Source organism: Muntiacus reevesi, chromosome 15 (genome assembly GCF_963930625.1).
Source record: "Muntiacus reevesi chromosome 15, mMunRee1.1, whole genome shotgun sequence".
Classification (NCBI taxonomy): Eukaryota; Metazoa; Chordata; class Mammalia; order Artiodactyla; family Cervidae; genus Muntiacus; species Muntiacus reevesi.
The window spans coordinates 29,016,107-29,304,464 of NC_089263.1; the positions used below are offsets into that span (position 1 = coordinate 29,016,107).

General features: G+C 41.9%; 6 protein-coding genes across 15 annotated transcripts; 4 read left to right on the forward strand and 2 right to left on the reverse strand.

Annotated features, from left to right (window-relative positions):
* Nucleotides 1–13,624: 13,624 nt before the first annotated feature.
* On the forward strand, nt 13,625–62,697 carry IREB2 (iron responsive element binding protein 2). The gene is made up of 22 exons (XM_065905966.1): nt 13,625–13,750; nt 15,217–15,306; nt 30,827–30,992; nt 32,748–32,885; nt 33,768–33,986; nt 36,251–36,320; nt 36,803–36,986; nt 37,948–38,087; nt 40,265–40,436; nt 42,484–42,584; nt 44,263–44,379; nt 45,431–45,590; nt 46,663–46,798; nt 49,610–49,694; nt 50,040–50,196; nt 50,507–50,631; nt 52,308–52,412; nt 52,513–52,655; nt 55,471–55,618; nt 55,703–55,825; nt 58,689–58,874; nt 59,598–62,697. The coding sequence occupies exons 1-22, from the start codon at nt 13,732–13,734 to the stop codon at nt 59,706–59,708; spliced, it is 2,895 nt and encodes a 964-aa protein (XP_065762038.1). The 5' UTR covers nt 13,625–13,731; the 3' UTR covers nt 59,709–62,697.
* Nucleotides 62,698–66,789: 4,092 nt separating this feature from the next.
* On the forward strand, nt 66,790–93,959 carry HYKK (hydroxylysine kinase). Of its 8 annotated transcripts, XM_065906650.1 has the most exons (8): nt 66,790–67,020; nt 67,177–67,225; nt 69,746–69,965; nt 71,119–71,332; nt 72,125–72,475; nt 73,491–73,630; nt 84,958–85,141; nt 92,037–93,959. In XM_065906650.1, the coding sequence occupies exons 5-8, from the start codon at nt 72,130–72,132 to the stop codon at nt 92,498–92,500; spliced, it is 1,134 nt and encodes a 377-aa protein (XP_065762722.1). In that variant the 5' UTR covers nt 66,790–67,020; nt 67,177–67,225; nt 69,746–69,965; nt 71,119–71,332; nt 72,125–72,129; the 3' UTR covers nt 92,501–93,959. The 8 variants fall into 8 exon arrangements, with proteins under 8 accessions (XP_065762722.1, XP_065762721.1, XP_065762726.1 ...); XM_065906649.1 differs by lacking the exon at nt 67,177–67,225; XM_065906654.1 differs by lacking the exons at nt 67,177–67,225; nt 71,119–71,332.
* Nucleotides 93,960–98,363: 4,404 nt separating this feature from the next.
* PSMA4 (proteasome 20S subunit alpha 4) lies at nt 98,364–105,795 on the forward strand. Its single transcript, XM_065906981.1, has 9 exons — nt 98,364–98,475; nt 100,420–100,446; nt 100,674–100,716; nt 100,962–101,124; nt 102,391–102,468; nt 102,849–102,937; nt 103,402–103,532; nt 104,013–104,136; nt 105,392–105,795. The coding sequence occupies exons 2-9, from the start codon at nt 100,444–100,446 to the stop codon at nt 105,544–105,546; spliced, it is 786 nt and encodes a 261-aa protein (XP_065763053.1). The 5' UTR covers nt 98,364–98,475; nt 100,420–100,443; the 3' UTR covers nt 105,547–105,795.
* An 18,040-nt stretch (nt 105,796–123,835) lies between these two features.
* CHRNA5 (cholinergic receptor nicotinic alpha 5 subunit) lies at nt 123,836–150,613 on the forward strand. 3 transcript variants are annotated; one of them, XM_065906690.1, is made up of 7 exons: nt 123,836–124,099; nt 136,110–136,145; nt 136,598–136,749; nt 141,048–141,092; nt 142,727–142,836; nt 144,719–145,550; nt 148,665–150,613. In XM_065906690.1, exons 1-7 carry the CDS (start codon nt 123,973–123,975, stop codon nt 148,824–148,826), a joined length of 1,464 nt encoding a protein of 487 aa, XP_065762762.1. In that variant the 5' UTR covers nt 123,836–123,972; the 3' UTR covers nt 148,827–150,613. The 3 variants fall into 3 exon arrangements, with proteins under 3 accessions (XP_065762762.1, XP_065762763.1, XP_065762765.1); XM_065906691.1 differs by lacking the exon at nt 136,110–136,145; XM_065906693.1 differs by lacking the exon at nt 136,110–136,145 and having other exon boundaries at nt 123,840–123,962.
* On the reverse strand, nt 148,638–168,248 carry CHRNA3 (cholinergic receptor nicotinic alpha 3 subunit). Its single transcript, XM_065906689.1, has 7 exons — nt 168,111–168,248; nt 166,406–166,545; nt 166,248–166,292; nt 165,056–165,165; nt 158,045–159,056; nt 152,723–152,847; nt 148,638–148,771 (listed from the first exon to the last, which is right to left on the reverse strand). Exons 1-7 carry the CDS (start codon nt 168,196–168,198, stop codon nt 148,768–148,770), a joined length of 1,524 nt encoding a protein of 507 aa, XP_065762761.1. The 5' UTR covers nt 168,199–168,248; the 3' UTR covers nt 148,638–148,767.
* Nucleotides 168,249–171,600: 3,352 nt separating this feature from the next.
* On the reverse strand, nt 171,601–188,459 carry CHRNB4 (cholinergic receptor nicotinic beta 4 subunit). Its single transcript, XM_065906438.1, has 6 exons — nt 188,304–188,459; nt 183,746–183,894; nt 178,021–178,065; nt 177,808–177,917; nt 176,067–177,057; nt 171,601–172,513 (listed from the first exon to the last, which is right to left on the reverse strand). Exons 1-6 carry the CDS (start codon nt 188,356–188,358, stop codon nt 172,373–172,375), a joined length of 1,491 nt encoding a protein of 496 aa, XP_065762510.1. The 5' UTR covers nt 188,359–188,459; the 3' UTR covers nt 171,601–172,372.
* Between the last annotated feature and the right edge of the window lie 99,899 nt (nt 188,460–288,358).

A 288,358-nucleotide genomic window follows, 5' to 3' on the forward strand; every position in this document is an offset into this window, starting at 1 on the left:
CAACCCCGTGGACTGTAGCCAGCCAGGCTCCTCCGTCCATGGGGATTCTCCAGGCAAGAATATTGGAGTGGGTTACCATGCCTGACATCATCTTAACTAATTTCATCTTCAATGACCCTATTTCCAAATCAGGTCACACTCTGAGGTACAAGGGGGTTAAGACTTTAACATATGAATTTGGGGGGCGGGGCACAATTCAACTCGTAACACTACTTCTGAAAGTCCTATGTCATTTTACTGATGGCAATTCTGCGTTTTCCCTTGGAAAAGGAAATACGGATCTGAGGAATAAGAGTCTTTTCTATTTTTTTATGTTTTATCTCAGTTCCAAGGATAGGGTTCTGCCCTTGCAAGCCTGCATTGGCATTCTTAACCACCTGCTGGCAAGAGACACAGAGAAGGCAACGGCACCCCACTCCAGTACTCTTGCCTGGAAAATCCCATGGACGGAGGAGCCTGGTGGGCTGCAGTCCATGGGGTCATGAAGAGTCGGACACGACTGAGCGACTTCACTTTCACTTTTCACTTTCATGCATGGAGAAGGACATGACAACCCACTCCAGTGTTCTTGCCTGGAGAATCCCAGGGACGGCAGAGCCTGGTGGGCTGCCGTCTATGGGGTCGCACAGAGTCAGACACGACTGAAGCGACTTAGCAGCAGCAGCAGGTGAGAGATAAGAATATGGGTGAGTTTTCTAAAAACTTTTACTGTGTGGTCTACTCTTGTCAGCTGAAGGAAGGAAACTCTTAACTGTGTTCCATTTGACTAGATGGGTAGAACACGTGGTTACCTGCTTTGGGCGTACAATGGCTCCCTTTGATTTCTCATGCCAAGGGCGGGCAGCCAACTGCTCTTACTTTACCTGTCAGCAGGCTCAGCTGTGGCTTCCAAGGTGACCTGCCAAATGGCAAGTGTTCATTTTCATCATGATGCTGGTTTTCTAAGACATGGTCTTTATTTCAGAACCATTGATAATCAAATAGGTGTTCCTGTTTAGAAGTAAAGTGTGGATTAGAAGGACACGCAGGACTTAGCTATTGGGAGGCCTTACTGAGAAGATTTAGAAAGATGTGGGAGCCTGAATCCCCCCGCCCCACCCAGTAACTGAGAACATGTTTAACCACAAAGCTGTGGAAGAGTAAAAACACAATCGCTAGAGTCCCACAGACTTAGGCTTGAAACCCTACCCTGATTTTACGGTTGCCTCAGTTACAAAAAAGAGAACTAAATAAAATCAGGTGCCTCCTGATATGATGCACTGAAGAGGACACAGCATTGCTTATACAGTGCCCCTGCCAAAAGCACGGTGGGTGTTCAGTTGCTAACCTGTGTCTGACTCTTTGCGACCCCACGGACTGCAGTATGCCAGGATCCTCTGTCTCTCACTGTCTCCTAGGGTTTGCTCGAATTCATGTCCAGCCAAAAGCGCATACTCTAAATTTAATCATAAAGAAACAACCAGGCAAGCCCAAATTAAAGGGCATGCTGCATAACAACAGGACAGTATTCTTCAAAAATGTTAATGTCATACAAGAAAACTGTATTCTTCACAGAACTAGAACAAATAATTTCACAATTTGTATGGAAATACAAAAACCCTCGAATAGCCAAAGCAATCTTGAGAAAGAAGAATGGAACTGGAGGAATCAACCTGCCTGACTTCAGACTCTACTACAAAGCCACAGTCATCAAGACAGTATGGTACTGGCACAAAGACAGAAATATAGATCAATGGAACAGAATTGAAAACCCAGAGATAAATCCATGTACCTATGGATACCTTATCTTTGACAAAGGAGGCAAGGATATACAATGGAAAAAAGACAACCTCTTTAACAAGTTGTGCTGGGAAAACTGGTCAGCCACTTGTAAAAGAATGAAACTAGAACATCTTCTAACACCATACACAAAAATAAACTCAAAATGGATTAAAGATCTAAATTTAAGACCAGAAACTATAAAACTCCTAGAGGAGAACATAGGCAAAACACTCTCCGACATAAATCACAGCAAGATCCTCTATGACCCACCTCCCAGAATATTGGAAATAAAAGCAAAAATAAACAAATGGGACCTAATTAAACTTAAAAGCTTTTGCACAACAAAGGAAACTATAAGCAAGGTGAAAAGACAGCCCTCAGAATGGGAGAAAATAATAGCAAATGAAGCAACAAAGGATTAATCTCAAAAATATACAAGCAACTCCTGCAGCTCAATTCCAGAAAAATAAATGACCCAATTAAAAAAAAAAATGGGTCAAAGAACTAAACAGACATTTCTCCAAAGAAGACATACAGATGGCTAACAAACACTTGAAAAGATGCTCAACATCACTCATCATCAGAGAAATGCAAATCAAAACCACAACGAGGTACCATTACACGGCAGTCAGGATGGCTGCTATCCAAAAGTCTACAAGCAATAAATGCTGGAGAGGGTGTGGAGAAAAGGGAACCCTCTTACACCGTTGGTGGGAATGCAAACTAGTACAGCCACTATGGAGAACAGTGTGGCGATTCTGTAAAAAACTGGAAATAAAACTGCCATATGACCCAGCAATACCACTCCTGGGCATACACACTGAGGAAACTAGATCTGAAAGAGACACATGCACACCAATGTTCATCGCAACACTGTTTATACTTGCCAGGACTTGGAAGCAACCTAGATGCCCATCAGCAGATGAATGGATAAGGAAGCTGTGGTACATATACACAATGGAATATTACTCAGTCATTATAAAGAATTCATTTGAATCAGTTCTAATGAGATGGATGAAACTGGAGCCCATTATACAGAGTGAAGTAAGCCGGAAAGATAAAGACCAATACAGTATACTAACACATATATATGGAATTTTAAAAGATGGTAACGATAACCTTATATGCAAAACAGAAAAAGAGACACAGATGTACAGAACAGACTTTGGGACTCTGTGGGAGAAGGCAAGGTTGGGATGATCTGAGAGAACAACTTTGAAACAAGTATGCTATCAAGGGTGAAATAGACCACCAGCCCAGGTTGGATGCATGAGATAAGTGCTCAGGGCTGGTGCACTGGGAAGACCCAGAGGGATGGGATGGGGAGGGAGGCGGGAGGCGGATCGGGATGGGGAACACATGTAAATCCATGGCTGATTCATGTCAATGTATGACAAAAACCACTACAATATTGTAAAGTAATTAGCCTCCAACTAATAAAAATAAATGAAAAAAGAAAAAAAAAAAGAAAACGAAAGGCAGAGGAAGTGTTTCAGATTACAGGAGACTAAAGAGATGTGACATCTAATGCAGCACTCAATCCTGAATTAGATTCTGGATTGTGGGAAAAGTTTCTTGAAAAAGCAATACTGGGATAATAGGTAAAATTTGAATATGGGTTATAAATTAGATGATAGCACTGTAGCAATTTTAAGTTTTCTGAATTTGATCACTGTATTCTGGTTGTATAAGAGATTTTCCTTGTTCTTGGGAGATACATATTGTATTTACAGTTGAAGGGTTTTAATCTCTGTAATTTACTCTTAAATTGTTCAGGAAGAAAACTAGAATTAAAAATAATGAGGATTGGTAATTATACTTAACAGTACTATATTGATATTTGAAAGTCACTAAGAGAATAAATCTTAACAACTCTCACCAGAGGGAAAAAAAGTAACTATGTGAGGCGATGGATGTGTTAAACAACTTTATCATAGTAATAATTTTACAATGTAGATATCATTCTTTATAATTTTATTTTATTTTGGTTGTGCTGGGTCTTCACTGAGGTGCACAGTCTTCTTATTGAGGTGGCTCCTCTTGTTGTGAAGCATAGGCTGTAGGTGCATGGGCTTCAGTATTTGTGGTCCATGGGCTTAGTTGCTCCGAGGCATGTGGAATCTTCCCAGACCAGGGATCAAACCTGTGTCCCCTGCATTGACAGACAGATTCTTATCCACTGTACCACCAGGGAAGTCCCATATAGATAGATAGATATAATTAAATCATCACACTGTACACTTTAAACTTAGTGTTGTATGTCAATTGTATCTCAATGAAATAACCTCCCCCAAAATAATGAGGATCTTATTATGTCATATGTAAATAGAGAGGGAAAACAAATGTAGCAAAGTGTTAACATTAAATAAATCAAGGTGAAATATGTGTAAGAAAATATAATTTTCTTACAACTTTTCTGTATCCTTGAATTTTTCCCAAATAAAAAGTTTAATTAAAAAAGAAGAGGTGAACCAGCCTGGACATTGCCCAAAACAGTGATCTAAAAAGGTGCTAAAATATCACTGGGGTGTTTAAAATCTAATTAGAAATGTAACTTGAAACAAGGTATTGTGAAAACTTCTCTTTGAAGACTACAAGTGTGGTTGGGAAAAAACTCTTGGACAACTCACTTGTGGACAAGAGGTGAAGTTTTTAAGGACAAAGTGAAGGATCCATAGATAGTTACTGTCATTTTTGGATTCTTAGGGAAAGTCCTGCTTCTCTGCACTTCCCTGGTCTCTTTTCTAAATAGAAACTAATTACATTTTTTTAAATGTTTAAAAGAGAACCAAATTACTAGTCTCTCTTTTTAATCTGGTTCTGCTAGTCGTACAACTTTGAATGTTACTTCATACTTTGCAAAAAACATTGATCTAGTACCTACTTGGTGCCAGGTACTGTTTAGATGCTGGAGACTTGGCAAGCACTAACACAGACATGGCACCTGCCTGCATGAAGTTTACAGAGCAGTGATATGTGGCAGACACTAGGGGTTGCCAACATTACAGAAATTTCCTCTTTCTCCTTGCTAATAAGGCTCCAATTTTGTGCAAAAGGCAATTTATGTGGGGAGGGGAAGCCATATGTGCTAAAGGCTGAGAGAAAATATTTGCAAACCACATATCTGACAAAGGACTAGTATCTAGAATGTATAAGGAACTCTCAAAAGTATTAATAAAAAATAATGACTCCAATTAGAAAACTGGCAAAAGACACGAACACACACTTCACCAAAAAGGATGTAGAGATGGCAATGAGCACATGAAAATGTGTTCAATCTCATTAGTCACTAGGGAACTGGAAATTATAACCACAATGAGATATCACTTCATCCTCATCAGAATAGCTAAAGTAAAAAAATAGTGGCATCACCAAATGTTGGTAAGGATGTGAAAAAACTGGATCAGCGGACCACTCAGATGCTGCTGGAGAGAATGTAAAATGGTATAGTCACTTTAGAACAGTTTGGTAGCTTCTTTAAGCACTAAATATGCAACTACCATACAAGTCAACAACTGCACTCTTGGGCATTTATTACAGAAATGTGAACATTTATGTTTACACAAAAACCTGTACGTGAATTTTCATAGCAGCTTTATTCACAATAGCCCCAAGCTCAAGTAAGTCAACCCAAATGCTTTTCAGTGATGGTTGAACAAGCTATGGCACAACCATGTCATGGAATACACTCAGCAGTAAAAAAAGGAACCACCTAGTGATAAAACAACCTGGATGGATCCCCAGGGAATGAGGCTGTGTGGAAAAAAAAAAAAAAAGTCAATCTCCAAAGGTTATAAGCAGTGTGATTCCACCTGTATCACTTCAGTTCAGTTGCTCAGTCATATCTGACTTTTTGACCCCATGGACTGCAGCATGCCAGGCTTCCCTGTCCATCACCACTCCCAGAGCTTGCTCAAACTCACGTCCATTGAGTCGGTGATGCCATCCAACCATTTCACCCTCTGTCATCTCCTTCTCTTCCTGCCTTCAATCTTTCCCAACATCAGGGTCTTTTCCAATGAGTCAGTTCTTTGCATCAGGTGGCCAAAGTATTGGAGTTTCAGCTTTAGCATTAGTTTTTCCAATGAATATCAGGACTTATTTCCTTTAGGATTGAGTGGTTGGATCACCTTGCAGTCCAAGGGATTCTCAAGTGTCTTATCCAACGCCACAGTTCAAAAGCATCAATTCTTTGGTGATCAGCTTTCTTCATGGTGCAACTCTCACATCCATACATGACTACTGGAAAAACCATAGCTTTGACTAGATGGACCTTTGTTGGCGAAGTAATGTCTCTGCTTTTTAATATGCTGTCTAGGTTGCTCATAGCTTTTCTTCCAAGGAGTGCCTTTTAATTTCAGGACTGTAGTCACCATCTGCAGTGATTTTTGGAGCCCAAGAAAATAAAGTCTGTCACTGTTTCCATTGTTTCCCCATCTATTTGCCATGAAGTGATGGGACCAGATGCCATGATCTTAGTTTTTTGAATGGTGAGTTTTAAGTCAACTTTTTCACTCTCCTCTTTCATCAAGAGGCTCTTTAATTCCTCTTCCCTTTCTGCCATAAATGTGGTGTCAACTGCATATCTGAAGTTATTGATATTTCTCCCGGCAATCTTGATTCCAGCTTGTGCTTCATCCAGCCCGGCATTTTGCATGATATACTCTACATATAAGTTAAATAAACAGGGTGACAATATACAGCCTTGATGTACTCCTTTCACAATTTAGAACCAGTCAATTGTTCCATGTCCGGTTCTAACTCTTGCTTCTTGACCTGCATACAGATTTCTCAGGAGGTAAATAAGGTGGTTTGGCACTCCCATATCTTGAAGAATTTTCCACAGTTTGTTGTGATCCACACAGACAAAGGCTTTGGCATAATCAATAAAGAAAAAGTATATGTTTTTCTGGAATTCTCTTGCTTTTTTGATGATCCAGCAGATGTTGGCAATTTGATCTCTGGTTCCTCTGCCTTTTCTAAATCCAGCTTGAACATCTGAAGTTCTTGATTTACGTACTGCTGAAGCCTGGCTTGGAGAATATTGAGCATTACTTTGCTAGCGTGTGAGATGAGTGCAATTTGGTGGTAGTTTGAACATTCTTTGGCATTGCCTTTCTTTGGGATTGGAGTGAAAACTGACCTTTTCCAATCCTATGACCACTGCTGAGATTTCCAAATTTGCTGCATATTGAATGCAACACTTTCACAGCATCATCTTTTAGGATCTGATATAGCTCAGCTGGAATTCCATCACCTCCACTAGTTTTGTTCATAGTGATGCTTCCTAAGGCCCATTTGACATCTCACTCCAGGATCAGGGTTAGGGGATGACAAAGTACAGCCTAGAAGAAATGTGGATATGGTCATAAAACCACAACAGGAGGGATCCTTGGAAATATTCTGTATCTTCACTGTGGTGGTGGTCACACAAATCTACACATGTGATATAATCACATGAAATTAAGTATATATATGCTCCCAACAAAAGAGCTCTTGTAAAACTGCTGAAATCTGTGCAAGCACTGGGGAAGACTGGGTAAAGAGTTGTATGAAATCTCCATTACTTCTTATTTGTTGTTCTGTCACTACATTGTGTCCGACTCTTTGCAACCCCATGGACTGTAGCACACCAGGCTTCTCTGTCCTCCAGTATTTCCTGGAGTTTGCTCAAGTTTATGTCCACTGAATCAGCGATGCTACCTATTTCATCTTCTATCTCCGTCTTCTCCTTTTGCCTTCAAACTTTCCCAGCATCAAGGGTTTTTCCAATGAGTTGGCTCTTCCCATCAGGTGGTCAAAGTATCAGAGCTTCAGCATCAGTCCTTTCAATGAACATTCAGGACTGATTTCCTTTAGGATTGACTGGTTGGATCTCCTTGCAGTCCAAGGGACTCTCAAGAGTCTTCTCCACCAATACAGTTTGAAGGCATCAATTTTTCAGTGCTCAGACTTTTTCATGGTCCAACTCTCACATCCATACATGACTACTGGAAAAACTGTAGATTTGATCATGCAGGCCTTTGTCAGCAAAGTAATGACTTTGCTTTTTAATATGCTCTCTAGGACTGTAATAGTTTTCCTTCCAAGAAGCAATCATCTTCTAATCTCATGGCTGCAATCACCATTGGCAGTGATTTTGAAGCCCAAGAAAATCTGTCACTGCTTCGACTTTTTCCCCTTCTATCTGCCATGAAGGGATGGGACTGGGTGCCAGGATCTTTTTTTGAATGTTGAGTTTTAAGCCAGCTTTTTCACTCTCCTCTTTCACTTTCATCAAGAGGCTCTTTAGTTCCTTTACTTCTTATAATTGCATGTAAACCTACAATTACCACAAAATAAAAAGTTTTTTAAATGGGTGAATTAAATCTCAATAAAGCTTGCTTTAAAAATGCACAACAGAAAATGGAAAGGTGTTTTGATTGTCACCATAGGAGGGAAGAACTTTTAGCAACTAATGGATGTGGGATTTGCATATTGCATAGGAAAGAAATTCACAATGAAGAATCAGACAGCCTCCCCCCAAAAAATGCTGCCAGATATTCAGGGAGATAACACACAGCTGTCCGATTCTTTGTGACCCCATGTACCACAGCACACCAGGCCTCCCTGTCCATCACCAACTCCCAGAGCTTGCTCAAACTCATGTCCATTGAACTGGTGATGTCATTTAACCATCTCATCCTCTGTCATCCCCTTCTCCTCCTGCCTTCAATATTTCCCAGCATTAGGGTCTTTTCCAATGAGTCAGTTCTTTGCATCAGGTGGTCAAAGTATTGGAGTTGCAACTTCAGCATCAGTCCTTCTAATGAATATTCAGCACTCATTTCCTTTAGGATTGACTGGTTGGATCTCCTTCCAGTCCAAAAGACTCTCAAGAGTTTTCTCCAACACCACAGTTCAAAAGCATCAATTCTTTGGTGCTCAGCTTTCTTTATAACACACACACAAAAACAAAAACAAAAACAGTAATAACATGTAAATAACACACACAAACATAAAAACAGTAACATATATGTTTATACTTATCTGAACCTAGCACTTCATTCCATTTACAAATAAATGTAAAACTAATTTCGGTATGGTTTTAATATACTCTGAATTTTCCAGGAGTGCAAATATAAGAGAGGAGAGATTATTGTTTAGTTTGGAACTTTGCCAAGAATTGTTCATCATTCCAGAAAATCAGCAGTGACAATGCTTCCAATAATATTTGAGTCACCAATACATTCCACTAGCCTCCACTTAAGATAGTCATTTGCAATATATATGCACATATATAACTATATAAATGCATTAATATACATATGCATTCATGATATATATTTTTGCATGATATATTTTGAAATGTCAAAATAAAATTAAAAAACATTGACTACATTTGGTTAAATATTATGTTCTGTGAAATCATTATAAGTAGGTGCAAGCATCTGGCTACACCTTTTTGTATAGTTTAGATATGCCTCTGTGCCTGCATACTGTAATACATATTCAGTTCAGTTCAGTTCAGTCGCTCAGTCGTGTCTGACTCTTTGCAACTGCAGGAACCACAGCTTGCCAGGCCTCCCTGTCCATCACCAACTCCCAGAGTCCACCCAAACCCATGTCCATTGTGTCAGTGATGCCATCCAACCATCTCATCCTGTCATCCCCTTCTCCTCCTGCCCTCAATCTTTCCCAGCATCAGGGTCTTTTCAAATGAGTCAGCTCTCCGCATCAGGCAGCCAAAGTATTGGAGTTTCAGCTTCAGCATCAGTCCTTCCAATGAACACCCAGGACTGATCTCCTTTAGGATGGACTGGTTGGATCTCCTTGCAGTCCAAGGGACTCTCAAGAGTCTTCTGCAGCATCACAGTTCAAAAGCATCAATTTTTCGGCACTCAGCTTTCTTCACAGTCCAACTCTCACATCCATACGTGACCACTGGAAAAACCATAGCCTTGACTAGACAGACCTTTGTTGGCAAAGTAATGTCTCTGCTTTTTAATATGCTGTCTAGGTTGGTCATAACTTTCCTTCCAAGGAGCAAGCGTCTTTTAATTTCATGGCCGCAATCACCATCCGCAGTGATTTTGGAGCCCAGAAAAATAAAGTCAGCCACTGTTTCCTCTGTTTCTCCATCTATTTGCCATGAAATGAAGGGACCAGATGCCATGATCTTAGTTTTCTGAATGTTGAGCTTTAAGTCAACTTTTTCATTCTCCTCTTTCACTTTCATCAAGAAGCTATTTAATTCCTCCTCACTTTCTGCCATGAGGGTGGTGTCATCTGCATATCTGAGGTTACTGATATTTCTCCCAGCAATCTTGACTCCAACTTGTGCTTCCTCCAGCCCAGCATTTCTCATGATGTACTCTGCATATAAGTTAAATAAGCAGGGTGACAATATACAGCCTTGACGCACTCCTTTTCCTGTTTGGAACCAGTCTGTTCCATGTCCAGGTCTAACTGTTGCTTCCTGACCTGTATACAGGTTTCTCAAGAGGCAGGTCAGGTGGTCTGCTATTCCCATCTCTTTCAGAATTTTCCACAGTTTATTGTGATCCACAGAGTCAAAGGCTTTGGCATAGTCAATAAAGCAGAAATAGATGTTTTTCTAGAACTCTCTTGCTTTTTTGATGATCCAGCAGATGTTGGCAATTTGATCTCTGGTTCCTCTGCCTTTTCTAAAACCAGCTTGAACATCTGGAAGTTCACAGTTCACATACTGCTGAAGCCTGGCTTGGAGAATTTTGAGCACTACTTTACTAGCATGTGAGATGAGTGCAATTGTGTGGTAGTTTGAACATTCTTTGGCATTGCCTTTCTTTGGGATTGGAATGAAAACTGACCTTTTCCAGTCCTGTGGCCACTGCTGAGTTTTCCAAATTTGCTGACATACTGAGTGCAGCACTTTCATAGCATCATCTTTTAGGGTTTGAAATAGCTCAGCTGGAATTCCATCACCTCCACTAGCTTTGTTCATAGTGATGCTTCCTAAGGCCCACCTGACTTCACATTCCAGGATGTCTGGCTCTAGGTGAGTGTGAATGAACACACCACCGTGATGATCTGGGTCGTGAAGATCTTTTTTGTACAGTTCTTCTGTGTATTCTTGCCACCTCTTCTTAGTATCTTCTGCTTCTGTTAGGTCCATACCATTTCTGTACTTTATTGACCCCATCTTTGCATGAAATATTCCCTTGGTATCTCTAATTTTCTTGAAGAGATCTCTAGTCTTTCCCATTCTATTGTTTTCCTCTATATCTTTGCATTGATTGCTAAGGAAGGCTTTCTTATCTCTCCTTGCTATTCTTTGGAACTCTGCATTCAAATGGGTATATCTTTCCTTTTCTCCTTTGCTTTTCGCTTCTCTTCTTTTTACAGCTATTTGTAAGGCCTCCTCAGACAGCCATTTTGCTTTTTTGCATTTCTTTTTCTTGGGGATGGTCTTGATCCCTGTCTCCTGTACAATGTCACAAACCTCTGTCCATAGTTCATCAGGCACTCTGTCTATCAGATCTAGTCCCTGAAATCTATTTCTCTCTTCCACTGTATAGGCATAAGGGATTTGATTTAGGTCATACCTGAACAATCTAGTGGTTTCCCCCACTTTCTTCAATTTAAGTCTGAATTTGGCAATAAAGAACCTAGGACTTGAGTGCTACCATAATCATCATCTTCATGATGATGAAACCAAAAAGTTAGAAATGTTCAGTATTTAGTTACCAAGTGACTAAGTCAGGACTTGATCTTGTATCTCATACCTGTCATTAATACCCTTTTTGGAAAACTTCCTTTAGGCAGAATCACTTCTCCATGACTCTGTAGTATCTCACTTGCTGTTCCCTAGTACTCATGTTGTAGGCTCTTTTTGAGAGGATAACTGTCATAGTCACCTATACAGGAAATGTTCAAATATAAACTTGGGTGGTGGCAGGAGAAATGGTTAGAAAGGTACATAAATGTGTGCTAAGTCACTTCAGTCGTGCCCAGCTCTTTGTAACTCAATGGACTGGAGCCCACCACACTCCTCTGTCTATGGAATTCTCCAAGCAAGAATACTGCATTGGGTTGCCATTTCCTCCTCTAGGGAAGCCCATAATAACATGTTAATCTAAAATGGCTTGGTGCAGAAAACCCAGAATCAGCTTTTAAGCTGTGCGTTTGTGCCGCTGCTGCTGCTGCTGCTAAGTCACTTCAGTCGTGTCCGACTCTGTGCAACCCCATAGACGGCAGCCCACCAGGCTCCTCCGTCCTTGGGATTTTCCGGGCAAGAGTACTGGAGTGGGATGCCATTGCCTCCTCCAATGCGTTTGAGCTAAGCAGCTTCAATCTGACTCTTTGCGACCCTATGGACTGTAACCCTCCAGGCTCCTCTGTCCCTGGGGTTCTCCAGGCAAGAAAACTGGAGTGGGTTGCCATGCCCTCTTCCAGGGAATCTTCCAAACCTAGGAATGGAACCCACATCTCATATATCTCCTGCACTGGCAGGTAGTTTCTTTACCGCTAGTGCCACCTGGGAAGCCCCCACAAAAATAGAGGAAGCATAAAGGGGTCTACTTCCACAGGGCTTGTTGCATCAGTGATTAAAGATAGAGGGCACAGTATCAAGAATGATGTGTATCTGGCATAGGTAACTGAGCGGTTGATGTGCCATTCACTGATACAGGCAATACAAAAGGAGTAGTGGCATTTAGGGAGGAAATGATGACTTCCATTTTGGGGATTTTGAGTCTGAGTGCCTGTGGCAGGTGGAGATATTTAGTAGGTACTAAAACATACACCTCTGGGCTCAGATGCTGTGTTTGAGTTGCAGGTAGACAGGGAAGCAACAGTATACAATCACTGAAGTCAAAGGAGAAGGTGGGATGTGCTAGGGAAGACGGTGAGAAGAGGTATCAATCCAAGGCCAGAGCTCTGGCGTATATTTAATACCCCCGACATTTAATGGCTGGGCAGAGAAGAAGGGGCCTGCATAGGAGGCTGAGCTAGAGCACTCTTAAATGATAGGAAGAAAAAAAATAACACTAAGAATAGGCCTCTGAGATCATAAAAGCTGATGGAAGAGTATTTCTCAAGGGGAGAGGTCAAGTAAAGATTGAGAAACGTGAGATCAGCAAATGGAGTTGTGGCTGACTTTGGCCAGAGGTATTTCTACGGGGTGAAAGGCAGATTGGAGAAGGATAAGGAGTGGGAGGGGAAGGGCAAGCACAAACAGCTCTTTCTGTAAAGTTGGCTGCCAACGGGAGATAAGACCAGATAAGACAAAAACTAGGGACGTAAGGAGCTGAGGCAGAAGAAAGTTGGAGACTTAAGCATGTAAGAGCCGCTAGGAAGAAGTCAGTAGAATGGGAGAGATTGAAGCTACAAGAGTGTAAGGAAAACTCACTCAACAATTAGTTGAGCGCTTCCTACGTGCCTATCAGTCCTACCACCCTCTCCAGAGAACTACAAGCTACACATGTGACAAGTTTAACCTAAAGCTTTATCTTCAGGAGAAAGCGGTTCTCCGTTGTTTTTCGTAGGAGTTCAAATTCCGACCTTCCTGCTCCACACATACACCCCACCGGATACCCTGTAGAAGCCCATACACCGCTGAACCTCACAACCTCAATTGGACACTTGAGGCTACAACTATGTAACGGATCTTTAAGAGGGCAAAGCCAGTGACGCCTACGCCACAACCTCCCCTGCCTTTCGCCCAGACTCTCGAGAACAGAAGCGACTGCGCAAAGAATAGCCTTACCCCTTGCTCCGCCCCCCTCTCTTTCTTTGTTTCCACGTCCGAGGATATCGCGAGAGTTGGGAGGCAAATCCCGCGAGCTGAGACCTGGGGCCGGCTCTGCGGCTCTCGCGGTGTTTGCGCGAGACTACTCTTTTCCTTCCTCCCTTGCCGGTCCGCCTGCCTTCCTCCCCCTCTTCCCCGCCCGGCCTCCCCCTTCTTCCCCCGCGGGCCCCCTCCCCGCAGGGATAATATGGTCTCCGGCGATGGACGCCCCAAGTGCAGGTTAGTTTCAGTCCGCCAACTGCATCTGGCAATGGAGACGCGCGCTACCCGGGCCCCGAGTTCTTTGCTTCTGTAGCCTGGAGTCGCTTGGCCGGCGCGGGGGCCCTCCGGGCTCAGGTCCTGCTCCCCAGGGGCCTGCCTGTTGGGCCGCACTCTCTGCGCCTAGGCCGCGAGAGCCCGGCCTCGCAGCCCTCGCCCCTCAGCGTGACCCCGCCGGGGACGTCTGCTCCGCCGCTGGCTTTGACCCTTGGCGGCCTCAGCTTGTTGGCGCCGCTGTTGGCTGCCAGGGCTTCCCGATATTCCTTAGTGGCACTAGGGTCGAGGAAAGGCCCACCATCTTCTTCTCCCCCCCCCCCCACCGCCCCCATTTGTAAGAGATGAGGATGGGGCCAGTGTCTCATCGCTGGGGTCTCACGCAGCTAGTTGTTTATTCCGCTGTCCAGACTCGAGCCCCTCCTTCTCTCTTCGCCTCTAGTAGCATAGTGGGGGGTGGTCAAGGCCGAACACTGGTCAGCGGGTTCTCTGACCATTTATTGCAGAGCTGGGTCTCCTCCTCCACCATCCACCTTCCTCGCTTCCCCCTCAGCAGAAAAAGAAAAACGTTATGTACTCTTAGAAAGTGGGCTGTGCTTATCGCATCTCATTTCAGACCAAGGTCCTAACAGTGTCGGGGGTCCTGCCCACCCACCGCAGTGAGTCTGCACAAAAGTCTCAAGGTTCTGTAACCTCAAGGTTACTTCCACTTCCCCCAAGAACCTTAGAAACAGGGACACATTCAAATGAGACCCCTGGCTCTTCGTAGTTAAGCTTCAATTCGTGCAAAACCAGAAAGACGGGTCTTTTAGGGAAAATCTGCTATTTTACCCAGATATTTTGTTGTTCACTTTTACCTTTAGGCTTAAGGCCTATTAAGATCTTATCTGATAAGTTGTTTGGTTTGGTTTTGATTTTGTTCATGTTATTGAATGCTGTGTAAATGTCTATCTTTTGATTATTTTTAAAAAATCAGTTCTAACATAATTATGCTGTTCTCAATTTGCCCTGTTTGTATTTATGCAGTTTTCAGGACTTGTCTTCACACATGTGTCTATACATCATTTAAATCATTCTTATTGTCCCTTTCCAGGTATTCTTTATTACCGCATTTCAGTTCATCATTTTACCAGTTTTTATTTGAGAGTCATGGTTTAGAGTTGTACTGTCCAGTACAGTGGACACTAGGCATGTGTGACTATTTAAATTACTTAAATAAAATTTGAAAGGATTTCTCAGTCCCGGTAACCACATTTTAAGTGGTCAGTGGTCCCATGTGTCTAATGACTGTCTTATTGAACAGCTCAAATACAGAACATTTGTGCCATTGGAGAAAATTCTGTTGGACAAATCTGGTTTCTAGGTGTTTTCACTTTGAATAAGGCACTTTGTAACAGTGCATAATGAAAGTTTTTTCTTTTTTTTCTTTCCAGGATATGCCTTTGAGTACCTTATTGAAACATTAAATGACAGTTCACATAAGAAGTTCTTCAATATTCCTAGACTTGGAGGCACCAAGTATGGTAATGATGCTTACATTTTCTTGGGTTTATTTAGCTTCTAATAATAAAAATGCATTTGTTTAGCTGAGTTGAAGAAATTTTAAGTTTATTCTCACCATGTCATAGTAGGCACACCTACACGTATCTCTAACATTGGGAAGACTTTCGTGAGAGGAGGATGTAAGCCCATACCGTAGCTTCTTATTTTCATATCTTAAGTTAGTTTTGTAATGGTTGGTTTATTTTTTTCCCTAAAGAAACTACTAATACATTTTTAAAAACAATAAAAACTTGACTGATGATATTCTAGAGCTATTAAATGTATATTTTAATTTTTCAAGTGAACAGTTCCAACAGTTCTTTATCTACTGTCCTTTGATTAGGAATCATCAATAGGGCCCACTGATTTGAGTTGTTGACCAGGGCATGGTTTGCCTAGGCTTGTGCACCAGCTCTCTTGGCAGCCCTTTGCAGGCTCCTGATCCAAATCAAACCTTTCACTGAAGCCTCAGAAGAGTGAAATTGGCGGAACCCCATAGTATTGGATGAAGCCTTGACTTTATTGACAACTGAGTGGCTTTCTCAACCAGGCCACTAAAAGGAAGACCTGTTTGAAAGAGTAATTTAGATGATTCTTTTCTGACTTTTCAGTGAAAAGAGAAATGCCAAATCTGTTGTAGTTTTGGAAGGAGATTTTCTTTAACCTTGGGATTTTTTGTTTTTTTCCTCTTGTGTTGGTTAGGAAGATTGCTTTTGATTTTTCTGTAGGTTTTAATGGGGTAAATGTTCTAGACTAGCAGTATTTTCTTGTGTAGTGTGAGAAGATTTAGATATCTTAGAGTGCATTTTGGAGAAAATGCCTGTCTTAGAATTAGGTAGCCATTTAAAAATAAACATTTCACCAAAATCTTTTACTTTGCATATTTAGTTGCTGTGATTTGTTTTGAGAGGTTGATCTTTTCTTAGTGCCATGTGTTGTTCATTCACATTTATTTTATCTCTTCACTAACGAGGAACTTGTATTAATTTTGAAAAGGGAACAGCTAAGTTGATTATATACAAGAAAGATCTTTTTATTCCCACTATACTTATCTCAAATATCTGGGCTTCCTTTGTGGTTCAGCTGGTAAAGAATCCACCTGCAATGTGGGAGACCTGGGTTTGATCCCTGGGTTGGGAAGATCCCCTGGAGAAGGAAAAGGCTACCCACTCCAGTATTCTGGTCTGGAGAATTCCATGGACTATAGTCCATGGGGTCAAAAAGAGTCAGACATGACTGAGTGACTTTGACTTATCTCAAATATTTAGTGATTCTGGCCTGGAAATTTCTTAACCCGTACTTTATAGATTAGTAAAGTAAAAGAACACATGTGGGGATATTTTTTAGTTTTGAGTATAAGTTCTTTCTTTGGATAATTGTGGAAATGTGCCTACTTGAAAATAGCCTGTATTTCCCAAATGCAGGAAATCAAAAGAACTATGAAATGCGTTGAGAGAGTGATTAATAGTGTAAGAGCTATATTATCTCTGGAAAATAAGCTGTTGTGGGCATCTGTACATAATTGAATTTCAGAGTACCAGGGTTTTTATAGCCATGATAAATATAATAATAGAATGCCTGTATATATAAATGCCTTTAAAACAGAAATTTGGGTTTTATTTCTCTAGGGTTAAGTTTTGTTTTTTTTAATAGAATGGTTACTGTGAGAGGTTTATTGAATAGTTACCTAAATAATTTCTTAATGACTATTAAATAGGGAATAAAATTTGGAAGAATTGATTTTGAAAGAAAGGAGAAACTTGAGTAGAAAAACAGAAAAATCCATGTTGGATTTATCTGGAGGGACCAAACTGAATGGCCTCCCAGACCTGTGCTTAAGAGACATTACTTTGGTGATCACCAGGAGAAGGCAATGGCAACTCACTCCAGTACTCTTGCCTGGACAATCCCATGGATGGAGGAGCCTGATAGGTTGCGGTCCATGGGATCGCTAAGAGTCGGACACGACTGAGCAACTTCACTTTCACTTCGGTAATCACCATGGTTCCCGACCACTGTCTTCTCTGCTTCCCACGTTCGGATACCTACCAGGCTGAGAATCATGGTTGTAATGGGTAACTTAATGAAGGGAAAGCGTTCTGGCTCGCTTATGTGTTGGGGAGAAAAGGTAGTCTAAAACACTCTTCTAAGCTCCCTGCTAACTGTATCAGGAATGCCTGCAGCTGCAAGGACCAAAATCCTCCTGTACAGTGACTCTAACAAATAGGAGTTTATTTTTCTCATCTAACAAGAAGTCTGGGTGTGGACATACTGGGACTGTATAGCACCAACATCAGCAGGGACGTAGGCTTTTCCCTTTTTTTCTGTTTTGTATTCATTTTGGGGGTTGCAAATAGCTGTTGTATCTCCAGCCATTATGTACATATTATAAGCAGCTGGAAGGGCAAAACAGGAAGAAAAACCCTCCCCAGGAGCTTATCTCCTTGGCCAAAATTTTCTCACCATTCTCAACTTTAAAGCCTGAAAGATTTCATTTTCTGACTTTTGCAGTGGAGAAAGACAAGGGAAAAGTGGTTGGGAGTGGGTGGTGAGTGAACTAGCCTAGGCTATCTGACTCACTAACAATGCTTTCTTTTATTGAGTCTGTTCTTAGATAGAATACAACACAAATTATTTGATTTTTGCTTTTTTATTGCCATTTTATCTTTTTGCTTCTCTAGTTTATACTCAAGGGATCCTTATGGAAGGGCTTCCCTGGGTGGCTCAGTGGTAAAGAATCTGCCTGCCAGTGCAAGAGATTCAGGTTGGATCCCTGGGTTGCGAAGATCCCCATTAGAAGGAAATGGCAACACACTCCAGTATGCTTGTGTGGAAATTCCCATTGTCAGAGGAGCCTGGCAGGCTAGTCCTGCCAGGACTAGCAAACGGGGTTGCAAACGAGTCGGACACAACTTGGAGACTAAACAACAATCCTTACAGTAGTAGACATGTCATGCATATTGATCACATTTTAAACTTATATAATCTGACTAGCGGCAAAATGCTGTTTTAGCCATCTGGAGCTATTTACCTGGCACTCGAGTGCACTGACTACAACCTTAGAAACTTTGCGCTCAAAATCTCTTAAGTAGATCTCTGAATTTGAAAGTGTACCTGGTTGCCGGGAAGAGAGAAATCACTGTTGCTTGGGATGGCAGAGGGATTACAGAGGCCAGTTAACACTTGGGGGGTTTAGAATGACTGGCAAGCATAATGGAAGACATAAAATGAAAATGAGTAAGGAGGAGGGCAGTGAAGACACTGGCCTGGCTCTAGTGAAACATATTTTAGTGAGTGGCTGTTATGGGCAAGAGGGATTTCAGGCTAGTATAAAGCCTCAGGCTGCCTTCTTTTTCTCATATTATCTCATTCATCTTTCTTTTTTTCTTACTAATTGCTTGCTTTTTAACCATAGTACTGCTCAATCCTGTAGTGGAGCTAGGACTTGGTTTTCCAAATCCTACCTTACACTCTCCAAAAGAAAATCTGTATTTAATTTTTTAGGAGAGCTTTTATTGATTATAAGAAGTTAGGTTGGGATTGAAAATCACAGACAGAAACATTATAAGCAGTTTAGAGACAGTTTCATTTTTATGTGCATATACAAATATATGTAAATGTGCTCCTTTAACAAAAATACAGTGTATGTTGTTTTGTAACCTTTTTTAATTTAGTATATCATGAACATCTTTCTCTGTCATTGAATACAAGTATCCATTGCTGTCTGAATCTGTGTGGTTTCTGAACCAGGGATTGTGAGTTTTGAGTAGAAAGGGATATATACACTTTTCTACAGCTTCTCACGGCTGCACAGTATTGCCTATATGAAAGCCTCATGGTTTAGTTAGCAGATCTTTGAATATTGAAGTTGTTACCATCTTTTCCTTATTTATAAATAAAGCTGTGTGTGAGGTAGTTAAGTTTTGATGCCAGCTCATTATATAGAATTATTGGATTGAAATTATTGTTTCCTCCATCTCCATCAAGTACTTTTCTTTTTCATTTTTACTGTATATGTACTGTCTCTTCCAGTCTTTGCCCTTCAGTCAGTATAAGGAACAAAAACTCACTTAACTCAGCATTCAAGAAAGAAGATGCTATTGCAATTTCCAGACACCCAATGGCAAAGGAAGAAAGCTCAGTCAGGCCCCCTGGGAACTAGAATTTCTAAGCCAGAGGCTGTTCTTTCTGTCATGTGGAGATTGCCTGTTCTCTTTATCCTTGTTCCTTTTTGAATGTCTGCTCTCCAGTCTTCTCTCTATAGCCCACTTTACTTACTGAGGTTGTGTAACAGTATTGCCACTGCCAGCCCTCTCTGTTATGCTGGGCTTACCAGCCCGCTACGACTATATCTCTAGATGACTTTTTCACCTATTGTTTTAGCCTACAGTTAACCTGTAGTTTGACTGGGCAAATCAGACGTCTGTTGCTCGTCTATTATCTTACTGACAGGAGCACAAGTCCTTGTTTTCTAATCTTGTCTCTTCCTTGGACTCTGGAAAGGGCAGTAAGTTAGGTAAGCAATGAAATAGTTTGCTTATAATGTTTATACACAAGGCATAACTTTCTAAGGATTACCTTTACCTAATGTGATTCTATTCCATCTATAACCATGCATTCACCAACCTTCTACCACCAACAGTGGTCTGTTGGGTTTTTTTTTTTTTAATTGGTCTGTTGGTTTTAACTGTGCTTTTGTAGATAGTTTCTGTTCTAGATTGAGTCTTTTGGTAGCAGAGAACAGACACCCACTAGCTCAAGTGAAGAAAGAATTATTCTGATATTACAGAGCTCCCAGGCAATGACGGTTGGCTGTATCTCAAGAAAATGGGCAGTGGGCTCGGAATTAAGAGAGCTCTTTAGTTTTCCTCTCAGTGCTTCAAATTCCTGACCCCTCTCCACTCTTCTGCTCCTTCCACTTCACTGCAGACAAGCCGCCTCTGCTTACCACGTTCATACACGGCCACAAATGGCAGCCTGTCTCTAGCCTAGTGCTTAATAGCCTTCTGGTTCAGTCTGTGTCCTGACTGCAGATTCCTGAGAGAGGAATCTCATTGTCCTAGTGTATTTTTTCCACGAGGCCATTGGTCATTGACCTGCCAAGGGGTTGGCTCCTGCTTCAGTGCTGTAGCCAGGGAGGTAATGGGACACTGAGCACTCTCCATTCCATGGCTGGCAGTTTGGACAGGCACCATGAAGTCCACTGGTTACGTTAGCAGATAGTGCAAGATCACATGCTTACCAGGAGCAGATGAGAAGAGTGAGTTTGCTTGTACCTTTGTCAATAATAGATACTGTTTGTCTGGTTTTCTCTACCTTTGTCAGTGAGTGCCAAGAAAAATCTTAAAGAAGCAGGAAACTCTTTTCTCTTTCTGTCTTAGGTGCTCCATAGAAAAATTAAAACAACAGCAAAGGTCAGAGTTGTTTATTGGAAATCAATCCCATCCAGCCTGGTACTGGTTAGGGAGAGAGAAACAATACCTTGACTAATGAGACATGGGGGTGAGTTAATCCTGTTGCAAAATCACTGTTGTTGAACCACTTCTTAGATCTGGGGTTACAGGGCCTTCTAAAACAGTTTCTGAATCTTTTCTCCAGGCTCCTAGCCTTGAACAGGGATTTTAGGTTAACCCTAAAGCTACTCTAGCAGGTTCTTACTAGTCTCTTTGCTCTCTTAGTCTGGACTCCAAAGATACCCTCCGTGAGGCTTTAGGCAGGCCTTGAGTATTTGAGTAATTTCCCCTTGCTTCAGTCTTCAGTGTATTACTCTTTCATATTTAGTTTACCTAAAGCCTATTGTTACTACTGGTATCTTGTATGGGTAATTTCTCCATCTACTGTTTAAACCTGTAATGATCACTTTTGAGAAATACCAAAGCCTTTTACATTATCTGTCTTCACTACATTGCCTTGTGGTTGGCAGGGAAGATAGTTTTATGCAGATAAAGAAAATTAGACTAAAAATCTGAATAATTTGCCTAAGATCTCATATCTTCTAAGTGAGAAAATTTAGTCTTAGACTTATATCTTCTGATTTCAGACCAGGATCCCCATCCCGCCCAATACCATTCTGTTTCCCAACTTAATGGCATTAATAAAGTGCTAGTTAGTGTTTATTATTTACTATATTCACTCTGAGGTAAGTTCTGTTATTATCACTTGGCCAAGGTACCACTCCTAAGTATTACATAATAAATGGTGGAGGAGAAATTTGAACAGAGACCTGTGATTCCAAAGCCTATGTGTGTAAAACTGCTGTGCTGGGGGTTGTATGCTCATATGCTCGTGCTTACAGGACTGTAGAGGCACCGTATACAAGCGAAGTGGCTCTGGCTGTAATTGTGTTAAATTGGACAGCAGATGCCCTGTATAAAGGAGTAAATGCTACTCAGTTCCAGCAAAAATGTGAGATTGGAGTTATAAAATTTTCCCTTTATCTTAAGGAGCCAGAAATTTGAGTTTTCCTGTTAAAAAAAATCTCTAATATTTCAATGTTGGCAGTTGAACTTTAAAGTGTTAAAACTCTGTAAAACAAAACATATCTGTAGGCCAACAGTTTTTGAGCCTGGCACTGAGAGATGTGTTATATTGCCTAATCTTGATAGCAGCCACTTAACCTTGAGTGGTAAGATCTGCAGTCCTGGAAACGCTTTTCATCAGCTGCCTCCCATGTGAAACAGCAGGCCTCAGCACCTTTTTTTTTTTTAAGGGCTGAACCACCTCTTAGATCTTCTACTGAGTAATTGATCAAAAGGATATCTATTGTTATCAGTTCGTTTCAGAAGTATGATAACACATTGTACTTTTTCAGTTTAAGTCACAAGCTTGTTCTGGTTCCCCAGGTGACTTTTAGATTACCTGTCCTTAAAGGATAAGCTTTCCAGATTGGTAGGATTCTAGAAATTCCTAGTTAGAAGAGGTGGCATTAATCCAGCCCAGTTTTCTGCTTGGTGCATGTATCTTTCAACAACCCTGTTTAATTCATTCAGTTAACATGGAGTACTGACATGTTCCTGGCAAGTGAAAGATAGCTAAGATGGTATCTTTGTGCTTAAGGAAGCACACAGTTTAGTAATGGAAAGGGAAATTTAATATAAATAATTAACTGTGATACAAGAGTAACAGTAAGATGTAAGGAAATGCTGTATTATATGTTACTATAAGGCTGACAGAGAATACCCAAGGAACAATAGATTGGAAGGGAGTCAGAGATCACTGGAGAAGTTGTGGTTTAACTCATTAGATAGCAGAGATGTTTGCTGGTTTGGTCAGGCTGGAGCTGGTCTGGAGTTGCTGCACAAGCAGTAGGCCATCCTCGAATTCAGGCAGGGGACTGGGCAAGCCGCATCTGGCGGTGTGGATGTATATGGAGACAACAGATGCTGGAGGGGGCAAGAGTCCTTCAGAGTCACGGGACACATGGGGGCTTGCAGAAGCAGCAGCTGCTCATTGTGTGACCCTCCAGGCAGCTTGCAAGGAAAGTGCAGGCAGTGGCAGGGCAAAGGCTCTTCTGTGTGGAGTTTCTTGATCCAGGTACTGGCCGCAGGCAAGAGTCTTTGAGCATGCACAGCTGCCTGGGGGCTCTTGGCGCCCGTGTTAAAGGGGGGCTGTGGTGATACTAATAAAGTGCATGTCTGCATTTTTTATATATTGTATAATAAAGTGTGTCCGCATTTGAGAGATCTGTATAATTCAGTGAAACTTTCTCAAAGATCTTCAGTGCACACAATGAGTAGACATTGATGGGACTAGATAAGAAACAGACAGGCTTACTTCATTCATTTTTGAAAAAATATCTGCCAGATATCCATGTTTGAATAACCAGAGTTTGTCAGTTGTTGTTTCAAGTAAACATATTGTTCTTTAGGAAAACTGGCTAGTTTAGCTTGTAATTCAGTCACACAAGTGTTTATCCCTCAAGCAACTATGGTACTTTGGTTTTGAGCAGAAATGCTTTTATGCACTTCATTGTTGTCACAGAATATTGAGACTTGACCTCAGCAATTGAGATTTAATACAATTAATACTTTTTCTGCTTCATCAACGACATTCTTAAGTGAACCTGGTATTTTGCATGAAAGTGAACAATACAATGAGTACAAGTACAGTTTGGTGCCATTGCTCTGAGTCCTGCTAAGGCCTCAGCAGTTTTATCCACCATTGTTTTTGAACTTTCGGCACATATGTCAGAATGGTGGAAAAAGCAAATAATTTAAGGATGATGCCTGGATGCTTTGGCATAAGCGTATGGGTGGATGGTGGTGCTGTTTACTGTACTGTGGAACACAGGAGATGATAGTGATATGGGACAGGGCAAGAGGGAAGATCACTGAGTTCAGTTTAGGTACTAGTGAGCTTGGGAACATATCAGTATTCAAGTGAAGTTGTTTGTGAGGCATGGTTCTGGAGCTCAGGAGACAGACCTGGACTGCAGAAGAATATTTTGGTATTACTGTGTGGTAAGAGTGTGTTGAAGCCACAGGATCAGTTGACACTCCTAAGAGGAGACAGTGTGGAGTGAGAAAAGAAGTGAACCTAGATGTGAAAGCTGAAGAGCTCCTACATTTGAAGGTCAGGGAAAGGAAAGATTGAAGGCCAAAGGAGAAGGGGACGTCAGGGGGTAAGACGGTTAGGTAGTATCACTGACTCAGTGGACATGAATCTGAGCAAACTCCAAGAGAGAGTGGACAGAGGAGTCCTGGCGTGGGGTCCATGGGGTCGCAAAGAGTTGGACGTGACTTGGTGACTTAACAACAACAACAAAGGAGTAGAAGTCGGCCAGGAAACCAAAAGAGGGCTGCCAGAAGATGTTAAGAACTGTAAGGGAGTGAAAATTTTGACACTGACAGTTTCATAAATGCTGGCAGAAGACACAAAGCTGTTGGCTCAGAGACAACGGATCGTTATCACCCACAGCAGAGCCGGGTGCTTGGTACCAGCGTTTGCTGAAGAGGGTCAGGTGAAACCTGCACACGAGGTCGTGTTAAAGAAGAGGAAGTCTGACTTAGCGAGCCCACATCTGTTACAACGGACAGTAGCATGCCTGCCCTTTGCTCCAATAAGAGACACTGTCTTTATCTCCCAAGGCTAGTCATTATATTACATCTTTTTAAAGACAGTCTGGAACAAAGCCAATCATTGCTTCTGCTTGCAAGTGGTGCAGAAATGTGAGATAGGAGACATGGAGAATGGTATTGTGAAAGCCAGTAGAAAAAGAATGTTTCAAGGAGGAGGAGATTGTTAGCTCTGTTGAATATTGTAGAAGATGATATTGGAATTCTAGTTAGAACTCTTTCATTGATATTTTAAGAAATCAGATTGTTCTGGGCTGAAGTTTAGAAGTGTAAGATGAAATGCATAGAAAACTGGACATTGGGAATATGAGGGACTCAAAAAACTTGGTTGAGAGTTTGAAGAAAGCAGTTCTTGGAAACTGTATGTGTGTACTTGCGTACACAAGTTTGTGTGAAACTGGAACTAGGAACTTTAAATGCTGATGGGAAAAATCCAGTTGAAGGATAGAAAAGGAGAGGAAAGGTGAGAAAATTGTTGACTCATCTCAAATGAGTCCTAATGTGTAACTGGGAATTGCATACAGAGCTCCAATAGAAAGTTGGCATTTAGTAGGAGGAGGTCCACAGCTGCCTACTTAATTGGGAAAGGGATAAATCCAGAGTTATCTAGGCTTATGTGTAAAGTAGGAAGAAGCCGAGGTAGCTACTCTCTGCTGTTAGGGCTCTGGAGTATCCACCTATAGATATACTTTAAGGATTAAATGAAGTAATGTAGATAAAGTACCTTGATACATACTCCATAGTAGATCTTAAATGAATAACTATAGATGTTACTGTCTAAAAAGTTGAAGAAGAAAATTGTATTGGTTTTCTGTTACTGCATAATATATTTTAAACCAAAAGGCTTTGTGTTTAAAACATTAAGTAAACATCTCACAGTTTCTGTGGGTCAGGAATTCAAAAATGGCTTAGTTGAATAGTTCTGGCTCAGGATCTCTCATGAGGTTACAGCTAGGTGTTAGTTGGGGCAGCAGTTATCTAACGGCCTGATGGGCTAGAGGATCCGCTTTTAATGTGGCCCATTCACATGACTGGCAGTTCGGGCTTGCTGTTGGCACGGAGGCCTCAGTTTTATTCCACATGAGCCTCTCCTCAGTGCTGCTTGATTGTCCTAACAGGCTGCCAGTTTGTCCCAGAGTGAGCCATCTGAGAGAAGAAGGCTGATGCTGAAATACTTGTAACCTAGCATTAGAAGTCATGCACTGTCATGAACCTAGCGGTTATCATATATACTAAGGGAGGTGAGTCAGACAGAGAAAGACAAATACAGTATGTTATCGCTTATATGTGAAATCTAAAAGAATGATACAAATGAACTTATTTACAAAACAAAAGGAGACTCACAGACATAGGAAACAAAGTTAAGGTTACCAGTGGGGAAGGGGACGGGGGAGGGATAAATTATGAGTTTAGTATTAGCAGATATGTGCTGCTATTTATAAAATAGATAAACAACAGGGACCTACTGTATAGCATAGGTAACTAGATTCAGTGTTTTACAATAAACCATAATTATGTGTGTATGAATCTCAGTCATTTTGCTGTACGCCAGAAACTAATTCAACATTGTAAATCAACTGTACTTCAATGCAAGAAAGAAAGAAAAACCCTCTGTCATCTCTGCCTTACCCTTGGTAACACAAACAGCTGATTTTCAGTGTAGGTTGTGTGAGCATGAATGCTGAGAGGTGACGATTGCTGGTATCATCTTGGAGGCTGGCGACTGCAGAGAGAAATAAGAAATGTTTTGTTTGTGGGAGAAGGTGTGTGTTTGCACCTTTCCTTGCTGTGGGCCTCTAGTAGTTACCATGAAATTAGACAGATCTTCAAGTTAGTACTCCTTAATGACAAAATGTCCACTTTTAGCACACTCTTTATTTTAATTGCTTTTTTAATTTAATACTAGTTTTCAAATGGTAGAGTTAAAAAAACAATAAGACCACTAAAATTATAACCAAATTTTTATTCTGCAGAGAATACTATTTTTAATTCTTTTGGTCATTTCCTTTAATAACTTCCTCCATATTATTAATACCCTTGCTTATACAGCTGTTTCTTGATCTCTCAGTTTTAGACTTTACTAACTTTTTACTGTGGAAAATGAGAATTTGGCACTTTTCTTCTGCATATATACCGTGTACCTCTTCCTAATATAGTTATAATTTTGGTTAAAACAATATTCAGTACTTATAACTAGAAGTATTCTCAACCAGTTCATGTAGTAAATGATGATTGCATCTTGTTTCTCCTACAACTTTGTATATTTTTTTTTCTGGAATTAATGATTGTCCTTTTTTGTTTGCTTAATTTTCTGTATCCTTATCAATAATTCATCTCCATGCTCTCCAGAAGAACTAAACTCCTGGTATAACCAAGTAATCTATCAGTTAATTTTTTCCCCCATCTTTTGGCAGCATACCATCTGTACTTAGTTTTCTGCCGCATTTGAGGCTGACCACTCTGTAGTTTACTTACAGCGTTGCCCTAGAAGAGCCTCTGCTCTTTCCTATGTTAGACTGTTTCCTAGAATTCATGATTTTTTATTTTCCACTTCCTTATTTTATATACCATATCCTGATAGCTTCCTACAAAAGGGTGCCTGAGAAGTTCGTTTTTGAGAACTTGACTAATTTTTGTTTTTTAATTTCTCACTGCTTGGCTTTTTTTCTTTTTTAAAACTTTTTATTTTGTATTGGAATATGTGTAGCTGATTAACAATGCTGTGATAGCTTCAGGTGGACAGCAAAGGGACACATAGACATGTGTCCATTCTCCCCCAAATTTCCCTCCTGTCCAGGCTGCCATATAACAGTGAGCAGGGTTTCCTGTGCTTTAGAGACCTTGCCTAATTAATTGATGGTGTACCTATTTGCAGATTTCTAGGCTGAAAATTATTTTCACTTGGGATTTTGAAGGCATTGTTACATTGCCTTCTAGTTTTTCACATTCCTCTTTTACTGCAGGCTATCCTGATTCCTAGTCTTTGTTTCTGATTGCCTTTTCCTTTTGTGGGCATTTAGTTTCAGCTTTCTCTGTTCTGCTCAGTCCATTACCAGTCAGTTAAGGACTATCTTCCAAAATTTTGTTAGCTTTGCTTCTGTTTCTTTGTTCTTGTGGGTTTATAACTTTCTTTACTGTTAACTCTAGTGGATTTCAGGAGAGAGTGGAGATAATTACTGGTGTTTATTTTACCATATTTTGTTAGTAATCTGACAAATGCTTTTTATGAAGATACTTGAAACGAAAAAGATGCCTGAGGAGATTATTTTTCCAGAATAATTAACCAAAGTTAATTTTGTGTGTGTCCAAATGTTCTGTTGTAAAAATGTCCCCTCTGTAATTCCTCTTGGTTTGGGGGGGCTTCATTATTTTTGATTGAGGTAAGAATGGAAATGAATATTTGTTAAGTACTTACTATTTGTCATATGTTTGTTTGAGGGTTTTAAATGTACTAGATAGATGGTGAAGTAAGGTATTCTTCACATCTGCTGTGTAGTTGGCATTCCCATTTTAAATGAGAAAATTCATCAATTTGAGTCACTTTCCAAAAGTCATACCTATTGCAGATAGCAAATAGTGGCTTTGAATTTAGAATTTCTGATTATGTAGTCCTGTATGCTCTTTACATACAACTTTATTATGCTTTAATGTATGTATGTTAAAATTTTCAAGCATAAAAGTAGGGAGAAAATAGTATAATAACCCAGCATGTGTTTGTCAGTCATTTATCAACATTTGTCAATCTTTTGTTTCAAATATTCCACCATTTTTTAAAATCTGTAAACATACTCCAGTATATATCTCTGATGTAAGAAAGGACTTGTAACTAACAAAATTAACAATAATTCTTTACTATGCTCTAAAACCCAGTCCATAATCACATTTCTCTGGTTTAATGTGAATTCCCTAGTGTAAATATATTCTTATATAACTGTATAAATATATTCCTATATATTTATATAAGAAGTATATAAATGTTGGTTTATTCACACAGTATCCAAATAGGATCCACACATAGCACTTGGTCTTTGTGTTTCTTAAATCTCTTTTAATCAAAGTATTCATTCTCTCTCCCTTTTCCATGCCATTTTTTTGTTGGAAAAATGTTCTGTAGAGTGTACTACATTGTAGATTTGATTGCTTCTTCATGGTTTCATTTAATTGTCATATTATCTCCCATGTTTCTTGGTAACTGGATGTTTGATTAGATTCAGGTTTATTTATGTTTGTATTATTTTTGCAAAGAACATTTCATAGTTGGGCTTAAATTTCTTGTTAAATCAAGAGGCATTTAACATCTGTAATGTCCTACTTTTGGTGATGCTGAGTTGGGTATAATTGTTCTCAGTTTGATCCATCCATTATAAGTTCCCCATTCATATATTACCTCATGATTTTATCATCCACTTACAATCCTTGTATAGATCTACTGTTTCGTTAGATGCTTCACATTGGTGATTTTTCTAATTGTATCACTGCCCTTCTACTTTTATTAGCTGTAATTCTTCTTTTACAAGAAACTTTGTCTTCTTAACTATTTTGTTACTTGAAATCAGGAAAGATGGGATTAATGATTTATTTTCCCCTCTTTGTCAGTTTTCAGAGTATGCTCTGTAGCAAAAGAGTCATTATGAACTAAGGGCTATTTATATATTTGATATATTTTGATGTGTTACAGTCATTGCTCATTTTATTGCTCATATTGACTCATTAGTGTACCTGTTAGTTTTTGATAACTTCTTTGGTTTCTGACACCAAATGTTCCAGGCTCATTTTGTGCATGTCCTTTCCCAAATATGGAACCAATCATTTCTGCAAGGAACTCTTTTTTTTTTTTTTAATGGGAAATAGTATTTAGAAACAGCAGGTTGAGTTGCTAGCTTTTCATTACTATTGGATTGTCATCATTTTAGGCATTTTCATTGATCAGAGGTAAGCAGTACATGTTCTTTTTAAAGAAATAATCATGAATTTGTACTGATGATACAAATTTAAATGTAAGGTTTTTTCTTTTTTTTTTTAACTTAGCTACTCTGATTTTACACTTGTGTCATTACTCTTAAATCTTGGTTTCCAACCATAGTAACACTGGTAAAAAGAAAGTAACTTTTTACTTTCTTCTCATATATATGAGAATTTCAAAATTGCACATATCAATATTAATGACTGAATATAATTTGTTTTCTTTGTGGATCTTTTTGCCCTTAGTATATGTCCCACTAGGTAGATGGAACCAAAATATTGTGTGGAATATATACTGGGTTTTTTAGTTTATCTTTTCATTGTTCTTTCTGGAGAGGGGTATACTTTATTATATTTTAATATATAATATTTTAAATGATATATAATGCATTTAAAATTATATAATTTTTAATTTTGTATTTAATATTATATTCTTAAACTTGCTTTTTTATTCTTACTGTAAAGGTAAGGTATATATTATAAACATGGTTCTGCATTAATTTTCTCTTAATGATATAGTCTGGAGATCACTTCTTAGCATTTAGAGATTATCATTCCTTTAAACAGCTGCATAGTAATCTATTGTGTGGGTTACCATGACTTAGCATAATTCCTTAATTTCATACTGATTCAGTCTTTCCTTTCAGTCCTAAGGAAATACTTTCATGTGGCAAAATCTGGTGTGAGAATTTAATATGATAAAATATTTTTTAAATATTGAAATTTATTTCTCTATAGTATCCTTAAACTAGTAATCAAGAGTTAAATGACAATTTTCATAAAGTGAATTTTGCTCACCTAAGCACCCTGATTTATTTTTAAACCTTAACTATTTTTGATGAAGATTCTCTTAAATTTATTACAAACTATTTAGCCATTCTTTAACATAATTGGAATGTTTTCATTATTGTATTTATTGTAATTATCTGTGCTTTTCAGTTTTTCTGTGTCTTTCCAGAATTAAGTATTTGTCAATCTTATATGCCCAAGTTAGTGCAGCTCTTGTGTAAAGTTTTTCTTTAATGAACTAATTTTTCAGTTATTTTATTAAAGTATAGGTGAAGGCTTTATCTCTGCTTTTTCAGGGCCTCAGCTTACATACAGGAAAGTCAGATTTATAGAAAGCCTCACATTAACAAGAATGGTGTTTCACTTCCTGTTTACTGGACTAAAAAATTTTTTTGTATTGAAGTATAGTTGATTTCCAGTATTTTGTTGGTTTCAGGTATACACAGAGTGATTCAGTTATATGTATGTTTCAGATTATATTCCATTGTAGTTTATTATATGATACTGGATATAATTCCCTGTGCTCTATAGCAAATCCTTATTTCTTATTGACTAAAATTTTTTAAATTGAGAAACAATATATCTGTGTCTTTATCTGACATTTTGCTATTATAATTTTTAAAATATGTAGTTAAGATTATTCCTTTATTAATAGTAATATTTTCTCTTGAATCAGATGTTCTGCCTTACTCAATACGGGTCCTGTTGGAAGCTGCTGTGCGAAATTGTGATGGCTTTTTAATGAAAAAGGAAGATGTTATGAACATTTTAGACTGGAAAACCAAACAAAGCAATGTTGAAGTGCCCTTTTTCCCTGCCCGTGTTCTTCTTCAAGATTTTACGTGAGTAGTAGGATTATTTTTCATGATGAATTTTCAGAGTGTTTTCTTTCTAGAATCATACTCCCAGATGTCTCTTAATTGGGAAGATTAGTTTATAAATTTTAAAATTTCCCTTTTCTAAACTAAAGCAATTTGTCTTACTTGTGAAGTAAGTCAGACAGAGCAGGAGAAGTATCATGACATCCCTTATAAGTGGACTCTAAAAAGAAAGGATACAAATGAACTTAGAAGCAGACCCAACAGATTTAGAGAACAAACTTAAAGTTGCTAAGGGGAAGAGATAGTGAGTTTGGGATGGACATGTGCACACTGCCATATTTGAGATGCATAATCAATAAGGACCTACTGTATCGCACATGGAACTCTGCCCAGTGTTATGTGTAACCTGGATGAGGGAAATTTGGGGGAGAATGGATATATATATACACACACACACTTATATATATATATCCCTTCACTGTTCACTCCATTGCTAATCGGCTCTATTCCAATGCTAAATAAAAAGTTTTTTTAAAAAATTAGACGCTTGTTTTCCTGTAGCCTTTTATTTTAAAAACTACTTCTACCTAACTGCCTACTTGTCATCCCAATAGGCTGCTCAGACTTAATATATCCTAAATGTCATTGCCCAGCCCTCTCATTTACTCCTTTTCAAGTTTTTTTCTGTCATAGTGAATGATGCTGTTTAGAGCAAAAATCTAGAAGTTAACCTTGCTTTCTCTTTTTCCTTCATACATAATCTAGTCTTTCAGCAGGTTCTGTGAGCTCTGCCTTTGAAGTACATATCCTGAATCCAAATGCTTTTTACCATCTCCACCTCCGTTGTTCTGATTCTAACCCCATTCTCACTTACCTGGACTATGACTATAATAGTCTCTGAACAGGTATCCCCGTTTCTGCACTTGGAATGGATAGTTTTATCTTTTTGCAGTAGATGAAGTGACTTGGCTAAAAAATGTTGATAAAGGTCATATCATTCCTCCATTCTCCATCTGGCTTCCATCACACTTAGAATAAAGTCTGAGGTCTTTACCATAGCTTGAAAGACTTTGCCTAATTTAGGTGTCCAAGGATTATTTATTGGAAGACTTAACCATTAGCTGAGTTTTGAAGGAGGTGTAGGAGTTAGCTAGACAAATAAGAACATTTTCTTTACCCACTGGCCGAATCTGGTTAGTATGCTAATTCTCTGTGTATGCTGCTACTGTAGTATTTATGATACTCCTCTGTAATTGCTACTGTATCTTTCCTACAAATTCCTTGAGAACAGTTACTCTCCCTTATTTATTTAGCTTTGTACCATTGGTGTCTAGCACCTCAAAGTCATTTGGTAAATGCTTGTTATATAGTTGGCTGGAGATATGTATGCAGATACAGATCTATCTGTAGATTCCTATGTTTAGTGAATAACTTTGGAGACAAGGCACTGGGAGTGAAGGGGCTGGAGCTGGGGAAAAGGGGTCGGATATCTTAAAATTCAAGACAAGAAAAAGGACTCCACCAGCAGTTTCCTTGAAGTTCCCTTATGCCTCTAAGAATCATCTGTTGTATTATCTTTGGCACATTACCTTTTAGCACTCAAGTTCTCAGATAGTATTTAATATTCTCATTAAACTAGGCTACATATAACTTTGGATACATTATCAAACATGAATGCAAGCTAAAAGGATACTTTTTAAAAATGAATAAATGCATATTGGTTACTTGAGCATATATAAAAGAAGACTTAGAAGTTAATTGTTCTTTATTTTTTAGTGGAATACCGGCAATGGTGGATTTTGCTGCTATGAGGGAGGCAGTGAAAATTCTTGGAGGTGACCCTAAGAAAGTCCATCCTGCCTGTCCAACAGATCTCACGGTTGACCATTCCTTGCAAATTGACTTCAACAAATGGTACTTTAATACGGATATTTATAAAAACAGACATGCAAATTGACTGCCAGCCAGTCCACTAGGAGTATATGGTATACAGGAAAGGGAATAAAGATAATTTGTGCCAGAGTAAAGTTTGCAACATTTAGTACTGACTAACATACAAAAAGAAAAACTGGTGAAAATTGATGTATCGGTAAATTTATGTTTAACTAAGTCTGAGTTTAAAGTGATTTTCCTCTTTGTATATTTTGCTGCCATTTTTATAGAAATGTATAAGCCTGGAACCTGCTTTTCAGAGTGAGTATCTGAATAAAACCTTCATTTCCTTTTTGATTTTTAATTTCCCTTCCAGAGAGACTCTAAAGATATGAGCCATGGATGTCTTTAATTATATTAAATTGGTGATTGGAAATACTTAGCTTACTACAGTTGTATTTTCCTTCCACTGAAATAAATTTTTTTATATTAAAATGATCCTTTTGATCAAAGTCAAACTAGAGAAGACATGATTATGTTTTCATGCACCAGTTTATTTAGTTTCCCTGAAGTAATGGAATAAGACAATTTATTAAAACTTCTGCCAGGTTAAACTCTGGCTCTGAGCTTCTTTTAAGTTGTTAGATGGGGGAAAAGATCAGTTTCTCTACTTGCCAAAAGTTATTGTAGGAAAATGATTTTAATGGGCACTTAGAATTATTTTTTTAATCGTCATAAATTAACTCCCTTCCTTCTTCTTGTAATCTGAGATTTGCTTTTGAAACCTGATTTAAATGGTACTTTAACCTTTGAATAACATTCATTTGTTACTTCCAGATAGCATTGCTGGTGTGTGCTTTTTGAAGCGCTGAATTTCTTTCACTTTTAAATGGTTTTATTTTGTCTCTTTTTTTGGAATGATAGTGCAATACAGAATGCTCCAAATCCTGGAGGTGGTGACCTACAGAAAGCAGGAAAGCTCTCTCCGCTTAGAGTGCAGCCTAAGAAGCTTCCCTGCAGAGGCCAGGCTACCTGCCGAGGGTCGTGTGATTCTGGAGAACTAGGCCGAAACTCAGGAAAATTTTCTTCGCAGATTGAAAACACACCCATCCTATGTCCTTTTCATTTGCAACCAGTGCCTGAGTATGAGATGTTTTTTAAAATATTTGTTAGTGCCAAGTTATTTTTCAGTTTTCCTTCTCCTCCTAATTCCAGTTACATTGCCTTCATATTTATTGTGCTTCCTGTTGTACTGAAAGAAGCAAAGATAATTAAAATTGTAGTCTCCAAATACCGTAATCTTTCTGTTTCTTCAGAAGAAAACTTTAAGAATTTTCTAAAAATATATTTAATTTTATAACTAATGTAGGCAGAGAAATATCTTAAGCTGAGTTTTTTATTTTAGTGAATTTATACAATTCATTCCCATGCTCATTATTCATTCACATTTCTTTTGTAGAAATCCCTACTTATATTTTTAGCTTTATTTTCCTTCTAGGAGATTTCTTATTCTCTGTTTTAAGAATATTATCATTATCACATGTCACAGACTTAATGAGCTGTTTTAGATAAGCAGTTTCCTAAATCGTACCATGGAAAGTAGTAAACCAGCCAGCCTGGAAAAGAATCCTATCCTTAAGAGTTTGTTAAATTTCTTACTGTGTAATTTTTTCAAAGTAATAAAAGCTCTGTGATGTGTTTTCATATACTATAAAGTTTCCAAAGTCTTAAAGAGAGTTATGTTTGTCCCATTGTTATTATACTGTCAGATCTTTTAAAGGTTAGTTAAAAATAACTTAGACTTTTTCAAGTTTAAAAAATTTAGCAAATTTAATGTATAGGTTAAGGATATTATGAACACATATTTCATCATAAGTGCCAAATAGTAACATTTAAGTCACTTGTCCCTAAATTAGCTCTTTCAAGTTCTAGGTGGGTCCCTGTTTTGTGCTCAGTATTGTTATAAAACCTTGGGTTCTAAGTGACCTCAGGTGCTCTTCCTAAGAATTGAGTATAATCTGTGGGTCCTTTGCTATGTCAGTTCTATGTAAGTACTCTATTCCTCTTACCTAATTGTCCTGGTTTTTAGGGACTGTTGAACTTTTGAGATTGATGTCTCTTGTTTAGAAATTAATTTTCTGAAAAGGAAAATGTATAATTCAAAAAATCATTGATTTTTCTTGGTTATCTTTTGATAAATGGTATGAAGCCCTAAGGTGGTATGTTTTTATTTCTAAAAATCCAATCTGGTATAACATTTCTGTTTAATTTTGACTCTAAATTGCAAAATATTAAGACTGGATATTGTCTCTGGCTGTATGAAAATAGTAACTCTTTTCACGTGCTTTAATGCATCAGTGAAGTATTAATTATAGACAAAAAATGGCGGGGTAGAGAGTTCAGAGCATACATCTGGCACTTGAAATCACTGCTTAATTTGGAGTCAGGTTATGAGCTAATAAATGTTTGTATGGTACTTTGTAGCTTTCATGTACTATGGAAAGGTAAAATAATTGGAGTGGCTCTAGAAAGCTTTGTTCCCTGAGGTCCTAAGAAAAATCTCATTAAGATGTGCTGTGGCTTCAGATGATCACTCAGCAATAAATTATTAATCTTTGTTTTTAAAAAAGTTGACAATTAAACAACTATAATTATCTGGACCCTGGAGGACATGTATAATTTAGGTTATATTGATATTCTAGTCAACACTTAAATCACCAGCTGGCAGATGAAATAAACAACTTAAAGCTGTTAGAAATCATTTTTTTTTTTAATATCCATTAGATAAAAATAGCTTCCTAAAAATGGCAGTATGTTTACTGCTTGGCAGTGAATTGTTTTTATCTCTTAGTTTAGATAATTTATGTAAAATATAATCCATGTAAACTAAACTGCAACTTAAAGTCGAACCTTTCATTTGGGATGGGATGAATACAAGATTTTTTCCCAAAACTCTTTTTAAGCTTATAAAATGATATTGTTTGTCACTGCCGCATAGTGATAATCGACAATCATCTCCTAGTTAAAGTGGCATAAGCGTCAAGTGGGTGGAAACATATGTGCTTATTGTATATTCATTAAAGTAACTACTCTTGCACTAGAAAATCCAACAAAGCTTACCATGCTACTTTTAATATTTTAGTCAAACAGCGATGCATATGAAGTACAGTTTGGGACACTGGTGTGGACGTGGCTTAAATATTAAGTCCTTGCAATAGCTTTCTGATCTTATTTAAAGCAGAACTTCATTGTTGAAAATAATGATTCTGAAAAGTCTAGTAAATCACTATTCCTAGAATTTTAAAAATGTGTTTGTATGTAAGTACATAAAAATGAAGACTTAGACACAAAGACAGCTCTTTTCTATAATACATACCGTTAATGCCAGTTTTTTTTTTTCTGTTTAGACCTGAAACAGTATTAAAAAATCAAGAAGTAGAATTTGGCAGAAATCGAGAGAGGCTTCAATTTTTCAAGGTATAAATGATTTGGGGGAAATTTTTTAATAGAAGTTTATAAAATATTGAAAGGTACAATATCTTTAGACCAGAAATTTTTAAATATTATCAGTAGAACCCTTTTTTACTTTTTTCCTTCAAATAAAATCTTAATCAGAAACCCTAGTATATAATAAAATATTAAAACAGTGGCTCTAGTTCAGGTGAGCCTGCAGTCTTCTACTTGAGCCTTCCCCTTTTTCTCTCCCTGAGAATCCTTGGAACATAGTTGAAAGCTACTGTTTATCTGGACTGTTAGAACATTATTCTTTGACTTTGTTTGAATAATCTGCAAAATGAATACTTGTAGGTTTAGTATCTGCATATTTGCTTTTATGTATTGTAAACTTTGACCATAATGAAATTGGTAAAATATTTTCCATGTCAATATTTATATGTTAATTGTGAACTGAATTCAGATATATGCTAACAGTTGATTTCTTAAATTTGAATAAAATATAGTGGAGTTCAAGAGTTTTTAAGAATGTGGCTGTAATCCCTCCTGGAACCGGAATGGCTCATCAAGTAAACTTAGAGTATTTGTCGAGAGTGGTTTTTGAAGAGAAGGACCTCCTCTTCCCAGACAGTGTTGTTGGCACCGATTCTCATATAACCATGGTGAATGGTTTGGGGATTCTGGGGTGGGGTAAGTAAATGACTAAATACATTTAATTCTTTTGAGAGAGGATGTCAGGAACATTATAAAAGAACGTAAATAGCAGGGTCTTTATAGCCTATTTGAGGCTGTTTTTTCACCTATAACAGTTAACAACAAAAATTAAATCCAAGTGTTTGTGGACAGTGTGGCATAAGAGAGAATTTATGAAAAGAAATGTGCACTGTGACCAGCACAGCACTTCCATTTGTGGAGTGATTAGTGATGATGGTTGGTAAGATCCCCTGGAGAAAGGAATGGCAGCCCACTCCAGGATCCTTGCCTAGAGAATTCCATGCCAGAGGAGCCTCGTGGGCTACAGTCCAAGGGGCTGCAAAGAGCTGGACAGGACTGAGCGACAGACACTTCCACTTTTCCAATGATGATGATGTCTGTGAAGGCAGTGTGGTTACTCCTTTGTTGAAAGTCCTTCAAGTGGCTTTTCCTGGCCTTATTTATAAATCCAAATTTCTTCACGTCTTTTATAGGGTCCTTGGCAACATGGCGCCCCTAGCCATTTACCCAAACACATCTTAAAGGCTTGTTGATTTCCCTGAGTAGGCTGTGCTTTCACACCTCATGGCTTTGTGCTCTTTCAGAGCACACTCACTCTTTTACAGGTTTTTAAATTGTTGGCTTTTAGTGCCTTGAGGTTGATGGGGGCTGGGTTCTATTCATATCTGTATCTTGAGCATAGTACAGTACCTAGCATTGTAGATACTAAGTGTTTTCTGAATTTAAAATAATGGTAAAAGTAAAATTTTTTCAATCTTGTGAGTGAAGTCATTCTTTTGAGAGGACTTGAGTTTCATATCTACAATGCTAGCATTATAGCAATTCTGTGTAAGGTACTGTGTTAAGACAAACTTGTGAGACACTAGAGATTTAGATATTGAAAAGATAACTTATCTTTAAATGTGCCATACTCATATACCTGTGTTTATTACATTAGGGGTTGGAGGCATTGAAACAGAAGCAGTTATGCTTGGCCTGCCAGTTTCTCTTACTTTACCAGAGGTGGTTGGATGTGAATTAACTGGTTCATCGAATCCTTTTGTTACATCGATAGATGTTGTTCTTGGCATTACAAAGGTAAGCTAAAATTTTACTAGCTGTATAACTCAGTGGACCTGATTTTGTTTTGTAAGTAGAAGAGCTCCATGAGAGCAGGTATTTCAGTTTATCACCTCATTCTCAGCACTCTGGTGTTGTTATTAGCTTTGTCATCGTAGTTGTCATCTTAGTAATACTTTATACTGGTAAGTACAAAGCAGTTTGTTGTGTCATTGTCCACTTGAAGTGTTAACTCATTTATTCTTCGTTACAAGCCTATGAGATTGGTACTGTTACTATCCTCATTTTAATTGTGAGACACAGTAAGTTTTCGTGACTTAACCAGAGGGTCATAGGGTTGAATATTAAGTATAGAGCAAGAATTCTAATCCAGGCAGTCAGGTTCTTCAGTCCATACTCAACCATTATGCCTTATAGCCTCAGTAAATACTTGTCGCCTACCTGAATTTTAAAAAATCACACTTGGGAAATGTCTAATTGCATCTCCTTTAATATTTAGTTGAATCATTTGTCTTCTAGAAACTATTACTGTATTATCTAGTACTAAAAACTATGGGTAAAAGTGTAATAGTGTCAAATTTTTCTATTGACTGTTTTAACATTTTTATAAAGTCACTTTTCCATACACCTGAAACTAACACATTATAAATCGACTGTTTCAATATAAAAAGAAATTAAAATATTATATAGAAACTTTTTCTCTGAACTTTTAAAATGTTGGCTGCATGTGTTTAATACATGTAATCCAGGGTTTCCTAAAGACAATAATTTGTAACTCTCCACCCCAATTTCATTTTCACTAACTTTATTGTTATTATTAAGTCCCATTTCATTAAATGAGGGAAACTGGCAAATGTTCCAAATAGAATTCATATTTGGATCCCAGAGTCTCAGCATTTTTGGTTAGATTTCTGGGCTGAAGGCTTTTAGAATACTCCGCAGGGAAAGGAAACGGTATTGCCTCCTTCTCACCATTTAATATTGATCCTTCTTCCCTAATTAGAAAAAAAATTGACATCTTGCAGAAATGATTGATTCTCAGTGTATGGTAACAAAAGATCGAGAAGTTAAATTGAGAATTGAAGGATTATTCCTAAAGGAAAGGAATAGCCCATTATGTTTTTAGAAAAATCAATTCTTTTCGTTTGCATATCCTGAAAACTAATGCTGCTTTTTAGATTCCTCTGGCTATATTTTTTCTTAACAGTGTTATACATCTACTTTAGACATTTTTGCTTATTGATAATGAAAGTTAAGTCTATATGTGTGCATACCTTTTTGAGTGTTATGTCCCTTTTTTGAGATCCTGTTCTAGTCATATCTTTATAGAATTGATCATTGTTTTTCAAAATGTATATTGTGGTACCTCATTAACTTGGTGAAAGCAGCATTTGACTTGGTATTTCTAATCTGTGTTGCTCTTATCTTCAAAAATAAAACAGTGAAAATAAAAATCTTTCTTTTAGGGTTGAGTTTTTGCATTCATAAAAAAGTTAGGATTAAATGATCCTTAGCACTTCTAAAATGTTAGAACTTGATGTTATTCATAGATTGAATGTTGTTTCATCCTTAGTCATTGTCCTGGGCACACTCCCTATACCATTATGCAACCATTTTACAATTCAGAAAAGGTGGGTAGCTGTTTTGGTTGCTTAGTAATAAGAAAAATAATTTTAGAAGGAATTAAGTTTGAAGCCACATGTTAAATTCTATCAAAATGAAATTTACCTATAATTAATGATGCTGTATATATTTGGACCAGTATTTGGAATTTGAAGAATCTTTATAGCAGTATCTAATTTTTAAAATTTAAATACACAGTTTCATCAGTATATTAATATTTCACTAAATCTGAGATGCCTTCATTGGCTAGAAGAACTGTTGTTTTATGTGCTGCTAAGAAAAAAAAGAAGACTGCCAGTTAGCAGATACATAGTAGAGTCTATGGTATACCCTGATTTCAGAGACATTTTGAATTCTTAAGCGCCTTTTTTTAGTCCTACTAGTAACTTTGGACCATTCTTCTATTGACTGTTTGCCTTTAGCTGGAAAACCAGAGTGAGTTGATGTTTCATAAAAATAACGGAGGACCTCTTTCCTTAACTGTCACTAGTAATGGGTTAAAAATTAGATTTTATGGTTTTCAGAGAATCCATGCTAATTTTGTATGTGTTTCTATCTATCTCTTTGTATAGCATCTCAGGCAAGTAGGAGTGGCTGGAAAGTTTGTTGAGTTTTTTGGAAGTGGAGTTTCACAATTATCTATAGTAGATCGAACTACAATAGCAAACATGTGTCCAGAATATGGTGCTATCCTCAGCTTTTTCCCTGTTGACAATGTGACATTAAAACATTTAGAACATACAGGTAAGATGTAAGATCACTAGGAAATATTTTACAATAAATTACTACCTTGTACATGTTACTTAATGTTCATGATATAATCTTATTTTGAAATAGCAAGTTTGAAATAAACTGCACCAGATGTGCTTAAAGAGTGTTGTGTCCTCAAACTCTAAGTCCACTGTGAGTAGAGTCATTACAACAATTTAGAGAAATTACTCAGAATGCTGCTCTTTGCTTCACTTTTTCCACATAATAATGGATACCTCCACCCTGTTAGTGATCAGACGTTGCAGTTTAATGGAAGTCATGCTTTCCCATGTTCACCGTGCTGTCTTCTACATCCAGGAAGAGAGGAGTCACAAGACAAGATTATTTGAGAACCGGTGCTCTCTCTAAAGAATAAGCAGCACTTAATTTTGTGAAAAACAGCATAGGGTTACAGTTTCCAAATTCTTACTATAGCCTAATTGACTGGGAACTTTGACCACTCTTCTGTTGACCATTTAATATAGAAAATACGTACAAAACAAGAATGTGTTGGTTTTATAAGACTCCTGTTCTTTAAAAGTTAGTCTATTTATTTTTCAAGAGGTCATTACTAAACTGTTGATACTAATCTCTACTCGTAAGTATATTGGGGAGATATGTTCTAGTATTCAGTTTGGGGGTGGATTGAATCAAATGGCAAAATGGATGGCTGGTCATTTGAAACCTTGGAGGGAATGGTCCTCATAGAATGCAGCGTTTTCTCTAAACCGTTCTTTGGGTTGTAGAATGGTTCAAGAGAGAAATGCCTCATTCTTCACATTAATATGAGTTAATGTAGTAGTGACTATCCCTGAGTAATAAATTGTCCTAAAACTAGTGGCTTAAAACAGCAATAATCATTTATGCTGCATAGTTTCAGTGGGTTAGTAATTCAGACAAGGCACGGCCAGAATGGCTTGTGTCTGCTTCATGATGTCTGGAGCCTCAGCTGTAAGACTTAAAAAACCAGGGCCAGAAATCCTGAAAGCTTGTTCACTTGCATGTCTGGCAGTGAATGCTAGCTGTCAGCTGGGAACTTGGCTGGGACTGTCAGCCAGAACACCCCATGTGGTTTCTGCATGTAATCTGGGCTTTCTCACATGGTGGCTTTTCAAGGGTTAGTAACCTGAGAGAGGAGGGTTGGGAGGGAGGAAGAGGGTGCATTAGCCAGCTAGAAATCACATTGCCTGCATTTGGGGAATGAACATATTTTCTGCCTCTGTCACATTGTAAGAGAACATATATCTTGGGATATAAATTGTTGTGGCAATAATTGGAAAATATAATCTGCCACAGTTACTTTTCATCAGGCTTATGGATAACGACCAAAATATTTAATTAGAAACTTTTATTCTTAACATCTAATTTATTTTAATTTTTGGAAGATCTTGTTAAATCTCTCTGCTCTCTAAAACTATTCTTTCATTTACTATTTTCTTTCATTTTGACTGGTACACTAATGTTGTTTGTTGTTTAGGGAAAGTAATGAATTTCATCTTTCACGATGGATAGTAATTTATTATGTTCAATTTCATTACTGGATTTTCTCTTGCAAACAGTATTTTTGTGAGTTTATATAACTGGCTCAGTATTTTTTATCTTCTGTGATGAATAGCTCTTTTTTAAAAATATTTATTTTTTTGGCTTTGGGGGAACTTAGTTAGAGCATGCAGGATCTTGAGTTGCAGTGTGCAGGATCTAGTTCCCTGACCAGGGATCAAACCTGGGCCCCGTGCATTGGGAGCACAGAGTTTTAGCTACTGGACCACCAAAGTGATTGAGTAACTTTTAAAAGGGGCTTCTGATATGTATTTTATAAAGTAGAGTTTTCATGAAGAGTAAAATTTTTGCTATTGTTATTATAAATTTGTAATATTATCAATATTGTAATTATAATATTATCAATTTGTAAAGAAATCTTTTCTGAGTGCTTAATTATAAGTAACGTTTGTTTCTTAGTCATCATTGAAATTCAGCATCCTTATCCCCAAAGATTCAGAAATTCCTGACAGGATTTCTATTGTTTTAATCATCTTTTTAGGTTTTGACAAAGCCAAACTCGAGTCAATGGAAGCATACCTTAAAGCTGTGAAATTGTTTCGAAATGAGCAAGATAATTCAGGAGAACCTGAATATTCCCAGGTATCTACAAAATAACCCACCTAATAGTAGTTAAGACTGTAAATTCTAGAGCCTGTCCTCCTGGGTTTGAATCCCAGCTTTAAGACTTTACCAGCTATGCGACCCTGGGTAGTTTTTGTAGCTTGTTTGCCTCAGTTTCCTCATCTCTGAAATATGAAGATAGTATCTATCTCATAGGATTTTTAAGAGGTTAAATGCAAATTCATTATAACAGTTTTAAGAACATAGTAAGTACTCAATAAATGATAACTATTATTAACTGTCTAAGAAGATAGTTACATGGCCTTTAATGTTAAAGATATCTTTATAGTCTAAGCAAATGTTTCTCTGTTGGAAATTTCTATTGAGGTAGGTAGAATTTACTTGCAGGAAAGTTTTAATAAAATTCACTTTCTAAAAGTATGTCAGGGATCTAAATCAGCTTGGTGTTATAATTGGTATGGTTAACTATTAAGCTCTTTTTTGTTGGGAAATCCATTGTCTCATTTAGCTTTTTTTTTCTTAATAAATAAATTTATAATAAATAATAAATAATAAATAATAAATAAATTTTTCTATCCAGCATTCAATATACCTATAAATATATATAGGTATATTGAATGCTGGATAGACCCCATCGGAATTGAATTTGTGGGACAGTTGGGTAAATCTTTGAACTTCTTTGATTATTTTCTGGTCCCTTTCTGCCCTGTTTATTGACTCTAGTGCTTTGTCCACATTTTTTTTAAAGAGACATAATTAAAGGAAAATTTTTGGTGGTATAGTGAAATGGGATAAATTTGCCTATTAAAAAACTTGAGCATATGATAAGAAATAGAATTAAAATTCATCAGGATGTTCATTTCAAGAGAAATTCACATACTAAAAACACAGATTAGGATCACCTGGGTCCGTGAAACAAAGGTGTAAAAAAAGCAGATGTTTCAGTTGTGATGAACCAGAATAAACAGGGCTATTAAATAATGATGAAAGCCATAGTGAAGAGAAACTTAATTCGAATTTATTATACCAAATGAAATGTAAGTTGGAAAATGGTAGAAATACTGGAAGATATTTAACAGAAACCTAGCTTGGAGGTGGGATTTTTATAAAATATGACTCTTTTTTTTTTTTTTTCTTTTTTTTTTTAAACCAAGGAATAAAAACATGGTCTGCAGGCGCCTGGCTAGCTAGACACACTAGAACCAGGATTAGCAAATCCCTTTTTCTACTATCCCCCCAGTACCCTCTGTAGACCAGACTTAACATCATGCAAGCTGAGAACAGAAAAATGTTTTTCAAGGCTACCCATGTTATCACAGAGTAGGCAAAGGATGAATTTGGGGATCAGAAACAATAAAGTGACAGCTGGTGCAAGCATCTATTTTATCATAAGGCATCTGTGAAGACAGTGTTATCTTTGTGGGGGGAAAAACATTTGAGAAACAAAAGTTTTTATGTAGACCATACAGTTGGTGTTGCAGTAGTTTGCATACTGGTCTACTAGTCTTTTAGCAAATGTTTATATATTTCATAAATTAGGTTTTAATGTATTTATTTCTTGGGAGTGTATGTCATCATTAAAACATTACATTAAAACAAATATGAATATACTTGTTCTGCTTCAGAAAGCAGTACTCAAGTTGGAATCTGTACTAATGAATTCTAATTCCTTTTCTCCTTCTCTCTCATTTCCTAGGTGATCCAGATTAATCTGAATTCAATAGTTCCATCTGTCAGTGGTCCAAAGAGACCTCAGGATAGAGTTGCTTTGACAGATATGAAAAGTGATTTCCAAGCTTGCTTAAATGAAAAGGTAGATTACCTTATTTGTCAGTACACTTTGTGCTAAGTATTCAGGAATTAGCAGGATGATCTATGAACTCAATCTACTGCTATATTTTTATATATTATGGCACACACTAGCAGCTCACTCTTCCTCTGTCCAAAATGTAAGTCAGACATCTCATGAGGTTGTTCCCAGATTTCACTTTAGGACCAGAGGTTGATTGGGTATATTTAAATAAAAATTTCAATTAATTAAAAACTGAGTTTCTTAGTCACTATAGCCTTATGTTAAGTTGAATAGCTTCATGTAGCTATGGCTCTTGTATTGGACATTCAAATAACAATTGAATATTTATATCATCACAGAAAGTTCCATCGGGCAGCAGTGCTCTAGACTTTTTGTGATTTCCCAGACTAGGAAAAAACTACTATTTTGTTGTAATGACTGTCTTAAGTCTGATAAAATAACTGAATACCAGGTGACCTCTGACTTTTGGGGTTTGTACTTTCTGTCTTAAGAATCACGGCTTTAATCTTGTCACTTTCTCTATTCTGAGAACTAATAGTTGGCTTTATTTTCAGAGCCTCTTGTAATTTCTTGATTTTCTTCCCTTTTTTTGTGGAAAATACTCAACTTTACAGGAATAAAATAGTGTAATGAATTTCCATGTACCTCCCTTAAACAATTACCATCTTGCCTCATCTGTTCTACACACCTGTAGACATAAGGATCTTTTAAAGCAAATCTTCAAGGACATTGTCAACAAAGAAAAAATGTTTACCATCTTTTGAGAATTCCTGTTAATTAGGAATGAATAAAGAACAGCAAAGCCAAATAAAATCTGGGTCCTGAGTAGTTGGCTGGACTCACTCAGTAGATAAAAGCTTAGGAATACCAGACTCCTGTCACGATTATTCAAATTAATGTTTCAACTGGATTATAACTACTGAAAGTCATGGACCTTCAGCATCACTCCCAAATAGTCAAAACTTATCAGATGTCAAGAATCTTCTACCCCTCTTTTTTTCCTATACATATCAAGAATATTTAGTTTATATTTATGTGCAAATTTGTGTAGGTTGGATTTAAAGGCTTCCAAATTGCAGCTGAAAAGCAAAATGATATCGTCTCTATTCATTATGAAGGAAGTGAATATAAGCTGTCTCATGGATCTGTGGTCATTGCTGCCGTTATCAGTTGTACCAATAATTGCAATCCATCTGTCATGCTTGCTGCAGGTAGGTTGTGGTTTATATCCATACAGTTTTCTGTTACGTTCACATTCTGTTTTGTAGATTATGCATAAGTATAGGTGTCTTCATTTTGTTTTCTTGAAGATGCTTTTCTTTTTTTTATGATTTTTATCTATTTTTTTTGGCTGTGCTGGGTCTTCACTGCTGCATGTAGACTTTCTCTAGTTGCAGTGAGCAGGGGCTACTCTAGTTTCAGTGCTCAGGCTTCTCATTGCAGTGGCTTCTCTTGTGGAGCATGGTCTCTGGCGCGCAGGCTGAGTGGTTGTGGTGCACAGGCTCAGTTGCCCTGCAGCTTGTGGTATCTTCCAGGACCCGGGATCAGCCCCATGTCTTCTGCATTGGCAGCTGGATTCTTAACCACTGGACCACCAGGGAAGTCCTCTGTGTTTGATTTTGAGAGCCTTTCTGAGGTTTGAATTAGGTCTAAAGGAGCCTAAGACTGATTTATCTTATTAATTTTACTTTTATTACAAAGACGGTAAATTTTCAACATTGTAACTTATGTATCTGAGTTTTAGGTTGTATCTGCTTTTTCTATCAAATCTCTTGATAATCTACTAGACATTTACCATAGCAGTGTGCTAGATTCCACTGAGATATAAAGGAAGTAAATGATTATTGTCAAGAAATATAAAATCAACTATGTGCATAGAACAGTTCACTAATTTTATAAAATCAAGTATAATAAATGTTAAATTGCCATTTCTTCATTATGATTATAGCATTTAAAATGGTTCATTTAATGGTATATATTATATGTGTACATGATATTATTATATATCCTTCCATTTGTGTGCATGATGCCTTGATATCCAACTGTATCTTAACAATTTATAGCATAAAGGCACTAGTATATCTACCACAGCTTTTGTTTAAATGAAATCAGTAGAATAAATGGACAGGATAATAACAGTAATTTTATGAATTTCAGACTTTCACCCTAACCTATATTGGAGGTTACCTGTAAAATGAACCCTTTCTTACTTCCTACTTTAATATGAGGGAAAGAGGGAGAGAAACTTTGCCATAGTAAATTTTTGTTTATTTGCTGTTGCAGGTCTTTTGGCTAAAAAAGCTGTTGAAGCTGGTCTACAGGTTAAACCTTATATAAGAACAAGTTTATCTCCAGGCAGTGGAATGGTTACACATTACCTCAGTTCAAGTGGAGTATTACCATATCTTAGTAAGCTTGGGTAAGTGATGGTTACCATCTTTTTAATATTAGTATTCAGCAGTGATTGAAGCTACTTGTTAGGGCCTTTTATGTGCAAAACGGAGATAGGAAAAAACACTTAGGGTTCTATTTGTTCCCTTGCCATTGCCCGAAAATCCTTGAGGCCATATCACTCAGCAGTCATTTACTGAGCGTATTTAGTCAACAAGGCAGTGTGTTGGCTACCAAGTAGATGTGATCTCTAGTTTAAGAAACACTAGACAGACAAGTAAAGCCAGGTAACAATGGTGACAAGTAACAGTGACAGACAGGAAAAGGGATGGTAACAGTACTGCATAATTTCTATGATTGATGTAGATCAGTTTTCAGAACTGAGTGAAATCTTATAGGGTGCATTATTAATGAGTAAATTGTCTTAATTGTGGTTTTGTGAGATTATTTGATCCATTAAGCATAGGTTAAGTTGTCCCTGAACGTTGGAGAAAATAACTTCTCTTATATTTCTTAAGCACTTCAAAAAAATAATTGATGCTAGCAGTGTTTTCACTGTGTATCATGGAACATATTGTCTTACATAAATCAATTCCTTTGCAAAACTGATAGGTTTTAGGTTTTTTTTCTTTGTTTAGAAGAGTCAGTTCAGTTCAGTTCAGTTGCTCAGTCGTGTCCGACTCTGCGACCCCATGAATCGCAGCACGCCAGGCCTCCCTGTCCATCACCAACTTCCGGAGTTTACTCAAACTCATGTCCATCGAGTCGGTGATGCCATCCAGCCATCTCATCCTCTGTCATTCCCTTCTCCTCCTGCCCCCAATCCCTCCCAGCATCAGGGTCTTTTCCAATGAGTCAACTCTTCACATGAGGTGGCCAAAGTATTGGAGTTTCAACTTCAGCATCAGTCCTTCCAATGAACGCCCAGGACTGATCTCCTATAGGATGGACTGGTTGGATCTCCTTGCAGTCCAAGGGACTCTCAAGAGTCTTCTCCAACACCACAGTTCAAAAGCATCAATTTTTCAGCACTCAAATAGCTGGAAGTAATTTTGAGGATTATACCTACAGTTTTTCAGCTACTGGTGCAAACGTAATTGCAGTTTTTGCATTGTTGAAATTTGCCATTCAATATTGGAATACATCCTTAAATAAATATGGTTATATTATACATCATTTAATGCTCATTTCTTGCTTCATTTTTTTTTCTAATGGCTTATTACTTGCTGTTTATGTTTATTTTGGACTGTGGAAATGATGCTAGACAAAAAACAAATTCAAACGATTTTCTTACTCAAAATGGATTATAGAGCAGTGGAGACAACTTGCAATATCAGCAGTGCATTTGGCCCAGTAAGTGCTAATGAACATGCAGTGCAGTTATGGTTCAAGTTGTGTGAAGGAGACGAGAGCCTTGAAGATGAGGAATGTAGTGGCTGGCCATCGGAAGTTGGCAGTGACCAACTGAGTGCAGGTCATCGGAGCTGATCCTCTTACAGCTGCACGAGAAGTTGCCAAAAAAATCAACGTCAGCCATTCTACAGTCATTCAGCATTTTAAGCAAATTGGAAAGGTGAAAAAGCTAGGCCAAGTGGGTACCTCATGAGCTGACTGCAAATCAAAAAAATTCATCTTCTCTTATTCTACACCACAGCAAGCCATTTCTCGATCGGATTATGACATGTGACAAAAAGTGGATTTTATACAATAGCCAGTGACGCCCAGCTCAGTGGTTGGACCAAGAAGAAGCTCCAAAGCACTTCCCAAAGCCAGACTTGCACCGAAAAAAAAGATCATGGTCACTAGCGGTTTGCTGCCCATCTGATCCACTACTCTTTGCTGTATCTTGGTGAAACCATTACATCAGAGAAGTATGCTCAGCAAACCAATAAGATATGATGAAAACTGCAACGCCTGCAGCTGGCATTGGTCAACATAAAGGGCCCAGTTCTCCACAACAACATCCTGCCACATGCTTCAAAAGTTGAGCCAATAGGGCTATGAAGTTTTACCTCACCAGCCATATTCACCTGACTTCTCGCAAACTGACTGCCACTACCTCAAGCATCTTGACAACTTTTAACAGGGAAAATGTTTCCACAACCGTCAGGATGCAGAAAATGCTTTCCAAGAGTTCATCAAATCCTGAAACATGGATTTTTACACTGCAGGAATGAACCAACTTATTTCTCATAGGCAAAAATGTGTTGGTATAATTGTTCCTATTTTGATTTTAATAAAGATGTGTTTAAGCCTCGTTGTAATGATTTAAAATGCAAAGTCTGAAACCTCAGTTACTTTTGCACCAGCCTAATATCATCTTGGTATTTTTGTCAGGTACTTTTCCTTGGGTTTAGTTGGTTGGGATTAAAAGATTGCTCCTATCAGAGTACCCAATTACAGTGCCTCTTTGGGTCCCTTGGTCAAATTTTTGCACCCTGGTTCTCTTGATATTTGACAGTTAAACCTCTTTGTAGGGAAGTATAATATCCATTTTTTGAATGGTCACATTATATTCCTAGCAGGTAATATTTGAAGAATTTTCTTGTGTAGTGTGATAAGTTCTATGTCAGATTTAGTTAACCAAGTCTAACTAGGGTGAGTCCTAAATATCAGGGCTCTTCAGAAGTTTGCATTCAGTACAGATAGCATGACTGAGAGTCTGATTTGATTATTCAGGAGGTGTGAAATGAACATGTTGATGAAGGTTCATGTGTTGTTAATATTCTCTTCAACAATCTTATTACAGTGATGGAAATGAAAGATAAGACTGATTCTTTCTTTACCAGAAAATGTTGTGATTTTTCTACCCAATCACATTTTATTTTTTGAAATGCAGATTTGAAATCATTGGCTATGGATGTTCAACATGTGTGGGAAATACAGCACCCTTATCAGAAGCAGTTTTAAATGCAGTAAAACAGGTAAACTGTGTGGATCACTAGGATATCCAAATGGTTTTCCTTAACTATATTTCACTATTAAATTATCACATATACATATTGATGTATTTATATTTCTATAGTCCTTGCATCACTTGAGAAAAGTAACCTATCAATCATAAAATGATTCTTTGAAATCATTTTTAGATCCTTGAAATAATTCCTTCTAGTTTATTTACAGGCTTGATAGTTCTGTGCCTAATAATTAGAAATATACTTTTGGTTATCTTGTCCTTAGAAGTATAATATTTTGCGATTGCTTATATATGAGTATCCAGATTTGTACCATCTCTTGAATATTTGTGGTTTTTGTTTCCTTTTTTTTAGGGTGATTTGGTTACTTGTGGGGTTTTATCTGGAAATAAAAATTTTGAAGGTCGTCTTTGTGATTGTGTTCGTGCCAATTATCTTGCCTCTCCACCCTTAGTGGTAGCTTATGCCATAGCAGGCACAGTGAATATAGACTTCCAGACAGAACCTTTAGGTATGTTTTCCTTTATATGTATCCATATATACCCTGCACATACTTTTTTCCCCAAAAGTTATATTTTTGAAGTGTTTCCAAGACCATTCATTCTTTGAACTATTTCAAGAAATCTTATCACAGTGCATGCCTTATTAATTTTTGATTCATATGAAGAATATAAAATATACAAGTAATCAGTTTTTTCAGCTACTTATACCTGAAGCACTCTGTTGAATAATATGCTTGGTTTCTATATGTCTGAAAAGATGTGAACATTTTGATGTAATTACTTTTTATACTGAATTTCACGTTAAAAATTAATAACCAGGTACTGACCCTACTGGCAAGAACATTTACCTGCATGATATTTGGCCTAGTCGAGAAGAAGTTCATCAGATAGAGGAAGAACATGTTGTATTATCCATGTTTAAAGCATTAAAAGAGAAGATAGAGGTAAGACTCATTTGTTTCTTAAATAGTTTAGTGAAGTGGCAGTGTGTGTTTACTTTATGCATCTTTCTGAATAGGATCAAAATTAAAATTACATTATTTTGAATATACCATTTTTAATGAGTGATGGTCATTTTATATCTGAAATCTCTAATATCTAAGAGACTTCAGAGTATCAGAATTGATTTTATTTACTTACTAGAAATATATAGCAAGCATTTATATTTGGCATCCTGAACATGGACACACTTCATAGAAATTGTTTATTGTTCCCATTCACATGATTCAAAATTCAGAAGAAATAAGAGCAGGCAATGAAATCTCCCTCCCACCCGTTCCTTAGCCATCTACTTTACCTCCTCAAAGGCAGCAAGTTTATGTCAGTTTCTTAAGCGTTGTTTTAGAGATGTTTTGTGCATCTGCAAGCAAATAAATGTGTTCATACTTTTTTTTTTTTTCATACTTTTTAAAAAGAACTTAGAATATAAATATGAAAGCAAAAATGATATTTAGTCAGTTAACAAATATTTATTGAGCCCCTACTATGTGCCAGGCACTCTTCTAGCTGTTTGGAATACATCAGTGAAGGAAACACAGAGTTCTGAAGGGGAGACGCAGATAGTAATCTGTAGACAGAATAATTAGGTAAATTATACAGTATGTTAAAAAGTAATCAGTGCTGTAGAAAATTAAAGAACAGAGTGAAGAGAACCAATTGTGTAAAATTCAGGAGTAGATTGCAGTTTTATATGAGATAGTTGAAAACATGGCATTGGAGCAGAGTTTTTAAGAGGTAAACAAGGTAGTCATATATCTAAACAAAGAAGCGGACTGAGTAGGTAGAGAGAGGGACTGGTGTAAAAGGCAAAAGGCCTCAGGGAGGGACCCCTAGTGAAGGCAGTGTGTGTGACTAGAATATAGGAAATAGGAAAGATGGAGATAGGAAATGATGTCCAGATTACATAGGGAATTGTAGGCCATTATTAAAAGTTAGTCTTTTACTCTGTTAGAAGAGAGATGGGGAGTCATTGGGAATTGTGGAACAGGTGTGTCATAATCAAAAAAGGTTGCTCTGTCTTGAAATTGAAGATACCTTGGGGCAAGAGGGTTGGGTGATGAGAAGAATAGAGTCAGGAGAACCTATTGTATGTAGTAGTCCAAAATAAAAAATGGTAATAGCATGGAACATTTGGGGTACCAAATGGAGGTGGTGATTGGTAAAGTTTTGAATATACTTTGAAGACAGGACTAATAATACAGTGGTATAAGACAAATATTTTGAAAAAAGCAAGTTTTTCTCCATGATAATATTCTTAAAGATTGAAAGTATACCCCCAAAACACACTTAATCTCTTTAGCAACATGTTTAGATCTTGGCTTTTATGGAGTTCTTGTGAAGTTTTTTGCATTCACTTTGTATTGAAATTTATTTCTTTGGGTATTCCTGAAAATCTGGTTTGCTGGCATTTGATGAGCAGATTTTATTCTTTCTGTCCAAAGATGTCATAATTTTGTAGAATGCACCATCTTGGCTTTCTTTCCAAATGGATGAGGCCTGTTTTCTTTTTTTTTGTTCTAGCTTAAGTACTGTTTCAATTTTCTTGATCGTTTTCATAGCCCTCTTTTTCTGACTCCATTTTATCTTTCTTTTGGTTTATCAATGAAAACCATATTCACAGATGGGAAATAAGCGGTGGAATTCTTTAGAAGCACCAGATTCAGTTTTGTTTCCATGGGATTTAAAATCTACTTATATCAGATGTCCTTCATTTTTTGATAAGCTTGTAAGTACTGCTTTATTATTTAATCTTTAAAAAATTGTTATGAAGTTGAAAAAAACCTCATGAAGAGCTAAACGCCTTCAACATTTTTTTTACCTTTTAGACCAAAGAGCCGGTTGCACTCCAGCCCATCGAAAATGCCCATGTCTTACTATACCTGGGAGACTCTGTCACGACAGATCATATATCGCCTGCTGGAAGCATCGCTAGGAGTAGTGCGGCTGCTAAGTACTTGACAAACAGAGGGTATGTGTGTAGGGTTACAGGCTGTTTGTGTTTTATCTTTCTTATTAATTAAGAGACACTTACTGGTCATGTTCCTTTATCCAGAGTTTATAAATTATATGCTATCATGGGTGTCTGATTGTCAGTGTATTTGACCTAAGCAATAACTGGGATACCTGTTGTACTTGCTTTTGCTTGTAACTTTAGAATTTGAAATTCCTATCTTAAGTTGAGCCCTTGTCCTCAAGTAAACAAATGATTGGAAACAAGATTTTTCTTTTTCAGTGCTACTTTGTTGAAAAGTCTAATTGGTTTCACCTACCAAATAAAGCCTGATGACTCCAACCATCTTCCATTGTTGGACTGCACAGTTTAAATGTGTATTTGGGGCTCTAAGATATACATGCATAGGCTAGGCTTGATCTTCTTGAACTGAAAAATTTCACAAGAATAATAAATGTGAATGTAAAAATCATTTACATAGGATATATAAATCCAAAACTAGAAAGATTTTGTTTCATTGCTACATGGTTAATAACATAAGAGTTGTTCCCTCTTCAAAGAATTGTTTTGACACCAGAGATAAAATTTTGCTAAAGGTAGAGCTTGTGGTACCACTGCCTGATTAGCTTTTTGATGCTTGAGCTATGCATATGACAGTTTTCATTGAAAATATCTTATAAAAATCAGTGCTACATTTGACAGCTTGGTTTGACATGTAATACTGCATAGTTCTTATTATAATTTCATTAGTCCTGTTGTGAAATCTGTGTTTGAATTTCTAGTTAATTGTAGTTTGGTGTGAATTAAAACACGTTTTGGTAGAAATTGCTAATAGCAACTCTGGTGTGATTTAGTGAAAACAAATCAGATTGTTTTACATACAGTTTTGTTTATATGGTGAGAAATAAAAGTTTTCTTTCACCCAAAAATATTTTTTAGTAGGTTGTAATTTCCATCTTAGTCATAATTGTGATACAGATTCCATCTCCCCCCACCCCCCAAAAAAAGTCACTACTCTCAAATACAAAATTTTTACATTTTTTTAAATTTCTGATACAGATTTCTTAGCATAGTTAATACAGTAGTCATCAGTTTGAATTTTTGTTTTTAAAGACACTCAAATAGCATTGAAACAAGTATACTATCAAGTGTGAAACAGATCGCCAGCCCAGGTTGGATACATGAGACAAGTGCTCAGGGCTGGTGCACTGGGAAGACCCAGAGGGATGGGATGGGGAGGGAGGCAGGAGGGGGGATCAGAATGGGGAACACATGTAAATCCATGGCTGATTCATGTCAATGTATGCCAAAAACCACTACAATATTGTAAAGTAATTAGCCTCCAACTAATAAAAATAAATGAAAAAAAAAAAAATAAAGACACTCAAACCATCACCAGTGTTTAAATGCATATCCTGAGGTAAGATGTTTAAATTAGAAGAACAGTTGTTGTCTTAACGTAAAAGAGCAAATTAAAGATAGATGGACATTGCTTGTTGTTGTTGAGATGCTTATACCTAGTTTTCTCTTGTCCTTAAAAGTTCATTTATATAGTGACCAATCCAGTAGCAAAGAACATCCACAGCACACAGATTATGCTGTCTAAATACCAATTCTTAGTACAAGCAACCAGTTCTTCTTGGAGAAATGGTTGATTCCAGATTTGGCAACTGGAAAGTGTACAAGATGATTCTGTGTCTTAAACCAAGAAAGAGCAAGAACTGTCAGAAACTACCAGGCTTTCTGTCAGAAGGTCTCAGGACCCAACTTGAAACCTGTCACTGCTCAAAGATGGGACATGTTGAGCATCAATAAAGAATAACTGGAGTGGACTGAAACATAATGATTATGTTTAAATCCATGAGTTCATAATGATACTAGAAGAAAAAAATTAAAAACACCCAAGTTACCTTTGGAAGATGATGAGGAACCATCTCATTATTTAACAATAAAGGCTTTTCTGTATGGAATGTATTTCAGTATAACCAAATCATTGATGAAGGAAAGTTTGTCTTTATAGAGGTTTTCCAGCTTAAAAAATGAAGAAATAATAGTAATACAACATCATCATTTTGCAGTCCCTAGTGCAGTCTAGATGATGATGGTCAATCTCTGGTAGCATTTCAGAAAGTGAAGTGGGTATCCTGGAAGTAATGGAAGTAAGACCTATAAAGCATCATTGCAAAAATAAAAACCCTGACTCTTAGCAGGTCACTAGATTTGACATCTGGTTAACAAGAAATACAGGAGGTAAAACAACATGAAATGACAGTGTGGTGATGTAGTCAGTGCAGTCTAGATATAGGAAACTGTACTACAAATGACCTCATTTCTTTATATAAAGTATATTAGGGGACAAAGAGGGAGAAGGAACATACAGATAATAAAAAAAGAAGACTTGAGAAAGCTGAATGAATTTACAAAACATTGCTGAATCTGATTTGAGAAAACCAACAGCTAAAGAGGGAAACCAGGGAGATTTGAATATTTACTGGCTAGCTAATACTAAGAAGTTTGGAGGTTTTGTTTATTTGTATCAAGGTAGTATTTTTAAGTCCATATCTTTCAGAGAAACAAACTGAAACATGTCCAGTTAAAATGTGATATCTTGAGTTTTCTTCAAAACAGTCTTAATAGAGGAGGACTATAGAAGAAACAAAGAGATTCCATGAACTAATTACTGTAGTTTAGTAATAGGGTCCTAGGCATTCTGTTTTCTTTACTTGTGTCCAAGCTTGAAATTTTTCATAATAAAAAAGTGGTTTTTTAAAATGTTTTACAGTTAAGTAATGTGATTATTTTCCACCTGAAATAAAAACTGACTTTCTTGCAGCCTTACCCCTCGTGAATTCAACTCTTACGGAGCCCGAAGAGGTAATGATGCTGTAATGACAAGAGGCACTTTTGCAAATATCAAGCTTTTTAATAAGTTTATTGGAAAACCAGCTCCCAAAACAATTCATTTTCCATCAGGACAGACGGTAAGGTTGTACACAGAGTGTTTAAGCAGTTGCTAACTAGTTTAAAATTTGTATTAAAATTTTTATGTTTTTTTTAATCTACAGCTGGATGTATTTGAGGCTGCAGAGCTGTACCAGAAAGAAGGTATCCCACTGATTATTTTAGCAGGAAAGAAATATGGTTCAGGAAATTCAAGAGATTGGGCTGCCAAAGGACCATACTTGCTGGTATTGCTTCTTAAATTTTATCTTTAAGTTCAAAGAGTTTTAAATATTCCTTTTTGTCAGTAACATTCTATCAACGTTTATTTTGTTTATTTAGACTTTTTATGTCTACTTGGATCTCATTTATAGGTTGTTTTTTTTTTTTTTTTGGTGATCTTATATACATTGTACTAGTTGCTTTAAAATTTTTTTTAGGTTTTATTTATGTGTTTTATTATTATTTACTTTTAGCTGCACTGGATCTTAGTTGTTGTGCATGGTTTTTCTCTAGTTGTGGCAGATGGTGGGTACTCGAGTTGCTGTGTGTGGGCTTCTCTTTGCTGTGACTTTTCTTTTTGCAGAGCACAGACTCTGGGGCTTAAGTAGTTGCAGCATGAGGACTCGAGAGCGCAGGCTCCGCACTTGGTGCACAGGCTTAGTTGCCCCTGGGATGTGGGATCTCCCCGGAGCAAGGGCCAACCCGTGTGCACTGGGATTCTTAACCGCTGAGCCACCAGCGAAGCCCCTAGCTGCACTTCAGTTCTCTGAATTTGATTAAAACTACGTTGGTATTATTTGTGAAAATACATAGAGGGAAAGGAGATTCTGTCTCAAATTACTGCTTTATAATAATAATTATTTACACTCATTGGTAGTTTTACTTGCCCCTTTTTCATTTAATTTTCTCTGATTTGCTTCATGAAGGGTTAACAGACTTAGAGATAGTGGGCCAAGATTTTTGTTTTCAAATAGAGGATGATAGTCCCTAGCTATCTGCTAAAAGACTCTGTCTTGAGACCATTTCTTTGTTGAAGAGCAAATAGGGGATCTGCTGGAGAGAATAGTCATGTGATATGTGCTTTCTGCCATTTCTTATCATACTGTGTTTCTCTTAACAATTGTATTTGTGAAAAAGACTGGTCAAGATACAGCCTTCATAGCTATCATAATCATACAAAAGTCATTTGTTTTTAATCTTTAACCTCCCCCTCCTTAAAATGTAGATACTATTAAGGAGTTGTAGGAATAAGCCTAATTCTTTCATCTTTGTAAGATAATAATTTTAAGTATCAACATAATTCAGAGATAGTTCAGTTTTGGTTCTTGACCATTGCAGTAAAGCAGTTATCACAATAAAGCAAGTTACACAAGTTTTTCTATTTCCCAGTGCATACAAAAGTTATGTTTACACTATACTGTAGTCTACTAAGTGTGTGACAGCATTGTATCCAAAAAATTGTACATTTAATTAAAAATTAATTGTACATTTAATTTAAAAATACAGTAATGATAAAAAATGCTGACCATCATCTGAACCTTCAGCAAGTCATATGGTAACATCAAAGATCACTTGTCACAGATCACTACAACAAATAAAGTATTTGTAATATTATAAGAATTATCAAAATGTGACAAAGACATGAAGTGAGCAGATGCTCTTGGAAAAATGTAGACTTGATTGACATAGAGTTGCCACAAAACTTCAATTTGTAAAAAAAAAAAAAAAAAAAAGAGAACAACAAAAAACCACCATTGGCAAAGCTCAGTAAAAAGGAGGTATCTCCTGCATCATGAATCTTAATTATTTATAAGTTGTCTTTCTGAACTTTTTTAGCCTTCCCCCCCCTTTTTTTTTTAAATATTTCAGACTTTCCTCATATAGTTGTTGATCCTTGGCTATATCTATTCAGTTAGATGTTTAAAAAAATGATTACAAGCTGGGATTGTGGGCTGGGTTTTGTTAGTCGGCCTTACTAATAGTAAGCTCCCTTTTTCATCGAGAGAGCCGTGTATATCAGTATCTGTAAATATTTTCTCTTGAGGCCATGCAGTTTCTTCATGGAAGGAGACCCACTGAGGAAACAGACTTACTCCTGCCCCATGTCTGATAATACTCTCAGACCTTCCTGCGAGCCTAGTGTTCCTCCTTAGTCCAGACTATCCCTCCTCTACAGGGTGATGCACTCTCAAGGGGTGAAACAAAATCTTACTCTTGGTATGTGTAAAGTACACACACATATATATACATAAACAGATACACAGTATCTTTGTGAGGTTAAATTTTGGGAGGTGGGCAATTAGGAGAAAGATGTGTTTAGAAGGGAAATGTCTTTTTTTTTTTTTTTTTTTTTTTAAAAGGCTCCTTAGGAGGATAATTATGGGAAAAAGTAGAGAAACACAAGTCTTCAGCTTATTTTCTCCAAAGAAGAGCCTCCACTCTTTCTGAGTGGGGACTGAGCTGGAGATCTTCTTTTTATAGACTTCTTACTAGTATCCCAGTATTCTGAGAACCTTATGCCTCTGAGTCTTGAGTCCTTTCTAGGTTCTTTGTTGCAGAGTGACTCAAATCTTCGATTGGGTATCACTCTAATTTCAGTTAGTCAGTCTGTAGTTTCAACATTCTCTGCTAAGTCAGTCACCCATCTGTTTTCTAAATATTTACAGAATTTGCACATCCTGTTCTCTTTGTTGCTGTGGGCTTATACTTCTTTATTCCCTTATTTTAGTGGCAGTTTAAGAGGGACTGTTGATAAACACATGTGTTAGATCTACCATAATTATACAGAAATCTTCTTGAGCCCTTTTTGAGTTTCAAGCAACTGCCCCCAGTTATAGAGAACACTTAGTATGTGGTAGGCACTGGCAGTACTTAATCCTGGAGTGGCAGAGGGGCAGTTAGAAGGAATTAAGAAGCTACTTAGAGATACAGGAAAATAATCTGTAAAAGGTTTCTTTAAATACTTTGATATAACATTGACCTTTATATGGGGTAATGGGTTTGAAGTTTTTACAGAAAAGCCAAAGTCGAGTTTTTTCCCCTTTAAAATTGTCTAGTAAAGCAATTTTCAGAGATAAATGAAGGAAATAAAATGCATGTTTGTTACAGGGTGTGAAAGCTGTTTTGGCTGAAAGTTATGAAAAAATTCACAAAGATCATTTGATTGGAATTGGCATAGCTCCACTTCAGTTCCTTCCAGGAGAAAGTGCAGATTCCTTGGGCCTCTCTGGCAGAGAAACATTTTCTTTAACATTTCCTGAAGAACTGTCTCCTGGAGTTGTATTAAATATAAAGGTATACCTAAATTTCTCAAATATATGATCATGTACAGGACTACATATTTAACTAGATGGTTGTAAACTGAGTAATAAACAATTTATGTAAATTATATACTAATGTCAGCTAGTAAACAAATTGTAGTTTAAAAAGGCTTTATTTTGTTTGTACTTAAAACCTGTGTTAATATAGTTGGTCTCTGAGGAAAAGAGAACATGTATACTTAGTCCAGAAAAAAGAAAACATGAACTTCCAGTTACATGTTTCAACTCTCTTTTCCTCATTAACAGCTCTCTGTGCTACTGTAATTTTTAGGCCAGGCATGTATACCACTTAGTTAGAAGCCTGAGTTGTGTTCATGGTTAGAGTAACACAGCCTTTACAACTAAGAAAAAAGGAAAACGAGTAGCAGATTATATGCAATGAATATTTGATTTTTAACAAAATGAACATGAGTAATTAGTATAACATCCCTAACTAGTAAGTCAAAATCTGAATGATTTAATACTTTTAAGTGATAACAGTACTTGTTCTTTAGAATTAGGGATGAAAATATTTGTTTTTCTACTTAACTGTGAAGCCTATAATTAAGTATCTTAGTTGTTTCTCAAGCAAGAGAAATGTTTCTCAGACAGAATATGTGATAAGTATAGTCATCGAATATGAAGACAAATGGTCTTAACCACTAAGTAACATTACAAGATTTTACCACTCATGTGAGATGTTTTTGTTTGTTTAAAGACAAGCACTGGAAAAGTATTCAGCGTGATTGCTTCGTTTGAAAATGATGTGGAGATAACATTGTACAAACATGGAGGATTATTAAACTTTGTGGCACGAAAATTCTCATAGTATCTACTCACCATGGATACCTTTCATAACTGGTGACTGCAAACAAAGCCTTTTGTGCTGGACCCAGGAATCCTTCCCATGGAGCTGCAGATAGTCCCAGTATGCCCACTTATCTCATCCATGGATGTAAATGATTTTGAATCAACGTAGTGACTGAAATGAAATCTCGATTTTAAATAATATACGAATGGTGCTATTAACATTGCTAAAATCAATGTGTGAAGTGTGTTGTGGAAGAGGCCTATAAGTAAGGGGGACTATTTTATCAGACCATTTTGTAAATAAAAGCAGAATTTGAACTTGTGTTGAAGATTCTTATATGAATAACCTTCCTGAAGTCTCTTGTTTAGTTTTGCACCTATAAAACTGTATACTACTGTTTGTTGGTTTAAGAGTAGCGGATTGAAATTTAAGAAGCCAGATAATTCTAAAATTGTGGAAGGTGAAATCTGATTTATAAATGAACTTTCAGATATGTTCATTCCTTTCCAGAATTGAGCTGGACATAGTGGCATTCTTAGTCTGTAATATAAGCCAGGGTTATCCTGTCTCAGTCAAAGGATAGAACTTGCCCCAGACACAATCATTCTGTCCAATCCAGCCAAGCTTTCCTCCACATCTGAAGGTGGACTGTTACAGAATACAGTTGATTGTGTAGCACCATGTATTAGCAGTGAAAATATGTACCACATATGCAGCCCTTATTTTTTCATTAATTTGCTCCTGTCACCCTGGCAAGTCTCAGATGGCATTATATTAATTGGATTAGATTACTTTGCTCACTTTATGTGATACTGTAACTTCTATAACCTAATATTTTAGGTATCATTAACCAAAATTCCACACTCATTTACAGTTGCTAAGGAGAACTTTATTTAATCATTAAACACTAACATGATTTCCTCTAGATTTTTAAATTTTCCACCCTAGATTATATGGTTGCTCAACCCTAAACATTTTTTAAATGTTGGTTTCTTTTTAATTATATGAATCAATTTCCTGTCATTTTGAATCATTATTTCACCTGGGATGCATGATACTATTAATTATATATGCTTTTGCTGACCGTTAGGATAAAACACTTAAATTATTGCTGTCTGAATACCATATTTTCTCTATATGCATGTTTGTTTACCACATCAAATGTTCTGTTAACAAAAAGTTTGGTGACTTTTAAGAAAAGGTTGGATGATTAATTCCGAAAGTCCTATACCTTTTTTAAAAAATTAAGAAGTTCAAGTTAGCAGGCAGAAAGTTAATTGTAGTGACTTCCCCCCCCCCCACATAGAGATCATCATATGACCTAGTTAAGTTACTGCAATTCAGAATTAGCTTACATTGCACAGAATAAATTGTTTTAAGCTAAAATGCTGAAACTACCAAACCAGTGGGTAAGGGCCACTGAGAACTTTGCACGTAATCAGTCATACAATCTTTCGAAAATATTCTGTGTGTGTTTAGACAATTAGATGGACTAGAGTTTGGCAAAATGATTTCCCTTTTATTTAAAATTTTTATAAGTATTTTCTTTGGTACTTTCAAGTCATATTGTGTTCTTGATATTTTATTATGCTGTGTATTTGTCAGTGCATGTGTTTTTAATTTACATGAAAACATGAATTAAAGTTGGAGAATTTACAAGTTGAATGTTAAAATATCAGTTATAGGCTTTTGAGAAAATGATAATCCAGATTGTATGTGGGGAAAACATCTGTATTATTTCTAAGCCATACTGTAATACAATTTGTAGCCTATGGTCAGAGGCCTGGGCATCACCATAAACAGCAGATCCAGGAAATGAAGAGATGATGAAGCTAGCCAGCTATAAATTAAGCATTTACATTTCCAGTCTACCTAGTCCAGTAAAAGTACAAGCAGATCTTGTATTTCAGGAACAAAATCAAGGTTCTCTTAAAATCTCTTGTTTATATACAGTGAACCAAAAAACTTGATAAGCAGTGGCTATCAATTGGGGAAGAGAGTCGTGGATATATGACCCTGAGTGCACCTGTAATTCTTCCTCCAGCCAAATTGTGTTTGCAAAACTGTGGCACCTGTTGATTTTTATTGTTTTTTCATATCTCCTTTATTGACTATGTCTAGATAATTTTGTGTTTTAAAAAAAATAGACAAATATTGTGGGAAGAAATATGATAGGCCCATGAAAGAAGCAAATTAGCGCTGTAAACAGTACAATTTCAAAAGTCATTATCAACTGGAGCATTTTTGTCATATTTTAAGAAACATTATGCTACATACCATTGCAATATTTCATGCCTTTGGGTTTGCTAGTTGATGAAAATGTCATCGAGTCACTGAACTGCCATTAGTATACCTAAAAAGTTTCCGAGATACAGCTGTTATTTTCTGTTGTGTCTCCGGGCTGACGTTTGAATGAGCCGTATTAGAATCCCTCTAGCAAAGTGCTGAGTTTTCACTGGGAGTCACACTTCATTGGTACTGAAGGACAAAAAGCACAGCTAAGACCTAAGTCAAATTCTAGTGGTTTACACATAGGGAAACAGTGTTGTGTGCATTCACCTTCTCAGTGTTAAGTGACAGGATGAGGAGAAATTATTTGACTGACATTTTTCTTAGTTCAATTAAAAGACACCGTTCTTTTGCCTTTAGGTTTAGGAGGAAGTGCTAAGATACTGGATGTTGACCCTATCTTAGTTTGATTTGGAATACTAAAAGAGAGGGGAAGGAGGTGGACTTAGTCTTCGTTAGTGACTTTTCCCCTGAAGTGTGATAGTGCCGATGTTTATCAATTTTACACATAGTATGTCATTATGAAACCATATATCTCACTTAAGCAACTATAAATCATTGTCTTATTTAAAGCCAACAAAACAGTATAACAGTTTTAAGTTCAGTAATGTTAAGTATTGTATAGAAATATATTGGAGGCAAAGTTCAGTTGATGACAATTGTGTATATGTTACTGATGCTGTAAATTATTTTTAATAAAGAAAATTGTATTATCACATATTTGACTCTTGTTATAAAATACTTTGTGGTGATTGAAAGTAAAATACTGTTACTTAAGAAGAAATAAGATGCCATCCAGACATTTCTCTTCAAACATGTTATCTAGCTGTTCAGACATTAGTTATTCCCAATATGACTGCTAAATGAGAATGAAAGCCAAGATAAAGTTTGCAATAGGGATAGCCTTGAGGAAACAATTAAGTTGAAGTTGATTCAGAGGTCATTCTAATAGGTACTTAGATTCATAGAACCACATTTTAGAGTTGAAAAGACATCTCTCACCCAAAGCAGGATCCTTTGTACAAATATCATCTAACTGGGCAGTCCTTTCTTGAATATTCAAGAGATGGGAGACTGTACTGCACTTGGTAGCCCACTGACTGAGTTTTGATGGTTAAATTTTATTTCAAGTTGAACTTGCCTGCTTGTAGCTCATACCTACTGATTCTAGTTCTCATTTGTCTATGCCCCTTAAAGCGCTTTAGTACAACTATATATAAAATACAGATTTAATGAATAAGACCCTCCACAAATTGCTTTGAACATAACCTTCATACTGTAGATCTATGTTTAATGGTAATTTATGTTAAAGTGAACATTTAGAACTGAATTCATCTCATGCTACAAAGTTGCGTATTACTGGAGGAAAGGGCCTTTTCTTGATAGATGCAGGATGGAAGTTCTATGTTTGCATGAGCCTCCATGCTTTAGAACTAGGTGATGGTGTCACTTCCTCCTTCCACTGGCTATTCATCAGCACTGATGAAGCACCCACGGGTCATCTGGAGCAGGGAGCCAGGACCATGAGTCTCTACGATGAATATTTTGTAAATATGGTCAGTTGCCCACAGGTCTAAAAATATCTGCCCTTTTCCTCAATAGCAACCTACATGAGTAAAGTTTGTTAAAATTTGATATTTGTAAATTAAAATTGGTACATTATTAGGAGCTTTCTAAGGACTCCAGTATTCTAAAAAAATTGTGTTCTCAGTACAGAGACAGGCACGTGGTGTAGTTTGAATACCCAGAGTTCAAGGAAGCCTAGTGCAACACCAGTGTTGTGCTTTGTTAATTTATGGTTTCCACTTGATGCCAGGTTTTTTTTTTTTTCATTATAAAATAATTTAGCTTCAGCTTGTTTTGATTTGATGTGAGTTTGGCTCATAAGTTTTCCAAAATAGATTATAAAGCTTGTGTTTTGTATACTTCAAAAATGGAACATTTATTGTAGAAGCAGATGTGTATGTAATCCCCACAAAACTTGCTTGTATACTGACTGTCTGTGAATTTTGTGTTCATGTGATGGCACTAGATTTTTAGCATTTTAACAATGTAGGTATATAGTTGTATCATGAAACTAGTGGGCTATTATGTTTTATAGGATATCTTGTAATATAAAATCATATCTATAATATCACCCTGCACATTTTTTCATTTTGTTTCACTCCAATTTTTTTCACTGAATTTTTTGAGAGCCGCTACCTAAGTGTCCTAGTGGCTGGGTGGAACAGGAAAAAAATTAATACTACAGTGATAATGACATTTCTTGTCTATCAGATTGGAGCTTTATTCATTATGGTATCCAGTTTTGGCATTATTGGGAAAAAACATGTATTAAGAGCCTTAGAAATGCTCATTCTCTCATACCCAGTAGTATGACTAAGCAGTGTATCTAAAAGGCTCATAAAGGACAAAAGACTTATGTGTAAGAATATTCTTAAAGACAAGGAAATCTTGTTTAAAGTGAAAAAGGCAAGTGACAAAACGTATTTCTAAAAAAGGTGCAGTAAAAAATAAAATTTTTAAAAATGAGAAAGGTGCAGTGAGTGGAAAGATGCTTGCCAGAGGAAGTAATTGTGGATCTAGCAGTCCTGTCTCTTCCAATTCTCACCATACCTTCCAGATTTGATCTTCATTCCCATCTCTTAATCCCAAGAAAAGTAGAAACAACAAATATTGCAGCACTATTTACAACAGCTAGGATATGGAAGCAACCTAGATGTCCATCGACAGTTGAACGGACAAAGAAACTGTGGTACATATACACAATGGGATACTGCTCAGCCATAAAAAGGAATGCATTTGAGTCAGGTCTGATGAGGTGGATGAACCTAGAGCCTATTAATACAGAGTGAAGTAAGTCAGAAAGAGAGAAATATTGCCTATCAACCCATATATATGGAATCTAGAAAGATGGTACTGATGACCCTATTTGCAGGGCAGCGATGCAGATGCAGACCTAGAGAACAGACAGGGGAGGAAGGAGAGGGTGGGATGACTGGAGAGAGGCTCTGTAACAACCTAGAGGGGTGGGAAAGGGTGGAGGAAGTTTCGACAGGGAGGGGACAATAGGTACACCTATGGCTAATTCATACTGATGTAAGGCAGAAATCAAGCCAATATTGTAAAGCAATTATCCTTTAATTAAAAGTTAAAAAAAACTGGACTAATAGAGGTGGAATAGTGAGAAGGTGGAGAGAATTCAGGACCTGCCTGAGGAAAGAGCATGCAGAGATGCCTGAGTGAACCAATAGGAGTCAGATTCTGGCTACAGATACTCGAAATCAAATCTTTAACATCTTAAAGGAAAGCGACATAATAAGAATTCCACCCTGGGGCTTAAAAAAGCCCCAGTACTTGGAAATTAGAACTGAAGCAGATAATCATATCTGAAGGCAGAAAAGAGGAGATCCCTCAGTATGTGGTTGACAGAAGTTTGGGAAACATCAATCAATCAAGGTGACTAAATATGCCCACTGTGCTATATTCTGACGGGGGTGGGGGGTAGGCATAGTGAGAGAGTGAGATGTGCATGGATTAAAACAGATCGAGTTGCAGTAATGGGTGATATCTAGAATTCTCCAATAGAGAGAGTGCTCTGTACTATCAGAGAGGTTCTCCTTGGCTGCAAACATATATGAAACTGGCTACCCTTGATGCCCAAGGGCAAGCCTGATGCCCTTCACAATTAAGATCAGGCAACTAACCTGGCTGTTAATGCCAGGATTCCCAAGGTGGGCTTCTCTGGTGGCTTTGAAACGGAAAAGAATCTGACTGCAATGCAGAGACCTGACTTCAACCCCAGGTTTGGGAAGATCCTTGGAGAAGGGAATGGCAACCCACTCCAGTATTCTTGCCTGGAAAATTCTATGGACAGAGGAGCCTGGTGGGCTATAGTCCGTGGGGTCGCAAAGAGTCCGACACAATTGAGTGACTAACGCTTGCATCCGGAGGCAGCCTTCTGATGATCATGCGGTTTCTGCGCTTCCTTGCAGAGAGAGAATCCACTCCCAATTCAGGATTCTGACCCCATCACCAGTTCATCTTCCCAGTGTAAATGAATCACTTATCACACCAGACCTGAACTGTGGTCATCGCAGCCCCCCAAGGGGATCTGTTAGAGGGGCCTTCACGCTTCCTTTACATCTATTATATTGAATTTAATGGCTCGAGGGTAGAAAACTCTCCGTACAAGAGCACCGTACAAGAGCTTAAACTCGAAGTTGGGTGACTAGGTCTGGCTGAGGCTCTGAGCCCTCTTGACTTAAGTTTCCCTATCAGTACAAGGAACGTGTGGATCTATCCTATAACTTAGACAATTTCACGTTCTAACATTACTGACTGCATCCCGGGAGAGCTAGGTCCTGTGCAGAACGCTGCCAGGCCAAACTCCCAGGTTCTCAGTCCTCTTGCAGTTCTAGGGGACTTGAGGGGCTGGAGGCCATCTCGGCCACGCTTGCGAAGCCTCTGACATACGTGTTTCCAACAGGAGGGAGGGAAGGAAGAAAATAGAGGACGCGAATTCTACCCAAGCCAGAGAATCCCGAGTGAAGCAGGCCACGAAACCTCCACAGCTTCATGGATTGGGAGGAACTGCAAGATGCCACTCAAGAGCTGAAAGCCTCCTAAATGGTTACCCGCCAAGGGGCGGGGCGGAATCTCAAAGAGCCAATCAGAAAGAAGAAGTCCTGTTCTGTAGGGAGATAACCGCCTTCTGACTGGGGCGATCGCTGAGAGAAGGCGGGACGGGATTGCAGATCCATCCAAAGTCTCTCTATTCGCAGCCTCTTCTGCTGTCCGGGGACTGGGAGGGAATAGCCCCGATCGGCCTGGCGGAGCCTCGCCTTCCAAGAGTCTTCGCTTATTGGCGGCCGGGGGAGTCTCGAGGAGCCAGTCAGAAGTCAGGACTCACGCGCTCGGAGGAGGGGCGGACCCAGACGCGACAAGTTGGGCGCGACTTCCCAGCGGGAGCACAGGACCGCGGCCGCAGTCCCCGGCTGCTCGAGAGCGGGATCCACGTCAGGACCTCGGGTCGTTGCGGGTGAGCCGGGTGGGGAAAGCAGAGACGAACCCCAGAGCCCTCTGGAGGGGGCGGCCCGGAGAGCAAGGAGGCTCGCTGCGAATCTGGGGCCAGGAGTCGTGAGCCTCCGGCCCCTCCAGCGCCTCCAGCCCCTAATCCACCTCAGACTCTGTTCAGGTGATGCGCAAGTCACCGTCCTCGCTGGATCGCACCTACAACCAAGAAGGTTGAGCTGAGATCCCAGAATTTGGGTGTGGCACCTGAGAAGTCATCTGGTCCAACCTGTGCGGTGCCTGGCACTCCCGGCCAGGGGTCTAGTGGGAACAATTTCTTGAGCTCCACTGGACTTCACTAGCATAACACTCTGAACCCGACTATGTGCCCTCTTCGTCCCTTATTTTCCTATCTCTTGGGTCAGCAACCCTTTTGCAGCCGCTCTCCTACCACCTGTTCCTTCTCACCCAGAAGGAAAACACTCAGGGCACCCACTGCTGTTGTCTTTGAAAAACTAGATTCTAGTTCCCTGTCTTTCTGTTTCCTGAAACCCTTTGAGGGTAAACTGCCCTCATGACCCTGTGGAATGAAAGTAACCCTTCTGTCATTAATTCCTCTTGATAGTTAATAAGAATCTAGGCTAGAATCTGGGCTGGGGATACGGAGATTTACTGGACATAATCCTTGCTCTCCAACCTTGGAAGGACACAGCAGAAGGAGTTACAGGACCAGAAGGGCAGATTTGGAAGACTCGCTAAGGTAGAATTTAATAGACTTTGTAAAACTTTGAGAGTGAGGAAGAAGAAAGAATCAGGAATGATTTCTGTTTCTCGTCCGGTATACCTTACACAAAGTGCAGAGTTTAAGGTCCAATCCCCCAGGTTGTAGGACAAAGGTTTTGAGATTCTGGCATAAGCCCTGGAGTTGGAAAACATTTGCTTCCTGAGCACTTTCTCAGAAGCCAAGTAAAACACTGTTGGCAGGAAATAAGCGCAACTACCTATAGGATTTGAGTTCCCTTCCTCACCCCCTCCACCCATACAAAAGGCATTTGGTTAAGACAGCCATCTCTGATCAACACATTTCTTTCTCCGTATTTACTTACTTGGGCTTCCCAGGTGGTGCACAAGTGCTGACTTGATCTGTGCCATTAGTTCCATATTTGGAACAACAAAAAAAAAAAAACACAAACTAACTTTAAGCTCAAAAAGAAAAAACTTTAGAAACAGAATGTTAGCACTAGAAGGAATTTTTAGGGATAATCTAGTCCAACTCCCTTTTAGAGGAGATGTGAATAGTGCAAAGTTTCGGAGGTTATGTATAAAATAAAATATCTTATCTCTCCCAGCATAGAAACTATTTTATTCTATTTTTTAATGTGATAAAATACACTTAGCCATCACAACTTTTTGTTGCACCAGGCTGTCTTTGATGGCTAGAGCTGCCAACTTTGCTGTAGAAAACAGGGTGCTTTAAGTAAAGGGTTAACAAACCTCATTCAAGAATGTTACAGGGACATTTTCTAGACTGGAAAGCATATTGGCCTTCACTAATTGCTTCTAAGTGTCCTTCCAACTGTAAGGATTTCTAATTCATATTCAATTCAAAATTATCCTGATATCTTTAAAGCTTTAGGAGTTGAAAAATTACTCTGGGATTTTGTCTTGAATACTTTAGTTCATATTACATTCTGAATATGGTCCTGACACCTGTTTATAAATATCCAGAAAGAATGTTAAAATCCCATGTAAAGCCTTAAACCCATATGCAGTGTGACAGGACATACTGGTTCCCAGAAGTTTCAGGTGCAGAGATTGTTTTAAACTCCATTCAGGCTTTGTCACAGTGTCTTTAGTAAACAAAATCCGAATTACTTAATTTGCTTCTGAAAGCATATGCCCTAGTCAGAAAGTAGATATGGGGAGTGATTGGCAAGAATGCAATAACTATAACAGGTGGTGGAAATCTACCAGTGGCACAGGGGCTATGCAAGTTTAAAGGCAGGAGAAATCACTTAGGTTAAGAGGGTCAGGGAAGGAGGGATGGGAAGGAGACTGGTGTTTGGGGGTTATAATCTTATCACGAGTCATCAGGCTGAATCAGAGAGGGGGTCATATAGGAGAGTCCTAGTGTACCTCCCTGAATTTTATCCCCTTTCCCTCACTGGACTAAGTTGGACTTTGACTGTCATAGGTCTAAAGTGATTAGACATTAACAGGCATACGGTCTGATTTGGGGAGCTCTAACGCATGAAAGAAAGTCCTAAGACCCCACCCCTACCACCTGTCCTAGCCATCTCTTACAAAGCTTTTCTTTTTTTTTTTTTTAAGTAAAATTTACATTCAGTGAGATTCTCTGACATTTGGTTAGTTTTAAGCTAAGTTTTGATAAATGTTTACACCCATGTAACCAAAGCCTAGTCAAGATATAGAACATTTTCCTCCCAGAAAGTTTCCTCATGCCACCTTCTTGCCAGAAGCAACAGCTGTGCTGATTTCTATCAACAGGCACTAACTGTTCATGAGATTCTTTTTATATAACACTACATCCTTTGAACAGAAATCACATGTAGCCCAAAATGCAACCCATCCCCAAGATGTTGTTAATTATTTACAATTTAGTATGAAGGAAGGATTGGAATAAAACTATTTTGGGAAAAGGGAGAAGTGAAATTGCAAGGATCTTAAATATTTGGTTCCTAAAGGATATTCAGAAGCCTAACATTGCCTTCCATATATATTATATATGGTAGCTTTCCTGGTAGCTCAGTGGGTAAAGAATCTGCCTACAATGTACGAGACCCAGGTTTGATCCCTGGGTTGGGAAGATTCCCTGGAGAAGGAAATGGCAACTCACTCCGGTATTCTTGCCTGAAAAATTCCATGGACAGAGGAGCCTGGTGGGCTACAGTCCATGGGGTTGAAGAATTGGACATGACACAGTGACTAAACCACCACCGCCATATATATATGGTGAGTATATATATATATATATATACACACACACACACACACACACACAAACTCAGGAAATATGCAAAATATGTGTAGCAGAGAGTGGCATTATCAAGGGGACAAAAACAGTCTCTTCCATCCTGTTTATCCAATTCATATTTATAGCTCAATTTAAATCCATCTTCTCAAGAATATCATTAGGCTGTAGTAATTTCTCTCTCCTCTGAATTTCTATCATAGTTTTGGCAGATATTAATTTCATAGGTCATAAACTCAGATGCACCTTTACTTTCTGTAAGCAATCTTAATTTTTAAGCCCCTGTTCTGCTTAGCAGTAGAAAAATAAATTCAGTATTTATTAATTTGGCTGCTTTGGATCTTTATCTTTGTTGTAATGCATGGGCTCTGATGTGTGGGCTCACTAGTTATGGTGCATGGGTTTTGTTGCTCCATAGCACATAGGATCTTATTAATAGATCCCCCACCAGGGATAGAACCCACATCCCCTGCATTGCAAGACAGATTCTTAACCACTGGACCACCAGGGAAGTGCCAGAAAATTTATTCTTCACAATTTAAGGCAAACTCAGTCACTTCATCAGGTTTATACTTAATTCAGTGTTTTCTTTGGCATTCTATTAGTTTATCAGTTACTGCCTTGTAACTTGTTTTGAGCACCTTTTAAGCTTTTCATTGTTTAGGATATCTGTGACAGTGAGCTAACTTCAGAGCCCTCTAATTGCATTTCCTATCTCCCACAGTGCTTCTTGGGAATGCTTTGCGCATCAGCCCACCCTTTGAAGTATGCGCAATAAGCTAGATGATGATACTTGTAACACAGAAAAGTAAGGTCACTGTATTTGAATTTACATTTTAAACCCAAAGTGATGATAATAAAGGGTTAAACCCAAAGGATATATATTAGAATTCTCACTGTAACTTTATATATAACTTTGGGCAAGACACTTAACCTCCCAGGACCTACATTCCTCCTTTAAATAAAGTTGATATTGCTGGAAGGGCTGGAGAAACCCGTGATACCAGGGTGCTTTCCCAGTGTGCATTCTGTACCTGGAAGCATACATTTTGCTTGTGAGGTGAGTTTAGACATTATTTATGGTACAAGGACTTTTAGTTACTACTTTTTTATCTGTGTGGTTTTTTTTTTTAGGTTTTAAAATTCAAAAATGGAGATTTTCACGTTTATACAAAGAAATATGAAGAATAAATTATTTTAATAAACCACAGTCGCTATAAGAGAAAAGGCATGAACAGTGGACTCAGACAAATCTTATGTGAATTTGAGCTTTACAGTTTACTACCTGTGCAAGCTGGGGCAAGTTACTCAATTTCTCTTAAGTTTTGGGTTTCTAATCTGTAAATAGGTATGAGAAAATTTACTTTCCAGTTTGTACTGAAAATTAAGTGGGATACTGAATATAGAATGATACAATTCTGCATGTTTTTAGTAACATGTAATAGCTTATTAATATTCTGTTAATCGATTTCATTGATCTATTGTAGTGAGATTAGATGTCTGATAAAGCCCTAACCAGTTCAAGTTTCTTGTCCTTGAGCTGTTGCCTGCCCTTACCAAATGTCACCCTTGACTACCTAATTTTACATTTAAGGATATTTTTCTTTTTACATTATGGTTTTGAGCTTGTGAAAACTTGTTTTAGGATTGAGTTTTCCTTCCTGAATATCCAGAAGTCACAGTGATTTAAGCTATTTGTAATTTAGGGCTACTTGTAATCAAAATAAATATATTTACCCATCTATGGTATGTTAAAATATGGATCCTCAAACACTAGATAATAAATAACAAAAACAGCAAATTAAAATGACCCTCTTTACCTTTTAATAGAAAGCCTGGAATCTTAGAGAAATAGACATAAGGTAGATGACATCAGGACCAGCTAGCCTACCATGACTCTTGGAAATTAAAGAACAAAGTTATTGCATAAATATGCAGGGATGAGGCTGGACTGTGTTTTTAATCTACTTTTTAAATCTCATTTACTCATTTGATTTTTTTAACTTTATGAGTGAAAATTCACAATCAAGAAGTACCAAATCAGTATTGGGAAACATTATTGATCTGTCTTAGGAAAACTCTTTTAAATAAGTATATTCAATATAAGTTCTTTTTCCAGTTTGTTTGTTTTTTTCCCTAGAAATAATGTCAAGTGGAGATGGTCAGCAATCAAAGGCTCTTACCAAGCCCTCTTTCAGTGAGGTACAAGCCTCTGCATTAGTGGAATCAGTATTTGGGTTAAAAGTTTCCAAGATCCAGCCACTTCCTAGCTATGATGACCAAAACTTTCATGTATGCATTGCAAGAACCAAAGTCACTACAGATGGCCCAAATGAATGTGTCCTCAAAATAAGCAACACTGAATCTAGCAAAACTCCAGACCTGATTGAAGTGCAGAGTCATATCATCATGTTTCTGAGAGCAGCTGGATTTCCAACAGCCTCTGTGTGTCGTACTAAAGGAGACAACATAACCTCTCTCGTGTCTGTAGGTAAGAGACCGCCACCGGTCATCACCTGTCCATGTACATTACTGCATTTTGGCTACAAGTAGAAATATCAAGAACAGGTATGTCGTTCCAAGAGTTAAGACAGTTATTTTGTTCAGCAGTTGGGAGAAGCTACAGCATCACCAAAGTGGAAACTGGGGCTGTGGTTAGGGCTGGGATCTGGTGTAACTCTTCTGCCTGCAAAGGATCTGATGGATGAGCAACTAAGAGGATATGTGAAAACTAGAGGAACTTTTATTTTTAATTAGAAAAATAAATAGCTTTATTTATCAGATCAGCTGTGTACTTTGGTGCTGTGATATAGTAGAAAGCACACAGAATCAGGAATTTTAGAGGCCAGCTCTGTAATTATGGTATATGTGACTTAAATTCTTAAAGGGTATGAGCTCTCGTCTGTGAAAGTTGGTCCCTTTCAATTCTAATTGCTAAGATGTATCTAGGGAGAAGGCCTTGGCAGCCCACTCCAGTGTTCTTGCCTGGAGAATCCCAGGGATGGGGGAACCTGGTGGGCTGCCGTCTATGGGGTCGCACAGAGTCGGACACGACTGAAGTGACTTAGCAGCAGCAGCAGCAGGAGCAAGACGTATCTAATAGAATTTTCCAAGCGGTAGTTTGTCCCTAAAGAAGTCTGTGATTCTGAAACAGTTATTTATTTATCACAACTTCACCCACTGCAAATTTATTAAAAATGTATTTTAAGCATTCATTTATCAGAGTAGATAATTTAGAGTTAAGGCCAGCAGACTGGGGGCTACAGTCATGTTAGGATGTAAATGGCTAGCCCCAGTGTTCTGAAGTCTATCTGTTCTCCTTGCTGGCTTGATCCATTCAGTCCTGCCTCATAGAATCCTGCTGACTTGTCCTGTGTTAGCATGTTTTTATTTTTTTCTCTTGTTCTGTATTATTCCTTGCTATAATAATTGCAAAGGCAGAATAGCCTCTAATCTTTTTTTTCCCCAAAAAATAGTTGACAGAATATATCCTTCCATCCATCTAGATAGCGGCTCCGAAGTCAAAAGCTACTTGGTGAGGCTGCTGACTTACCTCCCAGGAAGACCCATAGCTGAGATTCCCATTGGCCCTCAGCTCTTATATGAAATTGGAAAGCTAGCTGCTAAGTTGGATAAAACACTGGAGGTAAGATCTGGGATTTTATTTTGTTTATAAGAATTGTTCTTTGCTGGTTTTGATTTATTTAAAGTACACCCAGGGTCAGACTGTTTTTATTTGGTGCCTCTTAACATGTATTGGAGTTGGCCGGAAAGTTTGGTTAGTGAATATGTTGTTCAATACAATTCTTGGTGAATATTGAAAATGTGTCTTTTATGTATACCTAAAACTGAATGAATTTTTTTGGCCAGCCCGACCTGATATTAGGAAGAAAATAAGGTACTAGATGCATGGATATTGACAGGTTTCTTTTTGCCCAGGTCTATACTTTACATGGGTTTGAGTAAACTCCGGGAGTTGGTGATGGACAGGGAGGCCTGGCGAGTTGCGATTCATGGGGTCGCAAAGAGTCAGACACGACTGAGCGACTGAACTGAACTGATAATTTACTAGCTTAGTGGCAAGATTACCTACATCTTTAGAAATTCATGATATCCTCTATGCTGCTCACTGAAAACAGCCTGCATTCACAAATTAAAATCCGAAGTTTTCATAAGACATAATCAGCCAGAGCTCTGTATGAAGCAATAGTTATCTTACAAATGGATTGAAATGACTTGGATTAAAAATGTTTTTGTCGTAAAGAAAAGATACCTTGTTTGACAAATATTTTTCCAAAGGTACCCACAAAACATCTTCATTTAATCAACAAATGTTCACTGAGAACTCTTTCTATGCCAGGAACTGGGGGCAACAATCCCATTGTTAATAGGGATTCCCCTGTCCTAGAGGAGTGTGTTCCAAGGGACACATAGACACTTGAAAAAGTAACCCCAGTTTGTATAAGTAAAACACTTGCAATTACTCACTGAATCCTGACCAGTCTACCTCTCAGATGTCTACAATCCATCTCCTTTCCATTCCTGCCTTGACTATCCCTCCTTGCACTCAGATCTTTTTCTCCTTCAATTTATTTTTTATACCAATCAAGAGTTACTTTTTAAAATTACAGATCCGACCATGTCAGTTCCATAATTAAAATCTTTCAGTGGCTTCTCACTGCTTTCAAAGTAAAGGCCAAGGTCCTCAGCGTTTCTTTCAGATAAGGCCCCATTGGCCTCATCCCTGCCTCTGCCCCCTCAGTCTCACTGTCCGTGTCTTCCCTTTCATGCTTCTCTCACCACCAGAGTAGAACTTCTCATCGTCCCCTGAATGTGCCTTTTTGTTTATTGCATCTCTGCCTTTATTATCTTCTCAACCATTAATACCTTTTCCCCTGCTCTGCAAAATTCCTGATCATCCTTCAACACACAGCTCAGGAATCACTTCCCCTGTGAAATCTTCCCTGGTTCCTTCTTTCTCTTTCCAGGCTGTACAAAGAGGATCACTTCCTGCTCTTTGCTCCATCGGAATTTGTGCGTCCATCAATTCACATGATTCTATGGGTTGACTGACTGGGCCCCTCTGCTCTTCTTGGTGTTGATTTGGGTCATTCATGCAGCTATATTTAGTTGCGGTGCTTCAGATCCTTTCCATGTGTCCTTTTTGCTTCATGTGGTGTCTTATCCTCCAGGATGGTCTTGAGCATCCATGCAAAATGACTGCTGGCTTCCAATACAGATTTAAAAAGACAAGCCCACAGTGGACAACTGCTTATCAAGACTCAGCTTGAATCATGTTAGCTCACATTTCATTAGCCAAAGCAAGTGACATGTCTAATCCCAAGTAGGAGAAGCTGCGCAAGGGCATGCACACCAGGAGTCATGGTTCATAGGACGCCGTTGGGGTAACAGTCTACCGTGATGGTACTGTAATTTAGTTGCTTGGACTTCCTGTTACATATGCTACATAAGAAACAATGATCTTCTTAAGAAATTGGTCAACATCTTAATTATTCATTTTTTATCTTTGGTGTCTGGGGGTGTCAAACACATATTAGATATTCAAGGAGAGCTTCATAACAAGTTTTTTAATTAAAAAAAAAGCTTATGAGCTGGTTTTAAAAGTCTTGAACCCATCAGTCAGTCAGAGAAAAGGAGGAAGGGTATTCAGTGAAAGGAAAGAGCATGCAAGAAATCATGGCAGAACAATGACCGTGTTCCAGAACCTCTGAATAATTTACTGTGGCTGGAGCATAGGGTTTATACCTGAGAGAGATAGGAGCTAAAGTTGGAAACATAGGATGGAGTCAGATTATAAAATATGTTATCGTAAGGAGCTTGAACTTTGTCTTATTTTCTTGGACAGTAGGGAGACTTGGAGGATTTTTAAACAGGAAATATGATGGCTAGATTGGCAGAAAGCCAGAATGGAGGCAGGGAATGCATCTAGGGAGCTAATGCAGTAATCAAATAAAAGCTGATTGAGGACTGGAACCAAGAAAAGGCTCAAAACATATTTAGGAGACAGAGCCAACTGAATTTGGTGATTGATTTAATGTTAAGGATGGAGGAGAGGAAAGGGCTGAGCAGGACATGGATTCTAACTGGATCTTCTGGGACAAAACTCCATTCTGAAATAGGCAGGATTCTCCCCTTGTAGCAATCCTGGAGTCACCTTCAGAGCCTGGAATAAAGGCCTGGAGGGATAGAAAGGGGAAGAGTATCAGACATGGGTCTAGAAGGTGTTGAGATCTGTGGAAGTTTTTCAAGGCTTCCTGCCATACAGAAAAGCAGATCTGCCTCTATGCATTTCACATGTGCTCCATTAGTGCCTGCTGGGATCAGCTTGTCTGCTCCCATTCCTTGATTCTGTCTGTTTTTCTTTTTTCTATCTGGTTGGTGCTTTAGAGAAAAGAATAAGACAGAGCCTTTAGAAGAGTTAAGTGAGAGATGATTCAGGGCTGAGAACACTTTAACAATAAGCTTTAGGAGGGTTTTTTTAATTCTCTTTACCCCAAAAGACTATATTTATTGTTTTCTGGGAATGAGGGAAAAATTTCTTCACTGCTTTATAGTAAAAGTGTGTTTCTTATAGGCAGCATATATATGAATCTTGCTTTTTTTATCCAGTCTGGTAATCTGTGCTCTCTAATTGGGATGTTTAAAGCATTTACATATAATGTGATTTTTGTATGGTTAGGTTTAAGCCTGTCATCTTGATATCTGCTTTTTTTTTTTTTTTTTTTTTTGGTCACATCAATTCTTTATTCTCTAATTTGCTTTTTTTTTCTGCCTTCTTGGCTTGTATATTTTTTATGATTTCATTTAACCTCCTTTGTTGGCTTATTAGCTATAACTGTTGACTTTAGTGGTTACTTTAGGGTTTATAGAATACATCTCTAACTGATCACGGTCTCCCTTAAGTTATATCACTTCATGTGGCATATGTACCTGACACAGTATACTTCTGTTTCTTCCCTCCGGTCCTTATTCTATGGTTGTCATGCTCAGTTACTCACTCATGTCTGACTCTTTGTGGCCTTGAGGACTGTAGAACACCAGGCTTCTCTGTCCATGGAATTTTCCAGGCAAGAATGCTGGAGTGGGGTGCCATTTCCTACCCTAGGAGGATCTTCCTGACCCAGGGATCAAACCCACCTCCCTGTGTCTCCTGCATTGGCAGGTGGATTTTTACCACTAGCGCCACCTGGGAAGCCCTCTACCTATTGTTGTCATACTTTTTACTTATACATTGTTATTTTTGTTTAAACTTTCAATTATCTTCTAAAGAGATTTAATTAGGAAAAAATTATATATTTGCCTGTGTAGTTACCTTTTTCAGTGCTCTTCATACTTTTTGTCGATCCATATTATTCCCTTCTGCCTAGAAGACTTCATTTAACATTTCTCATAGTGTGGGGCTGCTGATAATGAATTTTTTCAGCTTTTGTATGTCTTTGTTTCACCTTCATTTTTGAAAGATATTTTCACTGGATAAAAACTTTCAGGTTGACTGTCTTTTCCAATGTGCTTTAAACACACTCCACTACTTTCCTCTCTTGCATTGTTTCTGCCAAGAAATCCACTGTCAGATTGTTCCTCTGAATTTAATATGTATGTCATCTGTGTGTGTGTGTGTCTTAAGATTGTCTCTATCTCTACTTTTGAGCAATTTGATCATGATGTGTCTTGATATAGTTTTGGTTATATTTCTTGTGCTTGGTGTTCATTGAGCTTCCTTGAGTGGTGCAGTTAAGTCACTTGGAAGCAGTTTGGTGATTTTGTGTCTTAATACTTCATACTTTGTATCTTAATATATCTGAGCTGACTGTGGCTCAGATCATGAACTCCTTATTGCCAAATTCAGACTTAAATAGAAGAAAGTAGGGAAAACCACTATACCATTCAGGTATGACCTAAATCAAGTCCCTTATGATTATACAGTGAAAGTGACAAATAGATTCAAGGGATTAGATCTGATAGAGTGCCTGAAGAACTATGGATGGAGGTTCATGACATTGTACAAGAGGCAGTGATCAAGACCATCCCCAAGAAAAAGAAATGCAAAAAGGCAAAATGGTTGTCTGAGGAGGCCTTTCAAATAGCTGAGAAAAGAAGAAAAGCTAAAGGCAAAGAAGAAAAGGAAAGAAATACCCATTTGAGTGCAGAGTTCCAAAAAATAGCAAGGAGAGATAAGAAAGCCTTCCTCAGTGATCAGTGCAAAGAAACAGGAAAATAATAAAATGGGAAAGACTAGAGATCTCTTCAAGAAAATGAGATACCAAGGGAACATGTCATGCAAAGATGGGCTCAATAAAGGACAGAAATGGTAGGGGCCTAACAGAAGCAGAAGATATTTAAGAAGAGGTGGCAAGAATACACAGAAGAAATATACAAAAAAGATCTTCATGACCCAGATAACCACAATGGTGTGATCACTCACCCAGAGGCAGACATCCTGGAATGCAAAGTCAAGTGGGCCTTAGGAAACATCACTATGAACAAAGCTAGTGGAGGTAATAGAATTCCAGTTGAGCTATTTCAAATCCTAAAAGGTGATGCTGTGAAAGTGCTGCACTCAACATGCCAGCAAATTTGGAAAACTCAACAGTGGCCACAGGACTGGAAAATATCTGTTTTTATTTCCAATCCCGAAGAAAGGCAATGCCAAAGAATGCTCAAACTACCACACAATTGCATTCATCTCACAGGCTAGCAAAGTAATGCTCAAAATTCTCCAAGCCAGGCTTCAACAGTATGTGGACTGTGAACTTCCAGATGTTCAAGCTGGATTTAGAAAAGGCAGAGGAACCAGAGATCAAATTGCCAACATCTGTTGGATCATCGAAAAAGAAAGAGAGTTCCAGAAAAACATCTACTTCTGCTTTACTGACTACACCAAAGCTTTTGTGTGGATCACAACAAACTGTGGAAATTCTGAAAGAGATGAGAATGCCAGACCACCTGACCTGCCTCCTAAGAAATTTGTATGCAGGTCAAGAAGCAACAGTTAGAACTGTCCATGGTTCAAACAGACTGGTTCCAAATCAGGAAAGGAGTATGTTCAGGCTGTATATTGTCACCCTCCTTATTTAACTTATATGCAGAGTACATCATGAGAAATGCTGGGCTGGATGAAGCACAAGCTGGAATCAAGATTGCCAGGAGAAATATCAATAACCTCAGATATGCAGATGACACCACCCTTAAGGCAGAAAGCAAAGAAGAACTAAAGAGTCTCTTGATGAAAGTGAAAGGGAAGAGTGAAAAAGTTGGCTTAAAACTCAATCTTCAGAAAACTAAGATCATGGCATCCAGTCCCATCACTTTATGGCAAATATATGGGGAAACAATGGAAACAGTGAGATAATTTATTTCTGGAGGCTCCAAAATCACTGCAGATGGTGACTGCAGCCATGAAATTAAAAGACATTTACTTCTTGGAAGAAAAGTTATGACCAACCTAGACAGCATATTAAAAACCAGAGACATTACTTTGCCAACAAAGATCCATCTAGTCAAAGCTATGGTTTTTCCAGTAGTCCTGTATGGATGTGAGTTGGACTATAAAGAAAGCTGAATGCTGAAGAATTGATGCTTTTGAACTGTGGTGTTGGAGAAGACTCTTGAGAGTCCCTTGGACAGCAAGGAGATCCAACCAGTTCATCCTAAAGGAGATCAGTTCTGGGTGTTCATTGGAAGGACTGATGCTAAAGCTGAAACTCCAATACTTTGACCACCTGATGCAAAGAACTGACTCACTGGAAAAGACCCTGATGCTGGGAAAGATTGAAGGCGGGAGGAAAAGAGGATGACAGAGGGTGAGATGGTTGGATGGCATCACTGACTCTATGGACATGAGTTTGAGTAAGCTCCAGGAGCTGGTGATGGACAGGGAAGCCTGGCATGCTGCAGTCCATGGGGTCGCAAGGAGTCGGACACTACTTAGCGACTGAACTGAACTGAACTTCATACTTTACGGGTGGGACCAGGGGTGCATTTAGTGTAGGACCCTTCTGAGTCTCTACCTAATGTCCCATGAACTGTGAGCCTGATTGGTGGGAACAGGCACTATTCCTGACCCCGTGTTGTCCAAGTACCGTTCCCTCTAATCTTTCAGGTGGTTCTTTGCCCAGCTTTGAGTAGCTTTCCTCATCCTCTGTACTGATCATACATGTCTGCCAGGTTTCAAGGGGGACATCTACAGATCTCTAGAGTTCTCTCTGTCTCTGTAGCAACCTGTTTTCTGGTCATCTATCCTGCAGACTAGCAGCTTTGGTCTTCCTACTTGCTCTGCCTCCTCAACTCAGTGTATATTTAGGAATTGTTTTCACATATTACTTTTTTTTTAGAGAAACCTTTGAACTGATTGGAATGCTCAGGAAAGTCTCTCAACCACCCCCATAATCAAATCTGTAAAATGAACTGTTGAAATGAGCATCTGTTCCATAAGAGTTCTTTATCATTGACCTCTCTTTCTACACTCCCTGAGGCCTCCATTATAGTGCCTGTTGCTGTTGAGGTTTCAACTTTTACTTCTAAATTCTGACATGACAATTACAGTTCTAAGAGGGAGATAGCACCACACCATTGCTGACAGTGAGTTCTGCTGTGTAGTTAACCACCTGCTGTTCTGCGGTGCAACTTAAGTTGTCTCCCAGAGGACAGGAGAGTTCTAGAGGAAACCAAGAGAAGCCTTCCTCACTAGGTATTCTAACACATTTTATCATGCTTTATTCCCATTGTTCATGCCCTCACCTAACCTCACCCCAGGCCTTTGCAGGTGGTAAGTTCTTACTTTCTGTACAAACAATAGGAACCATGGAGTCTGCCCAAAATATCACTTAGGTGAAGAATTTTAATCCGAGAGGGGTGGCAGAGCCTGTGACTGTTCTGTTCTGCTGGGGAGGTGGCTGGGGCATTGAAGCTCCCAGCAGGTGGGCAGGCTTAGGGGCCCAGAGTACAAGGAGCTCTATGGGTGGTCATTGCCAAAATCAGGGCATTCACAAGTGAAGGCACCAACTGACCTGTACTGGAATTTGGTTGCAGCTTTGTTCACAGATGTGCTGGTGGTTAGTCTCAGGAGATTTAAGTATAAGAAAGAAGAAAATACTGGGGAGACTTATAAGTATAGCCACAGAGGAAACAAGGTGTTTGAGAAATAGGAATTGGAATGAGACGTAGAGTGAGGAAGGTGACAAGAGGTAGATATAGACAGACTAATAAAGGGTAGTGATTAAACTACCAGAAATTCAGGTTGGTGGCCACAGCATGGGAAGGCCAGAGAAGTCAAGCTCATCAGCTGCAAAGTTCACATTCAACAGACATTTACTGAGAACCTATTATGTATGAAATCGTTACTATTTCATGTCTTAGTTTTTCTTTTAATAATTTTTACACTTTATTTGCTTTTGGTTGTTGCTGGGTCCTTGTTGCTACACTGGCTTTTCTCTCAGCAAACAGGAGTTACTCGTCATTGCACTGTGCAGGCTTCCTGCAGTGGCTTCTCTTGTTGCGGAGCACAGGCTCGAGGGCCCCAGACTTCAGTAGTTGCGGCACGTGGGCTCAGCAGTTGGGGTTCCCAGGCTCTAGAGCCCAGGCGCAATAGTTATGGCCAACGGGCTGAGTTGCTGCATGGTATGTGGGATCTTCTTGGATCAGGGATGCAACTCGAGCTTCCCACATTGGTGAGGGGATTCTTGACCACTGAGCCATCAGAGAAGCCCCTCATGTCTTAGTTTATCAACAGATAAGTATGAGGCTGGGGGGATCGGGATGGGGAATACGTGTAACTCTATGGCTGATTCATGTCAATGTATGACAAAACCCACTGAAATGTTGTGAAGTAATTAGCCTCCAACTAATAAAATAAAATTAAAAAAAAAGTATGAGGCTGATATTTTTTAATTTTACTGAAGTATAGTTGATTTATCATGTGTTAATTTCTGCTGTGCAGCAAAGTGATTCAGATATATATGCATTTACACACATGCACACATGTTCTTTTTCATATTCTTTTTCACTATGGTTTCTTAACAGGATATTGAATATAGTTCCCTCTACTATATAGTAGGACTTTATTGTTTATCCATCCCATGTAATAGTTTGCATCTGCTAACCCGAGATTCCCAGTCCATCCCTCTCGCATCTCCCCATCCCCTTAGCAACCACAAGTCTCTTATCTATGTCTGTGAGTCTGTTTCTGTTTCACAGAGAAGTTCACTTGTGTCATATTTTAGATTGCACATATAAGTGATACATATGCTATTTGTCTTTCTCTTTCTGACTTACTTCATTTAATATGATAGTATCTAGGTCCATTTATGTTGGGGCAAATGGCATTATTTCATTCTTTCTATGGCTGAGTGGTATTGCATTGTATATATATACCACATCTTTATCCATCCCTCTGTTGATGGACATATAGGTTGCTTCTACATCTTGGCTATTGTAAATAGTGCCACTATGAACATAGGGGTGTATGTATCTTTTCTAATTATAGTTTTGTCTGGATATATGTCCAGGAGTGGGATTGCTGGATCATATGCCAACTCTTTAGTTTTGGGGGGAACCTCCATACTGTTTTCCATAATGGCTGTACCAGTTTACATTCCCTGTGAGGTTGGTATTGATACTCTGATCTTACTGTTAAGAAAACTAAGATCTGAGATATTAAGTGATAAAGCCAGTCGAAACCCAGATCTGTCTGATTCCAAGTACAGACCCCAAGTATTCTTCCTACTACTCCATACCACAGCAGGATGCACAAGGTTACAGTGCTGTCATTTTAGAAACTGACCCAGTCTTCCCTGAGTGGACTGTTGCTCCACTGGAAACCCAAGAGTGTTTAAATTTGGTTTCTTTAAAAATGAAAGTAGTACTTCTCTGGTGGTCCAGTGGTCCTGCCAATGCAGGGGATGTGGGTTCGATTCCTGTTCCAGGAAGATTCCACATGCTGTGGGGCAACTAAGCTCGTGTGCCACAACTGCAGAGCCTGCCCTCTAGAGCCTGTGAGCTGCAGCTACTGAGCCTGAGTACCTAGAGCCTGTGTTCCACAAGAGAAGCCAGTGCAGTGAGAAGCCCAAGCATCCCAAGTGGAAAGTAGCTCCTGCTGACTGCAACTAGAGAAAGCCCGCACGCAGAAACAGAGACCCAGTGCAGCCAAATAAATAAGTTTAAAAAAAATTTTTAATAGAAAACAATACAGAACATAAAAATAAAAGTAATTTATGCCTGTGGTAAAAATATCAAGCAGTGATGAAAGGTGTGAGACAAAACTCTTTTCTCTCTACTATCATCTCCATTATTATTTCCTTTTCAAACCTACTTCCCAGAAGTCACAACTCCCAACGGTGTTTTCAATGCTTACTCTGCAGAATATTTTTGTGGTCCACAGTGACATTTAATGCATCAGATGGTCAGGAGATTCAAAACCATGTCATGTGAGAAAGAATTGAAGGAACTAGAAAGGTTTACTCCACAGAAGAGCCTGAGATGCAAAAGTGTTGTCTTCCAATGTCTGGAGGACAGTCATGTGGGAGAGTCCTGTTCCCCATAGCCCGAGAGGTCACAGTTGGAACCTGTGGTATGGATACTATGGGAGAGGAAGGTTTTAGCTCAGCAAAAGGAAGAACACAGAGCTATTTCAATAAGGGTAAAAATGTACCTCCTACAGGAAGAATTCAAACAAAGGCTATGTGACCACTGAGCAAAGACATCTTAATGGTAACAGGAGCATAAGGGGGAGGTTATCAGACCCCAGGTCATGAGAATGGTTGTTAAAGTCAATTTAGAGAAACATTTTAAAATAAATAGAATAAAGTGAAAAAAATCTCAGAATACATCACATTAAAGGTTGTAAGTATTGTTATAGAAACTTTTTTCCTTAGGTATATGTTGCCTGTATGTAAGGTTGTAACATAAAACATATTTCATAATGCAGGCCATGGTCAAAAAAATTTGAGAGATACTCCTTTGGGTGGCCATCAAGGTACTTTCAGACACTTACTGTGTGAAAGAGGTCTTGACTAGAGTCAGAAGACCTAGGTCCTCTCTCAACCCCATAGTGGCAACTAGTCATTTTTTCTCTGAACTCTTCCCCATTTGTTCACGGATAGTCAAAGTCATTTAGAACTTTAGACTGAATGCCTAAAGTCCTTTCCAGTTCTAGAATTTTCTATGTTAATTTAGCAGATATTGCTTGAACAGTACATTCTATATGCCAGGCAATTTCTAAGTGTGGGGGTACAGTAGTGAACAAAACAGACCAAAAATAAACTCCTGCTCCTTTTGGAGCTTACATTCTAACAAGAACAGACAGTAAGGTAAATTAGTGAATCATGGTAAATGTTAGCAGTTCGTGCTAGGTGCTTAAGGAAGAAAAAATAAACAGAGAAGAGGGATATGAAATATTGGAGAGGATAGATGGAGTGATTAGGGAGTCCTCCCCTAGAAGGTGATTTTTGAATAAAGACTTGGTGGTGATGACAGCACTAGCCATGTGGATTCCTGGAATCCCCAGGTGGAGGGAACAGCAAATATAAAAGGGGTGGAAAAGTGCCTGGAATGTTCCTTGAAAAGCAGGGAGGCAAGTGTCAGTGTGGTTGGAGGAGAGTGGAAAAACATTGTCAAAGATGCAGTCAGACAGGGAACCGGGGGCCTGGGGCAGAGCTCTTTAGAGCTGCTTCCATTCCTTTGGTAGTCTGCAGATGGTAATCCTACCTTCCCCACTTACAAGGAGTGAGGAGAGGGGAATGTGCTCTAAGACTCTGAGGTCCTGGGCAAATATGACATTATGACCACTTTGTGGATTAAGGTAAATGAAGCAAGTCAGTGACCATGGGAGAACGCCAGCCCTCTCCCCAAGGCCCACCTGGCCCACCCTTCAGAGGATGCAGTCTTCTAGCCCACAACAGACCGCTCAGCAGTGCCTGTGCTATCAAGAGTCTAAGAGTTTCTTTGCTTTTGATTTAGAAATTTCATCACCCAAAGCTAAGTAGTCTTCATCGGGAGAATTTCATCTGGAATCTCAAAAGTGTTCCTCTTCTGGAGAAATACCTCTATGCCTTGGGCCAGAATCGGAATCGAGAGATTGTTGAACAGGTCATTCAGCTGTTCAAGGACGAAGTGATGACCAGGCTAAGTCATTTTAGAGAATGTGAGTACCCCCCCAATCAAGTAAATGTATTTCTTAATTTTTCAATTGTCAAATTTCAAACCAGCAGAAAAGTATGGAGGTACAACTTAGCTTTAACGATCTTAATACTTCATATTTGGCCCTGTTGCTTTTAAAGAATAATACTTTTATCTCCCTTAAAATTGAATTTGAAGCACCTCTAAATTTACATGATTCTGCCTCTCCCCTCCCTACTAAATTTGCATACATCTTTTAATATTACTCAGTTGTGTCCAACTCTTTGTGATCCCATGGACTATACAGTCCATGGAATTCTCCAGGCCAGAATACTGGAGTGGGTAGCCTTTCCCTTCTCCAGGAGATCTTCCCAACCAGAGATCAGGTCTCCCACATTACAGGTGGATTCTTTACCAGCTGAGCCACAAGGGAAGCCCTTTAATATTACTACATATGTATTTATAAATTACCTATATAGTATTTTGCATACTTTCAGACTTTAGATAAATGGCATCACACTATGTTATCATCCTGTAAGCTGATTTTTTATTCAACACTATGTTTTTCAGATTGATCCATTTAATAGATGTAGTTCTAGTTCATTTAGTTGATTAGCTTTAACTGCTGAGTAATATCCATTGTGTGTGTGTGTATACTATAGTTTATTTCAATGTAATTTTTGAGTCTATTCTCTTATTAATAGAATTTTAAGTTTATATATATATATATATATATATATATATATATATATATATATAAAAAGGAAAAAAATTGAGAGCTACTCCTCTGGGTGGCCATCAAGCCACTTCCAGACACTTACTGTGTGAAAGAAGTCTTGACTGGAGTCAGAAGACCTGGGTTCTCTCTCAGCTCCATAGTGGAAACTTGTCATCTTTCTCTGAACTCCTCCCCATTTGTTCATTGATCATCAAAGTCATTTAGAACTTTAGATAGAGTTGTCAATGCCTAAAGGCCTTTCCAATTCTAGAATTTTCTATGTTAAGAGCATTCATCTACTCAGCAGATATTGCTTGAGCAGTGCATTCTATATGCCAGGCACCATTCTTAATGTAGAGATACAATAGTGAACATATATATATATATAAATTTATATATATATAAATGATGCTACAATGTGCATGCCAAGCATATTTCCTTTTGTACATGTGCAACAGTTTCTTTAGGGTGTAATGAGCCTTTTGACCCAACATGAAGCACTGGTCAAAGGGGAAGGAACTGAGGGGGCATTTCTTGCAAAGTCAAGGATAGGCAGTGCACATCCTTTTCGTCCTCTGCTTTCTGTATTAGTTGGCTCAGACTGCCATTAAAAAACACCAAAGACTAAGGATTATTGCTGTAGCCTCCTAACTGGTCTCCCTGCTCCTGTCTGTCTCCCTACAGTATATAGTCACTTGTGTCTTCCCATTTGTTTTGTGGTTTTTTTTGCTTAAAATTACTTCTCTAAGATTACCCATGTTGTTGCATGTGGCCGTTTACTTTAATTTTTATTACTGTAGAGTGTGTGATTCATAAACCTACCACACGTTAGCTATTCCTCTCTTCAAAGATATTTGAGTTGCCATGGCTGATTCATGTCAATGTATGACAAAAACCACTACAATATTGTAAAGTAATTAACCTCCAACTAATAAAAATAAATGGGAAAAAAAAAAAAGATATTTGAGTTGTTTCCAGTTCTAGCCTGTTAAGAACAGTGCTCTATGAATCTTCTTGTGTCTCTTGGTATATGTGTTCAAGAGTTCTTTGGGTATATGACTTCATGAGCTCAGGGGTAGAATTGCTAGGTCCATAGTTCATGTCCATATTCAACTTCAGAGATATGCCGAACAGTTTTATGACTTTGTACTACTACTAGCAGAGTATAAAATTTTTATTCCTCTACAATCTTGGTACCATCAGACTTCAATTTTTGCCAATCTGATGTATGTGTAATGTTTTCTTATTGTGGTTTTAATGTGTATTTCCCAATTTACTAGCCATTTGGATAGATTCTTTTGTGAACTGCCTATTCAAATCTTTTGCTGGCAAAGTAATATCTCTGCTTTTTAATATGCTGTCTAGATTGGTCATAGCTTTTCTTCCAGGGAGCAAGTGTCTTTTAATTTCATGGCTGCAGTTACCATCTGCAGTGATGTTGGAGCCAAAAAAATAAAAAAAATTTTTTTTTCCTTCATAATATGACTATAATACATCTGGAATTTATTTTTATATACAGTGTGATTTTTCTTATGGCTGATAAATTTTCTCACCAACATTCATTAAAAAGCCATGTTTTCCACTTTATTTTCTAGTACCACCTCAGTTGTAAATCAAATATGATTTTGGACTGTATTTTGCTCTATTGGTCTATTTGTCTATCTCTGTGCCCATAGCACACTATGTATCAGCTAGACTAGGTCATGCTGCAGTGACAAATAACCCCCAAATTCTTGTGGACTTAAATAACAAAGGTTTAGTTCCCACACAAGCTCAGGTCTGTCATGGATTGACTGGGACTATGTGTATTCTTATTTTGGGATTTAGATTGATAAAACTTTCACCAAACTGGGATATTGGTATGGAGAAAGAGATGTAGTAAATTGTATGCTGAATCTTAAAGCATCTGCCCTGAAGTGATGTCACGTGTTACATGTAGTGGCCAAAAAAACAACACTGCTGCCAACAACTTTTGGAAAAGCAGGGAATTGGCAACCCAGCGTGTTCCTGGAAGGAAAGTAACTGGAATATTTGAGCATCCCTAAAGATTTCTACACTATCTTAATTTCTTTCACTGTTAAAATCTTCATATCTGATAGAACATGTCCTCTCATTTTCTTGTTCCTCTTTAAGAGGGTCTTGACTTTTTTTTTGTTCTTTCTACATTTCCATATCAATTTTGGAATCAGCTTGTCATGTTTAAAGAAAAATTTTGTTGAGATTTTGGCTAGATGTGAACTGAATACATATATATATATTTGGAGAAAATGTGTATGTTTATAAGATTGAGTAATCTAATCCATGAACTCTGGTCTATCTCTCCATTTATATAGACCAATAAAACATATATGATGATATGTTTAGTTATCCTTTTACTGTTGATTTCTACTGTTGCATTATGGTCAGAGAATATCCTTTGTATCAGTGCTGTCCAGTAGAGTTTTCTTCAATGATGGACATGTTTTGTATCTGTGTTATCTAATATAATAGTTCCTGTGTGGCTATTGAGCACTTGAAATGTGGCTAGTGCCACTAAGGAACTGAACTTTCCATTTTATTTAATCTTAATGAATTTAAATGGCAACTTATGACCAGTGGCTATCATATGGGACAGAACAGCTCTATATGATTTCGGTACTTTGAAATTTCTTAACATCTACTTCATAGTGAAGCATGTGGTAATTTTTTTAAAATGTCCCCCGTATGCTAAACAGAATTTATTCAGTTGGTGTTGGGTATTCAGTAGGTGTTGGGTACAAATATGTCCAGTAGATCAAATCTATTAATCTTGTTGTTTAAATTTTCTGTACTGTTGGAGAAGGAAATGGCAACCCACTCCACTATTCTTGCCTGGAAAATTCCATGGACAGAGGAGCCTGGCAGGCTACATGGGGTCACAAGAGTCAGACACAACGTAGTGACGAATCCAAACCACCACTGTTGGCTTACCTTTTTGTCCACTTGCTCTAACAATGATCAAGAAAAGTGTGTTTAAAATCTCCCACTCTTAAAAAAAAAAAACAAAAACCTCCCACTCTAACTGTGAATTGCCTATTTTTATTTGTATTTCTGTCAAATTTTGCTTTATATATTTCAAGACAGTGTGCACATAAAATGAGAATTGTTGTCTTACTAGAAAACTGAATCTTTTATCAATATAAAGTATCCTTCTTTATTTATCTTGCTTTTTGCCTTAATATCTACTCCATCTGACATTATATAGCTATCCCATCTTATTTTTTGTTCTCTAGATTTTTTTCTGTCTTTTCCATTTTTACTTTTCTTTCTCCCTTCTTTTGAGTGAATTGTTTTTGTGCTAATTATTTTGTCTTTTTTTCTCTGTCTCCAGAAAATTATATACTTTGAATGATTATCTTATAATACTTCAACTTATCAAAGTCTGATACAGGGACCTTAAAATAATTTCATTCCATTTATCTCCTTCCTGACTCATATGCTGCTGTTTTAGTAAACTTTAATTCTATATTTTTCACCACCAAAAACACTATTATTTTTGTTATAGAGTCAAGTTTATTTAGATTTACTTATATATTCACTTTTTATCTTCCAGCACCCCAAACCTTCTATCTGGAGTCATTTTTTTCCTGCCCAAAATACAGCTTTGTAAATTTCCTTTAATGCAGTTCTCTAATGGTGAACTTTCTCTGATTTCGAATGAAAATATTTTTATTTTATCTTCATTCCTGAAGGATATTTTCACAGCCTATAGAATTTTAGATCTCATGGGTTTAGAATTTTAGAATTCTACTGTCTTTTAGCTTCCATTGCTGCTGAGAGGCCAGCTGTCAGTCTGTTGTTTCTCTGAAGATAATTTGTCTTTTTCTCCTTTGAGTTTCTTTTCAGATTTTTTTTTTTTTAATTTGGGTTTTCCAAACCTGTGTATGAACATTGTCTTTCATCATTTATAGAAAATTCTTGCCTCTGCACCTAATCCCCTTCTTCTCCTTTTGAGACTCCAATTAAGCTCATATTATGCCTTCTCATTGAATCTTCTGTGTATATTACTTTCTCTTTTTCTCTGCCCATGCTGCATTTTGGAAAATTTTCTATCCTATTCTGTAGTTTATTGAATCTTTTTAGCTATGTCTAATCTCTTAAACCCAACCATTGTGTTCTTAATTTATTCATTGTATTTTTCAGTTTTAGAAGTTCTTCTTGATTACTTTTCTATAGTAACTACCTTGGGCCATATTCCATATCAGCACACAGGGAAATAAGTTACCATGAGCAAGAACAAGAAACTGACCATAGACATTGAACCAAAGACATCAGTAACTTCAGTAACTGGGCACAGGATATATTCACACAGCATCCAGGTTTAGCATTTGGTTTCAAGGCTATATTTCTGTCCTTCTCCCTCCTTGGGAACTGCAGTGTCTAAGCAGTGGGTTGGAAGCAGATTTGGTCCTGCTTTTATGAGTTAGGAGGCCCTCTTCACTGCCTCCAGCTTCATGTGGTGAGCGTGTTCCCCAAGAAATAGGTAGTATTTTAAGTTCCTTCTCTCAAAGGGGGAAAGCATATTGCTGATCTGGAACACAATAGGCAAGCCTGTGGCTTTATTCCTCCTCACTGCTCACTTGTGCTTGGCATTTCTATTCTGTTTGTACAAATCTATCTTGGTTTTGAGTCTGGCTGTGTATCTGTTGTTTTCACTTTTTATTTTTATCATTGCTATGTATATTGGGGTTATCAAAGTATGAATTCACTCTGCTATCTTGGTCAGAACTCTTTCTTTTCTTTTGTTAATTCTCAAATTCAACTACTTCTGTTATTTTATTCCAAGCACTAAGTAGCTGGATCATTTCTTAATAGGCCACTGGACACGTGAAAAGAAGCAATGAAATGAGAGAGGTTTCCACATATACAGATTGCATTCATGAAGTAATATATTTCATTTATTCTAAAATACCAATCCACTGTGTAAGATATCAAATTGTTTTATGAACCTCTAAGGGAGAAAAAATATTGTCAGTGAAACAATGACATGGTATCAATCATATGATAAATCCCCATATCAGAAACATGTGGTTTATAGTAATATTCATTGCTTCTACAGGCCACCCACTGTGCTACATCACTTAAGCATGATTTACACAACCCTAAGTCATATAGAAGAAATCAGCATTATATTTAAAAGCTAATATTATGGACTTAATATCATGCACTTATTATAAAGTAGGTGACTCACTGCTTCAGTATGCACAGACATCCCCATCTCCTCCTAACCCTCACTCAGTGGTTTAAATCAGTGCTTCTCAAACTCTCCATGGTAAAAGACAAGTTTGGGTTTTTCTTCCAACTTTCTGAAGCCTGATACATTTGACCCTACTGTTCAAGATTAATTCATGGCTCACACCACACATGATTTACCATGTGAGTTTGACAACATCAAAACTGGGCTATACTGTTAATGAGATAAGGCCCCTGTCATACTCTTGATGAAAAGTCAAACAGTCTAGATGTCTGTTTTTATTCTCATGCAGACTAATAACAGTTTGTGGGCCAGAACTAGCCACAGGCCCCCCACTTTGAGTCGTACTGACTTAAAATAACATCATCTATTCCGGTAATCAGAAGACTAGAGAAATTCAAAATTACTTTGTCATCAGAAATTTCTTTTCTCGGTTAAAATAAAGGCACATCTGGTCCACTCTAGGATTCTTTGCTTCTTATAATAACATGAATGTATATATGCATATATCTATATATATTAGACAAGTAAAGGGTAAAGAATTTAAAGATGAATTGACAAAACATTTCAATTTTCATTGGCTCAGAGCCAAAATCAGGTATTTGCAATGACTACAGTCTCCCTCTTCTGTCCTTGTATTGATGAAAAGCAAAAGCAACCACCAAAATGAACTGCTTTTATCCTTTTCAGAGGAAATTATTTTATTTCTCAAGAAAAAGAGGGTTTAGCTCTTTATCTCTGATTGCTCATCAAATTATTTGAATGCCCATACCTGAGAAAGTGGAGAAGGAAATGGCAAACCACTCCAATATTCTTGCCAGGGAAATCCCATGGACAGAGGAGCCTGGCAGACTACAGTCCATGCAGTCGCAGAGTTGGACATGACTTGACAACTAAACCACCATCACCATCTGAGAAAGAGTAATGGAAAGAGAATGAACTAGGGTATTAAACAACTGTTTTTACTTGGCTTGATTTTTCTCCTTTCAGGTATCATTCATGGAGATCTTAACGACCACAACATTTTAATAATAGAGTCCAGCAAGTCAGCCTTTGGAGATGCTGTATATCAGGTGTCTGGGATTTTAGATTTTGATGACATGAGCTATGGCTACTATGTGTTTGAAGTGGCGATCACCATCATGTACATGATGATTGAAAGTAAGACTCCTATACAAGTAGGAGGTCATGTCCTTGCCGGGTTTGAAAGTGTGGTCCCGCTGACTCCTGCGGAGAGGGGTGCTTTGTTTCTACTTGTGTGCAGTCGTTTTTGTCAGTCACTTGTCCTAGCTGCATACTCTTGCCAGCTATACCCAGAGAATGAAGAGTATCTCATGATTACTGCAAAAACCGGGTGGAAACACTTACAGCAAATGTTTGACATGGGCCGGAAAGCTGTAGAAGAAATCTGGTTTGAAACTGCCAAGTCCTACGAATCTGGAATCTCCATGTGACTGAAGATTCACATTAACTTGAGTAATGAAGAACCAATAGAACCTAATCTAATTCTATAAAGGGTTTTCCTGCACAGTTAAAGATGAATTGATGAAACATTTCAATGCACATGTAACCACTAAGGTCTTCTAGTAATTTCGTGACCATTTTTTAACCTAAGAAAGTACTGCATGAGCAAGCATGTCTTTCTATGGGTTTCACTTGCCTTGTGTATCAAACATGCAAAGTGATATTTTGAATCAAATAATCTCTCAAGATCAATGATTTTTTTAACTTTGAAAGGAATATATGTGTATAGACATATTCACATATATTAGATAAGTGAATGCAATATACAGACCTAGTTAACGTATCACCAGTTCTATGAAGCCTTATCCCATCTCTTCATTGTTCATAATCTCTTTGTATCCTGCCTTTTCTATGGCACATCACTTGGTATCATGGGTGATGGCCGTGTAGTCATCTAGCCTAAGAGCTATTTGAGGGCAGAAACCATGTAAATTGTTTTTTTGTCTTTCATCCATTCTTGCACTGGTATAGTGCCTTTCCAATGGTCTTTAAAAATATTTTCAAAATTAATGTATCCTAGAAGAAAGGCTGGAGAAAATAAGGCACACACTAAAATGCCTCAGGAGAAAACAGAGATGGTATTCATAAGAGAAAGCTTTAAGTTGTTTGAGAGGGCAGTTGAAACTGAAACTCCAGAGGCAGATGCCAGAACTCACTGGAACTGCAAGTAAGCAAATAAGACAGCCAGACAAGGCCACTAACTCGTGAGGTATCTAAACAGTTTTCACACTGATACCAAGAAAGACCCTAAGCAGATATTTTTAAATCCTCTACCATTTGTTTCTTTTCATATGAATATATAATATTGGAGAACATAGCTTATGTATACTGGACTTTATTCATACCACTGTATTTCCTTCACTGATTTCTGGTCATGTCTCCCTTAGTATGATAAACAGTAAGTAGTCATTTACTTAGTCTTGTCAATGTAACTCTCCATTCTCTGTAGATGACTCAAGTCTAGAACCCAGGCCATTCAAACACCTTTTTAGTAGTTATCTCTTTTGATATATATGAGATATATATATATCTCTGTGCCTTAGTTTCCTTGTCTGTGAAGGTAAAGTAGCACCTATCTTAAAGTTCCTATAACACTTACCTCAAGGAGCTAGTTGTGAGGATTTCTTAGAGATTAATTCAAAGTTCTTAGCACAAAGCTTGGCACATATAAAAGACTTAATAAATATTTACTAAGTGAATGAACCAGGTTACCCAAACTCAGAATATTGGAGTACTTTTCTTTTTGCCTCATATTCAGTCAGTGATCTGATTCTTAGGAATCAGAATTTTAGATCAGTAAATGATGATCAAATCCCTTTTCTTCCTGCTGTACTGTTTAGCAATGTATAATAAAAACTATTTATTGAGTATTAAGTATTTAAAAGAAAACTCTTTCTGCTCTCACAACAATTCTGACACTAAATGTGTGGGGTTTTCCCCCCACATTAAACCATTTGACACTAACTATTTAGAGCTAAAGCAGACCCCCCAGGTTAAGGGCGCAGTCCCTCAAAACTGCCTCCACTTCAGATGCTATCCCCAAGTCCCAGGTTGTGCTTCTGACCAACTGCCTGCAAGGTGGGGGTTCTCATGACCCCCTCCTCAGGTTCTGTAATTTGCTAGGACAGCTCACAGAACTGAGGGAAATGCTTACTTATGTTTATTAGTTTATTATAAAGGGTATGATAATAAAAGATGAACAGACAGAGGAAGAAGTATATAAGGTGAGGTGCAGAAGGGTCCTGAGCACTGAAGCTCTGTCTCGAGTTGCAGAGCACCATACTCCTGGCATGTGGGTCTGCTCACCAACCCAGAAGCTCCTGAACCTCTTTGGTTAGGGCTTTTATGGAGGCTTCATTATGTAGGTATGGTTGATCAAGTCATTGACCACTGGTGGTTAAATCAATCTCCCTCCCTTTTCCTCCCCAGAAGGCAGGAGTGAGGCTGAAAGTCCCAGTCCTCTAGTCACTGGGTTGGTTCCGCTCATAACCAGCCCGCATCCTTCATGACTCACCTCGCTAGCATAAATTCAGATGTAGCCGAAAGCAGGTTATTATGAATAAAGAAAACACTCTGTCCCCTACCACTCAGAAAATTACAAGAGTTTTAAAGGCTTTAAAACCGGGACAAAGACCAAACATATATTTCATGTTATATCACAGTACTTTACATGCACTATCTCATTTAATCTCCACTATAGACCCATGAGAGAAGTACTCTTATGGTTAATTCCCATTTTCAGATGAGGAAATAGATGCTTAAAAAGTTGAAGGAGTTTGTTCCAAGAGAACCAGGTACCCATACCACTTCCTCTCTCTCCCTTCCTCTCCTCCCTCTGGGCTCTCATACACACACACCCTGTGTTAGGACAATCAAATGAGATCATTCACAGAAAAACAGTTATGCTTCTCAAATTTAAGGGGTTGTGATTTTTATCTGCTTTGACCATTCAGGAAACTGGGGACTAGAAAAATGAACTAAAGCTTGTATTTCACTCCCAGACCACTATTCATTTTCTTACACCATGAATCTCTAGATTTCTGAGAGTTCAAGATTTCCTGCTTGTTTGGTCCTCCTGCTAATATGGGTTCTCCTTCCCTGAATTATGAATACAAATATTGCTGACCACCCTTTCAATTAAATATGTGCTGCCTTGCATTGCTATTTTACTATTTGGTGTTTGCTGCAGCTTATCTCCAGTCAATCAGTTCAATGTGGCTTGTAAACTCTTTGGTGGGCAGAAACTGAATAATATTTATTTCATTATCTTCAGAACCAAGTTCCCTGCCCAGCCCCTAGCACACCTTTAATAAAGGTCTGTCTGATGAACTGTTAGAATGAACACAATTCTACATGTGCCAATTTTTGGTTCTTTGCACCAATGAGGAGAAAATCCGTTTCTAGGTTTGGGAATTAATACCATTTGTCCAGCAAAGACTACTCTTGCAAGTATCTTTTTCTGTCCAGGCTTTCAGCCCCTCTCGACTGCAACAGAGCTTTAGTTTCTGGCCTTATTATCCAACCTACATCCTTCATATTAAGGTTTCCTGTTTGGCTCAGACAATAAAGAATCTGCCTGCAGCGCAAGAGACCTGGGTTTGATTCTTGGGTCAGGAAGATACCCTGGAGAAGGGAATGTCTACCCACTCCAGTCTTCTTGCCTGGAGAATTCCGTGGACAGAAGAGCCTGGCGGGCTACATCCTTCATATTAGGGGCAGATAATAACTCTAGTTACATTATATTGCTGTGTGACAATTTAACCAAAACTTAGTGGCTTAAAAACTAAATTTTTTTTTATCTTATGGCGTCTTCAGGTCATAAATTCAGCCAGGCACTAGGACAGCTTGTCTCTGCTCCACGATGTCTGAGGCCTTAGCTGGGAAAACCTGAATGCTGGGGGAAGTTTCATGACTGGGGGAGATTCAGTGATAGAGGACTAAAATCATCTGGAGGAATCCTCACTCACAAATCTGGCGGGACACGCTGGAACCTCATCTGGGCTGTTGGTGGAACATCTCTCCATTTGGTCTCTGCTCCCTCACAGCATGGTGCTGGGGTTCCAAGAAACACCCTCCCAAGAGAACAAGACATGAATATATTTTTTATGACCTGACTTTGGAAGTCATATGATGTTACTTCCATTGAAGTCACAAGCCCACCCAGATTCAGGGCAAGGGGACACAGAACATCTCAGTGGGAAGCATCCATGCCACATTGTAGGAGGAACATGTGGGACAGGAGATCATGAGACTTCATCATCCTAAAACATCACTTTAATTCTCTTTTCCCACTACCTACAGAGAAAAAAATCTGTCATTGAAAGTGTTCTAAATTTGTCCTAAAATACCTTTCCTCTTTTCCTCCCTTTATTGACTTCTTCACTCTGGCCAGACATAACTACTCTGTCAGCCACTTGTTAAACTCATTTTTACTTCTGCTCTTTTATCTCAATGGATCCCTCTTCTTTTGACCTAATAAATTCTACCTCTCACTTAAAACTCTTAATGCTTAATTCTGCAGGATGAACTAAGGTGGCAGGGATCCTCAGAGATCCCAAAAGCTACACTGCCACCTAAGGATGCTTTCAGAACACCATCTGTCTGGATGTGGCTCTTGCCATCTTGCCTTGGCTCTCCTTCCTATGTGCCTGGGAAGCAGAAATGAATGGAGAGACCTCAAACCACAGCTCATTCCCAAGCTACCTCCTTTTCAGAGCCCAGATCCCTGAATAATAAATTTTTGACCAACATGAAGAAAACAAAGTCCCTACCCTGTGGACCTGTTCTTGGAGGAGACTATGAGCAAATGACTACACGTTAATTCAGACCTAGTCAATCATCTACCTTGAAGAGACTTAAAACATGAATAGTAGATAGTTTACATAGGAACTGAAGCCATATTTTAAAAAGTGGTGGAACAGAGAGATAGATAATGAAAACACAAATAAATACAGTTTCTGTATAGAAGATAACAGGTGTATATGGTGATGGTAGGGTATTGCTTTAATTAGATTGGTCAGAGGAATCCTTTCTAATGATGTCAAAGGCAGAGGAGGATACTAAAGTGAAAGTTCTTCCAAAGATGTAAATCTCATGATAATTTGCTTTATATGTATAAAAACACATGTATTAGCAATGAAAGTGGAAGGTATATTCAAGAAGGGAGATGATAAGAAGAAGAAGGGTGAAGGGTAAAATCTAATGTGCTTGGGCCCGTTTTGAGAACAGGGCAGGAAAAGCAAGCAATTTATAGGTGGTCCCACACCATTGCCACCAGGGAAGGCAGAGTAAAATTGTTAAGTTGCTCAGTTGTTTTGTCCGACTCTCTGTGACCCCACAGGCTGTAGCCACCAGGCTCCTCTGTCCAGGGAATTCTCCAGGCAAGAATACTGGGGTGGGTTCATATTCCCTTCACCAGGGGATCTTCTCAACCCAGGGATAGAACCCAGGTCTCCCGCATTGCATTGCAGAAAGATTCTTTACCATCTGAGAAGGAAAGTTACGACCAATCTAGACAGCCTATTAAAAAGCAGAGACATTACTTTGCCAACAAAGGTCCATCTAGTCAAAGCTATGGTTTTTCCAGTAGTCCTGTATGGATGTGAGAGTCCGACTATAAAGAAAGCTGAGCGCCGAAGAATTGATAATTTTGAACTGTGGTGTTGGAGAAGACTCTTGAGAATCCCCTGGACAGCAAGGAGATCCAATCAATCCATCCTAAAGGAAATCAGTCCTGAATATTCAATGGGAGAACTGATGCTGAAGCTGAAACTCCAATACTTTGGCTACCTGATACGAAGAACTGACTCATTGAAAAAGACCCTGCGGTGCTGGGAAAGATTGAAGGCAGGAGGATTTGGGAAGACAGAGGATGAGATGGTGGGATGGCATCACCGACTCAATGGACACGAGTTTGAGTAAGCTCCCGGAGTTGGTGATGGACAGGGAAGCCTGGCGTGCTGCAGTCCATGGGGTCGCAAAGAGTCGGACACGCTGAGCGACTGAACTGACTGAACTGAACACCATTTCTCTCCTGGAGGTTATGACTGAAGAGAAAGTGAAAGTGAAAACAGAGCGCAAAGCGTGGGAAAGGGTCATGAGCCATAATTCCACTTCCTCCTTGGCCAGGGTCTTCCTGCCCTCCTCCTCATGTGCTAGTGCCCCTTCGTTGGGCTCAGATCCCTGCCAGTGCCTTCGTACCCCAATTCCCCAGCGCACACGAGGGCAATCGACTCTCGCTCCGCCCCCCCAGAAGAACTTCCGCGTCCTCGACTGCCCCGCCCCCGGCGGTTCTGCGCACGCGCGGGGGCCATATTAGCAGCGGATACTCGAGCCCCGTCGGTGTGTCTTTCCCGCGGAGAAAGGTGTTCGGTGTCGGTCTCCACGCTTCAGCGTCTTCCCTCCGGTGAGCCTTTACCCTCTGCGCACACTCAGAAGCTTGGCCGCTCTCCCTGCAGGCCGGAGCCGTAAGCGTCGCGGCAGAGCGGCTCCCGGCCTGCAGCGGCCGGCGAGGAGCCGTGGGCACGATGACTCTGCACCGGCTAGTCAGTGACGGACCCGCCGGGGAACTGGCCCCGGCCGGCCTCCATCGGGCTTCCCTGCGCTGAGCGGGCACCGCGGGGCCGGGGACGCTCGGGCGGCGGGGCGGGCGCGGGGCTGGTGGGCAGGACAGAGTGGTAGGGCTGCCTCGGTCCCAGGAAGAGTTCGTATGCGAAAGTGAACCTGCGGGATGGGAGGTGCGTGTGAACTCGCCTCGGGCCGTTGTCCGGCGTGGAGATGAGAAAGTTGTGTTCTCGCGCGAATCAGAAGCCCGGCGGGTCTCCTCTCTGCGCCCTCCTGGCTCTCTGCTCAGGACCACACTTACCTTTCAGCTGCCTGTTGCAGTACCGTCATAACTGGTTATTCTGCCCCAGTCTTCACCAGCCAGAGCGATCTTTAAAATGTCAGTCAGCTCCTGAGGCTCTTTGGCCCAGCATCATTCCTTGGAGCCCCGTTGCTTAAGAGATAAAATTCACAGTTTTTACCTGGGCATGCGGGCCTCCGGGGCCTAATCCCTGCTTGTCTTTCCATTCTTAATTCTCAGTATTCCAGAATTTGGGAAAATTGGCTCTGGAGGCCGAAGTTTGGCTTTTCCACCAAGTCACGCAGAGCCCCAGTGTTGTCTTCTGCAGAAATAGTAATAATGCCAAAGATTATTGTCCCGCTTCCCCCTTTCATGGTTCAGGACCCCGGTATCATCCTCTGGAGAAAGCCTCAGCCTCTTAGCTTGACATTCACAGCTCTACATGGTCTAGATACTTGTTTAGTTCTATAGTTTTTTCATATATATATATTTTTAAAATTTTTAATTGGAGGATAATTGCTTAATAATGTTGTGTTGGTTTCTGGTGTACAAGTTGTGAATCAGTGATAAGTATATATACCTCCCATCCCACCTTTCTAGGCTGACACAGAGCACCAGCTCCCTGTGCTATGCAGCCGCTTCCCGCCAGTTAGCTGTTTTATACATGATAGTGTGTGTATTTCAGTGCTCCTCTCAATTCATCCCACCCTCTTCCTCCTGCCCCCGCTGTGCCCATAAGTCCATTCTCTACATCTGTGTCTATCCCTGCCCTGCAAATAGGTTCATCTGTACCATTTTCTAGATTTCTATATATGTGTTAATATATAATATTTGTTTTTGACTTTGTGACTCACTTCACTCTGTGTAACAGGCTCCAGGTATATCCACCTCAGTTCACCTGACTCCAGTTGGTTCCTTACTGTGACTGACTAATATTTCGTTGTGTCTATGAATACAGCTTCTTTACTCATTCATCTGTAGACAGACATCTAGGTTGCTTCCATGTCGTATATATATATTTTTTAACCCCAGCAACTTGTCTTACCCATTGAGCTATCCTGCCTCAGTGCATTGTTCATGCTTTCTCCTCTGCCTGGGATGCCTTTTCCTTCTTTCTTCCCCTATTCTTTCTCTTAGACCTGAATGTTCTCAGCCTTATTTCTGCCTTTCCTGTCTCTGATTTGGGCTCATATTCTGTATTTGTTTCACAAAAACTGTTTTCTGGATTTTCTCCAACCTGTTTCCACTCTACCCTTAGTGCCTCTGTTTCCACACTGCTTTATAATTGTCCTTCTGTGTCTGCTTCCCTCACGTGACTACCAGACTGTAAACTCTTTAGGAAAGGGATTGGTCTTACCTATCTTGGTATTTCAGCATTTAGCATAGTGCCTGGGTGCACCATAATGTTGGCTGAATGAAGAGAGTGGACAAAACAGATTTTTTTCAAGTCAAGAAATGCGTTTCAAATTGTTTCTTTTTAATAATTACCTTATTTTCTTTTTACAGGAATTATCATAAACATAAGAAAACATGGTGAGTTAATACACATGCCAATAACTGTTGCCTGATAAATCAAATTGCTTGTACTCATCTTACCAACTTGCATGAGAAAATTGAAATGGAATGATGTCTTCTTATCTGTTTCCTCCCACACTCTGAATTTTGCATGCCAGGATGTGTTCTATAAAATGATTTGTGGGTTTGTAGGGGTTGACTTATTTTTAGTGGGTAGAAATCACTTGTATGTTTTTCCTTTGCAGTCTCGAAGATATGACTCCAGGACCACTATATTTTCTCCAGAAGGTAAAATATAAATTGTTTGGTCTGTCTCAAATAAAACTAAAAAAATATTTTTAGGTGTTAAGTTGTTCATCCTTTTTGTACTTTGAGGTAGTTATGGTCATTGGGTTAATTACGTGCTTCATAGGACTAGTAGGAAAAGTGGGACAGTTGTTTGTAGTTCTCTAGTGTTGTTGCTGATTGCTCTTGAACCAGTGGTGCAAGAACAAGGAGGAGAGTCTTGGTTTCTTGCTGCTTGTGTTTTGTAGGTCGCTTGTACCAAGTTGAATATGCCATGGAAGCTATTGGACATGCAGGCACCTGTTTGGGAATTTTAGCAAATGATGGTGTTCTGCTTGCAGCAGAGAGACGCAACATCCACAAGCTTCTTGATGAAGTCTTTTTCTCCGAAAAAATTTATAAACTGAATGAGTAAGTCAATCTTAGGGAAGAGAGTTGAAAACATCTCATCATATTTTGGTAGGGCTATGCACTATGACACGGTACAATTGAACAGTTTGTTGTGTTTTTTCTTCTGAAAATTCCTGGTTTTAACTTACTTGCTTGAAACCTCCTTGAGGCCCACGACCATAAATGCGGGGCCAGGTACTCAGTGGAGAAACATTGTTGTATAGTGATGAGAGAACAGGCATGGTGGTCACTCAGCTTTGGGTTAAATCTAGGTTCCACCACAAGCTGTGACCTCACACCCATTGTTTAACTTCTCTGGGCCTCCAGTAGAGCCTACTGGAGTGACTGTGGCAGTTCAATGAAATAAAATGAATGAATGAAATAAGCTAGCACAGTGTTAGGAACATAGCAGGCCCTCAAGTTATTGTTGAGGATGGTTGCGAAGAATCAGTTTTAATTATACTGAATCTTACCAAAGACCACGCGTCCTGGAGGTCTTGGAAAAGTTTAGACAGGGCCTGTACACTAGTGAACTTTCTGATATACTTGGGTGTGCAGGACTGCAGCTAGCAGAGAGCTGGATTTGCTGATTGGAGACCCTCCCTTCTGTGGTGCGCCATGTGAATGTTGGTTATAGGGCCTTCTTGATACACACACCCCAGAAGGTGTCATCCATCCACAGAGATGCTGTTGGGCCCTCTCAAGCAGCCTGCAGGCTTGACTGGGCACAGTGCCAAAGGAGTCAAGGCTGTAGGAGAGCCAGGGCAGCCTTCAGGACACAGAGGGTAGATAAAGAAAATGCACCCTCCCAGTGAGCCTCACCCTGGGCTTCCTTCTTAGGCTCAAAAGTATCTTGCCCTTCGGGTCCCTTCACCTTCACCCACATCAAGTGAGGCCTTTCAAAGTGAGAGTACTTATACCCAAGAGTGTGAAGTAGTCTGTCTTCCTGTCTGGCAAAACATTTTTCTTCCTTGTGGTTGAATCTTCTTGGGATTTACCCTAGCTTTCTAGTGTTTTTTCTCTTGCCCTGTTCACAGGGTAGTGATGGTAAATGCATCTGTTGTGAAGAACTCAAGGGTGCATTTGTTTATCTTATGTGTTGAATGACATCAAGTTGAAAGTTTCCTCCAAAGATAAAACTCACGTAGTTTTTGCCTGAAGGGTGTAGCAACTATGAGTAATAAGCATGGTGCATTTCTAATAGAATTTAGTATATTTTAAAACTTGTAAAATACCTCTGGCAAACATCCTCCCTAATTACAGATAAATGTCTTTCTTTTTTGCAAGGGATATGGCCTGTAGTGTGGCAGGCATAACTTCTGATGCTAATGTTCTGACGAATGAACTGAGGCTCATTGCGCAAAGGTATGGTCATAAATAATTGAGTTGATGATATGTAAAGTTAGTTTTGATGTTTCTAAGAAGAATGCATTTTTTTTTAAGATTAAAGTCATTAAAAACCTATTAACTGAAAATTACAGTTTATTTCTTTAACCAAACTTTTAAAATATTGGGTTGGCCAGAAAGGTCATTCATCTTATGGAAAGCCTGAATGAACTTTTTGGCCAACCCACTATTGTTTACGGTTAGGTTATTAAGAGTTGCCATACCTTCTACCTTCCCCCTTCAGATTACAACTATTATGTTGTCCCCATGGCAGAGATTTTTTTTTTAGAGGGTATTTTGCTTAGAGTGTGTAAAGTGTTTTAGAGAAAACTATTAATATGCCAGTTTCTTTATCCTAGGTATTTATTACAGTATCAGGAGCCGATTCCTTGTGAGCAGTTGGTCACAGCACTGTGTGATATCAAACAAGCTTATACACAGTTCGGAGGTACTGAAACCTTTGGAAATTTTATTCCCCAAACTTAAAACGTTATGAGTAATATCCTTTTTGAAATGGTAAAAAGAAATTGAAAATGAAATAAGTAAACACTTTTCATATATTCCAACTTCATGAACTAACTGGCTTCCATTATGTAGACTTTCAAACACTTTATTAATAGACTACTGAAAGGCCAAAATAACATTTTAAAATCAGAAAACAAATGACTTTTTACATAATAGTAATGATATTCAGCACTGGTCATCTGTGTATTCCCTTTCCTCACTGCGTCCAAATCCTAGAAACAAAAGTGGAATTTCTGATGGAGCTTATCTGTGGTGGCCAGAACATGAGCAGTTTATGAATGCTTAACTTCACAGAAAAGGGGTTAGCCACATTCACTGAGCCCAAGTAATCACAGTGGTGCTAAATTTAGAGCGTTGATATGTGTGACTTTGTTTTCTCTGTTAAAGGAAAACGTCCTTTCGGTGTTTCATTGCTTTACATTGGCTGGGATAAGCACTATGGCTTTCAGCTCTATCAGAGTGATCCTAGTGGAAATTATGGAGGTTGGAAAGCCACATGCATTGGAAATAATAGTGCTGTGAGTATTTTTGTGTTGCTATAAAAATCTAGCAAAAGGTCTAATTGCCATAAGTACAAAGTAGTGATGAGTGTAAACAGCATTTTAAGGTAGCTGCAACAAACTTAACATGATATGAAAATCTCTGTGATTTCTATTATTGATAAAGCCACAGGTACTACTAATCCTGCTAGGGCTTATTACCTACAATAATAATGAAAGGAAGTACCAGTTTTCAGTTAGAAGTTGTGAAAATAAGATCTAGTTTTTTGGGGGTTTTTTCCCACAGGATAATCACAGACTCCCTGAATTCTGTCACAGATCCCTGGGGTCCATTCATAGATCATGAGCCTCCCTCCTTCACACCCCTATCCCAAGTCTACCCTCCCTGCCATCAAAATTGTTTATATTGGTTATAATGCCAATAATTAGGCATTATTCATGTTCCTAAAAATGTACAATTTTAAAGGAAATTCTCTGTTGATTCTTTATGTTTTATAGGCAGCTGTATCAATGTTAAAACAAGACTACAAAGAAGGAGAAATGACTTTGAAATCAGCACTTGCTTTAGCTATCAAAGTCCTAAATAAGACCATGGATGTTAGTAAGCTCTCTGCTGAAAAAGGTAATTTATGTGCACGCCTGTAATTTGTTTAGTGAGAGAAGTAATTGAGTGGCTCTTGTGTTAGGCCTTTAACATGTTATTGTAGTTCATTGAAACATCAGCCTTTTTAAGTTAGTTGGTCTTATAACCATTTCCTAGAGAAGGAAATGGCAACCCACTCCAGTATTCTTACCTGGAGAATCCCAGGGACAGAGGAGCCTAGTGGGCTGCTGTCTATGGGGTCGCACAGAGTCGGACATGACTGAAGCGACTTAGCAGCAGCAGCAGCAGACTTGACCATGGTCAACACTGACAAGTTCTGGAGCTACAATCCCATATTACATTCCAAGTTTAAGGATTTGAGTTGGAATGTTCTCAATCTGTAATTAAATCTAAGCCATCCTATTTTATCTTATTGACTTCTTAATGATAATATCTATGCTTATATACACAGAAAATAAAGAATATGAAAGAAAGTAGTTACATATTTATATGTGTGTGTGTATATATATATATATGTTTAGTGTACTTTATCAGAGGTATAACATTTAAATAAGTTCTGAATCTGATCTTTTGTGTTAAGCCCATGTTTGCTGTTGTAAATGATATATTTAGCTTAAGTTATATGACCGCATAAAACAATATTTCCAAATAATGTGTTTGAAAACTTATGGTAAATTAATATATTGATTTAATTTGGGATGACTTAGCTTCTGGTGTTCCTTTAAAAATGCGATTTACTTGCAGATTGTTGTCTCTTGTCTACTTCTACTTAATTTCAGGAAGCAGTACTCGATTTCCCCTACTCAGAAGCTCTTCTCCATTTGGTATTAGTCTGCTTTTCTCATCTGTAGTCATAGGGGCTACTTTTCTTTTGAGAGGTTTGAAAAATAAGTGTAAGTAGTGGTTGAAGATTCTGACTGAGCCTTCAGAGATCCCAACAAGGAAATTATGATTCCTTCTGGTCAGGCTATCTAGAGCAATTGGTTTGGTTGTATTGAAAACTTTTTCCTAAAATTAACAGAACAGCAGCTCAGAGGTTAGTATGGGTGAAGATAAGGAAGATATTAAAATAAAAATATTAATAAAAGCATTACCAGATTGAAAGTATTTTGTTTCTTTAAAAGTATCTATGAATTAATTGTATTAGGCAGAAAACTTGGAAAAGTGGTGTACTAAAGCTCAAAGGGTATGAAGAGATTGAACTGTAGTTGCTCGTTAAGTGTGTTGGCTAAGTATGGCTGCCTGTAATACATGTGTGTGTGTTTGCCTCTAGTGGAAATTGCCACACTAACAAGAGAGAATGGAAAGACTGTCATCAGAGTTCTCAAACAAAAAGAAGTGGAACAGTTGATCAAAAAACACGAGGAAGAAGAAGCTAAAGCTGAGCGTGAGAAGAAAGAAAAAGAACAGAAAGAAAAGGATAAATAGAAGACAAAATCAGGGATTTTATAACTCATTTGGGGCACCATTTCAGTGTAAAGGCTGTCCTACTCTTCCACATTGAGAAAGCTTTGACTTTTTTAACTTGTCTAGTGGGAAAATAGGATGACACCAACTGAATTGGGTCCTTGTTATTTCTGTCCAGGTGAATATTGTAATAATGATTACTCTTTATGGACATCTTAATCACCCTTTCCCTCTTTTTTTTTTTTGAATAAAATTTGGAGAGAATGGAAATGTTGAGGGGAAAAATTCTCTAGCAATAACTGTTGAAGATACCAGGATTAATAGGGCTGTGGTTTTTTCATGCTTTGTATGTAGTGTGGCCACCTTTGCGTAACCTTTAAAAAATGGACAGAAATGTAAACAGCATAAATAGAGAAAGACGGGAACTGCAGTGATTTCCTATTTTGTTCCCCTACCAACTTGGAGAACCTGTAGCCCAATCTGAGCAAAACAGAAAGCTGTCTTTCTAGGCCTCATCTGATATTACCCTATCAGAGGCCTGTCCAGTGAAATAAGTCACATTCCTCTTCTAGGTTTGCCAGCCTTTGATACTGATAGATATTCTTACTGGACCTAAAAATTGTGTGTGTGTATACATGCATACATATGTGCAAACATAGTAAAACATGAAAGGCATGATGAAAATGAAAGCCCTGTGTACCCACTGCCCAGCTCCAGAAGCAAATTAACCAGTACTTGTGAAGCCCCCTGTATGTACATTTCAGGTCTCATTCTCCTCTCCTCTTGCCTAAGAGATGACCACTACCGTGAGCTCATCGTTCCTGTGAGCTATGGGTCTTCCACTCTGATTCTCCACCCCTCTACTCCAGGTGGTCCTGGTGGGTCTGTCAGTCAGAGAACCCCACTCCTGTCACAAAGGTGAGCACATACATAGCTCAGTCTGCAGGAATGGGTTTGAGAATGAGCATGTGGACTGAGCAAGGCCAGATGCGATGTGGATATGAGGAAACAACGCTGAGGATTGTACAGTAGACCATCTGCCCACAGATGGCAGCACAAGCCACGTGGAAGGTTATGGAGCAGAAACTAAGGCTACAGAGGAAAAGCGTGACCAAGATGAGAATAGTTCAGTTTTATCCAAGGGGAGCTCCATTGCTGACATTTGCTCAATTCAGGTGCACTGAGGATGCTGCCACTTAAGAGTTCTCTGATGGAAGTGCCGAAAGGCAGTGCTACTTAAAGTGGTCTGTGGATCAACAAGCATCGCCCAGGAGTTGGCTAGAAATGCAGATTCTGGCGTCCTATCCCAAACCTGATTCAAAGTCTTGGCCTAGAGCCCGGCAGTCTTTTAACAAGCTTGCATGTGTCTCAAATGCATACTGAAGTTTGAGAAGTGCTTTGCTGCATATTGGAATCACCTGGAAAGATTTTAAATTTCTTTGTACCCAGCCTATGCTTGTGCGTGCAGTCACTTCAGTCATGTCCTACTCTTTGGTACCCAATGAACAGTAGCCTACCAGGTTCCTCTGTCCCTGGGATTCTCCAGGCAAGAATACTGAAATGGGTTGCCATGCCCTCCTCCAGGGGATCTTCCCAACCCAGGGATTGAACCCGCTGTTCTTTGCATTGGCAAGTGGGTTCTTTACCACTAGCAGTACCTGGGAAGCCCTTAAGGAGTAGCAGTGCCTTGAAATTTCCTGTTTGTGGTGATGTTCAAGCTAAGCTAATTTCCAAGCCCCTTTTAGGTAGTGTATTTTTAATCTTCAAATTTTTTCTTTTTTTAACATTTTTTAACTGAAGGATGATTGCTTTACAGAATTTTGTTGTTTTCTATTTACTCTTAATTTATGCAGTTGGTTCTTGTTATTTATGGTAGCCATGTTCTGTAAAGTCAACATGAATACTGAATTAGCAAATTCTGAGCTATTGCTCCTAGTTTACAGGTTGAGTTCCTTTGAGCCTCTGGTCACACCACTTTTATCAACAGGTCAGTACATAACCTTGTTTTATGTGTGTTTCTGTTTCAAGACATTTAATATACATTGGTAATTCATTAATATTGAACTTACGACTGACAGCAGTTTAATTCATATCTAAGTGAAGCTTATCCAACATACTTCATAAGGTACATCACTGCCTTCTTATGCTTAGGAACACTAGCCAGCATACACGGAGGGGACATTTTAAAAAGTGAAATCAATGAAAAGCACAAGAATCCAGAAAGCATAGCACAAAACAGACCGCAAGGAGACCAGTTCTACAGTGTGAGCTGAAGCAAGAAGGCAGAGACTGGCCCCTTGTTTGACTTCAACTGGGAAGATGCGTACCAGGCAACAAATATTTCTGTGGCTCTGTGTGTGTCCACAGTGACCAGGAGAGCACCACTGTATTGGTTTTGGGGTTATGAACAAATGTGCAAATAAATGCAGAATCCATAAATAATGAGGGTGGGCTGTTATAAAGTGACCTTTCAGCCTTGCTATGCACAGAAGCAGAGGTAGATGGAGATGTGACCTGATAAATTTTGTTGTCTTTATCTCCTGAATATATCCAGAATCTAACCATTTACCCCTGCAGGGACTCTGGACCACACCACCATTCTCTCTCTACTTGGACTATCACTATAGTCTCTGCTTCTTTAGTCAGTTCTCAGCGCAGCAGCCAGAGTGATCCTTTGAAAATGTGATTGTGCTGCTGCTTTGTTCAAGCTCTCCAATGGCTTATTTTCTTGCTCAGTAAAAGCCAGGTTCTCTACACTGGTTTACAAGGTACCCCATACTCTGGCCCCTCCACTACCTTACCTTGCACTTTGCACTCCCTTCCTTGCTCTGTGTTCATTAGATGAGCCCCCTTGTTCCTTGAAGTACCAAGCCCTCTTCCATCCCCGGGCCCCTTTACTTGCCATTCCCTCTGGCTTGGGACTGCTCTTCCTCTGGGAGCATTGGTATGGCCCACTCCTTCGTGCAGGTCTCTCTTGGAATATAGCCTTATTTGGCTACTTCCTACAGAAGAGCAAGAAGGGCTTGCCAAGTGGTGTTAGTGGTAAAGAACCTGCCTGCCAATGAAGGGGATGTGAGAGACACGCATTTAGTCCCTGGATTGGGAAGATCCCCTGGAGGAGGGCATGGCAACCCACTCCAGTAGTCTTGCCTAGAGAATCCCTGGACAGAGGAGCCTGTCGGGCTGCAGTCCATGGGGTCGCAAGGAGTCAGACACGACTGATGTGACAGCACACGCTACAGAAGAGCAGTCTACCCCCCACCCACTCACATGCTCCCTCTTCTTGCTGAGTTTCCTCCGTAGCACTCAACACTGGCCTGTTTACTGTCCGTCTACCCACTGGAATATTAGCTTCCAGAGTGGGACTTTAATTCAACAGCTCTACAGTACCTAAAACAGAAACTGGCACATATTCAGCAACAAATAAATATTGATGAAGGAAGTGAATAGTGGCTCTTGACACAGTAGAACGAAACCCTGAAATCCACCCCTTTTCCATCCAGCTCAGTAGAAATGGTGTGTTTTCCATATTCTGACCACCTCTTCAACACTTGCTTAAAGCCGTGACAACTGCAAAGACTGTAGTGGATAAGAGAGCCTAGCACATTTTATCACCATGTTAGGAGCAAGTCTTCAGAACGTCACCCAAACGGTGGAGAAACATATTCACCCTTTTGTTGAAATCATTTCCTACTTTGGTTGGGGAGTGGGGTGGGGGCAGAAGGGTCTATTCTATAACTGGGTTTTTTTCCTGTTCTCAGGCTGACCTAGCCTAGATTCTCTCCCAGCCTCTTTTTCCTTTGTTCTGTGGCATATTTTTAGCCCTAGGTTGCAGTCCTCTGGTTCCTGATGATGCATCCCAAACGTAAGCGTAGCGATCCTCATCTGAACAGAGGTGCGCCACAACGGCAGGCGTTTCATCCTCTCAACTGGACGGAATTTGTGGGTTCTCACGGGGGCACTGCTGGTGCAGGAGCACCTTAGATGGAAACAGGGAACCAAAAAGCTAAAAGTTTTCAGTCCTGAGTCAGTTTAAAATCAAAATCTTGAGTTGATTTCATTTTGGTGACTTACAAATCATTTTTAAAAATAACTCGTGGGAAAAAAATCATATGTTCCTGCATATAATCTTACTGCTGGTGCTTTTCTTAATCAAAAAATAAGTCTCTGAAATCTCTACAGTCTAGCACTTTGAAAGTTTCATGAAAGTATTTGTGTTAGCAGTGCGAAAATATTCTGCATCCTGAAAAATAATCAGAAAGTGAATTCATTTCTTTATTTATCCATATTTACCATGTTCTTGGTAAGTTTAGGTGATGGGGACTCGTGGGTGAGTAAGACATGTCCTCAGTTCTTTTTTTTTAAGTTGGAGTATAGTTGATTTTTATAATGATTAAGGGGTACAGCAAAGTGATTCAGTTACATATATATATATATATACACATATATTCTATTTCAGATTCTTTTCCATTACAGGTTATTACAAAATATTGAATATAATTCCTTGTGCTATATACCAGGTGCTTGTTGTTCATCAGTTTTATATACAGTCGTGTGTATCTGTTAATCTCAAATTCCCAATTTACCCCTCCTCCTTTCCTCGGTTTTTAACATTCAGTCTTGCAGGAACAGCAGGACTGTCATCAACTACTTAACAATGTGGAGAAGACGCTAGACTCCAGGTGACTACACTCGGGAGGCAGAAGGAACTGCTTGTGTAAAGGTCTGGCAGTGGGAAAGCTTCACTTTTTTATGGAAAGTCCGCCTCTGAGCCAAGCTAGAGCATATCTTGTCAGGGGGAGAAGAGTAACCACAAGAGATGAGGTCGGGCATGTACACTCAGGAGAGGAGACAGCTTCACAGATCTTGGAGTCTGTGCTCAATACAATGCAAAGGCTGCTGAGATTAAGAGAGAAACTATTACACTCTTAATTCTTGGAGTCCAGAAGATGGATTAAGTGAGAAGAAGCATAAAGCAGGAAGACCAGTCCGGAGGCTGTTGAAATAGTCAGGCAAGGAAGGATGAGTGTCTAAGACCATGGTAAAGGGAACAGAGAGGAAGGAGGCTCCATACAGTGAGGGATGAGAGAGGGAGTGGGGGATGACGAGGGTCTCTAACTCAGATAAAGGGTTACAATCTAATCCCAAAAGACGTTAAGTGAATGTGATGAACTATTCTTAAAATATCCTACCCTCTTTTTTTCTTATTGCTGTTTTGGGCTGAAGCCAAGTGGAGACTAATATCCTTGGGAGGGAAGAATTCAGTAAACACTGTCACACATTACATAGCAAAACCATGTCATATGCTTTATTTTTCTTTTTCTTCCAAATATTGTTCTTTTGTATACTTTTGTGCACTGTTCATCTCCTTAGCTCAGTTTTCTATCAGAGCATTTAACTTCTAAAACATTCAGTTTTGATGTGGGTCTTGTCCAACTCTTTGCGACCCTGTGGACTGTAACTTGCCAGGCTCCTCTGTCCATGGGGTTTTCCAGGCAAGAATGCCCGAGCGGATTGCCATTTCCTCCTGCAGGGAATCTTCCCGACCCAGGGATCAAACCCCCGTCTCTCGTGTCTCCTGTATTGGCAGGAGGATTCTTTACCACTGTACCACCTGGGAAGCCCTGATGCGGGTATAGTGAATGCTTTTTGTGTTTATGCAGGCAAATCTATTGATCATTTTTAGCTTGTTAGTATCATGCATATAAAGGTATTCCATAACCAAAGTATATAACATTCTTGAGTAAATTTGTGGTTTTGTCACTTTTATCATGCATAATTTAAAATATATAATTGGCACCTATTTTTAAAAGGCACTATTTAATCATGCAATTTTAATTCCATTGTTCAGGGTAATTGGGAATGGTCCAGTTTTGTTTTTTTTTTTTCCCCTTTGGCCAGATATTGTTTTAATGAGAATTATAAACAACCTAAACCATTTTTTGCAAACTGCCCTTTTTTTAAACAAATGATTTGCAAATCATCACAAAAACTGTGTAAGATGATGCCTTGTTTTGCAAAGCCAGTAAATACAAGAACAAATTTTAAACGTGATTTTTTCAAGATATTTGGGGGAATGGAGAGCCTGATTTTTTCCCCGATGTTTAAAAAAAAATGAGTTTTTCCTGATCTTTCAAACAAAAAGTTTATGACAGCTAGAGAAAAAAAAGACACAAAGAGAGAGACCATCTTATAGATGCTTTAAGTAGTTTCTAGTAATTCTTCCAATGTTACCTTTTCTTTCCAGAACTCATATCTTCACTAAATAGTTGAATTTAAAGTATTTCTTTTTTTATTTTATTTATTTTTGGCTGCCCTGGGTCTTTGTTGCTGCGTGTGGGCTTTCTCTAGTTTCAATGAGTTGGGGCTCTGTTTCAGTGTATGCGTGGGCTTCTCATTGCAGTGGCTTTTCTTGTTGCAGAGCATGGGCTCTAGGGACGTGGGCTTCAGTAGTTGTGGTTCCTGGACCCTAGAGCAAGGGCTCAGTAGTTGTGGCCCAGAGGCTTAGTTGCTTTGCAGCATATGGAATCTTCCCAGATCAAGGATCAAACTCATGTTTCCTGTATTGGCAAAGAGGTTCTTACCCACTGCACCACCATAGAAGTCCTAAAATATTTATAATGAACTAATAAATGGGGGAAAAGAAAATGAATCAATTCAGAATTACATGAAACAACATAGTTATTTGCCTTTCTTGGTTTACTTATTTTTTGGTAACAGCTTTATTGAGATATAATTCATAAACCATACAGTTCATCTAAAGGTTATACTTTATATATACTTTGCAAATCATTACAAATACTGTGTAAGATGATGCCTTGTTTTGCAAAGCCAACAAATACAAGAATAAATTTTAAACATACGTGATTTGTTCAAGATATTTGGGGGGGGTGGAGAGCCTGATTTTTTCCCCAGTATTTTTTTAAAAAAATGAGTTTTTCCTAACCTTTCAAAGATATACTTTAATATATACTTTAATATATTCACAGAGTTGTACAATTGTCACCACAATCTTAGAACATTTTTATCACCCTGGAAAGAAATTCTATACCAATTTACCATTCACCCCCAGGTTCCTCCTCAGCCCTATACAACCACTAATCTACTTCCTGTCTATACGTGGTTGCCTAGTCTGGAGATTTCATATAAATGGAATCATATACTATGTGGGCCTTTGTGACTGATCTCTTTCACTAATTGTAATGTGTTTGAGGTTCATCCACATTTTAGAGTGTATTGGTAATTCATTTCTTTGTTTACTAGATGAGAGAAATAGCAAGAATTCATTTCATTACTGAATACTCCATTGTGTGACTATACCACATTTTATCTATTCATCAGTTTTGGGATTATAGGTTTTTTCCCATTTTTTGGTTATTATGAGTATTGCTGCTTTGTATACTCATGTATACATTTGTGTGGGGTGTGTGCTTAATCATCTCTGGCTCTTTGAGACCCCAAGGACTGGAGCCAACGTCCATGGAATTCTCCGGGCAAGGATACTGGAGTGGGTTGCCATTTCCTACTCCAGGGGATCTTCCCAACCCAGGTACTGAAACAGCGTTTCCTGCATCTCCAGTATTGACAGGCAGATTCTTTACCGCTGTGCCACCCAGGAAGCCTGTTTTTGTGTGGACGTATGTTTTAATTTTTCTTTATATATGTAGTACTGTAATTGATGGATCACATCTTGGTTTATTTTTAATCCATCTTTATACTATTCATTCATATTAGCAATACAGATTTTGAAAGAAGCCTACTTTCCTATTTTCTCCTAAAAAAGCCCAATAAAAATGGGAACTGGATTGACTCTGAGTAATTGCACATATATGAATGTTAGTTATCCTTGAATTAGGTCTCACAGTTGGAGAGGATTTTGGCTTCCTTTCATCCTGGCAGGAAGAATCTCTTCTCTTAAGTTCCTTTATGCCTAACACTAGGAAAGGCCACGTCTTTGATTCTGCACCCAAGAACCTTATGTAATAACATTCTCTGAAAAACTGAGTCATACAGAATGAGAGAATCCAGGGTAAATTGTCTTCTGAGTCCAAAACAATCTAACAGCTTACTCTTTTTGGTTACAGAAGCAGTACATGCTCACTTTGGAAAATACACAACAAATTAAATAAAAATTGCCCTTACTATCTTACCCAGAGTTAGCCACTGTTAACTTACTGCACTGGCCCAGTTTAGCCACTGAATTAGTGTACGAGGTAGACTCTGGCAAATTATACAAAGTGAAAAGTGAAAGTCACTCAGTCTTGTCCGACTCTGCAGCCCCATGGACTATATAGTCCATGGAATTCTCCAGGACAGAATACTGGAGTGGGGGATCTTTCCCTTTTCTGGGAGATCTTCCCAACCCAGGGATTGAACCCAGGTCTCCTGCATTGCAGGCAGAGTCTTTACCAGCTGAATCACCAGGGAAGCCCTAAAATTATACAAAAGGTATTTTTAAATAATCTTAAAGGATAATTTAAAATAATGTTTTTTCCCTTATCACTGCTTTTCTAAAGCATTTTGCAGCCTTAGAAAATCCTGTGTCTGAATACAACAGAGTAGACGCTATCATTTGTTGAGCCCACATGTGTGTCAGTTATATTTGTTAGTGCTAATTCTCACCATAACCTTGTAAAACACTTAGCATAAATGATTTAGAGGCAAACTTTCTATTATGTAGTTGAGAAAAACAAAGCTCAGAAACGGTGAGTCACTTGTGCCAAGAGACACAGCTCTAGGGCCACCGTTGCAGTGGAAGCCGTTGCTATCATCCCGTGCCTGGGGTTCTATGGGAGCCTCCCACACTTGTCCCGCCCCATCTCCTTTCCCCTTTACTGCTAGAATGTTTTCAATTTGTTGAAAACTACAGAATACTTGAAGTCACCTGTAAGGAAAAGGCTATGTTTGATCCTTGATTACATTGGATCTTCTCAGTCACCGGTAAAGCAGAGTTGAAATTCCTCGTTGTGCTTTTGATGCCCATCTGATGTCTCCAACACTCTGTAAGATGATAGACTAGGAAATGCAGAAAGTTATTGACATATTGGGAAGTGCAGTCTTGAGTCTTTGGTGTCAGATAAATATTGGTGTGTATCCTTGCTCTGTTACCTAGCTATTTGTTCAACAATTGTTTGAGAATCAATACTTGTCAAGTTCTCAGGCTGATGCAGTGAACAAGATAGACAACGTCTCTGCTTTGATGGGACTAACTGCCTAGGGGATGAAGGCAGAAAAGAAACATTATTAGTCAGGCATGTTATAGAAGAGCAAGGAATGATTGGGTCTTGTGTGAGACAGCTGTGAAACTGGAAATTACCAAACGATTTTCGATTTTGAGACACTTAGATCAGCTGGCTTAGAATTAGGCTCAAGATAATCGATTCTCTGGAACAATCAATGCCATACATTAACCTTCAGAGAGAGTTTTCTGTGTTACTAAAAGGTTGCTCATCTGGTCTTGCTTCTTATCCATAAAGGAAACTTGACATCAATTAGCATTCATTGGCTAGATGAAAGCTTTTTATTGCTAAATAGAGGAGCGAATAATTAGAGCAGATTCCCAAACATAGTAGAGAAACAGCTCCATTTTGGTTTTAATTTACCCTCACAACCTAAAAGCATTATTTGGCAGTTTACAAATTACACATGGAAGTGAAATATATTTAATTTTGAAATTTTGACTGCTTTTGAGGCTCATAATCTCTTAATATCCCTTGATTGAAGTGGGAATAGTGGGAATAGTCTGGGAACAGTTAAATTGGCAATCAATGAGTGAATTCTAAGAGGGCAGTTCTCCTGGTGCATAGCTACAAATTTCTGGAGCATCTATATACCTGCAGTATAATTTGTCCTTTGGATTTATTTTTGGTATATGTGGGAGTGTCTATAAGTACCTTTCATTTCTAGAATAGAAAGTGACCAAGATACAGGCTGTATATTTGATAAGAATATTTAAACTCTACCTTTTGCAGAAAACAATTGTGTTTGAATATTTGCAGCTGTGTTTTGTGGTCATTAAATAAGGGCATGAGTTTCTTTCTAAAATTTATAATAGTATGTCATCTATGAAGACCATTTCATATAATACAATAAATATTTTTATATTTCTAAGAAATTGTGTTGATTTAGTATACAAATACTGAGTTTTTGTATAGTGATTGCAAATCTGCTAAAGGAATTTACTTACTGAAATCCATATTTGCCATTTGTTTACCATAGAAATGTTTATTTTTAGCAGCTTTATGGAGCTATCATTGATGTATACAAACTTGATGTTTATTATACATATAAACTGCAAAATGATCACCACAATCAAGCTAATTAACATATCCATTACCTCCACATGGTTACCATTTTGTTTGTTTGGAAAAGGTTTCAAATCTATCCTTTTGCAAGTTACAAATGCACAATAGAGTATTGTTTATATTTTGTCTTTAAAAAATTCTTTCATCATATGATTCATCACTTCCAGATATAAAAGTTTTCAACATTCAGAGGACATGGAATATTGCAGTGTTCTTTCTTAAGATGGAAAACAATATCTTCATTTATAACAAGAGTTGGGATTTGTTCAGGACACATTTTAATTTACTTTGTTTTGTAGTAAACTGTCATTTCCTTGTTCTCTTGTGTTTTTCTGTTGTAATTTGTGTTGTAATGTTCTGTGACATTGTGGTGTATGTATATATACTATTATAAAATTCTAGTGCAATAGCTCAGTTTTATATTTTTGTGATATGTGATTTATGTGCTACTATTTAGTTATTACAATCTAATAAAAGTGTGGTCAATTGATTTTCTTTTAAAGCTTCCTGCATTAAAATATGTCTGTACTTTTACATTTTGATTACAGCCATTGAAATGCCGCTAAAAGGAAGCTTTTATTTTTATATCATTTCTTTTGAAGGATTGGATTTTAATATTCTATCAATACTTGTTTTTTTCCCTTTAATGTGTGAAAAATGCATTTAATTTCAACAGTAAATTGACAGCATCCATTTTTATCTTTAATTAACTTTTCAGTTTGGCTCTCATCTTCAAGACTTACAGCAGAATTTATCACCAAGCCATAATGGAAATGCTGAATGGAAGATTCAGAGAATCTGCCTAGTTCTGAATTTAGCTCAGTTGACCCCATTAGAAAAAAGAAAAGTCAACAACAACATTGATATAAAAGACAATTCATTAGGTCATACCACTTGCAAATGACAATGTCTATTTTTGATTCCTCTTATTTATTTGGTCTCTTAATTCCCTTCTCATATCCTCTGCTTTAACTCCAAAGCGCCAACGGCCCTTTGCTTGAGGGTTTTATAAGTGCAGAAGCACATTGGAGAGTAACTGCCACACAAATAATAATAGCTGTCACCTTTCGAACATTTGGGCCCTGCAGCTGAACACTTGCTTTACCAGCTTTATATCCTACAAGGCAGGTTTTAAGGCTCTAGTTTACAGATTGGGAATGGGGTGTACAGAGAGAGCTTCAGTTTGAAGACAGGCCAGCTGGGTTTGAATCCCTGCTCACCATTTCTACCCCACCAGCTCAGAGATTTTGGGCAAACTACTTAACATTCACTTATTCACCCAGAAGATATTTTGAGCATCTACTGTGTGCTCCGTATACTGGGCACCCACGGGTGGATAACAGACACAGCTGTTGTCCTTCTGAAGCTACTTTTCTACAGGGGAAATCAGGCACACTAAAATTATGTCAATGAAAATTGTGACAATTGTGGGAAGGGAGAGGACAGGGACAGTAATAGGCAGAGGGAGTGGAAGACCCAGCTTAAGTTGGTTTGTCTCTCAAGAGGTGACAAATAAGCTCAGTGCTGAAAGAGGAGAATGAATTAGGCAAAGCAGGGGAGCAAGGAGGTGGTGAGAGAACAGGAGAGGCAGAGGGAGCGGTTTATATCAAGACAGAACCCTGCTGACTGCTTCCAGAGACTGAAAGGGGCCAGTGATGCAGGAACATGGCATGCACGTGTGCGTGCATGCATGTGTTGTGGGGGGCAGTGGGTGGGCATTGACAGGCAAGCAACAGGGGTCACTCTAACGGGTGGCAAGGACTTGGGATTTGGTTTCTGTTTTAAGATGATTATTCATGCTGCCCTCAGAATGTGCTAAGGAGTGCAGCTCAGGAGTCTAAGCTAGAGATAAGCATGGACTTGACCATAGTGTAGGAGAGGAGTAGGATACAGCTTCCAGATAGGCTCAAGGTAAATAGCACAAAGGTCAAGGCAATGGTCTTCCCAGTGGTCACGCATGGTTGTGAGAGCTGGACCATAAGGAAGGCGGAGCATTGAAGAATTGATACCTTTGAACTGTGATGATGGGGAAGACTTCTGAGAGTCCCTTGGACTTCAAGGAGATCAAACCAGTCAATCTTAAGGGAAATCAACCCTGAATACCCTGTTGAAAGGACTGATGCTGAAGTTGAAACTCCAGTATTTTGGTCATCTGATGCAGACAACTGACAACTGACTGATTGGAAAAGTCCCTGATGCTGGAAAAGATTGAGGGCAGAAGGAGAAGAGGGCCTCAGAGGATGAGAGGGCATCAGAGGCTGGATGGCATCACTGATGCAATGGACATGAACTTGGGCAAACTTTGGAAGATGGTGAGGGACAGAGAAGCCTGGCATGCTTCAGTCCATGGGGCTGCAAAGAGTCAGATTCGACTGAACAACAACAACAAATAGCACTTAAGGCTGAATTAGACTTGGTAGGTGAAGCAGAGGGAAGAACAAAGGATGACCTCCAGGTTTTTCACTTGAGTAATTAGTTGAGATGGGAAAACTAAAAGGACAAAGTGCTTTGTGACATATTAACTGATATTCCAACGAAGTCACATATACAGAGACACAGAGTTGAGATGACCACATGAGTGTGAATCTGGTCATTGCCAGTGTGTAGCAGATATTTAAAGCCAGGGAAATAGATAAGATCACAGAGGGAGGGGTGCGTGGAGGCGGGGGCACAGAGTGCAAGAAATAGTTCCGAGATTTGAGCCTGTGGAATTCCCAACATGCAGCATCTGGGTGGAAGAAGAGGAACCTGCCAAAAACAGTGAGAAGGAATGCGTGTGTACTCAGTCACTTCACTCAAGTCTGACTCTATGTGACCCTATGGACTGTAGCCCACCAGGCTTCTCTGTCCATGGGAGAGGTAAAAATAAAATAAGGGTAATAAAAGTGCTTCCCTGGTGGCTCAGCGGTATAGAATCCGCCTGCAGTGAAGGAGAGGCACTTTGAATCTCTGGGTCAGGCAGATCCCCTGGAGAAGGAAATGGCAACCCACTCCAATATTCTTGCCTGGGAAATCCCATGGACAGAGGAGCCTGGCGGGGTAGAGTCCATGGGGTAACAAGGAGTCAGACACAAGGAATTAAACAACAATAAAAGTGACACCCTCCTAATACTGCTGGAGTTTAAAAGTGCTAGTACATTAAATAGTGATTAGATTATTACACTCTCACTACATAGCAAGGGTAATATGATAATTATTAAACTCCACTTTCTATGGCCAGAAAGAGAAAGTGTTAGCCATTCAGTGGTGTCTAACTCTTTGACTGGCTAGTGGGTATTACAAAGATGGATAAGACCTACACTCGAATCCTAGGAGCTCATTATCTAGTAGGGGACATAAGGTTTGTAGAGAAATGGATCAGAAAATGGAAGGTGGCAAATGCTATGAGAGAAGTAAAAGTGTTCTGGAGGGTGGGAGAAGGGAGATGGCTGTGGCTGGTCAGGGAACCAGGCTAGGCTTCAAGCGTCAAGTGACATTTGAAGAAAGGGTGGCTTTGGATATTCGGGGCAAGTAGGATCGGTGAAGGTGAGAAAGTATAATAAAAATTCCACAATCTTCAGAGGAAATGTGGTGTCTGGGATGTGGGTGCTCTGGAGACAGTCCCTTGGGTCAAATCTCAGAAAGTTGGTAGACAGATGCTGCTTTCGGGGACCTTTGTAAGTGGTGGCCACAGCAACAGCTGCAGGGAACATTGTCATTCGATCCACTAGCGTCTCCTAGCAGTGTGAAAACGCCTCTTATCGGAGTCAGGTGCTGCCACCACAGCCAGCAACCGAGGGTAATTGGTGTATCCACCTAGAAAAAACCATCCAAGATGCATTCATTATATTCCGTAATTATTTGCTTGGATTTCAAAGTGCCCAACAAATTACACACTTTACCTTTCACTTAACAACAGAATGACAACTAGTTTTCCCCGCACCACGGGTTATTTAAATAACTATTGTTTTCGTGGTTATTGATATATAAGACTCTGGGGAGACCTAGGAGTTCCAATCATGCTTGCCGTGGCTGAGTAACAACCATATAATTCTAGTTTGCCACTGACAGGTGATGTGACCTTCAACAGTTATCCAACCATTCTGTTTTAAATCCTCTAGCTGTTGAAGTGCAATAACACTTTACTTTCTCCAAATACAGTCAGAGTGAATTGCGTAAGTGTCTACATGTTCCATAAATTCTTCAGAGCAAAATACAAATAAGGGACAGTAAATACTGTCTTTTCTTCCTATGTAGAAGCGGAACTAATGACTAACCTGGTTATCATTTTCTGTGGCTCCTTTCTCTCCTTAAGTCCAGCTTAAGCAGACTAGCTTCTATGGGTATTGTTCCCAATTTCCTGGTTGTACTTAGATGGAGGGGAAAAGTCGCTATTTTCACCGTTCGGTTTCTTTGCAACCAGGTTTAGTTTTTAAACAGATTCACAGAGTCTGGAGCTTGGAATGATATTTCTGCTCACAAGGAGTCTTAGAGGTGTCAACTCCATAAAGCTTTCTGTGAAGAATCAACGAAACACACTGCCACTGAAGTTTAAAGATGATTTGCCTGAATCTCTTCGGCCAAATGAAGCTTTCTAGTCAATTATGAACAGAAGGGATGAAATGTAGGGTCCAGTGGGATTTGAGATGGGATTCTAGCAGCCATCATCAATCACCACCCCGAGCTGCTAAGTGTCTGTGGCAGACAGAGTCACAAACATTTACTAACGTTAATTGATGGCGGCACGGAGAGCGCTGCCCACATCTCAGGTACCAGCATATCATGTCTGTGGATGGCTTGAATGAGTGTCAGAGCTGGACCTTCTGAGTCCTCTATTTTATCCCCGTACTTTTAAGGATGAAGAAAGAGGCCCAGAGAAGGAGGGTGATTTGCCAAGGGTTGCCTGCTGGCCTCCTATTGGGGATCACTTGGCTCCCGTAACAGACTTTGAGGCATGTAAACTGCCGCTGGTATTACCTGACAAGGAAGAATATAGTGGGTAGCAGAGCTGAGCAGAGAGAGTTTTACCCAGGAGCATGGGAGGAAGTCCCCTCCCACTAGGTTTCAGGCTCCCTTGTGTTTCCTTTGCATCTCTCATCACAACTCAGTGACTTTATTTATGATTAATGGTTTTCTGTCTGCTGAGAGCAGTCTGTCTGTCTGGTTCCCCTCTTGGTGCTGGGCCCAGAGCAGATGTTAATTGATGGTAGTTATCATAGGTATGCAGTGGCTTGCCCAAGGTCACTCAGTGGTTAGATTGAGGATCCTCCTGTGATGCTATCTTCTGACCTTGTGCTCCCTGGGACTCTGAGCTCCCAGGTAGTGAGGCGGGCCAGGTGTGAAAAAGGTGGAGCTAGGAGAGATACTGCTGCTGTTTAGTTGCTAAGTCTAAGTCGTGTTAGACTCTTTGAGATTCTCCAGGCTGGAATGGGTTGCCATTTCCTTCTCAAGGGGATTTTCCTGATCCAGGGATTGAACCCGAATCCCCTGCATTACAAGTGGATTCTTTACCACTGAGCCACCAGGGAGACCCTAGAACAGGCAGTTCAGTTCAGTTGCTCAGTCGTGTCCGACTCCTTGCGACCCCATGGACTGCAGCATGCCAGGCCTCCCTGTCTATCACCAACTCCAGGAGCTTACTCAAACTTATGTCCATAGAGTCAGTGATGCCATCTAACCATCTCATCCTCTGTTGTCCCCTTCTCCTCCTACCTTGAATCTTTCCCAGCATCAGGGTCTTTTCCAATGAGTCAGTTCTTTGCATCAGGTGGCCAAAGTACTGGAGTTTCAGCTTCAGCATCAGTCCTTCTAATGGATACTCTGGGCTGATTTCCTTTTTTAGGATGGACTGGTTGGGTCTCCTTGCAGTCCAAGGGACTCTCAATGGTCTTCTCCAACACCACAGTTCAAAAGCATCAATTCTTCAGTGCTCAGATCTCTTTATAGCCCAACTCTCACATCCATACATGACTACTAGAAAAACCATAGCTTTGACTAGACAGACCTTTGTTGGCAAAGTAATGTCTCCGGTTTTTAATATGCTGTCTAGGTTGGTCATAGCTTTTCTTTCAAGGAGCAAGAGTCTTTTAATTTCATGGCTGCAGTCACCATCTGCAGTGATTTTGGAGCCCCCAGAAATAAAGTCTCTGTTTCCCCATCTATTTGCCATGAAGTGATGGGACTGGATGCCATGAACTTAGTTTTCTGAATGATGAGTTTTAAGCCAACTTTTCTACTCTCCTCTTTGACTTTCATCAAGAGGCTCTTTAGTTCTTCTTAACTTTCTGCCATAAGAATGATGTCATCTGCATATCTGAGGTTACTGATACTTCTCCCAGCAATCTTGATTCCAGCTTGTGCTTCATCCAGCCCAGCATTTCTCATGATGCACTCTGCATATAAGTTAAATAAGCAGGGTGACAATATACAGCCTTGACATACTCCTTTCCTGATTTGGAACCAGTCTTTTGTTTCATGTCCAGTTCTAACTGTTGCTTCTTGACCTGCATACAGATTTCTCAGGAGGCAGGTCAGGTGATCTGGCATTCCCATCTCTTTAAGAATTTTCCACAGTTTGTGTTGTGATCCACACAGTCAAAGGCTTTGGTATAGCCAATAAAGCAGAAGTAGATGTTTTTCTGGAACTCTTTTGCTTTTTTGATGGTCCAGCGGATGTTGGCAATTTGATCTCTGGTTCCTCTGCCTTTTCTAAATCCAGCTTGAACATCTGGAGGTCCACGGTTCTTGTACTGTTGGAGCCTGGCTTGGAGAATTTTGAGCATTCCTTCGCTAGCATGTGAGATGAGTGCAATTGTGTGGCAGCTTGAGAATTTTTTGGCATTGCCTTTCTTTGGGATTGGAATGAAAACAGATATTTTCCAGTCCTGTGGCCACTGTTGAGTTTTCCAAATTTGCTGGCATATTGAATGCAGCACTTTTATAGCATCATCTTTTAGGATCTGAAATAGCTCAACTGGAATTCCATCACCTCCACTAACTTTGTTCATAGTGATGCTTCATAAGGTCCACCTGACTTCACATTCCAGGATGTCTGGCTCTAGGTGAGTGATCACATCATCATGGTTATCTGGGTTGTGAAGATCTTTTTTGTATACTTTTTCTGTGTATTCTTGCCACCTCTTCTTAATATCTTCTGCTTCTGTTAAGTCCATACCATTTCTGTCCTTTATTGTTCCCATCTTTGTGTGAAATGTTCCCTTGGTATCTCTAATTTTCTTGAGGAGATCTCTAGTCTTTCCCGTTCTATTATTTTCCTCTATTTCTTTGCAATGATCACTGAGGAAGGCTTTCTTATTCTCCTTGCTATTCTTTGGTACTGTGCATTCAAATGGGTGTATCTTTCCTTTTTTCCTTTGCCTTTTGTGTTTTTTCTTTTCTCAGCTATTTGTAAGGCCTCTTCAGACAACCATTTTGCCTCTTTGCATTTCTTTTTCTTGGGGCTGGTCTTGATCACTGCCTCCTGTACAATGTCATGAACCTCGGTCCATAGTTCTTCAGGTACTCTGTCTTTCAGATCTAATCCTTTGAATCTATTTGTCACTTCCACTGTATAATCATAAGGGATTTAATTTAGGTCCTACCTGAATGGTCTAGTGGTTTTCACTACTTCCTTCCATTTAAGTCTGAGTTTCACAATAAGAAGTTCATAATCTGAGCCACAGTCAGCTCCCAGTCTGACTGTGTTCTCCATCTTTGGTTGCAAAGAATATAATCAATCCGACTTCGGTATTGACCATCTGATGATGTCCATGTGTAGAGTCTTCTCTTGTGGGGTTTGAAGAGGAACAGGCAGGGTGGGGCCAAAACCCGGGGCCTGGGGATCAACTGGGCAGGACGGAGGCGGGGCTATGAGCTTGAAGGGGCGGGGCCAGACAGGACGAGGCGGGGCTTGGGCGGGACAAGAGGTAGTGGGGCGGGGCTTGGGCGGGGCCAGGCTCCCGAGTCTTTTCACGCTCCCTGAGCCCGCCCAAATCCGCCCGGGACTGGAGGCTACCCTGGCACCCGCGGAGGAGCGGAGCACCGGGTCTGCTGCAGCTGCTGGCACTTGGCTCCAGCCCACACTCCCCGTTCGGTTCCTCGGGTCCGCGTTCCCCGCGCGACCGTCGTGTGGCGGCTTCCTGCGTTGACGCACGGGTCCCGGGTGATGACTGTGCGGGGGTGGGGGCGCTGGGTCCTTGGCCTCGGGCCCCTCATGCTCCACTTCTTCCTCCCTTTCCAGCTGGCCGCAGGGCGCTGGGATCCGGAGGGCGCGGGGGGCGGCGTGCGCCGAGGTGAGCCTGGGCGGAGGAGGGCGGTGTCGGGCGTTCGCTCCAGTCGGAGCGGGCGGCTGGGCTCAGGGCGGCCGGACTGCACCTGGCGGGGACCGCGGCCGGGGCAGCTCCACGCCGGTAGCCGGAGAGCCGCGAGGTTGCGGCCGGCACGGAAATCCTTGTTCCTGAGGGCGGTTATATTCTTCTCCTGGGGGCTTGGAGTAAGGTGTGTTTGAGTAGTGTGTGTTGAGTAATGCTCAGATGTGTTTATTTAAATGTAGAGAAAAGGCCACTTTGACTTTTGTTCCATGACTCTCATCACTCTGGGTGACTTAGTATATATATATATACTTCGATACAACTTTTTCAATAAAAGATGCCCTCGTTATCCATCAGGGCTTTACTTTCTTGGTTTCAACTGGGTTTCCCACGTTGTTACTTTATTCTCAGACGAGTATGGATGCTTCTTCATACTTGCCTGTGAATAAAGGGGGATCGAACACCCCACTGTGAATAAAGTGGGGTGAATAAAGAGTCGAACACGACTGAGCGTTGCGCTCGCACGCACGTCGAGGCTCCTTGGGTTTAATACTAAGGATTTGATCTGATTTGATCTACCGCTTGTCCGTGTCCTCCTGCCTAACGTGCCCTTTAGCGTTTGAAATCTTTCCTTTTGCGGATGGTTAAGTGTGAGTTGTGTAAGACTAGGGAGCGGACTTAACCTGGCTGCAGGGCTGTTTGCGTCCTAAGTTCTTCCTTAGCATCTTGGAATAGAGTTTTTTCTTCTAGCCTTCTCTAGTTCAAAATGTTTTGGACAGGAATAGAAACAAAAGAAAATGCTTAGTACGTTTTCAAACTGAAAGCTTTAGAAAGTTTGTCAGCCCTCTCAATACCGTGAAGAAAAAATACTACCACTTATGGAGCACCTGTGGTGTGATCGCCTGGAGAAGGAATGGCTAACCCACTCCAGTGTTCTTGCCTTGCGAATTCCATGGACAGGAGCCTGGCAGTCTACAGTCCATGGGGTGGCAGAGTCAGACAGGACTGAGCGACTAACCCACACATGGTGTGATCTAAACAGAAAAGTTAAGAATCCTTTAAGCAGGAGATAAAAGCTGAAGTTCACTACACCAGTATTTCAGTTTTTATTAGTAAGGAAGCTTTATTTGGGTATAAGCAGAACCTTTTCTTGTCTTTGCTTCCTTAAGGTTTTTAAACTCTGCTTCCTGATTCTAGGAAGTGATAATATTGAAGACTAGAATTATTTATTGCAGGATGAGTTGCTTTACAATGACTGTAGAGAAATAAGGTGGAGGATGATTTAAACAAGTAAAATCCTGTTCAGAAGGTGTCATAGTTTAACAGAAAGAAAGGAGTGTGATTTTGGAGCCAGGCAAACCTGAGTTCAAATTGTGAAGCTTGTGTATCTTGACTTGGATAAGCTTGTCTCAGCTGTCCTCCTCCTTTGAAAAACAGATGATACTGCTTACCTCTGAGTTGTTTTCAGGATTAAATAATATATGTGAGATGCCAGGCACTATGCCTGACACTCTAGAAAATAGTCTCTATGCCTTTTGGTGAAAGTGGATAACTATCCTGTTGTATTATGTTTATATATATATTTTTTTCTCTTGGTCCCACATGAGCTTCTTAAGAACTGTGATCTTATCCTGTGTATCTTTGTATGTCTAAGACCTGGCTTAGAAGCATTAAAGGCTTCCCTCTCTAGCTCTAAAATTCCAAGAAACTGTTGCTTTTAGCAAGTGATCATTTGAAGAGTAGTGTTGAAAAGACGATGAAATTGTACACTTGCTAATTTAATGCTTTTGTGTAAAACTGCAGAAAGTGAAAGTGAAAGTCACTCAGTCGTGTCTGACTCTTTGCAACCTCGTATAGTCCGACCTCGTATAGCCCGTGGAATTCTCCAGGCCAGAATACTAGAATACTGGAGTGGGTAGCCATTTCCTCCTCCAGGGGATCTTCCCAACCCAGGGATCGAACTGAGGTCTCCCGCTTTGCAGGTGGATTCTTTACCAGCTGAGCCACCACGGAAGCCCCAGACGTACTCCATTAATTTGCTATTTCCTTGGGCATATTGTTTGACCTTACTGAACCATTATTTCTCCATCTTTAAAATTAGAAGGTGATAATAGATGCTCAGGTACTTTAACTCAGATGCTTCCAACCATAATTAATTTTACATTTACGTTTTATTGTTTTCATATTCATCCTAGGATCTTAATAACTCTTCCTTGTGGTTTCCTGGGAGCCAGTCTCTAGGAAAAGAAAATGTCTAGTATGCCAGCTGCCATACTTATTTAGCTGGTGGAAGGTCAGAGCTATGAAAGATTCTCAGGAGGCAATTTTATCTGTATTAAAGAGTAGATAATTAACGTAGTACATTAAAATAATATAAACCTTTTAAATTGACCCGACCCTGATTAGGAGAGTGATTTATGGAAATTAGTCATTGGTCAGTTATATTTCTTAGCTGTATAGTTGTGAGACATTTTCAACAGTTGAAACTTTATTTGTAGTGACTGAGTTCTGTTTCATTCAAAGGGAAATAAAATAATTATTTTGTGGAAAATGAGAGCTATGAAAGATTTTTTTCTCCTCACCTTTAGTCATTTACATTAACATATTAAGAAGCTAATAAAATACACATATAGTGACTGTCCTCTATTCTTTTGTTATGATTACATCCAAAAGAATGTCGAGATGCCTTATGTAAGGACAGAAACTTTTCACACAGTTTAATTGAAATTAAAAATTATTTTTGTTTCCCTGCAAATGCTAAATATGCTCTGAGTTAGACTGAGCACCTGGAAGATAGGGTTTTATTTGTGTATCTCCTGATATGTTTCAGATGTATCTGAGTTTGTAAATGTAGCTGTTGATGGAACTTTAAAAAGATTTTCAGTCATTTGTCAGAATAGGGTTTTTTTCAACCTATAATCTACAAATTAGATCTAGTAAGTAATTTTTTATAATTAGGATATGTTTTTTAATACAGTAATTTCAGTACAGAACATTTTTCTTCTAATAGTATTATATTTCTTCCCTAAAAATTGGAATTAAATTCATTCAGATGTAATTTTAAGTTTATTATTAAATAAACATGTCTTGACAATGAGAGTTGGTGAATATTTCTTTTGGAAAAAAGTTTACAATTTGCGTCTATAAAACTGCTCTCCAAAATGGCAAAGGTATGGTTTTATCATGACAATATGATAGAAGAGATTATTTTTGACAGTCTTTTTCTGCTTGGTGACTAAAATTTTAAATGTCTTGTTTCCACTTCGGGAATGCTTGATATCATTTCTTCTAACTGTGTTCGATTCAGTGACCACATGCTCCTTTCTTCTAAAGGAGAATTATAGTCTTTTGCCAATAAAAATAGGAATTAAATACGAATATTTGAATTCCGACAAAAAGAACAATATAAACTTTTAAAAATTAATCAGTTATTTTTGGCTCTGCTGGGTCTTCACTGCTGCTCGTGGGCTTTCTCTAGCTGGGGCGAGCAGGGGCTCCTCTCCAGTTGCAGTGCTTCTCGTTGGCGTAGCTTCCAGTCTTCTCCTTGCTGTAGCTTCTTATTGTGGAGCATGAGCTCTAGAGTGTTCGGGCCCAGTGCTCATGGCACATGGGCTGAGCCTCACGGCCATGTGGAATCTTCCCAGACCAGGGATCGAACCATGTCCCCTACATTGGCAGGCAGATTCTTAACCATTGGGCCACCACGGAAGTCCAATGTGAACTTTTGATATATTTCTTTTTATTTTGTGATCTACAGTGTGTAGATGGAATTAGGCAAAACTGGTTTTCTTTTCAGTGTTTCTCAACCTCTGTTATTTGGGGCCAGATATTTGTTTGTTATGGGAGATTGTCCTTTGCCTTGTAGGTTGTTTGACAGGAATGCTGACTTCTACCTACAGGGTGCCTGTAGTACCAGCTGAAAAATATCTCCAGATATTGTCAAATGGTTCTTTGGGGACAAAATTGTCTCCCTTTTTCCCAACCCTTGAGAATCACTGCTCTTAGTCTTGTAGACCAGGGCTTCTCAAACTTTAATGTGCACAAGAATCCTCTGGGGATGTTAGAATTGCAGGCACTGATTCAGAGACATGGGCTGAGATTCTGCATTTCTTTTTTTTTTTTTTAATATTTTTATATGTAAGAATAGTTGAATTGTGGTAGTTTACATTTTAGAAGTTCTACTAGGGAGTAGAATCAGTGGTGGCATGAATTTTTCTCATATAACAGAATTTTTTTTTTAAGCATAAATTATTTTTATTTTATTTTATTTTTTCCATTCTTTTTTTTTTCCATTTATTTTTATTAGTTGGAGGCTAATTACTTTACAAGATTCTGCATTTCTAACAAGTGCCTGGGTGGTGAATGCTACTGGTGAGAGTACCATACATTGAGTAGCAAAGTTGCAGACAGTTTCCCATTCATATAAAGTGGATGGATTCTCAAGAGAGTGCAATGATAGTAATTATGGAAATAGAGAATTTACAATGAACTGTAGCCCAAACAGGAGAAGACCAGTAGAAAGTAAGCTTCAGTAAATCCATGGCTGATTCATGTCAATGTATGGCAAAAACCACTACAATATTGTAAAGTAATTAGCCTCCAACTAATAAAAATAAATGGGGGGAAAAAAAAAGAAAGTAAGCTCCATCCCACCAGCCTAACAAATAGAACCATCTTCCCGTTTTCATGTTTCCTCCTAGTCCCCACTACTCATTCATATTGGACAGTCCTAAGGAGGAATTTTGCAAGAGTCTTATCAAGGTCACACAGGCTGTCGTGAGCTGAGGCACCTTCATGTTCTAGTGGGTGTTTTAGTTCATGACACTGTAAATATATTAGCTCATAATACATATTTATTGCCTGTTGAGAGGTTTGTGGTGTCAAATTATGATAGTGAACTCTGCATTTATTCAATCTGATGATGCTTAAACTTTTAAAGTGCAAGTTGTCTCTTTTTGAAAACTATTGACTAGACCTAAATTTAACACTGCCTAAGGTCATTTTCTTACTGCCAGTGTTCTGAGAGTCAGAGCAAGATGTTAAATTAGGTTTACTAAAGCATATCAGTTACAGAGAAATTTTATCCGACAATTCTGTGATAAAAATCAATAGAAAATATAATGAAAATCCTTGAGTGAAAAAAAAACCCTCTATATTTCATTTATAACACTTAAAATAATGATCAGTAAGTGTGCCTACTTGCCACATTGAAAATGTTGGATAATAGTATGCATTGCTTCTCATTTACAAAAGGGTTGATTATGTTCACTTTTTTACCTCGCTGTTGCTTAAAATAGACCTCTTTGGACTGCAGCAGAGAGGATCTTTTAAAAAGTATACAAGACACTTTTCATTAACTTAAAAAATTACAGGGAGACTTGTAGGGGAAGATTACTCCAGGAATGTCTTAATTATGAATTGAGGGTATATAATATATATCACTCTTACAAAGTTTTTAGATATATTATTTCATTCTATGATGACCTGTAAAGAATAAATGGAAGGCTACTGGCAGTAACCAGCAAAATTTAAAACATGTGTACCCTTGACTCAGCACTTCTACTTCTGAGAGTAGGTATCATGGATGTCCTTGTATTAATACAAGGATTTAACTTGTATGTTAACTACAGCATTTTTTCATTGTAGCATTGTAAGAAATAACCAAAAGCTAACAACAGTATAAATGCCTACCAGTGGCGAGAGCTTACATAAATTATGATACAGCCATAACCCAGACCACTTCGTGTCTTATGAAGAATGAAGATGGATGGATGTACATTGACATAGAGAATTGAAAGAAAAAAAGCAAGTCACAGAACTTAAAAAAGAAAACATTTGTTTTTCCTCCGTGTATGTGTGCATTTCAACATGTCTGCACAACAAACTTAAAAGTGGTTAGCCTTGGAGGAAGGGAGATGAGGAGGAGATGGACAATTTCTACTCTTCATGTGCTTTTGGTTGGAATCTTGACAATGATCATACATGACTTTTGTAATGAAAGTATTGAGAAGAACAGAGACAAATCTGGGTCCTAGTTCTACCTCTGCTGCCTTCTAGATACTGTTAGACCAGTGATTCTTAAAGATTCTTCTTAAATCTTTAGCATCTGCTACAACTCTGGTATATTAGAGCCTAACATGTGATACCCAGTTTAGTTTATTCGTTGAGTGGCTGCTTCCTGTGTCAGTCTTGGTGCTAAAGGTAGAGCAGGAAACTCTGGTGCCTGTCTTCCTGGGGGACATATTTAAGATGAATTTGCATATTTATTTACTTTCATCAGATCATACGATTAAACAGTATGGCTATGCAGAGAACACCCCACAATGTGAAGGGCACTCCCTGCAAATGAGAATATGGCTGCAACCCTGAAGTCTGACACAGCGTTACGCAACCCTATTGAGTTTGGGCTGGATAAATCTTTGTCATAGGGGCTGTCCTGTGCACTACTGGTGGCTCAGATAGAAAAGAATATGCCTGCAACATGGGAGACCCAGGGTCGACTCCTGGGTAAGGAAGATGCCCTGGAGATGGATATAGCAACCCACTCCAGTATTCTTGCCTAGAGAATTCTATGGACAGCGGAGCCTGGCAGGCTATAACCCATAGGATCGCAAAGAGTCGTACATGACTAAGTGACTAACAGACACACCATGTCCTACAGGCTGTTTGGTAGCATCCCTGGCTTCCATCCACTACACACACCACCCCCTCCATGTGACAGTCCAAAACATCACCAAACATTTTCAACATTTTCCAACAGATAGTCTTATTTTATTTAAGTAAGTTAGAACGTGGGGACTTGTGAATTTAATACCTAATTACTGGTGCCAAGTATTCAAATCACAGTTTTCAGCTTTGCAGTTTTGCATCCTTTCTTAATCACCACACTAAAATTAAGGATCAAGTTTACATTTCTTTGAAAATATATGTGGTTTCAGTAAGTAACTTAGAAGTGAAACTTTTTTGATAAGTCATTCTTTTAATTTCTCAAACTTGAGATGATACCAGAGTAATTGCTACTTGGAGTTACAGATGGATTTGTGGAACCCAAATCTATATCTCACAGAGTTAATAACAGTATACATATTGTACCTTTTATGTATTCCATTTAGTTTTTTCTGTCATTATATTTTTAACTACTTCAGAAGAATTGTCCATTAATTTTTGTGTGTTATTCTTGTCCTATTTTTAGTGTGTTTCACTGCTAGGTTCTCTTTGTTTTTCTGAGATATGTGATTCATGTGCTATTAGTAGATTGGTATTCTAATTATTATTATTAGCTGTAAAGGGTAGAGACTTGAGGAGGTCTTTTCTCTGAACTGTCATTGCAGTGTTGAGAGTGCCCAATGCCACAGATATGTTATTCCTTCATTTTGTTTTTTTTTGCAAGGTTCCGTTATCTGTGGTATTCTATAGGGAGATGCTCTTTGTGAGGCTATCAGGAAAGTTTTATGTAGAAATCAGAGCTCTACAGGCAGTAATTGCTTTGTGATAGTACTTTTGTGTGTTTGCCTTTTGAGGTCTATCAGTTATCCTTTAGCAATCATTTATAGGCCGATAAGAATGACTCAGTGCTGGCACTTATAGGCACAGTTTTACTTAATCCTCACAAGAACGTTATTAGGTTGGTATTGTTTTAGACCAGTTTTACAGATGAAAAACCTAATATGCAAAGAAGTTATATTTCCAGGTCAGGCAATAAGTATTAGAAGTTAGATAGAACCCAACTCATGGACTTAAAATCTACTAGTTCTTAGCCAGCATGTTATATTGCCTCTCTTCATATTCAAATCTGAGTAGCACAAGGCCTTTCTATCTTTAAAAAGATGTCTAGTGGGACTCTTAATCCTTAATAGTAAACTTCTGTAGCTCTTTTGACAGTTGCTTTCACAACCAAGGATGAAATTCTGAATGACTCGAAATAAATGGAAATTGTCAGATGGTATTAACTTCTTCATCTGTTCATGTATGCATTCAACACACAGACCACCTGCTCTGTGCCAGTATGTTGTGAGGACCTGGGGTTGTTGTTCAGTCGCTCAGTCATATCTGACTCTTTGTAACTCCATGGACTGCATCACACCAGGCTTCCCTGTCCTTCACCACCTCCTGGAATTTGCCCAAACGCATGTCCATTGATTTGGTGATGCCATCCAGCCATCTCATCCTCTATCAGCCCCTTCTCCTCCTGCCTTCAGTCTTTCCCAGCATTAGGGTCTTTTCCAATCAATTGGTTCTTCGCACCAGCTGGCCAAAATATTGGAGCTTCAGCTTCAGTATCAGTCCTTCCTTTTCCTGAATATTCAGGACTGATTTGCTTTAGGATTGACTGGTTTGACCTCCTTGCTGTCCAGGAGACTCTCAAGAGTCTTCCCCAGCACCACAGTTCAAAGGCATCAGTTCTTTGGTACTCAGCCTTTTTTATTGTCCAGCTCTCACATTTGTACATGACTACTAGAAAAACCATAGCTTTAAGGGTCCCAATTTCTCCACATTTTAACCAAAAACATGTTATTATCTGTGTTACTTATTATAGCCATCTTAGCGGGTATGACATGGTATCTCATGGCTAAAGGTTTTGAACATCTTTTCGTGTAATTATTGACCTTTCTGTCACTTGCTTCTTGGAGGAAAAGCAATGACAAACCTAGACAGCATATTAAAAAGCAGAGACATTACTTTGCCAACATAGGTCCGTCTAGTCAAAGCTATGGTTTTTCCAGTAGTCATGTATGGATGTGAGAGTTGGACTACTAAGAAAGCTGAGTGCTGAAGAAGTAACTCTTGAGAGTCTCTTGGACTGCAAGGAGTCAAACCAGTCAATCCTAAAGCAAATCAGTCTTGAATATTCATTGGAAGGACTGACGCTGAAGCTGAAACTCCAGTACTTTGGCCACCTGATGCGAAGAACTGACTCATTGGAAAAGACCCTGATGCTGGGAAAGATTGAAGGCAGGAGGAGAAAGGGACGATAGAGGATGAGATGGCTGGATGGCGTCACTGATGCGATGGACATGAGTTTGAGCAAGCTCCAAGAGTTGGTGATAGACAGGGAAGTCTGGCATGCTGCAGTCCATGGGGTTGCAAAGAATCGGACACGACTGAGCGACTGGACTGAACTGAACTATCTGTTTTTAAATTGATTAGGTTATTGAGTCTTTTATTATTCAAGTCCCTTATCAGATGCATAATTTGCAAATTATTCCTCCTAGTTCTCTCTTTAAGTAGTGAGGGAAGAAAAGCTACTCTTAAGTTACTACTGTGATCAGCACTGAGTATAATACTATAGGAATGCCAAACTAAAGAAATGATTCCTACATTCCAGGACATTGGTTTCCTGGAGACCCAGGATTTACGTGACATAATTGAAAAATAGTGCAGAGCAATACAGTAAGTCCCTGACATATGAACCTTGAAGTTGTGGGTTTTTAAGATGTGAACGTGCCCCTGTATGGCAGCTGTTATACTGTACTACTATATTTTTCAAGGTACTGTACTTTCAGATGAAAAATATTTTATTTTTTGTGTTTGTTTCTTATGTATTATTTGTGTGCAAAGTATTATAAACCTATTCAGTACAGTATTATTCAGCTGTGTTAGTTGGATATCTCGGCTAACTTTGTTGGACTTAACGAACAAATTTGACTTAGGAATACACCCTCAGAACAGAACTCATTCATATGTAGGGTACATATGAATTGCCCCAGGATTCTTAGGAACCTAGGTTGAAAGTGACTGATTTAAAGTATTTATTTTGAGTAGGATGAGCAAATGTTAATTATTCACAACAAATTTTTAAAAATAATTTTTTAGTTTGATTCAGTTTCTTTAGAATTAGCTTATATAGTATCACATTTTCTGAATCAGTCCTTACTACTAGATGGTAAATGTGGTGGATTTTCCTGTCTTTGAGTACTAGTGTATTTCCAGCATTTGGCATAGTGCCTGATACAAGGCGTATTCTGTTAAATGTTTGTTGAATGAATGAGCAAACACTGGTGGGGCTTGAGTTCTCAGGGGATATAACCTTAAACCTCTTTTCCAGTTGTCATGAGGTAGAAGAAGTTAATGTGGAAAGAGGAAGAGGCTGAGGAGAGCTGAGCTCTGCCACTGATGAGCTCTATAGCAGTGGCCTTTCTGGTCTATATCCTCATTTGTTAAGTAAGGGAATGTGTTGGCTCATCTCCTTCTTAATATTTTGGGGTTTATGAGCAGTATAAACTGAAAGCATTTAGAACCAGATAAAGAAACATGGCCTCTAAGTAAAATTTGAGTGCACCATTAAGTTTTTGTGCAAAAATACCATGGACCTTTGCACCTATCATTTCTGTAACATTGTACTAGGAAAATGTTATTTCTAGTATTGGATGTACTAAAATGGTATTCACAAGGTAGTATCTTAAGGGTTCTCATTAAGTAGAATGATTATCCTTTTATTTATTTATACCCTATCTACTTTCTTTCAAACAAAATTTGAGGTGGCAATTCGAGTTAGTATTTTTTTTCCCCTAAGACAAAGTTTCCTTAGATGCTATTAAAAAACATTTTTCTTTTTTTCTTTAGTACCTACTGTATAGCACAGGGAACAATACTCAATATCTTGTAATAACTTATAAGGGAAAAGGAACTTCCCTCAACAGCATTTCTGGACACAAACCTGATGGTTCTGAAAAGTCTCTCAGAAATTCAGTGCCTGGCATAGATGTTTTCACTATACACATGATACACACAACCATCTAATATTTAACCAATCCCATCAGAGTGTTATCTCTGTCTTTTAAACAACCTTAAACTTTTGGTGTTTCAGAGACTGTAACATTTTAAAATAGAATTAGAATAGGAGAAACTGGTCAATAATGCTATTTTAACTTGAACCTCTGAAATTAACAGCTTTTAAACATTACAGAGAATGACTCCTTGGTGTATAATATTCTAATTGAATTGTAACAGCTCCAATACTCTGCATTTCAGCAGAAGGAGACTTTTACGGAGGCATGGCACAAACTCTTATGGTATTTATAGGTTAAATCAAATATCTTAAATAGCTTAGGGAAGCAAGACATAGTGAGGACTAAGCTGCTCTATTAATTAAGGAATAGGCAGTGAGAGAAAATCAGGGGATGGCTTTCCTCTAGCTAGAATAGCTAGATACTTTTAATAGCTCCATATGGAAAACATGGTCTCCCATAACAAAAAGAGATTTTGTGAAAGTGCTAATTTTCTGTCAAATCATTTTTTCAGGTTAGAGAAAGACCAACACTAGCTACTCTAAATCTGTAATATATACTTTATGATAAATAAGCCATTGACATTTTGTTTTAAATAAGTGTTTTTTTCTTTGTAAAATCATGAGTTTTGAGTAAATGTCATCCTTGAATTTCACGGATTCCACATTTCCTAACAGACTCCAGTGTCCATAAAACACTAAAAACCCATTTCTTTAAAGAGACTTACTTAAACTCAGTAGAAGTGTAAACATTACTATGATCCATAAATCTAATTAATCTTTGGCTATGACATCTCAAACTTTTAAAATTTTGTCTTTTTTTTTTAAGTCTTGAACCCTAAGGTAATTGTATGCAAATGTGTAGCAAAGATATGACAAAGCTGAATAATTTACTCAATATTTATGTGTTCGTATATATTAAATGCATGTAAATTAAAGCATGCAGTTCATGGACTCTCAAGGAGTTGGATACGACATAGTGACTAACAAGAACAAATTAAAGCATGTTTATTTTATACTTATGCTGCATGCTAAGTCGCTCAGTCGTATCCGACTCTTTGCAACCCAGTGGACTGTAGCCTGCCAGGCTCCTTTGTCCATGGGTTTCTGCAGGCAAGAATACTGGAGTGGGTTGCCATTTCCTTTTCCAGAGGATCTTCCAGACTCAGAGATTGAACCATTTCTCTTATGTCTTCTGCATTGGCAGGTGGGTTCTTTACCACTAGCGCCAGTTGACTAATAAATTTTAATCCGTCTGTTTTCTAGATTTGGAATTTTATGACAAGCAACCCCCCAGCCCTGGTAATTTAAAAGCTTTTGTTACTTAGATTTTAAATTACTCTGTATTAAGTACTGAGTGTTTCTTATGGAACTCAGCATATTTCCATGTGAATAATCTGATTTAACTAAGAAATATATCTGAACCAGAGTATCCCTCATGGATCACAAACATTTGTATTAATATTTTGTATTCAAATCTCCTATGTCAATAGCCTAAATAATACTTTCTTCTTGTTATTCAGTCTCTCAACCATGTCCAAGACGACCCCATGGACTGCAGCTTGCAGGCTTCCCTGTCCTTCACTATCTCCCAGAGTTTGGTTAAACTCATGTCCATTGAGTCGATGATGCCATCCAACCATCTCATTCTCTGTTGCCCCCTTTGGTTCATTTGTAATGCTGAACTTTTTAAAAGTCTAGGTGTTTCATGGTAGAGAAGCCAATCCACTAACTTCTAAAAATTTGTTGTATAGGGTTAGCTGAACCATCCGTTGTTGCCAAACACGAAGATAATTTGTTTAAGGATTTATTTCAAGACTACGAAAGATGGGTTCGTCCTGTGGAACACCTGAATGACAGAATAAAAATAAAGTTTGGCCTTGCAATATCTCAATTAGTGGATGTGGTAGGTGTGCATATTATTACGTATTCATTTCACACAGGTTTATGCAGAGCATCTTGTGCATGCGGGCACGGTGCCAGGCCACAGAGTTGACAGGGGTGAATGAACATAGCCGTTTTCCTCAAGGAACTCACCAGGGAAAAACAGTGATTACACTACAGACACAGGAATACTGTATGTTTATATAATCTGGTAGAGTTTAGAAATCATTTTATCTCATTTAGTGATTAAAATAGGCCTATTCTTAATAAATTTGAAGTGATTAAATATTTTATATGGAAGTTTCTCCTTAAATGTGTCTTTAAAATATGACCAAAAGATCAAAATTTTAAAAGAAAAAATCCAACAGTTAGTTGTAGATTTTTAGAATCAAAAAGGATATTGCTTCAGTATCACACTTAAAATGTTTCTGAGATCTTTTCATATGAGATTTACCAGGAAGTAAATTCTCTTCATAAATTTGTTTTTGTTATCAAGATTCTTTCTATTTTAAACTAAAAGGTTCACACTGATTTTCAAATGAGTTTCTTCTTGTTCTGATCATGTTAATCAATAATTATTTCCCTGTTGTGTTTCCAGAATAGTTGACGTGTGTGTGTGTGTGTGTGTGTGTGTGTGTATGTATAACATAAGTGTGCCTTTATTTTATGATTAGAGAAGCAATGCATGGTTTTTGGGAAGAGTTTAGAAAGTTGAAAGAAATACAAATAAGAAAATAAAAATTGACTGTAATCCTACCACCCAGAGGTGACCACTGGTAATGTTTTATTGTATTTCTTGCCAGTTTTTTCTTTATGAGTATGTTATAAAATTGTGATATTATTTTAGATATAATTTTGATTACTGCTTTTCCCCCTACTGTTACATGATGAACATTTTCTTATTATATAATCTTCAAATGTAATTTTTAATGGCTATATTTCATTTATATTTCATTTTAAACATTCTTCTATAATAGCAGAAGCTTTTGTAAAATTTTTCCCAATTTTTCCTATTATAAATGCCAATAATGAACATATTTGTGCATAGGCAAGGAAGGTGGTGAATCGAAAGATATACATTTTTTGAAGTCTGTTGATTAACATAGGTCACCCCATTGCTTCCAGAAAGATCAATCAATATGGACTCTGTGTTTGATCCTTTGCTGGGCAATCCAGGGAAATTTTAAATATAAATTAAAAATAGGGAAGTAGGGTGTAGTTAATAGGACTTGCTTTCAACCTTTCTTTCCAGTTGGGATTGTTATCATGTAAATTGAGTAAGTGTAGAACACTGCAGTACTAAATTGTGATGTCACAGAAATCTGGGTATTCAGATCTTGGTGACTGAGAGTATCAAAGAAGGCAGGGGCCATGAGCCGGCCTCGTGCTAAGCATAGGATCTGGCACGCAGAAAAGAAAGAATTTTAATAACAAGGAACAGTGTCATCACAGTGATTACATAAGTGATGCTAAGCCATTTTGTTCAGCGATTTAGATCAATGGTCTTGACCGGACGGTAGAGGAGGTGACGAGTGATACCTGGGTGCCACTGTGTGCTCCTGCCATTGCTTCTGTTTGGAGAACTTTCCTTCTCAGCACAAGCCATTTTTCCTTCAAGGCCAAATTCATCTGTCAGACTCTGAAATCCAAACTTCTGAAGACAGTCTCTCCTCTGTTCCAGTTAACACTGACTGGCACTCGTCTGCTGGCAAGGCCTCCTCACTAAAGCAGAGTGAACTTCAGTCCTTGCGTCTCTTCTAACATTGTGTCTGGCACATGGTAAATGCTGAGTGAATGAGAGATCTGATGGGTAACAGACATGGTAAAAGCAGGACTTCAGGAAGATCAATATGATAGAAACACATAGCTTTGAGGAGGGAAAGATTAGAAGCTTGAGAGGCAAGTTAGAAGACCACATATAAGAAGGAACAGGACTTGACCACTGATTATGGAGGGAAGCATCTAGTTCTGAAGCCTGGGTGGTTAGAAGGGTAATAACCAATTGGAAAGTAGATCTTGGTTGTTATGGAGGTAGGAGAGAGAAGATGATGGGTTTGCTTTTGCTATGAGGTCATCATGGTGCATTCAAAAGAAAATGTTGGTGAGGCCCCTGGAAGGTCAAGTCTGGCTCTGAAGTGAGAGACACGGCTGAGGATGTCATTTTGGAATTACCGACCAGGGGGAGATTGTTAAAAACTTTGAACTGGTGCGTTTTTAAAGCAGAGAGAGCAGGAGCCTGATCCTTCAAGAACATTCATAGAAAGTGGGTGGGCTAGCCAAGCAGAGAAGTTGGGGAAGGGTGTCTTCTTAAGAGAAGAGCCCAGAAAATGTACAGTCAGTGACAATGGGAGGGTAGGAGGACTGGGGTCAAGGAAGATGAGGGCCACGGGTCCTGGACATTGAGACTGGAAGTTTCACTGAATTGCTTCTCAGCAGGTTTATGTTCCCTTTTAATCACTGAAGTCTTTGCCCGGCAACCTTGTGGTCACGTTTAGTGGTTCTTGAAGTTTCCTCAGATTCCTATTCCATTGTGTTCTTGCTCTCTTTTTAAAACCTCAGTGTTGGCTTGTTTGTTTTGATTTTATTTTTATGGTCAGGTTAAAATAAACCTATTACCCCTAAAACTTTTCTGCTTTGCTTATGAGTATGAACATTTCATTTATTTGTGGTTTCCTCCTGAGTGTCATCTTACATTTTTCTCTAGTCAGTTGCATCCTCCACTGTGTTAAACACATGATAGATGCTCGAGAGACACTTGAGATTGAAATAAGCTATATCCCCTGAGTCAATGGCTAATTCCACATCTTTGGAGCCAGTTGTGAATTTATGGATTATTCTTTTATCTATGTTACTGTTGAAGATACTAAGTACTGACTAGGTCCTAGCTCACAGTGTAAAATCGATATGTGTTCACATTTTCTAGGGAAATGGTATATAATTTTCATCAGAGTCTCACAGATGACCTACTGGCATGCAGCATGCTCTTAATGTGTTTACCAAAACTCCCCTAATTTTTGATGCCTCTGTTTAGAACATATGCCTAAAAGGCATATTCTAATAGAGGGCTCAGCAATTATTCTGGATGGTGTGTGACATTGGGGGTGGACAGTAGAGCTGGTGGTGTAGGGTTTAAATTTAGGAGTTTTGAGTTCTAGAGTAGATTTTACCACAAACTAGGGGTGTGATTTTAAGCAAGTTTCCATTGGGCCAGTTTCCATGTTTGCAAAATGAAGGGATTATAATAGATAAAATCTCTAGTTCCTTTCCAGCTTTAATATTTTAATCGAGGAAAATTGCTCATTGGAAAACACACCATAAGCAGGATGGCCATGCTGTTTCCTAGGGCCTGTTCTTTCCATGTAGGGACTAACAGCTGCCTTTGTCCCTAGGAGTGTGCTGTTTTTCTGGCTTCCTCCTTTCTCCTAGGTCATTCATGTATTGTCTGGATGGGATAGGCAATGGGGACCCTCCAGTTACCTAAGCTACTTATACCCCGTCCTCTCTCCCCCACTGTAGGGACTGCCTTGGCTTCTGTGGGTCTCTGTGCTCTGAGCATTGTATCCTATACAAGGTCCATTTGTGGTTGATGACCATGATGATCTTTTAGTGGTGCAGTTGGCTCCATGATATTTCAGTAAAATTTAATGGAAGAGCTGCCACTTTAATTGGCCTTGAAAATTCAGTGAAGGACTGGCATAAGCAAAGATGAGACAGCAGGAAGGTGTAAGTGGCAAGGACCCCTGGTTCTCTAGAAAAGTCAGATGTAAAAGCTTTATGAAGTTAACATCCAAGGCTCTGACCTCCACACTTTTTCTACATAACAACTAGATAGAGAGATTGACATTTGTGCCTTCGCAGAAGCAAATGACAAGTTATAGCCCCTCAAGAATGCATACATTGCATCTCACCAAATGTAGGATGTACATTTCCCCACATTTTAGTACTTCTGAAATCAAGATGTCTTATAATTAATGGCAGTTTACAATTCATTTTTCTTTCTTCCTTAAAACAATGCTGTGCTTCTTAGATTGCATCTTAGATTTCAGGAAATGTAGTCGTTGAGACTATTAATGTTAAATGGGAAAATGCCAATGGTGGCCTTTATGGCAGGTTATCTGAAATACAGAGTATGTTGGAAGGAATATTGTGAGATTAGGCTGGAAAAAAAGATCCTGCTTTTCTAGAGAACCGGATTGATGAACAGAATGCCATTTTCTATAGAGAGGAGTGCTTATATAAAAACTGATAAAATTCTTACTTAAAGAATTATCATTTCTGTAATTGAAATAATCAGCCTTTTAAATTTTTTTTATTTTATAGGATGAGAAAAATCAGTTAATGACAACCAATGTCTGGTTGAAACAGGTATGTATCAAATTCGAAGGGCCATGTGACAGTTGACTGTTGCCATTGTTTTTACAGAGTTTGTAGCACAGAAGGGACATGAATATTTAGTCTTGGTGGACAGGCAGGAGGCAGAAAGGTGAGGTAGATGGAAACTTGTATTCATGCAGTTAATACTGAGTGCCTGGCATTTGGCAGGCACTGTTCTGGGCACTGGGGAAACAGCAGTGAACAAAACAGACAAAAGTCTAGCCCTCAAGGAACTTCATTCCAATGGAGGGGAGTGGGATAAATAGGAAGTTGTATAGTACCTTTCAAGCTGATAAGCTTGGAGAAAAATACTGAGAAGGCAGACAGGAAGTCTTGGGGACTGGGCTTTTAAATAGGATGGACAGGAGAAGTGCCACTGAGAAGGTAAGATTTGAACAAAGACTTGAAGCAAGCCACGCAAGTATCTGGGGGGGCGGGGGGGGGGAGTGTCCAGGCAGAGGGACACAAACATGCAAAGGCCCTGAGGTTGGAGAGTGCCTGGTGTGTTTAGGGAGTAGCAAAGAAGCCAGCTGGCCAGGGGTGAGTGGCCATGGGGACGGGAGTGGGGGATGAGGTCAGTGAAGCTACCAGAGGCAGATGGGTACTTCTAGCATAGGTTATGAGTGTGGTTCCTAGGCCACTGTAGGATTTTGGTTTTTACTCTGAGATGGGAGCAGGCAAGAATGTAATCGTTTATTTTTTATTTTCATAGTCCCTTTTATATAAGGGAGTTTTTCTTTTTGTTTCTGAACCGTCATATGTGCCCAGCTGCTATTGAGCGCTTCCCTTTGTTTGTTCTTTACTACCCCTGATTTTATTTATTTTTGATTGCACTGGGTCTTCATTATTGAGCACGGGCTTTCTCTAGTTGCAGAGAGCGGGGGCTACTCTTCGTTGTGGTGCACAGACTTATTGTGGTGGCATCTCTAGTGGAGTATGGGCTCTGGGGCACGGGGGCTTCAGTGGTTATGGTGCCTGGGCTTAGTTGCATTGCAGAATGTGAAATCTTCCCAGACCAGGGATGGAACCCATGTCCCCTGCGTTGGTAGGTGGATTCTTAACCACTGGATTGCCAGGGAAGTCCTGTCCCTGGTTTTTAATACTACCAGTTGCCTAACCCCAAACTCCTTAAAGGCATATGTGCTTTCCTTGGGGTGCAAGTCTTGACCTGATCACAGAATTATTACTATGTGGAGGTGGGATGGTGTGTTTAACTATGTGGAATGTGTCATAAATCCATCTGCTCTTTGCATGGTCTAGTCCAGCCAAGTCAATGACAAAACGGCTAGAAAAGAGAACGTTTTCCTTGAACCTGGACCTCAGGTGCCCATGGCTGCAGCTCCTGGGTCTGGTTAGCTGGTAGCAGAAGAGGTGTTGAGCAGAGCCATGAACGCACCCAGCTCTGGTCCTCACCTGTGTCTCAGGAGGGCCATGGTTACAGTCACCGCAGAGGGGACAGGGCTGTCCCCCAGTGCCCATAAGAAGGACTTGGAGGTGAGTTTTCTCTACTGGGAATAGAGGTGACTTCGTGTCTAAAATATCTGAGTTTGGCAAAGAAAGTAGAGTTTTCATTGGTTTTGGCTATTGCTTTTATTGAAATTGATTCCGGTTTCTTTGTTTTAAAGGAATGGATAGATGTGAAATTAAGATGGAACCCTGATGACTACGGTGGAATAAAACTTATACGTGTCCCTTCAGACTCTCTTTGGATTCCAGATATCGTTTTGTTTGATAAGTAAGTTATAGTCAAAATACCATTTTATGTTTTCTTAAGAAAGCAGTTGTATTACTATTTGGCACCAGTATTTTTTTTATTCCCTTTGAAAATTGCTATATATAAAGTCCCATGACTTAATCTTGTGTTCTTTTGTTTTGTGAACCTACAAATGTGTTCTGTGGATCCTCTCCATTTTTCTTGTGTATTATTTTCTGATCATAAAAGTGTTCTTGGATTTTAAAAATTTGTAATCCATTTGGAAAGTCCAGAAAGGTATAAAGAAATTGGGGGAAATACAATCAGTCCTGTTAACCTACCACATGGAGACAACCACAACTACTGACTTACATGTATAGTGAACTTATTCTGTGCCTGACAATGTGCTCAGTGCCTTATATGCTTTATTCATCTGATTCTCAAGATAACCTCATGAACTAGGTATGATTACCTTTATTTGCCAGATGAGAAAATGGAGGCCAAGGGTAGTTATGTTTTGTCTAAGATCACAGCTCACGTGTGATGGTGGGGGTGGAGGTGTTCACAGTAAGACAGCCTGGCATCCTATTTACCTCCTATTTTCAAGCCTACATATTTGCTGACTTCCTTCCAGATTTTTTGGTATTTTTTTTTAAATAGTTAAGGCCTTACTTTATGTTTAAATGTGCATCCTTTTAATTTTGCTTAGATGTTGTAATTTTTGTAATTCTCAATAATTTTGAAAATTATGTTGTCATAATTTTCCCACAGTGAGGAATGTTGGGTTGATTATTAGCTCATATTAATGAGTATTCTACCTAAATGTGTTTCGATTATGGTTTTTGACTTAGGGGAAAGGGTATTTCTAGATGCCAGTTTCATTTTTTTCTAGGATCAACCACTCCAGGACACTGGGGAATTTGTGCTTATCCTAGTGTACTTTATCTTATTTGCAAAAAGGCATTGGCATGAGGACAGAGCAAAGGCTGAGAAAAAATATTTCTTACTTTACCTCCATGCTTCTCAACATGGAAGGAGTGAACAAAGCTTCAAGGTAGCATGATGCAGCTTCCTGGAGCATCATTTCACTCGAAGTCACTGCAAACAGTTTTATATTTAACATGGATATATTGCAGAGGGGTGTGCAAAAGCTACATGAATTTTAACATAGAGAACAGTATTCCAAAGATAGCTCATGGTGGTGGTGGTGGTGTTTCCTGCTAGACTTCCCCAGTGAGTGAGTTCACGCACTTCGAGAGGGACAGCTGTTTTCCAGGGCTCTGCCCAGCTTGGGACTGTTGTTCTTTCCCCATCACTGTAGGAAGTGTCCAGTATCTGTCATGGAGGGGGACAATCACTGGAGGCAGTGGATCTAGGAATATGGATTCAGGTTCTGGCTCTATGCATGTCCATTGTCATAAGTAGCCTAGTTATATTGTGTGTGTGCATGCATGCTAAGTCGCTTCAGTCGTGTCTGACTCTTTGCGACCCCATGGACTGTAGCCCACCAGGCTCTTCTGTCCATGAGATTCTCCAGGCAAGAATGCTGGAGTGGGTTGCCATTTCCTTCCCCAGGTGATCTTCCTGACCCAGAGCTCAAACCCGCGTCTCTTGCATCTGCTGCATCGGTTCTTTACCATTGGCGCCAATTACCTTTTGTATGTAATCAAAGTGAAATCATTTCAACTACATGAATCTCAAGATTCTGTAAATACAGATCTGTTGGTCCTGGAGTAGACATGGAAACAGTGGTTTGACTTCAGTAAAGTTAGATATTTAAGGACTCTAGAGTCCCCTACATGTTGCAGGCATATCTCAAGTGTAATAATTTTAAGGATATTTCATGCTATAATGTAGGCTTTCTTATGGACATTAGGCTTGTCAAATGCACACCGGGTTGTTTATTCCCTGCCTTGTATTTCAGTGCAGATGGACGTTTTGAAGGGGCCAGTACCAAAGCCGTCGTCAGGTACGACGGCGCCGTGACCTGGACTCCACCGGCAAACTACAAAAGTTCATGTACCATCGATGTCACATTTTTCCCGTTTGATCTCCAAAACTGTTCCATGAAATTTGGTTCATGGACTTATGACGGATCACAGGTTGATATAATTTTAGAGGACCAAGATGTAGACAAGAGAGATTTTTTTGATAATGGAGAATGGGAAATTGTGAGCGCGACAGGGAGCAAAGGGAACAGAACCGACAGCGGCTGCTGGTATCCTTACATCACTTACTCATTCGTAATTAAGCGACTGCCTCTCTTCTATACCTTGTTCCTCATTATACCCTGCATTGGGCTCTCGTTTTTAACTGTACTTGTCTTCTATCTTCCTTCAAATGAAGGTGAAAAGATTTGTCTCTGCACTTCAGTACTTGTGTCTCTGACTGTCTTCCTTCTCGTTATTGAAGAGATCATACCCTCATCTTCCAAAGTCATACCTCTGATTGGAGAGTACCTGGTGTTTACCATGATTTTTGTGACACTGTCCATCATGGTCACTGTCTTTGCTATCAACATTCATCACCGTTCTTCCTCAACGCACAACGCTATGGCTCCGTGGGTCCGCAAGATATTTCTTCACAAGCTACCAAAACTGCTTTGCATGAGAAGTCACGTAGATAGGTACTTCAGTCAGAAGGAGGAAGCTCGGAGCAGCCGTGGACCCAAATCTTCTAGAAACACGCTGGAAGCTGCACTGGATTCCATTCGCTATATCACAAGACACGTCATGAAGGAGAACGATGTCCGTGAGGTCTGTGACCACATGTATTTACAAATGCACGTCTGTTTTGATTCTAAGTCAGGCACCTGGCATGACCCTTAAGACTAAGGATAGATTGAGGGCCAGAGATATTGACAGACTGTTTTGTAAAAGAGCGTTACTAAAATTTCAATGAAAACATCTGCAAAATGTGGCATATACACAAACCTCACATCTCCTTTTCCCCCATCGGCATCTTGGACGACTTTTTTTTATTGGAGGATAATTACTTTACAGTATTGTGCCGGTTTCTGCCATACATCAACATGAATCGGCCACAGGTACACATACGTCCCCTTCCTCATGAACGTCCCTCCCGCCTCCCACCCCGTCCCACCCCTCTAGGTTGTCACAGAGCACTGGGTTGAGTTCCCTGTGTCACAGCAGATTCCCACGGGCTATCTGTTTTACCTATGGTAGTGTATATGTTTCCATGCCACTCTGTCAATTCGTCCCACCCTCCCCTTCCCACACCGTGTCCACAGGTCTGTTCTCTAAGTCTGTGCCAAGATGACTTTTAGTAATGCTGTGTGATTCCCACCGTTCTGTTTTTCTAAGGCATAGTTAGCTTTGGCTAACATGATTAACTGTTTCAATTTGATCTTCAGTAACTTTGTTTCTGAATTCTATGGTCATCTGCAGGCACAAATTGCATTGTAATTTATCAAAAGTGATTTCAGATTTTTAATGACTCTAATGTAGGCTTTATAAATACAGCCAAGATATTTTTCTAGAATCCTCTTGTTCACTTACAAGAGAATGTTAGTGAAATTAACAGCAATAAGGTCTCAGGTGTTATGCATTATACATCAGATACATGTGAGGCTTAGTCTAGTATTTAATAATATGCTTAATTTAAAAACAAACGTTTACTCCAAATTTTGTTATAGAAAAATAACTCGCTGGGTCCTTATTTAATTTTTTAAATGCAAGAATTAAACCATGAATACGTTTTATTAATGTGATATTGAACTGGTGTTTTTTTTCAAAATATTTCAGTCTTGTCACTATTCTTTATTTCTATTGCATAATATTTTTAAAGGTATGACTCTAATACAATTTTTTATGATTGAATTTACTTTCAATAGTTGCATTAAAATGATATGAATTCTCTCACAGGTACAGAAAACTAGAGGTTACCAGTGGTGAAAGGGAAAAGGGGGGCAAGACAGGCCAGGGGATGAGAGGTACAGGTTACTATATATTAGAAAGCTATAAGGATATATTGTACAGCATAGGAAATATTTTTTAAAATGTATATCTTTTTGGCTGTGCTGGGTCTTCACTACCTTCTCTAGTTTTGGAGAGCAGGGGTGCTCTTTGTTATGGAGCACAGGCTCCAGGACATGCTGCCTCAGTAGTTGTGGACCATGGGCTTAGTTGCTCCTCAGAAAGTGAATCTTCCTGGACCAGGGATTGAACCCCTGTCCTCTGCATTGGCAGGCGGATTCTTATCCACTGTGCCACCAGAGAAGTCCCTAGATGATATTTTACCGTAACTTAAATGGAGTATAATCTATAAAAATTTTGAATGACTATTGTACACCTGAAACTAATATAATATTGTAAATCAAAAGAAAATAGTACCTAACATAAAACATGTATATGAATTCTAATCTCTAAAACTTTGTTAAATGGAAAAATTTCTAGCAGGTGAGGTAAGCAGATGGAATGAATCTAGTAAAATACCAGCTCTCTCCCCCAAAGGGACATTGACATATGTTTCTAATAGACTTTAAAAAATTTTTTATTCAAGTATAGTTGATTTACAATGTTGTATTAATCTATAAACTTTTAATACTTGTGGAACATGAAGTTTCTATTTGGTGTAAGTATCTAGTTAAATTAGTTTATAAGGTGAAGCCATCAAAGGAGTCTTAAAAAATACAGATATTAGATAGTAGTATGGATTGAGATAGGATTTAGTTATTTATTTGGCCAATCAGTGCAGCATGTGGGATCTTAAATCCCCCACCAGGACTCAAACCCACATGCCCTGCATTAGAAGTTCAGAATCTTAACCACTGGACCACCAGGGAAGTCCCTAGACTGTATTTAATGAATGTCTGTTGTACAGCAGGGTCAGGGCGCCTTCCATAAGACCAGTAAAGGGGGTTTATTTTCAAGGGAAAAACTTATAAGTAGAGAAGCTGTAGGGTTTTATAATCCTCTAAATTTTATATTATCCTGAAACTTTGGAGCACAGTTCCTATAGAAGACTCCATGCTTCATAGAGAGCAGGGGCTAAGGAAGCCCGTGGTCAAGGGCGTGGCCTGGTGAGTAGGAGCCTCTGGTGCTCAGGGCCTGGTCTCGGCCTGCCCTTTCCTTGAGGTCACTCACACCTGCTGAGCCAGCTCTCTGCTTGGGCTGCAAAAACGGGGAGGGAATGAGCTCTTGGCCATCAGATCTGAACTCATGGTATTGTTGTTCAGTTGCTAAGTTGTGTCCAACTCTTGGTGACTCCATGGACTGCAGAATGCCAGGTTCCTCTGTCTTCCACTGTCTCCTGGAGTTTGCTCAAATTCATGCCCATTGAGTCAGTGATGCCATCCAACCATCTCATCCTCTGCCATCCCCTTCTCCTTTTGCCTTTAGTCTTTCCCAGCATCAGGGTCTTTTCTAATGAGTTGGCTCTTCCCATTAGGTGGCCAAAATATTGGAGCTTCAGCTTCAGCATCAGTTCTTCTAATGAATATTCAGGGTTGACTCCTTTTAGGATTGACCGGTTTGATCTGAACTCATGAGCTTAGGTTAAAATGGTCCCTAGGAAATCCAGAACTAAATAAAGCAAGTGAGGCGAGGAAGAAGATTAACAGCTGTTGAATGTATATTAATTCTGAACCAACTTTTCATTTGTCATGAGATTAACTTCAGGCTGGATTGTCTTTAAAAATTAAAACAAACACTCCTGGGCCAGAATAATTAATAGAAATAACTATATATAGTAAGAATTTAAAATATTTTTAAAGTTTATTTTAAGATATGCAAGTACTATATTTTATTAAAAATCTATCAAAATAAGCCACTTGTATTATAAGTTGACATGTAAATTTACAAATTGTGTCTTAATTATTTAACGTTGGTTTTTGTTTTTTTGTGGTACAGGTTGTTGAAGATTGGAAATTCATAGCCCAGGTTCTTGATCGGATGTTTCTGTGGACTTTTCTTCTGGTTTCAGTTGTTGGATCTCTTGGGCTTTTTGTTCCTGTTATCTATAAATGGGCAAATATAATAGTACCAATTCATATTGGAAATGAAAATAAGTGACACTTTCCAAGGGGTTGTAGTAGGAATTTAGTTAAAAGGCACATATTTGTTATGGCACCTATAAATTACGAAAATGTGAATTGTGTTTAAAATTTGATGCAACCGACATCAGTTTATCTCAGTAGATTGCCCATTAAAATATTTAGCTGCATGACTAAAGTAATAACTGAGTGAATAATATTTGATCTTCTAAAAATAACAGCACAAAATATTATCTAAACTGAACTAATAAAAATCTAATGTTTGTATCCTGGCAAATAATTCTATTTTGTAATCAGCAGTGAAGTTCATCTTTGACTGTGCTGGAAAATCCTGTTGTATTTGAAGACTGATTTCATTTGGTAAAGGTACACATTTAAAAATTCTCTCTGTCCTGTATTTACTGCATAACAGCTACAGTATAGTGTTATTTTAAGTAAGCTGGCTACTTGGTATGATAATGGTTGAATATGATGCAACTTTTTTATAACCAGCATTTTTAAAAAATGAAAACTGGGAATTTGGAATTCCTTTAAGGCTTACTTTATTTTGTAGATGCTTAAACTGAACAATTATTGTTATTAACTATTTTTACAGCTTACCTTCCATCATGAAGTCATACAATAGACAATTCCTATGGACATGCAGTATAGCATATCCCTAATATTATTTCAGTTCTCTTGCCTACTTTTTCCACAATTAATAGGACCACCTTTTATATAAATTCTGGTAGCATCTTTTGATCCTTGACCTCAGAAGCGTCCACTACAACTAAGTGAATCCCATTTTAAGAACAGGTCTGTGTATACTACTAAATTGTTCTGTGAGAAAACCATCTTCTAATATTAAAGGTGATATTCTAATTATGTATAAGCACATTGTTACATACCTGTGATGTTTCAATTTTACCTCTTTCCTTCCAAAAATTACAGTACAGTAGTGGAATATTAGAGTTTAGATGTAATTTAGACGTAGATTTAGACGTAATCTAGTCTTAGCCTATTACTACTTATTCAGTACAGTATCATGTATCACAGGTAGATAGTTAAAATTTCATCTCTAAATGTTCCTGATTCAGCTATGACCAGGAAGAAAATACTGATAAGAAATCTTGCATTCAATTTAGAGTTGTTAGCTTTTGAGATAACAGATACCTTATTTATTTATAGTAAGTAACAGGTCTAAGTTCAAGTTAACACTCTTTGGAAGGCAGAGGGGATCCTGTCTAATTTGCATTTTATTGTAGGCAGGTGTTTAATGCCATTTAATGAGTGACAGTCTCCTGATTTAATGTGTTTAAACAGTCTGTTCGCTGTCATGGCTTGTCTATATCCCTGATCCTTATTATATCTCCACTGCTCTTACTTAAAAAAGTGAAAGTCATTCAGTCGTGTCCGACCCTTTGCGACCCCATGGACTGACTAGACAGTCCATGGGATTCTCCAGGCCAGAATACTGGAGTGGAGAGCCTTTCCCTTCAGGGGATCTTCCCAAACCCAGGCCTCCCGCATTGCAGGCGGATTCTTTACCCGCTGAGCCACCAGGGAAGTCCAGGAATACTGAAGTAGGACCTATCCCTTCTCCAGTGGATATTCCTGACTCAGGAATCGAACTGGGGTCTCCTGCATTGCAGGTGGATTCTTTACTAGCTGAGCCACCAGGGAAGCCTTACTTTAAAAATTTACATGTAAATACATTTTATAGAAATCTTCTTTTGGCTTATTGAAACATGAGTCACGGTGGGCTGCAATTTTGTCCGTTTTATTTTTGCATAGGAAAAACATCATAATGACTAGTGAGAAGATTAGAACAGTCTCTGTAAATCATCATCTCTTGCCAGTAGTTACTCAGATTCAGAAGTTGAGTATGGGATACACTCTCCCTGATAATTTGTCTAAAGCAGTGGTTCTCAACCAGGGGCAGTTTCGCCCCTGAGGGGACATTTAACAATCCTCAGAGACATTTTTGGTCATCGTATCTGGCAAGGGATGGGGTTATGTTATTGGCATCTAGTGGGTAGGGGCCAGGGTGCTGCTAAAGATCCTACAGTGTAACAGGACAGGTCTGCCCCCCCAGCACAGAATTAATCCGGCCCCAAATGTTACTAGTGCTAAGGGTGAGAAACCCTGTTCAGAAGGCTCTTTAACAGTGAATGTGTGGCTAAGCATAATCTCTCTTAATCATTTAGAATTATGCAAGATAAATAAGGCCATCCAAAATGGGGGCATGGTCCTAGGACTCTTGAAAAACAGTAAAAGATAAAAAAAAACGAAGTGCATGGTAAGAAATGATAGTAGTGAGGTCTTGCTGAAATGATATAAACTTCAAGGAGATTATGAGCTAAATAAGAAAACCACTGGGAAATCTGTTGTGATACTGAACCAAACAATTCTTCCCATTTCTGAACAGCAAGGGTTTTTTTTTTTCCCCATCCAGCTATGTCTCCAGCACTAAAAAAAAAAACCTAAAGTTTTTGTATTTAGTCCATTTTTACATGGTCCATAGCACAGCATGCTACTTATCACTGTAGAATTATATTTTGACATATTTTTACCTAATCCAAAGGCTGGTTAAATGTTCATTTACCTATAATACTCTTGACATTTTTCTTATGTGAATCTTTTTTTAAAACAAAAGTCAAGACAACTGGATAATAAGTAAGCTTTGAAATGCCAAAAGCAAAGCCAGTAGCGTGATGATAGGAACCTCTATTGAGAAAAAGCTTACCTGTAAGACCTAAAACAAGTAAGCTCTCAGAAGAAAACAGAATTCAAATGCTTTATGACATTAGATTTGGCAATGGTTTCTTGGATATGACACAAAAAAGCACAGGTAAGAAATGAAAAAGCAGACAAATTGGACTTCTTGAAAATTTTAAAAATTTGTGCATCAGAAGATACTATCAACAGTAATGAAGACAACCCACAGACTGGGAAAAAATATTTGCAACTCATATATCTGATAAAGGATTAATATCCAGAATATATAGAGAACTCCTAAAACTTAAAGATAAAAAACAACCCAATTCAAAAATGGGCAAAGATCTTGAAAAGACATTCCTCCAAAGAAGACATAAGAATGGCCAATAAACACATGAAGAATGCTCAAAATCACTAGCAATTAGAGAAATGCAAATCAAAACTACAATGAGATACTGCCTCACAACCTGTAGGTTTGCTATTGTCAAAAAAAACAGAAAACGATAAGTATGATGAGGATGTAGAGAAACTCATGCGTTGTTGATGGGAATGTAAAACGGCATAGCCCTGGTGGGAAACAGAATGGCAGTTCCTTAAAAAATTAAAAATAGAATTAACATATGATCAAACAATTCCACTTCTCGGTATATCCCTAAAAGAATTGAAAGCAAGGTACAGAAGAGAGATTTGTACACCCATGTTCATTGCTACATTATCCACAAAACATAAAACCTGGGAGCAACCCAAGTGTCCATCAACAGATAAATGGACAAATAAAATGTGTATACTTGCAACTGATTATTATTTAGCCTTAAAAAGTAAGGAAATTCTGCAATATGCTACAACATGGATGAACCTTTAGGGACATTCTGCAACGTGAAACAGGCCAGTCACAAAAAGACAAATACTGTATGATTGCACTTACATGAGGTACTTAGCTTAGTCAAAATCATAAAGACAAAGTATTATGATGGTTGCAAGGGAGAGGGGAGAATGAAGAGTGATTGTTTAACTGGTCTAGAGTTGGGTGGGCTGGTGGTGATGGTTACATAACAATGTGAATACATTTACCACTGAACTGTGCACTTAAACATGGTTTAGACAATAAATTTTATGCTCAGTGTACTTTACCACATTGAAAAATAAATTAAAAAGTGATTCCCCTCTCCCTCAACGCCCGTGAATAACCTCAAAAATAACACACAGTTTAGTTCTTACGCGTCGTCCCTGGTCATCAAGGGTTGTAGAAACAATCCTGCCGTCCCTAAAATGCACACCAGGATGAAAACCCACAGAAAAATACGATCAATCACCATGGCAACATACTTCCAATCGTCTTGAATCTGAAAGACAAAAACAAAAATCATGAGAGGAAAAATAAAGCAGGAAGGAAAAGGCAAACTGAACAGATTTTCAGTACCAAATATTTAATAAATGTGTTTCAGGAGGAGAAGAAACCATTCTGCTGCCAACATGGCAAGAAAACTTTTTTTCCTAATTAATGTAGTCTGAGGAAATCTACCCTTCTCACATTTCTCTTTATGCACTAGAGAAACAGGAACAGAATATCTGTCATATTAAATGCTTTAAAATCAGAAATTTCTTTTTTTAAAAGATTTTTGTTTATGTGAATCATTTTTAAAGTTTTTATTGAATTTGTTACAATATTGCTTCCGTTTTATGTTTTGGTTTTCTGACTGGGAGGCATGTCGGGTCTTAGCTCCCTGACCAGAGATCGAACCTGCACTCCCTGCCTTGGAAGGCAGAGCCTTAATCACTGGACCGCCAGGGAACTCCCATAAATAAGAAATTTCTTAATATATACATAACCCATCCCCCCCCAATTGAATTCTAATTTATAAAGTTAGTTAAACTAGTTACTTGACTTACACTTCTGGTGGAGGATTCTGGGCCCTTGTTAGGATAGCTTATGCAATCCAACATCATTTATCATTATTTCAAAGTACTAGCTCTTATCCAGTTTTTGATACTAATTTCCTTTTAACATCTGTTTCAAAAATGAAACAAGCCCACCAGGCCAAGCCCCTCATCACTTTCTCTCACACAGCCCCCCCTGTCCACAATACCCAACTAGCCAACTATCATCTTCAATTATAAGGCCAAAGTATGGAATTCTGTATAGTTACAGGACAGGTTCAAAGTCAGAAACAATTGCTGACAATAAAGTAAAAGATGGAAGAAAGAGTAAGTCTAATTGTATATAATAGAGCTTCAATTTTGGCTTGAAATAGGAAGGAGAATTGCACATTAATTATACTCCTAGACAACTCAGAAAGCAAGGAAACCATAATTGAATTGAGAAAAAGAGAACCCATGAATCAACTGATTTTTTAAGAAATAATCACATAATAAAGAGGCAGCATGTGATTTGGTAATTTAATTAAGTGGACTGAGATGGGGCTGGGAGACAAGGATTTTATTTCACCATTGTGAACTTGAGTCAATGTGTCCTCTCGATGACACTGAAAAGTCAATGGATTAGAACTATAACGCCCTATTTGCCACAAGGTACTTTATTCAAATCCCTAAGACTGGTTTGTAAAAGCTTCAAATATAAAATAGACGCTGTAATTTCTACTAACCCCGCTACTGGCCAAACCACCGAAGGCTCTAGGAAGCAGTGGGGTGGGAAAAGCAAGACTTGTTATAATTCCCAGCTCTGCTCCTTTCTAGGTGTGAGAATCTGGTTCAAATATGTGACCTTGCTTAGCCTCAATTTCCTCACTGGTAAGTCAGGGATAAGAACAGTACCTGCTTCAGAGAGATGTTATGAAGATTAAATGAAATATGTGCCTGGCACAGGGTCCTTAATGGACAATACCTACTGATATTAAAGCTGATTTTTAAAATGATGCATTATAAATCTCCCTCTGACAGCATTTCACATGGTTTAGCCTGGTGAACTTGGGTCTTACACATAATACAAATAGTGTTGCAAAGCGATCTGGGTGAAAATTAACTTTATGTCTAACTCTGGGTATTTCGGCACAATGACATTGGCTATTCTCTGGACACTTTGGCACTAACGATGCATGAACAGGTAGATGAGTGTTAGGCAGAATGGTAAACTAGCCCAAGGTCCTGGTGTCATCCCTCAGCCCAACCCCGGGGATATCCCAGAAAGGAGACTGCATTAAAGATGGTCAGAAACGCGGACAGGTGTGGCTGGTGAGTGTGAGCATGGGCGTGGGGCTGGAGGAGGGTCTTGTTAGCAGGAAGAACTGGGGAGGGACTGATTGTGCTCTTCCCCCCCAGCCCTGTGCCTCTTTCCAGCCTGCTACTCCTGGCCCAGGGAGGCAGGTGGGGCCACTTGTGAGCAAAGTGGAGCCGGGAAGAGAGAGCAGAGAAGGTGCCCACTGACCGGTAGGGCCTGAGACTTCCCTCCTCACTCCCCACATCAAAGATGAAACAACTAGAGCTGAGTCAAAGGGACGAGGAGGAGATCTTGAGGGACAAGGTAACAGAAGAATAACAGAGAGTACATGGCTTTCAATCAGCAAAAAAAATTTAACCTTTCTAAACCACAACAAGAACCGAGGCCAAAAAAAAAAAAAAAAGTAAATGGAAAACATGAAATAAGATGGGCGAAATTTAACCCTCGGAAAACAGTAATTACAATACATATAAATAAATCATTGATCAAAAGTCAGACTCTGGTTGGAATGAATGAAATAACAGATATACATACATCTATAGGTATATCTCTCTATCTATATCTCAACCAAACAAGTTGTCTCAGGGTTATTAGCTCAGAAGATCATGGCTCTGATCTGTGCACACCTCTAAGACCTCAAGAGCAACTCATGCAGTCGAACCAGTCTTGAAGGATCAGCTGTCAAAACCGTGAGAACACAAGCTCCCTAACTAATTTTCTAATTTGTAACCCAGTCCTACCTTAACTTTGAATTTAGAGTGTTAAACTCACAAGTGTGAACAAGTAAGGGTCACTAACACAACTCAAGAAGACCCAAGGCAGGTGACACGCTGACACTCCTGTCTCTCTGGGACAGGGCAGTGTGTCCAGGGACAGTCATTCACAGGCTCCCAGCACCCTCAGGAGATGGCTCTGGGAGAACTGAGCTTGCTTGGTCTGAATTCCTAGGAGGTCAGGACAGTTAAAACTGTCATTCACAGGCTCCCAGCACCCTCACGAGATGGCTCTGGGAGAACTGAGCCTGCTTGGTCTGAATTTCTAGGAGGTCAGGACAGTTAAAACCAACCAAGTTGGAGCCGGGGAATTAGGAAATTAAAACATCTCTGGGAAACTATGTACACAATAGTGTGTCAGTCATGCAGTAAGATAGAAAAAGGAATCCTTCCGACAGCCCGCCTCCCCAGAGCACTGAGTAGGCATCTTTATTCTAACACCTGCCACCCTTTCACAAACAGGTAGCAATCCACTGCCCTGTGGTCCGGTTTTCTGCATTCTCTGGAAAAACAATGGGACCACATCACCAGATGACCAGAGGTGAGCAGTGAGTGCCTCTTGAGATGAACCATGTGCCTCTAGTTGGGAGCAGCCAAACACATAAGTGTAAAGCTTCCCTATCATTAATACCTGTCACTATTTCTAACATAAGCATTTTGGAGGAAATAGAAGTCCACTCAATTATCACTCAAAAGAAGTGATGATTTTAAAAGTAGATAAAGGTTAGAGAGTATCTGCAAAAGTGATTAGTGTTAGACCAATGAGTAGTTTTTCACTAATCATGTACTTAATGTCCAGCAATTGCTTCAACTGAATTTGAAGGAGGGGCTGACCTTTTGGCTAAATCTGACATCATCAGGAGGCTGTGCATTGTTAGGAGTCACAAGATGGGCAGAGTTGCTCAGATGGGTGGGGTGAGGAGATAGGGCCGCTATCTCTGTCTCCCTCCTGTCTCATCTACTCCCATTAATATGCCATTCACAGCTGAAAAAGAGGCTCTAGACATTTCCTACCAAAATTAATTACCTCCAGGGCATCAGGAGATGAAATTATCTAGTAATTAGCTCTCTGCTAATAAGCAACTTAAGGCAGAGCATAATAACCTTGGGGGTAAACAGTGGGAGCAGCCAAATACATAAGTGTAAAGCTTCCCCATCATTAATACCTATCACTAGTTCTAAAATAAGATTTTTGGAGAAAATAGAAGTCCACCCAATTAAAAAAACCATGGGCGAGAGTGTGAATAGATATTTCACAAAAGAAGATATCCAAATGGCCAATAAGCATATGAAAAGGAGACCTACTATTCATTACTCAACCAGGACATGCTAATTACTCAACCAGGACATGCTAATTAAAACATCAAGTGATGCCACTTCACCCCGCTGGCAAGGATGTATGGCAGCTGGGGACTCTCAAACATTGCCAGTGGGTGTGTCAATTGGCTTAAACATTTTGGAAACCTGACTGTATCCACTAAAGTGGAAAATACATCTCTCCAGTGATCCAGCAGTTCCATCCTTAGGTGTGTATCCAGGAGGAGTGAATGTATGTAAGAACATGCATATGTTCTTACATATAAATGTAAGAACATTTATAGCAGCTTTAGTCACAATAGCTCCAACCTGGAAACAACCAAACATCCAACAATTGTAGATGGAATGAACAGAAGGTGGTGCTGTCTTATTGCAGAATATTACACAGCAGTAACAAACCCAAAGGATAAACCTCAGACGTTTGGTACATTTTGTTGAAAGAAAGAAGTCAAATATGAAAGAGGTTATGCAATGCCATTTATATGAAGTTCAAGAACAGGTAAAATCAGGGACTTCCCTGGTAGTCTAGTGGCTAAGACTCCTCACTCCCTATGCAGGGGGCCCAGGTTCAATCCTTGGTCAGGGAACTAGATCCTGTGTGCCACAACTAAGAGCTGGTGCAGCCAAATAGATTTAAAAAAAAATTTTTTTTAAAGAATAGGTAAAATTAATGTAAAAGAGGTCAGGATCAGTGGTTAGTAAGGAGGGAGGGAGTGGGGTACTGACTGGGAGGGGCAAGAGGGAGCTTTCTGGGGCACTGGAAATGTTCTATGTCTTTATCTAGATCATGGTTCCATGAGTGTACACATAATGTAATAATTCACTGAACTGTATGCACACTTAAGACATGTGTACCTTATGCAAATTACACTTCAAGGGGGATGGGGGGACACAATCAATAAAGTTTAAAATGTCAGCTCAGCTAATCAATACTAATAGGAGATCATCTGGTCTCACTCCCTCTTCCAGCCTACCTCCTAATCCATTCTCTTGGCACTAAGAGTTCCTATGGCCTAAACGGCTGGCAGCCTAGGAGCTAAATGCAAGGCACCACATACAACCTTTATCATTCCATTTCACAGAAGACAAGACAGGCTCACACAGGTGAGGCAGCATATCCAAGGATATGTAACTGGTACCTGGAAGAGCAGGTCTGAAAACAGCTCACTGATGCCAGTCTAATTCCTTAACCCCACCCTAAGCCTTGTCCACAAAGAACCAAAAAATGTTTGTTGAATGAGTGAATGACTAATGTAATAACAGATACATCTTTACCTCTTTGGCTTCATTTTGTGCTTTCATAGTTTCAGCAATATACTTGACACTCTGGATAGCTTCTTTGATTTCCGGTGACAGAGCAGAGAGGGAGAGCACGGCGTTGACAGATTCAGAACTGGAGCTTCTCGTGAGGTTGGCGCTGAAATTGGAGATTTTTGCCCTGCGATGGTGGCAGTAGCCGCACAGCCCATCCTGGCAGGGGTAGCCTTCCTTGCAGCCCTTGGACTCTACGCGGCTGAAGCAATTCAGGTTTGAGAGCTCAGCGCTATAGAAGGGTCTCAGCCTCTGAGTGTCACTCTCGTTGCTTGCCGGCCTGGTCATGAACATGACCCTGGGAAGCAAGTTCAAGAATATGGTCTTCACCCACGTGGGCATCGTGTGGGTGGTCGGGGTCCTGTAGTGCACATTGAGCACGAAGACGGTGATGACGATGGACAAGGTTACAAAGATCATGGTGAACAGCAGGTACTCGCCGATCAGGGGAATCACCAGCGAGGTGGACGGGATGGTCTCGGTGATCACCAGGAGAAACACGGTCAAGGAGAGGAGCACCGAGATGCAGAGGGTCACCTTCTCACCGCAGTCGGAGGGCAGGTAGAAGACAAGCACAGTCAGGAAGGAGATGAGCAGGCAGGGGATGATGAGGTTGATGGTGTAGAACAGGGGCAGGCGCCGGATGTAGAGGGAGTAGGTGATGTCCTGGTAGATCTCCTCGCAGCAGTTGTACTTGATTTCGTGCTTGTAACCGGGGGCTTTGATGATGGCCCACTCGCCACTCTCCCAGTAGTCCTTGAGGTTCATGGAGGAGCCGATCAGGACCAGGTCGATTTTTGCCTTGTCGTAGGACCAGGAACCGAACTTCATGGTGCAGTTCTGGTAATCAAACGGGAAGTAGGTCACGTCGATTTTGCATGAGCTCTTAAAGATGGCTGGGGGGATCCAAGTCACTTCCCCTGTGTACTTGAGTAAAGCTTTGGTCTTGTCGTCCACTTGGAAATCCCCAACAGCACTGTGAAAATAAAGAGGAGGCGTGTGGCACACACGTGGTCTAGTCCAGCCTCTCACACGGCCAGCTGGTAAACAGCAAGTAACGACTTGTAAAACTGCAGAATATAAGCATTCAAAGTGCTATAAAAAGTCTTCCAGGTCACCAATCCATTTACCAGTGGGGATACTGAGGCCCAGGACCCCCCACCCACAGGTAGTCTGACACACTCATCGTCATTCTCCCCGACCCAGGCCATGTCACTGGCTCATCCCACACCAAACAACTCCCTACTTGAAATTTACTGTGTATGTGCGTGCTCAGGCGCTTCAGTTGTGTTCGACTCTGAAATCCTATGCACTGTAGCCCGCCAGGCTCCTCTGTCCATGGAATTCTCCAGGCAAGAATACTGGAGTGGGTTGCCATTCCCTCCTCTAGGAGATCTTCCCAACCTAGAGATCCAACCCACACCTCCTGCATCTCCTGCGTTGCAGGTGGATTCTTTACCCACTGAACCATCTGGGAAGCCCTGATATTTACTGAGATACTCCCAAATGCCAGGGAGTTTTCTCCTTTAATTAAAGAAATAAAAGAAATTAATGAATGTGGTCATTTGGAGGCAGGTGTTCAGGTCCCTGTGGTTTGGTCCTTGAAATGCCTCCTCCTGTCCTCAATTGGGTGCCCAATATGTGTACACGCATGCATGTAGAACCACACCCTGGATCTCAAAAGGCTGTGCAGACCACTGTGGGAGCCCACTCGCATTCAACAGCCCTCTTAAATGGGTCTATTACCAGGCCCTGTCTCTGGATTTTGGTTCTCCGGTTCACCACACTCCCCCATTCTTCCTTGCACTGTTCTAGAATGAATAATCACATTTTCTGATTCCTTGTCTTTTAAATCCAGCACAACAGGTTCCTTTGCCTTCTGTGTCCCTATCCTTCCCCATACTCTCCCCCATGCTCCTTCTCCCTTAGCTACGTCCACCCTGACTTCCTTTCTAGGCAGAGATATATATTATTCTTAGAGTTGGCTTGCTGGCATTTATGAGCTGGCTTGTGCAATGGAAGATTTGCTGATGACCAACTCAATACCCTGTCCAGTCTCACGTGTGAGAGTGAAGCCAGCCAGTCCTCAAAACAATGGCTTTGCCCAGTGAAGCCTCTTGATGTTTCCCTGGGTCAGCCACCCTTTGACTGATTTCTTAGAGTTCTGCATTTGAAGGTGTGCATGTCCTTCTAAAGGCAACAACTACCATACCAATCTATCCAAAACGCTGAAAAAAAAAAAAGAAAAAAAAAGATAAACCTAAACATTTAGAGATATCCTGTCTGGTTGTTACCGGATACCATTGTGTGAAGACAGAAGGGAGATGTCTGGGGCCTGTCTCCTTGCTGGTCTCTGGCCCTTCCACCCTCACATGTTCTGTTGAGCAGGACAGTCATTACATGTGGAACGTGATGTCAAATCCATTAACCCCTTTACTCCAGCTGTGCTTCCCAAAGGTACCCTGCAGCGTTTATATGTTCTCAGCCTGATTTATCATACTCGGCCCTCAATTCCCGAGAAGATGATTTCTGACCCCAGGAGCAAAGGAGGAGGGTTATGAGAAGTGGGGTGGCGGTAGGGACCCACACCACCCCAAGTGGACTTGACCATGTGGGGCAGAGAGGAGCCCTGGGAGGCTGGCCTACACTCCACAGAAGGCTGAGAGGGCCCCTGGGAAGGCAGAAGCCTCCGGAACAACTTTCCTTAAGGCATCCTGGATCCACAAAATGGACCTTCAGAGCCCAGGCACTAGTCCAGAGGTTGGCAAGCTACGGCCCACTGGCTTGGCCCCTATTTCTGTGAATAAATTTTTATTGGTGCACACACCCATACCCATTTGTGGTCTATTGTCCGCAACTATTAAGTGACAAGGACAGGGCTGGCTCGCTGTGACAGAGGCTGTAAGGCCTCCAAAGCTTAAAATACTACTTGGCCCTTCAGAGACAATCTTGATGATCCCTGCTCCAGTCTAAGCCCCACATTTCACTGAGGAGGAGACTGAAAGTCAGAGAGCAGGGTTCTCTTGCTCAGGGTCCCACAGAGAGTTTGTGGCAGAGCCTTGAACACTCGGAACTTGAGTCCTCAAGTGCGTGTTCTGGCCTTTTGGACACACACTTGAGGACTCACTGCCCACATCATCAACAGAACTAGGCTACATGGAGCCCTATGAAGCTCAGAGGTGAGGGTGTGGGGTCACACAGCACCACCAACGGGACATGCACGGGCTGCGGGCAGGGTCAGCTGCTGTGGAGGTGGCCGAGGGAAGTGGAGGAGTTCTGTCCTGAGAGCCCCAGATAGAAATCACCAAGAAGCATCTGCCCCTCAAAAGAGAGGATCCAGACTTTCCGAGTGACCCAGGGGTTGGGAGTCTATCTGCCCGTGCAGGGGGCAGAGGTTCAATCCCTGATCCAGGAGGATTCCACATGTGGTGGGGGCACTTGAGTCCTCAAGTTTTAGTTAGGACAGAGGAATTGGATGATTTGGAGAGTGGCTGCCACTCGCTGCAGCTAGAGAAAGCCTGTGCACTGCAACGAAGACATAGTACAGCCAAAAATAAACAAACACATTTTAATAAATGCTAGCTCGTCTTATTAAAAACAAGAGGACCCCCTCTCTGTATTGCAGCCTTAGCAAGGGGAACAGTGGAATAGGCAGGGTGCCACCGGGTCCAGTCTGTGGGAGAGGACAAAATGATGGGCCCATGGAGGTCTGCAGAGGAGTCGGGACCAGTGTGGGCTCTTGATCTCAGAAACATGCCCCACCCCAACTGCCTTCCAGAAGGACAGAGACCCACCCAGAAAAAAAAGCTGCATCAGGAAGGATCCAGATTGAAGAAGGCGGGAAATTGGGGGTGAGAAGATGGTTCAGAAACTAGAGAAGCAGCCATCTAGAAGCGGCAGCTCTTAGGCTGTGGAGGTGGCTACATGGGGCATTTATAAGAGAGTTATTTTCGAATAATATTATCTGTGGTGAAACAGACCACCAGCCCAGGTGGGAGGCATGAGTCAAGTGCTCGGGCCTGTTGGGCTGGGAAGATCCAGAGGAATCGGGTGGAGAGGGAGGTGGGATGGGAGACCGGGATGGGGAATTCGTGTAACTCTATGGCTGATTCATATCAATGTATGACAAAACCCACTGAAAAATAAAAATTAAAAAAAATAAAAAAATAAAAAATAAAAGTTATGTTTACACTAAAAAAAAAAAAAAAAAAAAGAGAGTTATTTTTTTTTTAAACATTTATTTATTAACTTATTTGGCTGCACCAGGTCTTAGCTGTGGCACACAGGATCTTTAGGTGCAGCAAGTGAACTCACGGTTGTGGCATGTGGGATCTAGTTCCCTGACCAGGGATGGAACTCGGGCCCCCTGCATTGGGAACACAGAGTCTTAGCCACTGGACCACCAGGGAAGTCCCTACACAGAGCATTTTAATGCTTCAAGGGAACTGGTGGAGGAGGGAGCTCCCAAGTGGGCGACACAGAGATGTGCTCTTACCCACTCCCATTCCCTCTGGGAACCTGCCCTAAAAGTAGAGCAAATGCTGTCAACAAAAACAATGAAGGACAGACTGGGCCCCATGTGAACGTATTGTAAGAAAAATATGAAAAGTAACTGAATAACACATAACCACACAAAAAGATATCCACAGAACAGATGAAACTGATAATCTGACATTATAAATTAACCTAAAAAGCAACATTTAGAAACTTTGAAAGAGCAGCATAAATTAGAAACAGAAAGTTAAGAATTTGGGTAAGTGACAGGAGTTCAATAAAGAACTGACAAAACACAGGAAAGAACAGGAAAAAAGAAATTTAAAAATCATTTTAGAAATAAAGACTAAAACATAACAACAAGCAGATACCATGGAAAGTGTAGTGATGGAAATAAGAAAGGAGAAAAAATTTAAATCAAAAAGAGACAAAAAGAATTTGAGAGAAAATAACAGAGAGGGAATATAGGTAAAGAAGTTGCAATTTATGTGAAAAAGGAGTTCCTGGAGAGATAGCACCATAGAACAGAACAAATCTTAAAAACTCAAATTCACAAAAAATTTACTGGAATAAAAGAAGTCTTATTATGTAAATGGTACAGAGTAAAACAACTAGATTTTAAAGATAAATGAAAAATATCTTTGGGTTACCCAAGAAAAAGAAAAACCCGCTGACTATGCATCCCAATTTGTTTCAGGACAGCCTTGGTTTATTTCTGTAGTCCAGGCACACTTATTAATAGAGTCCCTTTTCTCTCCCCAAAGTCACCAGATTATACAAGAAAAAGAAAATTAGATTGGCAATAGTTTTTGACAGCAAAACTTCATACCAGAACACGAGTCAGCATTTTTAAGATTTTCATGGAAGGAAAATGTGAACTAAGGATTTTATATCAGTAAAATGACAAAAGTATTACCTAAAAAGGGTATTGTGAGTTATCCATGTGTGAGAACTTAGGGTATATTGTGTCCATGAACACTTTCTGAGGATTCTACTAGAGAACGAACTTCAGAAAACAAAAAACCATAGGAGAAACTGGCATAAGAAGGTAAAAGGTGTTTCTAGTGTGTTGAGATGAAACTTTCACCTGTTTAGAGAAACTCAAGTTTTAGTTAGGACAGAGGAGTTGGATGATTTTCTCTAAATGTTATTTTCAGCTTCAGATTCCAAGGAAATTCCTTTTGATATTTGTTCCTCTCCACATCTGATCTGAAACATTTCACTATATCTTTCGTTATTGTTAAAAGCATACATCCCTAAAGCACCCCAGCTATTCACCCAAGATTGCTAGCAAGAAAACAGCTATGACTTTCAAATCATAAGATTAAAAGCTGCGCCCACTTTAATTCTATCTCAGGAAAAAGTCTCACCACCCTGTCCAGTTCCCTAAGAGCCTCTGGACCAGGAGATTTGTAGGACAGCTCACATTCTGCAAACCAGTTAATTTATCCCCTGTCCCAGTTCTTTAAGGACCAATTCACAAGTTGCATGAAAGAAACATGAATGCTGTCTTTTCTTGGGAAAGCAGTAAATAAAACATGGACCATCTTTGGAGTGGGTAAAGGACTCCTTCTTTTAGTTCTTTTAGCCCATGACTAGAAAGTGGGATTCAGCTCCTCTAGTCCCAATACTAATAGTAAAACATATTAATTTGTACTAATATGGCAGACAAACCTAAACACAAAACACTTCAAAATCAGATTCAACTAATTCTATATCAAGTGTTTTGCTGAAAAATGTTCATTGTTGTTTTTTTGTTCAAGATACTATAACTCCAGAGATAAAGCATAGGTGCAAACATGAAGTTTTGCAATACCCAGAGAATAAACTAGTACATACTGTAAAATATCCATCAAAATTATGTGTGTTTAACAGAGGCTAAATGTGTAAAGTGTCAGGTTTGCATGGAAAGAGAGGCAGGTTTTGGAGGTGCCAGGATGGGCAGGTTCAGACCAGCAGGAAAAGAACCTTTGAAAGCGAGAAAGAAGCGGGGCTTCCTGCTGCTGGTGGGCAAAGGCGCATGTGCAGCGTCAGGCGGGGAGGAGTAATCTGCTAGGTGAGTAGAAGAATGAAGCTTTCCCATGGCCTAACCATAGGGACCGGTGGGACCTGACTTTCAGGGAGGTTCAGCTCCTGCCTTGGTGACCAATGCCCACCCCTGTGTATTTCCTTCTTTGCCCTTCTGGAGGCAAGAGGAGTGGTGGTTATCTATTAATGTTCTGTGCCACCTTATCTCAACAACAACGCCATATGAGTCTGACTTAAGGATGAGTTTTTAGCAAGAGGAAGGGGAAGGGGGGTCTCAGGTACCACGTAACACCTGGCATATAGTGGATGCTCAATAAACACCTGCAGAATGACTCAGATGAATGAAGCCCTCTTGGCAAAGGTCTCAGGAAGCCAAGGCTGTAAAGCCAGTAGGCCAAAGACCCAGGTCCAGGCTGACAGCCCCGAGAGGGTGGGGGCCACCAGGCACCTTACTTGTTGTAGAGCACAATGTCTGGCTTCCAGATCTTCTGCGCAGGGACACGCATGAACTCGGCCCCGTCGTAGTCGGATGGGTTCCACTTCAGCTTGTAGTCGTTCCAGATCTGGGGGGAGGAGGCGGAGAAGGACCAGCGTGGTTTTACTTCTCTTGACACCACCCATCTTGGTGACCTCCCACCTCTGCCGCACATCAGAGCCACCTCCGTGATGAAGACCACACTGGCCCAGTTCCTCCTGCGGGTGCTAGTCACAGGGCAGCACTGGGCTGGTGCTGGCTGCCGGGAGCCGCTGCCTCCATGATCAATCGGTTAGGACCATTAGGGCTTTCTCCAGTCACTTCCAGTGCTAGGTCCAGGTCCCTGCCTTATCCTCCTGCTGTTTACATCCCTAAAATGGCTCAGCTATGCCATGAAGCCCTAATAACAGAGTGCTAATAACACACAGAACCACCTTTCTATCTCCAAGTTGAGCAGGGTTGGCCTCTGAAGGGTTCTGGGGAAGGAGCCATGATCCCACCAGGACCCAAGAAGTGTCTGGGTGCAGAGGCTGGGAGGACCTGAGGCTGTGGTCAAGGGGCATGTGTGCCACAGAGTGCCCAGTGGGCACCATGCCCAGCCTCCTGGGAAGGAAGGCTGCTGAGCTGAGTGGCTAGTTGGCTGGACTGGTGGAAGAATCAGCCTTAGGTCAGTGAGTTATCTGTCCACGTCTGCACAGAGCTCCCTGGGGAGGACACGCGGGAGCCGATTTCTTTGGTCTCAATCTGAACAAGAAAATCCAGAACCCGGCTCCCACCCTCCTAAACACAACGGCATATGATTCTGACTTAAGCATGAGTTTTTAGCAAGAGGAAGGGAAAGAGGTGTCTCAGGCCGCAGCCTAGAGTCAGAGGTCAGGGCTCCAGGCCTGGGTCTGCGCCATTTTCATTTTGTGTGAGCATGTGGGGCGGGGCAGTGTCTCTCTCTCTTTCCAGGCTTCAGTCTATTGTCTGTGACTTGAGGGGCCGGACCCTGCAGTCCTTCCAGGAGGGTGTAGGGCAGTGCATGTGACCCCAAGCCCAGAAGAGACAGACCGGCTAGTCGGTGGACCCCAATCTAGGTCAGCATCTAGGCCCTTTGTTCTCATTCAGGGATAGCAAAGAAAACAGTCACCACCAGGGGGCAGCAGGGCTCAGGGTCTGGTCACTTACTTGCTTGAGCCACAGGTTAGTCTCCATGATCTGGTTTACCTCATCCTAGAAAGAGAGATTAAAGTAGATGGTGGATTACAAAAACAAGGCTGGTTCTGGGAAAGCCTCTTCCAGAAGCTCCATCCCCCACGGCCACGGCTTGTGGCTCTGACACTCACCACCTTCACCAGCTGAGACATGGACACCTCAAACTGGATGACAACCGGGTCAGACACATTGGCCACCGGCCGGATGATCTCGTTGTAATCTTCAAACAGCCGCTCAAACAGGCGATGCTCAGCGTCGGAGGTGCTGGCCACTGAGGGAAGTAGCCCCGTCAGATCCTGGGGTAGTCATCATTTTCCCCCTCCCCAGGAACACCATGCACCCACAGCCTCCCCTCCCCCTGCTGGGGGTACTCTCTGGAACTCCAGACTTTCAGACTAGTCACTCCTTCAAGTTTACAGTCGAGGAAACTGAGGCCCAAGACAGAAGGGATTCCATCAGATCACACACATTCAGTGACAGGCACAGTGGTTATAAGCATAGGCTCTGAATTTGGACAGATCTGGTGCAAATCCTGACAGATTGCCTGTCAGCCGTGTGAACTTAGGCAAGTGGCTTAACCTCTCAGGGCTGGCATGTTGTAAAAGCTCAAGAACCATCATGACTATCTTTGTTACTACAGGGCAGGGGTTGATACAAATGCAGTCTGCCAGGGTACAGCCACAATGGAGGGATGACCAGTCCACTCCCAAGGCAGGGGCACCCCAGGGTCAGAGGGAGATGGCAGCCCAGGACTGGGACTCCCCTTCTTCCCACCCAGGACCTTACATGGCTCCCATGATCTCAGAGTGTGATCCACGGTCCCTGCTAATGATGTCTTCACATCTTGATCAAAGACCCTTCTCTCTCTGAAACCCTTGGGGACCCCCTTTGTTTATAAGCCACACCCCAGGCATTCTGAGTCAGCTGTCTTTTGCTTCCCACTTACAGATCTGGGAGAAATCTGGGAAGGAATGAGGGGAATCCTCAGTGAAGTTCAACCCAACTTCTCCAGGGATTTTGACTGCCCTCCCCGCTCCGCCCGGCACATAAAGACCGGGCCAGAGTCAGGAGCTCCGTGTGGAGCGGACGGCGCTCTGAGTAGTGGGGGCCTCAGCCCTGGAAGGCAGCATCAGCCTTCCGAGTGCATGGTCACAGCGTGGTCTCCCAACCGACGTCCAGCTCAGCTGCAGGGACCGCCGTCAGCCCTGCCAAATCCCTCGCCCCCTCGTATCTACCACCCCTCGCAGGACATCCAAAAAGTTTTCTGGCGTCGTCGGGTCTGGGCCGGCATTTCCCTAACAGGCTCCTCTCAGAGACCGGGCGGAAGGCGGGGAGGCGCCAGGAGCGCCTGAGAGGCGAGGACAAAGAGGAGAGGCTAGCGCCCTGAAACGACTCCCCTCTGCCCCAGGTGGCCTTGGTCAAGCCTTTAGCCCTCTCTGGCCTCAGCTTCCCCATCTATTCGAGGTGGGCGGGATGCGGACAGTGGAACCCGCGGCCTGGGGGCGCCAGTCCGGTACCCAGTGCGCCAAGCAGGACGCACTGGCAGGTCTGGGACTCGAATCTGTAGCCCCGGGCTGGGGAAGGAAGGCCCCCGGTGCGGGCCCTCCCCGCGCCTCCGGGCTGCGCCCAGAAGACTCTCAAGAATGGGGAGTCGAGGGGGAAACACGCACGCACCCACCCACCTCGCCGCCGGGTCGGAGCCAGACCACACAGGGTGCGGGGCCCCGGCCACGACGCCCTTGTCCCCGCCTCTCCGCGCTGCGCTCGGGGCCGCAACCCCTACGGACCCTGGGTCCCGGCCCGGTCCTCCGGGTCTCCGTTGCCCCGCGCCCGTACCTGGCAGCAGCAGAAGCAGCAGCAGCGGCGGCGCAGCCGCGAGGGGCGAGAGCTTCGCGGAGCGAACACCGCGCGGCTGGGCGTCCATGGCGGGTCCGGCCGGAGGCTCCGCGCGGACGGGGCGGGCGGGGCGGAGCGGAGCCGAACAATTCGGAGCCGGCGGGGCGGTGGCGGAGACAGACTCGCGCGGCCAGGCGCGCAGCGCAGCCGCCCCGCTCGGAGTCCGACCCGGACCCGGCGCGCGGAGCCCCGGCTGCCCCACCCACAGCCTCGGCGCGGCCCCGCCCGCCCCCGCGCGGTTCCGGAGCCTCTAACCCGAGAGAGGTGCTCTCCCCGGCTCTGTGGTCGGTGCCGCCCACGGACAGACGGCTCCGCGCCAGGCCAATCGGAGCAGGTCCTGACCGACCACGGGGAAGAATAGGGGCCGCATCTCTGTCCCGGGCTTCCTGGGTGAGTGTGGGTCTCCCCCATCCCCGGGGTTGGGCATCGGGCTAGACGGACGGTCGTCTGTCTGCCTCGAAGGCTCTAGCATGCCTTCAAGACGAGGGCTCAGAATTTTGAATTTTGACACTATTAAGTAATTGTTCAATATTTTACGAGTGATAATGGTAATTGTTTTTTTTAAGAGTCCTTATAGTTTACCACGAGGGAGAGGGTGTGAGTCCGTTGAAACAGTATTGGCCCTGAGCTGGGAGTTTGTTATCCTAGTCTACTATGCATATGTTTACAACGTCCCTTGATGAAAAAGTAAAACAAGAGAAAGAAAGAACAAAAATGAGGCTTGGAGATGGAGCCAGCATAGAGAGCACTGTGTTTTCCTGCCCGGGAACCCTCCAGAATCTCCACTGCCCACCGGCCCATCTGCACCTCTGGGTGCTCCAGGACGGTTGTGTGATCAAGAGACATCCCTGGGGCCCCTTGACCTGTCTGACCCCCCCCCCCACTGGGAGTGCGGCAGGGTAGCTGCAGGCTTGCTTGCAGTCCCTTTAGCACGTGAGTCACCTTTATTATTTCCAGAATGGTCTGCCTACCCACATTAAAACCAAACCAAAGGAAACATTTTACAAGACTCAGAAAATGTTTGTAAGAATTGGGACTTACTGTCAGGCCCCTCATTTAGAGCATTCTCCTTGTCCTGGCAAGAAGCCCTTTATTTGAAAAATATTGCAAATCACATATCCACCAAAGGACTTGTATCCAGAACATCTAAAACAGCCTCAACACTCAAAAGTAGGGACTTCTCTGGTGGTCCAGTGGTTAAAAAATCACCTTGCAATGCAGGGGACGCCGTTCAATCCCTGTTCAGGGAACTAAGATCCCACATCAGGGAGCAACTAAGCTGGGACCACAGAGTCTGTGCGCTGCAGTGAAAGATCCCGTGTGTTGCAACTAAGACTTGATGCAGCCCAATAAATACTTTTTTTAAAAAAAGACTATCTTCCTTATTAAAAAAAAAAAAAAAAACCTCAAAAGCAGGAATGGATGAGTATGAGGGATCTTATTAGAGTGATGCCAGTGTTCTAAAACTGAGTTAGAGTGATAAACTTATCAAACTCATTGAATTGTACGCTTAAAATGGGTGGATTTTGTGAAACATTAAGTGTAAAGTGAAAGTGTTAGTCACTCAGTCGTCTCCAACTCTTAGCAATCCCATGGACGTAGTCTGCCAGGCTCCTCTGTTCATGGGATTCTCCAGGCAAGAATACTTGAGTGGGTTGCCATTTCCTCCTCCTGGGGATCTTCCCGACCCAGGGATTGAACCCAGATCGCCTGCATTGCAGACAGATTCTTTCCTGTCTGAGCCACCAGGAATACCCAATACATAAATTATACCCAAATAGTTGTAAGATCTCAGCAGTAAGAAAACTAAAATGCAGTGTTAAAAATAAGCAAAAGAGTTAAACAGCCACTTGACCAAAAAAGGCAAAAAACTCATGAAAAGATGTCAAACATCACTAGCCATTGGGAAAGTTAAAGTTAAACATACTCTCCCCATATGTGAAAGTTGAACTATAAAGAAAGTTGAGCACTGAAGAACTAATGCTTTCAAACTCTGGTGCTAGAGAAGACTCTTGAGAGTGCCTTGGACTGCAAGGAGATCAAAGCAGTCAATCCTAAAGGAAATTAGCCCTGAATAGTCATTGGAAGGACTGATGCTGAAGCTAAAGCTCCAATATCCTGGATACCTAATGCGAAGAGCTGACTCATTGGAACAGACCCCGATGCTGGGAAAGATTGAAGGCAGAAGGAGAAGAGGGTGGCAGAGGATGAGATGGTTAGATAGCATCACCGACTCAATGGACATGAATTTGCCCAAACTCATGGGAGATAGTGGAGGACAGAGGAGCCTGATGTGCTACAGTCCTTGAGGTCGCAAAGAGTCAGACACAACTTAGTGACTGAACAACAACAACCCCATGTAACCCACAAATCACATTCCTGAGTATTTATCTCGAGAAATGAAAACTTTTGATCACACAAAATCCTATAAGTGAATGTTTATAGTAAGGCTATTGATAATTGCCCCAAATTGATAACAACCTAAAATGTGCTTCAACATCCATATGATGGCTGCAAAAGAACAAATTATTGGTACCCTCACCAACTTAGATGCATCTCAAAGGCATCATGGAAGTCACTCTCCAGAGGAAGGGATTCTTGAAGAGACTAAACTGTAGTGGAGAAAAGCTCAGTGGGTGCTGGGGGTTAGGGGTGGAGGGACACAGGACCATAAAGGAGTAGCCGGTGGGAACTGTTTTGGGTGATGAGTGTCTCCTGTATCCTGATTACATAAATCTGTGTGTGTGTTGGGCTTCCCCAGTAGCTCAGTGGTAAAGAGCCACCTGCCTTGTCATGCAGGAGCCGCAGGAGATGGGGTTTGATTCCTGAATCCATGACTGAAGTGACTTACCATGCACATGTGTGCACTAGTTGCTCAGTTGTGTCTGAGTCTCATGACCCCATAGACTGTAGTCTGCCAGGCTCCTCTGTCCATGGAATTCTCCAGGCAAGAATACTGGGGTGGGTAGTCATTTCCTTCTCAAGGGGATCTTCATGACTCAGGGATTGAACCCTGGTCTCCTGCATTGCAGGTAGATTCTTTACCATCTGAGCCACCAGACATGAATCTATACCTGTGCTAAACTTAACAAAACATTACATAAAAGTCAGTTTTATTGTAAAATTTTTTAAATAGATTTTTAAAAAAATCTCCTCCTCCATTCCACAAATATTTTGAGTGCCTACTACATGGCAGGCACTGTGCAAGAGATAATATGTGGGGGAAGCCAATCAGAACATCAGCGAAGGAGACACACTTGACCCAGGCAGGATGAAAAACAGAACGTGACCAGGGCTGGGGAGCGTGGAGGAGACAGCCATTCCTTTCAGGTGGGGAACCACGGAGAGGCTCAGAGGAGGGTGCAGGAAGGAGGAACAGGAGCCATGGATTCATTCAACAAACATTTATTGAGCCCCTACTGTGTGCTGAGTTCTCTCCTGTGGGGATACCGCAGCAAACACAAAGGTCTAGGTCCCCGCTGTCACAGAGTTCACACTCTAGTGAGTGAGAGGTGGACAATAAACACTCTAATGAGAGCCTTGGGTGCTGAGGGGCACTGGAGGAAGGTGGCAGGGTAACACGGCTGTGGGGGAGAATGCTTTGAATGAAGGGCTGAGGGAGGCCTCTGGAGGAGGTGGCCTTGGACAAATGATGGGTGGAGCAGAGTCCTGAATGATGCAGCCATTTGGAGAGTTTCCGAGGCATCCAGAGAAGCAGGTATTGGTAGAATGTACAGCAAAGGCAGGGGCTCTAAGCTGGGAAGATACTGAAGCACGTGAGGGACTAAAAGAAGGCCAGTGAACCTCATGGATGGGTGGAGTGGAGAGAGATGGAGTGAGAGGTAGGCCGGGATGCAGGTAAGATGCCTGATGGCATCTTGGATGCCAATGTTATGCTCATTGTTATCTGCACTGTCTGCTGGGGAAGGAAGATAGGCCAGAATTAAGGTGTCCAAAGACCCTCCTGCTGGGGGTTTCCTGGGGTTCCTCCAAGGCCTTCAGAGAGGACAGTCCAGGCCCCTCATTCTTGCCGCTCCCCCGCCTCCCTCCATGGCTATGGTTGTTGGATGAGGCTGATGTCTTATCGACTCATTTATTTAGGGCTTCATCTGCCGTGACCCAGAAGGAAGCGGCAAACTGTCCACCTGGCCACTCACAGCATCTCACCCCACATCCTGGGGACCTCAGACACGCGGGGCAGCCTAGGGCTCTTCAGAAGGCGTGTGGGTCTGGAAGAGGGGAGGTAGGAAGAGCCCCACAGTGCCGAGCACACACACAACCACAAACACCCACAGAAACAGCCGGTCCACCACCATGGCCACGTACTTCCAGTCCTCGATGACCTGTGGGCAGACAGAGGGGCCGGTTACAGGGGCCGAGTGAGGGGGCGTCCTGTTTTCCCTCTTCCCCCTGAGTCGGGGCCCCACTCTCTGGCCAGGGACCCTGCCCGCCACTTAGTACTTGGAGGGCAAGTTCTGAGTCTGAGGCTGGTTTTTCAGCTGCGAACCTGTGTGCCTCTCAGGTCCTCAGTCCACCCCTACACACGCCTATCTCAATCCACCCCTCCTCCATGGCATCATGGAGCCACTGGGAGCTGGGCTGTATACGAAGGTTAGGAGGAAGGGATTATTGATGCCACACATGAGATTCAAAACCAAACTCGATTACACATAAGCGGGGCAGGACCTCAGGCTCACAAGGCCCCTGCTCTCATTTCCACCCCAAGCCTGCTGTCTGAGCTGGCTTCACCCAAAGGAAGATTTGGGGTGCACTGAGCTGAGAGGGGGCTGGGCAGTGGGGCCTGCAGAACAGCTGGAAATCCTGCTGTTTAATTTGCTCAATTCCGTTAACAGCAGATTGTCTGCTAGTTCCTCTAAACAAGACCCATCTCCTTCTAGTCATCTAGGTTTCTCTCCTCCACCCTCCTGCCCTTCCCCCAGCTCCCCACCCCCACCCCAATGCTCCATGTGGTTCTTCTCAGACTCAGCTGTGGGATAAAGGATTGGCAGGAACCTGACTGGCCTCCTGAGGTGCAACCGCAGATGTGCCTGCCTCCCTGGCCTGGGGGAGATGCCCCCAGAGAGACCCAGCCTCCTGGTCTTCCTCCCCCACCTCCACTTTCACAGCCTAGCCTGTCTGGATCCTTCTGCATGCGAACTTGCTCTGGTGGAGAGTGGCTGGATCGGCAGAATTCAGCAGAGGCTCTGGAGCTGGAAATTCGGGCAGCAATGGGCAGGCTGGTGTCAGTGACCCAATTTGTCAGAGCCCTGGTCAGCGGTGGGCATCTACCCTTCAGGACGACCGCTGGTCAACACCCCCAACCAAACACAGCCGCTGCAGAAACCTCACACTGTTCACATGGGGCTCTTGGGTTTCTTTTTGAAAGCCCTAACTGCCAACGACTTTGTGTGTGTGTACGAGCCTCTCCCCCTCTTTTTATATTTCTGCACTATTTATAGTGACCTGTTAATCACCAGGGAGGGTGAAAGTGCTGAAGATGAGAAGCAGCCCAGGCTGGCTTAGGGGCAAGCAAGCATGCTCTGGAAGGGAAGAAAGCCTCTTTTCTCCAGCTAGGCACGAGAGAGTCGATCAACAAATAAGGCCACGATGTGTCAGTTCAGGGCAAGGCGCTGGGAAGGGCAAGAATGTTAATGACGTCAGAAAGATCTGAGTGCGGAGCTGGACTCTGCACTGTGCCAGCTGTGTGACCTTGGGCAAGTCAGTGAGCCTCTCTGGACCTAGTTTTCTCTATTGTAAAATGGGAGTTTGAGTAAATGCCACGTCACAGGTTCCTGGGAGAGTTAGCGGTAACGTCTATCAGGTCCTGGCAGAGCGCCTGATGTGTGGTTGGAGCTCGGCGAACACAGGCCATTATGTTATGGTAACCGTGGGTCATGCCTGGCTCCTTCCACAAGATGCTTTTAATTAACTGAGTTAGAAACAGGAGGAGGTCTAGAGGAGGGGCTAGAGGGTGGTGAGACCTTTAGAAGAGAGAGCTCAGGATGGGGGCCTGGCTCAGCCAGGGGTGCAGGAGACTAGCTTCTCACCCTGTGTCTGCACAGGAACTGGCAGGGATCTGGTTAAAAATGCGGCCCGTGGACTGCCTCCCACAGTGGTCCCAGCCCAGTCAGAACAGGTGGCCCCAAAAGCTGTATTTTGAAAAGTTGCCCAAGTGGTTCCTAATTAGCCAGCAGGGTCCCAGGCTGCATATGAACATTTGGGAGTCAATGAATTAGGTGATGCTGAGCTACTGAACGGTTCTGAACTAAAGCAAGTGTAATTCAATCCATTTTTTAGAAAGTGAAATCTGATCATTCTGTAGAGCTGTGCGATTCTCAAACTGGACTGAGCCTAGGCATCCACTGGGGATCCGGTGAAAATGCAGCTGCTGAGCCACCAGGTCTGGGATGGCGGTGGGAAGACTGGGGGCAGGCAGTTGAGCTGCAGGCTCTCTAACCAGCTTCCAGGCCAAGCTGGTGTGGCTGGTCCAAGGACCACACTCTGAGGACAAGGCTTGTGTCCTATATTCCGCTTGTTAGCAAAGCTTTTTCACATGGTAATTTTGGAGCTTTTCCACCCTGTTCTTTTCTCTCAGCACTAACTAACGGAATCCCAGAACCATCCCTTGAGAATAAGGCTGGTGAAAAGGAATTGCAGGAAGGTAAGAACATGGAGCGGAGAAGGCAATGGCACCCCACTCCAGTACTCTTGCCTGGAAAATTCCATGGATGGAGGAGCCTGGTAGGCTGTGATCCATGGGGTCGCACAGAGTCGGACATGACTGAAGTGACTTAGCCGCAGCAGCAAGAACATGGAGATGCCCTCTTTTTTCCTGGGGAAGCTGCATGTTGTGTCATAAAAAATTCTGTTCAAAGAATCTTATCCGATAAGGTGTTAAGATGCGAACATTCACAGGACTCTGAAACTTGTTCTCCTGCCTGGTTTGGAAAATTTCTGTTACCATTACGTTCTGTGTTTAGCTGTCATAAAATTGTCCTCTGAAGCGTTACTTGTTCAGTGGAATTGATTGATATGCCTGAGCTCTAGAACTCATTGCTCTGTCCTGTGAAAATAAGCTTAACCTCTTTTTTGGAAATCTGTAATTGTAGTCACCCTAGTTGATAATTTATTACCCTGGTAGCAATAATATTTGAATGGATAGTTCTACACTCCTAAAAGCTATAAATGTTTGCATTGCTTCTTCGCAAGCCTGACAAGCATAGGAGTGGAGATCCTGGGTGCCCTGGCCCACCTGTGTCCCTAAAGACTGCAGAATCATTTTCCAGCCCACGGACAGCCTCCCACTTCCTGCCTGCTTCTCCTCTCTGCTCTGCCCCAGGGCTTCCTCCTGCACCAAAGCTGCTTGCTCCACAGCCAGCTGGCATCACCAGGAAGTGCAGGGGAGTTAATGCCCCAGGGCTACTCGAGCCATGGGGGATGGGAGTGATGGGCAAATACCCTTTTCCCTCCCAGGGGATGATTCTGAGGCATGCTCCCACGTTTCTGCAGGGGGTGTCTGATGCCCCAGAGCCCATAGCAGTATCCTGCTCACTGATACCCACTCTGGCTCTCCTGCTTTCCCCGTCTCACTTTCTCCACTTCCTTAACGTGCTTCGTGGGATCACTTTTCAGAAAAAATAAAAACTACCTCTACCTAGGTCCTTATATCAAGCTCTGCTTTTGGGGAACCCAAAACAAATTAAAAAGGATCATTGGTACTTCCTTCCTCTCCCTGGATGCACAAAACTAAAAACTCATCTTAGTTTTCAATTTCTTATTCAAGCAAAGGATCTGAGAGCCTTTGTCTCATGAATTAACTTCAGGAAATGGGAAACTGACTGTAGAGTCCAAACCTCTTCCATTGGGCAGGTGTTGGGGGCTGGGCTAGCAACTTACACTCTGGTCCAGATCGTCACTCTTCATGTGCTGGGCAATGAAGCTGACTCCCTCTAAAGCTTCCTGCACATCCTGCCTGAACCTCCCAGAAGACCTCAGCCGGAAATCTCTGGGGATACCCGCTGAGTCTGAGGCCACTGGAGACTTGGGAGCCACCAAGCCAGGGTTCACAAAGTACATGGAGTTGCCATAGAGGTTGGACGAGCTGGTGGGGCCCATGGCCAAGGTGGTGGTGGTGGTGGCCTCAGACTTGGTCAGGTGAGCCTGGCTGGACTGGGGGACCCTGGAGGGGCTGCTGTCGGGGCGCTTCATGAAGAGGAAGGTGGGGAGCTTGTGTAGGAAGCAGCGCTTGACCCAGGGCGCCATGGTGTGGGTGCTAGGTGAGCGGTGGTGCACGTTGAGCACGCAGACGCTGGTGACGATGGAGAAGGTGACCAGCACCATGGTGAACATGAGGTACTTGCCAATGAGCGGCACGTTGAGGGAGGTGGGCGGCACGATCTTGGAGATGAGCAGCAGGAAAACGGTGAGCGCCAGCAGCACGGAAATGCACAGCGTCATCTTCTCGCCACAGTCGGACGGCAGATAGAAGACGAGGATAGCCAGGGAGGTGATGAGCACGCAGGGGATGATGAGGTTGATGGTGTAGAAGAGCGGCTTGCGCTTGATGATAAAGTCATAAGTCACGTCCACATAGCTGGGGTCCTGCGGGTTCACTGTCCTTCGCCCAGGGAGGGCAACTATGTCCCATTCGCCACTGGGGGTAAAGTCATCCATGCTGGCCGAGGGTGTCTTGAGGACCATGTCAATCTCCGTGTGGTCGTATGTCCAGGAGCGGAACTTGAGGGTGCAGTTCTGCTGGTCGAAGGGGAAGTGCTTCACCTCGATCTTGCAGGCGCTCTTGCAGATGGCAGGGGGCAGCCACAGGACGCTGCCGTTGGAGCGGACCACCACGTTGGTATAGAGAGACACCTCGTAGGTCCCGTCGGCACTGGGGGCAGGGGCAAGGCATGGAGGAGAACATCATGAAACACATAGATGACGTCTGGCTGTTGTTAGAACCGGCCAAAGAGCCCTGTGGATTATTTCTCACTAGTCACTCTTCCAAACCCCCATGCTCTCACTGGAAAGGCCTGCTTTAATCGGCAGTTGCACAGCAGAGACCCTGCCAGGAAGCAGCCTAAAGGCTTTATGTAGATGAGCTCATTTAAGCCTCACAATGGCCCAATGAAGTAGGTATTAATATTATTGTCCCCATTTCACAGATGGGAAAACCAAGGTTCAGAGAAGTCAGCTGCCTTCAAGGTCAGAAAACTACTAAGCAGTATGGCTAAGATTTGAAGTCAGGTCTTTCTGTTTTTATACCACCTACTCATAATCATTTCATGCTTTTGCTGGTACTACGACCTGGGCAGTCTGTGTAGCCCCCTCCACCTACCTGAAATATGTATGCATATCAAGTCAGTGCTACACAAACAAAGCAACTGACAGTCAAAAAGACGGTATGGAGGACAGAAAGAGCCCTGGACTCGGGGTCAGAAGGCTGGCCCTGGTGCCAGCAGTGCCTGAGTCCTAAGATCCTTCCCATCTCTTGGTCTTCAATTCCTCTCTGTAACTGAGGGTGCTGGCTCTGTGCATCTCTAATTCCTCTTGTACCCTGACAGCCCAGAGGTCTGGCTGAAGCCCAGGACTGGAGGACCCCCAGGCTTGGCCCTCACCACTGGCCATCCCTCTCACTTACTTGTTGTAAAGCACGATGTCAGGCAGCCAGACGCGATTTGCAGGGATCCTCAGGATGTTCACACCCTCGTAGCGGGAGCTGTTCCAGGCCAGGCGGTAGTCTGTCCACTCCTGAGCAGACAGGCAAGGCCCCGTCACCTGTGGGTCCCTCGCTGCCAAGGGGCAGCCCCGGAGGACACGTCTCCTCGGGCCGGGGACCCTGCCGGGCACTTACCTGTTTCAGCCAGATGTTGGTGGTCATGATCTGCTCTCGCTCATTCTGGGGAGGGAAATGCCGCCATCAGTTCACCAAGGAGGAGCTGAACAGACCCCACTTTATCAAGCAAAAGGCTGTGAGCTTCGGGGCCATGTGACCAACCACTGACCTAACATCTGCAAAAGGCTCAGAGGTATCTCATAACCAGCGTGCCTGAGACAGCTCCTTATCTTCACCCAGACCTGGGCTTCCACTGGCATTGCCATCTCAGTGACTGGCACCCCAGCCACACAATTCCACAAGCCAGTAAGCCTGGCAGTTGTCCCTGATCCCTGGCTCTCTGATCCATCAGTAAGTCCTGTAGATCAACGGGTCCCCAACCATTTTGGTAGCAGGGACCAGTTTTGTGGAAGACAATTTTTCCATGGACTGAGGAGTGGGATGGTTTCAGGATGATTCAAGTGCATTACATTTATCGTGCACTTTATTTATATTTTGTGGCAATCTCAGGATATTCCACCTTGACTTTAGGGTTAGGATTTGTGCTCCTATGAGAATCTAATGCTCCTGCTGATCTGACGTGAGGCACAGCTCAGGTGGTAATGGGAGTGATGGGGAACAGCTGTAAATACAGATGAAGCTTTGATCGCTCACTCACCATTCACCTGCTATGCAGCCCAGTTCCTAACAGGCCACAGTACCAGCCTGGGGCGTTGTGGACCCTACACAAGTTCAGACTTGCCTGCTTCTCCCCATCTCCTCTGCCACTATCATCTCTCGGTTCATAGATACTGCATCTTTTCTGAATTCAAGGTTTGTGGCAACTCTGTGTGGAGCATCGTATCGACAGTTTTTCCAACAGCAGTTGCTCGCTTTGTGTGTCTATGTCACCTTTTGGTCATTTTTGCAACATTTAGAAGTTTTTCATTATTATATTTGTCCTGGTGATCTGTGATCAGTGATCTTTGATGTTACTACTACAAAAAAAATTACAACTCAGGTGATGCTTAGCTTTCTTTTTTTTTTTTTTTTAGCAATAAAGCACTTTAAAATTAAGTTATGTACATTGCATTTTAGACATAATGCTATTGCACACTTAATACAGCATAGTGTAAACATACCTTTTACATGTACTGGGAAACCAAAAAAATCATGTGACTTAATATTTACTATATTGCAGTGGTCTGAAACCAAATCTGAAGTATCTCCAAGGTAATATGGCAGTTATGCTCTACAAAGTCAATAGGGACCTTCCGGATTTCTTCTCTACCACATCTAGAATGTGGTCCTCATCTGCATGGTCCACAATGACTACTGAAGCTGCAGCCATTATACCCACATTCTAGGCTCTTGAAGGGTAGATGGAAAGAGGAGAGAGAAGATGCATGTCAATTGTCTTTTCTTCCCCCAAATGTCTTGTTTTAATTAGAGTATTTAGACCATTTACATTTAGTGTAGTTACTGATATATTTCGGTTTAAACCTACCATCTACCTGTTTTCTGTTTATTCCCTTTCTCTCTTTTCTTGCCTTATTTTGGATTAACTATTTTATTATCCATTTCTCTCCTTATTAATGTGACTCTTCTTTTAGTAGTTACTCTGGAGACTGCAAGATGCATATACTTAACCTTTTAGCACCTAATATAAATTAGTAGTTTTATCACTTCTAGAACAAAGCAAGAACTTTAGAACATTTCATCTACATCCTCCTTACTTTGGGGCTATTGTTATGTATTTAATTCTACATATAATAAAAACCTTGCATGATATATTTTTTGTTTTATACTGTCAATATCAGTTCAAATTCACCCATATATTTATCCTTTCTGTTGTGCTTCATTCTTTCCTACATTTCTGTATTTTCATCTGGGATCATTTTTCTTTATGGTTAAAGAATATCCTTTCATATTGGGTCTTCTTTTATTAAATTCTCTCTCTCTTTTTGTCTGAAAACATCTTTATTTAACCTTCATTTTAATTTTTTTTTTTTTTTTACTGGTTGCATACATCTAGGTTTGCAGGTTTTTCTTACAGCATTTAAAAAATGTCATTTAATTTTTTGGCTTCCATTTCAGCTGTTAGTTTTATTGTTTCTTCTGACTTGTTCCTTCCTGACTGCTTTTAAGATTTTCTTTGGTGATCAGGAGTTTGTCTATAATGTACCTCGGTAAGATTTTCTTTGTATTTATCCCACATAGGGTTCATAGAGCCTCTTGCACCTGTATCTTAATATCTTTAGTCAGTTTTGGAAAATTGTCAGTCAGTATCACTTCAAATATTGCTTCTGTCTTATTCTTATATCCACTCTTTCAGAAACTCTAGATGCACATGTTAGACCTGACATTTTTATCACATACCATATTATCTTCATTTTCATGTTTTCCTTCCTTTTTTCTATCGTTTGTCTAGATATTTTCGATTGACCTCTCTTGCTGTTTATTTTCTCTTCTGCCATGACCAATCTGCTATTAAACCCATCTAATACATTTTAAATTCTCTATCACTTTAAGTTTCTTGAACATATTAATGCATGGTATTTTCTTTTTAAGAAAATTTCTTTTGTTTATTTTTAGTAGTGGTAAAAAACACATAACATAAATTTTACTGTCATAATGCAAGTTATTTTAAAGTCTATGTCTGATGACTTCAATATCTGAATCATGTGTGTATTTCCCTTCTTTTATCTCGTTTTATCTTTTCTTATTTCATCTTGTCCTATTGCTTTCTTAGTAGATTTTTATCTGACTTTATCTGCCTCCAGGGAGGACCAACTTTGGCTTTATGGCAGGCAGTCAGAGGAAGGGCAAATCATTTTCATCATCTGTGACTGAGCTGGCTCAAAGCAGGTTTTAATTTTTGTGAGAGCTGGTCTGTTCTTGACTCATTTTGATTCTTAGGGATGGTCCTTTCAAGGTTCTCACTAAGGCCCCATCTCCTTGGTGGGGCTCCAATTCTAATTTGTGTCATCTCAGCCCTGCAAGAGTGGCAATGATTCAGCTAGGCTTCCCAACCTCTTAGCCACCACTTTGGATTCAGCTCCCTAGCCCCTTGGCCCAATGTTTGTCTACCAATCACCAAATGAGGAGGAAAGCACCAGAAACTGTCAGGGCTACCTTCTGGGTCCTGGTCCCTCAAATCCTAGCTAAACTCTCCAAGACCTTCAAATTAACTGTGGGGAGGAGAGGCATTTTTGTCTGACTTTTCTAAATATTCTTGTGAGAAAGTTAATCTGCAACAGGCAACTCTGTCATTAATGGAAGCTGAAAACCTTCATCTACCTTAAAACATTTTTTTGAAGTGGAGGTATAATTTACATACTGTGAAAGGCATAGATCTTAAGTGGTACAGTTTGATCAGTTTTAACAATGCATTATCCAGGTAACCCATCTCCTTTCAAGGTATAGAACATTGCTATCACCCAGAAAGGTCTCTTGTTCTTTATTCCTGTGTCTCAGTCCTCTCTGCTTCCCCAGCAGCTGCCTTCCCAAAGACAGCCCCAGCATTCCCAGAGTGCAATCTCGGAAGGCCTGCTGGCCTTCACATGGCACAAACTCCCTGTTTGCACCCTAGAAACTTCCATCTTTAAACTGGTTATGCCCTAATCCTTCCTCCTTGAAAACCAAACCCTGAAATACAGTAGGGAAAGTAAGCCCCCAAACCTCATATTTGTTCTATACACAGCTTTGGGGATTATGACAGCTCACAGTGCTATGCTCACAGGCGTTGGGGCTGGAGGCTGTGTGCCCTCCTCTTTCTGGTAACTTCTGTTACCCCCACAGAGCAGATCTGGGAGGGGTAGCCTGACCCTGGAAGCGTGGCGAGAGCTGCCTGCCTGTCCTCCCTCACTAGGGCAGCAGCTGGGTTCACCCCATTAAGCAAAAAGCCCTTGGCTGGACAATAACACTCAGACACCAGCCTGGGAGCGGGCTGGACAATAACACTCAGACACCAGCCTGGGAGCGGCCTGGCCGGAAGCGCTTATTCCTTCCAGTTGGCCTGCGGAGAGGAGAGGGCAGAGAGCACAGGCTTTTCACCCCTCCCCCATTCTGGAGCTGTGCTTCCTCCCAGGGGAGGAAGCCAGCCAGTAATTTAGCCAAAGCCTTCGTGAGGGCTATAGGTTGGAGGGGCTGGCTTTGTGGGGGCCGACTGGGCTAGGGAGAGAGGCTGGGGATAAGAAGGCAGTCGCTGGACCAGAGGCGGTTCAGCCATCTTGGCTGGCTCCTTCCCCTTGCCTGGACACAGTGCCCTACACACTCCCCATGTGAATGCTCCTCTCAGAGCTGCTTTCAGAGGCAGGGTTCCAGACCTGTGTGTGGAGATGTGGAAAGGGCCACAGGGAAGATTAACAATGGGCCATGGTTTTCTCAGGCACCCCCAACTCAGAGACAGCAGAGGGGAGAGAGGGAGCTCCTTGTTCCTCAGCCTTCCTCAGTACCCCTACCCAGGTCCCACATCTACATATGACAACCCTACTTGTGGACTCTATAATCCTGTCTTCATGTCCATACCCACGGTGACTACCCTCATTATCCAGACCCTCAAGGCAGCAGCTGACTCTGGCCCTGTTCCTACACCCGGGCCTCTGTACCCATCGGTTTCTGTACCCCGATTCCTATATCTCCCCGATAGGCAGGGGATATGTGAGGTCATCTGTTCAACAGACAGGGGAGATGATAGAGTAGAAGGAAGAGATGCTTATGGCCATGTTGGAGGCCCATCTGTCTGTGGCAGGCCTGTTGGCTGCCTACTCAGTGGTCATTCCACCCTTACAACTTCTTTGTTAATAAAACTATGACTTTGTTAGATATTGCATACTCATGAACTTCATGGGCCCTTCTCTGGCCTCCTAGCCACATACTTTATTATATACTTAGCTGTGCCAGGTCTTAGTTGCATCATGCAGGATCTTTGATCTTCATTGCAACATGTGAGATCTTTAGCTGCAGCATGCAGGATCTAGTTCCCTGACCTGGGATGGAACTCAGGCCCCCTGCATTGGGAGCATGGAGTCTTAGCCACTGGACCATCAGGGAAGTCCCATCACATATTATTAAGTCTTAGCTAACCATGGTAATTCCATTCCTCCAGCCAATAATCAGTGAAAGCTTAGGCATGAGCTGTAGCCCTGGCCATTGGGATGCCCAGAGGTGGGGAGGTCTCTGCGAAAGTCTTCCTCATACTTAAAAAAGTACCCAAAAAAAGATTTGGCATTTACTGCCACAGACATTGTCATGTGAAGAGTTTATGTTTGGAACCATGGCTGCCATCTTGTGATCATGGTGGGGGGGTGGTGGCAGGAAACAAGAGAATCCCAGAGTCCTGACATCATTGCCAACAACCTAGAATCCTGACATCACTGAATTACTGCATTAACCAACACTGAAATGACTGGTCTGCTCTCTTGTTATGTGATATAACAGATGTCCTTATTGTTTTAGCCACTCATAGTTGGATGCTTTGTTGATCATCCAACTATGCTTGAAGCCAAAGCATTGTAATTGGTACTGAGGTCATGGATGTGCAGGTGGCTCCAGAGTGTGGAACAAGAGTGCACAAAGTGGGCAAGACCTCTCTAGCAAAGAGAAGAGCAAGTGCAAAGACACAGACAGCAGTTTGGAAAAGAAAAATAATAACTTAGAGGCCGAGTCAGGGGGTCTCAAAGTTTAGGCAAATTTCTTAATTTTCACATATGGAAAAAGATCAGATGAATAACCTTGGGGCACATCTGCCCCCTGTACCTACCACACTGATGAGCTGGGCCAGGGAGAGCTGCAGCTGGATGGAGATGAGCTGGGAGGAGCTGGTGGCTGGGCGGATCAAGTTGTTGTAGCGGGTTTTGTTCAGAAGGTCGTCCATGAGCTTCTCCTCTGCATTGGCCACACGGCAGTCCCCTGGGAAAACACAGAGTCAGATCTGCAGGGTCCTCACCCAACAGATGGCAAGGAAAGGGAAAGCTTCAAAGGCCAGGGAACACAGGTGCCCTCAGGGCCAGTCGGAGCAGCTAGGATGCTGGCAGGCCTGCCTCTCCTTGGGGTCTTCCAATTATATCTGTCCAAGACAGAGTTCAGCTCTCTCCCTGCAACCCTACATCTTCCTCTTCCTGTTGCCGCTGACAGTGAATGGCACCTGGGCATCTATTTCTGACCCCTCTCTTGGTTCATCCAAGTGGCCACCCGGTTCTGTCTCTTCCACTTTCCAAGTCACTCAGTCTGTCCTCCTCTCTCTATCCCCCCAGCCCTGATCCTGGTTCACCACCCTGCCCCCAGGCTCTTCCAGGGAGACCTCTTTGCTGGTCTCCCCACCCCAATTCTGCCCCTGCTGCCATGTCCCATAATGCCAGAGTGGTCTTCCTACAGCTACTGGATCAGAGCCCATCCCTGCCCATAACCTCTCAGAGCCGTAGGCCGAGTTCACATCCCCATGTTTCAGCTTGGCATCCAAAGTCCTGTGCTCCTGGCACCAGCATTACTTCTTCAACCTGATCTTTTTTTACCGCTCCACCTCTACGCCCGGGTGCTCTACATTTCAGCCATATATACTGTTTTTATTTCCCCATGTGACCTTCACTGTCTCACTTCTAAGTCTTCCAGTGCACTCTTCTGCCAGAATAGCCACCAGCCGTCAAATATCTGAGTGTCTTTCTTATGCCAGGCACTGCCTTATGTGCTGGGTATAACAGCCAGCAAAGACCCAGAAATGGCTCCTGCCCTCAGAGAGCCTCCCGTGTAGTGCAGGAGAGACATTACTCAAATGTGAATTTGTGTTCAGAGCTGGGGAGATGGTGCTGCTTTCACTAAAAGAGAAAAGGCCTGGGCCAGGGGGCAGTTTCCTGAGTTCAGACTGCCCTATAGAGAGGAAGGTGCCTTTGAGACACCAAATGAAGGGGTCCAACTGGCAGTTGGCTCCTGGTCTGGAGCTTAAAGGAGGGGTCTGGGCTCAGAACCACATTTGAGACCCAGTAAAGGCAGCCTCCTGCAAGGAGCCTGAGGTGGTCATGAGCCCTACTGAACGCTCACACCCCCAGAGCTGCCCTTTCTCACACCCCGGATCTCTTGCCACGTGGCATCTGGGTCTTTGTCCCATCTCCCTCACATGTTTGGGAGTGAAGGTGAGGTTCAGGAACTCCATCATGTTCACGCTGGTGACTTCAGTTCAGGGTAGGTGGGGGAAGGGCTTTGGAAAGAAGGAGCCTCCGAGGAAGGTCAAGGACACCTGAGCAGGAGATCCCAGGGATAAGGGAAGAGATGAGGGTGTACAGAGGAAATAGTGGGGCAGCAAGGAAGAGGGGGAAAGGATGAGGGAATAAGGAAGGCTGAGGTGGTGGGGGTGGGTCTGCTGACTCGGCAGGCGCTGCACTGGGATTACATCTCTGGATGTGGCCAGAGGACCCCGAGTGTGAACTGCCCAACAAGCAAGTGTGAGGTGGACTCCTGGGTGGGAGCTGGGCTGGATGTAAGGCCATAGAGGGGAGCTACCACCCTGCCGGCTCCATGCACTTTCCAACTCGTTGCCTATCTGGAGCAGATGCAATATTTAGTGCCTGTGAAAGATGTTCCCAGCGCACCTGCTGCCCACTGTCCCTCCCCCAGACTGCCCCAGGCTGCCCAGAGGGTCCTGTGGATGCCTGGCCTACATTCTGAGCTCTGCCTCTCACACCCTGGACCCCCTCCCAGAGGCCAGCTGCTGGAAGCCAGTCTGTAGCCCCCCGAGTTGACCCACCATTTCAGCAGGGTATGACTTGCCCAAGTCCATCTGGCATGTCTGGGACAGCTCAGATCAGAATCTGTAGCTCCTGGCTCCCACCCCTAAAGGGCTGGATCCCACATCTCTGCAGCCCCAGGAGGCTGGTTTACCTGGGTATCTAAGAGGCCAGGGCTGCTTGGCAGGTTGGGGCAGCCTGTGTTCCAGCTCTGAGTCCCCTGGGAGGCTCAGGTTGCTCACCTTTGGGGCTGTCCTGCCTCTCAGGCATTCAGTTGGCCCCCAGGGACCCCTTCCCATCTTGAGGACCAGCTGTGGGCTCCAGAGAAAGCAGTTCCAAAAACCTTAGACCACTTATTCCACTCTCTATTTCTTATCTGAGGAAACTGAGACCAAAGAGGGGGAGGAACTTACTCAATGAGCCCCAGCAAGTCAGAGGCAGAGCCAGGTCTAGGAAGCTCTTTCAGATAGAGCCCCCCTCCCACCCCAATCCCCAACCCCTGGGTCTTCTATCACACCCTTAAGGAGCCTGTCCCTGCAGAAGCCATGGAGGGGTCCAGAGCCAAGTGTGTACTCACGGCTGTGCCTGCATTTGTACGTGTATACGTGCACAGTGTCAGGGGGAGGTGGGGTGGGGGGAGCAGCAAAGGTTGCGGGAGGTTCAAACAATACATGTTTAGGCTTTTCAATCTGCTGCTTTATGCCTGTGAGGCCTGCCAGGTTTAAAAGACAAGGAACAGGCCTCTTACTCCCAGATGACAGGGGTGGCCCAGAAGAGGTGAGAGCTTCCCAGACACAGTGGGGGGTCACCTCTGAGCCCTGGGGCCGGCAGAGATACACACAGAGGCCACCACTAGGGGTCAGTCATGACCCAGTGATTCTGAGGAGGAGTGGGCCCGACCTCCCCTGGTCTTAAGCCTTCTCTGCAGGCGTTAACAGTCTGAGAGGGGTGACAGTTTGCAAGGAAGCCATGGCTGGAATTCTAAACTGGGTGAGTGTGTGTACAGTTTGAAAAAGCAGAGCTTATCATTAAAGCTATATTGGAAAAATGGAAAGGCAATAAATAGCTATTGGTTTGTAATACAAGGCCCACAAGTATTGGGGCTTCCCTGATGACTCAGACGGTAAAGAATCTGCCTGCACTGCAGGAGACCCAGGTTCCACCCCTGGGTCAGGAAGATCCCCTGGAGAAGGGAATGGCTACCCACTCCAGTATTCTTGCCTGGAGAATTCCATGGACAGAGGATCCTACCAGTCTACAGTCCATGAGTTGCTAACCCTTTCTTTTCACAAACCACAGAAAGTGAAGGGTCCCTTTCATAGAATCTTGGCAAGTGGGCATCTGAAAGGCAGAATGATTTTCAGCTGGGGATGTTTGTCCTTAACAGAGGAAGGGAACAAGAGATTTGCATTTATTACAAGGCAGCTATAGATTTTTTCCCCCCAAAAGTTGAGGGTTTCAGCTTTTACAAAGAGCTCATATTACCCATAGCTTCTCCAATCATGTGTAAGAATCACCAGTATGCTTGTATAAATGCAGATTCCTGGGCTCCATTTCCAGAAATTCTGACCCTATGAGCCTAGGATGAGGCCCAGGGATGTGTACTGGGCGTTTCTGATGCAGGTGGCCCTAGGGCCATATTTAAGAAACACTGCAGCTGACAAACTTGAGTCCCCAAGTATGTAGTCAGGGCATATGATACCCATAGAACAGACAGGGAAACGGAGGCCCAGAGAGGGTCAGTGAGCAAGTGGTGACAGAGCCAGGATACACACATGGAGTGCAGATATTGTCTCTGGTCAGAGCTCCACTTCCCAAGAGGAACCTTGCACGTCCCCCCATCCTCTTCCAGCAGCCTCTGGTATATCTCTGTCCAAGAAAGATACAGCCCTGGTCCTCAGGGATGATTAGAGCCAGAAGGACAAGCTTGGGCTGGAGGGTAGGAACTGAGAGTCCTCGGAACACAGATGGGGAGACTGAGGCCCAGAGCAGGCAGTCCTCACCATACCTGGACTCTGCTTGGGAAGGGCTGACTGGGTTTCCCTTCGAGGTAGAGTCTGCAGGTTCCTGAGAGGCAGGTCCCACTTCCCCAGCCCTGCACTCAGCTAAGCTGGCTGTCCCTGACGGCCAACCCCTAGGGGGAGGGTGACCAGGGGCAGAGGTGCTAACGAAGTGTGTTTCCTAGGAGATCCACCCCCAAACACACCTGGACTGGCGAGTTGAGTACCACCCCCACCACCCCCCCCACCCCCAAGCTAAATTTCGCTGTCTCTACAATAGCGCTGGGATTGAGCACACCTTCCGGTCCACTCAGCCCCCCTACCCAGCCCAAAGGCGCTGGATTCGGAGGGTGGCCCTGGTGGCCACGCAGAGGACACGCGGTCCCCACCCCAAACCTCGCAGACCCATTCATCCTGCCCCTCCCCTGCTGCTGGAGAGTGGGCTTAGCCCCGCCCACGCCCCCACTCGTCGGGGACAATCTCGGGCCACTCCCCCGAGTGCTAAGCACCCCCCCCACCCGCATCCCTCCCACCTATAGCCAGTTCAGCCCGGCCCTGCCAGACTCAGGCGCCCCTCCCTCCTTCCCCGAAAAGAACTCACCTCGCCCGCAAAGGGCAACCAGAGAGAAAAGGAGCAGAGGCAGAGCGCTTCTCATGACGGGAAGGGGCTGGAGAGGTAGCGGAGGCGAGTTCAGCAGTCGGACCGCCCGGCACCGGCAGCCTGGAGCAGGCTAGTGAGAGCGGGTGCCCACGGCCTCCGAGGTATGGAGTGGCGGTGCGGAGGGCACTAGGACCCCGCGGAGAGCCCAGCCGAGCCCCGCTGGGGGCAGCAGCTTTGAGCTACGCCCACTCGGGAATGGGCGGGGCCGGCACCAGAGGAGCGCCTCTGGCTCTTCTGAGCCAACCTCCTAGGGTCGTCACCGGGGGCTGACCTTGGTACTTCCAGACCTACTCAGGCCTCCCTAAAGGGAGGCTGGCAGAACAGCGTCTGCACCCTTTGTACAGCTGGGGAGCCTGAGGCGGACCCTGGCTCTCGCTCTCTTTGCGAAAAGTGGTTGTACTGTAGCCGGCAGTTCTCTAGGATTTGCCTGCTGCCAGGACTCAGGAGGTCTTACAGAAAAAGATCCCCAGTCTGTGCCCATGGAGTTTGCCGAAAGCAAGGAGCACTGCAAGAAGTGGGGAATAAGCCTGGTGGTGTGGGGCACAGCTATCTGCAGACATTGGGGAAAGGGTGCCTAGGGAAAGAGTGTGGATTTGGGGAGGGTTAAATGGTTCCGAGTCCCCTTACATACTAATAGATTGAGTGGCAGGATGGGGCCAGAGTGGACTGACTGAGTCCTCCCACTTGAACCTTACAACCTGTGCTGACCACAGACAGCTCTGGTGCTTCAAGGGAGCAAGCACCCCCTCCTCCAGCCAAGGGATCCTCTCTAAGAGTTGGAATCAGTATCATTCCTTCGGGAGTTGGGGGACCTTACAGGGCAGGCATCAACACCAGGGCAGCCCAACGTTTGGACCTGGCCAGAAGTGGCGCCTCGATCCAGGATCCTACAGGGCCTTTGGTGTGTTCCTGTAGCCCTCATTCCAAGCTTTCCACCTTCTCCCCTCCCTGAGCCCCAGCAGGCAAACCTAGCAACGGAGGGACAGGGCAGGGTCTGGGGGAGTGGTCGCCTAAAGATAGTAACTTTGCCACTTTCTCTCCAGGACTCTCAGGCTTGCTATCATATGGATTTCCCCAATGTCTTTTTTGCTATAATTTGACATGTTGGCATATATTCTTTTAAAAAGAACACTGTTGAAATGGAGCTGACTTTCCTTTTAAGATGGCTTGGAGAATGTAGGATTGAGTGCATTCTCTTCTCCAAACTGTAGCAATAAATAAATGAAATATTGGGTTGGCCAAAAAGTTTATTTGGGTTTTTCTGTAAGATATTATGGGAAGAGCTGAACAAATTTTTTTGGCCAAGTCAATGTATAAAGCAAACAAAAAGACATAATCAGACTGAAAATAAGATCTCCACGAACTAACTTTGGGGGAGGGGGAAAGCAAAGTAATGGAGAGGCTGAAATTGGGAGCCTACTAGGCTTTGGAAGTCAAAGGCAGTGGTAGGTGCTTAGGGACAGAAGGGAACTAAAAGACTCTTGGCTGGAAGCTAGGGGCTTGGTTGTATCCCAATCCCTGAAAGGTGCTGGAGAGGGATACTGCTGCTGATCTGTTGTCTGAGGCCTTGACTCATAGTATGTATATTACCTCTCATATACCACAGTACAGGAACTTGAAAATGCCATGGGACTTGGAGGCATCTGCAAAACCTTAAGTTAGGTGAGCAACCGTGGAAGGGTGGGAAGGGAGCGAGAAAGGGAGAGGATACATTATTCATTCAAAATAGCCTAACTTGTGCTGGAACATAAGTGCTCAGAGAATGATGGGGAAAGGGTTCAGTTGACCAGATCTGGGACAAATTTAGCATTAAAATAAATAATGATAATGATGAATATTCATTGAGTAAAATGAGAAATTTTAAGACTATATTGTAGTAAATAAATGATGAAAGTTTGATGATAAATGAGGAACTTAACATAGTTTCAAAATGAAGTGAAGTGAAGTTGCTCAGTCGTGTCCAACTCTTTGTGACCCCGTGGACTGTAGCCCGCCAGGCTCCTGTCCATGGGATTCGCCAGGCAAGAATACTGGAGTGAAAATACCTCCCCACAAAACTTTGATTAATTATAAGGGGGTATAAGAGTTGACAGAGGAGAAACTGCAGATACCACCTGTGGTAGTTTGAATAACGACCCCCAAAGATGTCCACATCCCTATTTTGGAACCTGTGGTTATCACTTTATATGGTGGAAGAAACTTAGCGTGTGTGATTAAATTAAAGGTCTTGGGATGGGGAGATTCTCCTAGTAGGACTGATGTAGTCACAGAGGTCCTAATAAAGGGAAGCAGGGAATCAGAGAATGTATGTGAAAATGGAAGCAGAGATTGGAGTGACATAGACATGAGCTAACGAATGCCAAGGCAGCCTCCAGAACTGGAAGAGGCAAGGTATAGATTCTCCTTTGGAAACTCCACAAGGAATTAATTCTGCCAGTACCTTGATTTTAGCCCCATAAGACTGATATTGGACTTCTGATCTTCAGACCTAGAAGATAAAAAAAAAATTATGTTGTTTCAAGCCACTACATTTGTGATAATTTGTTACAGTAACTTTAGGAAATCAATATAGTACCTCAACCAAGTGATCAAAATTAACATCATGAATAATGGAGCAAATCAAAACTGTACATTACCTGATAGGTTCCAATGCACAGGATTGCTTCTGTGATATTCCTGCCAAAGATGTATGACGTGAATCTAGTCTTGAGGATGCATCAGACAAACCCAGATTAAGGGACATTCTATAAAATAACTGGCCTGTAATCATCAGGAGTATCAAGGTTGTGAAAGTCAAGGAGAGACTGAGGAACTGTTTCAAATAAGAGACTCAAGTGACATCACAGCTAAATGCAACATGTGATTCTGAAATGGATCCATTTGCTATACAGGACTTTATGGGAACAATTGGCAAAATATGATTGGGATCTGGGGATGAGATAATAATGCTCTATCAATGTTAATTTCTTGATACTGATGACTATATGTTGGCGATATCTACAAAAATATCTTTGTAAATAATGCACATGAAAGTGTCAGAAGCTTATGTTGTAAATGTAATCAAAATGATGCAAGGGGGGAAAAGTTCTTTGTATGATACTTGTAACTTTTCTCTAAATTCAAGCTTTAAAAAAAAGCAAAGTGAGCTTACAAACCAAGATTTGAAAACTTAAGCAATCAAAGGCTGCTGCTGCTAAGTCTCTTCAGTTGTGTCCAACTCTGTGCAATCCCATAGACAGGGGACCACCAAGCTTCCCTGTCCCTGGGATTCTCCAGGCAAGAACACTGGAGTGGTTGCCATTTCCTTCTCCAATGCATGAAAGTGAAAAGTGAAAGTAAAGTCGCTCAGTCGTGTCCGACTGGTAGCGACCCCATGGACTGTAGCCTACCAGGCTCCTCCATCCATAGAATTTTCCAGGGAAGAGTACTGAAGTGGGTGCCATTGTCTCCTTCTCCAAATCAAAGGCTAAGAAAGTCAATAAAATATATTGGTGAATTGACTCCAGATAAAATAAATTTTTATAGAAGTATAACAAATAATTTTTAGGAAGAAAAGAAAAAGAAGAAAAGATATCCAATTTATTTGTTGAGGATAGTATAATTGTGGTACTAAACTGGATAAAAACTTACAGAGAATTATAGACCAATGTGATTTATGGGTATTTTTCACAGGGAGATGGCATGAGTTAGTGGTTAGTGCGTGGCCTCTGGAGCCAAGCAGTCTGGATTTATATTCTGGTGTCACTACTAATGTTCTCTGTGAACTTGGGGAAGTTACTTGACTTCTCTGTGCCTCAGTTCTCTCATATTTCAGAGGAGGAAATAACCTTCGAAACAATAGGCCTTCTAGGATGGAATGAAATAATTCATGTAAAATCCCTTAATCGTGCCTGGAACATAGAAAGCACCTAATAAATGTTAGCTCCTATTAGTTTTCATGAATGTAGATTTAAAAATTCTAAATAAAATAATACCAAGTTGAAAAGAGCACTATACACACACAAAAATATTGCATCATGGCAAAGTAGGGTTTATTCCAAGAACCCAAGAGTGAGTCAATGTTAGATAACTCACTAATGTAATAAACTACCCTAACAGATTACTCATGCAATGCAAACTATTAGCAAACTAGCTTCCTTAACCTAATAAACATGTAGCACTGATCAGACTTAATGGTAAAACTTTAAAGCAATTTCCATCAAAGTCGAGCCTTACACAAGGATGTCTTCTATCACAGTTTCTATTCAGCACTACATTGGAGGTCCTACACCTTCATGTGGTAGCTTAAATTATGTGAAATTGCCCTATTTTTCTAGGTCACAGGCTGCCCCACAGCAGCAACTTATATGATTCAACCTATAAAAGGAAAAAATAAATAGCATATAAGAATTGGAAAAGAAAACTACCTGTATGTGCAGACAATGTGATTGTCTATGCAGAAAATCCAAGAGAACATACAGATAAATTATTAAAACTAGTAAGAGAGTAAGGTTACTAAATTCAAAATCAAATTTTAAAAATTATTAGCATTTGTGTACCGAATTATAACATGTATAGTAAAAAAGATTCTATTTACAACAGCAACAAAAATATGAAAAGGCATCAAGCAAAAGATACATGAGAACTTTCGTGTAGAATATTATATTGTAAAAATTACTCCAGGATTTGAAAAACTGACTAAATGGAAATATATAGCATGTTTGTGAATGTAAGGACTCAAATTATAAAATGGAAATACTAATATTTATGAACAGGAAGACATCATGGATGGAGGAAGCTGGTATATTATATTACTTATTACTAAATTAAACTATAAATTTGATGCATTCTCACATAAATCCCAATAGAATTTTTCATGGAACTTACTGGGTACATTGTAAGATCCAAGTAGAAATCAAGGGACCAAGAATAGTGTAGCAAACACCATTGGTGCCCTGCCTCTGCCCTTCAGCATCACAAACCCCACACATGCCAGGAAGCTGATGCCTCCAAGAGCAGCATTAATGTATTAATCATGCCTTTTTATTTTTTGATGTTTTGACATCTTAGGCTTTGCTGATCCTGTAGAGACTCCCCCTTCCAGGGCTTAGTCAATTTCTAGAAATAATAAATAGCTTACCTGCCAGTGCAACTTTCATATGCATATCTAAAGCCCATAGCCCTGCACTAACTCCTTATCAGGCTCTTATACTCCAGTCCACTATCCATCTGGCCTAATCATCCTAGGGCCAAGTACTTGACAACTGCACATAGCTGATATGCCCCAGAGGCCACTGAAATTATTCAAACTAACCAATCCTAAACTTGCTTTTCCTGCCAAAACCACAATAAAGGCTCGTGCTGTTTCCCCTCACTCCCTCTGCCTCCTGACTGATCTTGGGACTTTGCAGGGTGGCCCTGCGTGTCCTGCCATTGGTCATGTGTCTAGGGGTCTGTGGGTATGATGTTGAAAACTTCTTCCTTTATGACAGTCATTTCCATGTCTGTGTGTCTTACTACACCTAATCAAAACAAATCCTGGATACATGTTTTAAATAGTCAGTGAGGAATGAGAGTTAGCCTATAAATAATCCAGTTTCTTTGCCCGCAGGTTGGAATAATTCTAAAGTGCCCAGTGAGACTGAGTTCAGGTGGCCTTCCAGCTTGCTCATTAATGCACCTCCATTGACTTTCTTCCCTTCTACCTCACTTCCCCTCTGTCTTACCTGTTCTTCCTGTGACTGCTCGCTAAAGAAAATCCTTGCACCCAAATCCTTGTCTCAGACTCTACTTTTCGGGAAAATTGGCTTGTGGGGCGGTGGTGGGGCTTCCCAGGTGGCACTAGTGGTAAAGAAACCACCTGCCAATGCAAATTAGAATTTTCTCTGGGTTTATGCTGAGGAGTGCGATTGCAGGGTCATATATAACTCTAATTTTAGGTTTTGAAGGAACCTCTATACTGTTCTCCATAGTGTCTGCACCAATTTACATTTCTACCAACAGTGTAGGAGGGTCCCCTTTTTACTAAACCCTCTCCAGCATTTGTTATTTGTAGACTTCTTGATTATGGCCATTCTGACCAGTGTGAGGTGATACCTCCTATAGTTTTTATTTGCATTTATCTAAGAATTAAAGATGTTGAGCATCTTTTCATATGCCTATTTGCCATCTATATGTCTTCTTTGAAGAAACATCTGTTTAGTTCTTCTGCCCATTTTTTGATTGGATTTTTCCCTTTTTGTTATTGAGTTATATGAGCTGTTTGTATATGTTGGAAATTAAGCCCTTGTCAGTTGCATTGCTTGCAAATATTGAGTTGGCCAAAAGGTTCACAAAAAAACCAAATGAACCTTTTGGCCAACCCAATGTTTCCTACCAATCTGTTGGTTGTATTTTCATTTTATGTTTCTTTTTTTGCTGGGCAAAAACTTATGAGTTCAATTAAATCCCATTTATTTTTGCTTTTATTTCTATTGCCTTAGGAGATTGAACTAAGAAAACATTGTTTTTTTGTTTGTTTCTTTTTTAAATTTTTATTTTTCAGTGGTTTTTGTCATACATTGATATGAATCAGCCATAGAGTTACACGAATTCCCCATCCCGGTCTCCCATCCCACCTCCCTCTCCACCCGATTCCTCTGGATCTTCCCAGCCCACCAGGCCCGAGCACTTGACTCATGCCTCCCACCTGGGCTGGTGGTCTGTTTCACCACAGATAATATACATGCTGTTCTTTCAAAACATCCCACCCTCACCTTCTCCCACAGAGTTCAAAAGTCTGTTCTGTACTTCTGTGTCTCTTCTTCTGCCCTGCATATAGGGCCATCGTTACCATCTTTCTAAATTCCGTATATATGTGTTAGTATGCTGTAATGTTCTTTATCTTTCTGGCTTACTTCACTCTGTATAATGGGCTCCAGTTTCATCCATCTCATTAGAACTGATTCAAATGAATTCTTTTTAACGGCTGAGTAATATTCCATGGTGTATATATACCACAGCTTCCTTATCCATTCGTCTGCTGATGGGCATCTAGGTTGCTTCCATGTCCTGACTATTATAAACAGTGCTGCGATGAACATTGGGGTGCACGTGTCTCTTTCAGATCTGGATTCCTCAGTGTGTATGCCCAGAAGTGGGATTGCTGGGTCATATGGTAGTTCTATTTCCAGTTTTTTAAGAAATCTCCACACTGTTTTCCATAGTGGCTGTACTAGTTTGCATTCCCACCAACAGTGTAAGAGGGTTCCCTTTTCTCCACACCCTCTCCAGCATTTATTGCTTGTAGACTTTTGGATAGCAGCCATCCTGACTGGCGTGTAATGGTACCTCATTGTGGTTTTGATTTGCATTTCTCTGATAATGAGTGATGTGGAGCATCTTTTCATGTGTTTGTTAGCCATCTGTATGTCTTCTTTGGAGAAATGTCTGTTTAGTTCTTTGGCCCATTTTTTGATTGGGTCATTTATTTTTCTGGAATTGAGCTTCAGGAGTTGCTTGTATATTTTTGAGATTAATCCTTTGTCTGTTTCCTCATTTGCTATTATTTTCTCCCAATCTGAGGGCTGTCTTTTCACCTTACTTATAGTTTCCTTTGTTGTGCAAAAGCTTTTAATTTTCATTAGGTCCCATTTGTTTATTTTTGCTTTTATTTCCAATATTCTGGGAGGTGGGTCATAGAAGATCTTGCTGTGATTTATGTCAGAGAGTGTTTTGCCTATGTTCTCCTCTAGGAGTTTTATAGTTTCTGGTCTTACATTTAGATCTTTAATCCATTTTGAGTTTATTTTAGTGTATGGTGTTAGAAAGTGTTCTAGTTTCATTCTTTTACAAGTGGTTGACCAGTTTTCCCAGCACCACTTGTTAAAGAGATTGTCTTTTTTCCATTGTATATCCTTGCCTCCTTTGTCAAAGATAAGGTGTCCATAGGTTCATGGATTTATCTCTGGGCTTTCTATTCTGTTCCATTGATCTATATTTCTGTCTTTGTGCCAGTACCATACTGTCTTGATGACTGTGGCTTTGTAGTAGAGTCTGAAGTCAGGCAGGTTGATTCCTCCAGTTCCATTCTTCTTTCTCAAGATTACTTTGGCTATTCGAGGTTTTTTGTATTTCCATACAAATTGTGAAATTATTTGTTCTAGTTCTGTGAAAAATACCGTTGGTAGCTTGATAGGGATTGCATTGAATCTATAGATTGCTTTGGGTAGAATAGCCATTTTGACAATATTGATTCTTCCAATCCATGAACACGGTATGTTTCTCCATCTGTTTGTGTCCTCTTTGATTTCTTTCATCAATGTTTTATAGTTTTCTGTGTATAGGTCTTTTGTTTCTTTAGGGAGATATACTCCTAAGTATTTTATTCTTTTTGTTGCAATGGTGAATGGTATTGTTTCCTTAATTTCTCTTTCTATTTTTTCATTGTTAGTATATAGGAATGCAAGGGATTTCTGTGTGTTAATTTTATATCCTGCAACTTTACTATATTCATTGATTAGCTCTAGTAATTTTCTGGAAGAGTCTTTAGGGTTTTCTATGTAGAGGATCATGTCATCTGCAAACAGCGAGAGTTTCACTTCTTCTTTTCCTATCTGGATTCCTTTTACATCTTTTTCTGCTCTGATTGCTGTGGCCAAAACTTCCAACACTATGTTGAATAGTAGTGGTGAGAGTGGGCATCCTTGTCTTGTTCCTGATTTCAGAGGAATTGCTTTCAATTTTTCACCATTGAGGGTGATGCTTGCTGTGGGTTTGTCATATATAGCTTTTATTATGTTGAGGTATGTTCCTTCTATTCCTGCTTTCTGGAGAGTTTTAATCATAAATGAGTCTTGAATTTTGTCAAAGGCTTTCTCTGCATCTATTGAGATAATCATATGGTTTTTATCTTCCAATTTGTTGATGTGGTGTATTACGTTGATCGATTTGCAGATATTAAAGAATCCTTGCATTCCTGGGATAAAGCCCACTTGGTCATGGTGTATGATTTTTTTAATATGTTGTTGGATTCTGTTTGCTAGAATTTTGTTAAGAATTTTTGCATCTATGTTCATCAGTGATATTGGCCTGTAGTTTTCTTTTTTTGTGGCATCTTTGTCTGGTTTTGGAATTAGGGTGATGGTGGCCTCATAGAATGAGTTTGGAAGTTTACCTTCATCTGCAATTTTCTGGAAGAGTTTGAGTAAGATAGGTGTTAGCTCTTCTCTAAATTTTTGGTAGAATTCAGCTGTGAAGCCATCTGGTCCTGGGCTTTTGTTTGCTGGAAGATTTTTGATTACAGTTTCAATTTCCTTGCTTGTGATGTTTCTGTTAAGATCTTCTATTTCTTCCTGGTTCAGTTTTGGAAAGTTATACTTTTCTAAGAATTTGTCCATTTCATCCAAGTTGTCCATTTTATTGGCATAGAGCTGCTGGTAGTAGTCTCTTATGATCCTTTGGATTTCAGTGTTGTCTGTTGTGATCTCACCCTTTTCATTTCTTATTTTGTTAATTTGGTTCTTCTCTCTTTGTTTCTTAATGAGTCTTGCTAATGGTTTGTCAATTTTGTTTATTTTTTCAAAAAACCAGCTTTTAGCTTTGTTGATTTTTGCTATGGTCTCTTTAGTTTCTTTTGCATTTATTTCTGCCCTAATTTTTAAGATTTCTTTCCTTCTGCTAACCCTGGGGTTCTTCATTTCTTCCTTCTCTAATTAGAAAACATTGTTTTGATTCATGTCAGAGAATGTTTTGGCATGTTTTCTTCTAGGACTTTTATGGTGTCTTGTGTTTAAGTCTTTAAGCCATTTTATTTTGTATATGGTGTGAGGGACTGTTCTAACTTTATTGATTCGCTTGTGGCTGTTCAGCTTTTCCAACATCACTTGCTAAAGAGACTGTCTTTTTCCCCTTGCATACTATTGCCTCCTTTGTTGAAGATTAATTGTCCATGGGTGTGTGGGTTTATTTTTGGATTCTCTGTTCTCTTCCATTGATCCATATGTCTGGTTTTGTGCCAGTACAATGCTGCTTTGATTACCGAAGCTTTGTAGTATTGTTTGAAGTCTGGGAGGGTTATGCCTCCAGCTTTGTTCATAATGGTATAAATAAGATAAATATCTATTTCTCTCACATGTAGAAACCTGTAGGTTGGCAATATAGGACTAATATGGTCACTTTATTTCACAAACTTCCTGGAACACATGGTCCTTTTAGCTTTCTGCTCTATGATCCTAAGGCAATATTTCTTGTCTGTATGTTCCAAGATGGCTGCTAAAGCTCCGGCCATTACATGTGCACTTTGGGTAGCCAGAGGAGTAAGAAATCAAAAAGAAAAAGCTAACAGCATAGACCAGCTGTCTTTTAAGGAAACTTCTTGGAAAACTGCCTCTTAACATTTCTGTTTATATCCCATTCAGCAGATCTTTGTCACATTTGTCTCCATAAAGAGCTTGGGAAATGTAGTCTTTATTCTGGGTGGCTATAGTCCAGCAGATAATTAGGGATTCTACCACTGTAGAAGTAGGGGAAAATGGATATTAGGGTACAGTAGCAGACTATGCCCTAAGCATCTGCTTTGTACCAGGATCTGTTCTTGGAAATAAACTGATAGCTAAGCAAAGTCCCTGCCCTCATGGAATTAACACTCTAGCAGAAGAAAGTAAAGTGAAAGTGAAAGTGTTAGTCACTCTGTCATGTCTGACTCTTTGCAACCACACGGACTGTAGCCTGCCAGGCTCGTCTGTCCATGGACTTCTCCAGGCAAGAATACTGGAGTGGGTGGCCATTCCCTTCTCCAGGGGATCTTCCCGACCCAGGGATTGAACCCAGTTCTCCTGCATTGCAGGCATATTCTTTACCATCTGAGCCACCAGGGAAGACCCTCTAGTAGAAGAAATACGTATTAAACATATAAAGAAAAGAAGATTGACAAAGTATGATGAGGAAAACTACTGAATACTCCAGGAGAGAACAACAGGGTGTGTATATGAATGTGGATGAAACTGAGTTGGGGAGAGTTTGGAGTGTTCATGCCTCTGAACCTTTACAAGTGTGGTTCCCTCTGCCTGGATGCCTTTCCTTGTCTTTGCTTCCCACTCATCCTTCGTGGTGGTTTAAACTGTGTTAACTTGGTTAAGCTGGAACTGTATCTTCCAGGGGGCTTCCCTGGTGACTCAGTGGTAGAGAACCTGCCTGCCAATGCAAGAGATATGGGTTCGATCCCTGGGTTGGGAAGATCCCCTGGAGAAGGAAATGGCAACCCACCCCAGTATTCTTACTTGAAAAATCCCATGACAGAGGTGGACTACAGTCCATGGGGTCATGAAGAGCCATGCACAACTTAGCAACTAAAACAACAGCAAATATTTTCAGAATTCCCATTCCATTTTTGGTTTTGGGTTGAGTCAACCAAAAGAAGAACCTTTATGAGATTTGGAAACAGAAGTGAAGAGGCAGCTGTTACTGTCTAAAGTCTTCTGTGGTTGTATGCGGTGAGAGATGCAGCGATGCCTGGGGGGTCCAGCTCTCTGCCCTGTGTCCAGCTCTTCTTCCTGGTGCCGGCCAACAGTGGCCCCAGCCCACCACCCAACGCTGAACTGCAGACCCACAGATGTGGGAACTCCAGGCTGGCACAGCTGCCCAGTATCTTCTCCAGGAGCATCTCCTTGGCAGTTCCATATAAGTGGCCAGACAAGGCATCTCAATTTGAACAAATGGTGACCCCTTCATCTCTGCTTCCCCAGCTCCTCCCACCATCAAGCAGTGTCTAATTCCTGTAACAAATCCCTCAGCTCTTGCTCATGGTGGTTTTGCTTCTTCCCTGATTGGACCCTGACAGTTCCTTCTTGGTGGGCAGTTCCTTCTTGAAGTGGTAAGCACTCTACCAGGATGCTCCCTCGTCCTCCTCCTCCAGGAAGCCTTCCTTACGCCCCTTTGGCAGCTCCAGTGAGACCTGCTTCATTCAGCCTCATAGCAGAATTGTTTGTTAGAAAGGTCTGCCTCTTATTACTCTGAAAGGACTCCAGGGACAGGGTGGGGTCTTTACTCCTCATTTCTTAGGACAAGTGGGAGGAAGTCACATATTCCAGACCTCTAGGAGGTGTCAGATACTTCCTGATCAATTCTCTCATTTTGTCATCACAAGAATTTACTGCCTCATTTTATGAATGAAGAGAAAGTCAGTTGGTGGAGTTGGTGTTTGAACCCTGGACTACAGGCACCAGAGCCTACAGTCCCTCCACTTGCTCACAGCTGGGGCAGGAGGTGGGGCCGCGATTTCCATCCCCGTTCAGCCTCGTTGGATTCCTTGCTCCCTGACCCTGCCGCTCTCGCCCCTCCCACACCCATTCCTGCTCCACCTGCTCCCTGTCTCCTGCAGGCAGGCTCCACTCTTCCCGGTGCTAATGGCTCTGCAGCTGGGTTCAGGGACAAGGGCCAGGCTGACTCAGAGCCAAAACCTAGCAAGCGCAGCCACCCGACCTGAGGGGATGGAGATGAGGAACAGCTGGTCCCCTCCCCTCTGGCTGGCCCCACACCCGGCATTTCTGAGGGCTCACCATCTGGGCTGCTACTGTCTCCCCTGCTTGTCTGCTTGCCGCCAGCCTAACACTTTGCTGGTCTCAGAGAATCCTCCTCCGTTACAAAGCCGAGTGAGTTTTCTCCATCCTACATCCAGCCTAGGGTGGTCGTTAGGACTGTAAGGTCGATACACAGGGTTCCCATCCTGCTCTGCCACTTGGGACCTACATGACCTTAAAAAGTTAGTTTCTCCTTTTCCTCTGCTATAGGGCTGTTCTAATGATTAAATGACATAATGTGGCCCAATTGGACATGCAGCCCAATGATGGAGCACTGGCAAACTGTGGCACTGGGAGAGATGCAAGACACAGAGCATTGCCAGCCCCTCAAAGACACCCTGTGCCCCCCCCCCCCAAGATCCCTTGTGTCATTACCCTCCTAAATGAAGCCACTGTTTTGGCTTCTAATGATATAGATTAGTTTCACATGTTTTTTAAGAATTCCAAATTTGTGGAGATTTGATTGAAGTACAGTGGGCCTTCCCTAGTGGCTCAGTGGTAAAGAACCTGCCTGCCAGTGCAGGAGACTCAGTCCCTGGGTTGTGATGATCCCCTGGAGAAGGAAATGGCAACCCACCCCAGTATTCTTGCCTGGAAATCCCATGGACAGAGGAGCTTCAGGCTACAGTCAGTGGAATGGCCAAGAGTTGGACACAACAGCTACACAACAACAACTGAAGCACAGTAACTTCCAAATATTTTAAATATGCAATTTGGTCAGTTTTGATATTTATGTATGTACTCATGAAACCAACATTCAGAGGGCATATATTTGCATAACTCCCCAAAGTTTCCTGTGCCCCTTGGGAATCCATCACTCCCTCCACTCCTTCCCCAGGCAAACACTGATCTGCTTTCTGTCCCATAGATTAGTTTGTACTTTCTAGAATCTTATGTAAATGGAATTACACAGTATGTGTGCTTTGGGGAGGATGGGGAGAGGATTTGCCCATTTTGCATTTGCCTCTGTGTACTGATTCTGAGGTTTTTCCATTTTGTCAAGTGTGTCCAGCAATTGGTTTCCTTTTATTGCCTTTATTCCATTGTAGGGCTATACTACAATTCAGCTATTTACTTGTTGAAAATTTGAATTGTTTTTATTTGTTTACTATTACACATAAAACTGTGAACATCCTTAAACAAGTATCTGTGTGGAAAGTTGTTTTTTCTTCTCCTGGGTACGTATCTGTGAATGGAATGGATAGGTCATGTGGTAGGTGTCGGTTTCATTTTAAATCTCTATCAAATGGTTTTCTAAAGTGATTGTACACTTTTCCATTCCCACCAATAGTGTTTGAGAGTTTCAGTTGCTCCACATCTCACCAACACTTGGTATAGTCAACTTTTTAAAGTTGAACCCATAATACTGGATTCATGGCATTGTCTCATTGTGTCATAATTGGCATTTTTCTAACTTGTTGAGCTTTTTTAAAATGTGCTTATTAGACATCTGTATACTTTCTCCTGTGAAATGTCTGTTCAAATCCTTTGCCCATTTTCATACTGAGCTGCATGTCTTATTGAATTGTAAGAGTTCTTTATACATTATGAATGTAAGTCTTGTCTGATATATGCTATGAATATTTTTTCTCAGAACATGGCTTGCCTTTTTATTTTCTTAGACCAACAGTTTTTTTTATTTTGATGAAGTCTAATATATAATTTTTCTTTTAATCAAAGAAAATGCTTTTTGTATCCTATCTAAGAAATCTTTGCCTATCCCAAGGTTGCAAAGATATTTTCCTCTTTTTTTTTTATTTTTGTCAAGAAGTTTCTATTTTTACATTTTAGATTTTGGTCTCTGATTCTATTTTGAGTAAAACATGGTATACGGCATTATTGTTCATTCCCCACCCCCGCAACCCCCACACTGGATAGCCAGTAATTTTAGCACGATTGTTGGAAAAAAAAAAAAAAGCCTTCCTTCTTCCATTGAATTACTTAGTATTTTGATCAAAAAAACAGTGACCATATATATGTGGATCTGTTTCTGTGCTCTATTCTATTCCATTGATCTATATGTCTATCTTTTTACCAGTACCAAATGGTCTTGATTACTGTAGTTTTAGGGAAGTCTTGAAATCAGGTAGGATAAGTTCTTTAATTTTGTTCTTCTTTTTAAAAGTTGCTTTACTTGTCCTGAAAAGTGAAAGTGAAAGCTGCTCAGTTGTGTCTGACTCTGAACCTCCAGACTCCTCTGTTCATTGAATTCTCCAGGCAAGAATATTGGAATAGGTCGCCATTCATTTCTCCAGGGGATCTTCCTGACCCAGGGATCGAACCTGGGTCTCCTGCATTGCAGGCAGATTCTTTACCATCTGAGCCACCGCGGAAGCCCATGGAAGCCCCAAGGTCCTGTGAATGTCCAAATACATTTTAAAATCAGATTTTTCAAATCTAAAAAAACTGGATTTTTTATTGGAATTTCATTGAACTTATATTAGGCAGAGGTAAGCTATATTAGGTATTTCATATCTCTCAATGTAAAAACTGGCATATTTCTCTGTGTATTTGATCTTTACTCTCAGCAATGTTTCATCATTTTCAGTGTTGAGGTTTTATAAATTTATTCCTAAGTATTTGATAAATTTTGATGCTATTCTAAATGGAATTTCTAAAGCTTTGCTTTCAGATTGCTTGCTGCTAAGAACTTTCATGGTGTATTCTCCTTCCTTTCCCAACAGAGGTGTTGGAAAATCTGGATATAGGGGGCATTCTTACAGTGCTCACTGTCAAGTGCTATAGATGAGATATCAAAAGTCTGAAAGAAGAAGCGCAGAATGACTGATGGGGCTTCAGATAAATGTATAAAAAGCTTCCTCCTCCTGTTTCCCTTGATTTTGCTTCTGATTTATTATTATGGAGTGTATGTTGTTATGGTGATGAGAGTTGGGGAGATCCTGCAGTGGGAAGAGATGGGAGGTCCTCGGCCCTCATCCTGTTCTACACTCTGTTCTAGTACCGCCCACATCCATGCTTTCAAGGTCTTCTACACACAGTAAACCAGGCATCTCCTCTAAGCTCCAGGCATGTACCACTCACAGGACTCTTAAACTCCATAACTGAACTCACAATCTTTCCTCAAACCAATTTCTTATTTGATATTTCTTTTACTGCAAATAGCAGTCTCCACTAGTTGCACATATCCAATAGGAATAGCAGTAAGTAAATATCCAATAAATACTTGTTATGTGGATAGGTGAATGAAGATTTGCAGTACAGAAAGTCATCTTATCCTAAACAGTTTTTGGGGAAAGTTGCCACCTTTGAACTGGTTTGGAAAGTCCCATGCATATTCTCATAATGCTAGAAACCTCCAGATTTAAACAAAAAGATTCTGCATGCCAGAGTTGGTTCTTCCTCCTGTGTTACTCTGGGCCTCACTAAGACCATAGCTATAAGCAGGATGAGGGTAGGACATTTCTGGTCCTTTGTTGTTTAGTCCCAAAGTTGTGTCCAACTCTTTGGGACCGCATGGACTGCAGCACGCCAGCCTTCCTTGTCCTTCAGTATCTCCTAGAGTTTGCCCAAACTCGTGTCCATTGAGTCAGTGATGCCATCCAACTATCTCATCCTCTGTCACCCCCTTCTCCTGCCCTCAATCTTTCCCAGCATCTGGGTCTTTTCCAATGAGTCAGCTCTTCACATCAGGTGACCAAAGTATTGGAGCTTCAGCATCAGTCCTTCCAGTGAATATTCCAGGTTGATTTCCTTTAGAATTGACTGGTTTGATCTCCTTGCTGTCCAAGGGACTCTCAAGAGTCTTCTCCAGCCCCGTAGTTCAAAAGCATCAATTCTGTGGTGCTCAGCCTTCTTTATGGTCCAATTCTCACATCCATATGTGACTCCTGGAAAAACCATAGATTTGATTATACAGACATTTGTTGGTGAAGTGATATCTCTACTTTTAAATACACTGTCTAGGTTTGTCATAGCTTTTCTTTCAAGGAGCAAGTGATTTTTAATTTCATGGCTGTAGTCACCATCCACAATGGTTTTGGAGCCCAAGAAAATAAAATCTGCCACTGTTTCCATTTTTCCCCCATCCATTTGCCATGAAGTGATGGGACTAGACACTATAATCTTAGTTTTTTGAATGTTGAGTTTTAATCCAGTGTTTTCACTCTTCTCTTTCACCTTTATGAAGAGGCTCTTTAGTTCCTCTTTACTTTCTGCCATTAGGGTGGCATTATCTGCATATCTGATGTTGTTGATATTTCTTCCTACTATCTTGATTCTAGCTTGTGCTTTATCCAGTCTAGCATTGCGCATGATGTACTCTGCATAGAAATTAAATAAACAAGGTGACAATATACATCCTTGATGTACTCATTTCCCAATTTGGAACCAGTCTGTTGTTACATATCTGGTTCTAACGGTAGAGTCTTGACCTGCATACAGGTTTCTCAGGAGGCAGTTAAGATGGTCTGGTATTCCCATCTTTTGAAGAATTTTCCAGTTTGTTGTGATCTACACAGTCAAAGGCTTTAGTGTAGTCAATGAAGCAGAAGTAGACGTTTTTCTGGAATTTTTAGTCCTGGGAAGAGAAAAATCATTTTTCATTGCAATGACTGCATCTCATTCATTTCTGTATCACCTGTGCCTTGGCTCAATCCTGAAATGCAGAAGTTACTTAATGCTTTGAAGGAATAGATGAGTGAATGAAACAACTCCATGGTGTAAGTACTGTTTCTCTTTGTAAAGGTGAGAAAATTGAATCTCAGAGGCTGCCCAGCTAGGAAGCAGAAAAATTGGGGTGCAATCCCTGTCACCCTGGTTCCCAGAGCAGTGATCTTTCCACTGCATCAGGACAGTTGTGATAATCAAGTGCAGGTTTCATTTCATTTTCTTCCAACTAATAGTTCTTAAGTGCTTCCTGCATCCCAGGCATTGATGCCAGATGAATCAAGATTGGATGAAGCTATTAAAGTTCTCTTGAGAGCTCATATGTTTAGCCACAAGATTTTGACACACACAAAAACACACACAAAAGTCTTTCTCCTAGGACCCTGACTTGAATCGATTCTTGATCAACTAAAGCATTGATCTCCAAATAAGGATTTCTGGGGCCCTCCCTTGAAATTCTAATTCATTCATCTGCAGGTGATGCCTGGGAATCAATATTTTAACCACTGCTTTGGCCTGATGTGTTTTATATAGCCAGTCTTGGGAATGGTCCAACAGGAAGGTTTTAGACAGAAGCCTCATGAAGACAGAGAATAAGTCTGTCTTCATTCTTTTGTTTGCAAACATTTACTGAGCATTTGCTATGTCACAGCCACTATTCTAAGTCTTAGAGATATAATAATGAACAAAAATAGGTAGGAAAAAAGTGGAAACAGTAACAGATTTTTTTTCTTGGGCTCCAAAATCACTGTGGATGGTTGAGTGCAGCCATGAAATTGAAAGGTGCTTGCTCCTTGGAAGAAAAGCTATGACAAACCTAGACAGCATATTTAAAAGCAGAGACATCACTCTGCTGACAAAGGCCCACGTAGTCAAAGCTATAGTTTTTCCAGTAGTCACATGTGGATGTAAGAGTTAGACCACAAAGAAGGCTGAGCATCAAAGAATTGATGTTTTCAAACTGTGGTGCTGGAGAAGACTCTTGAGAGTCCCTTGGACAGCAAGGAGATCAAACCAGTCAATTCCAAAGGAAATCAACCTTGAACATTCACTGGAAGGACTGATGCTGAAGCTTCCAATACTTTGGCCACCTAATGCAAAGAGCCGACTCATTAGAAAAGACCCTTTGACAGAAAACAACAAAATTCTGTAAAGCAATTATCCTTCATTTAAAAGATAAATAAATAAAATTTTTTTTTTAAAAGAAAAGATTCTGATGCTGGGAAAGATTAAGGGCAAGAGGAGAAAGGGGTGACAGAGGATGGGATGGCTGGATGGTATCACTGAACTCAATGGACATGAGTTTGCAAAAACTCTGGGAGATAGCAATGGACAGAGAAGCCTGGCGTGCTGCAGTTCATGGGGTCACAAAGAGTCAGACTGAGTGACTCAACAACAACAGCAACAATGAACAAAACAAAGTTCTATTCTCATCCATTTTGTGAGGAAGGGGGAAAGAATAAGTGGGAGGTGATGAGCAAGCAAAGAAATGAATGGACAGTGTACCCTCTGGTTGTGGTGCTGAGCTCACTGGAGAAAGCAGAACAGAGGGCTGGGACGCACACGGACTGAGAAGGAGTACTCCAGCTCCCTGAGAAGGTGACGTTTTTGCTGAGACCTTAGTGACAAAAGAAGCCAACTGTACGGAGCTCCAGAACCCAGGCAGAGGGAACTGGACATGGCAAAGTCTTTACGGAGGGGCAGGTTTGGCATGTGTGGCTGGCAGGGCGGAAGCAATGGGAGAAGAGCTGAAAGTGTGGTGAGACAGTGAGAGCAAGACGGACACGTATCATTTAAGCAGAAGATCTAGATTTTCTTCCAAAGGGAGAAAACACCCACTCCAGTGTTCTTGCCTGGAGAATCCCAGGGATGGGGTCGCACAAAGTCAGACATGACTGAAGTGACTTAGCAGCAGCAGTAGCAGCTGCTGATTAAAGACAAGAGTCTAGGAGTCCTGAGTTATAGCAGGGAACTGAGTAGAGGCTGGTGGGAATTCGAGCTAGAGATGATGGCAGCTCAGGCCTAGGTAGGAACATGCAGGTGGAGAGAGATGGACAAACTAGAAACACAGCTGCCAGGAGGCTTTGCTGGTGGGGCTGAATATTGGGTGCATGGGGAGGGTGACGAGGGCAGGGAGGATCAAGGATGGCTCCTGGACTTGAGTAACTGGGTAGATGATGAACCACTTACTGAAATGGGAAGGCTGAGGGAGTGTGTTAGGTTGAAAAATGTCTCCCCCCAAATTCACGTTTACTGAAAAGGCTTTCTTTTTGTTGAGTTTTAGACAGGCTCCTCTGAGCCCTCTGCAACTAGGACTCAACTTTGATCCGTAAACAATGGCAGACTCAGCACAAATGGTTTGTCTACTCTCCAAGCCCTACACCAACGGCCTTGAAGAAACACTAACAGAGGTTCTAACAGCTCAAGGCTGCATCCCTAGGATGACCCTAGTCCCCCCTTATAAAGTATCTGCCTGAGGTAGTACAGTGCTGCCAGGAGAATCTCTGTTCCTAGTCAAGACCTGGTGAGAAATAGGCCCTTCTAGGGACTTCCCTTGGGGGCCAGTGATTAAGGCTACACACTTCTACTGCAGGGGGCAAGGTTTTGTCCCTGCTCAAGGACTAAGATGCCACATGCCTTACCCAAAAGAAAGAAAAAAAAAAAAAAAAAAAGATAGATTCCCTAAACAACTCCTTCCCAAAACAGCTACTTTAGAAAGTTTGAAGTCATACATCTTTTTTCTGCAAACACAGCTCTTCAACCACCCAGATCTGACTTCTCAAGGACCTAAGAGCTGTCTCTTTAAAATGCAAACATTCAGAAAAATAACTCCCTCCCAGCCCAGTGCACACCTCATTCTAACTTGCACTACTACTGCCTGTCATAGGATAGAGAGGTTTGGGGACTTCCCTGGTGATCCAATGGCTAAGACTTCGCCTTCCAGTGCAGCAGGTGTGGCTTATGATCCCTGGTGGGGGAGCTCAGATCCCACCTGCTTCACTGCTGCCAAAAAACCAAAACATAAAACAGAAACGATACTGTAAAAAATTCAATAAAGACTTTAAAAATGGGCAACATTTAAAAAATCTAAAGAAAAATGTGCATTAAAAAGAGAGAGAGGCTTGCTTCTCCTTCACAGAAGCACCAGTCAACAAGACTACTTACCTCAACACAAATCAAAGTTGAGTTCATGGGCACTTTTCCCCACTGCAGTGGTTAGCACTGAGCAAGGTCTACGCTTCCCACTCTAACCTGTGTCTGGCTTTATGTCTGACAACACCCAGAACCTGTGAATGTGACCTGTCTGGGAAAGGGAGTCTTTGTAGGTGTCATCATGTTAAGATGAGGTCATGCTGAATTAGAGTGGACCCTAATCCAATGACGGGTGTCCTGATAAGAAGAGGAACTAGAGATGCAGAGGCAGGCGCAGGGAAAATGCCATGAAGTGACAGAGGCAGAGAGTGGAGCAATCACAGAAGCTGAGACAGACGTGGAGCTGGTTCTCCTTCTGAACCTCAAGAAGGAACCTGTTCCTTATGATTGTTTGACTCTAAACTTCTCGCCTCCAGAGCTGAGAGAGTGAAAGCTTTAGCTTAACCCCCAAGATGATAGCTTATACTTTGTCTTGGGATCCCAGACGAGCCCTCAGGATGATAGTGATAGCTATACCTTGTCTTGGGATTCCAGACAAGCCCCCAAGATGATAGATGAGAGCTTACAGTGTTCCACCAGATTTGTGGTCTCCAAAGAGAAGATTTAACTTCTGGACCAAAGACAGCCTCAGTCACTCAGAGCTTTGTGTAGCAGATATTTTGTTAAAGTGATAGGAACAGTAAAAGCTTCTGACATAGACATCAGAAGGGTAGAAAGATTACCCACCTTGCTAGTTTAAACAGGGCATTATATACCTTTTTGCTAGCAGCTAAGAAAAAAAGCACTTAAGGCTGTGAAAATTTTGTCCAGACCCTTTACCATAACATATATCCTGGAATGACATCAGCACAAGATTAGCCAGAAGGAATGGTTTAACCCAGAGCTCAAGGCTGTGGAAGTTTTACCCCATACCTTCTCCCATAACATGCATTCTGAGCTCAAAAAAAGACATGTCCTTGAACAAGAGATACAGCTGCCTAGGAGGCCTATAGTGTTTAAGCCAAAAGAATGTGAAAAAGAAAGAAATGTTTACCTCCTCCTTTAAGGGGCCTTAGGCTTGTATTCCTTATCAACGTGCCTAAGTTACCTCTCTCAAGAGCATACATTTCTGTTGCTTTAAGTTGTTACCAAACCAAACTTGGATCCACTTACCAGGCACAGTAAAGCCAGTCACTAATACCAGGTTGTGGTGAAGGAAAGAGCAGCATTAACTGCAGGATTCCAAGCAAAGAATTCCACACAGCTAATGCTCACATCAGATAGGTTTCAGGAAAGTATTTTTAAAGGCCAGGTGAGAGAGGGGAGTTGCAGCGTATATGACTGGTTGGGGGTGAGGTATGGGACTGTGTCACAGGGGTTACATTACCAGTCCTTATGCCCCAGCAGGTCTGGGGGCCACATGCTCATGATCATCACATAATGAAAGTCTTCCATTTGATGATGGTTTTAACCTCTGTAAAACAACTCAGGAGTGTGCATCAGCTCTCATCTGGGTATTTCAGGGAGGAGCTAAAGCAGAGGATATGGGGAGGGGTGTTTCCCAGGAAGGCCCCATAGGCTCCTGCTTTGTTGCAAAGCCAACCAGCTTCTGGTACTTTGTTATAACAGCACTAGGAAACGAATACTGGCAGAGACAGGTTTTGTTAGCACGCTGTATATTCACAGCACCCAGCACAGTACCAGATAGTTGTTGTTCAGTTGCTAAGTCAAGTCCTGTCTGACTCTTGGTGACCCCATGGAGTGCAACACACCAGGCTTCCCTGTCCTTCACCATCTCCCAGAGCTGGCTCAAACTCATGTCCATTGAGTTCAGTGATGCTATCCAACCATCTCATCCTATGTCACCCCCTTCTCCTCCTGCTCTCAATCTTTCTCAGAATCAGGGTCTTTTCCAATGAGTCAGTTCTTTGCATCAGGTGACCAGAGTATTGAAGCTCTCAGCATCAGTCCTTCCAATGAATATTCGGGGTTGATTTCCTATAGGATTGACTGGTTTGATCTCCTTGCTGTCCAAGAGACTCTCAAGGGTCTTCTCCAGCCCCACAGTTTGAAAGTATCAGTTCTTTGGTGTTCAGCCTTCTTTATGGTCCAACTCTCACATCTGTACATGACTACTGGAAAAACCACAGCTTTGACTTTGTCAGCAAAGTGATAGCTCTGCTTTTTAATACACTTTTTAGTACAGTACAGATAGAGAATAAATATTTGTTGAATTAATTAATTAGTGACTTACTCCACATCCTGGACTGAAGTGAACACAGCACCTCCTGGCTTGGAAAAACAGTTGTTGGCAGTATTTGTAGAAACTCAGAATAATTTTTCTGATAAACACATAGTGGGCTAATAGCATTCTACTGGGCATTTGGTGAACATTCCCTCTGTCTGCCCATTGAGTGTGCAAGGTGGGCATGGTTGTTGCCATTTTTTGCAGGTGAGTTCCTGAGACTCAGAGAGGGTGAGACTCGTTTCCCGTCCCCTGTAAGGGGAGGCCCGGAACCCGGAACCCCAGCGTGTGTCACACTGAAGTCCGTCCCTCACTCCACATGGCTGCCAGTGCAGAAATGGGCTGGTTCCTGATTTAACTGGTGTCTGAGAGAAGCTTTGCCTGTCAGCTGTGACCCAGCCCAGGCACTGACCCTGAAGTTGGACTTGGCTCAGGAGAGAGGGTGCCGGGGTGGATCCTCATCTCAGCGGTCCCTGAGAGCTCAGGGGAGTCTCAGTCTCCTGGCAGCGCACCTCCTCTGGTTCTTCAGAGCGGCTCTGCACGTGAATCACCTGGGGTTCTGCTAAACTGAAGATTCTGACTCCACCGGACCCTCGTGGGGCCAAGTTTCTGATTTCTAACAGGCTCCCAGGTGGTCTGGATGCTGCTGGCCCATCTGCGGCACTGTATGGAGGGTGGTGGATGCAGGAGTGGGGTGGGGTGGGCAGAGAGGAGCGAAATGGAGGCGCTGAGGTCTGGGGAACTGTGGTGTGGTGTCTTTGCAGGGAAAGTGGCTCAACTTCACTCCTCTCTTTCTCTTCTATTCTTGTAAATTGTCATTAGAAGCCTCTCTTCATCTCTCTGGAGTGATAGTGGAGGCCAGCGCCTCCCCCATTCAGGACCCCGGGGTGCTGACAGGCAAGCTTCCTCCCTCTTCCTTCAGCCCTGTGGCTCTAACTCCAGGAGCCTGCGCGGGGTGGGCACCAGAGTGCTGTGAGTCTGCTGCTGCTCCCCAACAAGCCTGTCACTTAGAGGGGTGGGGAGAGCTGAGGAGAGGCCCTTCCTGCTTCCTAGCACTTGTGTGCGGCCCACAGGGCACAGGAGTTAATGAAGACAGAGGATGGCCTCCTCCAAATGGACCTCTCAAGGTCTGCGGGTAGGGGGGAGAGAGAAGCTGGGCTTCCCAGTAAGACCAAGAGTCCACTGACTGCACCATCTTTGACCTTATTCATTATCAACATGTTCTAATGCGGAGCGTCAGAGTCAGAGAGAGAAGAATATCTTTGAATGGGAAGTTACCTTCAAGTTAATTTATAAGTTCCAAGCAAGATCCTAAAGGAATTACTTGGGGGGGGAGCAGAGTGGTAGTGAACTTGATAAATCTGTTCTGAATATCACTGATAAATGGGAGAAGATGGTCAAATAAATACGGAAAAAAATAAAAAAGCATTGTGTGGGGCTATGATACTTATAAAAGATATGCCAATGTAACATAATAGAAAGCCCAGAAGTCCCACACATGCTTTAAATACTTAGAATATGACAAATATGGCATTTCAAAATGGGTTGGCAATGCATAAATATGACTGAGAAAATTAAGGATTTGATTTTTCCTTGAACTACATACTCACATAAATTCCAAACAGGATAAAGAGTTAAATGTAACACTGATAACGGGGCTTCCCTTGTGGCTTAGTTGGTAAAGAATCTGCCTGCAGTGCGGGAGACCTGAGTTCGATCCCTGGGTTGGGAAGATCCCCTGGAGAAGGGAAAGGCTACCCATTCTAGTATTCTGGCCTGGAGAATTCCATGGGCTGTATGGTCCATGGGGTGGCAAAGAGTAAGACACAACTGAGTGACTTTCACTCAAAAAGATAATGGAATAGAGGAAAATATTTATATAAGGTCAATGCAGAGGAGACCACTCTAAGTTTAACACTGAAAGCAGAAACCCTAAAGGAAAGATGGAAAAATGTGACAGCAAAAGTTCTTACACGTTAAAAATATCATAAACAAAATTAATAAGCAAGTAATAAATTGGGGGAATTCAATATATACCTGACGAAGGGTTAATATTATTACAGATTAATAGAAAAAAGACATCAGCCCAACAGAAATGGGCACGAGCATAACAGATATGTGATTTAGAAGTAAGTATGAATGGGGACTTCCCTGGTGGTCTAGTGGTTAAGACTCTGTGCTTCCACTGCAGGGGGCACTGTTCCATCCAGGAACTGGGGTCCTGAAGGCCATGTGGCATGGCCAAAAAGACCAACTGCAAATGACCAGTAACCATGTGAAACCATTTGCAATGATAACAGTAATAAAACAAATGCTACTAAAACCATGAGGTACCTCTTTCTGCCAGCTGAATGGGCATAGACCAGGAGATATTTTTAAAATGACAGACAGGGGAGAGTTTGAACAAGCAGACTCTCACTTACTGCTGCTGGGGCTGTATATTGGTACAACTTTTCCACAGGGCGAAAGCCCTTAAAGCTTTCCATCTGTTTGCACCAGAAATTCCATTTCTAGAAATTGATCCTAAAGAAATAATTATATGCATGAAATGAATGCAGTAAAGTGCATGCAGCACAGTGGCACTCACTCGTGGAAAATAGAAACTGCTTAAATACACATCCACGAGCCTGAACCCTTCTCCTCCTGCTCATTCCAACAGTCACCCAGGGCCTCCAATCCAACTTTTTTAGGACGAGGGTCTATATTTCCCCTGAAGAGCAAGCATGTTCCCAACCTTTCTCTGGGTTGAGCTTCACAGCGCTCCCTGGTAGCATACAAGGCAGGACTGGATTTAGCTCCACTCAGCCAGGTGGTGGGGCTTCCCAGGTGGCTCAGTGGTAAAGAATCCACCTGCCAATGCAGAAGACGCAAAAGCCATGGGCTTGATCCCCGTGTCAGGACGATCCCCAGGAGCAAAAAATGGCAACCCGATCCAGTATTCTTGCCTGGAAAATCCCACGGACAGAGGAGCCTGGCAAGCTATAGTCCAAAGGCTCATGAAGAGTCAGACACGATTGAGCATACATGCATCCAGGCAGAGCTGGACGTGCAAGGGGACTAGGTAGCTGCTGAGGACTTATCTAGGGCTTTGATTTTTAGTTCTCGTGTCCAGAAGGAATAGAAAGCATTTTCTGTTTCCCTAGGGACCTGCTTTTGTTTCTAAGACCTGCTTTTGGCTTCTTAATACTCTTAGGCCCTCAAGGACCCATGTGGTGTGCCCCACCCCTCACGTCCCACATCACCCTGGAAGCCTCTTTGGCAGTTCCAGCCACACAAGTCTACTTTCAGTTTTTCAAACTCATCATGCCATCTGCAGATGCTGTTCCCTTTGCTGCAAACACTCCTCCCTTCCTCTCCTACCTGAGCTCAGGGTCCTGTCTCAGAAGCCCTCTTCTGTTTCCATAGTTCCTCTATGAGGTGGTGCTTCCCTGGGGGCTCAGGCAGTAAAGAACCTGCCTGCAAGGCAGGAGACCTGGGTTCAATCCCTGGGTCGGGAAGATCCCCTGGAGAAGGGAATGGCAACCCACTCCAGCATTCTTGCTTGGAGGATCCCACGGACAGAGGAGCCTGACAAACTATACAGCCCATGGGGTTGCAAGGAGTCAGACACAACTCAGCGACTAACACTTTCACTTTTTCTATGATGTGTATTATAGTTGCAGTTTTATATTGATTTATATAACTGTGCCCCCCTCCAAGACTTTCAGTGATGTGTAGCAGAATTATGGCAGTTGTAACCCCAGGATTCACATAGTACTTAACACATAGTAGGGCCTCAACATGGCCAACCAGGGCTCTGGGAAATTATCTTTTATTATTTCTCTGATAACCCCTACCCTTTTGTTTTTTCTGTCTTCTTATCAGAATGCCAACCAGGTGGATGTTGGACTTCTTGAACTATTTCTCTAAGTATTTTCTCTTGCATGTTTTTCTTTCTGACATTTTGTTCCGCATTCTGGAGATTTCACCAACTTTGTTTTCCAGAGCACTTCTTAAAAGCTTTTTTATACTCAACTTGTTTTTCATTTTCAAGTTTTTTTTTTAATATTTGTATACCTGTGTTCATAACAGCATTGTTCACAATAGCCATAACGTAGTGAAGTTGCTCAGTTGTGTCCGACTCTTTGCAAACCCATAGACTGTAGCCTACCAGGCTTCTCCGTCCATGAAATTTTCCAGGCAGGAGTACTGGAGTGGGTTGCCATTTCCTTCTCCAGGGGATCTTCCCGACCCAGGGATCGAACCTGGGTCTCCCTCCTTGCAGGCAGATGCTTTACCATCTGAGCTACCGGGGAAGCCCAGTCATAATGTAGAGACAACCCAAATGTCCATTAATCTATGTACATCTAATGGAATAATTTTCAGCCTTAGAAAGGAAGGGAATTCTGACAGTCTCATGGATAAAGCTTAAGGACATTATGCTAAGTGAAACAAGTCATTCACAAAAATGGCTTAATACTGTATGATTTCACTTATATGAAGTATGAAGTACCCAGTCAAATTCATAGACTCAGAAAGTAGAATGGGAGGTGCCAGGCGCTGGGGGGAGAGAGGAGTGGGGACTTAGTGTTTGATGGGCACAGAGTTCCATTGTACAAGACAAAAAAATTTCTGGGGATGAATAATGGCTACGGTTATTTAACAATGTGAACGTACTTAATGCCACTGAACTGTGCACTTAGAAATGCATAAAACAATAAGTCTTGTGTATATTTTACCACAGTTTTTAAAATTATTTCTTTTTCTCTAGTTCTTTTTTTCTTAATATCTTGTCTTCTTATTCAAGATACAGTATATTCTTGAGCATTCCTTAGGATGCTAATTTCCTTCCTTTATTTCTTTTTTTATCATGACTTACAGGGTCATGATAGTTTCAGATATACAGTGATTGGGTTGTATATCTGCATATATTTTTCCAGATTCTTTTCTATTATAGGTTATTAAAGTATATTGAATATATCAATAGTTGCCTATGCCTTACAGTAGGTCCTTGTTGTTTATCTATTTCATATACAGTAGTGTGTGTCTGTTATTCTCAAACTCTTAATTTTTCCCTCCCCCACCTTTCCCCTTTGGTAAATTTGTTTGCTGAGTCTGTGAGTCTGTTTCTGATTTATAAGTAAGTTCATTTGTATCATTATTTGTTTGTTTATTTTTGGCTGCACTGAGTCTTCCTTCCTGAGTGAGGGCTTCCTGTGATTGCAGAGAGCTTCTGATTGTGGCAGTTTCTCTTGTTGTGGAGCACAGACCCTAGAGCTCGCGAGCTCAGTAGTTGCGACTCATGGTCTCTAGAGCGTGGGCTCAGTAGTTGTGACTCATGGTCTCTTGACCATGGGTTCGGTAGTTGTGGTGCACGGGTCTAGTTGCCCTGCTGCCGGCATGTGAAATCTTCCCAGATCTGGGATGGATCCTATGTCCACGGGCAGGTGGATTCTTCACCACTGGACCACTAGGAAAGTCCCTATATCATTTTTCAGATTCCACATTCAACTAATATCTTATGATATTTGTCTTGATCTTATTTACTCCAACGAGTATGATAATCTCTAGGTCCATCCATGTCGCTGCAAATGGCATTGTTTTATTTTTTATGGCTGAGTAATATCATATATATATATATATATATATATATATATATATGTATATCTCACATCTTTTTTATCTGTTGATCTGTTGATGAGCATTTAGGTTGGCTCCATGTCTTCGCTATTGTAAATACCACTGCTATGAACACTGGGTGCATGTATCTTTCTGAATTAGTTTTCATCTTTTCCAGATAATATGCCCAGGAGTGGGATTACCAGATCATATGGAAACTCTACTTTTAGTTTTTTAAGGACCCTCCATACTATTCTCCATAGTGCCTGCGCCAGTTTACATTCCTAGCAACAGTGTATGAGGGTTCCCTTTTCTCTACCCTCTGTCTTTGTAAGGTTGGCCCTGCCCGTTCCAGCCCCACTTCTCACTCTGCCTTCTGTGATACCTGCCCTCATATCCACAGCTGCCCCGAGATTTCGCTGGCAAATGGGTGAGCCCCCTGGCTCCAGCCCCTTTGCACATTTTCTGGGCTTTTGCTCCCTCTTCCAAAGGTCTCTTCCTCCTTTCCATCTTCCAGAACCCCCTTCCGTCTTCTTTGCTGTGCTGCTCTAGACCTTTTGCTCACTGATCCATCACTTGAATGAAGCAGAGGATATGAAAGTGACTTCTTAGTCCTTGTCTTGAACTGGACTCTGCTTGTCCTGAGACCCTACCAACCACTTGTCTAATCATCACAGGGATGGAATCAATGCCAGCCTTGGCTTTGAGCCCTTGAATACCTGATCTCCAGGCTACTCTGTGAGACACTCTGCACAGACTGGCATTATGCACATGCACGTACATGCACACGCATACGCGTGCACACACACACACATACACCCCCAACTTCTCCAGGGTTCTTTATACCTGGGTGAGGTCCCAGCCTCCCTGTTCTGCTCCTCACCTGGGACTCCACCTGTGGAGTTCCTTGCCTTTCTCCCTTCCACTCCCACATCTGCTGCCCTAACTCAACCTCACTGTCCTGCCATTTCATCATGGAACTGCCACCTCCAGCCTCCCCTCCCCAGCACATATGGCCAGAGCCAGAGCCATCTTCCAACTTCTGAGATCTGAGCATGGCACTTCCCTGCTTGACCTCTAGAGCCAGAAGGATCAAAACCGGGATACTTAGCATGACATTCAAGTCTTCTTTTTGAGCTGGACTGTGTCTCCAGTCACATATATCTGTAGTTTCTCAGTGAGCCACACTCCCCCAGATGCATCCCAGCCTTGGTCCATACTGGTCCCTCTTCTGGGGACACCCTTTCACCCCTTCTGTTCCTAGATGGTTTAAATCCATCTGTTGGGGGAGGGATCTTTATACCCCATCTTGGTACTTCCTTCCATATGGAAGGACATATGTTACTGTAATAGTCCCAGATTCCTATCGCCTCACCACCCATAGACCCTTGGGCACTCCAGGGTCACCTTGTCCAGAAAGACTTGGTGACTGCTGGGACTGGGTTCAGTTCCTCCCCTCCATCTACAATGTCCTGTACCTTGAGCTCCCTCCCAGCTAAGCAGCTCAATCCATGCCATTTGGCTCAGAGGCAGCAGCGTCTGTTCCCCGGTGGCTGGCAAGTCCTAAATCCTCTTGGTGTTCTCCCTTCCTGCCCCACCCATGCAGGGCCAAGGAAGGCTGGTCAGCAGGGCTCCCTTTTACCAGCCTCCTCTCTCAGATGGGACTTTGACCCCAAGGCTCCAGATGCCTAGAGTCACATCACCAGAGAAAGGGGCTCCCCGATCTCCCGTGTCCCAAAAGCCATCTGAATTGTTCCACGTGAGCCCTGAACTTCTGTTTGTTCCTCCTCCAAGCCCATGTCTTCTTCAGAGAATGGTCTTTGTGATCCCCGCAACCTTATAAAGAGATATAGAGCACTCATTTGTGTGGAAACATAAAAACAAAACACCCTGAAAAAACACACACCAAGGTTCCTAGGGAACAGGTCTGCCTACATTGTGGTGATCTGTGTCTGAAATAGGTCTGCCCAGAGTGAGAGATTAAAGACAAATGAAGCGCCACGTGCCAAGTGCAGTGCCACGCTGCCCCCTCAGTGCTGGTGGATGACCCGCTCCTGGGAAAGGGATAAGGCATGAGGTCTGCTCAGAGATGGCCAGGGAGGCAGAGAGGAGGAACAGAGGCTTGGGGCTGTCTCCACCCACACCGCCGGAAGTGATGCACAGACAAACCACTGCAGAAGTGCTTCGGAGGGCATGCTTAGAGGATCACAGTAAGACCCGCCCCCCACTGAAAAAACAATTTGGAACACTGCACATCATACTTCTCATACTTTCAACATACATTGGCTTATTATTAATGACTGATTTAATGCATACTACAGCAAAGAAACCTGTTTATTATGAATAATTTGGCATTTCCCAGATGTCTTTGGCTACAAAATGTTTTCAGGGGGAACACTTATTAAGATCCTCTGAATATATTTGCTGTTGTCTTCTTGGGCTTTTTCCCTCTAAGCTTGCTTCGTGGCCCTGCAGCATCAGCATCTGGAGAAGGCAATGGCACCCCACTCCAGTTCTCTTGCCTGGAAAATCCCATGGACGGAGGAGGAGCCTGGTAGGCTGCGGTCCATGGGGTCGCTACGAGTCAGACACGACTGAGCGACTTCACTTTCACTTTTCACTTTCATGCATTGGAGAAGGAAATGACAACCCACTCCAGTGTTCTTGCCTGGAGATTCCCAGGGATGGGGGAGCCTGGTGGGCTGCCGTCTATGGGGTCGCACAGGGTTAGACACGACTGAAGTGACTTAGCAGCAGCAGCAGCATCACTTGGGAGCTCATTTGAAATGCAGATGTGGGACTTCCCTGGTGGTCCCGTAGTTAAGAATCCACCTTGCAATGTAGGACATGTGGGTTCAATCCCTGCTTGGGGCACCAAGAACCCACATGCTGTGGAGCTACTAAGCCCACGCACCAGGACTACTGAGTTCGTGTGCTACAATGAAGACCCAATGCAGTCAAATAAATGAATAAATTAAGTACAGTGGCATAGACCCCATCCTAGATTCAGAATTTAAGAGAGAAGGCCTAGGAATCTGCATATTTATAAGCTCGTCAGGTGATTCTTAATCACGTTGAAGTTTGATCAGCAGCACCTGAGAGCAGTGTTTTTCAAAGTGGGGTCCATGAACCTCCAGTCTCCCCAGTCTTCTTAGGAGATCTACAAGGTCCAAATCATTCTTATAATATACAATAATGTTTACCTTTTGCACTGATAATGCAAGGGCAAAGGGGATTGGGATACTGTGATATAAGAAACAGATGTATTGTTCTTCATTTATATTTCCTGACACACAACTTCTAAAACCCTTATAATTTCCTAAGTGACAAGACAGAAGCTCAAGGAGCATCTTTTGTTATTCGTAACAAGGCCCTTTCAACCACACCTGAGTTTATATTAACACAGTGGTATTTGCAAAGTTCTTAAGGATGGTGGGCTGGCTGCCAGGAGACTCAATCATGTGATTAAAGGGTTGGCACTTTCATCCCTGACTTCTAACTTCCTGGGAGGAACGAGGGGCATGGGATTAACTTAATTACCAATAGTCAATGATTTATGAATTATGCCTATATAATGAGGCCTCCATAAAAATCCCTGAAGTGTGGGGTTCAGAGAGCTTTGGGTTGGTGAACATGCAGAGGTGCTGGGACACACCTGGGAGGGTATGGAGGCTCCACACCCTTTCCCCATATGAGTTTCTTCCATCTGCTATAGCAAATTATCAAACCTAGTGAGAGGGTCTGATTTTCCAGGTGGTGCTAACCCTGCCAGTTCAGGAGATGCAAGAGATGAAGGTTTGATCCCTGGGTCAGGAAGATTCCCTGGGTCAGGAAGATGCCCTGGAGTAGGAAATGGCAACTCACCCCAATATCCTTACCTGGAAAATTCCATGGACAGAGGAGGCTGGTGTGCTAAACTCCCTGGGGTTGCAAAGAGTCAGACATGACTGAGCAACCGAGCATACACACACACACACACATAGGGAGAGAGTCAACAGAAGCACAGGCAACAATCTGAACTTGTGATGGGTGTCAGAAGTGGGGACAATCCTGTGGGAATGAGCCCTTAACCTGTGGGATCTGACACTACCCCCAGGCAGAAAACGTCAGAACCAAGTTGAATCGTAGGACCCCCAGGTGGTGCCCGGGAACTGCCTGATGTGAGAAAACTCCGCATGTATAGGTAGCCAGAAATAAGTGCGGAGAAGGAAAATGGAGTTTTTCCTCTCAGGGGTAAAACTGCTGTGCCCTACAGCACATCAAGACTGTGGCAGGGAGCCAATGTTTGCACAACCAATTTTGCGTTACAAAATCATGCCTGGGTAAAAGATTTGTTCAAAGTCAAGACAGACTAATGGATTTTAACATAGGGCTTCCCTGGTGGCTCAGTGGTTAAGAACCCACCAACCAATGCAGAAGACATGAGTTTGATCCCTGGGTCAGGAAGATCACCTGGAGAAGGGAATGTCTACCCACTCGAGTTTTCTTGCCTGGAGAATCCCTTAAAGAGAGGAACCTGGGAGGCTACAGTCCATGGGGTTGCAAAGTCAGACACCTATCAGGCCTAGGTAAAAGATTCATTGAAAGTCAAGACAGACTAATGGATTTTAATATAACAGAGCACCAAATTTTCAGTGACAGGGCTTCTGATTCATTGTTGCAACTAAGTTTTAGAAAGCTACCACTTGTTGAAAGCTACCACTACACTTCTTAGTGTAGTGCTTGAAAAGAATATCCACAATCATCTGAAAAGAATTTCAAGACACTCCTCCCCTTTCCTACTGCACATCTCTGTGAAGTCATCTTTTCTTCATACGCTTTAGCCAAAACAACACATTGCAATAGATTGATTGCAAAAGCAGCTATGAGAACCCAGGTGTCTTCTCTTAAAGCCAGACATTAAAGAGACTTGCAAAGTGGAAACAATGCCACCCTTCTCATTGAACTTTATTTTGAAAAATACATCTATTTTACCTAAAAATGTATTTTTGGTTAATATGCCATGGGTTATTGTTATTTCAAAGTAAATATTTTAAAACATTTCTCAGTTTTAAGTTCTAAAATAATGAATAGCAGTTAGATATATCTCATATAGAGACAAAGACCCCTTGGAATCCTTGTGCTGTGTGTGTGTGTGCTCAGTTGCATCTGACTCATTGCAACACTATGGACTGTAGCCCACCAGGCTCCTCTGTCCACGGGATTTTCCAGGCAAGAATACTGGAATGGGTTGCCATTTCCTTCTCCAGGAATCCGTGGGGTCCTTGATAATTTTTAAAACTGCAAAGGGGCCCCAAGATCAAAGAGTTTGTGAGGGGCTGATCTAGGAGAAACTTTAGGGTCCCGAGGCCCAGTGTGAACCCTCCAACCTACATAAGTCCAGTAGAGGATGGAGGCAGTGGGGTGGGGTGGATCCAAGTGGCACTTCCACCACCAAGGTGCCAGAGACAGGAGGCTTGGCTTTTGGTCTGTTGTGCCAGGGTCCACCGGGATGGCATGAGAGGGCCAGGGCCTCCCAGCAGTGTGGTGCCGCCTTCCTTCCTGCAGGAGTGACAGGTAGCCTCAGCGCCTCTCAGCGGAGGTTGTCAGGACACCAGCTGTGGGGAGGAGGCTCCAGCCAGGTCCATCTGATGCTGGTGCTCTGAGACTCCCCGGCCTATTGTTTAGACTAGGGGGCAGCCTGATCCTGTTCTAGAAGGTTCAAACACGGGACAGATTTCATGCCAACCCATCAGCCTCCCACCAGTGTTCACAGTGGCAAGAAATCCACAGATGCTTGTGGTAAACGGGCCGGCCATCTCCTTCTCCTGTCCCAAGGCTGTTGCCAGGTCTGACCATCTTTCCCCAGCTTTGGGCCCACTCCCAGCAGAGCCCCTCTTCCCTCAGTTTCCTTCCCTGAGTCCCCGCCACCTCCCCACCCCCAGGAGGCAGGACCTGGGACAGTCATCTGCCCGCCACCGCCACCTCCCAGCTGGGCAGTTCTGGGGGCTGGGAGGAGGCAAGGGGAGCTTGGAGGACCTCCAGAGGGGACCCCCGACGACCCTGGGATTTGGACCCTTGTGCTGCAGTGCTGAGGGTGTCTCCCTGTCGCAGAAGCAGCACCTGGGGAGCTCTGTCTCCAAGGCCTGCTGCAGGCTCCTGGTGTTTGCCGTGTGTCAAGAGCCAGGAGTGGTCCTGGCAGACAGCAAGCACCTGCGTGAAAACTGTGGCTCTACAACCACATGTGGGTTTCCTTTTAGGTCGTGAGTTCGTGAGTCTAGCCAAGTGCCTGGATGTGCCGACTTGCCTGACCCAGAGCGGCGCCTGCTCGGACCCCACCTCCCAGAGACTGGTAAGTGGGAGAGCTCAGTTGGGGGTGGGGGGACCCACTCAGTCAGATGGCAAAGGCCCCCAGACTGAGGTTTATTTGACTGCAGACCTGCTCCAGCCTTGGCAGTGATGGGCTGTGTGACCTTGAACAAGTGTCCTCCCGTCTCTGGGCCTTACTGTTGGACTTGGTCATCTCTAAGGACTGATGCCAGTATCTTTTTGAGTCTGGACAGGGTGAGGCTCTAAACACAGTCTGGACCAAACATCTCCAGGTGTAAAAAAGGTGACTGCCTCCTACTGAGCTACCCCTCGGCAGGAGGCCACAGTTATCAGGCCAGCATCTCAGTAGAACTGGCTGTTCCAGCTGAGCTTCCAGGAGGGTGGGGAGTGGGCAGTGGGGAACAGAGGGGTGACTCTCATCAGAAAACCTTGTTGGAGCCCATCTTTGATTCCGTCCATAGTAACATGGTTTTGAGAGCCTCTCTGAGCATCTTCTCCAAACTCGGTAAAATAGGACTAAATGCTGAGGGCCCGCAGATAAATGCAAGGTGTCTGGGTACCCCCAGTGCTCCAAATACTTAATACTTATCAGCGTCCACCGCAGCTGACACAAAGACGCACTTAGTGAGCAGTGTTGAGCTGCTCCAGGGAGAAAATGAGGGTAATTGAAATTAACTTGGCTCCTGCTGTTTTTTCCTCCTTGTCCTAATCACCGGGAAATCTGCTGCTGGCTGGGCAGGAGGGCCCGAGGGCCAATGCCCCTGGGAGTCCAGGGCTCAATTAGGCTGTGGCAAATTGGATTTCTGGCCGTGAGGCCACAGGGCTGAGGTTGGCATTGAGGCATGAGCTGCCAGACGGTATTAGGGTAAGGACTGGCCAGATGGGCCCACAGCTAATTCAATCTGGCTTCCCAGAAACAAGACTTACAAGGCCTGAGTTGTGGGCCTAGAGAGCTCTGTCTCCGGGTGGGAGGGCAGGGCCCTGTGTGGGTTGGGCCCTGTGCCTGGCACCTGGCCTCTGCCAGCAACTGGGCACCAGCGATCCAGACAGTGTGATGGGTGGTGGTTTAGTGTTAGGGAAAAAGCCCAGCTTGGACATCCAGAGGTCCAGGCCTCTGGTCTCCACATATGTATCAGCTAATCTAGGAGTAGACCTGAGTATGTGTGTGCATGTGTGTAAGTGTGTCTCTAGCACTAACATTCTTGATTCTATGGCTGTCATTATAGATTAGGAAGAACAGAAAGAGTCAGAATACTCAGAATGAGAGAGGGGCTGGAACAGAGAGACACAATAAGACATTTTTTAAAAATGCTGAGAAACAGGGAAAGAGAAAAAGACCAGAGAAAAGAGGGGATATATGTATGCAGATAGCTGGTTCACTTTGTTGTACTAGAAACTAAGATGACATTGTAAAGCAACGATACTCCAATAAAAATTAGTTTAAAAAAAAGAATAGCAGAAAAAGAAAACAGGTGGGAAAAAAACAGCAGAGAAAGAAAAGACAAAGACATTTAAACAGAACAAGACAGTGAGAGAAGAAAACCGAAAGAGACAGGGAGAGAAATTGAGAGAGGGAAAGAGACTGAAGTCAAAATTTGACTACAAAGTAGTGTCTGCCCCAAATGAGCATCCTGAGGGGAGAGGGGAAACTGAGGCAGACACAAACACACAGAAGACAGAGAGGGCCCATGAGAGTTAGATGCACAGACAGAAGCAGGCAGACAGACAGACAGAGCTGCAGAAAGGTGGAGGCCAATCAGAGAGATTAGGGGAGGACTGAAGCAGATGGAGAGGAGGTAAAATTTTGGTTCAGAAGGATGAGAAATGGAAAGATCTAGTATGTTCTCCAGGGGACAAATGGAGGAAAGACCCTCCATTTGTCAAATGGACAAATGGCAGGAAGACCAGCAGTACCTTTTTCTTAACGTTGGAATTTTATTACCTGTTAGTGACAAGCAACCTTAGAGTTTTGTTTCTTTGTTTGAATCCAGTAGAGTTCCTAGCCTGGACTCAAAACCCAGTTCCCAAATGATCAGACAATGCCCACGCCTCCTTATTCTTAGGAAAGAGGGGATGTGGGTTTTTGTCCTTGCTGCTGCTCAGTTGCTTTCTCCATCACCAGGCACAGAATTCCAGGCTTTGACTGGCTAATCAGCCCCCTCTGCTGTCCTGACCCTCTCTCCCCTCAGCAGCCCCTTCCTGGATGTGGGTCTACCACCCAGCTGCCAGGGCTGCTGTACACAAGCCCTGGGGACCATGCCCCCACCAGCATCCCTGAGGTCCTGACAGCTCCCCCCAGAGCTGCACCTGTTTGGCATTAATCCTCCATCTGTTTCCTGCTGGCCTTTTGTCCCAGAGGTCACACGGTGGCATCCCGGATCCTGCCCTCAGACTTGTCGGGGATGAGCCTTCAGGCTGCCCCCTTCTGGCCTGAGGCCTAGAAGGCCTGCAGACGCTGAGCTCACATCGGTGGTCTGGCAGCGCCATCCCCACCCTCAGGGACCCATTTCCCATTCTCCTGGCACCGCACACACCGCTGCCTCCGGCTTCCCTCATCTGCAGCAATCAGGTGAGTGAGCTGGGGGCAGGTAGCCTCTGCTTCCCTGCTGGACACGATGAACCAGGGAGAGAAGGGACAGCCTGGCGTGGCCATTCCTAGCCTGGATGAATAGTGGAATCACCTGGGGAGCTTTAAAAGTCAGCTGGATCCCATCCCCAGAGATGCTGCTTTAGTTGGCTGGGGTATGGCCTAGACAGCAGGACTTCTAAAACCTCCCAAGGCACCTTCTTCTGCATCCGGGGCTAAGACCAGTGTCCTTGAGTCATGGCTGGCTGAGCCGGGAAAAGTCCACTCCACACCTCGCTCAACAGAGGCTCAGAGACGTCAGGGCCCTGCCTGGAGTAACACAGCCAGAAGCGCAGAGCTGTGCCCGCCAGAGCCCCTCCATGGCCTCCCTGGGGTCCTCACGATTTCCAGCCCTGGAGGTAACCTCTCTGTCTCTGTTTTGGGGTCTGCTCTTGCCTCAGGGAGTTTGGGAGTTGAGCTCTGTATCAACTTGTTACCAGTAGCATGCTCCTTTGTGACCCTCAGGCCTAGACATCAAAGGACACACCTGTAACCTGGAGATCAGAGGACACACCTCAAAGCATTGTGGTGACAATGAAATGAGTTAATACATCTTTAAGGCTTATCATGGTGCCCAGTACTTAGTAAGCCTTCAGTGAATGTTATCTGTTAGGATTAGGGTTAACGTTTTTTTTTCCCACACCAAGCAAATCTTTGCAACACCAGCTGTGTGTCCTACAGTTTAACTCAGTTCCCACGGGTTAAGATCTTGGTCTTAACCAAGTGAGGTGGGAGCGACAGATGCCAGAGATGAGTTACCTGCAACTTCTGTCCAACATGGCTACAAATCGGGGGTCCCTGGGACCTCCTCCCTGTTGGATTTGATGACTGGCTAGAGCGGCTCACGGAACTCTGGGAAACACTTGAGTACCTTTGTGTGTGTGCTCAGTCGCTTCAGTCATGTCTGACTCTGCGACCCCATGGACTGCAGCCCACCAGGGTCCTCTGTCCATGGGATTCTGCAAGCAAGGGTACTGGAGTGGGTTGCTATGCATCCTCCAGGCGAATCTTCCTGACTTAGGGATCGAATCAGCATCTCTTGCATCTCCTTCACTGCAGGCAGATTCTTTATTGCTGAGCCACCAGGGAAGCCCCTTAAGAACTTTTACCAGTTTACCGAAGGATATGTTAAAGAATACAGATGAATATCCAGGTGAAGAGGTTCATAGCTCGACATCTGGGTACTGAGCACATGGAGTTGGGGGCATCAGCCCCAGGTAGATGGATACACAGGGCAGGGTATGTGAGAAGGGGCACAGAGCATCCACGCCCTCACTGGGCACCACTCTCCCAGCACGTCTGTGTGATCACCCACCCAGAAGCTCAGACCTCACCCTTTGGGGATTTGGTATGGAGGCTTCATCATGTAGGTGGGATGGAGTTCAACATCCATCACCATCTGTCTTCTCCTGAGGAGGGGGGCAGGGCTGAAAATTCCAAGCTTCTAATTAAGGCGTGTTCTTTCTGGTGACCACCCCTCATCAGGTAGCCATTCAGGAGCCCACTGGAACAAAAGAAGCACCTATTATCCAGGAAATTACAAAGGTTTCAGGATCTCTGTGTCAGGAACCAGGGGAAGAGACTAAATATTGGGATAAAAAATGTTTCTAGTGCTGTTATCACTTAGGAAATTACAAGAGTGTCAGGAGCTGGAAACAGAGACATATTTATTTATTTATTTATTTTTCTATTATCTCAGGAGGGAACATGACTCTGCTGACGCCTTGGTTTCAGTCTTCTGGCTTCCAGAACTGTGAGTACATTTCTGTTGCTTTGAGCCACTCAGTTGGTGGCCATTTGTTACAGCAGCCGCAGGAAACTAATACAACCTCTCCAGGGCTCAGGGTTGCTGGCTACAGAATCCCTTGATCATGACAGTTGACCTGCTAGTGACACTTTAGGGAAGTCAAGGGGCAGAAGCTCAGTACTGTCCTGAGGGCTTTTGGGCCTGGGCACCAGAGGAGGCGAGGTGCCCTCTTTACTGTGGAGGACTTGGCATGTACCTTGCTCTCTTTAGGCCCCAGACCCCCGCGCCACCTGCCTCCCTATTTGTTCTTTGTATCTCTGAGTCTCAGGGAGAAAGACCCATCTCGCACCTTCGGTGGTCAATTCCTCTGAATCTAGACCTTCACAAGGCTGATAGCAGCCTCTGGAGTGAAGTGAACCCCAGCCTCATGGAGGGCAGGGCCTTGGCTGGTGGTGAGGAAGGGATGCAGCTGGAGTGTATGGCGGTGAGCGTAGAATGGAGGGATGGTGATCTGGAGCCCCCAGCATGCTCCACATCTGCCACTGCCCTCAGACCTGGGAGGACGCTTCATCGTCTCTGCCCTGGGCTGGGGCTATCAGGGGCTCACAGGCCCCTCCCCTGCCTTGATATAATGCTATATCCTTTTCCTGGGTATTTTGGCAGGCGAGAATTCTACCACTGAACCACCAGTGCCCAACTTCCAGATGTTTTGTCAGGAGCAGCTCCTTCTATCATTTGATTCTGTCTTGTTTATTACCATTATTCTGAGTAGATTCTTGGTTGTTCGATCTGTGATGTGGAGGACCATGGGAAGTTTCCCAGCACTCGGCTGGTGAGGAAGGGAAGGAGGGGACATGAGACAAGCAAAATAAACTTTAAGAAGATTTTTAGAAATTGTACAGTCATCCCTCAGTATTCATGGGAGTTTGGTTCCAGGACACCCTGCAGATATCAAACTCCTCAGATGCTCAAGTCTGTTATATAAAACAGTATTGTATTTGCTCATAACCTACTCACATCCTTCCATGTACTTGGAAGTCATCTCTAGATTGCTTAAAATACCTGATACAGTATAAATGCTATGTAAAGCTGTCAATACAGTGTGAATAGTATGTAAATAGTTGGTATGTACAAATTCAAGGTTTGCTTTTGGGAAGTTTCTGAAATTTTTTTTTCCAAATATTTTTTATCTACGGCAGGTCGAATCTGTGAACTCAGAACCCATGCACACGGAGAGCTGATGTAGTAAAATACACGTAACAAAAAATTGACCATTTTAGCCATTTGTTGCTGTTGTTCATTTGCTAAGTCATGTCCAGCCCTTTGTGACCCCATGGACTGCAGCATGCCAGGCTTCCCTATCCTTCACCATCTCCCAGAGTTTGCATAAACTCATGTCCATTGAGTCACTGATGTCACCCAACCATCTCATCCTATGTCGCCCCTTTCTCCTCCTGCCCTCAATCTTTCCCAGCATCAGGGTCTTTTCCAATGAGTTGGCTCTTTGCTTCAGGTGGCCAATGTATTGGAGCTTTAGCATCAGTCCTCCCAATGAATATTCGGGGTTGATTTGATTTAGCATTGACTGGTTTGATCTCCTTGCTGTCCAAGGGACTCTCAAGAGTTTTCTCCAACACCACAGTCAAAAAGAATCAGATCTTTGGTGCTCAGCTTTCTTTATGGTCAAACTCTAACATCCATACATGACTACTGGAAAAACCATAGCTTTGATTATATGGATCTTTGTTGGCAAAGCAAATGACACTTTTAGCCATTGAAAAGTGTGCAATTCAGTGGCATTAAGTACATTCACAGTAATGTGCAGCCATCACCACTACCTGGTTCTAGGACTTTTGGAAACCACACAGTCTTAAAACAGTCCCTCCCCCTTTCTCTCCCACCTCCAGACGCTGGCTACCACTGTCTGCCTTCTGTCTCCATAGATTTGCTTTAAGTCAAGAAGATTGTTTTGATCTTTGCATTCCACTTAAAATGCAAATCACCACCAGAGGACCACAGTCTGCATTATTAATTTCATTCACTTCAACCAACAGTCACCCTCCCCCCTCCTCCATAGTTTAGAAATTGTGTTGTGGGGAAAACACTGACCTGGAAGCAGAAGACCTTAGTTGTAGCTCCTTCTGTCAAAGCTTTGTGACCTTGAGAGAGGTCCCTGACTCTCTTGGGGCCTCAGCATCCCCAACTTGAGTCACCAGGTTTAGACTCAGCTAACGTTTTTCTGGGCCGTCTGCAGCTCTGATCTTCCAGTGCAGTGGTGGAAGTCTGCTACTCGGGCTGTGTGAGAAGGGAATCCAGGTGCTAGGTGCTAGGTGGAAGCCAAGAGTGGAGAGGAGGCATTTCTGAGGGCTCCAGACCAGGCCCACCTGGCCCACCATTCGACCCCAAGCCAGCCCAGTCCAAGTCAGCTTCCTGGCTGGTCCAAAAATCCCAGCCACACACTGCAGGTTGGACTTATCAGGCCCCGTCAGAAGGGGTGAGCCTCCTGGGGGCCTCAAGCAAGAGCCTCCTGGGGCAGGCTGAGGCAGGATGGAGCAGGGTGGCAGGGGAGGTCCCAGGGGAATGGGGAAGGCCTAGGTCAGGGTGGGAAGTGGCTGTGGAGCAGGATGCGGGGGCCTCATCAAAGGCTCCCTGGGCCCTGCTTGCACCAGTGCTCATCGGAGCTGGTCCCGGGTCTTTCCAGGACCAGCCATGTAAACAGGTGTGTCGGGGAGGAGATTATAACCAAGGATCTGTAGTCACCTCTCCCGCCCTTCTCTGAAGGAAGGACTCCTTGTCTGTGGGCTTTCAGCCTCCTGGATGTAATTGTGTCTCTTAAGTAGTGAAGGGAGAAAGTCTGAGATACAGAGTAGGACAAGCTAAAAGAGGCCAGACCGATTCTTTGAGGAAAGATGAGGAAGCCCCTGGAGTGGAGGTGGGGAGGCTCTGGGAAGTCAGGGAGGCCCTCCAGGAAGGGGAGGGAAGGGTAAGGAAGATAGGGTACAGCTTTGGTTTGGGGGGAGCAGGGGAACAGAAGAAGAGAGGTTTGGGCAGTGACTGGAAGGACTGGGCTCATGGTGAGAAGTGTTTAGAAGAGATTTAGGGGATGTTTTGTCATGTGATATGTTGCATAAACACCTCTTCCGTGTCCCCATGAAATCACCACTGACGCTGGATGTTACACTTCAGTGCTTTGGCAGTGAGATTCATGTCTTTTCTTTTTCTTTTTAAATAATGCATTGGCCTAGCTATCTTTGAATTACTCAGGGCCAGCCATGTTTACAAGGTTTCGTCAGTGTTCTATTAGCTCAATGTTGGGTTCCCTGCTTCGTGGGCTGCCTTCACCACTTGGTAAGCCCTTGGGCACCGGGGGTGCTGCAGAAAGCACCTATCAGACTGCAGCTCTGTCCCCCAGCCCCGGGGTCTCCTGGATGGGTGGCCCCGTTCAGAGGACAATATTTGAAATCGGGCCCTGACCCAGTCACCAACAGAGGCCCTTCTCTCACCCCTCCCAGCCCTCATTCTCCCCTGGGATGCCCTCTGGCTGGGCTCCTGCCTCTTCTTCCAGGCTCCCTCAAACTCTGTAGAAAGGGGTCATCACCATCCTAGCCCCCTGTGACAGTCACAAGATTCCAGCCACAGAAAGTGCTACCAGGCCCAGTGAGCTAGCAACACTTGGTACAAAAAGTCCCTCCATAGGGAAGGCTCTGGAAATAATACAGCGACCCAGGGAGGGTCTATGACTCCTTGTCCGTTCCTCTAGCTCTGGCCCTTGTCCTGTGGCAGCCTCACGGAGAGCCCAACCCTAGGACGGAGGGACATGAGGACTCTTTGCCTGGTTCCCAGCCCAGCCTCAGACTCTAGGTACCTTTATCTCCTTCCTCCCCTGTGGCCTCTGACCCATCTGTCACATGGTGGGTGCTAGAGGAGGCCAGAGAGAATGGATGCAAAGTGCAAAACTCCACATATACAAGACCCCAACTCTAATCAGCACTCCCTCCATGGAGCAGGGCATCCCAATCTAGAGCTCAGGTGCACAAGAAGTATCGCTGACCTTTATTTTCTTTTATCTGTTTATTTTGTTTTTGGCTGTGCTGGTTCTTGGTGGTTGTGTACAGGCTTTCTCTAGTTGTGGAGAATGGGGGTTACTCTCTAGTTGCTGTGTGCAGGCTTCTCATTGTGGTGGCTTCTCTTGTCGTGGAGCACTGGCTCTGGAGTGTGTAGGCTCAGTAGTTTGGATGCACAGGCTTAATTGCCCAACAGCATATAGAATCTTCCCAGACTAGGGATCCAACCCATGTCCCCTGTACTGGCAAGCAGATTCTCAACCACCATTGAAGTCCAGCCTTTATCTTCTTAAACATAATATTTGAATTTCCAAAGCTCAACATCCCCTTTCCTGGACAGTCAGCTGTGCCTCCGTCCTGTTGTTGTTCAGTTACTAAATCACGTCTGACACTTTGTGACCCCATGGACTGCAGCATCAGGCTTCCTTGTCCTTCACTGTCTCCCTGAGTTTGCTCAAACTCATGTGCATTGAGTCATTGATGCCATCCAACCATCTTATCCTCTGTAGCCCCCTTCTCCTCCTGTCTTCAATCTTTCCCAGCATCAGGGCCTTTTCCAATGAGTTGGCTCTTCACATCAGGAGGCCAAGGTATTAGAGCTTCAGCTTCAACATCAGTCCTTCCAATGAATAGTCAAGGTTGATTTCCTTTAGGATTGACTGGTTGGATCTCCTTGTAGTCTGTGGGACTCTCAAGAGTCACCTCCAGCACTACAATTAGAAAGCATCAGTTCTTCAGGGCTCAGCCTTCTTTATGGTCCAACTCTCACATCCATACATGACTACTGGAAAAACCATAGCTTTGATAATATGGACCTTTGTCGGCAAAGTAAGGTCTCTGCTTTTTATTGTGCTGTCTAGGTTTGTCAGAGACAAACCTTTTCTTCCAAGGAGCAAGCATCTTTTAATTTTATGGCCACAGTCACCGTCCACAGTGATTTTGGAGCCCAAGAAAAGGAAATCTGTCACTGCTTCCATTTTTTTCCCCTTCTATTTGCCATGAAGTGATGGGACTGGATGCCATGATCTTAGTTTTTTTAGTTTTAATCCAGCTTTTTCACTCTCTTCTTTCACCCTCATCAAGAGGCTCTTTAGGTCCTCTTCGCTTTCTGCCATAAGAGTGGCATCATCTGCATATCTAAGGTTGTTGATATTTCTCCCGGCAAACTTAATTCCAGTTTGTGATTCATCTAGCATGGCATTTCGCATGATATACTCTGCATAGAAGTTAAAGAAGCAGAGTTACAATATATAGGCTTGACATACTCCTTTCCCAATTTTGAATCAGTCCGTTATTCCATATGCAGTTCTGTTGCTTCTTGTCCTGCATACATACAGGTTTCTCAGGAGATAGGTAAGGTGGTCTGGTATTCCTGTTTCTTGAAGAATTTTCCTTAGCTTGTTGTGACCCACACAGTCAACACATAGCTCAGTTGGTAAAGAATCCGCCTGCAATGCAGGAGACCCCAGTTCAATTCCTGGGTCAGGAAGATCTGCTGGAGAATGGATAGGCTACCCACTCCAGTATTCTTGGGCTTCCCTTGTGGCTCATCGGGTAAAGAATCTGCCTGCAATGCAGGAGACCTGGGTTTGATTCCTGGGTTGGGAAGATCCCCTGGAGAAGAGAAAGGCTACCCACTCCAGTATTCTGGCCTGGAGAATTCCACGAACTGTATAGTCCACGGGATCACAAAGAGTCAGACACGACTGAGCAACTTTCACTTCACTTCACTTCACACAGTCAGAGGCTTTAGGATGGTTAATGAAGTCAAAGAAGCAAGAGTATATGTTTTTCTGAAATTCTCTTGCTTTTCAAATGATCCAGTGGATGTTTGTAATTTGGTCTCTGGTTCCTCTGCCTTTTCTAAACCCAGCTTTTACATCTGGAAGTTCTCGGTTCACATACTATTGAAGCCTAGCTTGAAAGATTTTGAGCATAATCCTCCTAGCATGTGAAATGAGCACAACTGTCTGGTAGTCTGAACATTCTTTAGCATTGTCTTTCTTTGGAATTGGAATGAAAACTGATTTTTTTCCTGTCCTGTGGCCATTGCTGAGTTTTCTAAATGTGCTGGCATGTTAGAGCAGCACTTTCACAACATCATCTTTTAGGATTTGAAATAGCTCAAGCTGGAATCCCATCACCCCTCTAGCCTGGTTCATACTGATGCTTCCTAAGGCCCACTTGACTTCATACTTCAGGATGTCTGGCTCTGTTCTGTGGTCTTGTACAAAGTCAGGGGGGTTGGGCTGTAGGGAGACACCTCGTCTTCAGGCATCTGTCCACCCAGATAACTGCTGAGATGTCCATCTTTTCTGTCCATCCTTTCTGTTCTGTGGCCCAGGGTGGTCCTAGACCCACAAGGGAGCTGCTCCCTCTGCTGATGGGCAGGCAGGAAGTGCTGTGGGAGAGGGCCAGGTGCCCTCCCTCTGCCCTCCCCTTCCTCCACTGTACCGTAATCTTCCTTGCTGGCAGCGGGGTCCAGAGCGTGCTCCCAGCTAGGATGAGGGTAAAGGACAGGAAGGAGAGAAAACCAGAGGTTCATATTTTCAAATCACTCCTGTCACAAGTATCTGTGTGTCTGAATATAGATGTCTCACTGGGCCATCCTCCCGCCTCACCAAGGCGGCCTAGGCCACGGGAGGGAAAGAAGACACTTAGAAAGGGCCGAGTTCCTGGTGGGGAGGGAGCGACGAGGAAGCTCCCAGGGCGCATCAGGACGGCGTACTTTCCATTCATGCTTTGAAGCCAATTAGTGGAAAGAGGTAATGGGACTTCACAGCGGGGCTCCTTGGCCATATGGCTCAGAGTCTCCCTGGGTGCAGCCGGCAAGGCATTTGGAAAACTCTGAGAGTGATAGATGTGTTCGGTGACATTCAGGAAATTATGCAGACTTGCTCACTCCTGGGCCTGGGGCCCTGATTCACGAAGGGCATCGGGAGGGCAGGGGCTGGGAAGGGGGGGGCAAATTTGGATTAGTGATCGCAGCCGTGTATCCTGCCAGCCGGCTCCGGACTCAAGGGCCCTTTAAATAAAACAGATGACAGATGTGTTTCTAGAGTTTCTCCCAGCCCGGGGCTGCCTTGCACAGGCATTTGGGGGAGGATCTGCATTGGACTCGGAGTTAGAAGATGCAGAATGGAACCTGGGCAGGTCACTTCTCCTTTCTGAACCACAGGTTGCCGATTGTGAAATGGGGATGAAACCACCTCTCCCAGCTGTTCAGAGTAAATGCGACCCGGCATGTAAATTTGCCTGACCAGTGCCTGATGCAGATGTAAAAGCTGAATACATGTTAGCCAGCCACTTTCCTCCTCACTGCCCTGGGCAAAATGAAAAGTATTTTGAAATAGAGACACCAGCAAAAGGCATCTGCAAAAGGAGGAAACAATGACCCACTCACCTCCCAGGGAGGTGTCCTGAAGGAGGCAGCATTGAGCCTGGAAAACAGTAGGACTTGAGGGTGAAGAGATGGGAGATGGCAAGCCCAGTGTGCAGAGCAGACAGCCGAAGGCAGGAAACTGGTTCAGGGAATAAGACTCCTCGGGCTTTGTGCAAGAGAATGAAATGACAAGTCAGCAGGCAATGGGGAGCTATGGAAGATTTTCAAGGAGATGAAGAGCAGGCCATGATCTGTGTGCTAGAAGCCCAGATCTAGTGATCCCATGGAGAGAGGACTGGAGGAGGTGAGCCTGGAGGCAGAAAAATTCAGGGGGAGGGGATGGGGAAGCATAGGAGGGAGGAATCAAAAGATGTTGTGATTATAGAATTATTAGGTCTTGTTAAGCAGTGACCTTGGCAGGTGAGAGTGGAGTGGCGGTGGTCTAGGAGGATACCCAAGCATCTAGCCAGGAAGTTTACGGGCACTGGAGGGGTGATATAGATTGGATACAGGAGACAGGGAGCAGGCAGGAGCGAGGTGATGAGGCTATATTGGAACAAGGTGAGTTTGAGGAGGCAGCAGGCCATCCAGACAATTAATCAGCAGGATGTGTGGGTCTGAATCCCAGGGATGTATTGCAGCTACTCTTTAGAAGTCCCTCACCACCACCAAGTTTGTGCATGCTAAGTCACTGCAGTCGTGTCTGACTATGGACTGTGGGCCACTAGGCTCCACTGTCCATGGGATTCTCCAGACAAGAATACTGGAGTGGGTTGCCGTGCCCTCCTCCAGGGGATCTTCCCGACCCAGGGACAGAACCCACATCTCTCACGTCTCCTGCATTGGCAGGCGGGTTCTTTACCACTTTGCCACCCACCAAGTTAAGGACACCAATAAACAGGCATCCCACTTCTTGATCTTGGCAGTGGAGGTACAGGGGCATCCCAGGCCAAAGGCTGTGTGACTTGACTCAATTCCGTTCCTCTCCTCCCATGCTGGGTGTTCAGCTAGACCCAGGACAGAGGATCTCTGAAGGGTGGGCTCTGCTGTTTCATTCCTTCTGTCCTATCCCAAGGTCTTGGCACTGTGGCTCTGCTCCCCTGGGATGCTATACCCTCTGCCCACCAGGATTTCTGTGCTGGAAGCAGAGAATGTTCCCTAGGATGGCTGCCTAGAGTTTGGCCCCCACACATTCTGATTTAAAAAAAAAATTTTTTTTAAGTCTTGCCCTTTCAAACCTCAATTTCCTCCTCATTTCCATTAAACAAAATTTTAAAAAGCTATTTAAAGATAAATTTAATATTCTTTATCGGATCCAGTCATTAAAAATGGGATTGGATTTTTTATTTCCAATGCTCCCTGCTGGAGTGAGCTACGGAAAGACAGCTCAGGAGGCCCAGACAAGGGGGGTTATTTGGGCTTTCACTGGTGTTACTGAATTAAGCAGGATGTTCTCTGGGAAACAGTGAAGGTCAACATTTGTAATTTGGGATTTCATTGAGGAGAGTACCTGGGAAATTACCACGAACTGGGCAACTGATTCAGAGAATGATTAGATGTTCTAACCACACACATCCTCTCTCCTCAGATTTTATAATCCTCATTCAACAACCTCTTACTGAGCATCTCCTCATATGTCAAAGATTGTGCCTTGTGCCAGGCTCTGGAGACACAAGCAGGATCCCATGTGGATGATCCCTAGACCTCAGGGACCTAAGGGTACTGAGTGTAATCCAATCTCTCGCCACCTAAGTCAATCAGAGCAGAGCATAGCCCCAGCCACAGTGATTAGTTCAGAAGAGAGTACTAGACCTTAAGTATTATAATTAAGGTGAACAGGACTTTTGTTCAGTGGTCAAAGTAAGAGGAGCTTTCTTCTGGATGTTTCAGAGGGTAGATGTGAGACCCAATACAATGGGAGTCATTTTGTGATCTTGAAGGATGCTGGGCAGAGAAGGAAACAGTTATTAAGAAGAGAGCAGAGCCCAGTGAATGTAAAGAACCAGAGCCAGGACCCTGATCAAACCATAGTTTGATGATTGAAGCCTGACCAATTGCCAGCCTATACATTCCTTCTGTTTAAACCAATCTGTAGAGAAAAGAGTTCTAAGTGAAGTGACCACATAATAGGTGCCTACTATTTACGTGAACTAATCTAATCTAGTTCTCACAGCAACTCTGTAATGTAGGAACTGGCAGCCTCATTTTACAGGTGAAAATACTGAAGCCAGTGACTAAGTGACTTCCCAAGGTCACCCCATTAGTGAGGCAGTTGGTGTTCCTATCCGAGAAGTTGGACCCCAAAATCTATTTTCTGCAAAACAAGATTGATTGCTGCGTTGGCTTAGTGGAAATGTCCTCAAATTCTCCTTGTTTATGAATCCTTCTAGGACTTTTTCTGGGGTTGTTTTTGGAACTAGAGAATGGGTCAAGTTTCTTGGCTTGTTTGACGAAAGACAAAGGGGAAGCAGAGGAGAGGCCTTGAGATATAGCTCCCAGCACGCGTGCTTACTAAGTTGCTTCAGTCATGTCCGACTCTGCGACCCCATGGATTGTAGCCCTCCAGGCTCCTCTGTCCAAGGGATTTTCCAGGCAAGAATACTGGAGTGGGTTGCTATGCTCTCCTCCAGGGGGATCTTCCAGACCCAAGATCCAACCAGTGCCTCTTACATCTCCTGCATTGGCAGGCAGGTTCTTCGCCATTAGTGCCGCCTGGGAAGCCCACAGTCCCCAGACCCTTGCAGATAAGGGAAGGCTTCAGAAAGTGTAGAACTGAAGAGCTAGGGCTGCAATTAGCTACACTACTAGAGGCAGGGGGACCAGGTGGTCTCTGGGTAGAAAAATACAAATCAGAGCTTCGTAGATAAAATGTCTATTTCTTATCATGCAGACAGGGTTTCAGCAATGATGAACCTCCTCATTTTGGCTCACAGAGCAGGCTTGACATTTATATAGATTAATTTCAGCTTGACATTTTGACCAAAAGAACTATTAGCCCCTCCTCTCCCTGGGGGAAAACAGCTTGTGGGGCCTGACCGGTAGGTGACCCCATCAAGCTGTTCCAGTTCCTTCTCTAGCTCAACATCTGGCTGGATATGGATGGCTTCTCCATGACTCCCAGGAGTTACAGCCAACGGGAAGCAAGGTCGTTCTTTCCTAGGCTCATTTTTCATGCTGCCTGGTTTTGCTGCAGATGCAATCAAAGTTAAATCTCAATTTGTTGAGCAGGAGGGGCAGCTGGTAGCAGGCCAGCACCTGGACTGTGAGATAAACCTCCCCACAGCCCGTGGAAGCCAAAATCAAGATTTAAAAGGGAAGAACTCGATTTTGTTGATAATTGCTTTATGATTCATTTAGTAAAATTCTTTCCCTTTGTATAGAGCTATATACTTTCACTGTGTTGTTCATCGGATCCTCTCTACAGCCCTGCAAGGGGGCAGACTCAGGTTGTTATCCTCATTCCACTCAAAGCCCTGAGAGGTCAATTCAGTTGCCCCAAGCTGCACAGCTGGTTGGTGCTTTCAGCCCCTGAAAACTAAGTACTCTTTTTACGATGCTATACTACTTTTTTCAGGCAAATCTACAGCGAAACTTAAAAAATCCACGGAACTCTAACAGTTTGTACCACCTGTCCCTTCTACTACTGACAGATCTGAACACACACCCTCTAGGCCATCTTGCTGCCCACCCATTCTCCCTGCTGGTGTTCCTTCCTCTGTGTTCTTACTGAGCCCATCTCCTCATATGACCAGGCAGCATGCTGTGGAGCAGAGTTCCTCCACAGGGTACCACTGGCCTTTGGGACAACTCTTCATTTTACAGGGCTGTCCTCCAGGACATTAGCTTTCCTGGATCCCGGCTACTAAACTCCAGTAGTTCCTCTCCCTTCTTTAACCTCCCTACCCTCCAAAACACCCCAGACATTTCCAGATTTCCTGGGGTGGGAGTAGGAACTGGGTGGAGCAGTGGGGGGCGGGGAGAGACAGTACGACCCCTGGTTGAAAACATGGCTTTTGGAATATTAATAGCTGAGCATTCAAACCTTCCCTCTGCTCTCCTTAGCAGAGTGAATTTGGAGGCCTGGCTTCCTGATCTGGAAATTTACCCCGGAGAGTAATCATGAAGATGAAATGAGATAATGGACCAAATGCACAAAGCTTTCTGCCAACATGAGATGTTTTTATTTAAGGACCATAATATAACAGTTAAGTCCTGTCCCTTTAAGACTCAGGCCTGCTGTGTACACAGTAGGTGCTAAACTAATGTGACCTCCTTCTGCATGCTCAGCACCTAGCTCAGCAACCATATCAATAATACTCACTAACATTTATTGGCTGTTCTTTGTGTATAAGGCAGTGAACAAAGATCATTACAAACATTACTCCTTTTAATTCCCACAACAAACTTATGAAGTAAGTACATTATTGTCCCCTTCTTACAAATGAGGGGACTGAGAGCCGTGGAGCAGAGGTTGGCAAACTACAGCCAGTGGACCGAATCTGATCAGCCCGTGCCTGTTTTTCTGTAACACAGACACTTTCACTCGTTTATATATTGTCAACAGTTGCTGCTTTATTAATTGCTTACAACAGAGACTGGGTATGACCTGCAAAGCTAAACTATTTATAATCATTAGACAATGAACACGTAAAATGTATTTTAAATGGATTATGCCATATATGTTTATGGTTGGTAAAGTGTACACAACCTGAAATTTACCATCTTAATTATTCTTAAGTGTACTGTTCTGTGGCATTAAGTACATTCACGATGTTGTATATTCACTACCACCCATCTCCAGAACTTTCTCATCTTCTGAAAGTAAGACTCTGCACCCATTAAAAAATGACTCTCCATTCTCCCCTCCCCTCAGCCCCTGGAAACCACCACTTTACTTTCCATCTCTATGACTCTACCTATTCTAAGTACTTCACATAAGTGGAATATAGCATTTATCCTTTTGTGTCTGGCTTCTTTTACTTAGCCTAATGCTTTCAAGCCTCACCCATCTTATAGCATGTATTTGTTTTCGACAAGATAACGTACAAATAGAACATAAAATTCAAAAGGACATAGAGTGAAGGAAAGTGTCTTCTATTCCTGTCCCTTCCAGGCCTCAGATCCCCTCCCAGAAGGCAGACAAGTGCTGTAATATGCATCTCTTCTGAGAGTCAATGCGTATCCAGCAATCCATTTAAATAACATTAGCAAATATATTTTCACATAAATATTAGGAAACCAAGCACATCATTCCTTCATCTCGCTGGCATTCTTAACAATAGGTATTGGAGATTGTCTCATATTATTAGGGCTGCCTCCTTCTTTTCAACCACTGCATAGAATTTTACTCTGTAAATATATCTTTCACTATTGAATGAATTACTTATCTGGTCCCTCTTAGTGGACATTTAGGGTTTTTTAAAAATCTTTTTCAGTATCAGTGGTGCTACAGTGAATATCTTTGTAATAGTTTTTAAGTGAGCTTTCAAATCTAATATACTAGAAGATGGAAGGAAGCATTTTTCCTATCTACCCGATTCTAGCTGTGTTGGGGAAATTTACGCTACCTGGAGAACTATATTTGGCTAGGGGATAGAGGAGTGCTTGAGTCCTATTGTGTTCTAACTGTTCTCTCCCTCTCATATGGCCCCACAGGGGATGTAGAAAAAAGATGAGCATCATTTCTTTCTTGAGGGGTTGAAAGCCAAGGCCATGCCCTCAGAAGGATGCCTAAGAGGGCTTTTGCTTCCCCTCTCACAGGGTTTCTGCACTCCAGCTATGACACCCCAGACCGAGTGGTCCTTTGTCGTGAGACAGTCCCGTGCATTGTAGAATGCAGCGTAGTGCATCCCTGGCTCCTATGCACTAAGGGCCAACAGCACCCTTCCCGGAGTTGCGACAATTCAAAATATCCAGACATGGCCACACGTCCCCTGGCTGAAACCCACTGCTCTGACCCAATGCACCTGAAAATTGCACTGCCCTCAATAGGCACGTAGGGCAGGAGATCAAGGCAACAGGATAGGTCTGGCCTAGAATAGGATGATCAGGCCAACTAGGGTCGAGCCTGTCCTGGGAAGGGAGACCCATGGAGGCAGAGGAATATGTGCCATGTCCAAGTGCAGAATCTTTTCATGGTAATGACCCTGCTCACTGGTAAACATGACCTCATGGCACCTTGGAATCTAATCACCCATATTAGTGATATTAGTGACTTCTTGCAGAAAGGGTGGGTTGAGAAGCTAGGATCTTGAAGCTATTATTCTACATGTGCATGGAGCAAGCTTTGTTTTGTTTGTCCAGTGTCCTGGCCCTATGAGAGTTAGTGAATTTGAAAACCAGATTTTCAAGGTTTTGCACACAGGAACCCAAAACTCCGAAGGAATCTCTGAGTTTATCTGGGTGATATTTCTATCCTCCCAAGTCTGTGAGTTACTTGGAGATTGTGTCTTACTTATGAGTGGTCACCATCAGGCCACTGTCCACTTGTGGACTGAATGAAGGAAGTTAAAAGGCAGCAAATACTTCTCTCCCCAATACACCTGTCCTCTTGCTTCCTCCTGACCTAGTTTGCCCTTCAGGGTCTATAGATCTCTTTCCTGGAGACCCAGGGGTCTTGCTCAGAGTCATTTTTTTCAGATATAATGGACATATAACATATTAATTTCTGGTGCATAACATAATGATTCAGTATTTGTATATATTGCAAAATGATCACAGTAAGTCTAATTAACATCTGTCACCATACACAGTTACAACTTTTTTCTTATGATGAGAATTTTTAAGATCTACTCTGTCAGTGAATTTCAAATATTCAATACAATATTATTAACTATAGTCACAATACTATACATTATATACACAGGAATTATTTATTTTATAACTAAAAGTTTGTACCTTTAGACCACTTTCACCATTTCATCCTCTCCCCACCCTCCACCACTGGTAACCATCAATCTATTCTCTGTATCTATAAGTTTTTGTTAGTTTTTGTTTTGTTTTTTTAAAATAGATTCCACATATAAGTGAGATTGTATGGTATTTGTCTTTCTCTGTCTTATTTCACTTAACATAATGACCTCAAAGTTGACACAAAGGACAACAGTCCATATTTGTGTGTGTATAATGGAATATCTATTTCTGTATCTGTGTGTCATATTTTTTATTCACTCACCCAGAAGTTTGGTTGTTTCCATATCTTGGCTAATGTAAATTGTGCTGCAATGAACATGGTGTACATACCTTCCCAAATTAGTGTTTTTATTTTCTTCAGATAAGTACCCAGAAGTGAGATTGATGGATCATATGGTAGTTCTATGTTTAATTTTTTGAGGAAACTCCATACTGTTTTTTATAGTGGTGGCACCAATTTACATTCCTACCAACAGTGCACAAGGATTCCCTTTTCTCCACATCCTCACCAACAGTTGTTTCTTGTCCTTTCAATACTAGTCATTATAACAGGTGTAAGGTGATAACTTCATTGTGGTTCTGATTTGCAATTTCCTGATAATTAGTGAAGTTGAATCCCTTTTCATGTACTTCTTGGCCATCTGTATTCTTTGGAAAAATATCTACTCAGATCCTCTACCCATTTTTTAAAATTGAGTTGTTTGATATTTTTATTGTTGAGTTGTAGGAGTTCATTATATATTTTGGATATTATCCCTTCTCGGATATATGTTTATTTTCATCCAGTTAGCAGGTTGCCTTTTCATTTTGTTGATTCTATTTTGGCTTCCTTTTCTGTGCAGAGACGTTTTAGTTTAATGTAGTAGTCCCACTTGTTTAGTTTTGTTTTTGTTGTCAAATAAAAAAAAATCATCACCAAGACTGATGTCAAGGACACCTATGTTTTCTTCTAAGAGTTGTTTGAATTCAGGCCTTATGTTCAAGGCTTTAACCAACTTTAAGTTTCGCTTACAGTGTAAGGTAATGGACCAGTTTTATTCTTTTACATGAAGCTATCCAGTTTTCCTAGGACCATTTATTGAAGAGGCTGTCCTTTTCCCATTGTATATTCTTACCCCCTTGTCATATATTGATTGGCCACATATTGGGTTTATTTCTGGGCTTTCTATTCTGTTCCATTATTCATGTGCCTGTTTTTATGCCAATAACATACTGTTTTGATTCCTATAGCTTTTTAATATAGTTTGAAATCAGGGAGCATCATGCCCCAGCTTTGTTGTTCTTCCTCAAGATTGGTTCGTCGAGGTCTTTTGTGTTTTCATGCAAATTTTAGGCTTGTGTGTTCTGTTTCTCTGGGAAATGCCATTGGAATTTTGATAGAGTTTGAATTGAATCTGTTGATTGGTTTGGGTAGAATGAATATTTTAACAATGCTAATTCTTCCAGTCTATAAACATGAAATGTCTTTCTATTTACAGGTATCCTCTTTTCGAAAGTTTGCTCTGTGCTACTTTGCTTTCACCAAAGACCTACTACGTTAGTATGTGTTCTCACTAACTGAAAGAAACTTGAAGAGGGTTTTTGCTTTTATAAAAAAGGTGAAAAGTGGAAATAGTGTTCAGTGTTTGCTGTGTAGAAAGTCCCTGTAGAGGCAGTGAGAGTGGCACTACCCATTTCCTGCCCCAGGAACTGCCCCAGGATCAGCATCTGATCATCAAACTATCATAGCTTTGAATTGTGTCTGTGAGCATCTGTACTTTATCTAAATTTATTTTTTACACCCGAGCAAGATATGTCCCAAGATAATTGCTTCTTCTCCTTACAGTATTTCAGCTTACAAAACATCTCATAAGAACACTCTACTTTGGATAGCAGAGGAAACCTGTATTTGTATCTTCTTCAGTTTCTTTTATGTATTTTAGTTGTCAGCGTACAGGTCTTCCACCTCCTTGGTGAGATTTATTCTTAGGTATTTTTTTCTTTTTGATGCAATTGTAAGTGGGATTGTTTTCTTAATTTCTTCTTCTGGGATCACTCTTACTGAGATGCAGTGGGAAGTGTCCCTGGCCTAATCGTATATGCCCTACTATTTGCCATTGTAGCCCCAACCCCTCAGCATCCTTGGACTCACCCTTGAGAAGAGGGAATATGAAAGTTAATAAGTCACAAAAACTGCAAAGTGGAGCAGCATGGTGGTGTGAGAGGAAGGAAGAGAGAGGGAAAGAAGGAGCCAGAGAGGTTTAGCACTGACAGAGCCTGCAGACCACCTTAGTTCCTGGGACCATATTATATGAGCCAGAAATCTGGACTTGTGGTATTGCTAGAGGTTTTGGAACTGCTGCTGTATGAGAGACCATCTGGGAGGTAATAAGTGTTAACATTACGGGTAATATTAGCTAACCTCTATGTCATAGCCACTGTTCCAAGATCTTTATATACTTAACTTCATCCAGCCTTTACAATCCCCTTGTGAAAATTAGACACTATTACTCTCTCATTTTATAGTCGGAGAAATCAAGGCTTAGAGTGGTTAAGTAACTTGCTGAGGTCACACAGCTAGTAAATTGCAGAGTAAGTATTTGAATCCTGAAAGTTTGAGTCTAGGGCCTTGAACACCATACTCACTGCCTAGCTAACATATTTGACTACTTTCCTAGTTGATGGAGACAATAGGGTGGAATGTTGGTATGATTTAGGTAAGCTTTGACGAATGGTTTCTGTAATCTTAGTCCAACCTCCTACTCAATGCAAACATTGTCTCCACATTTGGCACCACTAGGTCTTTGGCTGAAGAGCCTTAAGAATGGAGAACTCACCACCTCATTTTCATAAAACTCTAAGGTTATTTATTACTGCATAACAAGTCACCCCAAAACTTTGTGGCTAAAAGGACTTATTCTTTCTTGCTATTCTATAGGTTGACTGGTTCTTCTTCATGTAGATGGCTTTGGCTGGGGTCACTCACATGACTGAATTTACCTGTAAACTCACCTGGAGTGTCTTGATTCTCTCTCATTCATGTTAACTCTTCCTCACGAAGTGTCTCACCCTCCAGGGCCTCTGTATGTGATTCTCTTTCTCTACCTCACAGCATGGCTTGAACTTCCTCACAGCATGGCAGCTAGGTTCCAAGAGGAACTTGTGACCTCTACTTATATCACACTTGCTAACGTTCCATTGGCCAAAGGAAGTCACGTGGCCACGCCCAGAGTGGGAGGGGCCACACAAAGCCTGGAACCCTGGGAACAGTGTTTTGTAGGGGTCACCAATGAATTTACCATAGGTGGCTTCTATTAGAATTGCAACAGCAAATGCCAACTCTTCTCTGTCAAAGACAAAGCTGCTGGAGATGGCATTTCCTTCCCATGCTTCTCCTGGGTCAGGCCATATCTAAGTCCTTTGTCAGCTTGTATTCCCTTAATTAACCTGAATCAACAGGCAATACATCACTTACCTGTTTTGCCTTGGATGGTTGGCCTTTAGTTTTTCTCAGTTGACTTGTAGGATTTATATAGTATTTTGGTATTCAACTGACCTGTTGATACTGGACATCATGCTGGAGGAACTGGCACTCAGACATTAAAGTGAATGTCATAGGACCCCACAGGTTCACCAATAGAGGCCAGTGAGGGTTGGGGGCTCCCAGGAGAGGCACCAGTCAATAAATGTAGGGTGGAGGTCATGATGCTATGCTGAAGTCTTCTAATAAAGCCCCTGGTTGTCATAGTGGTGGGAGAGGAGACGACTGAAATCAGGATTGTGAAATGCAACTGAAATGTCTACTGCAGCTCCAGGTGAGGGAGGTCCACATCCTGGAATGGCAATAAAATCTCCTAAGAAAAACATCTATTTCTGCTTTATTGACTATGCCAAAGCCTTTGGCTGTGTGGATCACAATAAACTGTGGAAAATTCTGAAAGATATGGGAATACCAGACCACCTGATCTGCCTCTTGAGAAACCTGTATACAGGTCAGGAAGCACAGTTAGAACTGGACATGGAACAACAGACTGGTTCCAAATAGGAAAAGGAGTACATCAAGGCTGTATATCATCACCCTGCTTATTTAACTTATATGCAGAGTACATCATGAGAAACGCTGGGCTGGAGGAAGCACAAGTTTGAATCAAGATTGCTGGGAGAAATATCAATAACCTCAGATATGCAGATGACACCACCCTCATGACAGAAAGTGAAGAACTAAAGAGCCTCTTGATGAAAGTGAAAGAGGAGAGTGAAAAAGTTGGCTTAAAGCTCAACATTCAGAAAACTAAGTTCATGGCATTCGGTCCCATCACTTCATGGCAAATAGATGGGGAAACAGTGGAAACAGTGACAAACTTTATTTTTCTGGGCTCCAGAATCACTGCAGATGGTGATTGCAGCCGTGAAATTAAAAGACACTTACTCCTTGGAAGGAAAGTTATGAGCAACCTAGACAGCATATTAAAAAGCAGACACATTACTTTGCCAGCAAAGGTCTGTCTAGTCAAGGCTATGGTTTTTCCAGTAGTCATGTATGGATATAAGAGTTGGACTATAAAGAAACCTGAGTGCCGAAGAATTGATGCTTTTGAACTGTGGTGTTGGAGAAGACTCTTGAGAGTCCCTTGGACTACAGGGAGATCCAGCCAGTCCATCCTAAAGGAGATCAGTCCTGGGTGTTCATTGGCGGGACTGATGTTGAAGCTGAAACTCCAATATTTTGACCACCTGATGCGGATAGCTGACTCATTTGAAAAGACCCTGATGCTGGGAAAGATTGAGGGCAGGAGGAGAAGGGGACAACAGAGGATGAGATGGTTGGATGGCATCACCAACACAATGGACATGGGTTTGGGTGGATTCCAGGTGTTGGTGATGGACAGGGAAGCCTGGCGTGCTGTGATGGGGTCGCAAAGAGTCAGACATGACTGAGTGACTGAACTGAACTGAACTGAAGATCTCATGAGACATGCTAGCTTCCACCTCCTTGATGTTACCCCATGACCTGTACAGACCACAGCTTTTGAAAGAGGTGGCATGACAAAGATCATAGGAAAAAGAATTAAGTGAAAGAACTGACATGTAAGGTTTCCCCTGATAGAGGACTAGGCACCTTACCTCTGAGTGGGGTCCTCTGGGGCAGGGTCTGGGTGGGAGTGATGGAGATGCCTCTTGCAAGCACCAGCTTCCAGGAAGTTGGGCCATTTTTGGCGGTGAGAGAATTTGAACTGGGCATTCACATTTATTTCTGTCTTTTAATGTCTTTCTTCGTGGCTAAATTATTTCTTAGAACCATAGTTCTTTCCACTCCTGCCAAAAGGAGCTTTGTCATGGAAACTGGGTGCCTACAATTCAATCTTGTGATAACTCATGTAGGCCTGGGATGGCTCCAGCCTTTAACCCTCTTCTCCCTCAGTGCCTGGTGTCAGGAAGGACCCCCACAGACCTCCCCCAGGACCTGAAGTATTCTCCTCACTGTCACTCTCTCTGTGCCCTCGCCTGCTGGCCCTTGTTGCTTTCTGAGTGATAGGGAGGGTTTAGCCCAGATTTTCTGGTCCTCACCAGCCAGGAGATGTTTCTCTAGGCCCTAGAAAGGTCTCACTTCATTCACTCATTCACTCATCCAGTTCATGTATATTTAGTGCTTCTCGTATGCCAGGCCCTTCTCTTCTCACGGAAAGCTTACACAGCTCAGGAACAATAGCCATAGTTATTATTATTAGTTCTCATTTATGGATAAGGAAACAGAACCTTGGAAGGGTTAAGTAGCTTGCCTGAGACCACATGGTTAGTGGACAGCATTGCCATACTGGGACCTAGAGTCAGAATCCACGCAAGCGACTTCCATGTCAAGCTTACACCATGGGGCTGGTTGGGGTCTGCCCAGTGTGGCTCCCCCAGACCACACACAGAGCAGAAGTCAGATTACAGTGAACACAAAGGGCTTCCTGGAGGTGGCGTGTGGCCTGAGGCCAGGAAGGACCCGGTGGGGAGAGGGCCACTGGCTGCTTGACCCTGTAATGGCGTTAGATCTTTAGCATCACAAGGCAAAACTCCGCTGTGGGGGGCCAGAGTGGTAGGAGTCTTTAGTGACCCTGCATGAGATCTGCTGGTGGGAATTTGGTTCATCATTACTTTTTGAGCTCTTACCATGTGCCAGGCACAAGTCTTGCCCCAGGCATACCACATCACACCAGCTGCCACTGTGTGCTCTGCTCTGGCCTGGGTCTCTTGGCTCTGCTTTACTTTTCACAGCCTACATCCCTCTCTCCCTAGATGCCCACCTTTGTGCTAGAGGCTCCGGGACATGCCGACCAAAAATCCCCAAGCTTCTGGTTCCCTGGAGTCCATACAGCAGAGCTCACTCAAATCAGAGTCTCCCCTTCCCCTTGTTCCCAGTCCTGGCCTGGAACGCTTCTGTTTACCAGGGTTTGCTGTGAACTCAGCTGAGCTCCAGCCCATGTGAGTCACAGGTTGGGAATCAGCTGAAGGCTGGTCAGTCAGGCTGAGCCCTTAATAATGCATCAAAGCCCTTCTCCCCTGGATGAACCTTCTGAGCCTTCAGGGTACAAGATGCCAGATATCACAGAGGGATCAACAGGTAGGCTCAGGGAGAACAGTGTAGGCTCCTATAGCCTTTCCCACCCCCTGGTGTGCATGGGGTCCCCAAGGGCTTGGAATCGAAAGATCCTCAGAGTGAGTGAGTGACCCAACAAATGGGTAAACTGAGGCAGGCTTAATGTAACTGCAAAGCCCATACACCCTCCAAAAGAGAACAAAAGAAGTTTGGCTTCCAAATATTTCTTTGGAATAACTATTTATTTTGTCTGTTGCAACTGGAAAACTTAGAAGCCATTTTATTTTCAGCAACCATACAAATGCTGTGTGTTCTCATGTTTCTAGTTTTGCTTTTATTTCGAATCCCCTCTCCAACTCCTAGGGAAGACCACCATAACATCTTCAGTGCTTAGACTAATAAAAGTCAAGCTTCAGCCTGGAGATCCAGTCACAGTCACAGGAGCACAGAAAGGCAGAGCTGGGAGGGCCTGTGGAAGTGATCCATCCACCCTACCTCATTCCCACCCTGGAACAGAACAGCCTAGGTCATCCAGGCCCATTCAGACACTCCCTTCTGATTCCATGGGACAAGTCTTGGAGTGGGAATTGAGAGCCTGAGCTAGTGGAGGCTCTGCTCTCCTAGCCCCTGATGTATCTTCGGCTGCAGTGAACACATGCTGTCATGGTGCCCACTCCCCTTCCTTACCCCTGAGAGCCAAGCAATCACCGAGTCCTCCCACCATCTCCAGACTCTCACCCCTTCCTTCTCCCATCATATTTACTTCATTCCCCCGTTCCATTTCACTGGCCACAGCAGCCAATTAGAACCTAAGCTGGCCTTTCCCTTCCCAGAAGGGGTTCAGCAGCTCCCTGTGATCATGTAGCCCAAACCTGTGGGGGTACTCAGGGTCTTTCTTGGCCTTCCCAGCCTCCCTGCTCCTCTTCCCTCCAGAAACAGAACAGGAGGCCTCTCTCCAGTGGTTCATTTGCCTGCCCACCTCTCTCTCTCCATCCCGGGGTATCCCAGGGCCTGGCATATTCAAGAAGCCCTTCAACAACAGTTTGTTCAAAGAGTGAAGGAAAGAGAATTCCCCAGCAGTCCAGTGGTTAGGACTTGGCACCGTCACTGCCGTGGCCCAGCTCACATTAGGCTCAAATAAGCAAGAGCCGAGTGAATGGACTCAGTCCTCTTCCTTTCCTTCTTCCCCCTCTCCTTCCTGTCATTCTCCTTCATCACTGAGAATCCTAGTCATGGGTCACAACCTATGATCTGCTCCCCAGGGGCACTTTTGCCAAAGTTTCAGCTGCTTCCTGGTTGGTCCCCTCATATCCAGCCCAGCAGAACAGAAACTGATCACTTGCAGGTAGTGATTGAGCGAGATCATAAATGGAACAGTGGCAAGGTATGTAGAGTTGAACTTTCATTTGATACTCCACCAAACCTAGAGAAGATAGTGGCATTCTCCCCACTTTAAAGAGGAGAAAACTTGGGTTCAGAGAGATTGGGTGATTTGCCCATAGTCATATAGCCACCTGTTGTTAGAGCCACCACAGGAACAAAAGCCTCTAACACTTTGGCCACCTGATGCGAAGAGCTGACTCATTTGAAAAGACCCTGATGCTGGGAAAGATTGAGGGCAGGAGGAGAAGGGGACAACAGAGGATGAGATGGTTGGATGGCATCACCTACTCAATGGACATGGGTTTTGGTAGACTCCGGCAGTTGGTGATAGACAGGGAGGCCTAGGACGTGCTGCAGTTCATGGGGTCGCAAAGAGTCGGACACGACTGACCGGCTGAACTGTACTGAACTGAATGCCAAATCTTAGCACTGTCTTTTAGCTAGACATGGGGTCAAGGGTCGGGGTGGGGGCGGTGTGCAGTGCAGGGTGCTCAGAGACTGCAAAATAGATCTTGGTCTTTGGGTGGATTCATGTTGCATTCACTTTGCCAGCCTCTTCTTCCAAAATTGCTGCTTCCCAGGGCTGAAGATCACTGGGAAAGGAACACAATGTTATCACTGAGTAAGGAGAGAGACAAGCTCAGAACTGGGAAAGGAAATAAAATTCTTCTTAGAGAAGGCCAGACGGGAGGTGGCTCCCTCTGACCCACCTGGAAGTACAAGGAGGGAGCCCCCCTCCCCAACCTGCCACAGGTGCTTCCTCACCAGCTGCTAGAGCCTCTCCAGTCCCCTCCCTTCCCCTTCTCCCCAGAGGCCTTCATCTGCCTGATAAAGGTCCAGCTCTCAGAGGCATTCAAGGCCTTCTCTGATCCCACCAGTGACTATGGGTGAGACACATTCTAGATCTATAGCAGTGGCCTTTGGGGCTGAAACCCACATAACACCTCGAGCGCCTGCCAGAAGGACTGTGGGATTTGCTTGTCCTAACTTGTCTCATCTCCCTGGAAATAGCTGAACCAAACACACACACACACACACACACACACACACACACACATTGAGGCTGTCTCCCCACCCTGCCTAGACTCCCCAGGCTGCCCCAGGGAGAAAGACTCAGGAAGGAAGCCTGGATGGCACTCTCTGTCTCGTCCTGTCTGTATCACTGTCTGGCTGTCTTCCCTTCTTTGGCCTCAGTTTCTCCTGCCAAGTAAGAGAGTTTGACCAGATCATTTCTAAGAGCCCTTTCTCCTCCAAAATGTACAGGTGAGTACACATCCTTCTTTGGGTGGATTGGAATCACTCCTTTCTAACATAAGACTTCACCTTTTTTAAAATTTTTATTAGAATATAGTTGATTTACAACATTGTGTTTGTTTCAGGTGTACGGCAAAGTGAATTGGTTATACATATCATATATCCGCTCTTTTTCAGTTTCTTTTCCCGTATAGCTAAGGTGTCATCTTTGAGGAGCCATCCCTAGAGGTTTCACTGTAAAAACTTGGCATTGACCGTGAATTTTGAATCACAATGTCCACAGGTCATCAAGTCTTCTCTCTTGCCTTTTCGACTGACAATAGCAAACCTTTCTCTCCAGTTTGCAAATATGGCCATTTCCTGCCTCTCTGTGGGAACCTCTGCTCTGGCCAGATGCATTTTCCTTGTCCCCAGCACACCTTTATGATCTCATGGCTGGGATCTTTCTAATTCCTTCCCCTGCCTGTCCAGACCCTCACTGTCCTTCAAAACCTTTTCTGACCATGACCTACAGGAGTGGGTTGTCTCCTCTCATTTCACATAGTGTTTATTTCTGTTTCATGTCACCCACTCATTTGTTCATTCTTGCATCCATTCAAGTTTTTGAATGCCTACAGTGTGCTGGGGATGGTAAGGTACTCAAAGCTGAAAAGACAAGGTCATTGTCCTGATGGAGCTTTCCAGCCTGATTGGATTAATGCAGCATGGACCCAACTCCAACCCAAAGCTGACTGTAGAAAATAGTCCAAGAAAAGTACACATACAGGGCCACTATTGAGAGAGAGAGCAGAGAGAGAGAGGGTATTCTTTCTGGAGACGTAATAGTTAAGTCAGGCCCTTGGAGAAAGGATATAACTTGGACTTGGAGAGAGGGAAGAAGAAGGCTTTCAGGGGAAAGCTGCAGTGAAAGCAAAGACCTGGAGGTGGGAAAGCCCAGTCTGTGTATGGGGAAAACTGGCCCAATTTGGCAGGGGCTGAGGGGAGACCCAGTGGAGTAGAAAGAGATAAGGTCATATCAAGAAGAGCCTTGAATGCCAGGCTGACGTTGGAGACATCTCTTGTAGAGTGGAAGGTGCCTTGGGTGGGAGGTAAGGTTACATGCTGAAAAGGGTATTCGGGGGATGGATCTTGTACCAGTGGTGGGAGAGGTTAAGAAGCAAGCAACAACTGGAAGCTGAGAAACAAGTCAGGAAACTGGGTGTATGGTTCTGAGTGCAGGCTTCAGGCTGTTCAAAGGGGCTGAGTTCCGGAGTGGAGCAAAGCAAGGGGAAAGGTTGCCTTAGAGAATAAAAACACCCTCTCCCTGACTTCCCTGGTGGTCCAGTGGTAAAGAATTCACTTGCCAATGCAGGGGACATGGGTTTGATCCCTGGTCTGGGAAGATCCAGACTAAGCCTAAGAGCTGCCAACTACTGAAGCCCACAGGCCCTAGAGTCAGTGCTCTGCAATGAGAAGCCATCGCAATGAGAAGCCTGAGCACCGCAACGAAGAGACGCCCCAGCTCGTTGCACCTAGGGAAAGCCCTCACACAGCCAGAAATAAAAAAATAAATGATTTTTTAAAATACTCTCTCCCCATTACCATGGTCATTTCCCCATCAAGCTCATAACCAGATTTCTAGAAGTGGAAGAGTCAGCCTGCCCCCACCTCCTGTCTTTAGCAACAAAAGGAAACTTGAAGACAACTTCACCTAGAACCCTGATCATTCCTGTGAGAAAACTGTTGATTGCTTATGTTAACTGCCGAAGCTCACAGAACCCTGTGCCACAGAGCTGAGGGCAAAACCAGCTTTCTTAAGCTCCCAATGCTACAAGTGGCAGCACTCAGCTCTGTCTCAACCAGTTAAGACTGCACAAACCTGTCTACAGCTTTCCAGATGATAAAGGTGATGAGATTTTTATGATAAAACATGCCTCTCACTGAGCCCTTCTCCTCTCCTGGAAGAGAAGGGAAATGAGGCTTGGCACATCATCATCCCGTCTGGCAGAAGTCACAAGATAAGCAAATAATTATTATTTAAAACCAGAGCATCTTATAATTTATTCATGAATGCCACACATTCTATATTGGATCTTCCATTTCAATTTAGTTGTATTCTTTGAAGCAAATTGATAAGATTTGAATTATTCAGAAACTGCTCCCAGGCCTATAGAAGAAAATACTTCAGCTCCAGAAAGGCTCATGCTGCACAAGATGGTAGAGAAGTGTGAGGGCTCTGAAACCAGAACCATGCAGGCTCAAATTCTGGCTCCACTACCTCGGGCCAGTTACTTGATCTCTCTTTGCCTCAATTTCCCCATTGGAAAAGCAAGGGTGACAATAATAGTATCTATGTCATAGAGTTGTTTTCAGGATAAACAATATATGTAAAGGGCTTCCCTGATAGCTCAGCAGGTAAAGAATCCACCTGCAATGCAGAGACCCCGATTTGATTCCAGGGTTGGGAAGATCCCCTGGAGGAGGGCATGGCAACCCACTCCAGTATTCTTGCCTGGAGAATCCCCATGGACAGAGGAGCCTGGTGGGCTACAGTCCATGGGGTCACAAAGAGTCGGACACGACGGAGCAACTAAGCACTGCACAGCACGGTATATGTAAAGTACTTTGAATTCTATTGGGTGCTATGTAAGGGTTTGCTACAGTTATTTCAGCATTTAGAATTATAAATAGTCTGTCCTGTTGTCCAGATAGCAAGTATCCCTCAGCTGATAACACAATGAAAAGCTTTAAGTTTCCTTGATTTTCTATCAATTTTGTAAGGAAAAGTACCATCAGAAGAAGATTGACTGAAGCAGGTATGAGGAGGAAACGGTTTAAAACTGGATGGTTTTGCAAAAATAAACAAATGGGACCTAATTTAACTTAAAAGCTTTTGCACAAAAAGGAAACCATAAATAAGATGAAAAGACTACCCTCAGAATAGGAGGAAATATTTGCAAACAAAGCAACTGACAAAGGGTTGACCTCCAGAATGTAAAAACAGCTCAAGGAGCTCAATTTTTTTTTTTTTAATATTATTTTATTAGTTGGAGGCCAATCACTTCACAACATTTCAGTGGGTTTTGTCATACATTGACATGAATCAGCCATAGAGTTACACGTATTCCCCATCCCGATCCCCCCTCCCACCTCCCTCTCCACCCGACTCCTGAGGGTCCTCCCAGTGCACCAGGCCCAAGCACTTTACTCATGCATCCCACCTGGGCTGGTGGTCTGTTTCACCATAGATAATATACATGCTGTTCTTTCAAAACATCCCACCCTCACGTTCTCCCCCAGAGTTCAAAAGTCTGTTCTGTACTTCTGTGTCTCTTTTTCTGTTTTGCATATAGGGTTATCGCTACCATCTATCTAAATTCCATATATATGCGTTAGTATACTGTAATGTTCTTTATCTTTCTGACTTACTTCACTCTGTATAATGGGCTCCAGTTTCATCCATCTCATTAGAACTGATTCAAATGAATTCTTTTTAACGGCTGAGTAATATTCCATGGTGTATATGTACCACAGCTTCCTTATCCATTCGTCTGCTGATGGGCATCTAGGTTGCTTCCATGTCCTGGCTATTATAAACAGTGCTGCAATGAACACTGGGGTGCACATGTCTCTTTCAGATCTGGATTCCTCAGTGTGTATGCCCAGAAGTGGTATTGCTGGGTCATATGGTAGTTCTATTTCCAGTTTTTTAAGAAATCTCCACACTGTTTTCCATAGTGGCTGTACTAGTTTGCATTCCCACCAACAGTGTAAGAGGGTTCCCTTTTCTCCACACCCTCTCCAGCATTTATTGCTTGTAGACTTTTGGATAGCAGCCATCCTGACTGGCATGTAATGGTACCTCATTGTGGTTTTGATTTGCATTTCTCTGATAATGAGTGATGTGGAGCATCTTTTCATGTGTGTGTTAGCCATCTGTATGTCTTCTTTGGAGAAATGTCTGTTTAGTTCTTTGGCCCATTTTTTGATTGGGTCGTTTATTTTTCTGGAATTGAGCTTCAGGAGTTGCTTGTATATTTTTGAGATTAATCCTTTGTCTGTTTCCTCATTTGCTATTATTTTCTCCCAATCTGAGGGCTGTCTTTTCACCTTACTTATAGTTTCCTTTGTTGTGCAAAAGCTTTTAATTTTCATTAGGTCCCATTTGTTTATTTTTGCTTTTATTTCCAATATTCTGGGAGGTGGGTCATAGAAGATCTTGCTGTGATTTATGTCGGAGAGTGTTTTGCCTATGTTCTCCTCTAGGAGTTTTATAGTTTCTGGTCTTACATTTAGATCTTTAATCCATTTTGAGTTTATTTTTGTGTATGGTGTTAGGAAGTGTTCTAGTTTCATTCTTTTACAAGTGGTTGACCAGTTTAAGGAGCTCAATTTTAAAAAAACAAACAACCCAATCAAAAAATAGTCAGAAGACCTAAATAGACATTTCTTCAGAGAAGACATACAGATAGCCAAAAAACAATGAAAAGATGTACAACATCACTAATTGTTAGAGAGATGCAAATCAAAACTATGATGAGATATCATCTCACATGGGTCGGAATGGCCATCATCACAAAATCTACAAACCATAAATGCTGGAGGATATGGAGAAGAGGGAACCCTCTTGATCTGTTTGGTGGGAATGTAAATTGATACAGACACTATGGGGAACAGTATGGAGGTGCCTTAAAAAACTAAAAATAGAACTACCATGTGACCCAGCAATGCCCGTACTAGGCATATACCCAAAGAAAACCATAATTCAAAAGCACACATGTATCCAAGTGTTAACTGCAGCACCATTTACAATAGCCAGGACATGGAAGCAACCTAAATGTTCATCAACAGAGGAATGGATAAAGAAGATGTAGTACATATATACAATGGAATATTACTCAGCTATAAAAAGGAATGGAATTAGGTTATTTATAGAGATGTGGATGGACCTAGAGACAATCATACAGAATGAAGTAAGTCAGAAAGAGAAAAACAAACAAATATCATGTATGGGGACTCCCTGGTGATCCAGTGACTAAGAATATGCCTTGCAATGCAGGGGATGCAGATTTGATTCCTGGTGGGGGAACTAGGCTCTCACATGCCTCGGAACAACTAAGCCCATGCGTTACAACTACTCAGCCCATTTGCTCTGGAGTCCATGTGCCACAACTGGAGTCTGTGCACAGAATGCAATGAAAGACACAACTGAGACCCCTGTGCCACAACAAGGACCCATCACAAATAAATAAATTTAAAAAAATTTTAAACCCCACAAATATCTATATTAATGCATACATGTGAAATCTGAAGAAAATTGATATAGATGATCTTATTTCCAAAGCAGAAATAGAAACATAGACATAGAAAACAGACGTTTGAGTACTGAGGGGGAAAGGAGGAATGGGGTGAATAGAGAAACTAGGATTAACATATATACACTATTGGTATTATGTATAAAACAGATAACTAAAGAGATCCTATCTCACATAAAACTTTACTCAGTGCTTTACTAAATGGGAAGGAAATCCAAAAAAGAGGAGATACATGTATATGTATAGCTGATTCGCTTTGCTGTACAATACAAATGAACACAATGTTGTAAAGCAACTATACTTCAATAAAAATGAAAAGAAAAAATTTTAAAAACTAAATTAACTGTAAAATTGTGATGCTGCTGTTTTTTGTTACCTTCATCTTCATCTATATTAAGGCAGAAAGGAAACTTTTCTGTTTAAGAACTGAGTATTTTACATGATAGAAGCAGCACATACTCACTGTAGAAAGTATGGAAAATAAATTATTTTTAAAACTTATCATTTTACCTCTTTGAGAAAGCCACTCAGTTCAGTTCAGTCACTCAGTTGTGTCCGACTCTTTGTGCCCCCCTGGACTGCAGCACGCCAAGCCTCCCTGTCCATCACCAACTCCTGGATTTTACTCAAACTCATGTCCATTGAGTCGGTGATGCCATTCATCATATCATCTTCTGTCGTCCCCTTTTCCTCCCACCTTCAATCTTTCCCAGCATCAGGGTCTTTTCAAATGAGTCAGCTCTTCGCATCAGGTAGCCAAAGTATTGGAGTTTCAGCTTCAACATCAGTTCTTCCAATGACTATTCAGGACTGATTTCCATTATACTCATTCTTATTTACTCTAAAGTATCTTTATGCTTAAGGTTTTCATATAGCTTTTTTTTCTCTTTTTGGGGGCAAGATCCAAGCTGGGAAGAGCTATATATGGAAAAAGTTAATTAAGCTTGATTTTTTCATGTTTAATTTTATTAAGAAAATTGAATTTTTTTAATATTCAGACTTTATTGCTACTAACACATGAAGAAAATAATAAGTTAGCTCTGTTTACAATGTCATTTGAGAACTTTCAAATATGTGTAATTCCTAAAATGCCACAATATTAAAAATGGCTTTAGCCCATGAAAATAGAACAAAGGAAGGTCCAAGGACCAGAGTGAGGACCTCAGGTAAAACAAACAGCCCTCCTGGTTAGCCCAATTTGCATAGGGCAGGCTCAGAGTGGAGGAGACAAATGTATAAAAGGAGGAAGCCTAGAAGGATTGGGGCTTCTCTTCTCTTCGTGTAGGCCCACCCTCATGCCTCGAGGATGTATTTTCCTTTGCTTGCCAATAAAACTGAACTATAACACTGAAAAAAAAAAGGCTTTAATTTCATATATTTTATTTCATGACTGCTATGTAAATCATCAACAGTTTTTGAAATAAACGGCTTTTTAACGACTATAAAAAAAGAGACTGGATGATTTTGTCTTTTGTTTTCTAAAAATTTCTAAGCCCCATTGATACAAAGGTTTTTAATATTCATCTAGCCAAAAGGAACAACAGATGCCATAAGACACTGAGTTAGACATAAATTGTTTTTTTAGTCACAAAGTCGTACTTGACTCTTTTGTGACCCCATGGACTATACCCTGCCAGGCTCCTTTGACAATGGGTTTTTCCAGGCAAGAATCCTGGAGTGGGTTGCCATTTCCTACTCCAGGGAATCTTCCCACCCCAGGGATGGAACCCTCGTGTCCTGCATTGGAGGCAGATTCTTTACCACTGAGCCACCTGGGAAGCCCATAGACATAAATAGGAGAGTAATAAATAAAATATGGAAAACTGCAACAGTGAAAAATAAGTAACTACCAGTACACCCCAGTGACATGGATAAATCACACATGCATTATGCTGAGAGCAAGAAGTCAGCCACAAAAGGGCACATGCTGCATGATTCCATTCATATGAAGTTCACGAACAGGCAAAACTAATTTGTGATTGTGGAGGTCAGGACAGTTATTTCTGAGGTGGATAGAGATTGGGAGCAGGTATGAGGGAACCTTCCAGGGTAATGGAAACTTTATATTGAGTTGGGCATGATTACACCTGTGTATATGTATATGCAAAGCATCATTAAGTTATACACTTAAGATATGTGTACATCACCATATATAAAATGCACTTCACTAATGAAAATAAATAAACACAGACAATCTTGTCTCTAAAAATAATAGCTTAACATTTTAAACTGGGAAGATATTAGCTACTTGCATGAGTTATCTTGTAGCAGGAGGTCCTGGTAAAGAATGTGGAACTTAACAAGCTACCACCAAACCAGAAAATGTCAAAAGGAGAGAGAAGAGTCCAGTCCCTATGTCCTACCAATCTCCCAGAATTCTTCTGGCTGGAATCCATCTTGGCTGAGTGGTGCTGGGCCACCAGGAAGAAGGACCCTAAGTCAGAGTGATTGGCCAGAGACAACCTGGAAACTAATCCCATCACCATAAAACCCGAGACTGAGCCACATAGCAGAGCAGTCCTCCCGCGTTCCCTTACTCTACTGCTCTCCACCAGGCATCCCTTCCCATAAAGTCTCTTGCTTGGTTAGCACTTTTCTCCTCAGACAATTCATTTCTGAGTGTTAGGCAAGAGGCCACTCTCAGGCCCTGGAAGGGATCCCCCCTCTTCCTGTAACATTTACAGCCTAATTTTCCTCTTGCTTACATGCATGTTTGTGACCACGTGATTCTTGAAAGTGTTAGTTGCTCAGTCAAGTGTCGGACTCTTTGCGACCTCATGGAGTGTAGGCCTCCAGGCTCCTCGGTCCATGGAATTCTCCAGGCAAGAATACTGGCGTGGGCTGCCATTCCCTTCTCCAGAGGATCTTCCCGACCCAGGGACTGAAACCAAGTCTCCTGCATCAGAGGCAGACTCTTTACTGTCCTGAGCCACCTGAGAACATTTCAGTAAAAACTTCTTTATTTCTCACATTATCTACTCTATTCAGATAAAACAAAATGCCTAACTTAGATTTTAGGTTAAGACAGAAATCTTTAGTGATTTGTAGTGAGTGTGAATGACAAAGAGCTAGGCTATTAACTAGCAAAATCCAACTCTAAAAATACATTTAAGGGCATGGTTCCCTACTAATGACTCCCCCTGACAAAACCATTACTTGGATATCAGTGAATCAACTAAAAATGGACGTGAGAAAAGTTTGAGCCCTTTTTGCAATGGATGGATGTTTGTGAGGCTATTAAGTGAAAAGGATTCAGAAACAAGGGGATAAATGATATGCTAATTTAGGATTGAATGGAGTAATGGGATGATCTTGGAAATACAAGAATCCTGCTTAATGGGACTTGTCAATTTGCAATTCAATAAACCAACATAGTTAAATTCAAAGAGATAAAGGCTATAAGCACTCAGAACAAAACTACAGAAATAAATTTGGTAAAGAAGACCATATGATGCACCCACTGCAGTTGAGATGAGGGTCACTGTGCCACATCTGACATCTTTAACTCTTGGGCCTTGGGGTTGGCATCCCAGGGAACACAGAATCTACTGACTGGAAGCTAAAATCATCCTTGGAGTGGGTTCAGAGAGACTCTGTTTAGACTTGGGAAGCTATAGCACATGTTTCAGTATCTAAAATATCCCACCGCAAGGGCATTTTCAAAGACGCTGGTGATTGGGGGAAAAAGTACTATATTTTAAAAAAATTAAAGGGGGTGGGACGAATTGACAGTAGCACTGAAACATGTATATTACCATGTGTAAAACAGACAGCTAGTGGGAAGTTGCTGCAGAACACAGGGAATACAACCCGATGCTCTCTGACAACCTAGAGGGTGGGATGGGGTCGGGGGTGGGGGTGGGGGTGGGAGGGAGGTTCAAGAGGGAGGGACATATGTATACTTATGACTCATTCACATTGTATGGCAGAAACCAACACAACTTTATAAAGCAATTATCCTCCAATTAAAAATTTTTTAAAAATTGAAAGAATGGGAACAATGAAGAAAAAGTGATCTGATGGTAAGGTGCCAGGCACAGATGTGTTTAAGCCTGTAGTCCTGGTAGCAATTAGTAATAGTGCACTCTTTCTCTGTCCCAGAGTCTGGATTTGAGTGATAGATCTGTGTCTGGATTTGAATGGTAAGTCACATGATCATTCTACCAAAGAGAGGAAATTAGCCAGAGGACCCTTCTGCCATTTTCAAATGGTGCAGGCACATACCCCCAGCCTGGCCGCCCAAGTCCCTGATCTATTGAGAGGTCCTCACCACCTCGGCCTTGCTGGGTGTTCAGGATGGCTGCAGACCCATGCTCAGCTCCTGCGCTGCTCTGGTGCCACCTACAGGCTGTCTGGGGAACGTGCCTCTCCCTTCCCTGCCTCCACCCTTCTTTGCACAGCCTTGAACTTGGCCAAAAGAGTTTCAGAGCAAGAAAACAGGGCCTATGAGGTGGGCAGGAACCAGGAAGAGAAGCACAGTTTATGGAATCAGAAGGGTCCAGCTGGAACCAACAAAGCCAAGTTCCTCTTCTTCCTACTCATCCCTGTCCTGCCTATATTTATGTACAGAAAGCTGAGGCCAAAGTCAGAGATTTGATTGGTAGGATTGTGACATATATAGCTGGAGCCTCCCTGGTACTGTTCTCTCCATCCCATTTCCACATACTTCTCGCCTCTCATCTTTAACAAATATATTAGGATGGTGGAGAAGGGAACTTATAAAGCTCCTCCTGTGTGCTGAGCACAGAGTGGGCACTGTACATACATTACCTCCATCCTTGCAAATGGTGAGAAGTAGATGGTTTACTCAACAGGGATATAGGATTGGAATGGGCTAGTGACTTGCCTATGGGCCCTCAGCTGGAATTTGAATGCAAGAATCTTTGCCGCCAAAACTGGTACTCTTTTCAAGCCTCTGACTTGAGCATTATTTGCAAAACGCAAAGCACGCATAGAAATCTAATATGATCCATAATAAGGCTGGACTGCAAACAAAAACAAGAAGAGTCTTTCCTTTGGGCTATAATTTTCTCAACAGACTTATCACTTTATATAACTTGGGATATCTCTTAGGAAAATGAATGCCGCATGATTATGAATGCAGTTTGTTTGATAAACAATATCTGTTCCACATGAGATCTTGTGGATCTTAGGTATTGAAGACAAAAAACCATTGTGTTGGACACTTTCTAAGAGGTTCTGTATAAAATAACTGGGGGGCTCAGAGCCCCCAAATTTCTTCTTGTCTGACACCAAACTCCTTTCTTTGAGTAAATAGTGTTTCTCTCCTATTATGAATTGAATGGTTGTGTTCCCTTCCTGTCTTCCCTAACCCATTCATAAGTTGAAGCCCTTCAGACCCTTGAAGGTACAACGTCCCACCTCAGGACCTTTGCACATACAGTTCTTTCTTCCAGAAATACCTCTCCTAGAATAGTGAACTCCAGCTCCAGTCTCCTTTGATTGGGATATTGACTACCCATCCCCTCAACACAGATTTCCTACTAATACGCCCTTGTATCTCCTTATACTTTTCCAGTTAAACAAGTTTGACCAGGTGATTCATGGCCATCTCCCTCACTAGACTGTAAGCTCCGTGGCAGCAAGGGCTGGGCTAGTTTTTGTACACTATTGTAACTCCAGTGCTTAGCACTATATTTGGCACAAACTAGGGGCTATTTGGGAGCTTCCTGGCTGGCTCTAGTGCTAAAGAACCCACCTGCCAGTGCAGGAGATGTAAGAGACTTGGGTTTGATCCCTGGGTTGGGAAGATCCCCTGGAGAAGGGAACGGTAACCCACTCCAGTATTCTTGCCTGGGAAATCCCATGGACAGAGAACCCTGGCCAGACTACAGTCCATAGGGTTGCAAAATGTTGGACATGATTGACGCGACTTTGCTTGCATGCAGGGACCATTTGTACCAAGTACATAGGCTGTGAGGGCTTCTGTCACCTGTGTACACAGGAAATAGTGTGGAGGGAAAAAGGAGAAACAGAATGACTGCTTCTCCACCTGGCCCAAGTCTGCTGGGCTTGTTCAGTCTGCTATCACATGTTGGGAGGTATCAGAAAAAAAGAGTGCCATTTTCCCTTTGCACGCAAAGGAAGGGTTAAAGAGCAGAAAATCTGCACCGCTCCACTGGGGTCAGTGTCCCTGGGGCTTTTCGGAGGAGGGCTGTGCCTCGCTGGCCTGCAATGCTGCCTCTGCAGGTGTGTGGAAGGCTGTATCACGCACCCTTGCACTCAGCCAGCTGGGCCCTTCTCACTTGAGCTTGTGTCAGTTGCTGCCTTTGGCCTGCAAAAGATGAATTCCTGTTTGGCCAGCGCAGAGTGCCTAGCAAAGGCTGAGGCCAAATGCAAAGTCCGAGGAATGTGAGAATTCTGGGTGGGCCGTGGAAATGCAGGGTGGGAGGCACTGGAGAGCGCACCTAGCCCAGTTTCTCCCTGGTATGTGTCTTATCATGTTGGTAGTGGGAACTTGAATCAGAACTCCACCTCCTGCCTCCCAGACCTGTGTTTTACCACACAGCTGCCTGAGAGAACCTGGTATGTTGTGGGTTCTTGATCAATAAATGTCTGTGGAATGAACCAAGTCCTAATTCCACAATGACAAACTGGGGTCTGGAGAGGTTCCTTGGCTTTTCCAAGGTCTCCTAGCCAGTCCTGGCAGAGGCAGAAATGAAGCCAGGTCTCCTGAATCCAGTCCGGATAGGGTTACCAGATAAAATATAGGACTCCCACTTAAAAGTGAATTTCAGATAGGCAACAGATAATATTTTAGGACAAATATGTCCCAGTTATTTTCATTCAAAAATTATTTATTGTTGATTTGATGTTCGAATCTCACTGGACTAACCCTGTACTTTCTAACCTGTACTCACTAACCCTGTACTTTAATTTACTGAATCTGGCCACCCCCTCCCTGGGGTTTGTTCTCTTTCTCTGTGAGCTGCTGTGTCCTCCTTTTATTGCACCGTAGTAGACACTTTGGGTACAAAGAGGAATAAGACAGATCCTCTCCCCTCAAGGAACTCCCCATCTAGTGTAAGAGATAAGAATATAAACAGAAACCTCCAAAGCTATGTGAAATCCATTTCTGATAATTTGGGATCCTTTGTTGGAATAGGTATAATAATAATAATAGTTGCTCAGTCATTTCTGACTCTTTGTGAACCTGTGGACTGTGTCCATAGGATTCTCCAGGCAAGAATACTAGATTGGGTAGCCATTCCCCTCTCTAGAGGATCTTCTCAACCCAGGGATCAAACCTAGGTCTCCTGCATTGCAGGCAGTTTCTTTACCTTCTGAGCCACCAGGGAAGAGTTATAGTCTCCCTAGAAGAGGTATAGCTTTAGAATTTAAAAGAAACCAGGATTCACAGAATAGACTAGGAAGTCCAGAAACAAACCCAAATTTTCATGAGAATATACATTAGGATGTAATAAAATGGCATTTGAAATCCTCAAGGAAAGATGGGCTTATTAAATAAGTTATGGTAGAGCAGTGAATTTCCTACTTGGAAAAAAATCATTAGATCATTACTGCTTTAAACCTCATATCAGAAATTAATTCCAGTTCTTGTAAAGGCTTAGATGTTAATAATAAAAACTATAAACATACTAACAAATGTGTAGAAGACAAAAATGGATTTTTCTATAACCTTCAGGATGATTAAGGACTTTCTAAGCATGAGACTAAAAAGAAAAAGTGTTATATCACTAAAAATTTTGTTTTTCTCCATTTGTCTTTTTGTCTTTTAATTTGTTTTTCTGATCTCATAACATGTAGAAATTTTTATTTCTACACAGTGAAATAGATCAAAGTGTGGAAATAATATTTCCACTATATAAAAGTACTTGTCAACTAATGGGAAAAAGATAAGCAAAATAATAAGAAAAATGAGGCAAAGAAATGAAGTGTAATTCAGAAAAGAAGAAATACAAATAACCAATGAATATGTAAAACAATATTCAATTTCACTAGTAATTTTTTAAAATGCAAACCCAGTGTTAATTTGATATAATGGGCCTTTCATACACTGCTGAGAATGTAAATAACCAACTTTCATAAAGGCCAATTTGGCAATATCTATGAGTCTTAAATCTGGTCTATAATTTCTAGTAATTACAAAGAAATGCTGTTGTATATCAGCCATGACCTAACTAAGGAATACTTGTTACAATGTAGTTGATCACACTTTAAAAACTGGAAACAATATACAGTGGTCCCTCACATCCATGAATGGTTGGTTCCAGGACCCCACGGATACCAAAATCATGGATGTTCAAGTCCCTTCTATAAAATGAAGTGGTATTTCGATATAACCCCCACACATCCTCTCCTGCATATACTTATTTCTAGATTATAATACCTAATACAATGTAAATGCATGCAGCAAATTCAAGTTATGCTTTCTGGAACTTTCTGGAAAGTTTCTGAATTTTTTTTTTGTCACACCCCACACATGTAGGATGCTTGTTCCCCAACAAGGGATCAAACCCACACCTGCTGCATTGGAAGCATGGAATCTTAAACACTGGACTACCAGGTAAGTCCATCGAATAACTTGGATCCATGGGTGTAGAACCCATGGATACAGAGGGTTGGCTGTTAATGTCCAACAATAAGGTTTTAGCTGAGTTATTAAGTAATATTCTCATTATGAGACAGCATGTGCAGAAGAGCCCCTACTTGAAGCCATGGATCTTCCTGCCCTTAAAGGGCTTATGGTGGTGGTGGTGTTTAGTCGCTAAGTCATGTCCAACTCTTGTGACCCCATGGACTGTAGCCTGCCAGGCTCCTCTGCCCAGGGGATTCTTCAGGCAAGAATACTGGAGTGGGTTGCCATTTCCTTGTCCAGGAAATCTTCCCAACCCAGGAATCGAACCTGGGTCTCCTTCATTGCAGGCAGATTCTTTACCAACTGAATTATGAGGGAAGCCCCTTGGACACCCCCATTTCAACTGCATTCCCCAAGTTTGTAATAAGGTATAAACAGTATATCTTATTCAAATAAGTATTTACTTCATTTTAAATGTTAAATGCAAATTTTTCTTTTCTGGAAGATGCAGGCCAGTGAGCTAGAAGTATAATACCTTATAATAGAATGGATCTACAAAAATAGTTCCTGCCGAGTAGCTTGAGAACATTTTATTCTCCTAAAAGGATTGTATATCTCACAAAAATAACATTTTCCCATACCTACCCATAATCTCCTTTGCTTACCCAGGACTTGGAATCATCAAAATGAAATATACTTTTACCTGAGTTCTTAAAAACCCACAAGTGACTGGCTTGACTCTGTGTTACCTGGGGGTGATCCTGAGTGGGGGTCAGAAAGAAAGGGCCAGGCTCTCAGAGCTGACCTCTCTGGGTTCAAATGGCACAGCAAACATCTCCTTTCAAGGCCAACTTAGACAAGTTGTTTACTGTGTCTGAGCCCCCATGTTCTCATCCATGAATCAGGTCTAACTTGCCCAGATTTGTTGAGAGGATTAGAGGAACAAATCTCCACTGGCAATAGCACCACGCCAGGTTCCATACTAATTTCAACTCCTGCCTGTGTCAACTTCACCCTCCAATTTTGAGATCACTCAATTTCACTTACTGACCCAGTGAGGCTAGCCTTCAGATGTGAGTTTCTCTGCTGTCTTTGATACGTTCTTTTCCCAGGGCACCAAGCAAGGCCCACTGGTTAGGAAAAAGGAGACAAAGAGTCTTGTTCCAGAACTGGAAGCTGTGAGCTCTGACTTTGGGCTTTGGCTCCCTTTGTGGCCTGAGGCCAGCCCCTGTCTGATCCATGCTCCACTTCCTCTGGTCTGAAATGAGACACTTGGACCAGGTATCTGCAATGCCTTTCCTGTGGTCTTAAGATGAAGCATTCACTTCTCAACTAGAAGAGGGTCTGGCAAAAGCATGTGAAGTGTGATTCAAATCTAGCAGCTTGTGGCCTTCCCTGGTGGACCAGGGGTTAAGACTCTGTGCTCCCAATGCAGGGTGCATGAGTTTGACTCCTGGTCAGGAAACTAGATCCCACATGCCACAATGAAGACCTGATGCAGCCAAATAAATAAATAATAAAGCAACAACAACAAATTTAGCAGCTTGGCCGAGGTTGTGAAAGGTCCTTACGTGATTGAAGGGAAGGTGACCATGCCCTACCTGCTCCGCTGTCCCTTTCAAAGGAAAGAGGCCTCTGTGCTACCATTTTATGGTGCTTCAAAGGCCCTCAGCCACTGCCTGTCTTTCTCCAGTTTACCTGTGCCTGCAACTTCACCTCTATTTTCTTTGCCCAACAATTTGAAGTTTGTAGGTTTTCTTAGAGAAGCAATACTCTAGTCATTCATGGGGGTGAGGTGGAGTAAGGGAAAGGGAATCATTCCATACCATGAAGGGAACCTGCTCCATGATGACAAGACAGGCTTAGAGGGACCATGTCCCTGCTGAGTGATGTGACGGGTTACCTCTGCCACAGACCTGGCACTGTTGTTTGTGATGGTTTGGCTTGGGGAGATGCCAACAGAACATCACGAAGCTTGAGAAGATTCTTTCTTCTCTGTGGAAAGCCTTGCCAAAAGCAGCAGTCACACCTGAAAGGACAGGGATCCAGAGAGGCCTACAAGTCCCAGAAGGAAAACTGTCTGTGGATGGGGCTGTGGAAGGAGGGCTGGATTCAGCTCATAACAGCAACAAAGCCTGGGGTTCCAGTGATGACAGCGTCACAGCCCCAAAGGAAAGGATGACTCAAGGGTAGTGGAAAAGCCTCTGGACTTGTTATGTGACCTTGGACAGTCACTTCCTTTGCTTATTTCTCCATCTGTACAAGCAGAGGATGGGACTAGGTCAAAGATGCCAAATAGGTTTCATCTCATGCAGAATGCCATGTTAGAAGAGATTCTGAAGTAGACCAGGCTTAAGGGGAAGGTGTGCCATGATTGATTAGCAACGTCTGACATAGGCAGGACTTTGGGAACTAGTGACATATGTACCAACTATTTGCCATTTCTACATAAGACAATCTTTAAAGTTACTTTCAGTTCTAAAATCATGTTGCTAAACCCTGTGATATAAACAGACCTGAACAAAACCTTGTTAAACCAGCATTCTATAACAAATTTGGGTCAGAATAAGTCAATTATCAAATTTTTATGGATTAATTGTGTAGAAAAATTAGAAGTACTGACTGGCCAGCTTGCAACCAAATTCTCACCAGGGTTAATTAATAAATTAGCATCCTATTGATGCTAATTTACCTTCCTATAAGGAAGGTTTTAAAATTTACCTTCTTATAAGGGCAAGTTTCCCACCTTGCCGGTTTTGGGTGCCAGAATTTTGACTGAGATTGCCAAATGGGGGTTTGCCTGGTTAAGGCTTCTACCTGCAGTCATACCTGGCAAGTTTCTTTAATCCAAGACTTTATAAAAATGACAAGAGGAATATGTTAGTGGGGGGGAATTTAAACTCGTATTGTAAAATATTTTTAAAAGTTTACAATTTCCTATGCAGAACCTTGAGGACAACTGTTTCTGTACCTCAATTGTAGAGAATACAATTGACCTAATTCCTGGTTGATGACATTCTCTCTTTATTGGTGCTTGCAGGAGCATTGTGATATGTTTGTTTATTTTTAAAATATAATTAGTATTCTTTTTTAAGGGAATTTACCCCTCAAAAATGAAAGTTGGGACCTTGTCAGCAACACTGACCTATGTTCATGGTACTTCTCCATGCCCCAGTCTTTCCATCACATCCACTTCCCTATCCCCCACCCTAGGTAACCACTTTCTTGAATCTCATGTTCCTTTGACTTCCTCTTGCTTGTTTGTTTATTTGTGTTAAAATACACATAATGTAAAAGTCACCATCTTAGTCACTTCTAAGTGGATAATTTAGTTGTGTTAAGTATATTCACATCATTTTGCAATGAATCTCCAGAACGCCTTCTATCTTGAAAAATAGAAACTCTGTACTCATTAAACAACAACCCCCTATTCCTTCCTCTCCACAGCCCCAGACAACCACCCTTCTACTTCTGTCTACAAATTTGACTACCCTAGGTACTGCATTCAAGTGGAATCGTATACCTTTGTGATGGCTTAGCACTGTGTCCTCAAGGTTCATCCATGTTACAGCATGTGTCAGAATTTCTTTCCCTTTTTAAGGCTAAACAATTTTCCATTGTCTGATTATATCATTTGTTTATCTATTCATCTGTTAATAGACATTTCTTATAACTTTCGGTTGTTGTGAATAATGCTATTCTAAATATGAGTATGCCAATATCTCCTCCCCTGAAATTGTTTTTGCTCTAGCTTTATTTTATCTTACATAGTCCTAAAGTATATATACATAATTTATTTGTAGTTGTTTTCCAGATTATATAAAGTATGCCATATATATCCTTGTGAGATTTGCTTTTTTTTCAGTTTATATTATATTGCTAAGATTCATATAAACAACAATGTTTGTAGCTGGTTCATTGTTTTGACTGTTACTTGACAACATCACAGGATTCAGAGCCTGAAATCTTTTATGTGTTGCTTGCTGGGAGTGTCAATTGGTATAACCACTTTGGAAAATAGTTTCTATCTCATAAAGTTGAATATTCCCATGCCTCAAAACCCATCAATGCCACTCTATGTCCTAGAGAAATTCTTGCCCATTTAAAACAAGAGATTTGTACAGGGAAGATTACTAACAGTTCTGTTCATGCTAGCAAAAACCTACTACCCATCAACCGAAGAGTCAATGAATAAACTGTGGTTCAGTGTTAACATTTTTCTTTCTCTTTGACTTCCTGTAGCTGTGTGATGCAAGTGGCTGACCTGTGCTTAGCCTGGGGAGAGGGAGGATTCTTGTAGTAACAGAGGCTGTGTCCTGAACAGCCCTAGGGCAACTGTCTCAGCTCCAAGCAAGAGTAAAGAGGATGAAGGGCCTCACTGAGTAAACGCCAAAGGGCTCTGGGGGTGTATATGGGGGAGGTTCACACCTCTAAGAAATAACCATCATCTACATCTATCTTTTCAAATGCTTCTGCCATTGAGCTCCCCTAAAACACTATGAAGTTTATTGGAGATGCCATTTTTCAAGTATGTACCATATGCCCAATAATGTACTAAGCTCATCACTTGCTTTTTCATTTAATTCTTAATCTATGAGAGTGACTGGTGGTGGCTTCATACATACACCTAATATTCTCACCTCCAGTCACAGGTGAGAGAGCCGAGACTCAACATAGTCAAGCAACTCATGAAGGCCACATGGCTGCTGACTGGCCAAGCCAGGATGAAATGCTGGGATTTCTAAGCTGGTGCTCTAGGAAGAAAGAGCAATCCCTGAGAGTTCAGGCCAACTGCCTCCTGACAAATATTTCTTTAGATATTCTAAACACCAGAGACTTCCCTGGTGGTCTAGTAGCTGCCACTCTGAGTTTCCAGTGTGGGGGGCCTGGGTTTGACCTCTGTTCAGGGAACTAGGTCCCAGATGCCGCACCTAAAAGATTCTACCTGCCACAACTAAGCCCTGGCACAGCCAAACAAAAAAGTTAATTAATTAATTAATTAAAAAAACCCAACCCTAGATCCACTTTTCATAAAGCAAATAAAATGAGCAGCCTCTTCATTCTAGAGGGGAAAAAAAAATTCACTAAGTTCTAGGGCATCCCATTCCCATCCCACGTAAGGCAGATGCTGGAACAGCTCCCAAACCAGAAGAACCCTTTGCAGTTATCTCTGTGAGCACAGTACATCTGCAGATGGAAAGATTCTTTGAGGTATGCTGAAGGGTCAGGCAAAATCCTCAGTCACAGGTCTGGCTTTGAAGGCATCCCTGTGGGAGTCTGCTTGACTTTCCACCAAGTTAATTTCTTGTTTGTGGTCAAGGAAGCCCCAAGGAGAAGGGGGCATGAGTGTGCCAAGTTCTAATGTGAAGTCTCTTGCTCTGGGCACAGTTCTCTCCCCTAGTCTCAAGAGACTCAAACCGTGTCCCTCAGCTCCCTTGTCCAACCAGGTCGTCACCCCTCTGCTCCTCTTCCTTAGACAGCCTCGGGCTGCTGGTGGTCCTTCAGGATCTGTGGCCTCACGCCAGACATAGTTTCCTCTCCATAACTCCATCCGTAGGCCCGGAGGATGACTGGTTCTGTCCTAACATGGTACTGCACCCCATTTCCTTTTCCTGACCTTCAGTGATCCCTAACCAGGTTGTTTATATTCCTGTTCTCATCATCATTTCTCACTCTTCCCATAATTGGATTGCTCACTCTAGCCAATTAAAGCACATTGCTCTTCTCAACACTGATAGCTCTAGGCACATGGCTGGTGCTCACAAAATGGGGCATTGTCAGTTTCATTGATCGGTAGAAGTAATGGCTCAACTGTAAGGAAAACTTGATGGTGCCAATGCCTCTGAGTTCACGAGCCTCACTAGACTAAGAACTCTAGAGCTAAAACACACATGTGCTCCTCCTAGCTTGGCCGTGCAGCTTGAGCAATTTCCTGCTTTGTTGATGCAAGTGTAGTTGGGATGATAATAACCATGGCTAGTGATGATTGGGGCTTTCCAGGTGGCACTAGTGGTAAAGAGCCCACCTGCCAATGCAGGGAGATGTAAGAACCCACAGGTTCAACCCCTGCGTTGGGAAGATCCCCTGGATGAGGGCATGGCAACCCACTCCAGTATTCTAGCCTGGAGAATCCCAGGGACAGAGGAGCCTGGCGGGCTACAGTCCACAGGGCCGCAGACTTGGACACGACTGAAGTGACTAAGCACACACCCAGTGATGATCGAGGACTTACCCCGAGTCAGGCAGTGTACTAAAAGTTTTCACATAGACTCTCTCATTTAATCATTTCTATTCTTCAGGTCAAGAAACTGAAGCTTAAAGCTGTTAAGTATTTTACAGCTAGCCATGGCTGAGTCAGGATTCAAACCCAGCAGTCTAACTCCAGGATCCTGTGTCCTTAGTGATTATAATATCCAGTGTCAGCAACACAAAGTTAATGTGCACGTATTTTCAATTATATTTTAAGAGGGTGACTTTGCGTTTGGGGGCATTTCACTTACAAAATCCATTGAGCTAGATATTAACCGAGGATGCATAAAAACTAATGAACTCTGAAAAACATAAAACATGAGCAACATGACATCACTGCAAGAGACAGAACAGCAAATTGCTTTCTTATGAACATAGTTTGCTGACAGACCATAAGGTAGTAATCAGCCTGAATTCAGCAGTGTCCTGTTCCCTTGGGACAGACAGACAGACAGACAGACAGACAGACAGACAGACACACACACACACACACACTGAATGGCTTGTGTGTGCCACTGGTAGGAACCCAGGAAGTACTCTGCATTAGCAGAGGATGAAGTACTTAAGAGGCAACACAGATCAACTTGAAAAAGCAAGTACTGAGAGTCAGAAATCAGAAGTAACATAATATAACTATCAATTAGCAAAATATCCAGAATGGGAAGGAATGTGGGGAAGACAGCAAATTTGTATCAGGCTGTGCAAAAAGACAAAAGGGGAGCCCCTGGAAGAAGAATAGTCAGTTTTCACAGGAGCCCCATGGGTTGGTGACTTGATCAGGGCCATAGCATCGAACTGGGACTTGAGTCTATGTCTCCCATCTCTTGCCATTACAAGATGGGTTTTTTTTGCTATTACATCATAAGCCAAGATGCAAAATGGAAATGGGACAACCTCAGCCAGAATAGATAAGAGGTTTGTGCATCTCAAGGGTATGGGCAAGGGCAAATAAGGTACTGAGGAGTAGCTGGTTTGGAAGGGGGTATCCAGGGCTTTTACGCTCACTAGGCTCTCCATACAGGAAACATGGAAGGCAGATGTCAGCTTTAACACCCCCTGCCCCAACCTTGGCCCCAGTTGCCCCACTGTGGCTTGCCCCCCTGCCCCGAGGTGGTGGTTAAGAGCACTGATGCTGGAGCCAGATGGCTTGGGTTAAATTCTAGCTCTTTTTACTTACTAAGTGTGATTTCAGGCCATTTCCCAAACTCCCTGTGCCTCAGTTTCTTCATCTATAATGTGGGAGTATTAGCAGCATCTTTTTGGCAGTGTTGCTGGGAGTATTAAATTAAACACATACTAAGAGTTTAGAACAGTGTGTGGCAGCAAATGAGTCCTCTCTCAGGCTTAGCTATTACTATTACTATTTCTATTTCTATTATTATCTCTGCTCCTTCCTGAATGCAGACTCTGAGGCTTCCTGCTAACCCCCTTTTCAAATTCAAGACCTTCTTAGTCATTCCTTCTGCAGTATTAACTTTCCACTTGGTCTCGGGATAGAGTCACATTCCTTGCCCAAGAATGATCTGACTAGACTCACCCCCTTCTGCTTCACTTGCTTTGTTCCTTGTTCCTGTCATTCAGCCTATATGCCTTTCAACGGGCTGTTCCCTTTGAGATACCTTTACCCTCACTCCTCTCGGCCCTGTCTCCTGGCTAACTACTGTTCTCTCTTCATTCCTCAGCTCACATACCACATGCCCTAGGAAGCCACTCCAGACCTGACTACCTCTGGTCCCACATGAAAGCCCAGGCTGGTTAGACGTGCCCTGAGTCAGACGTGTGCTCCCAGAGGACTCCAGTTTTCCTTCCATCCTGGCACTGGTTACCCTGCCTCGTGATTGTCTCTTTGCCTCAGTTCAGTTCAGTCGCTCAGTCGTGTCCGACTCCCTGTGATCCCATGAACTGCAGTATGCCAGGCTTCCCTGTCCATCACCAACTCCCTGAGCTTACTCAAATTCATGTCCATCGAGTTGGTGATGCCATCCAACCATCTCATCCTCTGCCTTCAATCTTTCCCAGCATCAAGGTCTTATCCAATGAGTCAGTTTTTCACATCAGGTGACCAAAGTATTGGCCGAAGTCTCTTTGCCTGTTACCCCACAAAGCCAATACACACCCTGGGAAACAGACTATGTCTCTGTCCACACCCCTCCCTCACAAATGTACTTTCTCTGTCCTCCAGCCTGCCCTCTGCCTGGAGACTGACCTCAAAGGATGGCTTCCATAGGTTTCCTTGCCCTCTGGCATCTGGTTGGTTTGGGTCGACTGGGAGAGGCCCCAGCAAGACTGGAGGGTGGGGAGTGAGGTCCTGGTGTGTGTTCCTAACTCCTTCCCTAGGAGATAGACTGAGGCTGGCTACGTCCCTCACTGAAGTTCCTAGCCACTCTTCTGGCCCTCTTCTTCCTCTTCAAATTATCTGGGGTGAAGGGTCAGCTTGTTTTCTCTTATTTTCAATTGAGTGCAGAATGACTTTTTATGAAATACAATTAAAATGAATTATTCAATATTTAGAGGGTAATTATTTGGAAAAGTAAAACATGATGATTTGTAAAATATAAGACCAGATTTTTATGACTAGATTTGAAGTCAAAAGTTATACTCAAACGAAATATAATCGGAAAAAACATAACTGAGGGAAAACAAAAGAATGATAAAAACTAAACATGTTGCTCATTGAAAGTTTGCATGTAAGTGTTTAATGTAAAGAATTGTGGCTGATTCATGTTGATATATGACAGAAACCAACACAATATTGTAAAGCGATTCTCTTTCAATTAAAAATAAATTAATTAAAATGTTAAAGAGCTGCCACACACATAAATTCTTACCATTCTACAATGGTGTCAGAACCCCAAATTAGGAAGGATGTAATATTGCCCATGTCAAGTGCTTTTAGCATACTTTGAAAGAACAATGTGCATATCAAGTTTTTAATGTGACAAACATCTTGCTTTTTGCTTGTTAATTTATCTAATGTAGGTTCGATCAACAACATTGATACCAACAGGATGTGATGTATGTAAAAATGGTTGTAATGTTTTTTTTTAAATTACACTTTAGAGTAGAGGAATTAGTCTCAAAAAGGTATGTTGACAGGAATAGAAGAAGGAATTTTAAGCAATTTCAGCAGATTCAGACTATTTTTTTTTAACTGTGATACAAAATGAGGCAAGTGATGCTATGTTTCAAAAGTCATTTCCCATCCTTTATTAATTGCCATCATGAGGGAATTCCCTGGTGGTCCAGTGCTTAAGAATCTGCCCTCCAATGAAACGGACACAGGCTCGATCCCTGTTGGGGAACTAAGACAACTAAACCTGTGTTCCACAACTACTGAGCCCATGGGCTAAGGTTGTGTGCCACAGCAGGAGATCCCACGTGCCACCACTTAAGATCCAATGCAACTAAAAATAAAATAAATATTTGAAAAAAATTATTAAAAGATAGCCAACATGAGCAATTTATCTCATAGAGTTACAGTTCTGGATCTTTTCATTTCCTACACATGGAGCTTCTTTTGATGAAAAACACAACTGAAAATGCTCTATCAAATTTTTAAAGCATGTGGTGCTAACTTTTCACAGATATGCAATATCAGGATTTTCACCAGCTTTATGGATAATTGTTAAGTTTTGGAAAATGCTATTCCAATTTGTAGAAGCACTGTTCTTTCAAGCTTCTATTCCTTCCTTGCATGAAAGTATGAGAATCATTAGAAATACTCAATGTATCAAAGAAAAACAGGTCTGGCTGTCCAATGCATAACCTGAAAAAGTTGGGTTCAAACTGGCTTCTTATTTTGCAGAAACAGTAAGAGTTTGATTCTCTAGTTCAAACATTCTTCTGAGTCCTCCACAACTACACCATTATACAGTACTATTTTGTTAATAGTAATAGACCTTCTCCTAAAATTCTCTGAATCTAAGATTGCCATCTGATTTCTCTCCAGAAATATTTTCTGATATAAGCTCCTAGTAACAGTCTGCCCGTGTTTCCTAAACAAGTAACAAGATACTGCTTTGAAGAAATAAGATAGTATTTTGCAGGAAGTTCAGAAAAGGAGAGAGGCAAAGCCACACCATGAACATGTGTCTCTTCCTGAGATGGTTGTTATCCCTCCTAGATCTGGAGTCCTAGACCAGAGCCCTAGACCACTAGCTGCTACACTGCCCTTGTGCAAATTAGGAAAAGGCACAGGCCCTGCAGAAAGGAATGGCTACCTTCTCCAGTATTCTTGCCTGGAGAATCCCATGGACAGAGGAGCCTGGCGTGCTACAGTTCATGGGGTCGCAAAGAGCCAGACACAACTGAGTGACTAACACTTTCACAGGCTCTGGAAAGAAGTGCCCCTAAAGCCCAGGGTTTGAAGCATTGAGTGTGAACTGACTTTCAACTTCCTAAACCAGGTACCTTGTGCTTGAACAAACCATACAATCTTTTTTAAAATTTTTTATTCGATTAATCAATTAATTAAATTTTTTTTTTTTTTTTTGCTACTCGTGGCCTTCATTGCTGTGCATGGGCTTTCTCTAGCTCACAGGCTCTGGAGTGCTGGCTCAGTATTGATAGTGCACCAGTTTTGTTGCTCCATGGCATGTGGGATCTTCCGGGACCAGGGATTGAACCGGAGTCCCCTGCATTGGCAGGCAGATTCTTAACCACTGGACCACCAGGGAAGTCCAAAATGTACAAACTTCACACAACTTGTCTACTTTATGCTGAGCAAGCTGGCAGGTCGCTCCATCTTAGAAATGTGACTGGTGAAGTATGATTCTCTAAGGAAGCCTATTACAACTCAGATTTTGTGGAAATGTGACATTTTTGTTTGCAGGGTGATCTTTTTCACACATTTCCTCCTTAGCTTCCTGAATGTGGGAGGAGAGTCCTGACTGGCAGTGTTCAAATAGGTGTGTTATAATGCAATTGGGCCACAGAATCTCTGGGGGGCAAATGCATCTTGCAGTTCTGGATATAATTGCTTTTCTCCTGAGAGGTCTTTAAAACCCCAAACTGCAGGGTTTGTGACTGAGAGTAGCCTGGGGGAGGGAGGTCATGGTGGTGTTCTGAACCTGCTCTTTCTGGATGGAGCCAGGCACCTCTCACACGGAGAGGGCACTGACCCCTGGGGTGAGCTGGGTGGGGTGGGGGTGGGGGGTTGTTGGGAGTACAGAGAAGGAATAATACAAGGAGTAGGGTGGGGAAACCAGACAGCTTGTCAGTATCTTGTGATTCAGGCCTTCCTGTTGTAGAGAAGTGATTCTGTTTGACATGAATTCCCAGAATGCCTGACACACCCACACACAAGCGGGCCCAAACCCATCCCAGAGCGCCTGCTGTGAATGAGCCTGGGGTTTGTGCTGCTTCTGCCTTCAGCACCGGTCCCCACTCCCCGCTGAGCAGACTTTCCCGCGTGGGAGTGTGAAGTGGAAGTGGAAGAGCTACGGGTATTGGAAAGTTCGGGTATTTATACTAAATTGGCTCTAATTCCCCAGCCCGAGAGGGAAAGTTGTTTTCAGGGGAGTCAGTTTCCTGTCTTTGCTAGCAGCCTGACACACCTTAACTTCTCTTATTTCTTAATCTGCCAAACAGATGGGTCAACTGTCAGTTTGGTGGTGATGACAGGGATATTTACTCTGTAATCAAACCAAGAGTGGCGAGATGGGGAGGACCTGGGAAAGGTGAATTGGGAAACCCGGGTAAAGATGTTGCGCTTCCTTTCCAGAACTGTACTCACAATGGCACCCTTTCACATGGCCACTGGCATCACCACTAGGAAAGTACTGCTGCATTTGGAAACTGAAGAAATCTCTGAGGCCATTCACTGTCTCTTTGTTTTAAAGATGAAGACACTGAAGCTGAATGGCATTTATAATTGCTGAAAACTACCTGGGAAATGATGAAGCCACAATTAGAACCCAGGTCTTATGGCTCTTAGTCCAGGGTGATTTCTACTAAGCTATGTTGTCTCTCAGAATAGCTTTCGTATCATTTACTCATTTATTCATCAAATATGTACTGAGTAGTACTACATGCCTGCATGCATGCTAGTCGCTTTAGTTGTGTTCACCTCTATGTAACCCTATGGAATGTAGTCCACCAGGCTCCTCTGTCCAGTGGGATTCTCCAGGCAAGAATACTGGAGAAGTGGGATCCCCTTCTCCAGGGGATCTTCCCAACCCAGGGATCAAAGCTGCATCTCTCACGTCTCCTGCACTGGCTGGCGGGTTCTTTACCACTAGTGCCACCATATGACTAACACTGTGGTGTATGTGCTAGGATGGATGAATGACATGTGCTTGGACTATAGCAATGAATAAGACAGACATTCTCCTCATGAACATTAAGTACACTGAGAAGACATATTAAACAAATGATTGTATAAATAAACAATTACAAAGGTGATAAACACCAAAGAGAATTAGAGGGTACTATCAGAGTTCATGAAAACAGGACTTACCTAGCCCAGGTGTCAGTGACAGTAGTTAAATCAGGGAAGGCTTTCCTGAGGGAGTGATATTTAAGCTGAACTTTGAAGGATAAGTAGAAAGGTAGTTAGGTGAAGGACCCAGGAGATGGGAAGAGAAACCTGGTCAGAAAGAAAGACATGTACAAAGGTCCTGAGGCAGGACAAAGATGCAACTCTGAAATAACTGAAAACAGATCCATAGCCTAGTACATAAAAGATGAGAAGGAAAGGACTGTAAAATGGTTTAGGAAGGTAGGCACACTCTGACCACAAGCCATGGACAAGAGTCTGGACTTTATCCTAAAAGTAATGGGAAACCAGTGAAGGGTTTTAAACTTAGCAGTATTATGATCAGATTTTTAAAAGATAACTAAGAAGACTGCACTGGTGGGAAGCAAAAGTGTATACAAGGAGGGACTTCCCAGGTGGTCCAGTGGCTAAGACTCTGTGCTCCCAACACTGGGTGTCTGATCCTGGTTCAATCCCTGCTCAGGGAACTAGATTCCACATGCCACAACTAAGAGTTCATATGCTGCAACTAAGAGTTTCATTGCAGCAACTATAGATCCCATATGCTGCAACAAAGATGAAGAGCCTGCATGCTGTAACTAAGATTCAGCACAGCCAAATAAATAAAATTTTTTAAAAAGTGGATGCAGGGAGTTATTTAGGAAGCTATTGCAACAGCTCAAGTGAGAGAAGATGGTGGCCTTGGACCAGGGCAGGTGTAGTGGATATGGAGAGATATGAAGACATTCAAAAGTATTGAGGAAGTACACCCAATGAACTTGATACTAAATGGATATGAAAAGTGAGGAAGACGGGAGGTGTCAACAGTCACTCTCAGGTGTTACCATGAAATGGGGTGAGGGATGGTGGTGCATTCATGGAACTAGGGAATACAGCAGACTCCAGGGAAAGACCAAGAGACTGGATGTGTTAAGTTTGAGGGACCTAGGAGACAAAAGTGAGAAGATATTGAGAAGACAATCAAATATGTAAAACTGCAGTGCAGACAAGAGACCTGCCCGGGAAATGGAATTTAGGTATAATGTCATGGAGACTGTAATTGAAGCCATGGAGGACACCATTTAGGAAGAAAGAAGAGGACAAGAAGAAAAGAGACAAAGGTAACAACCAAAGGGTTTATTCCATTGCAAGAAATGACATACACCTAAGAATATTTAGAACCTTTGTTTTTAAGATTCTTGCTGATTATTAAGCTATTGTTTTTCTGTTTCAAATCCACCCTTCTACATATTCTGCTTGGGGCACTGCAACTACAGAATACATTCCTCTTTTGCCTACAGGGTGATAGGAGTTGCTTGAAGGCATCAGAAAGGCTGGAGAAGGGAGAAGGGATCTGTGCTTTCTTTGCTTCCTGCTCCTGTCAGCATCCCCCTCAGCAAGTCCTTCATCCTGGTGGAGGCAGTTGTCTCCAGGAGCAGCAAGCAGTTCCATATGCAGTACTTACACATTCTCAGACCCAGTCTCACACATCCTCTCAGAGACATCAACCTCGCTGCCCTCAAACCCCAATATCTTCATCACTGTGCTTATCTGAAGATAATTTTCCCTGAGCCTGGCCTCCTCATCACGTTACTCACATGTTAGTATCTAAGAATGTGGGAGAAACTTAGTCAAGGGCCTGTACCCTAGCTGCAAGGGAGTCTGGACATGTAAGTTCTGACTCCTACACTGAGACGGTGGGATTCATAATGTGGGAACTGAGAAATGCAAAAACATGGCTTCTAGCGGTCTAAGGCTGGGACAATCCAGCTCCCTTCCAAGCACCTGTTTAAAAAAGCTCAGGGCTATCAAAGGAATTTATGGTCTGTTCTAGCCAACACCTGACAAAAGACCTCTGATCTCTGCATAGAGCATTTATCAGAGAGAACATGCTATTGTGAATCCTTTTCCTGTCCCTTTGAGATGTTTATAAATCTGCTACAAGTCAGGAGTATCTTTTTCAATAACGTTTTTATCATCAGTAGGGATAGTTCCTTGAGACTTCCCTGGTAGTCCAGTAACTAAGACTCCAAGTTCTCAACACAGGGTCCCAGTTCCATACCTGGTCAGGGAACTAGACCCCACATGCTGCAAATAAGAGTTCAAGTGCTACCACTAAAATATCCCACATGCTGCAACTAAACATCCTATGTGCCACAAGGAAGACTGAAGAACCCATGTGCTGTGACTAGGACCTGGTGCAGTCAAATAAGTAAATAAATATTAAAAAAGAATGAAATAAAGAGGATTAGGGTCTCCATGTTCAAGCTGGATTTAGAAAGGGCAGAGGAACCAGAGATCAAATTGTCAACATCCACTGAATCATCGAAAAAGCAATAGAGTTCCAGAAAAACATCTCCTGCTTTATTGACTATGCCAAAGTCTTTGACTATGTGGATCACAGCAAACTGTGGAAAATTCTTAAAGAGCTGGGAATACCAGATCACTTGACCTACCTCCTGAGAAATCTGTATGAAGGTCAAGAAGCAACAGTTAGAATTGTTGGACATGAAATAACAAACTGGTTCCAAATTGGGAAAGGAGTACGTCAAGGCTGTATATTGTCACCCTGCTTATTTAACTTATATACAGAGTACGTCATGAGAAATGCTGGGCTGGATGAAGCACAAGCTGGAATCAAGATTGCTGGGAGAAATATCAATAACCTCAGATATGCAGATGACAACACCCTTATGAAAGAAAGTGAAGAAGAGCTAAAGAGCCTCTTGATGAAAGTGCAAGAGGAGAGTGAAAAAGTTGGCTTAAAGCTCAACATTCAGAAAACTAAGATCATGGCATCTGGTCCCATCACTTCATGGCAAATAGATGGGGAAACAGTGGAAACAGTGACAAACTTTATTTTTCTGGGCTCCAAAGTCACTGCAGATGGGATTGCAGCCATGAAATTAAAAGATGCTTGCTCCTTGGAAGAAAAGCTATGACCAACCTAGACAGCATATTAAAAAGCAGAGACATCACTTTGCCAACAAGTGTCTGTCTAGTCAAAGCTATGTTTTTTTTCAGTAGTCATGTATGGATGTGAGAGTTGGACTATAAAGAAAGCTGAGCACTGAAGAATCAATGCTTTTGACCTGTGATGTTGGAGAAGACTCTTCAGAGTCCCTTGGATAGCAAGGAGATCCAACCAGTCCATCCTAAAGGAGATCAGTCCTGGGTGTTCATTGGAAGGACTGATGCTGAAGCTGAAACTCCAATACTTTGGCCACCTGATGCAAAGAACTGACTCATTGGAAAAGACCCTGATGTTGGGAAAGATTGAAGGCGGGAGGAGAAGGGGATGACAGGATGAGATGGTTGGATGGCATCACCAACTCAATGGACATGAGTTTGAGTAAACTCTGGGAGTTGGTGATGGACAGGGAGGCCTGGCATGCTTCAGTCCATGGGATCGCTAAAAGTCGGACATGACAGAGTGACTGAACTGAACCGAACTGAGGGTCTCTGTCTCCCAGTCTATGTGGGAGGTAGAATCCTAACTTCCCTAATTACCAGCTATCAGACACAGCTGAGCTAATCACTTGTACACTGGTCGCCCTTTGTAACTTTTTACTCGAGTCCCCACTCTCTCCACCTGTCTTCTCCTTCCTTCTTTTAAAATGTTCCATCACCTCTGTACAAATCAGGGCCCTGCATTTCCTGTGCTGTCAGTAGTTACTGAATAAAATCGGTTTTCACCACTTTCAGTCATGTCCAGTTGTACTTATCTTTGACAGAACCTTCCCATATATAAAGAGATGATTGAAAGCATGACTGGGAGCTATGGATATGGCAAATATCACAGGGGTTTAGTTGTTCTTTTTAAAAATTACTTGCCTCTTGCCAGAAGGGATTAAGGAATCCTCAGTTGAGTCAGTCATGTCCAATTCTTTGCGACCCCCATGGACTGTAGCACGCCAGGAATCCTACTGCAAGACATTATCCAATAAGAATAATAAAATAAGGCTAAAAAGGAAAACATTTAAAGTACTGAGAGAAAGAGAGTAGTTGGTTAGGGTATAGGCTAAGCTGATATCACAAAGAGACTCCAAAAGATAATGTTTAAAGTAGAAAGAAGTTTGTTTGTCTCTTACAAAACAATCAGGAGATACCTTCAAGAGCTAGAAGGTCTTGAGTGGAATGTCTCCACTGTCATTACCACGTGACTTCTGTCACTCTGTCCAGGTTGGCTGCTCTGGTCTCAGCAACCCCTCCAGGGGGAAGCAGGCCATGGGGGTAGGGGAGTAGCAGAGTGTCTGTCTTTTAACGGCAAGACTTGGAAGTGTACATTCTTTCAGGTACACCCCACTGTCCATAACTAGGCTATCTGGCCACACTTACCTGAGAGGAAAGTTGAAAAAGTCCTCTCTACTTAGGTAGCCACATGTCCAACTTAGATTCTTCTTTTGAAATAAGGAGAACAAGTGGGGCTGAGGTGGACCAGGGGTGGGAACCTAACAGTCTATCACAGAGAGAACATGGATATCTGAAATTAAGAAATCTGTGAGCATCTGCAACCCTCTATCGTAGGGAGCATGTTCTGCCATGCATGGCAGAAGCTGGCAGTGCCCGAGCAAATGCCACTGGAAGCAGCTTGTGACCAGAAGCAAATGGGGAGTTATAAATGAAGACACCAGCGCCCTCCCCTGTGGCTGGGATAACTTGGAGGCATATTCCATAATGTTCTCAGACTTCCATGGAGGGGAGTAATCTGTAGTTGCTTGCAGGGTAACCTGCTCTGCTTCCCTGTCTGAAAGCCCCAGTCCTCTGTCAGGGTTTCCTGGGATCACCTCCAAAATAAACAGCTTGCACTGGAATCTCTGTCTCAGAGTTTACTTCTGGGAGCACCCAACTAAGACCAGCTCTGGACTTCCTGGAAGTCCAGAGGGAAACTAAATAATATAATTGCTATATCTAGAAAGTAGAAAACAAATCAGTTCCTCGGTTGAGACAGTCTTTCTTCCTCCCCTACCTCTGCCTCCCTTTCCAAAATAAATTACTACTTATCATCCTATTTCCCACTGTCTGACTTTTGTGGCGTTCATGTTGGTACTACCTTCAGGCCTGTAAGTTCTCTGACACTTTATTTCCTTTAGAGCTGGCAAAGTGGCTCACAGATAGTTGAGACTAAGTAGGTGTTTGAATTATGAAAATATGAACATTGTCCAACATACATAGAAATGGAGACCCAGTTAGGGGACATGACTTGCCACATGTTCCATGCACAGTGACCAGGGAAGCCAGAATTGGCTCCCAAGTCTCTTGACCACTCCTCTGGTTTTCTACCACAAACACAGTGTCTCCTCCTGGGTTTCATTTCATCATCTGAGTGGAGCCTGAAGCTTTTAGCAGGAGAAGCATGTTTGTCAGTATTAAAAATATACTTGTCTTGAGTGAGCCAGGGCCTCTTCCCCTAGGCCCATTAGATCTGAAGGATTGTGTTTGTTGCTACTTAATTTTTCATATCGTGCAAGAAGAGACCTAAATGTAGTCAAGGAGAAGACTATAGATTCTAGGCATTTGGGCTATTCAGAGAGAATGCATTAATTGATTATGGCAAACCCCAAACACAGAATCAAGTCTGTGTTTCCATGAATTCCTCCTGGAAATAGTAGCACCTTGAAGCCCTGGAGTGTGGGGAGGGCAAGACTCAATTTAGCCTGCAGTGGCTCTGCAGAGAGTGAAGACCAAAGGCTTCATGAAAACCCAACAGCAAGTCAGCCAGAGAAGGAGAGGTCTAAGGCCCACAACCTGAAGTCATAACATTGGAAGTATCACTCATCTTGGTCTGGGGTGGGGGAATTCATCCAAAGGCAGGTACAACTTCAAAAATATCAGTTGTAATGGTTAATCTGTCTTGGGGCCTAAAGTTTGTCAGCCTCTGAGCTGCCTCTAGACCGGGTATCTTTTTGTGATGGGGGCAAAAAAAATAACAGCCACACATTCACTGGTCCTTTAAATTTCTTTGCAAAATTCTCTCCTTTACCTCTCTCCACCGTAAATATCTATAAATCAATTTTAAATTGTTGTTTTATTACATAAATAACGTGTTCAATAAAACTATTTCAGAAAATATAAACAGAAAGAAAACTGAAGTTGCTTAAAAAGTCACCACTGTTAACATTTTAGTATATCCTTCCAGACATATACATATACACACAACTTGATTTAATGGGCGCATAGTATTTCATTCTGAGGTTGGCCAAACTTTTCTTAGGTTGGCAAAAAAATTCGTTCAGGTTTTCTGTACCAGCTTTCCAAAATCTGAATGAAAATTTTGGCCATCCTAATACACCCAGTTCTAAGCACTGGGTCCTTCCTTGCATTTGGCTATCATAAAGAGAGCTGGGGGACTTCACTGGTGGTCCACTAGTTAAGAGTCCACTTTGCAATGCAGGGGACATAGGTTTAATCCCTGGTCAGGGAACTCTGATCCCATGTGCTGCCGACCAACTAAGCCCTAGAGCTGCAACAACTGAACCAGCATGCACCGGAGCCCACAGACCACAACTAGAGACTCCATGCACCTCAGCAAAAGACCCACATGATGCAACGAAGGTCCTGCGTCCTGCAACTGAAGACCAGACACAGCCAAATAAATATTAAAAAAATAAATGAATCAAGTAAAAAGAGCTGGGATAAATATTTTAACCTAGTCTTTGTTATTGTATCAATAAGTATCTCCAAAAGAGAAGAGTGTTCATTTAAAAAATAGAATAGCAATAGCAATACTATTGCCACACCTAAGAAACGAAACAATAATTCCATAATATCATCAAATATTAAATGTTCAGACTTCTCCAATCGGCTCATAAATGTTTGATGTTTTTAGCAACCACTTGGGTAACTACATCTTGATTATGTGCCTAAGTAGCTCTTTAGGATAAATGCTTAGATATGAAAAATTACAGTGTCAAAGGTATGTTATACCTAGATCGAGAAAGATATTCTCACTCATTAGCCTTAAACATTCCAAAACAACCTTTTGTAAGAATGTGTCTGGGGATGGAATAAGGAAGGAATCTTTTTATTTGAAGCTTTCATTTGCTGATGACAGAGGCAAGATAACGCTCTGAAAGGTTTCTAGGGATTTACTATAATAAACCCCAGGCTAATTTCCCTCCTGCCTCCTTTCATCAGCGTCAGTGGGGTCAGGAGTTCTTCCCATTAGATTAATTAGCTTCTCCAGAGGATCATGTGCTCCTTCTCAATAGCCAGGTGGTCTTTCTGAAGGAGCTGGTAGTTCTCACCCAGAATCTATCTGTAGAACCCATTATCTTCCTAACAGGAAGATCTGTATTTCACTCCATTGACATTTCTGTGCCACCCTGCCCTCTCAATGCTAAGTTATTTGCTGTTTTATATTTATCTAAATTTATATTTAGGGCTTGCCTGGTGGCTCAGACGGTAAAGAATCTGCTTGCAATCTGGGAGACCTGGGTTCGATCCCTGGTTGGGAAGATCCCCTGGAGGAGGGTATGGCAACCCACCTGGAGAATCCCCAAGAACAGAGGGACCTGGTGGGCTACAGTTCATGGGGTCGAGAAGAGTTGGACACAACTTAGCGACCAAGCACAGCACAAATTTATATTTATAATTTACATAGAAGCTGAAGTGTAGTGGAAACAGCTGGACAGATCTGGATTCAGATTTACTGTGTCAACTTGGGGCTTCCCTGGTGGCTCAGATGGTAAAGAATCTGCCTGCAACGCAGGAGACCTGGGTTCGATCCCTGAATCGGGAAGACCCCATGAAGGAAATGGCAACCCACTCCAGTATTCTTGCCTGGAGAATTCCATGGACAGAGGAGCCTGGTGGGCTACAGTCCATGGGGTCGCAAAGAGTCAGACACCACACTTGGGCAAATTATGTTCCTTTTCTAAAATTCAGTTATTTGGAAGCATAATGATAGTTTCCTCAGGCTACCACAAGGATAAATAACTTGGCTACTTCAATAGACACTTGTTTAATGAGTGAATATTTGCTTACTACATTCTTAGGGGGTTTTGTTGTTGTATATTTGTTTTTAGCTAGAAGAAATCTTGGTGGTGCTGCTGCTGCTGCTAAGTCGCTTCAGCCGTGTCCGACTCTGTACGACCCCATAGCAGCCCACCAGGCTCCTCTGTCCCTGGGATTCTCCAGGCAAGAATACTGGAGTGGGTTGCCATTTCCTTCTCCAATCTTAGTGCACATCCTCTTTATTTGAGAAACAAGAAAACTAAGTTCAGAGAAAATGTGACATTTGGTCTTTCAGTCATTCGTTTAACAAACATTTATTAAGCACTGAATCTGTCTCGGGCACCAGATATATGATAATTAGCAACAGATGGCTGTTGCTTTCAAGGGTAAAGGAGGATAGACAAGTTTTAAAAGCACTAGACTGAGCTAATACATGGTATTATAGAATTATCTAGCGCTGTGTTGCTCAATATGGTAGCCACTAGCTCTGTGTGGCTATTTAAGTAGAAGTTAACTTGTAATTCAATTAAATCAAAGTAAATTTCAGTTTCTGAATCACATCAATCATTTTTCAAGTGCCCAATGGCCACATATGGCCAGCGGCTACTGTATTGGACAGTGCAAATACAGAACACTTAAACACCACTGCAGAAAGTTCTATGAGATAGGGCTACTTCTGACTTTCTCCCCAGAATAATATTCATATACATATATACTTCAAATTCATACAATTACAGGGTGTTTGCACCTTGGTCTGACAGCCTCTTACCATACAGGTAAGAGATGGGCATTGGTAACTAAAATTCAAAGATAAGAGTGTTATTATAAGCCAGAGCCCAAACTTGTAAAAATTTCAGCTTAGAACAGTTTCTGGCTGAGTTGGCTGCAGCAGAATAATGAGTCACTTGTTCACCTCAACAGGGATGGGCTCCATTTCCTGTGCCTTGTGGGGAGCCCTGTGGTTGTCTGGGCTTATGCAGCCACAGGCTGATGTGTGCACACTTCAGACATGGGGAGAGGGAGAGAGGTTCTCACAGTTTCCCTGAGATTTCAGTGAAACTAGATCACTTCTCTCACAATTTGCCTGCAGTATCTTTAACTGAAGGTGTTACAAGGCTTTTGCTTCCAGTAGGCCGTGTTCACTCTGATCACTTACTGCATGCTTTCTATGTCCCAAGGATTGGGCTATAGACAGGAAGACGTTTCAGGCAAGAAGTTTACAATCTAGTAGAGGAGACATACGTAGAAACAGCTAGTCATAACCAATGCAGCACCCATGAACTAAGTACTGGAATAGGCAAGTGTGTTAGTCACTCCGTCGTGTCCAACTCTTTGCAACCCCATGGACTAGAATCCACCAGGCTCCTCTGTCCATGGGATTCTCTGGGCAAGAATACTGGAGTGCATTGCCATTCCCTTTTCCAGGCGACTGGAACAGGCAAAGTACTGTGAAATTGGAGAAAGGGAGAGATTAAATTCAATTCAGGGTACTAGGGAAGGCTTGATAAAGGATAAAGGCATTTGAGAGCAGCCCTATAGATATTCCCTGGAGAAGGGAATGGCAACCCACTCCAGTATTCTTGCCTGGAGAATTCCATGGACAGAGGAGCCTGGTGGGCCCTAGTCCATGGGGTCACAAAGAGTCAGACACAACTGTGTGATTACCACTTAGTACAGATATGCTTAAAGAGAGTAGCATAGAATATGCTGTCACTGCAAATTACTCCACATTCAAATTCTAGGAGTTTGAAAGCCTTCTGTATGGATTGTGACTTATCCCATTCTTTCTTTCATATTGAACTTGCTTTGTCTCCCTGGAGACTTTCATCTTTTTCTCATGCTCCTTCATGCACATCTAGGTGGGACTCCGTGGTTAAGAGTTTTCAACCCATTTTTGTCAGCACTACCGTGTCCTCTGTATTTATCTATCTTGCCTGGTCCCAAACTTGCCTTGTTGTAATCAAGGTCATTTATTCAGCATAAGGTCTCTCACCAACTCTCTACTCTCAACATTTCTTTGTGTCTTCCCCAATATCTCTCTCCCGTCCCCAGCCTCTTTGAAGGGGTGATTCTTTTCTACATATAACTCATCCCACCCTTTCTCTCCTCGTCCAGAATCTAGTTCTACATCTTATCTGCCTCTTTTGTCTTCAGGTTTCATTGCTTATAATTGGCTCTCTCCTTAGGGGCAGATCCAGGTGTTGTAGGGCCTGAAGCTTATTCAATCTTGGGAGCTTTCTTCAAGAAAAAGAACACAGAATTACAAATACCAACTTAAAACAAAAGTTAATTTTTATTTAGAAGGGGCCTGTGCCTGTGTAAGGGGCCCTGAAGTTTGAGGGACACAGTAATTCCACTTCTGTTCAGATTATAATAAAAACAATGTGTGCATGCTGAGTCGCTTCAGTTGTGCTCACCTCTTTGCCACCTTATGGACCATAGCCCACCAGGCTCCTTGGTCCATGGGATTCTCCAAGCAAGAATACTGGAGTGGGTTGCCATGCCCTCCTCCAGGGGATCTTCCCTACCCAGGGATCGAACCTGCATCTCTTATGTCTCCTGCACTGGCAGGCAGGTTCTTTACCACTAGCACTGTCCGGGATCAGCTCTAAGATCTAGCAGTTCTACCTCAGATATGTCCCTAGAATCAGTATAGTCTTTTCCATGCCCACTGCCATTTCTGTTTCAGTGCTTCTCATTGTTGACTTGGACCAATCCAAAAGACTTTGTTGTTTGGAGCTGGAGAATGTCTGAGTTGGATGCGACTTGACTCTTGGAATTAATGGCATGCCAGATCTAGATCTGGGTTTCCGGCCTCTTCTTCATGGCTACCTTACACTTTTAAACCCACTGTGATATATTTTGTATACTAATGCCAAATTAATCTTCTGAAAAGTGATGACTCTCATTAAATGAAACTGTAGTCATCCTGGAACAGTATTAGGATTTCAAGATCTGGGCTCAAATAGCATCTCAACTTTATCATCCTTTTGGTCTCTTCCTGTACGATACAATCAGCTGATCTCTTGGATGTTCTCTGAGAATGGCTGTACTTTCATCCAAATAATTTCTAGAATTAAATTCT

Bases quoted from the DNA above. Each gene is read 5' to 3' on its own strand.
- IREB2 (XM_065905966.1), top strand. The intron at 15,307-30,826 runs GTAATGATGCTT...CTCTTGAATCAG, and splicing joins ACTTGGAGGCACCAAGTATG to ATGTTCTGCCTTACTCAATA. The intron at 55,826-58,688 runs GTATTGCTTCTT...TGTTTGTTACAG, and splicing joins CCAAAGGACCATACTTGCTG to GGTGTGAAAGCTGTTTTGGC.
- HYKK (XM_065906650.1), top strand. From the start codon at position 72,130: ATGTCAAGTGGAGATGGTCAGCAATCAAAGGCTCTTACCAAGCCCTCT. The intron at 73,631-84,957 runs GTAAGATCTGGG...CTTTTGATTTAG, and splicing joins AGTTGGATAAAACACTGGAG to AAATTTCATCACCCAAAGCT. The intron at 85,142-92,036 runs GTGAGTACCCCC...TTCTCCTTTCAG, and splicing joins GCTAAGTCATTTTAGAGAAT to GTATCATTCATGGAGATCTT.
- PSMA4 (XM_065906981.1), top strand. The intron at 102,938-103,401 runs GTACTGAAACCT...TCTCTGTTAAAG, and splicing joins AGCTTATACACAGTTCGGAG to GAAAACGTCCTTTCGGTGTT. The intron at 104,137-105,391 runs GTAATTTATGTG...GTTTGCCTCTAG, and splicing joins TAAGCTCTCTGCTGAAAAAG to TGGAAATTGCCACACTAACA.
- CHRNA5 (XM_065906690.1), top strand. From the start codon at position 123,973: ATGACTGTGCGGGGGTGGGGGCGCTGGGTCCTTGGCCTCGGGCCCCTC. The intron at 124,100-136,109 runs GTGAGCCTGGGC...TCTGTTTTCTAG, and splicing joins GGGGGGCGGCGTGCGCCGAG to ATTTGGAATTTTATGACAAG. The intron at 136,750-141,047 runs GTAGGTGTGCAT...TTTATTTTATAG, and splicing joins TATCTCAATTAGTGGATGTG to GATGAGAAAAATCAGTTAAT.
- CHRNA3 (XM_065906689.1), bottom strand. From the start codon at position 168,198: ATGGACGCCCAGCCGCGCGGTGTTCGCTCCGCGAAGCTCTCGCCCCTC. The intron at 166,293-166,405 runs GTGAGTGTCAGA...CTCTCTTTCTAG, and splicing joins TGTCTCAGCTGGTGAAGGTG to GATGAGGTAAACCAGATCAT. The intron at 152,848-158,044 runs GTAAAGATGTAT...TTTGTCTTTCAG, and splicing joins CACAAAATGAAGCCAAAGAG to ATTCAAGACGATTGGAAGTA.
- CHRNB4 (XM_065906438.1), bottom strand. From the start codon at position 188,358: ATGAGAAGCGCTCTGCCTCTGCTCCTTTTCTCTCTGGTTGCCCTTTGC. The intron at 183,895-188,303 runs GTGAGTTCTTTT...GTGTTTTCCCAG, and splicing joins GGTTGCCCTTTGCGGGCGAG to GGGACTGCCGTGTGGCCAAT. The intron at 172,514-176,066 runs GTAAGTTGCTAG...GTCTGCCCACAG, and splicing joins GTGACGATCTGGACCAGAGT to GTCATCGAGGACTGGAAGTA.